This window comes from Delphinus delphis, chromosome 15, assembly GCF_949987515.2.
Source record: "Delphinus delphis chromosome 15, mDelDel1.2, whole genome shotgun sequence".
In the NCBI taxonomy this organism is placed as follows: Eukaryota; Metazoa; Chordata; class Mammalia; order Artiodactyla; family Delphinidae; genus Delphinus; species Delphinus delphis.
Window position 1 is genome coordinate 3,395,875 of NC_082697.1, and position 288,358 is coordinate 3,684,232.

Genomic DNA, 288,358 nt, shown 5'->3' on the forward strand with positions numbered 1-288,358 from the left:
GCAGGATTCCATACTTAGTAGGGGCAGAGTAAATACACATACTTGATTCACAGTTTTAGGTTATCTCATCCTCTGTAATACCTGCTAAGAACATGAAATATGGAAATACAATTTAGGGAAAGAGTTTATGATTAATAAAAATACAGTGATAGAAGTTAGATACCATTGCAAATATTTTGATTACAATGAAAATGTCTTCTGGTTTTATGATATCTTAGAACCCTTGAGTCTGGACCAAACCAAAAAACCCTGCTTTGGATATCTTGTATTTTATCGTAAATTTTTAATTTTATTTATCTATTAGTTATGGGTCTTTACTTGGGCAAAAAACCCTGAACATGTGTCCCATCTATCAGACTATCTCTGACTATAGCTGCAGTTTAGTTATTTTCTAAGCACGGATCCTTTTTGCTTCGGGGGCCAGAATGATTTCTAGAATAAGGGAAACTTTTTCCTTTCTTTGCTTCACAGTAAGCAGTTATATGGATATTTCTAGGTGATGGAGATTGAAACCTTATTTTTACACAGTCTGGCTCCAATTAATATTTTAAATTGAATAAAATATAAAATAGGGAGCTAGTATGTACTTAAAATAGAAAATAAGTATTTTGGGGGTTAACTGGCCACAAGTAACAGCTTATGTATAAAAGAGTACACACATATATATATATTAAATATACAATATATATACATACACATAAATGCTTATAAAATTAAGGGATTGGCTTCTCATTAGAAAGGATTTAGATATCATTTCATAGACACAGAAACTGAGGCTCAGAGAAGTCAAGCGATTCACAGAAGGTTACACAGCAAGTAAGAGGTAGAGCTGGAATTTTTCTACCATACAGTGATTTCTTATAAAAGACCCCAATTCCACAAACTGACAGTATGTTTGCTAGCATCTAGGACTGATCGCAAGTCCCTTAGGACAAAGTGCTACCACAAGGGTTGAGCAGTTTCCACGGGCGCCTGACCTACTGCAGCCTTGAAGCAGCAGAACAGGAAAAGTCAAGGAGAGCAATGAGGTAGCTTGAGCAGTGAGAAGTCACAGGCGAGGTTCGGCAGCTCCAGGGCTACCTGGCAACCACACCCGCGGTGGACAGACCTTGCCGGGCACTGTGCTGGCACTTCAGCCACTGTCCCTCCTTTATCTCATTTAGAGATTACAGTAGTGTTGTGTGTGTGAGAGAGAGAAAGAGAGTCTGGGGTGGGGTGGGGTGGGGCGGGGCTGGGAGGGGGTGGGAGAGCTTCCTGAAGAGGAAATAAATACCTTGCTGAATGGCACAGAACTGGGATTTCGGCACAGGTTCAGCAAGATCCCAAAGCCCTTATCCAAGCACTGTGCTCCCTGCCTCGATGGACCAGGAGGGAGGGCTCATTTTCACGAGGATGCTTACTCGAAGGCCAAGTAAAAATGTATTTCAGGGAACATTTATTTTTATTTAACTTACTTTCCCCCTTTGTGCCAAGATTACCTTTTACATTTGTGCCAGGGTAAGTTTCCTCTTTATGATCTCCACTCCAGCTAAACCTTTGTCTCTTATAACAGAGTTTTTAATAATGTTTGCAAATATGAAATTAAAAATACTCTTAAAGAGGGCATAATTTTCCTTTTGGTAGAATTTTTCAACAAGTTATTACTTATTTCTAGGTTCATTACTGAATGATACATAAACTTAAATTAACTTGAAAAGGATAATTCGATTTTCTAAGGCACAAACCACGTATACTAACAGAATTTACAAAACAAAACGCACGAGAAGTTTGAATTCTCCTTTATGTGTTTGGCTTCTGATGGCTCAAAAGTAATAAAATTGGACTCGTTTCACATCCTGTTCTAAAAAATCTCTCACCCCAACCCCAAGAAACTGTAACACCCAGGTTAATTTCCTGCAATGAGTAGTCATTTAATTAAAGAACAAAATTAACAGGAATGAAAATGTTGCAGCTGCATTTTTTGTTAGACATTATATAAAAAAAGAATAATACAGTAAGTCATTTTGTATGACACGAACTTAAAGAGTTCTCAAACTAACTGTGATCAGAATAAAAACGTCTTTTCCACACGGTACTGAAGACACTGCGTACACGTCCCTCGGTCGGAGCCTCGGCGCGGCGACCCTGCACACGCACGCGGCCGTCCCTGGTCACACCGCAGAACTGCAAAACAAGGCGGGAAGGCAAACAACAGTTTTCTTCTGGTCGAGTTACTTGGGGTCTTTACTGACCCCAGCAGTTCACACTCCTCAGACACCAGAGAGTGAAGAGTGTCCTCTGCTGGTCCTCTTACAGGTGAGTGTGGCCAAGATTTCACCTGTGTGGGTCCTGCTCCTCGCACAAACACAGCAGGGAGTCGTGAGCTGAACTTCAGGAAAGTTCCCTGATGAATGTTCAGTGTTGGTATCAAAAAATTAAACACAATTCTTCTCAGAAGAAAATCTCTATGGCCTGTGGAATCTAGAAATTACAAAAAGACAAATAACTTAAGGTTACACATTTCTAAGTTAAAATTGCCAAAACCTTCCACAAATAATTCTGTTGCTATAAAAGCTTTGCTCAGGTCCAACGGGTAAAACGTGAGGATGGACCTGCCTGGATTAAAGTAGTGTAAAGCCTCAGACGGCGCCCACTGCTCGGGCCCCAGCCATAACCCAAGAGGAATCAGATGCTGAATTCTTAAGCCTGCCTAAAACTTAGTTTGAAAAATGCTAGGTAGGCCCTTGAAGTACACAGAAAGAGCAGAGCTTTGCTAAATCAGTAGAAATAATGAATTGATTAATACAACAAATTATTGGATATTACAGTAGTAGAGTTATAGTTTTGTTCTTGTAGAGTTGATAATGTGTTTGTGGCAATGTTTAACGCACTTAAGAAAATCTCATGTGACTAAAAATATTGTTCTCACTTTTAGAAGTTGACATTGAATTCTAAAATGTGTTGGTATAAAAATCATATTTCAGGGACTTCCCTAGTGGTCCAGTGGTTAAGACTCCATGCTTCCAATGCAGGAGTTGTGGGTGTGATCCCAGGTCAGGGAACTAAGATCCCACATGCCACACAGTACGGCCAAAAAAAAAAAAAAAAAATCGTATTTCCTGTTGTCTAAGTTTTGGGCTCACTCTTAAAATTCTGTCCTGTAAGAAAGCTATCAAGGACTTATGAGAAAAAAATACATATCTTTAGTAAACATCTCTTTTAATAATGTATAATGAAAAAATGTATTAAATATTTTGAAACTACCATACATAGAATATGTAGTAATTATATCTTTTTTTAACACAGAATTGAACATTAAAAATAACTCTGAATGTTTTACAGAGAACGTTTATTTCCTAAACATTTTTTAGTGTTTTGAACATTCAGAAGTAAGGTGATTTATTCCTGCCCAAAAGTATGCCAGTCATGGGGGGGAAACAAATCTTTTTAAACAAACTATTTACTTGTTTCATTTTTTTCCTGCTCTTCCAACCTCCTCTTCCTCCCTTGATATATACAAAGTAAAACTATCGTGTAGGAGGGAATTCTGTGTGCCTGGCTTCTCTTCTACAGCCACAGTGGCTCACAGAGTGATCTTTTAAATAACAGGTGCAGTGGCCACTTTGTGAGGAACAGAAAAGGAAAGGAATCCATTGTTTTAGTTTAAGCCGTATCTCCGTTCAGGGTTTCCTTTCTCTTTGTATGTGGGGCCTGAGCATCTCTAGACCAAGGGAGAAACGACAAAGCAGCTGGCACAGTTGAAGGCACGTGGCATCACAGGCAGCCTCTTTAGGATTAAAGGGATGTGAGAACTTCATCGTGACTTGCCACGGCCATGGACAAGAAGGGGAAACGCTGGAAGGATATGCAGCCAACGAGCCCTTCAGCATCAGCAAGACACCCTGTGCCACTTTTGTTTATGGTCACGTGGACAGAGAGTATATCCCCCTTGTGTGAAAAGTCTTGATTATGGAAGAATCAGTCAATATATCCCCACTGGAATATAAGCTCCATGAAGACCGGACCCTCCTTTACCTTATTTATAGTTGCATTCTCAGCACCAAGAATGGCACATAGTGATACTCAAATATTTGCTGAGGAAACAAATATATAAATGTTTGTATAAATAAATCAGGGAGTTCTATCAACTAGGGAGTTCTGAATATTAGAGAAGGGGAATTAAAGATATAGGCAACGTACATTCAGTGCTTTGAGACTAATTTCCTTAAATATACATTAACCACTTAAATAAAACAACGACCTGTGTAATACTGTTCTACATACCACCTTTCACCAAGCCCTGTAAGAAACCACGGGAATGAACAGCACTTTCAATTGAGTTGCATTCTGTCTGTTCAAGACAGTTCTCTGCAGAAATACTGAATTTTTTTACCTGAACACACAGTGCTTTCTGACATTTTTTTCTTTTTAAATAAATACCATGTTATGTAAGTATCATGAAATCCACACAAACAGAAATCTGACCTTGTCAGATGCTTGCTTGACGCATGTACCTCCATTTCATTACTTTTGTATTCATTCAGTTCTTTACGAATTGCTGCCTGGAATTTAAAAACTGCACATTATTTTTCAGGACATTAAAAAGTTAACGCAGGAAATGAGTATCATGGTTATGGATTGACAGCCATTCCTAATACTTGCTGGCTTTTTGTTATTTTGTGATAGATTTAAAAAAACCTTTTGTTCAGCATTTAGACGTTTACATACTCATTTTTATAGTCCTACCAAGCTAGTGCATTGCTGGTATTCTGGAAGTGTTTAGTGAATTTATTTGCTGTGCTGGAGTAGGACGATATCCACCCTCCCCCCGCCCCACCCCCCCCACGGCACAGCATAGATGGATCAAGCACATGCCTAGGGCACTTATAACGTCGGAACCTCGAAATAATGAGTGAAGTTCAGCTTTTGGTGAACTTACTTGGAATTCAGCAATTAGATAATCTAGAAACAACTTATTCTAACTTCAGAATACATTTTTGTTTTGTGTCATTTGAGAAATGACCTTGCCGTTACATGTGGGTGAGATGTGCATCTCAGTCTTTTCAGGGCCTCTCATCTGGCCCTCCTCCAGCTTCCCAAACCCACTTTCATTGTGTGCTTCTCTCAGATAAACCCTCCAGGACCAGGCCAGACAAAAACATCTGACACAGCCTCCGGGGCAAGGAAAGGCTTTGCGTCAAGTATGTAGGGACGTACTACTCCCAGCTCTGCTGCCAAAGATGCCTGAATTCTCCCTTCACGGCTGGGAGATGCTCCTCTGAGCACATCCACCACAGGCAACAGGAGAGGGTCAGTCCAACTACAGCCTGTCTGCATTTCTCCAGGTGCCTGCAATGCTTACGTGCATTCACTTATAACCTCACGGACTCACACTCAGCATATGAAGAACGAGGAACAATTAGCAAAGTCAGCAAACTCATTGGCTGAACGTATTATGTTCCTCTTCCGAAAGGCTTTAAGAGTTCTGAAAATCACTAGAGGCGGGAAGGTAGGAGAGACTGTGTAGACAGACGCTCCTGGGTTTAAGTTCTGCCAGTCGATAGCACCTGACCCCAGACAAGCCTTACCTGTCCCAGCGTCTCCTGGCACCTGTTCAATGGCACCTCTACGGGGATAATTACAACACCTCTCTCTTTGGGATCTTTTGGAGGATTAAATGAAACAATAGCTGGCAGGCTGGGCTCAGTACAGGGCAGCGTGAGGGCTCGGTGGGTGTTAATTTCCTCTGCTTCACCCCTCAGCCTCCGCCCCACCGCCTCCTTGCTCTCCCCGCCCCTCTGACCAGGAGGTCCCCAGAGACACCTCAAACCGGACCGGCCCAGGACAGAGCCCAGAGCTGCCTCCCTCTACACGGGGGAGGGTCTCCTGAGGGCCTCTCGCCTCTCCTCCCTTCCTCATCCCCACTGCGGCTCACTGTTTCAAACAATGCCATCCAGCTCTTTTTTGCCAGCCTTGCCTATTCTGACTTGTGCCCCAGATCAGAGCTTATCAACTTCACATTCTGGACACCTGGGGCTGGATCAGTCTCTGTGCGGGCCGTCCTGTGCACTTCCGGGTGGTAGGCTGCATCCCTGGGCTCCACTCAACAGACGCCAGTAGCACCGCCCCACTGGTGACAACCAAAAATGTCCCCAGACGTTGCCAAATGTCCCTAAGGGCAAAACCATCCCCTGGTTGAAAACAAGACCCGAAATCTGGGTTGTATTTGTGAAAGCAACATCTGGTCAGGCTCAGCCTTGACTGCAACAGCTGACGGCGCCCACTGTCTAAGAATAAACTCCCTGGCATGACACGATTTGCCCTTCTTTCATACATGCACCCCCGGCCAGCGCAGACAGGTCTGTTCTGCACCTTATCTGCTGCCGACAGTCTTGTCCAGGGCTTGTCTGCCCGCCTGTCGTAGTCCTGTGCTTTCGCCACCTCCACGTAGTCACTGAATCGTATCAGAATTTTTCTGTCTCTCAGTTCATCAACCGTGGGTCTCTGATTCAGCTAAAATAAAAGATAACCATAGTTAGGTCTCACATGCCAAACTAGCTTTCCTAAAGTACTCTGAACAAACAGTACCCTTGTACAAATAAATATAAAAGTCTGAAACTGTGAAATATAATCCTAATGCAAAAAAAATCTCTAATGGGAAGGGCTTAAATTATACACTCTTAAATTACAGCCTCCTCCCCTTAATATATCCCATCAGGAGCACTCACACCCCAGGAAGCTAGCGGCGCCCTGTTCACAGCACAGCTCAAGGAAAGGCTGATGAATTAACTTAGGAAAAATTTCACAGCAGCAGCTGCTTCTTTTCAACTGTCATTAGGCAGGATTTTACCAAAAAAGCTTCTGATAAAGTTGAAATGCTAAATACTACTACTAGTGCTCATAACTCAAGCTCAGGAAGGATATTCTATTAACTTCAAGCAAGACAAGATTTCATTATTATTATTATTATTATTACAGAACATAGTAGAGAAAGGATAACACCAGATCACTTGAATTTAGTGATAGTCAGGGCTTTAAAAGGAGATCAAAGTTGATAGACTTGCTACCTATGTTGGCCATAGTATGTTTTGACTTAACTATCTGAGCCCCAGATACAAACCCTTGAGGCTAATAAAGTTTTCTGTAGTCAGGAGCTTCTAGACAAGTGAAAGGTAACCGACACACTGATATCCAGGCACGCTTTCCTTAAGCACTGTGTAAGGGGCTCGAATAAATGAAGAGCGTGCCCAGTCAACGTCTGACTTCCTGGAAACAGATGGAAATGTCATCTGGGCTGCACGGCCACGCCACGCTCTCTGGTGCTAGGTAAGGACATCGTCCACAGGCATGTCGGTCACGCCGGACGTGGCAAAAGGCACTGCTTTTCGAGCATCTGGTAAGTGAGTTCACTGTTACCCCAGAAACCATCACTCGTTATCACAGAGCAAGGCCCTGTATCGCCCATCCCCGCTGCTACAGAAGCAGCTTTTCTCTATCCACCTTTTCCCCCTTAATATTCAGGACACAGGTGCTTAAATGATAGTACCTTTCTTGTCAATCTCTGCTTGATTTCTCTTCTTTCTTCCTGCTCTGTCTGATCATTCCTTTCTGTGAAAGATTAAAACAAAAAAAAAAAAGGAAAAGAAAAGAAAAGAAGCAGGGTGAGACTTTCTTCTTTTTAGCAGGGAAGTGTCCTCAAGATCTGCATACTTCTGGAAGCTAAAGATGTAACACAAAGGACACCTGGTAGGTGACACTTTTCTCCACATCACAGTTTGTTTTATCTCTGCTTTGCCAATTGCTGCTCAGAAGATTATGGTCTCACTGTCCACAGAAACACTTGTAGAAGGGAAGCTTTGCCATTGTCACAGCCTGGTTCTCCTGGACCCTTCTCTGTGTCAGAAATAACCGCACAGATTGGCGCTGGGCATTTATTTGCGGGAGAAACAGGAAGAGGCTCTCTCTCCTAATCAAATATCATCTCTCTCTCTGTATACTTACACTTAGGAACACAGACGGCAGACAAAAATAGTTTTACTAGGACGAGTTACACATATACTCATGCATATATATATACATATATCTATATATGAATGACTGCATATTAATAGGACTGTCACTGCTTTTTTTCTTCCCCCTTTTCCACGTAACAGGTATACCTACTTTCAGCCAACCAGCATAAGGTAAGGAACATTCTCTTCAGATTCTGGGCAGCATGTGCCTGCTTGGAATTCGTATTTTCAGGGTGTATTTCAAATCCAAACATATCCAGGAACCCAGCTGACTCTCCACTGCAGAAGCAAGAGGCATGACCTGCCGTTTAAAGGGCCCTTAGTCTTTCACCAAAATTGGCTTTGCCTGGGGAGTGTGGCTATTAACATGCAAGCCGTGCTCACACCTACACTTGGGAGCTAAAAATGGAACAGAATGCTGAGATGTAGCGTAGAACGTTCGCTCTGCCCTGGGATACCAGATAATGGATGTCCTATTTCTGGCTCTCTCTGTTGCTAAATAAAGCCTCAGGTCCCTGGAGGGGGCCCAGAATTCCTCTCCTAGAAAAGGGATCTCATCTGTCAGCTCTCCTGGAAACACCGCCAGGTCTGAGAAAGGGAAATCCTGCGACTTGCAGTTAACATAAGCTCACATTACCTGCCTTTATCTAAAACATTTCAAACATTTGTGCATTTGGGGGATTTGGTATATGGGCGTTTAACATACTAGCCGTTGTACTTTTCAGTAGTTTTCTTTAAAAAGGATTCATCTCGCATCTGGGTGTTTTAGAAAAGGAAACCAAACCCTGTTATGTTCCTGCTTCTTAATCCATGTGAAAAACCAGAAGAAACCACAGTTATAAGCGCTAATCAGAAAGCTGATAATACAGTTAGAAAAAACTGTGAAAGTACCACATAGAAGGCCAACCATGAGGGATTTAAATGATGATACGAAACGAATTCTTCAGATTTCTTAAAAACAGGCCATGAAAAAATCCCAAGTACAGCCTCCATGTGAAAACACTGAAGCAAGATCAGACCTTTCTGTTTTTTAACTCGTGAACAACACATCAGCTTCATTACGAGTTCATATGAGCTTCAGAGAGCTGAGCTTTGGGTGCCCGGCGGGGTCCCTCTCAGGGCCAGGCTCTCGGTGGGGCACCAACTCCAAGACGTCCTTCCTCAGAGCCTAAGCCACAGATTCTCTGAGCTCCCCTCAGCGATGGGTTTGTGGATCTCTTATTCTCAGACCCAGAAAGCCCGGTGCCTTATACAAAACAAGGGAGCCATGATCGGAGTTTCCACACCCGGATTTACTGGGAATAGTGCCGGTAGCTTGGACAGTCACACATGTGTCCCCTGTAAACAGTCAGAGATGCACCGCTGCTCCTAAGGCAGTGGTTAGAGCGTGGACGACGAGCCAGGCCACCTGGGCGTGAACTTCAGCTCCATCCCTTTGCCAAGACTCAAGTTAAAAAGTCGTAGTACCTCCTGGGGTCTAAGCTTCCTCGCTAGGGAAAGGGGGACAGCCGTGCGAACCTCACAGCTGTGCTGTAACAATTCAATGGGGAAACACAAGCAAGCACTGCGTACGATCTAGCAGAGTGGGCCCAACGCGGGATGATCAGTTTTAATATCATAGCGTATACAGGGGCCACCGTGTCTTACGCTGTTGTACCCACAGATGCACAGGCCCAGTTCTGAGCGTTCCTCTGACACGATCGCAGTTAGTCATGAGCTCCCCACTCGAAGGGGAGCAAATACAATGTGATGATACTCTGCGCGTTGATTAAAAGCCGAAAATGCAGTAAGTGCGAGCCGGTGTCAAGGGCCTGCGAGGATGACGTTCTAGGCTGGACCAGCTACAGTCAGTCGATTCTCACCTCCACGGAACCAAGCCAAACAGCCACCTCAAACCAGCGGTGAAATTCTCAAGGACCGTTGCCCAGGGCATTCGAGAAGCTTCCGGCTAGGGATGGACCTGCCTGCCAGATGGCGAGGGAGGGACCACCAGGGCCACAGGTTAAGCCTGTTTTCCTGCCCCTGCTGTGCCCTGAAGGTGAGCGCCGTCAGCTCCCGGGGTCCACCTGCCATCTCTGCTCACCAAGCACCAGCTCTGATATTCAGGCTTCCACGTCTATATGCAAAGACTGACACAATTAGAAGCACTTGCCGGTGGGAGGGCCTGGCCGTCCGGAAGACCAGAGAGGAGGTCACCATTGACGGGAGAAAACGGTTTCTGGGAGAAAAGCCTCTGCCGACTCTGGGCAACAGACCAGTCTGAGGACAGCACTGCCTGGGCCTTGAACTTGCCCCATTCAACTCTTGGATTACTACTTCAGGGGCACCTGTGACTTATGAACTTTATAAGTGATGTAATTTTTTAAAATTCAAATATTTGGTAACAAAGAGCTTTACATTTCTAGCTGCCCACTTGATTAAGCATGTTAGCAACGAAAAGCTTTTCTTGAAATCCTCAGAGGTGGCCTAGTTCACGTAATATAGTAGTTTCCGTATCTTAAGTTTAAAAAATAAAACACAGAATTCTTTTTTTTTTGGCTGTGCCACGCGGCTTACAGGATCTTAGCTCCCCAACCAGGGATCGAACCCGAGCCCCCTGCATTGGAAGTGCAGAGTCCTAACCACTGGACTGCCAGGGAAGTCCCTAAAACAAAGAATTCTTAATCTTAGGGTTTAAATATTTCCAAGTCTATGAAGGAGGGAGTCTTCCAGGCAGTTAATAAAGGTGCCGAGGCAAAGACAGGGGGAAGGAATCAGACAGGACGCGGCACCTGGACCAGAGGTTCTGCTGTCTACTTTGTGACAGAAGGTCAGCCTCGGGACCATCTTAACTTTGTGAAAAGATGTTCATGGGATGAAAAACCAAACTCAGAGAATGTCTGCAGTGTTCATCCATAAAGAGGGGAGAAAATGAAAATATTTAAAAAATCTAGGCCCTTAGAAGATACTTTTTGTAGAAAATGTCTCGCAAACTAAAGTCTGTTGACCAGATACACAAGAAGTATGTGAGAAACACTTTCCAAAGGGTTGTACCACCCAAATCATCAATGGCTTTAATGAGATGGGACAGTGTTCGCTACATCGTGGAGGCTATCCCTGGACACCGGTGTTCGGCACATGTTACAACCGCACACCTAACTGGGGAAACCCAAGGGGTGTGAAGCCAGGAGGGAGGGTCCTGGAATCGCGGGGTTCTAAGCCACAGGCAACGTTTCCCAAGGCTTCTCCGTTCCTTCGAGCTGCTTTATGCCCCCAGCTGTAACCACCAAGGGGCGAGTCCTTCCCTGGTAGGATTTATACATTGTCCACACCTGCCTGTGATGTCCCAAACTGCCAGGGACAGACACCTGCTTGAGACCCAGCCTGCAAAAGGACATGGATTCGTCTCCCTTCCATCTGCAGGGCCGACCAATGAGATAACCCTGGGGTAGGGACATCTTTAACGGTGCTAGGAGAGCTCTTTTCCTTTTTAATTTTAAACAGGATGTGCCTGGGTGTTTCAACTTTCCCGGGGGCTTGCTTTCAGAGTCCCTCAGCACCTCAGACCTAATGGGAACCCAGGAGGGCTCAGGCCACAGAACCGGGTTCCCGCAGCAGCCTCAGCACACGTGAGGGGAGCCTCAGAGCATCACCCGCTACTCACGTTTCAAGATGTTTCTTCTCTCCAGTTCTTCCACGGCGGGTCTTTGGCTCAGCCGTCTGCGGAAAAACACTAGAATTACATTTTGCACCATGGTGGCTGCCGGCGGATTGCACCCAAGGTCTACGAGGGTCCCAGGCGGGTGGTGCACCCGCTGAAGATCGCCTCCCCAAAAGCGGGAGGAGGGGAGGGGGACCTTCTCCGGCGGCTGCCTCTTTGCGGGCAAATCGAGTTAGACCCCCGCGCGGGAGGGAGGCGGTCCTCTGTCACCGGGCGGCTGGGGCAGTCCGCGCTCCCCCTCCAGACGAGCAGCTCTTCATGTCCAGATCTACTGCCAGCCCGGCGGGCTGGACGGCTCCCCAGGCGGCGCGTCCGAGCTGCGCGGAGATCCACCTGGGAGATGGTCCCCTGCCCGCTGGCGGAGGGAGGGGCGGGCAGCCGCGTCTCCAGCTTCTGTGTCCCCAGCTCCCGGCGACCCGGACACTGGCACTCGCACTGGTCCTGCTCCTACCGCGGTCCAGCCTCACCCGCCACCCGCCACCAGGGTGGTGATGGAGGGACCTCCTGCCTCTACGGGCAAGGAGCCGAGGCGCGTAGAGAGGAAGCGCATCCAATCCAGGCTGGGAATCTCCTGGGCTGAGCGCGCGGAGCCGGCCACGCCCACAGCTCCCCTCCCGCCACCAGCCCTACCCGCCCGGTTTGAGAGATAGGAAGACAAATGATCATTTCCTTTCAAATGGCCTCTCATTAAGGGAGTTGGAGGACACAGCCAAAACGAAAAGAATACATACATAAATAAAAGGCTTGTCAGAAGAGGGAGGCATAATTAGCCAAAATTAATGCCAAGCTCCAATTATTTTTGTAACTCCAATAATGCTGTCCTTGGGGCAGAGCCAGAAAGCTTCCCACTTCCGGATCCTGTAGCCACTGCACAGAGACAACAGGCTGAGCATCTGAACGCCCACAACGTGGGTCCACAATACTCTGCCCCAAAGGGGATGTCGCTTCCATAAACACTTGCCTCCCGTTTATAACCCCTGTCGCAGCACACAGCCCAGGGCAGCCCGGGGGCTCAGTCTGCTGATGGGTTCTTCTGGGGGCTTGTGTGTCTGCTGGCTGCTGGGTGGTTGCCTAACATCTTGTCTGGATGTCTGCTGAGACTTGAACCTGCCCCCCACAACTCCTGGCTGGCACCCAGGGGCCAGGGCCACGGCCCCCCAATCCCTCCCAAGCTCTTTGGGTGGGGCTCCCTCAGCCTGGTCAAAATCCCCCAAACGCCATCCATTCACTCACTCACTCACTGAGTGACTGGCAAGCACTGGCTCTGTGCCAGCCACTGCTCCAAGCCCCAGGACACAGTGGTCCCTGCCCTTGGAAAGTTCACAGTCTAAAGGCGGCGGCAGACAACGGTAAACAAACAAGACCACCCCAGGGAGTGGTCAATGCCATGGAGAAGACAAAATGGGGGGCGGGGAGGATGTGATGGATGAGTGATGGGGTAGGGGGAACTCAGGGAAGATCCATTTCCACAGAGACCGCAGGAAGAGAAGGAGCCAGCCTTGGGAAGATCACATTTCTAGACGGTGTCTCCTAACTGCTCACGTGCTGGGCTTGGGGAGGGCCAGGAGGAGTGATCAAGGCAGACTTCCTGGAAGAGGAAACTTCTGGCAGAGTTGTGGAGAATCCACAAGGCGTGCAGAGCCTGGTGCTTAGTGGCTGCCAGCTGACCAGCCAGGACGCCCACAGGGACAGCTGAGGATGAGGCCACACATCTCCTCAAACCTGAAAAGTACCCCCAAACCTCCACTCACTTTGCCCCGACAGAGGCTTTTTCTTCCTGGAGCCCTGTACTCTTCCAAAATGAGGACTAATAACAGACCTTCACAGAGGTGAGAAAATTGAATGAGAAAATGCACAAATGCACCTGTTACCATGCTTGCTCAGGACAATGGTTTCTCAAGAACTGTCTGGAGAAAACCCAGCCTGTGGGTTGTCAGCTGATCATGGACTGAGTTCTCAGAAAGTGTGGACATCTCAGCACCAAAACCTCCGCCACTGGCCCGAGGCGCGAAGGCAGATCTCCAGCTGGCTGCTATGCACCTCCTGGATGCTGCCAGGGTGAGGCCAAAGCGGGCCCACAGGGCACCTCCGAATGGTCCAGAAGGGGTAGTCTGCTGGGCGGACGCAGCCCTGCAGGTACACAGCTGTGAGCAAAGTGCAGCCTACTGGGTTCTCACCAACTTGTCCCTCTACCCAGAGGGAGTCCAGGAGCCCACGGCTGCACGAGAGGGCCCAGGGCCCTGGGTAGCACCGCCAGCCCGATCCCCTCCCTGTGGGACCCCAATCACAGGGGGAAGGGTGGTGCTGCAGGTCGAGAGCCCCCATCTAGACTCGCCCCTACCTGTACCTGACACCCCACTTCATGAGACTGAGAACTTTTACCTTGAGTTAACCTGACCTTCCGTGTCAGATGTTTGGTGAGGCTATAGGACACGCCTGGCCCTGGGATGTGGTGGTGAGAAGTTAGACCCAGCCCTGCCCTCAGGAGCACAGGCTCGGGAGGGCAGACATTCAGCCCATCATCACACAAACAACCAGGCATTTCTGCGTGGTGACTGGCGCTAGGAAGAAGAATCAACAGTACTATGAAAGTAGGTGGGCCCACCTGGACAGAGGCACTGCCTGAGAAGGTGATGCTTGCCTCGAGAGCTGAGATCAGAAGGATAAGTGGGGACCGCTAAGCCAGGAGGGGAGGGAAGAGCACAGCACGTGCAAAGATCCTGAGATCAGAAGGACTCTTGCAGTGCCATTTGGACTGAGTGGGGGTGCGTGTCCATGGGGCAGGACCCACCCAACCTGCAGTCCTTGGTGAGGTCTGGGTTTATTCCCAGAGCCCAGAAGGCACTGAAGGGCGTGAAGCAGGCAGGACAGGATGGGGCACGGGCGGGCCAGGATGGGATGCACCTTCAGAAGCACTTGTGGACTGCTTTCCAGAGGAGGACAGAGAAGAACCTGCCCCCGAGCTGTTCAGGGGGAGCCCCATCAGACGGGAAGCACAGGTGCCACAGGCCTGTGAGTGGCTGAGGGCCCGCGAACTGTTCAAGACAAGGGGAGGTATTGGCTCTAGACTGAAAACACTGCAAATTCCAAATTAATACCCGTTGGACTAAGTACATATTAAACACAATATTCTGCCCGTTTGCTGCCTGAGACTCAGCACCACTCTCCACACGGGCTGGGACTTCCCAAAGCAGGAGTGGCGACAGCCCTAATATCAAGGGCAGACATGATTATGCCCACTTTACAGATGAGACCAGGTCTTATTCCCCACGTAGGCCCCAGGGCCTGGCACAGGCAAACACAAGTAGCCTTAACAAGGAGCAAATGAAGGGATGCTGGCTCCTCTCCCTCTCCGAGGCGTGTGCTTGGTGTGGCCCAGGAGGGATGCTGCCAGAGCACCCCTGCTTTGGCACCTCAGCAGCAAGGGGCTCTCCAGGACGTGCGGAGACAGCCCCAAGGCGGCAGGGCTTTGGGGGTGAAGGGGCGGGGCCTCGGGAGGGGCGGGGCCTCATGAGGGGCGGGGCCTCAGGAGGGGCGGGGCCTCAGGAGCGGTGGGGTAGGAGAGTTCAGCACCCTGAGGGATTCCCCGGCTCCACCCACGGGCCGCTCCCTCCTTATTCAGAAGCTGCCGCTGTGGGCGATGAGCAGGTGCCGCCTGGAACTGGGGAAGCCACAGTCTATTTCTGACTCTCCCCGCTGAGAAAGCAGGAATGTGGCAGCCAATTACAGCGCTGCGTGGGCGTGGGAGCGACACCAAGAAAAGAAACCAGGAGAGAGGGAACCTGCCCTACCCCCTGCCATTCCCCTCCCCACGCCTGTTCACACAGGAGAGGCGGGCATGCTGGGGGACCAGGAGTGCACTGGACAGGCCCTGGGGACTTGAGTAGGAGGTAAACGTACAGGCCACCTGGGACAGGACAGGGTGGGGGGCATGGCAGCTGCGGGTCTGCATGCAGTGTGGGTGTGAGGGCCCCCATAGGGGCTCCCCAGCCCTCCGGCATCTCCTCTGAACAGGTCTGCGGTGAAGGCCGAACTCTGCACCTGACCCTGTGCTGTGAATATGGGAAACAACCTGACAGCCGGTCAGTGAGCAGGTGACGCACGAACAGGGAGGAATGGGGGAGAACAGGTGGAGGGAGGGGAGCCACGAGGCCACTGACAGCCGGGTGACCAGGGTGCCCGGAGTGGGTTTCAGGAGAATAAGTGATGTGGTTATACTGTCCACATCCCTCAGGTTGCAAACTTAGATCCCCCAGACCAGCACCAGGGGCAGGACACAGGCAGAGTCTCAATTCAAGTCCCAGCTCTGCCCCTCTGCCGGTGAGGTGACAGGGGCTAGTGCCCCCCTACCTGAGCCTCCAATCCCCTGGCCCTCACCTGCAGGGGTGCCGAGGGGGTCGAGAATACTAAGACACGGAGGAGGCCGGCACACGAGCAGGTGTGGCTATTATTACGATGCCCAGCTTCTACACTGCTCCCCGGGTGTGGTGGGCCCAGGTCTTCTCCAGCTTCAGCCAACAGAGCTGCCATCTCCACCCTGCCGGCAACCTCCCTGACCCCCGGGGTGGGGGACAGCCTGGCCGCCTGACCCATCAGAGCACCACGGTCCAATTCAGCAAGGAGCCGCACTTTTGGCTCACTCGATATTTTAAAAAATGTGAATATGAACCAAGTATTAATCGACCGGGAGTTTTCACTCTAAAAAATCAGTTTTGCAGCTTCCCTTGATGTTTGGGAGAGCTGGCTACTCCAGACCCACATCTCCCTGGCCCTCCCCACCCCTGGCAGCACAGCTGGAGCACAGCAGCTGACTCTCATCGCCCCCGCGGCTCCCCTCCCAGTGGCCTCGCTCCCCTGTGGGCTCTCCATCTGGGTCACCTGTGGGACCAGGGTCCTGAGGGGGCTGGGCCCTGGGAACCCCCTCCTCGTCCTCAGGACCCCCTTCTGCCTCCGAGACACATTGGGGGCGAGTGGTCCGTGTTCCCGGGAGCACCTGACATGGCCCAAGGATAGCAGGTCCAAACCTCAGCTCTGCGGCCCGCCGTGGACAAGTGGCCCCGGCTGAGCACCCCACGGGAGTGTCCAGCTGCCAGCTTTCTTCCTTGGGGAGGATGAACGCACAGTCAGACCTCTTTCCAGGCACACCTGTCTCCCATCCGCCAGCTCAGGCGCAGGGCCACCACGCAGCCTCCGTGCACGGGCCGGTGGCGCCCTCTGGGCTCCCGCCTCCTCTCCCACAAGGGGCTGATGACAGTACCACCTGTCGGGGTGGCTATGGGGTAAGTGAAATGGCCCAGAAGCCCCAAGCCAGGTGCCTGACACGCAGCAGGCCCGCCTGTAGTCAGTGGCCGTGTCGGAATCGTCCCTCACACACCCTCGCGGGACCTCGCACCAGGCACAGCTCCAGGGGCTGCGGGTCATGCCCCTGCCGGCCAGGACTGCCCCCCGGCACTGCACGCACCCCGAATCGCCACTGCCTCCCCACGGGGCTCAAGGAAACGCCTAAAGTCACCTCAGCGTCGGGCAAGAACCGAGACACAATCCCGCCAAACAAGGCAGAATGCCTTCCTGGGGAGAAGCCACAGCTACAGAACAGACAACTCCCCGCCCACAGGGATGCCGGCTATTGTGGGAGCTCCTTCCTGGGGACACCAGTCCTCCTCCACTGCCAGCCTCGAGTCGCCACGGAACACCGGAGTCCCCGCCTGGGACGGGGTTCCCCAGAGGCGCAGGCCCCTCTGTTCCCACGGGCGCTGTCAGGGTGGGGGGACCACAGGGACACGTAGGCAGACCGGGGAGAGAGGGCCAGGGAGGGGAGCCTCTCCAGGAGGTGACACGGAGACGAGGCCACACAGAGACCAGAGCCGGGCTGCAGGCTCTGAGGGATGGAGCTGTCCACGCTGGGGAACAGCAGCGTCCCCCGAAACCTTAGTCCCCTCTGTTCTTGCAGTTACCCTGCGAGGACGAATTATCAGCCTGTTAGGGGCTTGCCTGGCGAGGCGCTGGCCGCAGGTCCCCATCACGGCATCTTGTGACCCAGGCACTCCAGCCGGCCTAGCATCCGACCCCACCTCCTAGTACTTGCTTACGGTCCAGTGTCCCTGTTTCAGAGATTGGCACCTGCTGTGGTCCACGCACTCACACCAGACCCCGAGCCACCCTCTGCTCCCAGCCCCCAGGCATCTCCGAGTCTACAGGGTTCCAGCACCGACACCTCAGATGTCCAACCCCCTCACTCCATGCCTCCCACAGCCGCGGGCTGGCCTTTCTGAAACGTGACCCCCCACTCTCACCATGACCTCAAACCTGGGGTCCCACCGCACTCAGGACCAAGTCCAAGCCCCACGAGGCCAGCGAGTCTGCGGGGACCCTCCCCAGACCCTGCGCCCAGTGACTCCCACACCGAGCTGCTCACGTCTCCCTCGGCACAGGCATCCTTCTCCTAACTCAGGATCCCCAACCCCATTAGACCCTACACCCCGTCTATAACAAGTATTCTGTCACGCCCCCTTTACCGCAACCCACCGACATGCGTAATTTTTAAAAGTCAGTGTGATGTCCGGCTGTAACACACAGGAGGAAGAAGGGAAGGCAAGTTTTAATCGAATACCATATACTCAATACATAAGCGCTCAGTGTGAGCACGTCACGTGATGTGGTGAAAGCACTTACGCAAAACCATCACCATGACAACAGCGGCAGCTACGAACGCAGAGACTGGGCTCTGTACTGGTCACACCCCCACAGTGACGGCGCCACGGAGCAGCCATTTCCCGAAATGAGCAATTCTCGGTAAAGTTCTGAATGAAACCAGGTGTGTCAATTTCCAAGACACCTGTGTTCAGGGAAACTGTGACGAGACTGCCAGATCTCCGTGTGTGTCCACTGCACACCCAGGTTGCAGGCTCAGGTCACTGTAACAGCTTTGGACCCTCCGAGCATCCGAGGGACACTGAAGGTCAAGTGCGGTGGGCGTGAGTCTTCCTTGCTCAGGAAGTGCCCTCGCCTGTGGGACGCCCGACCCCCTGGCCTGGCCCATCACAGTGACAGCCCACAGAACCTCCCCAGGTTTGCCAGGGGCCACAGAGCAGCTGACCTAAACCCTGTGCTCTCAGGCAGACATCTCACCTCCTCCAGGAAGACCTCCGGCTGGACAGGGGGGACCCATCCTTCACCTCCAACCCCGGGCCTCAGAGTGTGCTCTTCAGGCGAGCTCTGATGATGACATTTTGGTATCTACCAAGATTACAAATGCAGGTATTTATCCTTTGACCAACAGTTCAGGTCTAAGCAGATGTTTTCTGGGGAGTTCAGAAGGACACGGTGCCTGATGGCAGAGTTCAGGGCAGAGCTCTGGCGTCCGTTTAGAGCCTGGCTGGAGACACTGTGGTCCGCTAGCAACAGAGCTCCAGGCAGGGGTGGGAAAGCACGGGCGCTTCTCGATGGGTCCTCCCTGGAAGCCCACCTGGCTGGACTCCGGAGCATGAAAATAAAACTGGGCTCCGAACCCAGCCTTGGTGTGAATTCTAACTTCTCCACAAATCAGCTCTGGGATCCCCCATCTGCTCACGAACTTCTTGCTGCCTTTGGCCCTGGGGCCGTCAGTTGGTGGAGTCCACCTGGTAAGGCCCCGTCCCCAGTTCTGCAGTCCATCACTCACCTAGGTGCCATGGTGGAGGTGTTTTGTAGATGTGATTTAACATCCATAATCAGTTGACTTGAACTAAGGGAGCCTGTCCTAGGTGGTCTGGTGGGCCTGGTCCAATCAGTGGAAGGGCATTGGGAGCAGGGCTGGGGCTCCCTGGTAAAGAGGAAATTCTGCCTGTAGACAGCAGCCTCGGTCCATGCCCGGGAGTTCCGGCCCTTCCCGACGGCCTGCCCCACAGATGCCGTCAGCAATGTCCTGCCATAAACCGCTTAATATACACCTCCCACTGGAGCTGGGCCTCTGGGTCTCACAGACACAGCCTCCATCCTCCATAAACGAGGATGACAGTACTATGGGAGAAGCTCTCTCGAGTTACCTCCACTTATCTGAACCCGGGTTAACTGACACTCCCAGTCCTTCTGGAAAGGCAGACCCCACTGAGCACACGTGGCAGGCAGCCCCGGCCCCGTGCAGTCCGTTCCCACAGAGAGCTGGTACACCTGTCAGGAACTGGTCTCCTTGTTCCCTAACCTATGCAAACCAGGTGAACTCGTTTCTGTAATTAGGTGATTTAATCAGACTTTATGCACATTGATTAAACGATTCAATATGGATGGAAAAAGAAAATGTTATTTCTATGAGAACCGACTTGGCTGCTCTGAAGTCAGTAAAGGCAGGATGTTGAAACACGGCCGTCGCGGGCAAGTGTGGGAGGCGAACGCGTGAACGATGGGGTTTTCCATCTCTGGGAGGACTCTGCTTCCAGGCGTCTTGAATTCTCACTCCTCTGCAGAGAAGTCGGCGCTAGGAACAGTAGAAGATGCATCCAACGTTTGTCTCACACGAGAAAGAACACTAATTGTAGATCCTTCTGCAGTGTGAAGTCTCTGATGCCGTCCGAATACATGCACCTCTGAATGACTTACGTTAAAATAAAGTGCTTCGAGCATGACAAGTCACGCTTATCACTTCTTCTTCTAACCGGCTTTGGGATTAATCACCCGTGTTGAGCGTGGAGTCAGGGGCTCTGCCCTCTCCCTCCCGGGCCTGTGATCTCCTCCCGAGGATGGCTCAGCCCTGTGCAGGGAGGGTTGTCCACTCCGTACAGAGGAGGCTAGTTACCATCATGGTTATTACTGCTCGTGTAAAACCCGCCTCTGAGTGTTTCCAAACAGCCCACGGACAGCGGCAGCCTCTGGGCAGAGATGGGGTGGGAGTGAGATGTGCTATTTAAGTTTTACCACGGATCTCGGTCCCTTATTCAGATTTGGAAAATTAAAGTAATACATGATGCTCCCCACCGCCTGCCCGTGGCATTAGGACCACTTCGGTCCCTGGTCCACAAGTGTTTATGGGGCACCTGTCGGTACCAGGCCCTGCCCCTCCCCTCCCTCCTCCCCTTCCTGGGGAAGCTCTCCCGGGTCTTGGAGGGCTCCCAGCTCCTCCTTCACCAAGAGGCTTATTCATCCGCTGGGCCGCATCTCCTGGTTCCTAGCTCCCCTCCCCAGCAAGTCTGGGAGCCGAAGGCAGGTTAGTACGGTGCCTGAGGCCCAGGGCAGGGGCTCAGCAAGGCTGCAGTAAACAAGCAAATACTGGGTGAGAAAATACCCAGGCCAAGAGAAGAGCAACTCCACTCAATTTTTTTTTTTTTTTTTTTTTTTTTTTTTTGCAGTACGCGGGCCTCTCACTGTTGTGGCCTCTCCCATTGCGGAGCGCTCCAGACGCGCAGGCTCAGCGGCCATGGCTCATGGGCCCAGCCGCTCTGCGGCATGTGGGATCTTCCCGGACAGGGGCACGAAACCGCGTCCCCTGCATCGGCAGGCGGACTCTCAACCACTGCGCCACCAGGGAAGCCCTCCACTCGATTTTAAAAAAAGGAAAGAGCACCACCCGACACACCAGGGAGCTTCTACAGGACGCGGAGCTTCAGCAGCACCACTAAGAAGCACCGGCCTCACCAGCCCGGAGAGGGGAAGTTAGGACCTGCCTGGTAGGGCGGGATGCAGGACCCCGACAGCGCCCTGTGCAGTGCGCACACTACTTCCTGTGTCCCACAGGCATCTCACCCTCTCTCCCTTGACCTCCCCCTCCCCGCCCTGTGTCCTGAAGGCAGCTCCTGCATCCCTTTGTTCCCTCCTCCATCCCCAGGGCCCTGTGCTGAGGGGGGCACATAGAGGTTGCCCAGGAAGTGTCTGCCCTTGAACTGCAATGTCATGGGGGGTATCGCTGAGGAAGGGACAGTGGTATCTGTCCACGTCACCCCAGGGGCCCCTCAGAGTCCCCCGCCCCCTCAGCTTCCAGCCACTTGCCGAAATCCCTGGGCCCATCCACTTGTCCATCTGTTTGCTCCTTCCTTCCGTCCTTCAGTCTACCTCAACAAAATTAATCTGAACACCCACTGTAGCAGAGACCGCTAGCTTCCTACCCAACCTCCATCCTCCCTTCTTACACAGCACCAGAAAGCTGATTCTATTCCGGGAAGCTTCTTTTCCAGCTCAGCACGGCCACGTGAAGAGGTTCTACCAAGGAGCTGGAGGGAAAGGTGTGCCAAAAAGCCTCTAGAAAGAGTCTTTTTGAAGAACTGACTCAGCTGGGATCTATGCACCTTTGGGACTTGAATGTGATGTCTGGTGCTCCTGCAGCCCTCTTGGACCATAGAGGGTAAGTGCCAGTGTGAGGATAACTGAACAGGAAGATATTGATAGAAGGAAGCCTGGACCCTCAGTGACTGAGCAACAACCATGCCAGGCCTGACTGTCTGCAACCATTCCACGGGGCAGGATGCCTCCAGGCCCAGTGTCCAGAACCAGCCTGACTGGGTCAAATCTCAGCTCCATGACATACTAGCTGTGTGACTCGGAACATCTTACCTAACCTCTCTGAACCACCATTTCCTTAGCTATGAAAGACAGCTAATAATAGCATTTACCTCTTAGGCTTCGGTGAATGCAGGCAAGGCCCAGTCCCTGGCACACAACACACATTTAATAAATGTTAGCGAGCTACCATTGCACTATTATTCCTATGACTACAGCTCACGCAGGATAAGCCCTGACTCTGGGTAAAGCAGGCAGGTGTCACACGCCCATTTCACAGGCTCGGACAGGTGGAGAGTGAGTAGCCGGGGCCCCCTCGGCCCGCGCCCCCCAGCCAGTGAGCCCTAAACCGCCAGTCCACCTGCCCCCCTGGGTATGGGAGTCGTGTTGTTACTGATCCTGAAGGGGGGCTGAGGTGGTTCCGCATTTTCTTATAAAACACGCTGTACTTTCCTCGGCAGACTCCCCAGCAACCAAGGAAAACAAGAGCAGCTGACCCCACGGGAGGACTCAGGGGCCATGAGCTGACAGGACCGGGGGGCTGCGCCCCACCTGACCCCACGGGAGGACTCGGGGGCCATGAGCTGACAGCACCGGGGGGCTGCGCCCCACCTGACCCCACGGGAGGACTCGGGGGCCATGAGCTGACAGCACCGGGGGGCTGCGCCCCACCTGACCCCACGGGAGGACTCGGGGGCCATGAGCTGACAGCACTGGGGGGCTGCGCCCCACCTGACCCCACGGGAGGACTCGGGGGCCATGAGCTGACAGCACCGGGGGGCTGCGCCCCACCTGACCCCACGGGAGGACTCGGGGGCCATGAGCTGACAGCACCGGGGGGCTGCGCCCCACCTGACCCCACGGGAGGACTCAGGGGCCATGAGCTGACAGGACCGGGGGGCTGCGCCCCACCTGCAAGGGCCAGCCAGCCCCAGGTGCTGGCTCTTCTTCCTTGAATGCCACGCGTTCTAACAAAGACCGAGATTCATATGTGTGTCCTCCGAGGTGTAGATTTTGTCAAACGTTTCCCGACTGGGGAGTGCCGTTTTTCTATTGCTTAGCTACTTCCATCTAAAAGCAGAACACGCGCGACCTTACGGCCACCGCTCGGCCTGGACGGTGCCGGCCTCGGCCTCCCAGGACCATCACACCCCTCCCTCCAGGGCAGGGGTCTCGTCTTGCCCTCCCCACAACATCCCACAGGGCCTGCTCCCAGGCCTGCCCCGCGACTTCCTTTTGTATTTTGCAAAATCCTTGAAAGTGCCTCGTTAATCCCAGGCTTCCTCTTCACCTTGGAGGCTAGGTACTAGTCACGGCAGGCCCCTCCCACAGCAGCGGAGCAGCGAGGCGGTACCAGGCCAAGGGCCTGGGAGGGTTTATCTGGATAGAACAGACCTGACCTTCGTGTCCCCTGAGGTTTCTAAACAGAGGAAGACTGAAAGCCCCAGGAACATGCCCGAGATTCCCTGGAGGGCTGGGGAAGTGAGTCAAGAAAGTCTGCGTCACCAAAACAGGAAGAAAAGCAGAGAAACTGCTGAACACAAAGGGTCTTTGCTCCTGGGATCTCAAAACCCTCTTCAGAGGGTTGCAGAGACCCGGGCCCTGCACATCCCAGCCGACGGGTGGCTGCTACCTCGAGATCAGCATCCCAGCCAGCCACTGCACCGGGTCGGTCCTGAGCTGGACCTGCAGGAACTGAGAGGTCCCGGCCCCGCCCACCCTTGACCTTCCACCACTTTCAAGGCTCCCTTTCTCTCCAGGCAGGAGTCAGCCCGAAGCTCCCGACCCGGCTTCAGACGTGGGCTCCATTCTCCTGGAAGTGGGGTCCCTGGACCTCAAGGAGGTCGAGAGCCACTGTTTCCTAAGTGCTTCCTATGTAACAAAGACAGACAATGAAGATGTTGAGGATGACGATAAAGGTGTGGATGAAGATGTTGCTAAGATGATGGTAAAGAAGATGAAGAAGATGAAGACAAAAGTGATGCAGACGGTACCTGATGTAGATGCAGAAGAAAAAGATGGATAAGACCTTGATGGAAATGACGGTGGTGATGACGAAGATGAACGAGGTGATGAAGGTGGTGATGGGGATAAAGACGGCAACAGTGATGAAGATGCTGAGGGAGAGGATAAAGCTGGTAGAGACACAGATGACGAACAGGACGTGACACTAATTGTGGTAACGGGTCTTCATACATACCTCCCTCCACCCTTGCGACAATAACTGAAAAAGTATTAAGTGTCCACATGGCCCAGGTACTGTTCTAGGGATTGGAGGTATGGCTAAGGGGTGAGGGCTCCTTTGGTGGGTGATGAAAATGTCCTAAAGTTGACTGTGGTGATGGACACACAACTCCACGGATATACTAGAAGCCCTAGACTGTGCACTTTGAAAGGGTGCATTGTATGGTATGGAAATTGTGTCTCACACTATTAAAATTCCCTATCCCCATATTTCTTTGTTTTATTTTCTGGTGCTTCCTCCCTGCCACACAGAAGTCCAGGCTTTTTATGTGTCCTGTCTCTTTGCATCCTTTCCGCGGCCCTAGGAGATGGGCTCTGTTTTAATTATCCCCATTTTACACAACAGGACAGTGAGGCAGGTGCCAGGGAGGCCTCCTGCCTGTAGTCACACAGCTGGAAGACAGCAGAGCGGGGACAGGAACCAAGACGTCCTGCCCAGAGTCCAGGCTTTCACCACCACACAGAGATGCTTCCTCCCATCACGATTAGAGCCATGGGGGTGATGTGTACACAAGCTCTCCCAGAGCAGCCCCCTCCCCTGCCAGTTGGAAAGAAAAGATCTGCCAGAGCTGCACAGGACGTTGGTGGTCACAGTCTCTGGTCTTAATGCTTCTCCTGCTGACCTTCAATTCAGATTCTGACCCACTGTTTTCCCTACATTAATTCAATAGTCAAAATCCCCCATTCTCAGTGCAAACGAGAACGAGCTTCTCATACAACAAGTGACATCACATCACGGGTGGCAAACGGGTGACCCCCTCAGGCCAAATACAGCCCACAAATGTATTTTATGGGGTCTGTACTTTCTTTTTTAAAAAATGTGAGTCGGCCCCCAACATTTAAATAAAGGAAATTTTACATCGGCATAAATATTTCCAGTTTCTCTTGGAAAATTCTGCCCACACTGATCTGGCATTCCCAGGCTGACGCCCACAGTTGCTGAGGGGCAGGTGCCCCCTGCAGCAAGGACACACATTTCCCAACCTGCCACAGCACTGCCCCTGGCCCGTCACTCACAGAGGGCGCCTTTGGGCTTGTGACTCCCGTTCTGTGAAATGAGCCAGGAGGACAGTCTGACCTCCCCACTCCAGAGTCACCCCCATCCCAGGACAGTGTCTCTTCTCTCCCCCTGAAAGTGCTCAGGAAGCTTTGGGATCAACTTTGTTGTCCACCAACCTTCCAGGGATGGTGAAGGGGGAGGTGGGGGCATCCCTCCCCAGGGGCCTGAGGACCTGCAGCCTAAGCACCTGCTTTGCAGGTTCGGAGTTCACTGTACAGTGGGGGGCACATTAGGCCTAAACCTCATCCTTCCCACCACAGTTGTACTTCCTCCTGCTGGAGAGGCGCAGCTATTAGTTTTCTGCTCAAGAATTCTCTTGGGCTTAATGAATTGCTAGTCTCCTCATTACGCATCTACCTTCTTTCCTCTATTGCCTGCAAATCCCTTTGGAAGTTGTCCCACCAGCCGTTTCAGAGACCGAGCTGACGAACGGCCTTTCGTGTACCAGGACGCCAAGTTCAACCCTCTGAGGTTTCCCGCCGTGCAGCCGAGCTGGGAGAACATCTTGTGCTCTCGTGGACGGCGGCTCATTAATGAGCAGCGGCCTTCGCCCGGAGGCCTCTCCTGAGTCCATCCTGCTGGGCCCCCAGGCTGCAGCCCCAGGTCGGCTGTGAGATTCCCCCTCCCAGAGCTGGGAGCCCTGGCCCGGCCCCTCCCCAGCAATGTGAGGAAGGACTCAAGTCGCCCCTCGTCCTGTTTCATCCAAACAGAAGCACCTTGCCCCTGATGTGCCAACCGAAATCCCCAAATTACTCAGCCACGCCCCATGGCTCAAGTCCTGCAGGCTTCCAGAATGAAGAAAAGTGGGTTTCAAGTCCCCCCATTGCCCTTGGATTGCATTTAATGCCACTCTGTTTCCACAGATGGATGGGGCTTATTCAACCTGACACACAGAAAGCCCTTCTGTCCCCAGGGGCCCCAGGGGAAAACGGCTGGCCACCTGCTCTCCCTGTCACCCTGATGTGAGGTCGGAGGGAACACACGGTGGTAGGAAACGCACCCATGATCAAAGGAACCACACAACCCCGGAAATCTCCTTACTGGTCCTTCAGTGACTTTGACCTTCAGCTCGTGCTGCTCGTAACCTGCAACCTGGTTAGTTCAAAACCGCCAGAGGAGGCTCCCCAAGGCAGTCCGCGCCCCTGCTCGTGGATCGAACCCCTGCTAACAGCACCAGAGACATGGCCAGTTCTGTGCCCAAACGTGGGCACGAGCCTTCCTCAAGCACCTCCCTTCCTTCTTCCTGCATCCCCCGCCCCGGCGCAGAGCATCAGCCCCTCCCCGTCCCGGCACCTCCTCAAGCCCTTACCGGGGTCCCGCCCCTCATCCGCCTCCGCCCACCCACGCCCCGCGGCCCCACCGTCACGTGATGACGTCCAGCTTGGCTCTTGCAAGACCAGCGTCACATGTCCCCGTCAGGCCCCCCAGCCTGACACCCCCCACACGTGTAGGCAGAGGGGCCCTCAGACGTGCCGTCGCCCTGCCATGCCGCTGCTCATGAGCCCTCAGGGGACGCTCACTGCTTCTCAGGAAAGGCCAGGTGCCCCTGTTCACCGTTGACACCAATTTACGGAGCGGCTGCTCAGTGTGACAGGGGGCACCCCAGGCGAACAGCAGAGGCAGGATCGCAGTGTTCTAGCGGGGAGACAGACCCCAAAGAGGCAAAGAAAGGAATAAAGGGGAATTTCAGACAGCAGTTAAGTGCGGTGAAGAAAACGGGATGATGGGATGGAGAATGGGGGACATCAAGGGAGGTCCCTCCGGGAGGGACCAGAGGCAGCCGCGTGCGGACCAGGAGCTAGAAGGGTGCCCACCACCTGGCCCTGTAGCCCTGCAGCCTCCCCTCTGCCCCCGCTCGCCCCAGTCCTTCACAGCCACACCACGTTCTCCAGAGGGCGATGCGGGTTCAGGCTGCGGGACTTCCTTGCGGCTGCTCTCTGCCCGGGACATCCTTGCGCTCCGGCTGCCACGTGGGCTGACACGTATCGAGCCATCAAGACCGCGCGCCACGTCACCCCCTCTCTGATGCCTGCACCCCAACTCTTCCTCCCTCCTGCCAGATTCATCGCTCCCTCCTAGACCCTCCACTTCCACGGCTGGTTCACACGTCTATTTTGCACGTATTTTATTAGACATGATGCACCTCTGAGCCTATCTTTCCACCTCTGCTCCCCAGCACCCGGCCCCTGCACTCTGCAGGGACCCGAGGTTCGTGACGGGGCTTTTGCGTCCCAGGAGACATGCAAGGGTGTGAGATGCGATGCTGCAAGAGAAAGCAGGCCTGCTCTTCCGCGGTCTTGACCTCCCCCGTAAGTCATTTACAACACCCTCTTACGTCACGGCCACCGTGCATAACCCGAGGGGTAGGAGGCAAAACCTGCGAGGAACTTCAGGTTCGGCAGTAACGGCTGTTATTACACAAGTCGGGGGTGGCCGCACCAGGCCCTGACCCAGGAGCGTCACGTCCTGCATCCGAGGTGAGGCTGCAGCGTGGGCATCGGAGGGTCTACTAGGGACCGAAGCCGAGGCCCGTGTACAGGAGCCCACACCGCATGGAACACAGAGGGAAGGTTCTAGGGCTGCCGACGCTGAAGCAGGCGAAGGACCAGCGGAGGATGAGGATGTTACACACGCGTTAGTTCCGATGAACCAGGAAGTGGATTGAGCCGTAGTGCGTCACGTGCTCTCTGTGCTTTTGTGGAAGATGAGATGCTCCCGGGGCGGGGCGCGGGTAGAGCGAGGGCTCTGGAACCCACAGTCTGGCTGCTCCACCACAGACACTGGGACCCAGCAGGGAGGACCGCTCCTGCCCAGCACTGCGGTCCGGCTAGAGACACAAGCAGCTCGGTGCCCAGCCTGCGGTCAGGGCCAATCTGTCCCATTCCCTGCTGGTCATGTTGTCATGAAACCTGGGTCAGAAGCTGGCTCTCCCCCCTCCATTTGCCTGAAATTTACCAAAGGACACTTCAGTGGAAGTGAGTGCTCATCTGCACAGATTTCGGTACAAGTTCACAGCAGAACGAAGGCCCCTGAGACCAAGCCCACCCCCAGCTGGCCCCTTCGAAGCCTGAACGACAGCTTCTGCAGGAACACTGTCACCACGTCGCAGCGTGTAACGTCCTCAGGACCCGAAACAGACCTGCCCCACCTGCAGCACATCTGGAGGATGGAGATTCTCGGCTGTCACACTGTGTCCTGACCCTCTGTCCCCAGAGACACTAACGGGGGGCCCCCACAGACACAAAGTCCCCTGGGACTAAAACTAACCATCACAGCATGCTTCTTCTCCTTCTAAATCCCTGAATATAAACTCCCAGAAGCAGAGTGTTCGGTTAAAATGTGCAAATTGTCATCCTGGCTCTTCACCTGCCCAGTTATCTTCAAGTCACATGGCTGCCAGCAGTGGGATGGCAATGGAAACCACCAACTCACTAGGGTGGGATATTCTTATATCATGATCAGTATTTACATTAGTAAAATATAACTTAAAATATTTAAAAATAATATTTTAAGTTTTATTGTCATTTTAGTTGAGGATGAAAGGTTCTTTGTTACTATGAAGTTTTTAATGTCTGTAGTTACTAGTGAAACTGAATTATTTTCATGTATTTGATAAGAAATTTTGCTCCCTCCCTCCTGAACCACAAATTCCAGGCTGTTACCCACTGATCTGCTGGGTTCTGCTGACAACTGGTTTTCTTTCTTGAATGATGACATCATCTAATTCAATGCATTTTCCTCCTCCTCTTTTAACATTTCTGGAAATGTTGCTCATGTAAATAATCCATAAAAAGAAAAAAAAAAACACTGACATGATGTTAGACGGCAAAATCTTACGCATGCTAACAGGGCCTCCATAAAAAATATGTATTTTTTACTTACACTTTTATAGTTAAAATTGAGAAATGGGTTTGAAATCATGTATAGAAAACTATACCCCCTAGAGATAAAATTAAGAGTTGAGCAAATTAAAGCAATCCTGAGGAAAAAAAGGACAAAGCAGGAGGCACAACCCTCCCAGACTGCAGACTATACTACAAAGCTACGGTAATCAAACAGAGTGCTACTGGCACAAAAAACAAACATATGGATGAATGGAAAAGAATAGAGAGCCCAGAAATAAACCCACACGCCTACGGTCAATTAATCTATAACAAAGGAGGCAAGGATATACAATGGAGAAAAGACAGTCTTTTCAGTAAGTGGTGCTGGAAAACTGGGCAGCCACATGTAAATCAATGAGATTAGAACATTCCCTCATACCACACACAAAAATAAACTCAAAATGGTTTAAAGACCTAAATGTAAGATCTGAAACCATAAAACTCCTAGGAGAGAACACAGGCAGAACACTCTTTGACATAAATTGTAGCATTATTTTCTTGGATCAATCTCCTAAGGCAAAAGAAATAAATGCAAAAATAAACAGATGGGACCTAATTAAACTTAAAAGCGTTTGCACAGCAAAGGAAACCATCAATAAAACAAAAAGACAACCTACCGAATGGGAGAAAATATTTGCAAATGATGTGACTGACAAGAGGTTAATACCCAAAATCTACAAACAGCTCCTACAATTCAATATCAAAAAACCAAACAATCCAATCGAAAAAATGGGCAGAAGACCTAACTAGACATTTCTCCAAAGAAGACATACAGATGGCCAACAGGCACGTGAAAAGATGCTCAACATCACTAATAATTAGAGAAATGAAAATCAAAACTACAGTGAGGTATCACCTCACACCAGTCAGAACAGCCATCATCAAAGTCTATACATAACAAATGCTGGAGAGGGTGTGGAGAAAAGGGAACCCTCCTACACTGTTGGTGGGAATGTAAATTGGTACAGCCACTATGAAGAACAGTGTGGAGGTTCCTTAAAAAATTAGAAATAGAACTATCACATGACCAGCCATTCCACTCCTGGGTATAAATCCAAAAGAAATGAAAACACTACTTTGAAAAGATACATGCACCCCAATGTTCATAGCAGCACCATTTACAACAGCCAAGACATGGAAACCACCTGAGTGTCCATCAACAGACAACTGGCTTAAGGTATATGTACAAACACACACACAGAATATTAAGCAGCCATAAAAAAGAATGAAAAACTACCATCTGCAGCAACATGGATGGACCTAGAGAATATTATCCTTAGTGAAATAAGTCAGAGAAGACAAGTACTATAGGATGTCATGTATATATGAATCTAAAAAATAAAGCAAATGAATATGTATACAAAACAGAAACAGACTCACAAACATAGAAGACAAACTTATGGTTACCAAAGGGGAGAGGAAAAGGTGGAGGGACAAATTCGGGGTAGGAGATTAACAGATACAAATTACTATACATAAAATCGATAAGCAGCAAAGATATACTGTATAGTAGAGGGAATTATACCCATTATCTTGTAATAACCTATAATGGAGTATAATCTCAAAAATGCACAATCACTAAGTTGTACACCTGAAACTAATGCAATATTGTAAATCATCTATACTTCAATTTAAAAAAAAGGAAACTACTGAAGCACTTTGGAGAACTACAGCAGACAGAAAGAGAGGTGACAAAAGCAAACTCAAACTGAAATAGTGATGCTCACCAATAATCGTGTCTCGCTCACAATCACTCCCTCCACGACCTCAGCCTCCAGGTGGGCATCAGTTTCACGTGAATGCTTTAGAAAAATTTCAAGTCCTACATGTTTGGAGTTACTGGCAAATAGGCAAAACCTCCAATGTTGAATCATCAAATGGCAAGAGTCTGTTGTAATGCCTATATCTTAGTTTTCTTGTAACCATGAAAAAATGTAACATAGGTGAAAGAGTTGGAACACAGTATGGTCAATAAATGTGAGACTCCTTCCTTCCAAAAAAAAAAAAAAAAAGAGTTGAGGAAATTAAGACAAAGGCCATACAACATAAGATCAAACACAGACACACAACCCAAACAATACAACACACTTGTGACAGGTATGTGCATACTTGGCTCTGAGCTTCCTGGTGGCCAAGGCAAAAAGGGAAACACAATCAACTATAAAATGTGCATTCTCCTTAAGATACTAACAGACAGCTGTTACACAGAAGTACACCTTATTTTGATCCTGAGGCCTCCAAGAACAGTCTTCCAAGGGTGGCAAGGAAGGAGACACAGTGCAGCCTAAGGCAACAGTGACACTTAGGAGAAGGGCTCTGTTAAAATACAGATTCCTGTTCAAGAGACTTGGGGTGGGGCCTGGGAATCTGTGCTTTCACAAAGCTCCCTGGTGATCTGGATGGATGCTCTGATGTTGGAACTGGAGTGGATTGGGTGACCAATTACCCCCGCACCCCATATTTCCCGCTGTGTGAGCACAGGGAAGTGACTGCACTGTTCTGAGCCAGTTATCCTCATCTGAAAAATAGGACCATTAATAGCACCTACCCCAGAGAGCTCTCGCAAGGCTCCAAGGAGGTAATATGCATGAACGCTTAGCAGGAAGCTGGTACACAGAAGACACTGAATACATGTTAGCAACAACCATCATTAATAACCACACTTTTCTGTCCCTCCTTAGATGGTGCTTATGGGGCAGGATTCAAGTCATCCAGGAGGAGCTGGGCTCCCACCCGGCACTGCAGGTCGGGAACAGGAAAAGCAGCAAATATTTATCAACATCTGTTATTATGAAATCCCCCACCCGCTGCAATGACACCTCAACACTTCCCAAAGGAGCAGCTTCCTTTGCAGCAATTAAAATTAAGCCATTTTTTTCCCTGCTAAGGCCAGAAAAAGTAAGGTTTCTGTATTTTCTAAACCCTGTGTCCACAGAACCGAGACCCTGCACTGCGCCCCAGCATTCCTGACACCTTCAGCGGAAAGAAAGTCCCACGGCTAATGCTAGGTTCATGGTGCTGATTATAAGAGTGCCAATCTCCACCCCCATCCTTAAAAGCATCAAGCCTCCTCCTTAAAATTCCGCAGATTTCAAGGCAAGCACGGGGCAAGGGAGCAGCAGCACAGAACACTTCTTCCTGGGAATCTGTTTCCCGGAGGCCTGAGTGGCGGCAGCCTGTTCTGGATGTGGGAGAACAAAACGTACAAAGGGACCGGCTGGACGGTCATTTAATGCACGTGCATTGAACGCCTGTGTTAACGTGCTACTGGAGGGCGCTACTGAGCATTAATCAGCTTCTCACATGCGGTCCCACAGCAGAGGACGCCCCAAGGGAGACTTAACAGAAAGTTTGTGCATCACTCCGGAGGTGCCGGCGGAGCAAAAAACACCACAGTCACGGACGAGAACAACAATGTACTGACATTAACAACTACGCTAACACGACCTTGGCCCTCCAGGCGCTGCTCTACAGCAGCTCACTACCCTGGCCTGGCCTGCTGCGTAGCCTCTGCCCCTGCCCAGGTGACAACTAGCCCGAGTGCGTGCAGCCAGGACCAAACAGCAGCAGCTCCACCCCCCAGAGCGCCTCCTGCAGGGATGCACTTTCACCTGTCTGTCCAGGGACTAACCTGGAACTTTCCAAAGGGGCCCCAGGAGGAAGGTGCTGCCAGTGTTGAATTTACAAACCAGGGGGAGATTCAGAGAAGGCCGTGCTGGCCCAAACCCACACCGCTGTGACGGAAAGCCTGGGATTTGAACCTACTTGTCTACGTTTCCCCAGAGCCCGTGGTCGGCCGAGAGTCTCTGTTCGCTAACTGCACTGTTCCGGGGGTGGGAGAATATTTGCATCCCCTCGGGTTCCCGCCAACACAGGCATGGGGTGTTCTGCACAGAAGCCCAGGGTACTGGCTGGAGGCCTGAATGTCCCCTGATGGAAGCCACACCAGTATGAGAAAACGCAAAGCAGAGACTTAGATGAGCCAGGCCCCCAGAGCTCTGCTTCCCCTGCCACACAGGCCTGGGGGTTCTGAGGGACCACCCATCGCCTGACTCCTAGCCCACCTCCTCTGAGCTGTGTGACCCTGGGCAAGTTCCTTAACCTCTCTCATCAAGCCTTAGTTTTCTCATCTGTAAAATGGAGATGATGATAACACCTCCTCTATTGGTTCCTGTAAAAATTAAATGAAATGAGGGAAAGGAAGCAAAACATACTGTACGGGGTCCGCACTTAAAAGGGAAAGTTGTCACTTGATCACTCTGTCGTATATACAGATGTCGAATTACAATGCTGGACACCTGAAGCTTATATAATAATAATAAAAGAGAAAGCTGTCGGGCATCCTTAAATGGCGTGCACAAAACCCAACTGAAGCACGACAGTAATTTCTAGAACTTGCCCACTGTGTGAGGCACGGGAGCTGCGGGTCTGTAATACTCTGCGGATTCACTTACACACGCCGTAAAGGTGAGCTGGGCTCCCATATAGAAAGGGGGTGACCATGAGCACAGGGCTTTACTCCTCCTTTACTCCCAAGCTGACTCCGACTTCATGCAAATCCCCAGAGCCAGCACACAGAGTCAGGGGAGACCGTGACCACTTCATCCAGAAAAGTCCTAGGAGCGCCCAAAAGATAAAAGAGTAAAGGGTCCGGGGCTTCCCTGGTGGCGCAGTGGTTGGGAGTCCGCCTGCCGATGCAGGGGACACAGGTTCGTGCCCTGGTCCGGGAAGATCCCACATGCCGCGGAGCGGCTGGGCCCGTGAGCCACGGCCGCTGAGCCTGCGCGTCCGGAGCCTGTGTCCCGCAACGGGAGGGGTCGCAACAGTGAGAGGCCCGCGTACCGCAAAAAAAAAAAAAAAAAAAAAAAAGAGTAAGGGTCTGGAAATTTTTAAAAATACACAGTACGAAAACGCCGACTGCACTTCAGGATACAGTGAATGGCACGTTGCCACAGCAACCAGAGGCTGAATTATTCAGCAAGCGATGGCAGAAGAATCTCTGAAAGGCGGCAAAACAAAGACAAACGATCCAATTAAACCATTTCTGCAGGGGAAACAAACCGGGCCGGCCAGGAAGGCTACGTCTGCCCGCCTGGGATGTGACTTCTCAACCACGCTCTCTTCGTGTCTAATTCTGGGGTCGCTTTTCCGTTTTTAAACATGGTGACAAACGTCCAAGGAGCTACTATGTTCTAGTCCAAGCTTTAAAATGAGTTACAGATTCCGTCCAGGGCCTGTGTCTGGGGTATCACTTACTTAGGAGTCCTTTGAGGTTTCCCAGCACCCCACCTTTTCCCACCTCCCGTCTGCACTGGGAGACCGGAGTGGGGTCCCCAGAGTTCTCTTAAGACGAGCACCGTCTTAAGAATCACATATGCTACAATGTTTACTATTTTTTTAAATTCACTTAATAGTCTATCTTGAAAGAGAAGTTAGTTTGTTTAGCAAATAGAAAACCATTATCGCTTGGCATAATTAGATGACAACTGCAAAAATAATACGTGTAAACATCATTTTTTTGACTTTCGGGCAGGGAAGGATGTTTTAAAACATGGCACAAATAATATGGACCATAAAGTATATCAGGGCCCAGGAAACTTTGCCCCGTGGGCTGCTGTTTACGTTTGTACATAAAGTCGCATTGGCATGCAGCCGCACTCACTCACCACGCACTGGCCATGCGTTAGCGCGACGACAAAGTCGTGTCGTCACAGCAGACACAGTAGGATCCACAGAGCCAGAAATATTCAGTATCTGACTCTTCACAGGAAAAGTCTGCTGACATCTGAAGTATATGAGCGATAATCTGATAACTTTAAAAATAAAAAACTTTCCCACATCAAAGGAAAGCATGAACAAAATGACAATACCAGTCCTGAAGAGGGAGAAGAGGTGTCATTCACAGATCTGGAAAAGACTGGAAGCTGCAATTTCCAGGGTAAAATCCTCAAATCATTAAGATAAAGAAAACTGCAGGTAATGTATGTGAAAGGAACTAAAAAAAACCCAGACAGCTAATAAACACTGAAAAAAAAGTTCAATCTCATTAGAAACGAGAGGAAACCACGCCTCCTGCGACGGTGCATCCCGTTAATGAGACAGGCAACAAGGACACCAAGATTCATCTGCCAGCATATCCCCTTGGCCATGAGATCGATGCACCTGTGTTTCCACCCCTCCTTCCTTCCCACCCATAAGCATTTACTGAGCACCCATCTGGTCTGTACAAAGCCCCAGAGTGGGTACCAGCCACGCAGGAAGAGGTCTGAGGATGCTTCCGGGAATACGGAGCTCAGGGGAGCTCTCTCCCTCATTACCCACAACTGTATCTCTAGCAATGGTCACGGCGCCTGCCTGCCCCTCATTTGAGTAAAATAAGCCTTTGCTGAATGACCAGACACAGAGTGATAAGTGCGTGGTGGGTTGACAATCTCACGGCAATCAGGCTAAGAACGTCCAACCTGCAGAGGCCCCCTCAACCCATTAATATCAGGGAATTCGTTAAAATCCCCCTCAGCCCAGAGACTCATCAGGTCGGGGTGGGGCTCATCAATCTGTATTTTAAAAAGCTTCTCCCTGGTCTGGGTTCAGACCCGATACAGGAGGAGGGGCTGAGGACCCGGCTCCCAGGCCCCACGAGCCATGGTGAGCACTGACTTACTGAGCACCTACTTTGTGCCAGGGCTCGGCCATATGCCTTCCTTACGGGATCTCCCCCCAAATTCACAATGACCTAGACAGCATCAGCACCCCACCTTATAGACGAGAAAACCAAGACCCGGGGAGGTAAGGCCGCTGGTCCAAGGTCCCCCAGCACGTCAGCACAGAGCAGGGCTATGTGATTCCAAGCCCTCAGGACCCCAGCTGGGGACCCTGGCTGCCTGCAGAAATGTGCGCCACGCTAAGCCCGCCCCTCCTCCACCGTGATCCCGCAGCTGGTATCATCCCCATTTTATAGGTAAGAAAACTGAGGCCCACAGAATCACAGCATCTGGGCGCTGGGCTTCATCCCCTCACACTCATTGCCCCCCGCTCTGAAAAAACTCAAAGGATTTCGGAGGGTAGCAACACGGGGGCCCAAGCTCCCCGGCAGAGAGCAGAGACAAGGGCCCGTCCACCCGAAACGAGGAGACCTGACCCTCGGGCAGAGGAAAGACCACCTGGAGGAGAAGTCCAGGGCGACCTTCAGATCAGGGGTCCTCGACTGGGGGATGGCTCCGTGCCCCAGGGGACACTTGGCAGTAACTGGAGACACTTGGTTGTCACCATGGGAGGCAGGGTGAGGGGCTGTGAGCATCTCCAGGGTAGAGGCCAGGGACGCTGCTAAACGTCCTACCGCGCACAGGACGGCCCCATCAGTGTCATCCGGCCCCGAACATCAGGGGCCCCGAGTTCGGGAGATCCTGCTTCCGGCCCTCGCTCCTCCGGAGGAAAGGGGGGCACCACAGACCAGTAGCACCAGCAGCCCCCCGGAGCTTGTCCTCACCATAGGCCTTGCTTGGCTTCTATAACCAGTGCTTCTCCCCAGGGAAGAGTGGCCCCGGGGGGATCGGGCACTGTCTGGGGACAGTGTTGGCTGTCACAGGGGCGTGCAGCCCGCAGAGGCCAGGGGGCCGCCAAGCATCCGACAGCGCCCCGACGGCCCCCGCGGTGAAGAGCCGTCTGTCCCTAGCGTCGACAGTGGCGACGCTGGGAAAACCCGCCCCGGGCACTGCGTTTGGGGCCGGGACAGCGCAGTGTGGAGAAGGAGGGACATCCGAGGGGTCGGGCTGCAGGGCCGGGACCAGCTCCCACTGTGTCCACGCGCCACTTACTTGGAGAGTTTCATCTCAATCTGCTGCCGGATCTCCTGCCTCTCTTCGGCCGTCCTCCTGGGGAAGATGTTGCGGTCTTCCAGTTCCTGCTTGCTGGGCCGGTTCCTCAGTTTCACTGCCAGGAGCTCCTTCTTGCACTTCCTCGGCAGTGTTCCTAAGAGAAGGGGCACCGAGAAAGCGGGTGTCAGGGGGTCGCTGGCTGCCAGTGCGGCCAGCACTTCCCACCCTCCTGCAGGAAAGAACCTGGACCAGAGCCACGCGGGCACGTCTGGCAGCTGTAATGCCCTCCAGCGAACGGTGGGCAACGCACCTCCCTTCACAAAGGCCCACACACAACCATGCCTTCCACAGGTGCGGGGTCGTTCATGCAGCCGGGGTCTCCAGAGACAGTCCCGATCGACACCCTTTGCCCCAGAGCAATTACTAGCAGCGCCACGTTTTCCTTCAGAAGTGCCCAGGTGCAGATCATAAATTACAGTTACTTTACCCATGGTGGTCTGTCCCCCCATCCCCCTGTCACCCCCCTCTCCCCTCTGCCTGTGACCCCATGGCCATGTGGGTCCTCTTCCATTCCTGGACGATCCCAACTCAGGGTCTCTGCACCATGTCTTTCCCATGGCGACCCCCCTGCTCTGCCTGGACCACCCAGGGCCGGCCACCTCCTGAATCACACTGCTGGCCTTGAGCCCTGCCCTCAAAGAGGCCCGATGGGTCCTCCAATCACCATCACCCACCCGCTTAACTCCTCCCCTACCTGGTCTCTTTCTTGTTCACTAGTTTATCCTCCATCCCCTCCACTAGCTTTTAAGCTCGACAACAGTCTGTTCTCCTGGGTCCTGGAACAGTGTTGACGCAACAGGTTATCAAGGAACACGGCTGAGTGAGCCTGGTTCAGGGTCTAGGAGGCTGACATTGACTTTCAGTTCTACACACGTCCAAGCAGCAGAGTGACATCGGTGTGCATGTAAGGTCTTAAGGAACGACGACGTTTAAACGTACTGAAGAGCAGAAAAGGGGGCTGGCTGCATTCACGGGCGGAAAAGGAAACGGCATGGAGCTGCACGAAGAGCAGAGTCCTTACCTGCCCCGCGGCGAGCGCACGCGCTGACAATGGGCAGGGAACTCCGGAGCACGACGCAGACTGCAGTTTTGCGGCGTGTGGTTTTGCGCTTTTATTAGGGCATGGGTTTAAATCCTGGGGGCTCAGACCATCATCCAATGAGGTCAACCCCACAGGTGGAGGGAAATTTTATTTCTTAAGAATAATGGCTGGCCAAAGAAAGCCCATTCCTACTGTGGGGTACAGGAATACAAAGCAAGAAATGCCTAGTAAGGTGATAGTTTAACAGAAGTCTGGGATAAAGTAAGATATAAAATATTGGACTTGACTGAGGCTTGAGTTTCTAATATGAACTTGTTTGCTGTGTGTTTTATTAGAGACAAAGAGAAAACTAATTACCCCCAAAGCCATGTCAGCCAGGACTCCAGCCCGATTTTGTTTTAATAGCTTTATACATGACTAGAGTCCTGTATTTATAGAATCATGAAGGCCTAAGGCAGTCACATGCATTTTTCTGTTGATCTTTACTGCATGGTCTGGGGGAAATTGAAAGCTAAACTGGCATTTATGAACTGAGGGAGTCTCAAAGGCCTCAGGACAAATCCTTCGTGAATGTCAAAGGTCTGATAGGTGGCGAGAAGGACTGCCATGTTTAGACAACTGTAATATGCTAACCACGAAACTACACGGAATGTGGTTTCATCTTTCTAGCTTTCGATAAAGAATGTCTTTAAGCCTACTGCAAATGTCGCGGCATACGTGTCATTACAAACTTTAAGCATATTCGTTCTTAACTGAGAGAAAGATCCTTTCATCAGAGATTTCTAGATGAAATGAGAATTCACTCCACAGGAAATCTCTGTGCTAAGAGCAATTAATTATCCTCGGCTCAGTCATCCAGGCCCTAAGAGCACAGCATGGCACCCAGTAGGGCCACAAGGAACACGTCTGGGCTGACGGTCTTCCCCAAGCTATCAGGGGGTTAACAGGTTTGACTACTTAAAAGTCAAAAAGGGAAACTTCCAGACAAATAGCTTAAAGGGAGGGCTTTTCATGAAGTTGAGGGGCACGTCTACACAACTGAGGGAATTCTTCTAAACGAGCAGGGGATCCAGAGCAGGATGTGACACTGAGAGACAGAGGCCAGGAGACCTTCCTGTTCTGACGATGGGAACAAGCCACCCTCTCCCCCAAAGGCGCCCAACCACACTTGTGATCCTACCTTTGGGGCCAGAAATCCCACTTCCAAGAGTCTGCTCCCAAAACAAATGGGACAAGCACACAAAACACACATAAGAGGGTGTTCACGCAGCCTCATGTACGAAAGACAGAAAGTAAACACAGCCGAAATACGACAAGACAGCATGTTACATTACGGCGCCTCTGTAGCACGTGAATATCGTCAACCTATCATGAACCTAAAAGCAGTGGTATATACATTACTGAGGGACAAAAAGACAGACGTGATACGTTGCTAAGAAAAGCAACTTGTAGGAAAGCATGTACTTTTATATATAAATATATCTGTGTATGTGTTTGCATCTAATTTTGTAAGAATTTATAATCTTCTTATAAATCGGCATAGAGATGCCAGGAATGGATTTTACTTATTAATTTTGGTTTTCTGTATTTTATTTTTAATCATCAACATAGCTTCCTTATATCAAAATAATTGTTTAAAAAGAAAGACCTTTGTGGAGTGACAGCAGTGAAGATGGTAGAAAATTCTCTCTACAAAAGCAACAAGAAAACTGCAAAATCATCAGAGTCAACTTTTTCAGAACTCTGTAAATTAACTAAAGGGTTGCAGCGACACAGGGCATCTTTATTCAAGGAAAACTGGATGACTCTCAGGAAGAATGTTTTACTCTGTCCCTTTCTCCCCTGGCCCTTTCTCCATCTTGGCAGCAGCCTCGAAGCAGTCTGTTTTCTGCTGAAACCAGGGACCTGGCAGCCACTGGGGGAAGGGGAACAGGCTTCATTCCCAAAGAGCTGTCATCATTTGACCTGTCGCTGGTTCTCTGAAGTCCCCGCTGCAAGGCTGTCCACATTGGATCTGACTCAGAGCTGGCCCAATGCAAAACTACCTTCTCCCCGGGGGCATGTTTGTCAAAAACAATACTGTCTTTCAAAGCGCAAGGCTTTCATTTATCTTTAGACCAGTCTTCCTCAATACTCTATGGAGTTCTTGATTGGCCAAAGGCAATAAAAATCAATTCATAGGCCAAATACTGTAAGTCAATTAAAAGAAAAACCTTATTAGAGAAAAAGGGACTGAGAAAATATTTGAAGAGATTATAGTTGAAAACTTCCCTAATATGGGAAAGGAAATAGTTAATCAAGTCCAGGAAGCACAGAGAGTCCCATACAGGATAAATCCAAGGAGAAACACGTCAAGACACATATTAATCAAACTATCAAAAATTAAATACAAAGAACAAATATTAAAAGCAGCAAGGGAAAAACAACACATAAGGGAATCCCCATAAGGTTAACAGCTGATCTTTCAGCAGAAACTCTGCAAGCCAGAAGGGAGTGGCAGGACATACTTAAAGTGATGAAGGAGCAAAACCTACAACCAAGATTACTGTGCCCAGCAAGGATCTCATTCAGATTTGAGGGAGAAATTAAAACCTTTAAAGACAAGCAAAAGCTAAGAGAAATCAGCCCACCAAACCAGCTTTACAACAAATACTAAAGGAACTTCTCTAGGCAGGAAACACAAGAGAAGGAAAAGACCTACAATAATAAACCCAAAACAATTAAGAAAATGGTAATAGGAACATACATATCAATAATTACCTTAAATGTAAATGGATTAAATGCACCAACCAAAAGACACAGACTTGCTGAATGGATACAAAAATAAGACCTATATATATGCTGTCTACAAGAGACCCACTTCAGACCTAGGGACACATACAGACTGAAAGTGAGGGGATGGAAAAAGATATTCCATGCAAATGGAAGTCAAAAGAAAGCTGGAGTAGCAATTCTCATATCAGACAAAAGAGACTTTAAAACAAAGACTATTACAAGAGACAAAGAAAGACACTACATAATGATCAAGGGATCAATCCAAGAAGAAGATATAACAATTGTAAATATTTATGCACCCAACATAGGAGCACCTCAATACATTAGGCAAATACTAACAGCCATAAAAGGGGAAATCGACACGAACACATTCACAGTAGGGGACTTTAACACCCCACTTTCACCAATGGGCAGATCATCCAAAATGAAAATAAATAAGGAAACACAAGCTTTAAATGATACATTAAACAAGATGGACTTAATTGATATTTATAGGACATTCCATGCAAAAACAACAGAATACACATTTTTCTCAAGTGCTCATGGAACATTCTCCAGGATAGATCATATCCCGGGTCACAAATCAAGCCTTGGTAAATGTAAGAAAATTGAAATCGTATCAAGTATCTTTTCCGACCACAACGCTATGAGACTAGATATCGATTACAGGAAAAGATCTGTAAGAAATATAAACACACACTACTTAATAACCAAGAGATCACTGAAGAAGTCAAAGAGGAAATCAAAGAATACCTAGAAACAAATGACAATGAAAACATGACGACCCAAAACCTATGGGATGCAGCAAAAGCAGTTCTAAGAGGGAAGTTTATAGCAATACAATCCTACCTTAAGAAACAAGAAACATCTCAAATAAACAACCTAAACTTACACCTAAATCAATTAGAGAAAGAAGAACAATAAAAACCCAAAGTTAGCAGAAGGAAAGAAATCATAAAGATCAGATCAGAAATAAATGAAAAAGAAATGAAGGAAACGATAGCAAAGATCAATAAAATTAAAAACGGGTTCTTTGAGAAGATAAACAAAATTGATAAACCATTAACCAGACTTGTCAAGAAAAAAAAGAGAGAAGACTCAAATCAACAGAATTAGAAATGAAAAAGGAGATGTAACTACTGACACTGCAGAAGTACAAAGGATCATGAGAGATTACTACAAGCAACTATATGCCAATAAAATGGACAACCTGGAAGAAATGGACAAATTCTTAGAAAGGCACAACCTGCCAAGACTGAATCAGGAAGAAATAGAAAATATGAACAGACCAATCACAAGCACTGAAATTGAAACTGTGATTAAAAACCTTCCAACAAACAAAATCCCTGGACCAGATGGCTTCACAGGCGAATTCTATCAAACATTTAGAGAAGAGCTAACACCTATCCTTCTCAAACTCTTCCAAAATATAGCAGAAGGAACACTCCCAAATTCATTCTACGAGGCCACCATCACTCTGATACCGAAACCAGACAAAGATGTCACAAAGAAAGAAAACTACAGGCCAATATCAGTGATGAACATAGATGCAAAATCCTCAACAGAACACTAGCAAACAGAATCCAACAGCACTTTAAAAGGATCATACACTATGATCAAGTGGGATTTATCCCAGGAATGCAAGGATTCTTCCTTATTTACACATCAATCAACATGATACACCATATTAACAAACTGAAGGAGAAAAACCATATGATAATCTCAATAGACGCAGAGAAAACTCTTGACTCAATTCAACACCCATTTATGATAAAATCCCTCAAGAAAGTAGGCATTGAGGGAACTTTCCTCAATATAATAAAGGCCATATATGAAAAACCCACAGCCAACATCATCCTCAATGGTGAAAAACTGAAAGCATTTCCACTAAGATCAGACCAGACAAGGTTGCCCACTCTCACCACTCTTATTCAACATAGTTTTGGAAGTTTTAGCCACAGCAATCAGAGAAGAAAAAGAAATAAAAGGAATCCAAATCGGAAAAGAAGAAGTAAAGCTGTCACTGTTTGCAGATGACATGATACTATACATAGAGAATCCTAAAGATGCTACCAGAAAACTACTAGAGCTAATCAATGAATGTGGTGAAGTAGCAGGATACAAAATTAATGCACAGAAATCTCTTGCATTCCTATACACTAATGATGAAAAATCTGAAAGCGAAAACAAGAAAACACTCCCATTTACGACTGCAACAAAAAGAATAAAATATCTAGGAATAAACCTACCTAAGGAGACAAAAGACCTGTATGCAGAAAATTATAAGACACTGATGAAAGCAATTAAAAATGATACAAATAGATGGAGAGATATATCATGTTCTTGGATTGGAAGAATCAACATTGTGAAAATGACTCTACTACCCAAAGCAATCTACAGATTCAATGCAATCCCTATCAAATTACCACTGGCATTTTTCACAGAACTAGAACAAAAATCTTCACAATTTGTACGGAAACACAAAAGACCCCGAATAGCCAAAGCAATCTTATGAAAAATGGAGCTGGAGGAATCAGGCTCCCTGACTTCATACCATACTACAAAGCTACAGTAATCAAGACAGTATGGTACTGGCACAGAAACAGAAAGACAGATCAATGGAACAGGATAGAAAGCCCAGAGATAAACCCAGGCACATATGGTCACCTTATCTTTGATAAAGGAGGCAAGAATATACAGTGGAGAAAAGACAGCCTCTTCAATAAGTGGTGCTGGGAAAACTGGACAGCTACATGTAAAAGAATGAAATTAGAACACTCCCTAACACCATACACAAAAATAAACTCAAAATGGATTAGACACCTAAATGTAAGGCCAGACACCATCAAAGTCTTCGAGGAAAACACAGGCACAACACTCTATGACATACACCACAGCAAGATCCTTTTTGACCCACCTCCTAGAGAAATGGAAATAAAAACAAAAATAAACAAATGGGACCTAATGAAACTTCAAAGCTTTTGCACAGCAAAGGAAACCATAAACAAGACCAAAAGATAACCCTCAGAATGGGAGAAAATATTTGCAGATGAAGCAACTGACAAAGGATTAATCTCCAAAACATACAAGCAACACATGCAGCTCAATATCCAAAAAAACAAACAACCCAATCCCAAAATGGGCAGAAGACCTAAACAGACATTTCTCCAAAGAAGATATACAGACTGCCAACAAACACATGAAAGAATACTCAACATCCGTAATCATTAGAGAAATGCAAATCAAAACTACAATGAGATATCATCTCACACCAGTCAGAATGCCATCATCAAAAAATTTACAAACAGTAAATGCTGGAGAGGGTGTGGAGAAAAGGGAACACTCTTGCACCGTTGGTGGGAATGTAAATTGATACAGCCACTGTGGAGAAAAGTATGGAGGTTCCTTAACAAACTAAAAATAGAACTACCATATGACCCAGCAATCCCACTACTGGGCATATACCCTGAGAAAAGCATAATTCAAAAAGAGTCGTTTACCAAAATGTTCATTGCAGCTCTATTTACAATAACCAGGACATGGAAACAACCTAAGTGCCCATCAACAGATGAATGGATAAAGAAGATGTGGCACATATATACAATGGAATATTACTCAGCCATCAAAAGGAACGAAACTGAGTTATTTGTAGTGAGATGGATGGACCTAGAGACTGTCATACAGAGTGAAGTCAGAAAGAGAAAAACAAATACCGTATGCTAACACATATATATGTAATCGAAAAAAAAAGAGAAAAACAAATCGTCAGAAGAACCTAGGGGCAAGACGGGAATAAAGATGCCGACCTACTAGAGAATGGACTTGAGGATACAGGGAGGGGTAAGGGTAAGCTGGGACAAAGTGAGAGAGTGGCATGGACATATATACACTAACAAACGTAAAACAGATAGCTAGTGGGAAGCAGCCGCATAGCACAGGGAGATCAGCTCAGTGCTTTGTGACCGCCTAGAGGGGTGGGATAGGGAGGGTGGGAAGGAGGGAGACACAAGAGGGAAGAGATATGGGGACATATGTATATGTATAACTGATTCACTTTGTTATACAGCAGAAACTAACACACCATTGTAAAGCAATTATACTCCAATAAAGATGTTAAAAAAAAAAAAAAGTAAAACCTTGATGTTACCAGATCCAGCTCAACTCCAGCCAATGTTGGAGAGTTTTTCCCACACACAGCTGACAGACAGGGCTCAGGAAGCAGGGTGGGCAATGCTGGCTCTTCTCCCAGGACCCAGCATGGCCCAGAGAGCTGCTGACCCCAGAGCTCTGGGCTCCACCTCACCGGGCGGGGGGCAGCCTCCCGATCTCCACGCAGGCCGACACACCAGCGTGTGTGGGACTCAGAACATACCCTCAGCCCCGTCTCATCAGCGCCCATTAGCCACCCGGTGGAGAAAGGATGCTCGTGGGGGGTCTCAGGCCTTGGACCACTCTCTTCCTTGTGAAGCCTCCCTTCTCTCTCCCTATGCACCACTGGCCGGCATCCTCCCACTGCCATAGCCACGCCTCTGTCTCCTTTGCTGGTTCTGCATCATCTCCCCTCTAGACGTGGGTGAGCCCAGGACTCAACCCTCAAACCCCTCCTCCACTCTTGCTTCCTACACAACCTCTTCAGTCCCACGACACTAAGGACCAGCTGCCAACGCTCAGAATCTCCCTCTCCAGCTACATCCTCTCTCCTGAATCCATGGTGCATCTTTGGCTTCCTTCATGATGTCTCTACCCAGGCCCCAATCAGGCATCTCAAACTTAGCACGTCCACAACTGAGCTCCTGTTTTCTTGCTGATAGGTCAAGCGACAGAACCGAGATTCATCCCCAGGCCTGAGCTCGGCATCCACACTCTTAGCCGTGACCTTCGCAGATCTGTTAGGTTCAGCAAGGCACCATCTCTAGTGCACCTGTTGTACGCCTGGCCCCCAAGAGCAGAAATGAGGACCACGTGGTGCACGCCCCACTGAGCTCACTCAGGTGAGGGAGGGAGACGTGAAAACAAGCCCCTGTAACGATCTGAAACACATTATGTGTGTTCCTATTTGCACATCCTCACAACGTATTCTAATTATCTGTTTGTGTGGCTTTCCCTAACCACAGTCATCATCTGAGCTTGAAACATTTTCACTCAATGGAGAAACACAAATCTGGTGAGCTCCTCCACGGAGCGGACTCTGCCTTGTTCATTTCTTTCCCTGCACAAACTCGGGAAATGTCTGCTGAATTACACAGCACAAGGAGGAATGAACAGGCCACACGAGGAAGGGCGCTTGTCAAGATCAAGGAAGGGTTTCTGAAGGAAGGAGCATCTGGGCTGGAACCTATGAGAAGGATTCCCTCCTGAGGACCCGTCATATCAGAACCCAGCTGGTTCCATAGAAGGGATGTACCATGAAAACTTGTCTCGGGCTCCAAAGTAAGAGTGGTGACTTTAACTTCTACTTCTGACCAGGATGGAGTAATACACACTGAATTTCCCACCCATAAATAAAACAAACAAAAATCAAAATATATGAAACAATGGTTTTGATGATACTGGAAAAGACAGTGACCCCCGAGATGGGAATCAAATAAAGCGAGCCCTATGCTGACCCAGCTTACTGCCTCTGGAGATTTCCTGGGCCATGGACCGGGGAGAGGCAACAGGAAGAGCTTGGAAAACTACCTGAGTTGAAAAGATGAAGCCTTAGAGACCGAGACAGCAGGAGTCTGTGGGTGGAAATGGGAGGCAGAGCAACACAGACAGAAGTTGGAGATCTGCAGAACCAGACAGTGGACGTAAACTCAATAAAATCAATGATCACATGAAGTGTAAACAGTCTGAACACCTTAACTAGAGGCAAAAATTCTTAGGATGGACAAAAAAGCAAGAGCAAACTACATGCTGCCTACAAAACATGCACGTTAAATAAAAAGATGCAAATATTATAGATGAAACGTACATAGGGAAAACGAGGTACCATCCTAAGATTAATCAAGAGAAAGTTGAAGGGGTCTATTAACATCAGACAAGGGAGATTCCAGAGCAAAGGAGTTACTCAGGGATAGAGAGGATCATCCCAAGTGATAGAGGGACAACTTCATTAGGAAGATGGGACAGTCCTAGATATTGATGGCCCTATTAAGAGGGTCAAATACATGAAGCAAAAACTAATAGAACTGAGAGGAGTACATAAATCTACAGTTATAGTTGGAGATTTCAGACCTCTGTCTACGTAACTGACAGAGCAAGCAGACAGAAAACGCGCAAGGAGGGACACATCCCTGGTGGTCCAGTGGGTAAGACTCCATGCTCCCAGTGCAGGGAGCCCGCGTTCGATTAATAGCCCTCGTGAGCATGGATATAAAAATCCTAAACAAAACGGTAGCAAATCCAATCCAACAATTTATACAAATGGTAACACATCAGGACCAGCTGGGAGGCAAAGTGGTTTATCATTTGAGAAGCAACCAATATCATTTACCAAATTAACAAGCTTTGAAAAAGAAAAAATAGATTAGGTCACCCTTCCATTTACGGGGTGTTTGCTGACTCTTATCAGAGCCCGCCAGCCCAGAGGGTTCCGCCCGCTCACCTCAACGGTGAGTTAACGAGAGGTAAGGTTAAGTTCAAGTTCATGGAGGTGGGAGCTGTCCCAGGTCACAGCTGGGTGCAGAGCTCAGGCTGTCTGCCTTCTGGCTCAGAGAAGCGTGATCTCTCACTCAGCTATAAGAACAATGCACACGCATTGCAAACAACCGAAGCACAAGAGCAGTACTAAGAGGAAAGGATCCCCTTTCCCCGCCCACATCTCGCCTCCAGAAGAAACCACGACGGGTGTTTTCTGGCACCTGCTTCCAGAACTATTTCTCTACCGTTAACCACTGACACGCCCACTTAACTCTTCTGTTTCACAGAAGCAGGATCGCACCATGCGCAGTACAGCAAAGAGCTGTTGCTCACACATCTGCTGCTAAAGAAGGACGGACTGATCCAGTTCTTTCTTTTACGGCTGCAAAGGATCCCCGAGTGTGGATGCCACATAATCCCACCGCTTGTTGATCCAGCTCCCTGTGAACGGACATCTAGGTTAGTGCTTATTCCTGGTCTCTTCACCAGAGCTTCAGGGACTGCCCTCGTCCCTGTATCTCCCTGCACGTGGATGAATATTCCCATCAGCTCGATCCCTGGCAAGGCGAGCATCCCTGAAGCGAAGCTGCCACGTATTTTAGGTTTAGACAGACGCTCCTTCCCCCCTCCACCCTGGATCATTGCCTCGCGACTGCTTCCAGAACCACGGTCTTGAGAGGAGCTGTAAATGGGGTCGGGTATAAAGAAGAACAGAAGGCTGAGGAGTTAAAAATAAACTCAGCAGAGATCTTTTTCTCAATTAGTCACACTTTGGAATTTATCCTAAGGACATCATTACGGAGACGCGCCAGGTCTTGGCTACAAGGATGCGTATACTCCCGCCGTTTTCCCCCCCAAACTGCAGACTGGCAACTGTGGAATCCAGGGGGCTCGGCCGCTTGAGGCTTTGGCATTTGAGTGGGAGGCGGCGGAAGGCATGGGTGCCCCAAGAGTGGAGCAGGGCGGGGATGCCCCCCCGCCGGCTGCAGGAGCCCCGTGTGAGGAGTCCTCGCACCTGCCTCGGCACGAGCAGGGATGCTGTGGGGCCGTCTTTAACCTGCTGTGGATTTTCCATTTCAGACTTCATACTTTTCAATTCTGGAATCTGCATTTTATAGTTTCTTTTTCTCTTTTATAGTTTCTGGTTCTCTGCAAAGATTCTCCATCTGTTCATTCATCCTGTTCCTTAAGACCCTGAACATGTTCACAACGATGGCAGGTCTATTTTGGTTTTAGAACATGGTCGTCTACTCCGTGGCATGTTCCTTACTCCGGAGGCTTGGCCTTCCTGGGGTTTTGAAAGACGGACCACGGTGCTCTCCAAGGTCTCTCCGCGGTCTGGGCTGGATCCCAGCATCCCTGGCCTCCAGCACCATGTTCCTCCCTTGCCCCTACAGGTGATCTCTGCTAAGTCCTGTGGAATTCTGTCTGCCCTCGGCCAGCTGAATCTCCACGTGAACTTCTGGGGCCCCCTTCACAGAGCCCCCTTTTCCAGGACCCTGACCTACGAACTCCAGCTGCTTCAGCAACACAGAACCGCATCTAGGTCTCCCCATCTTGGTGTGATCACCACTCTGCTTGGAGGCCACATCCCTGCCCTACCCCCGCCCAGGAAGATGCTCCAGGCAGAAAGCTGAACTACCAGTTGCGGGGCTCACTCTGTGTGTACCTCTGTCTTCCAAGGATAAAAGTGAATTTCAATGTGAATTTCAAATGTGGGCTAGTACTGCATTTCAGTGGATAAGTCTGTGCATCACTATAGTTCCACAGCCCCAGAGTTCTCTGGAGTTTGGAGCCTGGAAAAAGCATCGTTGCCTGTCACAGAGGAAAGAGAGGGTGCCCTGCTGTGTCAAGAGCTGTGTGCAAGGGACAGGGGGTGGAGTCTGGGCCCTGAGTTCCAGCCCAGACCCATCTCATAACAGCTACCCATGGTGCCCAAACCAGCCGATTAATCTCCTGGGCCTCAGTCTTGTCATCTGTGAAATGGAGCAATGGAACCCAGCCCAGGTCCTATCTCCTGTGTTTCTTCCAAGGTTCATCACCTCAGTCGTCACTAAGGACCTACTACGTGCTGGGCGCTGTGTTGAGAATGACACAGAAATGGGCCACAGTGCCTGAGGCAAGGGAACTAAGAATCTGAGACAAGGACAAAGCAAGTCCCCCTGAAACCTGCCCCCTCCCAGAGAACAGGAGGTCTCTGTGGTCACCCAGCTGCCGCAGTCAAAAGAAAGGATGGCTTTCCGACCAGGGCTGCTACCCTTCCTCCATGACCCGGAGCATCTAGGGTCCCACACAATGCAGATCCTGATTCAGAGGGTCAGGGTGGAGCCCAAGACTCTGCATATCGGAGCTCCCAGGGGACCACTGGTGAGGAGGCCGGGGACCCTTCTCTCTGCTCAGCATCTCCTGTGCAGGGGTCTCTGTGTGCCACTGTGGTCAGCAGGATAATGGCCCCAAAGATGTCCACGTCCTGTCCCCTGCACAGAGGGACCGCCATCAACACCTGTCCACCGCTGGGTGGCGCTAAGCACACTGCCCACCTCATCCTGTGTCATCCTCACGGCGGCTCCCTCAGGCCCTGGAAGACTTCTGCCCGAGGGTGGCTTCCTGGGCCAGAGCAGGCCGCCCTGCTCCCCATTAGGACAGAGAAGAGTGGGCAGCCAGGGGCAGCCCTTACTGCCCTCTGCAGAAGGGCCTGAGGGACAGTCTCGCAGAATTAAGACTTCAGGTTCTTAAAGTAATTCTCCAAGGGAATTGAGATGCCCTTTTTGAGGGGAAACTGAGGCTCCAGGAGAACCGAGAGCCCCAAGGCCGTGCATGCTGGGCCCGAGCAGACAAACTTTTAGGGACACTGAGGTGCCCTGGAGAGTTTGCTGATGGGTGATCCCTCGTGGCTACAGAGCTAGAGAGACCTGCGTTCAAAACAGGCACGTGGGGCTTCCCTGGTGGCGCAGTGGTTGAGAACCTGCCTGCCAATGCAGGGGACGCGGGTTCGAGCCCTGGTCTAGGAAGATCCCACATGCCGCGGAGCAACTAGGCCCATGAGCCACAACTACTGAGCCTGCGCGTCTGGGGCCCGTGCTCTGCAACAAGAGAGGCCGCGACAGTGAGAGGCCCGCACACCGCGATGAAGAGTGCCCCCGCTTGCCGCAACTAGAGAAAGCCCTCGCACAGAAACGAAGACCCAACACAGCCAAAAATAAAAATAAATTAATTAAAAGAAGGCTCAAAAAAACAAAAAAAAACGGGCACGTGTCCCCCCACCCCTTTGCCTTGGTTTCCTCAACTGTGAAAAAGGGACAGTGATAGATAGTACGTGCCCCGTCAGGGGATCAGGTGATAGAACGGGAGAGAAGCTCTCAGGAAAGTACCCAGGTTGAAGCAATAGCACAAAGAAACAGCAGCTCTGCTATGTCGGATTATCACTGGGCCTACGAGTCCCTCGCACAGATCTGCTGCTTGGTGCTCAGTGAGAACCACCAGACCCTCACAGGGTCACCCGCAAACGGCCCACCAGCTTGTCCCAAAGAGGCCCCTCTTCCGAGCATCCCGCATCCCAGTGGCTCTCTACAGCGCCACCTAGTGTGCATGCGGGGAATGGCCGGTTTCCAGGTAACGTCAACCCCAGAGCCCCAGGCCAAGCCCAGGCAGTGACCGCTGGTGTTCTGTTCGCTCATCCTGCAGTGACGACAGGTGATCTCTCTCCTCACCTGACTCAAGTGACTCTTCACATCACAGGATTCACCACAAGTGGCCTTTCAATAACCTTGCACCACATTTAAAATAGGATTCAAATAACATTACACATTTTAGCTTTTACTTTTCACAAGTGGGTCCAGGCGAAAGGATGCCGGAGCCTGCAAAGAGGGCCGCCCTGTCTTTCAGTTCAGGAAACACCACAAAGTGCCCGGCCTCACCTCTCCCCACAGCGATGTTCCTGTGTCACCACACCATGCAGCCCGATGTGTCAGGATTTCTGATCCAGACACGGCCCTCTTCTGCCTCCTTGCCTTGCTGCTGACCGGCAGCTTTTAATGTAGCCAGAACTCCTCAGGTGGTCTAGTTTTTCCTTAGAATCCTTGGGGACCCAGAGCTGGGACATGAAGTACTTGTTGAATAAACGACAAAGCAGATTTCTGTATAAAGCTTTGTGGAAAATTCTAGCTTTTATACTATGGTGGACCTATCAAGGATGAACTTTGGACCAGGTGCACCAGAATCACTGCCCCCCCATCTATGCACTTGCCGAAATGCCAATCTCTGGGCCTCACTTTCAGGATTCAGTAGGTCAGGCTGTGGTAGAAAATGAAAATATTAACACCATGGCTTATTTCATGTCATCTTTCCTTCATAACTACTTTTGTGTGCATTTTATAACATTTGCAATACATTAGTATGGTACTGCTCATATATACAGTTTATAAATAAATAAATGTAATACATAATGAAATAAATGCTGCACAAGTATCCAGCATATACTTCTTCTTCGCTCCTGGGATGCACCAACAGAAAGCTTTGTGACCCTCTGACTGTTGGTTCTAAATGCTCATCTCGTCACAGCCCGACTGAGAATGATTTGCTAGGTCCCTTGTTTTCAGCGTAAAGCCTTGCCCCTGAGTGTCACTAGCTGTGGAACCCCTCTTGGGGGTTCTGTTTAGGTTCAAGATGCCACCCTGCCTGCTCAGGACACAGAGCAGCCCCAGGGGTCCCACTGGGCGAGTCCTCCAAGCAGGTCACACAGCTCCCCAGGACCTCTGTCCCTGACAGGTGATGCCGCTAGGACGGAAGCATCAGGCAGGTGTGGGAGCTGCCCTGAAGCTGTACAGGGATCACTCCCTCCTATGACCATTGCCTGAAGTGAGCTGCTGGGGCCCCTTCAAGAATCACTGCGCTCAGAATCCCAGGTGTTTATCACTTATTTTACACTCGTCCTCAAACAGATGCAATTTGCCAATGAGAGTGATATTTTTTGCCATTAGCAATATTGACACTTCACACCATGGCTGGGATTCTTAGCCTTCTCAGGTTACCTGGGAAACTGACAAAAGTGATGGAGAATGAGATTCTCACATCAACGCTATGCTCACACCCACTAAGACCCTCAGAATTGGCCCCCTTCCTGCACACACATGCTGGGCCCCAGGTGGTCCAAGCCAGCTTTAGTTTCCTAAGTGCGCCCACCTCTGCCATGTCTCTGAGACTTTATCTACCTAGCAAACTCTTACTCATTCTTCAAAACCCTATTGAAAACTCCTCTAGTCCTCCTCCTGACATCCGCCCACCACCTAACCTGTTCTTAGCCCAGGCGTCAGCTCCTCTGTTGCAGGAATTGTTGAGTTGTGTTACTCTTGCCTGCCTCTGTGTTTGTAAGACTGAGAACTCCCCAAAGCAGAAATGGGGTCTTTTCCAAAAATGCCTATCCTTACTGATTTGCTAATGATAAAAGTAAGACATGCTCATTAAATCCAAACTAAGCAGAAGACATGGCAAGAACTAGAGCAGAAATCAGGGAAATTAAAAATCAGACATCAACAGAGAAAAACCAACAAAACCAAAAGCTGGTTCTTTGAAAAGATCAATAAAATCAATAGGATCTAGCCAGACCAAGAGAAAAAGATAGAGGACACTAATTGCTAATATCAGAAATAAAAGAGGGAACATTACTATAGGTAATATGGATGTTAAAAGGATATAAAAGGAATACTATGAACAACTCTGTGCCCACCAATTGGATAACCGAGACGAAATGGACGAATTCCTTGAAAAAACACAAGCTGCAAAAACTCACACAGGAAGTAGATGATCTGAACAAGCCTCTACTAAATCCCCTGAATCAATCATTAATAATCTCCTAAAACAGAAAGCACCAGGCCCTGATGGGTTGCCAGGTGAATTCTACCAAACTCTTAAGGAAGAAATTACATCAGTTCTCTACAATCTCGTTCAGAGGACAGAATCAGAGGGAATCTTCCTCACTCATTCTATGAGGCCAGCATTACCCTAACACCAAAACCAGACAGAGACAGTACAAGATCAAAGATCAGTACCTCTCAGGAACACAGATGCAAAAATCCTTAAAAGACTAGCAAATCGAATCCAAAAATGTATAAAGAATTATACACTACAACCAAGTGGGATTTATACCAGGTATGCAAGGCCGGTACAGCATTTGAAAGCCAATTAACATCCATCACATCAACAGGCTAAAAAGGAACGATCACATGATCATATCAACTGATGCAGAAAAAGCATCTGACAAGTCCAACAACCATTTATGACTTAAAAAACTCAGTCAAGAGCGACGTCAGCAGGGAATTCCCTGGCTGTCCAGTGGTTAGGACTCTGCACTTTCACTGCCAAGGGCCTGGGTTCAATCCCTAGTCAGGGAATGAAGTCAGCAGGACGGTGGATGAGGCGCCCCTTTGTCTCTCCTCTTCAATCTACAACCACAGCTAAACAAAGCTGCCTCTGCCCACCGTGTCAGGACACCAGAAAATTCCACACATCTGTGCATGTGAAGGTGGGTGGACTGGAACACACAGAGGCGGCGGAACCTGGGGAACAGCAGAGGTGGTACTTGTGATCCTGGAACCCCAGCCCCAGTAGCCAAGCCCACAGCCCCAGAGAACTCAGTTGCATCAGAGGAGACAGTGCACACAACTCCAGCCTCCTGGCCACGGTGGCGTCCACAGCCACAGGGGAACACGTGGCAGTGGAGGCAGGGCCTGTGATCCATCCCTCCAGTCACAGAGGTGCCCATAAATCTGGCCCCCCTCCCTGCCTGCAGCAGCAATACCCATAAACCCCAAAACCCAGGACACGACAGAGGCACTCACGACCCTGGCTCCCCCTACCACAGTGGAGCCTGTGACTCAGGAGACCCCAGACACAGTGGAAGTGCCCGTCACTCCAGTGTCCCAGGTGGTGACCAGCAGCAGCAAGGCACCAATGACCCCCAGATACTCAAGAGGGACAACAAGGGCACCCAGTGGAGGGTGCAAAGTGCCGATTCTCAAAGGCGATCTCAGGTAAGAGAAACCAAAAACTTGTGCTATAGCACGACCTACTGGAAAAGAAAAGAAAGGCCTCTAATTTATAACCTGTTGAATTGTTAGAATCGAGTTAAAAAAGAAGAAGAAAAAAGCTTTACCTAAAGAAAAAAGGTGTTTACTAGTGCAAATGCAACAGCAGAGGAACAACAATTCTCCAGAAACCGAACTGAAAGTCACGGAATATTACGATCTCACCGATAGAGAATTCAAAAACGCTGTGATGAAAAAACAATGAGCTACAAGAAAGCTCAGGAAGGCAGTTCAGTGAGCTCAGGAATAAAATGAAAGAACAGAAGGAATATTTTACCAAAGAGACTGAAACTCTAGAAAAGAACCCAACGGAAATTATGGAGCTGAAGAATTCAATAACCAAGATGGAGAACACAATGAAAAGCACTGGAAATAGAGCAGACCACATGGAAGAGAGAATTAGTGAACTTGGAGAAGGAAATCTAGAAATGATTCACGTAGAAGAGAGAGAATTAATATCTTTAAAAATGAGGAAATTCTATGAAAACAAAATGACCCTTTTAGGAAGGACATTAGGATAGTGGGTATCCCAGAGGGGGAAAAGAAGGAGAGGGGCATAGAGATATTATTTTAAAAATGTAATAGCTGAGAACACCCCAAACCTGGGGAAGGAACTGGATATACAAGTCCATGAATCTAAGGGAACACCTAATTACCTCAGAAAAGACCTTCTTTCTCTAAGACACATTATATTAAAACTGTCAAAAGTCAGTAACAAAGAAAGAATTTGAAAGGTAGCCAAAGGAAAGAGAATGATAACCTACAAAGGAACTCCCATTATCCACCGGCAGATCTCCCAGCAGGACCTCTATAGGCCAACAGACAGTGGAATGACATTCTCAAAATACTGAAAGAACTGTCACCCAAGAATACTCTATCCAGCAAAGCTGTCATTCAGATACGAAAGAGAAATAAAGGCTTTCCCAGACAAACAAAAGCTGAAGGAGTTAGACCTGCACTAGACCTGCATTACAAGAAATATTGAAAGGAACTCTTCTACCTGATACAAAAAGTACACAAATCTTTGAGTAAGGTGCTAACAGACAGAATCAGAAATTGCAACTATGTATCAGAATAGGTGTTTGGGTTTGTTTTTTTTTTTTTGGTGGTACGTGAGCCTCTCACTGTTGTGGCCTCTCCCGTTGTGGAGTACAGGCTCCGGACGCGCAGGCTCAGCGGCCGTGGCTCACGGGCCCAGCGGCTCAGCAGCATGTGGGATCTTCCCAGACCGGGGCACAAACCCGTGTCCCCTGCATCGGCAGGCGAACTCTCAACCACTGCGCCACCAGGGAAGCCCCCAGAATAGGTTTTTAAACATTTATTACAGTATAAAGGTTAAAGAGGAAAAAAGCAGTAAAAATAACTATAGCTACCTTCAATTTGGTAAGAAACTCACAACATAAAGAAGGATAATTTGAGACAATAAAAACATTTTATCTATGATAAAATTTTATCTATTTTATCTATGATATGCTTTATACAAACATCATGGTAAGCACAAAACATAAATCTAGAGCAGAGACACAAAGCATAAAAAAAGAGGAAACTGAAGAAATATCGTAGAAAATCACCAAGTTGAAATAACAGAAACACAGGGAAAAAGAAACAATAGCGATACAGAGCTACCAGAAAACAAAAGATAAAATGGCAGTACTAAGTCCTCATCTCTCAGTAATCACCCTAAATATGAATGGATTGAACTCACCAATCAAAAGACACAGAGCGGCTACCTGGACAAAAAACAAGACCCAACTATATGCTGCTTCCAGGAGACCCACGTCAGCTCTAAAGGCAAACATACGCTCAAAGAGGGTGTGGAAGATGATACTACAAGCAAACAGCAGCTGAAAAGAAAGTGGATGCAGCCGTACTTATATCAGACAAAATAGACTTCAAGCCAAAAATGGTAACAAGAGGCAAAGATGGACATTATATAATGAGAAAGCAGACGATTCAGCAAGAAGACATAACAGGTATTAACATACATGCACCTAACACAGCAGCACCAAAATATATAAAGCAATTATCAACAGGACTAAAGGAAGAAACTGACAACAACAACACAGTAACAGTTAACCCCATACTTACATCTATGGATAGATCATCCAGGCAGAAAGTCAATAAGCAAACAGTGGCCTTAAATGAAACATTAGACCAGATGGATTTTATAAGCTTGTACAGAAAATTCCATCCAAACGCAGTAGAATACACATTCTTCTCAAGTGCAGATGAAACATTCTCAAGGATAGACCACGTACTGGGACACAAAACAAAGCTCAGTAAATTTAAGAAGACTGAAATCGTATCAAACATCTCTTCCGACCACAACGGTATGAAACTAAAACTCAACTACAAGAAAACTAGAAAAATCACAAATATGTGGCGACTGAACAACATGCTAATGAACAACTATTGGGTCAACAAAAAATCAAAAAAAATTAAAACTACCTAAAGACAAATGAAAATATGGCATACTGAAATCTATGGGATGCAGCAAAAGTGGTACTAAGAGGGAAGTTTATAGCAATACAGGCCTACCTCAAGAAACATGGAAAATCTCAAATAAACAATCTAATCTTGCACCTAAAGGAACTAGAAAAAGAAGAACAAAGCCCAAAGTCAGTAGAAGGAAGGAAATAATAAAAATCAGAACAGAAATTTAAAAAATAAAATAGACACTAAAAAGATGATAGAAAAGATCAATGAAACTAAGAGTTGGCTCTTTGGAAAGATAACTTGACAAACCTTTGGGAAGAATCACTAAGGAAAAAGAAGACTCTGATAAATAAACTCAGAAATGAAAGATGAGAAATAACAATGAAAGTCACAGAAATGCAAAGGATTACAAGGATTACAAGAGAATAGCTGGGGGCCGGAGGGGAAGATGGCGGAAGAGTAAGACGCGGGGATCACCTTCCTCCCCACAGATACACCAGAAATACACCTACACGTGGAACAACTCCTACAGAACACCTACTGAATGCTGGCAGAAGACCTCAGACCTCCCAAAAGGCAAGAAACTCCCCACGTACCTCGGTAGGGAAAAAGAAAAAAGAAACAACAGAGACAAAAGGATGGGGACTGGACCTGCACCAGTGGGAGGAAGCCGTGAAGGAGGAAAAGTTTCCACACACTAGGAAGCCCCTTCGCGGGCGGAGACTGCGGATGGCGGAGGGGGAAGCTTCGGGGCCGCGGAGTAGAGCACAGCAACATGGGTGCGGAGGGCAAAGCGGAGAGATTCCCGCACAGAGGATCGGTGCCGACCGGCACTCACCCGCCCGAGAGGCTTCTCTGCTCCCCCGCCGGGGCAGGCGGGGGTGGGAGCTAAGGCTCGGATTTCGGTCCGAGCGTCGGCAGAGGACTGGGGTTGGCGGCGTGAACACAGCCTGCAGGGGTTAGTGCGCCGCGGCTGGCCGGGAGGGAGTCCGAAAAAAAGTCTGGAGCTGCCGAAGAGGCAAGAGACTTTTTCTTGCCTCTTTGTTTCCTGGTGCGCGAGGAGAGGGGATTAAGAGCGCTGCTTAAAGGAGCTCCAGAGACGGGCGCGAGCCGCGGCTAAAAGCGCGGACCCCAGAGACGGGCATGAGACGCTAAGGCTGCTGCTGCCGCCACAAGAAGCCTGTGTGCGAGCACAGGTCACTGTTCACACCCCCCTTCCGGGGAGCCTGTGCAGCCCTCCACCGCCAGGGTCCCGGGATCCAGGGACAACTCACCGGGCAGAACGCACGGACCGCCTCTGGCTGGTGCAACGTCACGACGGCCTCTGCCGCTGCAGGCCCGCCCCGCACTCCGTGCCCCTCCCTCCCCCCAGGCCTGAGTGCGCCAGAGCTCACGAATCAGCAGCGGCTCCTTTAACCCCCTCCTGTCTGAGCGAAGAACAGACGCCCTCCAGCGACCTACACCCAGAGGCGGGGCCAAATCCAAAACTGAGCCCCTGGAGCTGTGCTAACAGAGAAGAGAAAGGGAAATCTCTCCCAGCAGCCTCAGGAGCAGCGGATTAAACCTCCACAATCCACTTGATGTACCTGCATCCGTGTAATACATGAATAGACAACGAATCGTCCCAAATTGAGGAGGTGGGCTTTGAGAGCAAGATTTATGATTTTTTTCCCCTTTTCCGCTTTTTGTGTGTATGTGTATGCTTCTGTGTGAGATTTTTGTCTGTATAGCTTTGCTTCCACCATTTGTCCTAAAGTTCTACCCGTCCGTTGTTTTTTTAAAATTTTTTTCATAATAATAATTATTATTTTTTTTGCATTACGCGGGCCTCTCACTGTTGTGTCCTCTCCCATTGCGGAGCACAGGCTCCAGACGCGCAGGCTCAGCGGCCAAGGCTCACGGGCCCAGCCGCTCCGTGGCATGTGGGATCTTCTCGGACCGGGGCACAAACCCCTGTCCCCTGCATCAGCAGGTGGACTCAACCACTGCACCACCAGGGAAGCCCTATTTTTTAATTTAATAACTTTATTATATTTTACTTTATTTTATTTTACTTTATCTTCTTTCTTTTTTCCTTCCTTCCCTCCTTCCTTCCTCCCTCCCTCCCACCGTCACTCCCTCCCTCCCTCCCTCCTTTCTTTATTTCCTTCTTTCCTTCCTTTCTTTCTTTCTTCTTCTAATAATTCTTTCTTTCTACTTTTTCTCCCTTTTATTCTGACCCGTGTGGATGAAAGCTCTTGGAGCTGCAGCCAGGAGTCAGTGCAGTGCCTCTGAGGTGGGAGAGCCAACTTCAGGACACTGGTCCACAAGAGACCTCCCAGCTCCACATAATATCAAATGGTGAAAATCTCCCAGAGAGCTCCATCTCAACACCAGCACCCAGCTTCACTCAACGACCAGCAAGCTACAGTGCTGGACACCATATGCCAAACAACTAGCAAGACAGGAACACAACCCCACCCATTAGCAGAGAGGCTACCTAAAATCATAAGGCCACAGACACCCCAAAACACACCACCAGACGAGGACCTGCCCACCAGAAAGACAAGATCCAGCCTCATCCACCAGAACACAGGCACTAGTCCCCTCCACAACCCACTGAACCAACATTAGCCACTGGCGACAGACACCAAAAACAATGGGAAGTACGAACCTGCAGCCTGCAAAAAGGAGACCCCAAACACAGTAAGTTAAGCAAAATGAGAAGACAGAAAAATACACAACAGATGAAGGAACAAGATAAAAACCCGCAAGACCTAACAAATGAAGAGGAAATAGGCAGGCTACCTGAAAAATAATTCAGAATAATGATAGTAAAGATGATGCAAAATCTTGGAAATAGAATAGACAAAATGCAAGAAACAACAAGGACCTACAAGATGAAACAAGCAATGATGCACAACACAATAAATGAAATTAAAAATACTCTAGATGGGATCAATAGCAGAATAACTGAGGCAGAGGAACAGATAAGTGACCTGGAAGATAAAATAGTGGAAATAACTACTGCAGAGCAGAATAAAGAAAAAAGAAGGAAAAGAACTGAGGACAGTCTCAGAGACCTCTGGGACAACGTTAAACGCACCAACATTCGAATTATAGGGGTTCCAGAAGAAGAAGAGAAAAAAAGGGACTGAGAAAATATTTGAACAGATTATAGTTGAAAACTTCCCTAATATGGGAAAGGAAATAGTTAATCAAGTCCAGGAAGCACAGAGAGTCCCATACAGGATAAATCCAAGGAGAAATACACCGACACATATTAATCAAACTGTCAAAAATTAAATACAAAGAAAACATATTAAAAGCAGCAAGGGAGGGTCTTCCCTGGTGGCGCAGTGGTTGAGAGTCCGCCTGCCTATGCAGGGGACACGGGTTCATGCCCCACTCCGGGAAGATCCCACATGCCGCGAAGCAGCTGGGCCCGTGAGCCATGGCCGCTGAGCCTGCGGGTCCGGAGCCTGTGCTCTGCAACAGAAGAGGCCACAACAGTGAGAGGCCCATGTATCAAAAAAAAAAAAAAAAAAGCAGCAAGGGAAAAACAACAAATAACACACAAGGGAATCCCCATAAGGTTAACAGCTGATCTCTCAGCAGAAACTCTGCAAGCCAGAAGGGAGTGGCAGGACATACTGAAAGTGATGAAGGAGAAAAACCTGCAACCAAGATTACTCTACCCAGCAAGGATCTCATTCAGATTTGAGGGAGAAATTAAAACCTTTACAGACAAGCAAAAGCTGAGAGAGTTCAGCACCACCAAACCAGCTCTACAACAAATGCTAAAGGCACGTCTCTAGGCAAGAAACACAAGAGAAGGAAAAGACCTACAATAACGAACCCAAAACAATTTAGAAAATGGGAATAGGAACATACATAGCGATAATTACCTTAAATGTAAATGGACTAAATGCTCCCACCAAAAGACACAGATTGGCTGAATGGATACAAAAACAAGACCCATATATATGCTGTCTACAAGAGACCCACTTCAGACCTAGAGACACATACAGACTGAAAGTAAGGGGATGGAAAAAGATATTCCATGCAAATGGAAACCAAAAGAAAGCTGGAGTAGCAATTCTCAGACAAAATAGACTTTAAAATAAAGACTATTAGAAGAGACAAAGAAGGACACTACATAATGATCAAGGGATCGATCCAAGAAGAAGATATAACAATTGTAAATATTTATGCACCCAACATAGGAGCACCTCAATACATAAGGCAATTACTAACAGCCATAAAAGGGGAAATCGACACTAACACATTCATAGCAGGGGACTTCCAACACCCCACTTTTACCAATGGACAGATCATCCAAAATGAAAATAAATAAGGAAACACAAGCTTTAAATGATACATTAAACAAGATGGACTTAATTGATATTTATAGGACACTCCATGCAAAAACAACAGAATACACATTTTTCTCAAGTGCTCATGGAACATTCTCCAGGATAGATCATATCTTGGGTCACAAATCAAGCCTTGGTAAATTTAAGAAAATTGAAATTGTATCAAGTATCTTTTCCGACCACAACGCCATGAGACTAGATATCAATTACAGGAAAAGATCAGTAAAAAATACAAACACATGGAGGCTAAACAATACACTACTTAATAACGAAGTGATCACTGAAGAAATCAAAGAGGAAATAAAAAAAAACCTAGAAACAAATGACAGTGGAAACACAATGACCCAAAACCTATGGGATGCAGCAAAAGCAGTTCTAAGAGGGAAGCTGATAGCAATACAAGCCCACCTTAAGAAACAGGAAACATCTCGAATAAACAACCTAACCTTTCACCTAAAGCAATTAGAGAAAGAAGAACAAAAAACCCCCAAAGTTAGCGGAAGGAAAGAAATCATAAAAATCAGATCAGAAATAAATGAAGGACACAATAGCAAAGATCAATAGAACTAAAAGCTGGTTCTTTGAGAAGATAAACAAAATTGATAAACCATTAGCCAGACTCATCAAGAGAAAAAGGAAGAAGACTCAAATCAATAGAATTAGAAATGAAAAAGGAGACGTAACAACTGACACTGCAGAAATACAAAAGATCATGAGAGATTACTACAAGCAACTCTATGCCAATAAAATGGACAACCTGGAAGAAATGGACAAATTCTTAGAAAGGCACAACCTTCCAAGACTGAATCAGGAAGAAATAGAAAATATGAACAGACCAGTCACAAGCACTGAAATTGAAACTGTGATTAAAAATCTTCCAACAAACAAAAGCCCAGGACCAGATGGCTTCACAGGCGAATTCTATCAAACATTTAGAGAAGAGCTAACACCTATCCTTCTCAAACTCTTCCAAAATATAGCAGAGGGAGGAACGCTCGCAAACTCATTCCACGAGGCCACCATCACCTTGATACCAAAACCAGACAAGGATGTCACAAAGAAAGAAAACTACAGGCCAATATCACTGATGAACATAGATGCAAAAATCCTCAACAAAATACTAGCAAACAGAATCCAACAGCACATTAAAAGGATCATACACCATGATCAAGTGGAGTTTATTCCAGGAATGCAAGGATTCTTCAATATATGCAAATCAATCAATGTGATAAACCATATTAACAAATTGAAGGAGAAAAATCATATGATCATCTCAATAGATGCAGAGAAAGCTTTTGACAAAATTCAACACCCACTTATGATAAAAACCCTGCCGAAAGTAGGCATAGAGGGAACTTTCCTCAATATAATAAAGACCATGACAAACCCACAGCAATCATCGTCCTCAATGGTGAAAAGCTGAAAGCATTTCCACTAAGCTCAGGAACAAGACAAGGTTGCCCACTCTCACCACTCTTATTCAATATAGTTTTGGAAATTTTAGCCACAGCAATCAGAGAAGAAAAGGAAATAAAAGGAATCCGAATCAGAAAAGAAGAAGTAAAGCTGTCACTGTTTGCAGATGACATGATACTATACATAGAGAGCCCTAAAGATGCTACCAGAAAACTACTAGAGCTAATCAATGAATGTGGTAAAGTTGCAGGATACAAAATTAATGCACAGAAATCTCTTGCATTCCTATACACTAATGATGAAAAATCTGAAAGCGAAATCAAGAAAACACTCCCATTTACGACTGCAACAAAAAGAATAAAATATCTAGGAAGAAACCTACCTATGGAGACAAAACACCTGTATGCAGAAAATTATAAGACACTGATGAAAGAAATTAAAGATGATACAAATAGATGGAGAGATATACCATGTTCTTGGATTGGAAGAATCAACATTGTGAAAATGACTCTACTACCCAAAGCAATCTACAGATTCAATGCAATCCCTATCAAACTACCACTGGCATTTTTCACAGAACTAGAACAAAAAATTTCACAATTTGTATGGAAACATGAAAGACCCCGAATAGCCAAAGCAATCTTGAGAACGAAAAACGGAGCTGGAGGAATCAGGCTCCCTGACTTCATACTATACTACAAAGCTACAGTAATCAAGACAGTATGGTACTGGCACAAAAACAGAAAGATAGATCAAGGAACAGGATAGAAAGCCCAGAGATAAACCCATGCACATATGGTCGGTCACCTTATCTTTGATAAAGGAGGCAGGAATGTACAGTGGAGAAAGGACAGCCTCTTCAATAAGTGGTGCTGGGAAAACTGGACAGGTACATGTAAAAGTATGAGATTAGATCACTCCCTAACACCATACACAAAAATAAGCTCAAAATGGATTAAAGACCTAAATGTAAGGCCAGAAACTATCAAACTCTTAGAGGAAAACATAGGCAGGACACTCTATGACATAAATCACAGCAAGATCCTTTTTGACCCACCTCCTAGAGAAATGGAAATAAAAACAAAAATAAACAAATGGGACCTAATGAAACTTCAAAGCTTTTGCACAACAAAGGAAACCATAAACAAGACCAAAAGACAACCCTCAGAATGGGAGAAAATATTTGCAAATGAAGCAACTGACAAAGGATTAATTTCCAAAATTTACAAGCAGCTCATGCAGCTCAATAACAAAAACACAAAGAACCCAATCCGAAAATGGGCAGAAGACCTAAATAGACATTTCTCCAAAGAAGATATACAGACTGCCAACAAACACATGAAAGAATGCTCAACATCATTAATCATTAGAGAAATGCAAATCAAAACTACAATGAGATATCATCTCACACCAGTCAGAATGGCCATCATCAACAAATCTAGAAACAATAAATGCTGGAGCGGGTGTGGAGAAAAGGGAACACTCCTGCACTGCTGGTGGGAATGTGAATTGGTTCAGCCACTATGGAGAACACTATGGAGGTTCCTTAAAAAACTACAAATAGAACTACCATATGACCCAGCGATCCCACTATTGGGCATATACCCTGAGAAAACCATAATTCAAAAAGAGTCATGTACCAAAATGTTCATTGCAGCTCTATTTACAATAGCCCGGAGATGGAAACAACCTAAGTGCCCATCATCGGATGAATGGATAAAGAAGATGTGGCACATATATACAATGGAACATTACTCAGCCATAAAAAGAAATGAAATTGAGCTATTTGTAATGAGGTGGGTAGACCTAGAGTCTGTCATACAGAGTGAAGTAAGTCAGAAAGAGAAAGACAAATACCGTATGCTAACACATATATATGGAATTTAAGAAAAAAAATGTCATGAAGAACCTAGGGTTAAGACAGGAATAAAGACACAGACCTACTGGAGAACGTGCTTGAGGATATGGGGAGGGGGAAGGGTGACAAAGCGAGAGAGAGGCATGGACATATATACACTAACAAACGTAAGGTAGATAGCTAGTGGGAAGCAGCCGCATAGCACAGGGATATCAGCTCGGTGCTTTGTGACCGCCTGGAGGGGTGGGATAGGGAGGGTGGGAGGGAGGGAGACGCAAGAGGGAAGAGATATGGGAACATATGTATATGTATAACTGATTCACTTTGTTATAAAGCAGAAACTAACACACCATTGTAAAGGAAATATACCCCAATAAAGATGTTTAAAAAAAAAAGAGAGAAAATAGCTGTACTCCCAACCAACTGGGAAACCTAGAAGAAATGAAAAAATTCTTAGAATCATACAAATTTCCAAGACTGAATCATGAAGAAATAGAAAATCTGAAAGGACTGATCACTAGTAAGAAGACTGAAAGAGTCATAAAAAAAACTTCTCCAGAAACAAACGTCCAGGGCCGACAGCTTCACAGGTGAATCTTGCCAAACATTCAAGGATTTAATATCTATCCTTCTCAAACTCACCCAAAAAGTTGAAGAAAATGGAACACTTCCTAACTTATTTTAAGAGGCCAGCATCTTCCTGATACCAAAACCAGACAAACACAACACAAAAAAAGAAAATTACAGGCCAATATTTCTGATGAACATAAACACAAAAATCCTCAACAAAATATTAGCAAACTGAACACATGTGCTACCTTAAGAGGATCATACACCATGATCAAGTGGGGCTTACTCTAGGGATGCAAGGATGGTTCAACATACACAAATCAATCAATATGATACACCACACTAACAATATGAAGGATAAAAATCATATGATCATCTCAGTAGATGCAGAAAAAGCATATGACGAGATTCAACAGCCATTTATGAGAAAAACTCTCAATAAAATGGGTATATGAGGAATGTGCCTCAACCTAATAAAGGCCTCATTTGACAAACCCACAGCTAACATTATACACAATAGTGGAAAACTGAAAGTTATCCCTCTAAGATCAGGAAGAAGACAAGGGTGCCCACTCTCACCATTCTTGTCCAATGCAGTATTGAAAGTCCTAGCTAAAGAAATTAGGCAAGAAAAAGAAATGAAAGACATCCAAATGGGAAAGGAAGAAGTAAAATTGTCACTGTCTGTAGACAACATAATTTTTATGTATAGAAAATCCCAAAGACTCCACCGAAAAGCTACTCAAAATAATGATTACAATAAAGTTGCAGGGTACAAAAACAATATATGAAAATCCACTGCATTCCTATAAACTAACAATAAGCTAGCATAAAGTAAAATTAACAATTCTATTTACAATTGGTACCAAAAAAGAAGTAATTTTAATCAAGAAGGTGAAAGACTCATACACTGAAAAATGTAAGATATTGCTGAAATAAGTTGAAGAAGATACAAAGAAACAGAAAGATACTCTGTGTCCTAATTGGATTAAAAGAATTAACATTTTTCAAAAGTTCACATTACCTAAAGCAATCTACAGAGTCAATGCAATCCCTATCAAAATCCCAATGACATTTTTCACAGAAATAGAACAAAAAATTCTAAAATTTATATGGAAGCACAAAAGACCACAAATACCCAAGCAATCCTGAGAGAAAAAAACAAATCTTGAGGTATCACACACCCTGATTTCAAACTATATTACGAAAGCCGTAATCAAAACAGCATGGAATTGGCAGAAAAACAGATACATAGATCAAAAACAGAACATTATTGAGATCTTAGAAATAAACCTGCATATATATGGACAAATAATTTACAACAAAAGAGCTAAGAACATACTACAGAGAAAGGACAGTATCTTCAATAAATGGTGCTGAGAAAACTGGATAGATAGATAAGAAACTAGACCACTGTCTCACACCATACACAAAAATTAACTCAAAATGGATTAAAGACTTGAATATAAGACCTGAAACCATAAAACTCCTAGAAGAAAACATAGGCAGGATGCTCTTTTTACATCAGTCTTAGCAATACCTTTCCATGTAATGTCTCCTCAAGCAAAGGAAACAAAAGCAAAAATAAACAAATAGGATTGCCTCAAACTAAAAAAGCTTCTGCACAGCAAAGGAAGCCGTCAACAAAACTAAAAGACAACCTACCTGATGGGAAGAAGGTATTTGCAAATCATATATGCAATAAGGGGTTAATATCCAAAATATATGAAGAACTCATACAACTCAACAACTCCAAAACACAAAATCTGATTGAATAGTGGGCAGAAGATCTGAACAGACATTTTTGAAAAGAAGACATACAGATGGCCAACGGCATGTGAAAAGATGTTCAACATCACTAATTATTAGGGGAATGCAAATCAGAACTACAGTGAGATATCACTTCATGCCTGTTAGAATGGCTATTATCAGAAAAGCAAGAAATAACAAGGGTTGGAGAGGATGTGGAGAAAAGGGAACCCTTATACACAGTTGCTGAGAATGTAAGTTGGTGCAGCCACTATGGAAAACAATATAGAGATTCCTCCAAAAAATAAGAATAGAATTACCATACAGTCCAGCTATTCCACATCTGGTTATTTATCTGAAGAATACAAAAACACTAATTCAAAAGGATATATGCACTCCTATGTTCATCACAGTATGATTTACAATAGCCAAGAGATATGGAAACAACCTAACTGCCCATCAAGAGATGAAGGGATAAAGAAGTTGTGTACATATATACATACACACACACAGACACACACATAGCAGAATACTACTCAGTCATAAAAAAGATAAAATCCTGCCATTCGCAACAGCATGAATGGACCTGTAGGAGATTATGCTAAGTGAGACAAGTCTGACAGAGAAAGACAAACACCAAATGAAATCACTCATGTGTGCAACATAAAAAACAAATAAATAAACCAAACCAAAATGTAGATACAGAGAACAGAGTAGCGGTTACCAGAGGGAAACAAGGGGGAAGGCAAAATGGACAAAGGGGGTCGATTGCATGATAATGGGTAGAAACTCAATTTGGGGTGGTGAGCACACTGTAGTGTATGCAGAAGTAAAAATATAGTGCTGCACACATGAAACTCATAATGTTATAAACCAACGTCACCTCAATTAAAAAAACCACATCAGTAAACTTAGCAAAGAGGAACTTCTTCAACTTGATAATATCTACAAAAACCGAGCGCTAACAACATCCTTAATGGTGAGAAACTCAAAGCTTTCCCACGAAGATCAGGAACAAAGCAAGATGTCTTTTCCATCATTCCTTTTCAGTATCATACTGGAATAGGAGGTAATGCAAAAAGAGAAGAAAAGGAAATAAAAGGTACACAGAGTGAGAAGACATAAAACTGTCTTTGTTTTCTGATGACACAATATCTATGTAGAAAATCCAAAAGAATCAATGAAAAACTCCTGGAACTAATCAGTGATTGTAGCAAGGTTGCAGGATACAAGGTTAATATACAAGAGTCAATTGCTTTCCATTATACCAACAATGAACAACTGGAATTTGAAATTAAAAACATAATGCCTTTATATTAACAGCCCCCAAAATGAAACAGTTATATATAAATCCAACAACATATACACAAGATCTATACGAGGAAAACTACAAAACTCTAATGAACAAAATCAAAGAAGAACCAAATAAATGGAGAGATATTCCATGTTCGTGGACAGTAAGGCTGAATATTGTCAAGACATCAGTTTTTCCTAATGTGATCTATAGGTTCAATGCAATCCCAATCCAAATCCCCACAAGGTATTTTGTGGATACTGGCAGACATTCTAAAGTTTATATGGACAGGCAAAAGACTAAGAATAGCCAACACAATACTGGAGAACGAAGTTGGAAGACTGACACTACTCGACTTAGTTTATAGTGTGGTATTGGTGAAAGAATAGACAAATACATCAATAGAACAAAATAGTGAGTTCAGAAATAGACCCACATAAATACAGTTAACTGATCTTTGACGAAGGAGCAAAAGCAATACAATAAAGCAATGATAATCTTTGCACAAATGGTGCTGGAACAATTGGACATCAACATGCAAAAGAATAAAAATAAAAAATGAATCTAGACGCAGAACTTTCACCTTTCACAAAAATTAAGTCAAAATGGACCACAGACTGAAACGCAAAACACAACACTATAGAAGTTCTAGATCACCTAGGAGGAAACCTAAGTGACCTTATGTATGGTAATCACTTTTAGATACAAGACCAAAGGCACACTCCAAGGAAGAAAAAATTGATAAGCTGGAGTTTACTAAGTTAAAACTTCTGTTCTGTTAAAGACAATATTGAGAGTATAAGAAGAAGAGTCATGGACTGGGAATAAATATTTGCAAAAGACACATCTGATAAAGGGATGTCATCCAAAATATATTAAAAAAAAAACTCTTAAAACTCAACAATAAAAAAACAAATCACCCAATTAAAAAACGGGCCAAAAATCTTAACGGACACCTCACCAAAGCAGATATACAGATGTTAAATCAACACATGAAAAGATGCACCATATCATGCGTCATTAGGAAAATGCAAGTTAAAACAATAATGAGGTACCACTACAAACCTGTAAGAGTGGCCAAAGTCCAGAACACTGACAAACACCAAATGCTGGCGAAGATGTGGGGGAACAGGAACTTCCATCCGTTGCTGGTCGGAATGTAAAATGGAGCAGTCACCTTGGAAGACTGTTCGGTGGTTTCTCACGACACTCAACATCCTCTTAACCTATGATCCAACCGCTTCACTCTTTGGTATTTACCCAAAGGAGTTGAAAACTTATACCCACACAAAAACCTGCACATGGATGTTTATAACAGCTTTAGTCATAGTTGCCAAAACTTAGAAACAACCAAGACCTCCTTCAGTAGGTGAAGGGATAAATAAACTGGGATACAGCCAGACAGTGGAATATTATTCTGCATTAAAAAGAAACGAGGGGGTGGGGGAGGAGAGACACAGGTGAGGGAGATTAAGAGGTACAAACTCCCATTTACAAAATAAATGAGCCACGGGTAGGAAATGTACAGTGTGGGGAATATAGCCGATAATTACGTGATATCTTCGTATGGTGACAGATGGTAACTAGATTCGTCATGGAGATCATTTTGAAATGTATAGAAATATTGGATCGCTATGTTGTATACCAGGAACTAATGTAGTGTTGTAGGTCAACTGTACTTCAAAAACAAACTCATAGAAAAAAGAGATCTGATTTGTGGTTGCCAGAGGTGGGAGATGGAAGCAGGGGGAATTGGATGAAGGTGGTCCGAAGGTATAAACTGCCAGGTATAAGATAAGTAAGTACTAGGGATGTAACGTACAAGACGAGAAATACGATAAATGTAATTAACACTGATGTGTGTTACATATGAAAGTTTCAAAAGAGTAAATCCTAAGAGTTCTCCTCACAAGGAAAAAATATTTTTTCTATTTCTTTAATTTTGTATCTATACGAGATGATGGATGTTTATTAAACGTATTGTGGTATTTCAGGATGTATGTAAGTGAAAATCATTATGCTGTATACACCTTAAATTTACACAGCGTTACGTGTCATTTATATCTCAACAAAACTGGAAGAAAAAATAAAAAGAAAAAAAGAAAAAAATTAAATATCATCTAGCCATGAAATGGCAAGGCAGAAACATAAATGTATATTATTAAGTGAAAGAAGCCAATCTGAAAAGACTACCTACTGTATTATTCCAAATACGACCTTCTGGAAAAGACAAAACTATGGAGACAGTAAAAAGATCAGTGGTTGCCAGGGGTTGGGGGGAGGGAGGGATGAACAGGCAGAGCCCAGAGGATTTTCAGGGCAGTGGAACTTCTCCATATGATACTGTAAGGACGGACACGTCATTATACATTTGTCCAAACCCATAGAACGTACAACACCAAGAATAAACTCTAACAAATTATGGACTTTAGGTGACCGTGTGCCAGTGCAGGTTCATCAGTTGTAACAACTGGAGGGGATGCTGATAATGGAGGGCGCTGTGCAGGTATGGGGCAGGGGAACAAGGAAAAGTCTATATTTCTTCTTAATTTGCTGTGAACCTAAAATTGCTCTAAAAAACAAAATCTTTTAAAAAATCACCTTTGATGGACTTGAGAATGTCCCCAGTTACCTGGCACTGACTCCACGTGCCCACAAAGGTACCGTGTGGACACACACGCACGCAAGCCTATGTGGGAGCATAAACACAGCACACGAGGCACAAACACAACAGCCTGTAACGCATCTTTGTGTTGATCGAGACATCGTACGTGCCCTGCATGGAAATCCAACGGCCAGACCCAGACTAAAGCAAATACATTTTTCACTCCAACCGGATCCAGCAGGACAGTGTTCTAGCTGATTCAGGGGCAGGGCTGCCTCGGATGGGGTCTCCACCACCCCCAGAAATTAAACCCTGATGTAGCTACTACTAGAGAATTCAGGCTGGTGAGATGTTCGATAACAAGCACGTCCTGGGGTGTTCACACTGGATGAGACGCCACCTGCAAAGGCTCCATCCACAGCGAGTTATGAGGATAAATAAATAAATACCAGTGCAGTTTCTATGGTTAATAATGGATGAAGCCGCTGCCTCTGCACCACAGAGATCTACAAAGAACACACCAGCGTGATGCTGGGAGCGGGGTTTGAACACGAGCAAGGAAATAAAAGCTGATCTTTGCCACTGTCCTACCAGGCCAAGCAGAATACGTTAATGAGCCTTTCCCACTAGGAACCACTTTGCCCCAAAAGTAAGATTTATAGACTTTTCCCAGAACCGATATTGAATTTTTTTTCCTCCAAGCATGGTGTCCCAGAGATTCGTAACTTTGAGGGAGTTGCAAACACACGTGAGAATATGATAAAGGCAAAGCATCCACTTTCTGCCCTGGATCTCAGGGGTTCAGGGACCCCGGACTGTGTACCGTGGCCTCCACTACAGATGTCAGGGGTCAGTGTGTGGGCGTCGGGAATCCCCAGATCTGCCTCACTGCGTGCAATGCGCCCAGCCCTCCACAGGATGCTCTTAGGGTTGGATGTGAGCCCTTGACCTTGAGCCCCAGACAACGATGCCCACAAGAGGGGTGGCTTTACCTGGGTTTGCAAACACAGTCAGTGCAGTCCTTCCTGAGCACAGCCTGGTGGGATCCTGGGCATGTTAACAACAGCAGAGTTTCTAGAATGAGTTCCACCCTCCCTCTTCCTGTCACCACAGTCAAACGCCAAGTTCAATTAAGGACGCCGGTTTGAGAAGACAAACAACAAGAGACTCAGGTTTGCCCCACGTCCTGGGAGAACCCTTGGAGGTGGCGAAATGGCTGATCTGCCACGTGAGGCTACAGACACCATCTCCTTTCATCCCGACACCCCATCATTCACTGACATTTATTGTGTGCGTAGGGACTGGCAGGGGAGTCGCTTGTTATGCCTGCCGGCTTCCTGGAGGAAGCGGTGTTTTAAACCCCGTGGAGCCGCACAACACCTCCTGCGTGGTGAGCATGGGAGCCCTGTGGTCAGGGCGTGTAAGAAGCAGGGAGGGTGTGTGGCTGGGTCCCAGGGGGCATGGAGAGGAGACAGCCCGGGGGACAGGGACAGGCCATGCAGATCCTGGTGAGGTCAGGGCGTTCAACCCCTCGGAAGCCACTGGAGGAATGTGAGCAAGGGGTGACGTTCCCTGACGTCTGTCTGTGTGGAGAAGCTAGAACAGAGGTGAGGGCGCAGGCAGGGAGCCTCGGGGGAGGCTGAGCGCAGCAGAGGGGGACTGGCCCGACGTCTCCAAGGAGGAGCCATTTGCGTGTCAGGTGCAAAGTCCAGAGAGCGGCACGGTGGCCCCAGGCCACGGAAGGTCAGAGGCCCTGCTCACAAGGACAGGGAACGGTCTGGGTTTGAAGGCAAAGATCAAGAGCTCCGATCCAAAGATGTCGGGTCAGCCGCACCTCCAAGACCCCAGGGGGACGTGCTGAGTTAACAGGACAACCCCTTGGAGCTCGGGCCGCGTGGGCTGGAGGACCTGTCGGATTGGCAGGTGGTATTTAAAGCCGCTCATCCAGCAGCTGCTCACTGACTCCTGCTTAGAACCACGCACATGGGGACGAGGGGCACAGTAGTCAACCACATACATTAGGTCATCAGTAACAGTCCAATAATGATAGACTGGCGGGGGGACAGACAACAGTCAGACAAGGACAGAAGTCAGGGTAAAACGGCAACTGCGTCAAAGCCCTGAAGGGAGGTTCACAGCGCTGTCATCAGAGCAGGGAGGAGAAGGTCGGAGCTGGTCAGTGAGGGGTCGGGGGCGAGGCAGGCGGGGACCCGCTCCTTCCCACAGCAGGTCTCGTCTGAGGCGCGTGGACTGGTCCCACTGCTGAGGACGGGCGTGGGGTTGGGGGTAAAAGGTCCCAGGGGCGACCTTGGCTCAATAAGAAAAGGAACATGCTACACCATCGGGGTGACAGTGTTGGGTAGAACAGTGACCCCCAAAGATTGGTGCACCTGGAACCTGGGAATGTGACCTTATTTGGGAAAAAAAAAAAAAGATGTAATTTGCTTTTGCAGATGTAATTAAGGTAAGGATCTCAAAATGAGGAGATCATCCCAGATTATCCAGATGGGCCCTAAAACCAATGATGAGTGTCCTTATAAGAAAAGGAGAGGACATGAAGAGCTGATGTGAAGATGGAGGCAGAGATCAGAGGCTGCGGCCACAAGGCAAGGACCACTGGAGCCCCCGGCAGCTGAAAAAGGCAGGAAGAACCCTCGCCTAGAGCCAGAGGGAGTGCAGTCCAGCGAGCAGAAGCCAGGGACGCTCCAGACACCCTACAAGGCCCAGGGCAGCACCACCACAGAGAACTGTCCAGCCCCCAATGTCACTGGTGCCGAGGTTGAGGGACCTGCTCCAGCCCGTGAGCCCTGTCTACGCCAGCCGTTCTCAGATGTGTCCCACGTCACCCCATCCGGCAGGATGCTGACGGGTGTTTAAGGCAAAGGGTCCCAGGGCCAGATAAGTTTGGGAAACATCACAAGCTTCATCCTCTTCTTAGACGTCCAGGGCCCTATGGCTGTGAGTTTCTGCTACGAAGACCTCAGTTCGACTATCTATCAGCCTCTTCCAACCTCGTGGGAGCCGTGTCACCCCACATGTACCGCAGCACATGCTCCCGGAAGTGCTTCGCTAGACCAGCGTGGAAAAGGCCCAGAGGTACGCGAGGTCACAGGAGGAGATGACAGTCAAGGCCAGTGTCTAGCCCTGGGCTCCTGGTCTGTCCACCTGGTCACGATTCGCCCTGCCTGTACCCGCTTAGTACCAGCCAGCTCAGTTTCAATGCCAGCCCCTTCCCGACTCTCCACCAACACCAGACCAGGTCCCCAGTGGCTCCACCCAGAGCTCTGCCTGTGGCAGTGATGGTCACCATGAGATGCTTTCAGGAAGAACAATAACCCCTCACTTAGGAACAAGAATCATCCCCCAAAGGCCTTATAGCCACGTCCACCCTTGACCCTCCTACAAGAGACGAAGCCTGCACAGCCTGCACCAGGACTCAGCACCCTTTTACCTGCATCACGAGGGGTCTACGATGCTCTGTCTCTCCGAGTCCCCAGATCTTCAAGGGTAAGACAGACCAAATACCCTGATCTTTAGAACATGTTGTGAGGACAGACACAGACCTCCTAGGGCCTCGTGAACACGTGGTCCTGAACTAACAGATGCTGCCGGGCTTATAGTATTTCCGAGACGACTGCTGGCATCAGCCCCTCTCTCCTTCCCTCCCTCCCACTTCCATCTCATCTCGTTTTCCTATTAACATTTTCTGCTACATTTTCCAAACGCTGGCCATCCGAGTGCCACCGACACCACCTCCTGCCGTGTCATCCCAAGCAGTGATGCTCTGTCACTTACTGAGCCACTTCTGTTTTTCCAACACACGTGAAAATGAATATGCAATGGGCAGAATAAAGCAAACTCACTCAGGTCCATCCTAACTGTGCCCTGAGCCTGCCCGCAGGCAGCCTGCTCATGAAACAAGGGGGGGGGGTATCTCTCTCCATCACTCCCCCGCCCCCTCTGTGCTGGCGGATGCGCACCTCTGGTGGGAGGTTCCCACCCCACGGGATCCACCCTCCGCTCACCAGAGATGATGGAGTCATTCAGGGCCTCTTCGTCTTGATACAAAAGCAGGTCATCCTTGAGTTCGGAATTCATGATCAGGTTCTCCTTATTCTCCTCGGACTCCTGAGCCACGGTCCACTTGCCGTCCGAGACTCCATCAAAGCTCCAAGCCTCGCCCCGCTCCTTGCCCCGCTCCACGCTGCACGTCCTCGACAGCCGGACGTCCACGCGTTTCTTCGGGGACCCCTTACTGTCCCTGCCTTGGAAACTGAACCAGAAAGGCAGTTCGTGTTATATGTTGTCCAGCTTCACCTGCAAACCCTGCAAAGTCGACTTGAAGACTTATAACGGGCGTTGCAAAGACGACCCCCAAGTATGTGCAGCCGATACACAGGACAAGACGCGCCGGAGGCACACGCGGCTCCGAGTCCAAGGCAAACGGCTGCTTAGGACGTGCTGACCCGAATGTCACAGACATGCACGCAATAAACCCCGCCGAGGCTGAGAGCAGCAAACACTCAGATCAAGGATTTCCTCAGAACTGAGCAGGGCATTTTATTTGTCCAATATTTCTGCCAAGCCACACGCGTATCCCATTGTCTGTTTTGCCCTTCGATGACTCACTTATCCTCAGTCTATGAGGCATATGAGACCAAGAATAAGAGTCAGCTTCCGAGCAGGCTTACTTGTGCTCTTGCCTGATGAAAACGGGAAGCCGTCAGAGTCCCGAGACAACGTAACAGCTACTTCTCCCTCTCAATTCTCCCCCGGGATGCTCCCACCCAACCCTGGATCCCTGGATCCTCCGGGGGAAATGCAGGGACTTTGTGGCTGGTCCCCACGGTGCACATCACCCACTTGACCCCGCCCGGAAAGTGGCAACTGAGACCAGCTACAGACCAGCTGCACAGCCCAGTGCAAAATGAAAACACGAGCTCCTTGCTCAGAAGCTAGGAATTCCAAGCCGGGGACAGCAGAGCATTGAGTTCAACCCGGAGCCCGCCCCCCATAACTGCCACCCATAAGGCTGGCCGCAGATGGGGATGTGGGCACACAGGTCCCGCTGCCAGGGGAGGGGCCTCACCTGTCCTGGCGGTGCTTGGTGGCCAGCGCCCTGTGCAGCTCCTCGATGACTCGGCTGGGGGGCAGCGGCCGGTGGACAGCGGTGAGATGTGGGGACCCCGTGGGCGTGGAAAGCTGGCCTCGGACAGGAGGGTCAGTACTCTTCCCGCCAGAGCCTTGGAAGAGTGTGGCCTGGCCTGGGGCGTAAGAAGAACCAACAAGAAGATAAGTCTTTGGGGGCGGGGAAGTGGGGCTTTGCAGAAACACAGGAGCCTGTGAACAGAGGGGACACAGGGCTCCCGGCCAGGTGAACCCACTAGTACCAGATGCCGCACCATGTCCCTTCGCCCCCAAGGCCGGAGACGAGGTTTGTCCCTGACCGGTTCCAGTCCATCCTCCATCCCTGAGCTGAGCCCATGGCAGTGCCCACAGGCCCCCTGCAAGGTCTCAGGCACCGAAAGCCTCCTTTCCATTTCTCTCCTACAAACTCCTGAAGCCATACTTCCTTTTGCGGAACGTGGAAGAACTCCCCAAGCTCTACAGCCATCGCTCATCCTGGACCACTCCCATAGCCCCCTCTGCTTCCCCACGCCATCCGTTCACGTCCGCCGCCAACCCTGCACCTCACCAGGGGGGGCCTTCTGATCACGGCTCTCCCATTCTCCTTGGGACGAGATGTGGCCTGATGACGGCAAGTCCCAGGGCCCCAAAGGCTGCCCGTTAAACATATTTTATACTTTTTTCCTTTTTTTCTTTTTTGGAATTGAAGTATAGTTGGTTTACAATGTTGTGTTAGTCTCAGCTGTGCAGTAAAGTGATTCAGATAAATATAGATATATAATATGTTTAATACTTAAACATATTTTGATATGTTTGAAATGTTGGCAACACATGTTTAAAATATTAAACACCACGCAGACCCAGCACAGCAAGTCTGTGTGTGGGATCTGGGTGCAGGTGGCTCCCTGACACCTGGGGGAGGGTGGGCTGAGGAAGCGCGTGGGCTGGGGGCCGCTGTGGCTATCTCAGCCGAGCGAGCACCCGGGGTGGGTGGGGAGCACTGAGTGTGTAGCGTCCGTCCCCTTGTGCCCCAGTTAAGCCCAGGTGAAGGGCCTTTCTCTTCCTCTGCTGCCACCTAGTGGCCACGTGCTGAAGCAACTATTTCCCCCTAAAGGAAATGAAGACCAAGTTGCCAAAATGCAGTCTCAGCTGCAAGAGATCCAGGCCAAAGCTCGTAACCCTCCCCCCCTCCCGCCCTAATCCAGGCCCCAGACTCCTCGGTGACTTGTCAGAAAAGGTCTCCGAAGTTCAGGAGCTCCTCGCCCCTGAGGGGCTGGGGGGAGTCAGAGAAGCTGACCCAGGACTTAGGACACGGGGAGAGAGGACTCACGGGACATGAAACAGGCTGAGGTCTGATCCTGTCTAAGCACAACGGGGACAGAGGGTCCCTGAACTAATTATACAGGAGCCCGAAGGAAGTGGGGCGGATGGTGCCTTATCCAGTGGATTTCCAACTCTCTCACGTTTCAATGGATGGAAGGGGAATTCGCACACAGACTGTAACAAGATGCAGATCATTTGCCTCAAAACTTTAGTCTGTGTGGCCATGTCACCCAAGGACTGAACACTCTGACTGACTCCCAGAGATGGAGAAAGAGGCAGAAAGCAGACAGAGGGGTCAGATCACCTGACTGCTCCTTCGATCACAGTTACCCACACTCGCTGAGCACCTGCTGTACGCAGGCGCTGGGACTAGGGGTGATGGCAGAGTTCCCTCAATTGTCAAGTGGGGACACGTTCCCTCCCCAGAGGGGCTGGCCTCCTTGCGGTGCCTGGGGGTGGGCAGATCCTGACAAGCTGTGAGCAGTCGTATTACAGGTGGTGGCCAAGGATTAGAGCAAAGCTGAACTCTGCTCTCCACTCTCATCTTCCTGGCCCCGCCCTCAGAGGCGGCACGCAAGGCTTTACTCTTAAAAACAATCGCCTCTTTGTGAAAGGCCTGCTTTCCCCCTGAGACCTGCAGTGTGTGTCTCCTGTTTCCAGCAGGGACGGGACAAGAAAACTTGAAAAGACAACGCCCCTACTTCCTGGGACCCTTCAGCCAGTGTGGCCAAAGCTACAGGAGGCGATGCCTTTGCGGGCCTCTGCTCAGCCGTGCTCCCCTCTCTGACCACCACCCTACGGTCCAGGGTGCATTCCCGGCTCCGCCTTGCTGGACGGAGCTCTCACAGAGATGAGCAGAGATCATGAGACGGACAGAGAGACAGAGAAAAGGGAGATGGGGAGTGGCAGGGAGGGAGAGAAAAGAGGGGATGAGAGGGAGGGAGGGGGGAGGTAAGGAGACAGACAGACACTGACTCAGAAGCAGAAAGAGAAGGACAGGCAGACACCTGAATGTCCAGAAAGATAAAGCCCCCAGCCTGGGGGCTGTGGCTACGCCTCCTGCATCCACCTTCCGGAAGAAACCTTTGAGCGCTGCCCCGCATGTGTCTGAGTGGAGCCCGGGCTGTCTGCCTCTGACAACCAGGGCTCCTCCTGGCTAAGGACCGCCCTCCCGTCTCCAGCTCTGCTCCCCTGGACCCGCCCAGAGCCCCAGAGCACCGCAGAAGCCAAGGGTGAGAACCGGCCCGCAGTGGGAGCCCAGTCAGGACGGGTCGGAGGCGTGGATGGATGAACGGAAGGAAAAAGGCAGCAAGGTGGACGGGTGGATGCACGCAGGCCCACCTGTGACACTCCTCGTGGTCCTGGAGCCTGCCTTGGGCGGCGGGGTGGGCAGCAGCGGGGGGCTGGGGAGCTGGCCCACGGATCTCTCCAGGGGTCTGGGAGGACTGTCCAGGGGGTCGGACCCAGCTAAGGCTTGAGGGGGCTCGTCCGTGGAGGGTGGGAGGCTGCCAGCAGCACCTGCTTCTTCCTCTCTGGATGCGGACGACATCTTGGCTGGTTCAAAAGCAAAACAGAGAGTTCACACACCACAGTTCCTCTGGCTGGGGTGGGTGTGAAGACAGCGAGGGAGCCTTGGATGCGTGGGCTTGTAATCACGGAGCAGGGTACAGAGGGGTCACCTCTCACACACATGTCACTCCCCATGAGTTCTACTATCAACAGAAACATCAGAAGCAGAGAGGAGGGAGCGGGGAGAGAGGGAAATAACTTCAAGGGCGTGGGCGATGCTGTCCCTTTTCCACTCAGTAGGTAGCACTGAAGCTCCCACCTCACCTGGGGCTGCTGGTCGCAAACACAGGCTTTGGAATCAGATGTCAGTTGGCCCCTGCACTTACTCTGCGACCTCGGACGAGTTCCTAATCTCCTGTGTCTCCATTTACCCGTGGACGACATCGGACTAACAGCAAGAGTCCCTCACAGGATTGTGAGATTTAATCAAGAAGCGACAATGAGATGTGCGGCCGGCGCACCGCAGACCCTCAGATCCCGCAGTGATTGGTTTTACGTGCCCGGTTAACAACAGTCCCGCCCGAGTGAGGGCTGTGAGCTGAGTGGCAGGGGAACAGCAAGGAGCTTCAGCTCTGAGGAAGGGTCAGCCCGTCCACAGCCCCCATCCCCTCTCCCCCCAGCTGCTGGCTCAGGCTTCTCCCCCTCCCGAAGCACTGCTCCCCCCTCCCCTGGCCTGTCCACCCCTGGGCTTTCTTCCAACCCATCAACCTCTCCTTCCCCTTCTCTCTTTCTCCAGCTCGAGTTCCACTATCCATCACTCAAGAGCCGTCTCACCAATACCCCCAAGCCCTCTGCCGCCCTTCTTTTGCGTTTAGCTAACTGGGAACACCCCATCTCTGGATGAAGCCTTCATCTGCCAGCCCCCGTCCCTGGGGAGTGCTGTGGGAGACAGACGGCAACACAGAAGCCCCAGTCCTGGCCATCTCAGGACCACCACCCTCAGGGCCCTTGGTTCTGCCCCAGCAGGTGGTCACTCTGCTTCAGACCTTCTCTCTCTCCTACCTACAGCTTCTCAGGCCCTCCTCCTGTGCAGCCTCACCTCCAGCTTTACAGGGGAAAATGAGCCCATCAGACCAGGGGCTGGGGGGAGCGGGGGGAGCTCAAACCCAAACCTACCATTACCCCAACACAAAAAGAGAGGCGGCCTCCCATCCCCACCTCGGGACCCCAGCCCCCCTGCCCGCTCAGAGCACACACCCCGGGTGCCCCACCCCACAACGTCTAATTTCATCTTTGCAACCACCTAAGGGGGAAGATCCTAACATCCTCTGGGAACAGCCTGACAGAGCTGGCCCCAGAGTCACCGTGTGGGATGAGAACGCTTCTGTGGGGGGGGGTGGCACTGTCCATGGTGCTGACCGAGGCTGGCTTGATCACGGCCCTCACAAAGCTTCAGTGAACCTCTAGAAGGGACCGCTGCAGGTCCCAGGCATCCCATTGCTTATCACCATTTCTGTCCTTTCGGCGTCCCTGTTGGCAGCCGAATACCTCTCGGGCCAGGCCTTTTCCCTGGGAAGCTCACAGAAATGCAGTCTTTGCCTCAGAAGGGCTGTGGCCCTCCCAAATCCTGATAAGCAAGATCTGGGAAGAGAAACGTCCCCTTCCCACCCGCTGCAGAAGACAGTCAGGTTTGTATCATGAGGTTAGTCTGAGCTGAGAACAGCCACTACAGAAGGCTCCTTACCTTATGCCCTGCACGGATACCCCTGTGAAAACACTATGGTTTTATTTTATTATTGACAATAATAATAAAACTGTCCTCAAAAGTAATATTTGTTCATAGGCATGTTTTCTAAAGACTCCTAGACTTCAAGACTATTGTTATGTCCCATGAACTGTGACCCGCAGCTTCTAAGACTCTACAATTCTGTTTTAGTTAATAAGTTTTGCAAAAATAACATTAAAATAAACATTTTGTGCTTCTAGGTAAAAACAGTTGTGTGTTTTCCTCGGTTAGGCCACAGGTGAGTGTGGAAAGGTCCCTTTTCTCCATGTGGGCACTGGGCCTCCTGGCTTGTGTGAATCAGAGCAGGGCAGTGGACCCTGATCCTGGGGAGGCCATGCTCCCGGGCCCTCAGTGGCCAAGCTTGCAGCCGGAAGCACCGGCTGAGGGGCCGGAGTGAGCTTGAGCACTCGGTCCAGGCTTGGTTTCTATCCTCTAGGCATCCAGCATGTTCCCAATGTCACGGTTTCGGGGGAGACAGGTGGCACAGGAATGGCTCACCTGACCTCAAGCTCACCACACCAGTCTCCCCCATCCATCCTTTGCCTCTGTTGTGACTGACTCATTTCCAGAGGAGCGGCCTTGGTCTCCACCTCTCTGAGCCTCAGTTTCCTCATCTGTACAAACATCTGTATAAAACAGCCTCTCCTGCCCACTACAAGGGAGGGAGACTCCCATGAGGTCGTGGAGGGGATGTCTGAAGCTACTCAGCACTTTGGACGGTCACGGGCCACACTGCCAGGGATCGAAGCATTATTTTGGAACATGGATGAGTTTTCCTCTCATTCTAGGTCAGGGGTTCTCAACTTTGGCGGTATTGACGTTTGGGGCCAGATAATTCTTTGCCTGTAAAATGTTCAGCAGCAAGTCCTGGGCTCTATCTGCCAGATGCCGGAGTGACAACCAAAACTATCTTCAGACACTGCCCCATGCCCCCTGGAGGGGAGGACGCCCATGGTTGAGAGCCCCTGCTTGAGGCAGACACTACTTAGACTTCTAAGGGGATGCTCTGTGGTGTCTCTTGGCGAGGGAGGCCTGTGGTGAGACCCACAGCTGTGACATACTCTCCCGGGCGCTGCCATCATGGAAACTCCCTCTTGGCCTTGGTCTCCCTGCATGGACCTGGGAGTCTGGACAGGGTGGGCGTGTTTGAACTGGGCTCCATGGGTCCCCTTGGGAGGGCTGCCGAGAGAAGGGTTAACAAGGAGACGGCCCTGGGTCAGGGTCCCCACACCCGCTTGGCCAGAGCGGGTCCCCCCGGCTCTGTCTCAGCACAGTCCTGTCATGTCTATCCCTGCACCCTCCCCTGCGGTCCTGGACACCTCGTCCCCTGCTTCCCTCCTGCCGCTCTGGCTACAGCTGCTCAGCCCCTCTCAGGCTCCCCCTGGGCTGCCCCAGGACCCAGCCCTTGGTCCTCTTCCCCATTAACCCACTCTCTCACCTAATTCTCTCCTCCAGTCCTCTGGCTTCAAATCCATCTCATCTCTGTCAACCCCCTTGACCCTTTCTCGGAGCTCCAGACTCATCCATCATCGGCCACATTGACACCTCCATCTGGAGGTCAAATAGTCAAAATGAATCACGCGCAAACCCATCTCTTGATTTCCCAGGAGAAACCCCTCCCCAGTCCCTCTTCTCTCTCACTCATCCATCCATCCATCCATCCATCCCACAAGTGTCCTTGAACAGTTATGGGGCCCTAGGAGCTGTGGACATGGCACTGACCAAGACAGAGCCCCACCTTCACCAGACTCAGTACACGCTCCCCCTACCCCCCAAGCTGTCCAGCCAGACTGGACACAATGCTCAATCCCTCTCCTGTCCTCTCCATCTCATGCCCACCCCTCGCATCTAATTCACGAATACATCCTGGGCACTCTGCTTCCAAAATATGTCTCGGAAATATTGTCCTCCCAGTGTCAGCTGCCACAGCCTCTGCCTGAACCTCAGCAATGACCTTCAAGCTCCTTCCCTTCCGCCCATGGCACCCCAAACCCATTCTCTAAATGAGGGTCAGCAAGCTTTCTCTGTAAAGGGCTTTGGCTTTGCAGGTTATAAGGTCTCTGTTGGTGCAGAAAACTCTGGAAGGGCTGGCGACCCGAACAGCAAACTCCCTTGGCTGTGCACCCAAGTGGACGTGTGGCCACCCCTCACCCTCAGTGCCACCCAGTAGACCTTTCTCAGATGACAGAAACGTCTCCTTGTCTGCTACAGCGAGCAGCTGACAAGTGGCTGGTGCAACGGGGGAGATGGATTTATTTTCTTTGGTTTTAATTCATTGAAATAGCCACGCAGCTAGTGGACAGGGCAGCTCTGGACTTCTGGGAGTGAGTCAGTGGTCACAGCCCTTCAGCCAGAGAGGTCGCAGAGGAAGATTCTAACAGCCCCAGGGAGGTCCCCCCCGCCACTAGCCCAAGATGCAGCGGGTCCCTCACCCTCTGCTCTGAGGGCCCCGGGACCCAACACACCAGGAACTCACCCCAAACACCCTCCTCCGATGTCTCTCCACACTGACCCCCCTCACACCCTGACCCGTCTGAGGGATCCTCGGTCTAGGAAACCGGCGTCTCAGCGCCTCCTTTGCCAATCTACATCTTTCTGCACATCTCACGTGAGTGTGCAGCTACCACTGTATTAAGTAATCTTCTCAAAACTGAAACGTTAACATCTGTTAAAGTCTCAAGTGTTATATCCAAAAAAATTTTTTTTTTAAATGTACACGCCGACATCAGCTTTGCATGTTCCCCGCATCTGGATCCCTCCATCGGGGCTGTCCCTGTCCAGCCCTGACCAGCAGAGGGCGCTTCTCACCAACTGAGCTCCCAGCCGAGGCCCTTTTGCCTGGGGCGTGCTGCTGGGTGGTGGGCTTGATTTATACCCAGTTATCACCCACTGGAGACATTCTGAGACCAGCCTGAGAGGAGGAACCTAGAGGGCTGGGGGGACAGCTGCCGTGGTCAGTTTCACAGAACCCCAGTGACACCTGGCATGTTCTCTGGATCAACCCCCAGCTTTACCACTTATGTGCTCTGTGGCCTCGGGCAAGTGACTTAACCTCTCTGGGCCACTGCTTTCTAATCTAAAAGCAAAAACAAAAAATGGGGCTAAGATAATATAGCACACACAGAACATGCTGAGTGCCACTTTTCCTTTTAATTAGCGCACTGTTGGGCACGCCAGAGCTCAGCCCCTGCACGACAGAAACACTGAACTGTCCCACTTAACATTGAAACAAGGGGTTCTCCTGGGCTTTGTTTAGGGGATGCTCTGTGGCTGACACAGCATGACCCAAACAAAACCAGGAATCACCCCAAACACGAAAGTCCAAAGTCAACCCAAATCACTAAACCCAAACTGAGGATCAAAGAAAACCACGGTCAGAATCTTTGACAGTGTTTCCTTCCTGAGATATCTGCAATCCTTGGCTATAACCCCCATGCCCCCAGCCCTACCCCACGGTTTGGGGCACACAGAAGCAGCAGCCCCAATCCAGGTGTCACCACCTGGCCAAGGAGAGGCATCGCCCCCAGCGCAGCACAGGGGTCGATTCCCAAGACCAGGCTCTTCACCTTCATGGAAGGGATCACAAACTCATACACCCAAGGGCCCAAGCAGGAGCTGAGAGGTGAGCACCCCGCCCCCGCCCCCGCAAAGGAGATAACCTCTTCTCAGCTCCCAGAGACCGCAGCTGCGTGGGAACACGGGCCCAGTGGGCGCGGACTTTGATTGTTGAAAAGCAGCTATAGCTGCACGTGTGGATTTTTCATGAATGCTCCCGATTTTTAAGCCTAGGCAGTGTTTGAAGGAATGAGTTTAAGGTGTCTGAGTTAGATTACAATCCACTCCCTCACCGAAGGGGCTTTGCTCAAGGCCAGTCCTCTCGGTAGAGACCAGGAGCCGCAGCCCTGGTCAGTGTTCTTGGTGGAGGATTCCAGGCCTGCAGGGCTGCAAGAGACTCCGGTGGGGGGTGGGGGGGATCCCCCGCTCAATAGCAAAGTGCAGGTGCACCCACATCCCCACCCACACGTGCTTTTAGACGCAGGGCCTCTGTGGGGCATTTGCAGGCAACCCAATACCAGGCTTTAATGCATCACCCTCCCTCCAAGGGCTGCTTTTCCATGACAATGACAAAGTGATGATGATGATAAAGACAGGACAATCCCTGGGAGCAGCAGCAAACACTTTCTGAGCGCTCAGTGTGAGTGACGACTGAGCTAAGTGGTTTAATTTTAGCAACCCTGAGAAGTGCAACATTATCTCCATTTATAGTTGATGACTCAGGTTCAGAGAGGTTGAGTGACTTGTCCATGGTCACACAGCTTGGTGAGGCACCCGGTCACATCTCAAACCCAGGTCAACCTGATGTCAAAGACGTTGCTCTCAATTCCCTAATTCTATACCCTTGGATGAGTTACTTAACCTGGGTACCTCCTTTCCATGAGTAAAAGGGGGCAAACAGCATCAATCAATCACCTGGGGGTCACATGAGCCAATATACATGACAGCGCTTAGAACAGCGTCCTGCACACAAGAGGCCGAGCGTGATGGCCCCTGTTGTCATCAGCATTATGATAAAGGTCAGTAGCTGCTAATACACTGACCACAGCCCAAAGGAATGAATCGGCCCTGCTTTGGAGATTGGACATGGCCCTGTACTTTTCCATATTTTTGTCTGCTGTATTTTACTCTAAGTGAAGCCATGCTTTTAATTTCAATTTATTTATTAAGAAGCTATCACTACCCTGAATGAGAAACCCATACCACTTGCTCTAATTAATGAAAATGAACATTACTACTAAAATGTTTTCAAGTTGTGTACACGTGCCACCAGATAACATCATCTCTCCCACCCCAGGGGCTCAGGACCTCTCTGGGGCCAGAGCGAAGGAAGAGGCCCGGTGAGGGATGGAGCTGCCTCCCATCACCACAGACTACACACTGACCAGAGGCCCAGGGCTTCTCCTACAGTGCAAACCCCACTGTGGCTCCAACCAACCGCCCTCGGGGAAGGGCTGCCCTCGGGGAAGGGCTGCCCGGCCCAGCCCTCTCTCTCTCCAGCCTATCCCGGCTCTGACCACATCTACCTACAGCTCTGCCAAAGTCCTGTGGTCTTTCCTACTCCCAGGCCACCCACAGCAACCAAAGTCCAGCCCGTGGGCTGTTTGCAAATAAAGCTTGCTGGCACCCAGCCATTCCTTTTCCTTTTGCACATCCTCACCTGGCAGAGGTGAGACCTTCCTAGCCACAAAGCCAATGAGATTTACAGCCGGCCCTTTACAGAGAAAGCAGCTGACCCTGTTCTCAGTCCTTGCAAGGGTCCCTCTGCCCGCCAGGACGCTCTCTCCCTCACTCTCTGGCCGGACAAGTTCTACTCATACCTCTACCCCAGCTGGGCTGTCCCAGGCTCCAGAGCCCTGCAGGGACTCAGCCCAGGGGTCACCAGGTTTGCTCACCTGCTCACACCCACCCAGGAGGAGCGACCCAGACACATTATCATCACAACCCCAGACCCAACAGCACGTCTCACCAGGAGAAAAGTCCTTCATGCAGATCTGTGATCTCAACAAACCAACTCTGGTCTCAAGAATCCATCCCCAAATCAAGAGCGTGGACAGAAAGCACCTGAGGTTAGAGGGGGCGCCGATGGGAGCAGACAGTCTGCCAGGGAGGGGCGCCAGTGGGAGGCGGGGTGCAGCGGCCCGCGGAAGGGAGGCTCCGCGGTCAAGGGCAGTGCTGGGCTGCTAGGACTCCAGGCGGAAGGCAACGCTTCAGCTGGCCATCAGAATCCCGCCAACCGCTGGCCCGACTGAAGTCAGATGGTGGGGGACACAGGGACACGGCGGTGACAAAAGGGTCTCTGCAGGAGAGGCCAGGACTGTCCCAAGGGCCACAGCCCTTCAGACCCCAAATTCCTATCGTGTCTCCAAGCTGGGGTGAAACTGGAAAGGGACAGCCATCCCCAGGGACAGTAAGGCATGCCTCTCGACAGGTGCCCGCGAAGGCCAGAGGGATGCTGTGGCCGGGGCAGCAGGGGAAAGTGCAGGTGTGAGTGGTGTCTGGGGAAGCAGCAGCGGAGCACAGGTGCCCCCCTCAACCCCCGGCTCTGAAACCAAAGAGCCAGCCAGAGAGGCCCCGGCCAAAGAGGCCCGTGCACACGCCCGAATTTCTCAGCCCAACACCGTGGGGACGCAGGACACGTCGCAGCCGCCACGCCGGGCCTGGCAATGTTTACAGCTGCAGTTCTACGAGGGAGCAGGCCTCCTGCCTGACGGCCAGGTTGCCTGGAAGGTTTCTATGAAAACACTGCTAACAGGTCAGAGCGAGCAGGGGGTAGAGACTTCACAGCACACAGTTTCTGTGGTGGGTTTGTGCTTTTCCTCCTCTCCATCCCTCCCTCACTCCCTCTCTCCTCCCCTTCCCCATACCTGACAACTGCCCTGGTCTATTCAACTGAAATCACAAGAACCACCACCACGGCTCCCACCAAGAATCACTCAACGTGGCAGACGCTGCCCTGGGCTCCTCCCACCCTGCAGATAACCCGATACAGGCCATTCTTTTCTCCATCCTGCCCTACTGCCTTGGGGTAGCTAAGATGCTCCCAGACATCGGCTTCTTTGGAGAGAATTTTCCCGCTCAGAAGTTCGGAGGGAACAAGCAAAGACACCCCGGGAGGAGGGTGGATGGTAAGGGACCTGTGACCATGTGGAAGCACCTTCATCCACTGCTCTGCCGGACTTGGGAAGATGCTGGAGAAACACCCAGCAAACATTTAAACTCAACCACGTGGTGGAGCGTGGCAGGGCTCAGAGCACGGCTGCGCCTCTGAGGACGGTCTTCTACCACGGCTGCTGCCCAGCTCGGGCTGGGGACCTCAGTCGCCACCCAGGCGGATGGCCTCCTGGGAGCAGCTCAAGCCCAGGGTCCAATCAATACCTGCATCGTCTGAAGGGGTGTCCGAGGACAGCGTCTCATCCAGGGAAGCCTGGTCCGTCCCAGTGGCCAAAGGGCTCCCCAGCTGGGCTTCCGCCGAGGTCAGCGGCTCCTGCTTGGGAGTGGAAGGTTCACTCTGTGCAACTCGGGGATCTCCGTCGGGGCTGCACACCTTGCTCTCAGCGTCTGCAAGGAAATTCAGCTGTCAGCTGAGCCTGACTCCCTTCCTACCTGCTTTCATTCACGCGCGAAGTGACTTCCTGGGAAGTCCGCTATCCCAGGCCTGGTGTGGTACCCTGCACGCTCTTGCACACCCTGGGGATCCCTTTCCAGAGCCTTCCTAAGGCAGCACCGAGCGTCACAACACCCGCTGGCCTCTGGCCGCACCACTTCCAGCCTGCGCGCTCTTACTTCGACAATGCCCCCACCCATGTCCTCGCCTTTGTGGTGCCCCCGACCCTCGGCCTCTGCCTTGTGGCTTCGGCCAATGGGAAGTGAGCAGGTGTGAAGCAGCAGCGACTTTAAAAGTACCTGCCCATTCCTACACATCTCTCCTGTACCCGGACCTCCCCCTGAGGACAGGCCCAGCCAGCCTGCTGGGGATGAGAGATGGCAGGGGAGGGGAGCCGAGCCAAGGCACCCCCATCCTGCCAGCCAAGGCCACCCAGACAGGTGATGACAAGCCCTAACTGCTGCCCATCCCAGAGGTGCTGGGTTGTTACTATCGAGGCTACAAATTACCTTTCACCTCAGCACCCACCATCCTACCATGAGTCCCCCGTCACACAAATGCTTCTCGTTTACTGGGTCCAGCATTGTGCCAACGGTGTAAAGGCGGAGATTAACAAGACAATCCTTACCCCCCAGGTGGCTCAAACTGTGGGCGGCCACACAGCTGGCCACACGTGGCACTGCCAGTCCAACAAAGGCACAGCCAAGGGCTGAGGCGGGAATCAGGGAGTCCTTGGTCTAGGCAGGTGGCATCTCAGAACGGAGGACACCAGGCTCCTAGTAGGGCTGAAAGGAGGACCCGGCCCTCCCCTTGCTGGGGCTCAGTGGCTGGAGCCTTTGAGGGTCTGGCCTTTGACTGGTTGATCACCTTGGGTCATATCTTAGTGCTGTGGGGCCAGGCGCTCAAGAGCATAACAACTGGTCCAGATCACACAACCAGAGTGGCAGGTCCAGGCAGGGAGGCTCAGCCAGCCGATCGTACTCAGCCTTTGGAGACACAGCTCACAGCCCAGTTCATGCAGCACCCACAAAGCCCCCGGCTCACCCCTAGGCCCCACGGCCAGGTCACCCAGGCCGCCGCAGTGCAGCGTGTCAGCGTAGGCTGCACACGTCCACACGGCTGGGAGGCAGCAGCGTGGGGGAACCAGCCTTGTTTGGAGGCAGCAGGAGAGGAGAGATTTATTTCAGAGCCGGGGGTCCGTTGCTTAAGTCAGTCCTGGCTCCTCCCTGCTGTCAGGTAGCGTGTCCCTTCCACTCCTCAAAGTGCCCAGGTGGGACAAAAGGTATAAGGTCACCCTCTCTACCCAACCCACACCACAGCACATGGGGTTTCTTGTGCCCAGGCAGCAAACGTCTCCAGGCCTCAATTTCCTCTTCTATAAAATGGGGCTAATACTCCTGGCTTCGCAGAGTCAGAGTGAGAATTCAGTGAGTGAACGTCCATAACGCATCTGGCATGAAGCAAACACCACGCATGTGCTTGTCATTACCCTCACAAAGGGGAGAAGGAGGACGATGACAAGGGTGATGGTCTGGCCACTCGGCCTGGGCCCCTCGGCCCACGTGGTATCAACAGGGCCCTCCCCACGCCCAGGACTCAGGCCAGGCCTGTGACGTGACCCTGCAGGGGACGTGCACTTGTAATCACTGTTCACCATCTACCGTCTGCTGCACGCCCCCTAGCGGGGAGAGCAGAACGGCGAGAGTCTAGAGACTTGGGTCTCGGAAGATGCCATCTACGCAGCCATGTCACCTGGCCTGGGGGGTGGGTCTAGACCAGGGACCGGCTACCCTTCCCTAGAAAGAAGCGGATGGCCAGTATTTGTACTTTAGACTTTCTGGGCCATATGCCACAAATCCATGGTCCATATTCATCTTTGTTGTTTATTTTTTACAAAAGTCCTTTAAGTTTAAAACCATTCTTAGCTCAAGGGGGCTTTAAGAAAACAGACCCTGGGCCAGATCTGACCAGCAGCCAACCAACCTCCACCCAGGAGAACACCAAGACACAAGCCAAGAGAAGCCACCCAGTGGACACAGTGAGAGGTCACCAAGCTCAAAACTACAGCTTCCTGGACCCTCTCTCATGACTGGTTTACTCATACTTGAAACACAGCTGTGACAGTCTCTGCTACCAGCTTACTTGGCCGCTGGTGACAGAGGTGACAGCCAGCACTGACTGAGGCTGTGCACAGCTAGAGACGCAGCACGCACTCTGCTGGCACCATCTCACCTGAATGTCACAGCTCCCCGCCCCGTTAGGTGTGGCTACCACCCACCCTTTACAGATGGTGACACCGAATCTTAGGAGCGGCGGGTCATTTGCTGCTGGTGACGATCCCCGTTGTTAATAGTAACGGCATCTCCATCATCATCAACGAAATGGTCAGAACACTGAAACTGCGAGACCCAAAGGTCCCCACCCTCCACCCGGGCTCAGCAAAGGCTGCACCCGGACGCACAGCCCCGGGATTCCTCCACCTACTTTTACGTCTTAGCGGACTTGCAGGACTTTTCTGGGCTGTGCTCAGAGCTCCGGCTCATAATCATGTTCAGTGAAAAGTCACAGTTCTCAAAATAGCCTGGGCGGCAGGGTCGTTGCTAAGCAATGCTGGCAGGCGGGGCGGGGGGAGCTGTGGGCAGCTGGTCCCCTGCTCCTCTCACTATACTGTGGGCGCTCCCTCCCGGCCAGGCGCTTCCAAAGGCGGCAGAGGGGAGCCGGGGCCAGAGGCTGGGTTATACGCAGAGCAGCCACGCTGAGAGGGGACATGCCCCAAGCAAACACGCACCCCGCACGCACACGCCTTCATGCACACGCACGCACACACCTGTATGCACACGTACCCCGCACGCAAACGCCTGCACGCACACACACACACACAGCCCCTGGCGCTCCTGCCACACAGAAGCCAGACAGACTTGACTCGTCACTGCCAACTGCCCCGAGGACAGGGACCTCGTGTCTTTCAGGTCACGGAACACAGCACCGCGGTAACAGCCACCTCCTCCTTATATCCAGTGATAAGAGAATGAAAGTCCTTAAACTATTAAGACAAAGTCAAGCAGACACATTGAGGAGGATGGAGTAAAGTCACTCAGGGCACACACGGCGTCTGGACAGAGAAATGGGCCAGCTCCTGTCCTCACTCATCGTATGTGGGCCAGGGACCTGGTGCAGGGGCTGGGACACCAGCCTGCCCTCGCCTGTCACAGATGTGTCGCTGGTCAAAGCTGTGAAGACGGAGTGAGAGGAAAAGGTCAGCTCCCGGTCCCTCATGCAGACCTGGCCGCATCTCACACGACTCCTAACCATACTAGGGTCCTTCCGCGATCCGGCAGATTCCCAGACCTTCAGGAACCAAGGATAGGTCAGAGGGGTTCAGAAAACGCATGTGTTCACAGTATCACAAAATAACAACCCCTCCGAGAGCGGGGAGGGCAAACCCATGCCCTGGACACAGGCTCACCTCCGGGACGTGCAGGCTCTCTCCTGCAGGCCCGTCCACAGCCGGCTCACGCAGTCGGCTCCTGACGCTTTGTGGGCAGACTCCAGGGGGCTGACCCAGGGGCGTGTCCATGTGCACGCGTGTGCACACCTGTGCAGGGCAGAGGACCTTCCTGGGTTTGGCCTGGCCTAGGACGTTCAAGTGTGAGTTCCTGAGGCTGCTAAGAACTGCAGGCAGCTCTGGGAGGGTCTGTGGCCCCAGCCTGTGGGGGGCCTCTCTGCGCCCCTCGGTCAGTGTCGGAGGCTCGCTCAGCCCCCCAGGTGCCCCCTGGGTGTGAAGTCCAGGCTCAGTGCGGGATAGGGGGCAGCCAACCACAGGGGGGCGCTCCTGGCTACAAAGCCGGCCAGCCGAGCTGGGCGCAGGTGGTGGCGATGAGGATGATTCCTGAATCCAAGCCGGGGGCCATCTCTGAAGGGGGAGGGGGCGGTTCAACTCCCGGGGCCACGGATCAACCCAGCAGGAACCCTGCTGTCCCACCTCCAGGACAAATTCGGGACCGACAGAGGCTGACCTAGAGCTCGACTTCACCCCAGTAAGAAAAGGCATTTTCTCAGCAAGTGCAGGACAGAAACAATCGCTCCAAGAGATATGCACCCCAGGAGCCTGTTGGCAAACACTCTCACATCTCCCCTTACCCCTGTGCGTCCATTAGAGGTAATACAGTTAAGAGTTTAAGGGAGATGAGCGGGTGGTGAGCCCACACCCCTGCCCCCTCCCCCAGACCCGGTCCCTTCCCAGGGGCAACGCCTGCTCCCTGCTTCTAACACGCACCCCGCAGCGGGAGCCCCGCAGGCTCACTGCAGACTCAGCCCACCTGTCCCGTGGCTGCCCGGGGTGCCACGGCCACAGGGGTGCCTGTCACCCAGCCGCCTGCTGGGGAGTCGAATTCTCTCCATTCCGTCCATGCTGCAGGGAGAGGCAGGAGGACGCAAGACCCTGTCAGACGGCCCCCGCTTTCTCACCTCCCCTAACCCGCACCCACCTTCTCTTTCCTCCTCCTCGGGGTGCCTGCTCCTTCCCCCACGGGGTCCTGCGCGGGCTGCGCCACTGGGCTGGAAGACGCTCCCCAGCCTCCCATCGCTCTCTGCTTCTCATCCTTGGGGCACCAACGTTGGAAGCAGCTGGGCTTATAAACTCCGGACGCCTAGGCCCCACCCCCAGCACCTCTGATTGAAGAGCTCTCCAGGTGACCCCAATTGTAGCAAGTTCTGAGAAGCAGCCTGTTGACTCCTGCTATTAGACCCACTCCACCATCACCTCCCCCCAGCCCCGGACCAGGTCAGGGGCCCAACTCACGTTCTTCAGGTGCTACGTGCTTTCCTTCACCATACTCAGCTCAGCTGTGATTTTGTATTGATTTGTGGGATTCTCTAATGTTTGTTCCCCACGGGACTGTGAGTTCTGGGAGAAAGGTATTTTGCTCACCTGTAACCTCAGCAGCTAACACAGACCCTGGCCCCTAGCAGATGCTCAGTAAAATGGTGCGGCGTCAGTTAACGAGCGCATGGTCAATTCTTGAGCAAAGAGACTGTGTTTCAGGCCCCCCCATTTCCTGGTCCACAATCACTTAGCCAGAGAGAGAGTGATCTAAAGTCAGGGTTGGCAAACTACACCCTGGGGGCCACATCTAGCCCACCGTCTGTTCCACAGAGCCCCTAGCTACGAAGGGATTCTACCTCTTTAAATGGCTGAAAAAGAAAAATAATACTCGATAGCACATGGAAGTTATATGAAATTCAAATTTCAATGTCCCTAAATAAAGTGTTACCAGCACCCAGCCAAACCCACAACTTTGTGTAGTGTCTGGGGCTGCTTGTGCCTGATAACAGCAGGGGTAAGTATGGACCTCACAGCCTAAAATAATCTACTGTCTGACTCTCTCCAGAAAAGGCTCGCTGACCCCAATCTAAAGCAGGTGGGCCGGCGTGAGATCTCCCCGCCAAACACGGAAGCCAGGAGAGCCGGCCCCTGAGCGCGTCAGCCACGGGCTCACCCCATCAACTCGGCGGCCGGCTCTCGGTACTGAGGCCCCCAGACAAAATCGTTTTACAAAGATTCAGAGTTTAGGAAAGGAAAAACCGCCCTTCTCCTGGAAGGTTTTCCCTTTAATGATTCACCTATCGCTTTATCTTTGGCAGGAATCAAATCCATGTTTTCCTTCATCAGTGATAATATTTTTAAAAACAGATGATAAACAGACCTTCATATTGTTTTCATTTTCCCTCCTCCCGCCCCAAGAGTTAAGGTAAGTTTTGTTGGCAACATATTCAAAATGCCAGAGTTTGGAGCTTTTTGGTTCCATCCAAATTCACACAGTCCAGATCTCCATCTCGGCAAAGACATTTTCCCAAATCTGAGTCAGCCTGGAGCGTCTAACATCCGAACGTCACAGGACTTGATACCAAGTTTTTTTTACAGACAAAGTTTGATTATTAGCACTAAGCAATTTCCCACGTATGCTTCCCATGAAAACAGCATCATCACCAAAGCACTTTTCCCTTTGCATCTAAAGAAGAGGAATGACCACAAGGGCCCTACCAGACGCGGAGCACGTTATAAATCCGGATTCACGGACTCCATGGGCTCCCTTTCTACTTCCTGATACCTGGGCCAAATGACAAAGACACCAATAATATTTTAAGGCTAAAAGGGAGACAGGAATGCCATTTATTCACGTGAGCCTCACAGAATTGGCTCTGTGAGGCCAGGTTCTTTCAATCAGGAGGCAAGAGCTTGGTCCAGCTCCAGAGAGACCTGCAGGCAGCAGTGAGGTTGTCTGAGACCCCACCACCCCTGCCAAGCTTTAGGGTCTCAGAGAACTGGAAAGCATGAAAGTTTAGTGTCAGGACCCAAGTCCTGTGCCTCACGCCATCACCAAGGGAGGAAGATGGGCGAACCCCAGAATCCTTAAATTAATTGTGTGAGTGATAAAACCTGGTGCTTCTGAAAGATGCAAACAAGGGCGGCTTCGCAGACACCACGGTGACCAAGGTTTCTGGACCAGAGTCTGAACAGCATCCGGGCCCTCCGGCTGCGTGACGCAGGGCAGCTACCTCCCAGGCCCTCCCATTGCTCACCTGGAGACCGGGTGATAACACCACACCCAGTCACAAGGATGCTGTGAGGACAAAAGGTTGAAGGCGGGTAGAACGCCCAGCAGAGCACCCAGCATACAATTGATCCTTAATAAACGGTAGCTGTAACACTAGGTGGTCATGGGGAACAAATAACTCACCCGAATCCAGGATTAAACTCTGAATATGAAAAAACAAAAAACCAGGACTAGCCACTAGCTTCACCCACACCCAGCTGGGGCGGGAAGCCACCCCTCATCCCCAGGGCAGGTGGCTGCACTCAGCTCCACGCCCCATGAGCAGCTGACTCTTAGACTCACCGATGGGTCCTCAGAGGCCCGGGGGCTGAGCCGTGGGTCCTCACTGGACCCACGGAGGCCTCATTCAGGTCCAGGAGCCACAGCTGGACACCGGACTCCTCCGACTTCCACGCCACCCTGATGGGCTTGCTGGACCCCCGTGAGACCCCCAGCCCGGCCCGGGGTGGCCCACTTACCCTGCTCCATCATCTCCAGGAGCCCCTTCTTGATGAGGTCCTCCCGACCTTGCCTGCTGGCCATCTTCTTCTCCAAGGCTGCACACACAACACAGACATCCAGGTGAGTCATGGGCAGAGCGCCGCAGGGCCCCGCCCGAGCCCGGCCAGCACCACCTCCAGCGTAGGAAGACAGCAGAGAGGCAGCAGGTGACCGTGGGTTAGGGGCCCCCGGTGGGGCTGTGGTTCAGGAACCCGAGCTCCCCCCTAAGCAATGTGCTGAGCAGGGCAGAAGGGAGGTACCGTGAGCACTGTTTAAGGCAGTGGCTTGCGTGGCTCATCTGAGAAGCGATGCCCCGTGTACCACCCTCTCTAGGCTCCCATCCCCACCCTCCGCCGACTACGCCTTCATTTTCCAGCCCAAGACCTTGTCCCCCAAATACCCTGGGGTGCTTTTCTGCGGTTCTGTTTTCACCTGCTAAATACATCCCGACCGCCCTTTTGTCTGTTCACAGACCAGTCTTCTGTCCCACCAGAGGCTCCTCCGATGAGCCCCAGGTTCATGCTTTCAAAGAATGTGCCAGTAGGGACTTCCCTTGAGAATCCGCCTGCCAAGGCAGGGGACACAGGTTCGATCCCTGGTCCAGGAAGGTCCCACATGCCGCGGAGCAACTAAGCCCGTGCGCCACAACTACTGAGCCTGCGCTCTAGAGCCCACGAGCCACAACCACTGAAGCCCACATGCCACAACTACTGAAGCCCGACGCCTAGAGCCCGTGCTCCACAGCAAGAGAAGCTGCCGCAACGAGAAGCCCGCGTACCGCGATGAAGAGTAGCCCCCGCGCGCTGCAACTGAAGAAAGCCCATGTGCAGACAACGGAGACCCAATGCAGCCAATAAATAAATAATGTTCCTTTAAAATAAAAAGAAAGAAAGAAATAGTAGCTTTAAAAAAAAAAAATGTGCCAATCGAACAGGAAGGAGGCGGCCGGGCCCCGATCCCCCTCCACCGAGCCCAACGTGTGGAAGGAACCTCGTCAATTCCTCCTTTGGAACAGCCCTTCCAGCCCCCTCATCCCAGGGCAAACCCTCCAGCGACTGGCCCCCTGCCCCTGCCTCTCCCCTCCCAGGGGCCGGTCTCACTCTGCTCTCCTTCTTCTCTCTAACTGTCCAGAAAACAATTTGCCTGCAGTAGAATCCAATTTCCAAACACGAACCCATGACACCCCTCAGACCCTCTCTTTAAAAGATACGGACAAAGTACCGGCTATGAGCCTGGATCACAAAGGGCCCTGGGTCACCCACATGTATGAATGCCCTGCCCCACGTGGGAACGAAACAGCCGCTCGAGTAGCAGAGCTTAAAGTCTAGTGGCCAATGACAAACAGGCAATGACCATGAAGTTATTTATTAAAAAATATTTACTGAGCACCTACTGTGTGCCGGGCACAGGGGAGCAAGACAGGCATGGACTCTGCCTGAGAGCCAGAGCTTTGGGACAGATGACAAACATCTGGGCGAGTGGCATCAACCAGAACCAGAGGGCATGGGGGCAGGGCGTCTGGGGAAACACGGCTGCTTCCCTGAGGGTGTTTACGCTGAGGGATGAATACAGAAAACCCAAACATACCGGGAAAAAGACAACTGGGGGCAAAGGGAACATAATTTCCTTTCTGAGTCCAATTTCCAATCCAATTTCCAGGTGCCAGCAGTGTGGATAAAACTGAGAAACGGAACTCTGGCTTTGGGAGGTGCCGCCCAGTCCAAAAACAAGAGGCGAGCAGGACGAGGGTGAAGGTCTCCAGGACGGAGGGACCGCGCTGTGACCAGTGCTGGTGGCAGCCTCGGTAGCACCCTGCTCAGATGCACTGACTTGTAGTCCTCCCAATGACCTGAAGAGGCACTTGCCAGGGGCTGCTGTCTGCAACTCAGGACACCTGTCCCCACGGCCCAAGCCCCCCTCCCCTCCTCCCAGAGCAGGTACGGGCTCAGATGCCACTTCCCAGACTTCAGGCTTCCGAGAGCCACCTTCATGGTGTCACTGGTCCCCACTCTGCCCAAACCACTGTCTGCATTGTTTTTTTTTTTGTTTTCCTCCCTCTAAATCATCTTTATTTTTACTTCATCTCATCCTAACCAAGGATGCCTGTGAAGACGGGGATTGGATAGGCTGAAATAAATAACATCCCACACTCTGGGGGGAAAGAACGGTTTAGCATAAATAAATGAAGTGCAGCGCTATCTGCAGAATTCCAAATGCCTGATAAAGGGCCCAACGGGGATGCCTGCCCGAAGGCAGGGATGCTGCAGGTCTTAACCTGGAGACCCTCAGTCCCCCGGCAGGGCCCGCACAGCATCCTGAAAAACTCACAGGTTGCTCCCCGCAGCCCAGTGCCAAGTGGGCCAGGGACACAGGGTCCCGAGAGCACGCAGCTCACCCTCCAACCCCACGGCCCAGAGAGCATCAGGGGCTCCCCAAGGTCACAGAGGTCACCCTGCTCTGGTCCCCTAAGCCTTTCACTGATGCCCGGGTGAGGCTTCCCCAACTCGGTGCGTTTGCACAGCTGTTCCCCCGGCTGCGATGCTCTTCCCTGCTTCCCTCCAGGGGACCGATTACGTCTCAGCTCAGTGTCACCTCCTCACCTGGACCTTCTCAGGCCACTCAGCCCAGGGCAACGCCCACCCCCCACCTCCTCCTCAGCCCCGCCAAGGTCGTGACTGTCACACGTGCTTGTCTGCCGCCTGGCCCCCCAGTTGGCGGAAAGCTCTAAGCGGGCAGGGCCTGGGGCTCCCTGTCTACTCTGTGCCTGGCACACGGGAGCCACACGAGGTTCATCGAATATCGACGTTTGTTCTGCTTTCATCCTTGACGAGGAGAATCTGTCCATCAACTTCTTGGGTAGTTAAAAAAATAAGTTTGTAAATTGCATAAAAAGTGTGGGTGGAAGTACCCCCTGCTGCTGTTAGGAGCCCCCCCTGCCCCCCGCCCCACTGGCTTTGCCTCTGCCATCCCCTGAGCCCGGGAGTCTGCACCACTTCAAGGCTGGGACCACAGGGACCGCCAGAGGCAACAGCCCAAGACGGGCACTTAGCAGGCGGGTCCCCGAGGCCCAGGACTAACTCCACACGAGCAGCTCCCTCGCTGACCGTTTCCAGCAGCAGCTAACAGGCCTGTGGGAGCCGAGATGCTGTCTCCCCTGGGGTCTGCTTCTCAGGGCACCGACCTCCGCTTCACCAAGGGCACCCCATCGCCCAGGAACCAGACCCGAGCCCGGCTGCCAGGGCTCCAACCCCAAGCCCACAACCTGCTGCTGCCTGGCCCTGGCAGCGGCTGCCCATCTGATCCCGCTTCCCGTTCCTGACATGGGCAGGAGCGCTGTGATACGGGGGCTTCTGAGCACTTCGTTGTTAGAAACGTGCTGTGTCGCTTTGACTCTTACGGCCAGTGTGTTGTCGTCACCACGTGCATCCCCTGCATCAGTCTCGTGGCCAGAGCTCCTGGCTTGGAGTTCGAGGGGGCGGGGGCAGCGGTCCAGCCTCTCGTAACCCAGCTTCCCACAGAGCTGAAGGTGAGTGAGGGGAGCTCTGGGGTCCTTTAGTGGGAGGGCATCCGGACAGGGCTGCCCAGGTAGGAGCTGCCTCTTCAGGAGGAGCTTAGGAGCCGGCGAGCGTCGGTATCGAGGCCAAACTGAGGCCCCGACCCTCTGAGTGAATCCCCCAGGGGGCTCTTGGGGACGGTGGGACCCAGGCCCCGGGGTTGTCAAAGTGAGGGTCCAGGTGCAGGAGGGCTGGGTGCTCCCCACTCCGGTGTGGTCAGGAAGGAGAGATGGTTACAAGCCAGGCCTCAGCTCCAGCCTGGCCTTGCACTGACCTTGAGTCTGCATTTTTAACTAGGTCGAGGGGGACGTGTGTGCCCCTTACGGTCTGGGCGTGAGTGGGCTTCGGGTGGGACCTAGAGCTGCTTCCCCGCCCCCGCCCCCACCAGGGACCTGGAAGGGCTGGTGGAGAGAGGGGACCCGCAGGAGGTTGAACAGCTCCTGGCCGTCACAGGCCACAGAGCACAGCCTGCCCCTCCCAACACCAGCCACAGAAAGCGCGGTGACGGTGACGCCAGGCCCCCTCTCCCTGGTGCTCACCGGACGTTGTCTGCTTCAATTTTTCATTTTTCTTTTTCCTCCATTTCCAGGGTTTGAAGATTCTGCCCAGGGTGGCCAGTTTGCTGTTTCTCCTCACGGGGGGAGTTCGAATCCCTGAGAGCAGATATTCAGAGCGCACTGCGGGGGTTTGGTCCATCTCATCTGGAAGGCGAAAACCCAGCGAGGCGGTCAGTGATGACCAAGCCCACACGACAGCCTGGGGGGCCCGAGGTGACTCCCCTCCTCCCTGGGGCCACCAGTGATCCTCCAAAGCCTGGGGCTCAAGAGGGTGGGCCAGGCGATGGAGACGGGGCTTGTTCCATCATGTACCAGCCCACGTTCAGTTGGGTTAATTCACCTCCTGCTGCCTGTGAGAAGGGGCAGAGTTTATCCAGAACCAAGAAGCCCTAGAGACACCCAAAGATGCAGGAACAGCAGGGCTGGAGAGAGCGAGGACCAGGCCAGGGGGGGCCACCAGCAGTCGGAGGGGCCAGGACCTGGGATGGGCGGTCATCAAAAGACCCAGCCCAACGCCCCATGGGACGGGCGTCCCAGGGACAGGCAGCCCCAGCCGGCAGCCTCCAGAGCAACCCCTGAGGTTTGACTTCCAGAGGGCTGCAGCCCAAGCCACTCAGCCCCTCTGAGCCTCAGTTTCCACATCTGGAAAATGAAGCTTATCATCATCCCTGATGCCTAGGGTTGAGAGGAAAATTCTGTGTGACCATACGGTGGCCATGACGTCTGGAAACAGGTAGACACACATAATACACAGTTTATCGATAGCATGTTACGATCCACGTGAAGTAATATTATCTGTGTTTTGAAACTGTCTACCCATTCTGCCTAACATGCCGTGCCAGCACGGGTGGCTCTCAGTAGACATTTTCATAATCATTTATATTGTGTAAGTAATACGATAATTACTATGGAGCAAAAGTTAGTCACTACTTGTTCTGGGCCGAGTGCTAACATTTTACCCCCATAGTAAATCTATGAGGTGGAGCCTGTTATTATATCCATTTTACAAATGGGTGCACTGGGGCTCGGAGCCACAAGCCATTCTGTTAGCTGCCAGAGCGAGGGGATGATGGCCTCGGGCGGCCTGACTCCAGAGGCCCCTCTCGTATCTCTAAGCTGCTTCTAGGGTGACGATATAACTTTATCACCCAAAGCAGGACACACATGGATGGAACACAACAGGAGGCGTAAACCAACACCGTCCAAACGAAGCCAACCACTCTCTCCAGCTGTTTTTTTTCCATGCAGCATGCAGGATCTTACTTCCCCAACCAGGGATCGAACCCACGACCCCTGCAGTGGAAGCGCAGAGTCTTAACCACTGGACCGCCAGGGAAGCCCCTGTCTACAGCTGTTATTTAATTGAGTGTTAAGTGTACACCAGAGGCTGGGTCCGCAGGGGGTCCACAAAGAAACCTCGTGTGGACAGACAGCCCAGGGGTCTCGTTGGAGGACTTCTCTCTGAGGACTTAGCAAACCAGCCAGGCTCCTAAGCCCATGACATTTTCCACCTTGGGTTCAGCTGTAAGCCCAGTGCCTGGCGCCTAGTAGGGGCCCAGGAAGTTCGGGTGGGGAAGTCAGTGAGCCAGGGCAAGGTCACGACCCCCAGCGCCGCACTCCAGGCGTGCAGGATGCAGATGGTCCTCCTCTCCTCAAGAGTCAGTTCACTGCGTGTTATTATCCTCTCCTTTCCTTCCTCCGCCCACGGATGCCAGATGGGAGTGGAACCGCCGGTGCCACGTGGCCCCAGAAAAGCTGACTGTCCTGGAGGCATTTCTGGCACAAAGGAGAAAGAAACGGCCTGGTCTCCCCAAGCTTCCAGGCTGGTTTGAAGATAAAGACGAAGATCCCCAGAGATATGCACGTAGATGAGGAAGAACTGTCATCGCTTTATTTATATCTCATCTCACTCCACAAAGGATGGGCAGCCATTATCAGAAACACATGCCCAACAAGACAAATGAGTGTCCGAGGAAATCCAGAGGAAGGGGAGTCTGGACAGAGCCACCGCATCAGGGGTTAGAGACACCACGTGTGGCTCTGAGCTTCCTGGCAGCCAAAGCAAAAAGGAGCAGCACATAGAATAAACTACAAATCAGAACCCAAACCTCACTCCATCTGCCCCCTGTATCACTGTGACTTTAGTCCAGGCCACCAGCATCTCTACCCCAGATGCTCACACAAGCCTTCTAACTGGTGTCCCCGTGAACCCCTATAAATGTAAGTCTGATCGTATCGCTTTCCTGCTTACTCCCTGTGGCCTCCCTTCTCATTTAGGACAAAATTGCCAAGGCTGTAAAGGTCTCGGAAATCTGCTCCCAAGCCCCGCCCACCTCACCCCTGCCCACTAGCCCCCTGTTCCATTTCATCAGCAGCATTATTGGGCATTAGCATCTATGGCATGTTATGGAAACCAGAACGTCGTAACTGTTAGGATGCAGCTACCAGAAGCAGGGATCCAGGCTCACACCCTGGCTCTGTCATTCACTACCTGGGGCTGAAGTGTTGACACCACTGTCCTCCCCGCATTTTCACCTTTACCCCGGCCTTGCTGGGGGAATAGGGGGTACAGGGGATTTCCCAGGTCCTTACCTGGGGGCTCACCATGTGGCTTGCTTGAACCAATGGGAGGTGGGCAGAAGGGACATTGTGGCCTCTCCTCAACACCCCTTCCCCCCTCCCTCCACATCACTATTTTATTTATTTATTTATTTATTTTATTTTTTTTTTGCAGTACGCGGGGCTCTCACTGTTGTGGCCTCTCCCGTTGTGGAGCACAGGCTCCGGACGCGCAGGCTCAGCGGCCATAGCTCATGGGCCCAGCCGCTCCACGGCATGTGGGATCCTCCCAGACCGGGGCACGAACCCGCGTCCCCCGCATCGGCAGGCGGACTCTCAACCACTGCACCACCAGGGAAGCCCCCACCATCACTATTTTAATACGTTGCCTCCCTGCTCCCTCCCCACAGTGGCTGGAGCAGGTACTGTGGTTCCCACCTCACTTCTGACACACCTGGGTCCTCACCGCACAGCCTGGGGCACAGGCGGGGCATGCCGACCACTGAACAGACTGCACACCACTCTCCCCTTGAGGATTCATTCACTCATCCATTCACTCATTCATTCATCTATTCAACAAAAACTTATTGACACCAGCCATGTGCCGGAATCGCACCAGGAGGAGAATGTGCAGAGGTGAACAGAAAGAATCCCTGCCTCTGTGGGGCTTCTAGCGGCCAGCGGGAGACGGACAACGGGAGGGGGGATATTAAGAAACCAACCCTGCTCGCCCCATAGTTAGTTCTCTGCTGCCTTCCTCTCCTTACCTTTCCCCATCACATTCATCACCTGGCGTGTGTGTGTATGTCTGCGTGCGCACACACAGACACGCACACACACAGACACGCACACACACCCACACGCAGATGCACAGTTATTTGTTTGCCTTTTGCTCAGTCACCTCCCTAATTTGAGAGCAGGGTCTGCCTTTGATGGTTGGTTTGCAGCTGAATCCCTGATGCCCAGAACACACAAGGTAGGAACCCATGTGGTGAAGGAGATCCTTCCAGACATGAGGACGGATGGACAGAACCCAGCATCTGCTCAGGGAGCCGGGGGAGAGGCGGGGGCTGACTGGCAACGGAGGGTTATGAAAGGCTGCTCTGAGCGCGTTACTGGAGCAGAAACCTGGGTGAAAGGGAGCCAGCAGTGTAGATGGGAGCGGGGGCAGGGAAGAGGGTCCCAGGCAGAGGAAGAGCGAGGTCGAGGGCTTGGAGGAAGAACGCAGGGTATGAGGGCCACGGATGCAGCTGGGGAGGCACGCAGGGGCTTGAACCTGATTCAGAATTCAGCAGGAGCGACTGGGTCTCTTCAGCTCAAACGACCTGATCTGTTCATCTACCAAATATCCAATGTGCGCGACCAGGAAGACACCTTAGTCTGAGCGACTCCCCAGGGGCCTGCTGTCACTGGGGGAGCAAAGGTGGGGACAGGCTCCAGAGGTCTGAAGCCTGCACCTCCAGCACCCTCTCCCCCCGCCTGGCCCCAGGTGGTGCAGGCCCAGGGCCAGGCAGGGTGAGGGCTCCCGAGGGCCGTCACTCATAACCCAAGGCCAGCAATTTCAGAAGAGATGCTCCGTCCAGTGAAGGAATCACTTACAAGCCACCCAAGGGCATGAATGGGTCACCGACGGTGTGCATGGGGGTCCGAGGGAGCAGAGGGGGGGCGGGCCCTCCTGGGTACCGTGTGGCCCACTCACACTGGAGGGTGGGAGTGAATGTGGGCAGGCGCGTGTCTAGCAGAGAGGGTGTGTGCATATGTGCATGCGTGTGCCTATATGGGAGGGCGTGCGTGCACCTGTACGTGTGCGTCACACAGAGAGAAGGGAGGGTAGGGGACCGCCACCACCCTCTACCCCCAGCCCTTGAATTCGCTCAGCGTCCCTGGAGTTGCCCGGGAACCTCCTTCCCACATCAGGGAGGATTCCCAGATCCAACACATCAGCAGACCCCTGCAGCCTCTGAACAGCACGCGGTGCTAAGCTCCAGGGGCGCCTCTGCCACCTGTGAAGCATTAGCAGTTAATGAATGACAAATGTTTCCCCGCATCTGCTGGGAAAGTACAACGTGAGGCTGCAGGGCAGGCAGGAGGCCGTCCAGGCTCCCAAACGATGGATGGGCCAGGCGTCCCGCCCTGGGGCTGAAGGTGCGGCTCCAGCCCCTCCCATCTCTGGTCCCTTCCACAACTCCAGCCCTCTCCCGGTCCCCTCTGAGGTTAACGGCAGTCAGGGCCCTCGTCCCCCAGGACCCACTGCCACCACGCCATCAACGGATCCCACAGACCTACAAGTCGGGCACTTCTAGGCAGTGAAGGGCACCAATGCCATGGCTGAGGGCACTGAGCTTACGGACTAACTTCCATGCCTGGCTCAGGGCCAACTCCTTTCTTCCTAATATCCCCTTCCGTCCTAGCTCTGATCACCCTCTGATATCATCCTGGGATCTGTTATTTATTGTTATCATCTATCTTTCCCACTGGAACCAACGTTAAGCTTTATGAGAACAGGGACCGTGGCCACCTTGCTCGTCATGGGTCCCTGGCATCTTTACTGGCGCCTGGCACCCAGGAAGTGCTCTAATAAACACCTGCGCGACCTGTGAATCTGAGATGCTGAGCTGCCAGGGCTGGAGCCACGATGTGGTCCCCGTCCATCTGACTCCACAGTCCTCGCCTTAGGGATGTCTGGCATTTCTGCTTCGTCATCTTCTATCCCCTGACCCGGCCCTGTCTCCTTCCACTTCACCAGGTCACCTTCCCCAAAACACAGTGGAAAGGAAGCTCCGCTCCCCGATTACCAGGTGCCACGTGCTGAGCGGCTGGCCTCACAGGGAAGACAGGCACCATCCGTATCAGACAATATTCGAACAGGACCTTTTGCTTGTTTCATTCATTCACTCACAAATTCATTCATCAAGCATCCGCTGAGGCCTGCTGGGTGCCAGAGCTGCTGAGTCTGAGACAGCGCAGTGAACGCACACTGACACGCTGTCTTGCTCTGCGTGAAGCTCGCCTGCTTAGTGAGACGCCTTCAGAACGTGATACGAGCTATGGAAGTGGGGATGTGGGCCAACAGAGTGTGGCCTCTATTTCTTCGGTGAGTCCTTCCCTGCCCCCAAAGAATCCATCTGGCAATACGGAGCGACCAGCTTCTTTAAACAAAGCACGGTGCCAGGTATGAGGTAGAAGAAAGAGGTGCTGGACACCCCCCTGCCCTAGTGGGCCCACTGACCACGGAGAAAATCAAGGTGCACGGAATCACCAGGAGGAACCAGGATGGAGGATTACAACCGCAGGGGAAGTAACTCTTCTTGCCTGGAGCGGGCGGACTCGGAGAAGGCTACCGCGGGTGGGGGTGATTTTGGAGTTGGGCCTTGGAGGTGGACTAGGAATTGAATAAAAGCCGCAAACCCATAAAAGCGTGATCGCACACGGTGTTTGGAAGATGATGGTAAAGCAGCGGAGCGAGATCTGCCACCGCCAGTCAGAGGTTCAGAGCCCCGGAAAATCTCCACGTATAAAACGGGGATCCACAGGGAGATACCAGCTTCCCACGGTGCCAGCTAACGACCAACACACACCCACCCACCCACACACACACACACACACACGGAAACAAAATCATCATCATCATCATCACCACCGACTATCAGTAACAGGAAAAGCTCATCTCAAAGTAAGAAAGGCATCTTTATTACTGATATATCGATAAATATATTGATAAATGAAAAAAGAGCAAGCCTGTGTTGTCCTTCGTGTTCCTAATTTGCTGGCATGGGTCTGTGTACTTGAACCTGAGAACCCTTAGGCTGGAGCTCTCTTGGTTTCTCGACGGAGGGGATGGACAGCAGTCTGGGGACCAGACAAGAAGAGCTGTATGTGGCCGCGATAGGAGCCCTGAGGGCAGGGAATCACTGAGGGATCTGGTACCAGATCAGCCCCGCAGAGAACGTCCGTGTGGGCAGCAGCTTCATGGAACAAAGCAGAGGCCAGGAGGCCCACTGAGAAGGGACAGGCAGGGCGAGAGCAGTGGGACAGCAGAGAAGGGAGACGGGAATCCAGAGACGTTGCTGAGGCAGAGTCCTCGCCAGAGCTGGGTGAGAAACCAATGTGGGCCAGTAACACACACAGAAGAGTCAAGGAAACCAAGGTTTGTTCTGTCACCACTGTCACCAGCAACTGCAGCATCTGCTGGACACTTACTGTGTGACAGCTGTGTCCTGAGCACCTGACGTGAATCAGCTCATTCCTGTCCCATCAAGACCCAAGAAGGCAGGTCGTTACCGTCATCACTCTCGTTATGATGAGGAAAATGGAAGCAGAGATGGGAAACAGTTTTCCCAGGTCACGCGGCTAAAGTGACACAGTGGGCTTGGAAATCAGGACACCTGCTCCCAAAGCCCTCGTCCTAACCCCAATGTTAGACTACTCAGAGCAGATGATGACAGCACTGTTATCTGGGATACAGGGTGAAGGAGGAGAGAAGAGCATTAAAGCCACGTATACTGGGCTTCCCTGGTGGCGCAGTGGTTGAGAGTCCGCCTGCCGATGCAGGGGACAGGGGTTCAGGCCCCGGTCCGGGAAGATCCCACACGCCGCAGAGCGGCTGCGCCCGTGAGCCTTGGCCGCTGAGCCTGCGTGTCTGGAGCCTGTGCTCCGCAACGGGAGAGGCCACAACAGTGAGAGGCCTGCGTACAGCAAAAAAAAAAAAAAAAAAAAAAGCCACGTATACTAAAATCACGGCATTTAGGGTCAAAAGACCAATGGCTGTGGCCAGGCTGCAAGAAATGTGGCCTGACGGCCGCTGTCCTCTAAGAAAGTGCTGGGTGTTTTAATAGACCCACCACCTGGATGGGTCCGAACCTCCAAAACCAAATTTACGAAATGGATTTGAAATCTCCCAGACGTAAAAGTATTCCTGGTTCGACCCTCTCCACTCCTACTGGAAAATTCTGGAGAAATGACTGAAGCACAGGATAGGTGGGGAGCACTGATCAATACGCAGAACTAGGGCCACCGGTGAACAGCTTCCAGGAGGGGGTGTGGCAGGGGAGGCAGGGCTAGCAAGACGGGAGCATTTATTTCAAGGGGGAAAGAATTCCTCAAGGTCTGCGGCTCTATTCCCAGCAGCTCGGCAGAGTCCTCCCTACAGCTCTGCGAGCGAATGCATCAGAAGCTGTGAACGCTGACAGCCCCCTGGGGTGGAAAAACTGCTGCCTTTCCAGGCTGGAGGAAACAGAGACCCCACAGCGGGCTCTTCCTCCTTCTCAGGTGCCCAGGACAGTGCCGGGGACCCGAGTGAATGAATGAAGGAATGAAAGAGATTGATCCTGTGATACAAAAACTGAAAATGAATCAAAACGCGGGTCAATGGTAATGAACAAAGAGCTGAGCCACCTCTGTGCCCCCTGCCAGAGGGGGATAACTATAATTCCTAAGCAACTTCCTGGCCCCATGCTGCCCCGTCATTTCTCCCAGCCACCCCCTAAGCAGACAGCATCTCCTTTCCCTCCCTTCCCCATTAGTGGAGGTGCTAAGGAACATACAGAAGGAAACTCAAGAGCCTGGCTGAGCTTCCGAGTGAATAACAGCCCCTGGAATACTGTGAATGGAACAGCAGGAGTATGTTCTCGTAGGAGAACATACCTTTGAATGCTCGCAGGGAGGCCACCAAATCCTTTTGGATGTTCAATACAAACAAACAACCCCGGGAGGCAGGGATTACATTTGCAGCTCCATTTTACGTTTAGGAAGTGGAGGCTATGGGGGGCCCGTGGGAAGTGGTGGGTCCGGCATTGGAGCCCAAGTTCTCCAACCTAAAGTTCCCCATCTGGGCATGACACCAGTGTTTCCCAAAGCATGTCCCATGGAACCCTAGCAGGGGCGATGCTTTGTGAATGAAGACACTTGGGAAAACACTACCTACACCAAAAGCCTTCTCTGAAGAGCGTCGCCATATATTACCATAGTAAAGCCTCTGAGAAGTCCTGCAGTAAAAGCAATCCCGTTCAGCCGCTTGGCCAGCTTTTCCTAAACAGATGGGTCAGCCAACCCGCATTTACATCTTGCTGCCCAGACAGCAAGAACCCCACCAAAGCTGTCAAAGGGAGTTTGAGCACTAGACCCGAGATTAAGCACTTTCAACGTAGTCCTGCTAAGTAGTGCTAAGGACAATTTACTTTTGGAATGTAACACTCTTTTCCCCGATATCTGTATTCCAAGGGTAACAGGATTCTCTAAGATCTTAGCAGAGGTTGGGTCTCAAAATTTCCCAAGTCTCTAAGCCTCTTCCAGCTGCCTAAGGTCTCCTACACGGAAATGATGCTGAAATTAACTCTAGATAAATGGGCATCCTTCATGCCTCTGACACCAGTGGAAAAATCAAGACATTATTAAAAGTGGCTTCTTTTTTCCCTCATATGTATCGTGGAAAAAACAGCACATCTAACTAGAAAGCCCATCTGTTTAGTATCAACCCCATAATTCTGCCAATGGTGGCGGGTGTCTGCCAGACATATGGCCAATTCTCCAAGTGAAATCAGCTCAAATCTGTAAATCAAGTGGATCCAAAAAGGCTGCACAGAGCTTAGAACCAGGAGTGGAAACATGAAGATGACGGGGTCAGGGAAGGAAAAAGGAAGGATCTGGAAAATCGGCTTTGTCGCCATTGGGTTTCGTAGGATGCTCTGTATCTGCACACAAGCAAACGCTCATAAAAATGATTTTGCAAGAAGCCCAAAGGCTTTGCAAAGACTAAAAGCTGGTTTCAGAGGCATCCTCTTAAAGATGCTATTTTACAGAGCGGAGACAAAGCAGTGTTTCAGAGAGAAGACATAAACGGTAAAATAATGCATCCGGAGAGTTTAGCATCACAGTCTAAGTTTAGACAAATAACATCGCCCAACATCTTCAAAGCCCAAGTTCCAACTCTGACTTTCCAACCCTCAAGTGTAAGATGAGACTCTTAAATAATGTCAGTCAACGCTTAAGGACATGCAAATGTTAATTTTAAAATATGCAGACTTTAGCATTTTTCACAGGAACTAAACACGTTTTAAACGCTGGGAAGATTCTAAGCCGACAGGTTTGTGTTTAGAAAATGTGTCCCAGACGCATTTTGCTTAGGTCAAGGATGGGCAAGTATTTTCTGTAAAGGGCCAGACAGTAAATATCTTAGACTTCAATAGTAAGTCACTTGGGCTTTGAGGGCCAGACAACTTCTGTTACAATTACCCGACTCTGCTGCCGTAGCATGAAAACAGCAGTAGATGATATGTAAATCAATGGGCGTGGCTATATTTAAATAAAACTTTATTTGCAAAAACCAGCGGCAGGAGGATTTGGTCCACGGCTGTCGCTTGCCAACGCCTGCCTTAAATGGTCCCTTTGGAAATGTCTTCAGGGAAGAAGTACTACTGGACACCCCAGGAAGAAAAAGGGAGAAAAGGAACATTTTCTGATTCTGAGCCTTTACTGTCCTGCCCACCTCTAACCCCTGGGCTCCAGGCCAGCTGCACTCTGCCCACCCTATTCTGCAGCCTCCTCCCTGGTTTCCAGGCATCCACTAATCCTGCTCCCCTAAGCAAACGGGGCCTCGCATCACTGCCCTGCTTAATGTCATAGTGGCGTCTAGAATGAAAGATAAAACCTCAACTGTGACCCCAGAGTCCTGGTCTCCGCTTATCTCACACCATGCCAAGCCCTTGCCCCACTATGCTCTAGTTCTGTCTGTCTCTTTCTGTCCTCCCACCACAGGGCTGCCTCCCAGGCCAATCCCTCTAGAGGCCACACTTTTCCCTGATGAACTCTTACTCATTCCTCATGGCCCCATCCTCTATACTCACCTGTTAGGTTTCCTGTTAGTTTTTCTGCCATAGTCTTCAATAGAATTTATAATTAGCTATTGATTTCATGTTCATTAGTTTAATGTCCATCTTGGCTATTTGACCACGAGAGCACGTTGCTGAGTCCAAGTTTGTACTGCTGGCCACACGACAGACCAGTAAATCGAGAGGTGAGTTGTTGGGGCCAGGAACGGCGACTTTATTTGGAAAGCTGGCAGACCAAGAAGATGGTGGACTCACGTGCCAAAGAACCCTCTTGCCTGAGTTAGAATTCAGGCTTCTTTCACACTAAAAGGGGACGGAGTAAAGTCAAACACTTCCTGGTTCCCATCAGCCTCCGGAGGGAATGTGTTACTTTCTTCCTTCCTGCAGTCATTCACAGGTGGGCCTGGTCAGGAGTTTCCTGTGAGCAAAAGGTATTTTAGCCTAATGCTCATTACCTGAGAGGGAGGGTTTCCAGAGACGGGCCATTATGCATAATTTTAAGCTTACAGGCAACATCCCTTTAGTGATGAACTTGTAAGAGACCACGAAAGGTTCTTCCCTGTTACAAGCAGAGACCAAGTGTGTCCTGTATAACTGCCTCCCTAACCCCCAAACAGCCCAGGGGGGCCCAGCAAGGGCTCAGCAGGTATTGAGGGGAGCTACAGATCCTTCTATGATCAAGTTCACAGCCCCTGCCCAGGGTGGGGAGCTGGTCCAGGCACATCTGAAGGTTATCATCCTACCAGAACAAGGCAGGGTTCTCAGGATTTCGCACGTTGGGTTCCCTCGTGAATTGAATGGGCCTTCCTGCCATGTGCTATGTTTTCGCCTGGCTCGGCCTCCTTCTGGCACCTCATCGGTTGAGCTCTGGCTGCTCACCGAGAACTTTCACCCAAGAGCCATGGATGTGATGCCTGAACACCTGTAAGCATCTGCACATCTGTTGTCATCGGGGTTCTTGCTTCTCCGAAGGCCCCTGTTCTGGCCCTGGCACCTCTGGTGACTGTCACGGAAGCGACAGAACAAGATGGAGATGGCAGACAAGCCAGCAACCGAACAGCACACCCTTCCTGGGGACAAGCAAAACAGCCAGTGACGGGCCAGTCCTGGGAACCTGCTCCTGCGGTGTCACCTGTCTGCTCAGACATCCCTAAGGACCTCCCGCTGCCGCTTGACAGCAGCCCCCTCTGGCGTCCCCAGCGAGGGCCAGCCCAAGCGGCACCGGTCCCAGCCACCACTCTGGGCTGCCAGGGAGTTGCTCAGGGTGGAGGATGCAGCCAGCTCTGTCCACTCCCCGCTGCACCCACACTGCACTGACTCGCTCACACTTCGGTCCACTTTCCTGAGCGCCTACTCTGTGCCTGAGACGTGGCCCCTGCCCGCCCAGTCCCAGGGTCTGGGGGTGGAAGAAGGGGACAGTCGTGTGAATGGGCAATTAAGACAGTGCGACTTTACCACTCCTCCCTCCCCTGGACCCACCCGGGTCCCGGTCACCCTCATTGCTCCTAGGTTCCTGCAACATCCTCCCCTGGGTCATGTCACGCCATGTCCCCTGACCCCCACCTTTCCCTGCTTAAACCCCGCCGGTGGCTTCCAGTTGCACCTGGAATAAAATCCCACGTGGTTCCTCACGCCCCGTGACCACTGCCCTCACCAGCAGCCCTGACCCTGGGGGTCTTCAGCTTCTCCAACCTCCTTCCACCTCCAGACCCCTGCACTTGGCGGCCCTGGAGGCTCCCTCTCCCTCCCGCCTTTGCAAAGCAGCCTCCTTCTCATCTCTGGGGTCTTGGTACCACGGTCTCCTCCATGGGAGGTGCACTGAGCCACAGTGAGACTCCGGCACGGGCCCAGCACACCTCACCCCTTCAGAGCACACGCCCCTCCCTGAGGTGAGCTGATCTCACAGTCTCTGCCCGCTGGAGAGATGCAGGCCCAGCCACAGCGGGTTCCTGGGAGATACTTTGGAAGGAATCAGTGAACGAACTGATGATGGACAAGGCACTGTGATGGAGACTGAGACAGGATTCTGTGGGCAGAGAAAGGACTGGTCTCCGGACTCAGGTAAGACTTCCTGGGAAAGTGAGGACACCTGTGGTGAGCTCTGACATGTCAGGAAGAGTTAAGTTAGCTCTAATAAATACTAAAAAAAGAAAAGATAATACTCCATTGTTTGAATGTATCACATTTTGTTTCTCCATTCATCCCCTGATGGCCATTTGGGTGGTTTCCGCCTTTTGGTGGTTGTAAATAGTGATGCTATGAACATTCACATACAAGTTTTTGTTTGAACACCTGTTTTCAATTCTTCTAGGTATATACCTAGGAGTGGAATCGCTGGGTCCTGTGGTAGCTCTGTTTGTTTTTTTAAGATTTATTTTTATTATTTATTTATTTTTGGCTGTGTCAGGTCTTAGTTGTGGTGCACGTGCTCTTCGTTGCTGTGTGCAGGCTTCTCTCTAGTTGTGGCGGGCGGGTTTTCTCTTCTTTAGTTGTGGCACGCGGGCTCCAGGACGCATGGGCTCTGTAGTTTGCAGCACACAGGCTTTAGTTGAGGCATGCAAGTTCAGTAGTCGTGGCACGAGGGCTTAACTGCCCCGTGGCATCTTAGTTCCCTGACCAGCGATTGAACCCGCGTCCCCTGCATTGTAAGGCAGATTCTTTACCACTGGACCACCAGGGAAATACCTCACTTTTTTTTTTAATTGAAGTATAGTTGATTTACAGTGTTGTGTTATTTTCCAGTATACAGCAAAGTGATTCAGGTTTATATATATATCTCCTTTATAGGTTATTATAAGATTTTAAATATAGTTCCCTGTACTATACAGTAGGTCCTTGTTGTTTATCTAGTTTATATATATTGTATATAGTAGTGTGTATCTGTTAATCCCAAACTCCTAATTTATCCCTCTGCCCGCCCCACTTTCCCCTTTGGTATAAGTTTCGGTTTTGGAGGAAATGCCAGTCCGTCCTCCAGGGTGGCTGCACCATATTACATCCCCAGCAGGAATGAATCACTGACACACGCTGCAGTGTGGATGAACACAGGAAACACGAGGCCAGTCACAAAAGACCACATACCATCCGCGCCCATTGACATGAAACTCCCAGAACAGGTAAATCCACAGGGACACAACGTAAATTAGTGGTTGTCAGGGCTGTGGGGAGAGGGGAAAGGGCAGTGACTGCTAAATGGGTCTAGACTTTCTGTTTAGTGCTGAAAAGTTCTGGAATTAAAGAATGGGGATGGTTGCACAACAATGTGAATTGTACCTTTTAAAATGGTTAAAATGTTAAATGTTACGTTACGGGTCTTTTAGCTCAATTAAAAACCAGAAAGCCTGTCCGACCCAGTGGAGCTCCCTGACATGTCCTAGAGCCGGAGACAGACCTGTAAAGCCCACCCAGTGGTTTCTGGGTGAAATGAGAAGCAAAGGGTCATATGGTTTCCCGCTCGCCTGCATCTGAGTGGGGCCTGGCCTGGTGCCGAGGAAGCCCAGTGTCCCGGGGAATAAACGATGCAATGATCCCAGCCCCAGCAGGTCTGTACCGGGTACTCAATGCCAACTCACTTCCAGGCTGCCTCTGGGCCTGGCCTCCTCGTTCACACGTGTCATCTTCACAGAACTAGGACTCTGGGATCCAGAAGAAAGCTGGTCAGGATGCCAAACAATAACCCACACATACATCAGGCCCGTGATTCACGCCGAGTTGAAGGAGCCATAGAAACAAAAAGGCTCACGCGATGTGCAGACTTTGCAATCCCCCTAAATTACAAACGCGTTAAGGATCACACATGTCTAAGCTCTGGCTGCGGGGATGGTAAACCGCACTCAGGCCGTCGCCACGTGGGGCCACCTGAGCTGGCACTCCAGAACACTCCCTGTGTCTGAGCACACGGGAAACGGTGCACATCCTGAACTCGCCGGCAGCCCTTAGCCGCCTTAGTTCTTCAAGGCGCGGCCAGGACGCTGGCTGGGGACTGACCCAGGGCAGGCACTGGCAGGGCTCTCCCTGGGTCCTGGAGTCCTTGCACCACGGTCATGGCCCTGCCCGGCTTCCATGTGCTTTTGCTCTAAGCTGCCCCCTCACCCCTCACCCCTCGGGCTCCTGCAGCTGAGTTGCCCTTTGCCCTCGTGCATGGAGAGAAGGCGGTAATGGGGGCCACACGGCCTGAGATCACCCTCCGCCTGCCCCTCCCCTTCCCGGAGCAGCTGCCCCTGTTCTGTCACCAGTTTCTCCTGGGAGCGCTTTTAAGAGTTACTCACCCTCAAACCCTCATCCCAGGGTCACCCTGCAAAATACCAAACAAAGACAACCGTCTACTCTGGGTGAGGTGCCGGAGTAACGCCGATGAGCAAAACTAGACGCAGTGCCTGCCCTCACTGGGCTCACAGACGTCAACCATCAAACCAAATACGTAAGTGCACCACGAAAGCCGGGTAAGCATTTCGGGGTAGATGGGAGAGAGCTGCATGGGAGCATGTGATGGGGGACTAGACAAACGACCCCAAGGAGGTACTCCAGAGCAGATGAGAAGGATGAGATGGGCTGAGTAATTTTTATCCAGAAAAAAAAAAAGTGCAAAACTACCTGGAAAGAGGCAGCTTGGAATATTCACACTCACACCTTTCTACGAAAATCTTCACTGCCCATGCATCTTGCCCACATTTCCATCAGGAACCATGGGGCCATGAGACAAGTACAGACCAGAAAGGCACAGTGACTGGCCCAAGATCACACAGCACTGGTAATGTGAAGAGTGGGCTTCAACTCGTACCAGGGCCCCGAGGGTGCCTGGTCTGGCTGCTTTTCACAAACCTCAGAGAGACTGTGGACCCCAATCGACCTCAGTCCTTCCCATCGAAATGGCTTTTTAAAGAGTCATTACTCTCAAGATCCCTCTATCAACGTAAAATGTTGAATGGTCCTTGGTTACGATTCCCAGCATAACAAGCAAATCCCCATGTGGAAGTTTAAATGCACTTGGGGACCCCTCAGGTCTTGGCCTCAGAAATCAGTTCCTTCCTCAACCATGAAGTACATGAATGTTCATAGCAGCTGTATCATATCAGCCAAAAAGCGGGGGGAAAAGTCAACAGAGGATGAACATACATAAAATGCAGCACATCCACACAGTGGAATAGTATTCAGTCATAACAAGGAATGAAATACTGATACGTGCTACAACATGGGTAAACCCCGAGAACGTTACGCTACGTGAAATAATCCACTCACAAAAGATCACTTGTTCTATGACTGCATTGAAATGAAACATCTAGGATTGGTAAATCCAGAGACAGGAAATAGATTCGTGGTTGCCAGGGGCTGGGGGAGGGGGACATGGGGTTAATTAATGGGTATGAGGCTTCTTTGGGAGGGTAATGAAAATGTTCTAACACTGGACTGTGGTGACGGTTGCACAACCCTATGAATACACTAATAAAAGCCATTGAATTGTAAGGTGGGTGACTTGTATGGTGTGTGAATTATAGCTCAAAAAAGCTGTTGAAAAAAGAGAAAAACACAAGGTGGTCAGGGCCTGCCCGCATCCTCATTCAGGTCCTTCTCTGAGCTGGTTGAGAACCACAGGGGTCTTTCCCTCCCGCCCTCTCTGGGTGGGAGTCTCTCTGATGTCGGGATGGAACTCAGAACCCGGACTGTCTCCCATAAGCTGTGGCCCTCACTGCATCCAATCAAAGGCTCCGTATCGAAGCAAGCTCACTTTGCAACATCTCCCAAACCCATCTGGGTTCCTCTCCCCAGGGCCACCGCTCAAGTCAATTCACCACCTTCTGTAGTGTAGACAACGGCAGGAGCTCACGTCCCTGCCCTCATCCCAACTTCCATTCTTGCTGCTCCACAATGTTACCCGCACAGAAGCAGAGTGATGGTCAAAAATAAAATCAGGCTCTGCCACTCCCAGCCTACGCCTCTAGTGGCTTCCCCCGCATTTGGGCTCAAACCCAAACTCCTTGAGGCCCCTCTGGCCTCTCCTGGCACCTGCCCCACCTCGCTCTCTGCGTTCCAGCCGCACTGACTGTGCTCTGTGGTCCTTAAGCATGCCCAGTTTGTTGCTGCCTCAGGGCCTTTGCACCCGCTGTCCCCCCTGCCTGGAATGTTTTTCCCCAGCATTGCCACACTGCTTACTGTTCATCCCCAAATCCCTCCCCTCCGACCCTCTCTACCCGGCCTTCCCGTACCTTCTGCAGCTCACTTCACCTTGGTTCACTTCCTTTGGGGTACATGTTGCTCTCTGACGCTGTCTTGTGTGTTTACCTGCTTTTCCACTGGAACACAAGCTCCGCAAGAGCAGGGGCTCTGCCTGTCTGTCCACCATTGTTCACCCAGGGCAGCAGAGGCTCAGTAACTTTCTCTTGGACGCCAAGTCACCCTCTGCTCAGATCCACTGCCCTGAGGATGGGAGCGCAAGAGGCCCAGAGCGTCCTCCCCGTGGGGTCTGGTGCTGCCTTCCCTCCACTTCATCGCTCATCACTGCAACCAGACTGGCCGCAACTTCGTTCCGCAGGGTCTTTTTTTTTTGCTTCACGAATTTTACCCATGCTTCCCCTTAGAACACCCTTCTCCTGACCTGGCCAACTCCTACTCTGGGTCACAGCTTAAATTTCACTTCCTTCCAAAAGCCATTCCCAGCTCAGGACTGGGGGCCCTGCTCTGTGCACCCTGAGCCCTCATATCATCACCACTCCCCCCGGCCCCGCCGATCATCACATCTCACTCACAGCATCCAAATTGCTCGTTTCACTGGATCTCTTGCTGGAATGACGCCATCAGGAGAGACAGGTGTGTCTCGCCCACCATCAGTCAGGGCAGAATTTCACACAAAGCCCTCCGTAAGGACCCTTGAAAAAACAGCAGGCGATGTGGGTTTATCCCACAAAGCACCGTGCAGCATTGCCACACTTGGGTTCCACAAGCCAGAACGGACTGGGTGGGGATCAAGCTCTTATTAACTGTTGAGACTTGGACAAAGTACTTCACCTCTCTGAGCCCCGGTTTCCTGACATCCATGACATAGAGATGACATGAGTACCTACCCCAAAGGGTTGTCGGCAGGATGAAATGAGTTCATGCATGTGGACAGCTTCATACGGTGCCCAGCACACAGCATCTTTGTCATCCGTTTTTCCAGGCTTTTTGGGTGGCCTTCCTGAATCACAGTCGATACTCAATAGATATCTGTTGGATGCGTGAAGACACCACGGAGATCCTGGGCTAGATCTCACAATTTTCAAGGGAGTCATAGAGAGCACTTTTATCAAGTCTTTCATTTTCAACAGGACGGATATTCCCTTCTAAAGGCAAAACACCAAAGATGAATGAAAAAAAGATCAGTGGCTCCTCCTGGAATCTGCAAGGACCGGGTTGGATGCTTTTAGGAGAAGTGGCCATTATAGCAAGAGTCTTAAGATGCTTGGACGAAGCACAATTCTTTTTAAAGATCTGGGAAGAAATGCACAGCAAACAAAAACCAGGAAGAACCAGCGTTCTCAGATCAAAGGAAGGTAGAGAACTCTGTGTGACTCATGCTCCTTGAGGTCCTGAACGAGGAAGACCAGCCCAAAGACGGGGACCCGAACACGGGGACCAGCGAACGCGGCAGCGTGCTGAGCGGATGCCGTCAGCTGTGTGTCACCCGGGGTTGGGGTCACCAGAGACAGCATTATTGGACGGGAAAGGGGACAGGAATTGGGAGACCTAAGAGGCCGTGGCCTCTATCTGTTTCAGTCTCCATGTGCCTGTCCATGTGAACCCTGGGATCCTTGTGGGTGGTTTTAACATTTATTGATATGTACGTGCACCCAACGAGGCCACTCAGCTCTGTGCAGGGCTCACACAAAGGGATGGTGAGCTTGGTTGCCAGACGCGCCGGCCTCCCGAGGGCAATTTGGTGGTGCTGCCCCTTCTTCACTGGAAGACCTCCACAGCCCGCGGCACAAGGGGCCTTTCCCCTGCACTCACGGCCCGCCTCATGGCAGAAAGCCGGGGCGGCGGGGACACTGAGCTGTGCAAGCACAAGGCCCTGCTTTCAAGGAGCTTACGATCCCATTGGACATCTCGGAAGGAGCCTGGGCTCCAGAGCCAGGAGAGGCGGGTGGCTCCACGTCACGCTGCCTCATGACCGCAGGCAGGTCACAGACCCCTCCGGGTCTCCCAGGGGTCCTTGACTGCGATATGCGGATATGCGACGATGCTAACGTCAGCATCAGCTACGTCTGTGATGAGCCTGGAGGGGAACCCGCCGCAAAGACGCACGCTTGGGTGAGCCTGACAAATTCCCCCAAAGCCTGTTTAAAGCCCCCCAACATCGAGGCTCGGCTCGGGTCTGCAGGTCTGATCCCACCACGTCTCTGGGGGGGGGGGCGGGTAGGCTAAAGGGCTAGATTGCTCCATCCTGCAGGCTAAGAGCACAAAATCCAGTCAAAACCCCCAGAATCTGTCAACCCTGAAATCTACTTCAGGAAGAAAAACAAAAGGCAGGAATTCTCCTTAAGGGAAAACCCGCAAATAAGAGAGAGTGAATTTCACCCTAGTTGCCTGTCAGCGCCACAACCCCTGGGGGAGACCCATTATTATGTTCATCTGGTGTTACCAAGGATTACGAACTGATTTATTTAAAAAAAAAAAACCCTCATGCAACTATACCCTTTGCCACATTAAGTTTTCATGAGATCTGATGGGTTCTCATCTAGATAAGGAATGTCCCTGGCGATGAGATTTCTGCCCCTCGGAGAGGCCGAGGGCTTTCAGTGACAGCGGGAGGCCACGCGTAGCGCTACCACAGTGCCTTAACCATTAACAGGTGCTCACAACACAGGACAGAAACGCAGCTGAAATATCTTGACATCCTTTTCAAAACAAGAGCCACGCTAAGTGATGATCTGCATATGCCTCAGGTTTAATTTAACTTGTTGTAGATTAGACTGAGCCGTTCGAAACAGCCAAAATTCGGCAGTCACTGACCTGCAAAAATGGTAATTTTGTACAGTTCAGCCTAACAGAAGTTAAAATTAGATCTCATTTTATTACGAGATGAACGAAGATGAAATAGGGTTAGAAGTGTTCAGGGGAGAGTCTTCCCTACATCATCAAGAGGGGTCATCCCCGCACTGGAGCCTCTCCTTACGCTGTAACTGACTGCCCTTTTCTTCTACTTTCACACACAAGGAAAGATTTCTGCCAAAGGTCCAGCCAGGCAAGTGGAACCAGTGATCCTGGGGCTGAGGTCCCACTGAAGCTCGGCCACAAACCCACCTTCCACATTCCCCTCCCCGATGGGACCAGATGGAAATGTCGGGCTGTAAGAAGTCCAGGGTCATTCACAGCCACACGGCGACCGGGAGAACCAGGTGGCCTTCAACACCATCCCATGAGCAGGAGAGAATATGCAGCCCGCTGACACAACTGCCCAGTCACCAGGCCTTGCGGAAGCCGTCTCAAATCTTCCAAGTGACAAGGTGTTTGGAAGAAAGACAGAAAAAGAATTGTTTTGCTCTTGGCCACCTAACGTCTAGGCTGCCCCAGCCACCTAGCTTCTAAGAACACACGAGGACACTGTCCACGCAGGTTTCTTACCACCTAGGACCTTTCCCCAAGCCCTGTAGGAACGTCTGCAAACCTGGATGGGGGAGCTACCCCAGGATATGAAGGCACTGCCACGGAGGATAACTCCATCTACCGCTAAGTTGAAAGACTATGAATCAGACACAGGTAAACTCAGAGAGCTTCTTCAGAGACTTGGGTGCCTTGAATTTTTGCAGTTTTCTTTAGACTTTCAGAAAATGCGATTCTGAAGGAATACTCAAAAAACACACCTGACAACAAAATTCTTTTTGTTCCTCAAGTCATCTTCTTCTCTAAAGATCTCTAACGAGGGGCAGGTCATGTTGACATCACGTTCCTGTCAACGTGGTAAATGGCACAGGCTGGGATGTCGGTCTTCGTGGTGTGTATTCAGCTTCACCACTTAGGATCTGCAAGACCAAGGCTAACTCACTTCCCAGCTCTGAGAGTGGGAGCCCCAGGCCCTAGAACACACGCCCTAATGCAGCCTCCCTTCGAGGGTGGTTTTATCCATTAGATGAGATGAAGCACTCAGCACAGCGCCGCGAATGTAAATGACAAGTTAGCCGACGTGGTAAGTCCAGGGGGTTGCATCCATGTCAATAACCCAGTTGGGTTATCACTCTCTAGTTTAGCACTGGGGGCAACTGGGCAAAGGCCACACCATCTCCCTGCATGACTTCTCACACTGCACGTACATCTACAATGATCTCAATAAAAAGTTCAATTAAAAAAGTTAGCCAGCTATTTTCATTATTAAGATCATTAATCCTGCCAAAAAGGATACACTGAATGAACACTCAAGGGTCCTGTTAACTTTTCATGAAAACAACAAAAAAAATTGTCTCTGTGTACCATTAGTGATGGAAACAAAATGAGTGCAGGACTAAAGTAATTTCTCAAAATCATCTTACTGTGATGACTCTATTTAATCTCTGTCTTCCTTTATGAGTATAATGAACTTCAATTACACTTCATTGATTCATTTCGTTCATTCCACTAATAATGAAACAGCGACCAGTGCTGGGAATGGGGACACACCAGGAGCAAGCTGGATTTGGTCTTAATCTGCACTTGGGTTTCTTCCTACTAATGGCCCTCAGGAACCCTTTAGAAAGGAAGGGAAGGCACATTTATTGAGCACCTACTGTGTGCCTGGCCTTGCACTGGGCACAAGGGCTTCCTTGGCAAGCAGAATGAGTACAGCTTTTGTCCTTAAGTAGCACCACAATTTGATGAGGACAAGTGACATTAAAACCAAAATAATTACACAATTAAACTGCAAGTCTGTAAACTGCAACCACAGTAAGTGTGGAGAGGGAAGAGCACAGGGCTCTGAGACTGTGGTCCTGGAGAAGCTCACTTAGCCTGGGTGTGTGTATGACCATGTCTTTTGTCCTCTGTTTTCTGATGCTCTGACATCTAGAGCCTTGCTGACCCTTGAGGGACCATGGTCCCCCAGGGAGCCAACTCCCAGAGACAGTATACAACTTGCCCATGACCATGGTTTCCAATATAGACCAGCCAACCCAGAGTTACACTCCAGCCCCTGCCCTTACTGGGGTCTCATATTCTGGGCCACTATCCACCTGCCTTAATCACCCTGGGGCCAGGTACCAGACCAAGAGGGACATCCCCTACACACCCCAGAGCCTGTTAGAATTATTCAAACTCGCCACCCCCAACTTAGGTTCCCTGCCCTGCCTGTTCCCTCCCAAGGAAACCACAATAAAGGCTCTCGTCCACGTTTTCCCCTCGCCCACCCAGTACTTGCGGGGGCCACCCCCTAAGTGGGCCCCCCCGTGGCACAGCATGAACTATAGCAAGCTATCTCTTCAGTAGCAGTCAGCTCCTAGTTTCTTGCCCTATTATACCCCAAGTAATCTATTACTATACTATATACCTCACACCTAAGAGATGAAAATGTAGGCTAAAGTCATGGAGGGCAGCGAGCCAGGTGAAGCTGGAGAAGGAGGCGGGGCCAATATGCAGGGTGAGGGGTGGGACTGTAACAGGAAAGAGCCTTTGTTCTAAGTTCATCGCTAAAGGGATGTTGCCTATAAGCTTATATTATACACAGTGGCCCATCTCTGGGGACCCTGCCTCCCAGGTAATGAGCATGAAGCTCAAATACCTTTGTTTCGCTCACAGGAAACCTCCTGACCAGGCTCACCTGTGAATGACTGCAGGGAGGAAGAAATGAACACATCCCCTCTGGAGGCTGACCGGAATCAGGAAATGTATGACTTTACTCCCTCCCATTCTAGTATAAAGAAGCCTGAATTCTAAGTCAGGCGAGATGGTTCTTTGGCACACGAGTCCACCCTCTTCTCAGTCTGCTGGCTTCTGAATAAAGCCACTATTCCTTGTCCCAACAACTCATCTCTCAATTTACTGGCTTGTCGTGCAGTGAGCAGTATGAGCTTGGACTTGGTAACAGGACGAGGGGTCCTAAGTGCACGGACACATGCTCATCCCCGAGTTGAGAACACTCCTCTGTCCCAGGGGCAGCGCCTCTGTGTGTGGCTCCCTCCCCACGTATCCCCGACGCCTGGCAGTGCCTGGTGTGGGCCAAACATCTGAGACGCTCTGACTGAATGAATGAATCCTTCCCCCTAAGGGGAATGTGGACAGGCACCTCTGCCTCCACCTCTTTTCGTTTTTCTTAGTTTGCAAACGTCTGAGAATGATGTCACCTCTTCTAAACATTCAAGTATCTGTTGAAGGATGCATTGGCTCAATGGTGAATCCCTCCAAGCTCTTAAGGAAGAAATAACATCAATCTCAGAGAGAATCAAAAAAGAGGGAACCTATTTTAGGAGGCCAGAATCACCTTAATGCCAGGACCAGAAAAGGGCATCATTAGAAGTGAGAACAAGAGGCCAACCTCTCTCATGAACAGACACAGAAGCCCTACACAAACGTTAAAAATCAGAAACAGAGATGTGTAGAAAGAGAAACATCACAAACCAGCTTATTCCAAATGTAAGGTTGGTTCAACATTAAAAAATCAGTCAGTGATTAAACCACATTAACTGAATAAAGGGGAAAATCATATGATCATTTCAATAGACATAAAAATAGCATTTGCTAAAACTCCACACCCTTTCAGGATTAAAAACTGTTAGCAAACTGGGGACCTCCCTGGTGGCACAGCGGTTAAGAATCCACCTGCCAATGCAGGGGACATGGGTTCGATCCCTGGGCCGGGAAGATCCACATGCCGTGAAACAACTAAGCCTGTGCACCACAACTACTGAGCCTGAGCTCTAGAGCCCATGAGCCAAAACTACTGAAGTAGCGCACCTAGAGCCCGTGCTCCGCAACAAGAGAAGCCACTGCAGTGAGAAGCCCGCACACCGCAACGAAGAGGAGCCCCTGCTCAACGCAACTAGAGAAAGCCCACGTGCAGCAACGAAGACCCAACAAACAAACAAACAAACAAACAAACAAAAACTGTTAGCAAATTGGGACGAGGAGAGCAGAAACTAACACAACATTGTAAAGCAATTATACTCCAATAAAGATGTTTAAAAAAAAAGGAATACATGCAAAATATCTGTTGCAAACTCATGCTTAATGATGAAATACTGAAAGTTTTCTTTCTGATTGGGAATGAGACAAAAATGTCTTTGTCTAAGATTGTACTGAAGATTTTAACCAGTACAATGTGAAACAAAAACTTTAAGGAGTGGATAGGAAGAAATGAAGCCATCTTTTGTTCCCTAGAGAAACGTTTTTAGAAAATCCAAAAGAATCTCTAAAATAAGGTATGACACTAAAACAATCTAAATAGTCCAACAGTAAGAGGAATGTTTATATATACTGCAGAAGAGAGAGAGGACAGAACTTCAGGCATGCAATAAAAATCATGTATTTGAAAAATATTTAATGATGTTGAAAAATTTTCAAGACACAATGCTATATTTAAAATCAGGATCTGTAATTATATCTACAATATGGTATCAGTATTAGAAAAGAGTCTGTGCATATGTTTGCATTAAAAAGGATGAGTGGGATATATGCAAATATTTGCAGTGATTAACTCTGGGTGACATGATGGAAGGTGATTTTCGTTTCATTTATAAATATTCTATAATAAGCATGTAATGTTCTCAGATGCAGGAAAAATATTCCATTCCTGCCATCCAACGTCTTCTTGACGGTGTAGCATTTGACCTGGGCTTTGAAGGGTGGGTAGGATCCTGACGGGTAGGGAAGAGCTTTCAGACGAAAGGAAAGCTGTGATGCAGGAACAGCAAAACGTTGGGCTGGGGAATGAGGGGAGGCAACGGAGAGAGAGGTGAGAAGGAAAGGTGGGGGCAGACCCTGGAGGGACTTGAACTCCAAACTAACAGCTAACAAGGATGAAAAAGATGTACCTGGGAACTAGGAAGTCACTGATGGAGCTGCGTATGAAACCGGCAGAGCTGAAGGCTCTGGTGAAAGGGGTCAGGTATTTCCAGGAAACACATAAGAACTTAAAAAGAATGAAAAAGGCTAGCTGGACAGCACTATATACAACAGACAAGACATGGAAGCAACCTACATGTCCCTCAACAGATGAATGGATAAAGAAGATGTGGTACGTATATACAATGGAATATTACTCTGCCATAAAAAATGAAATAATGCCATTTGCAGCAACATGGATGGGCTTAGAGATTGGCATACTGAGTGAAATCAGACAAAGACATATTATATGATATCACTTACATGTGGAATCTTAAAAACAGTACAAATGAACTTATTTACAAAATAGAAACAGACTCATGGACATAGGAAACAAAATTATGGTTTGTTTTCTAAAAGGAAGGGGGTGGGATAAATGGGGAGTATGGGATTAACAAATCCATACTATCATATATAAAACAGATAAACAACAAGGATCTACTGTAGAGCACAGGGAACTATAGTCAATATCTTATAATAAACTATCACAGAAAAGAATTGAAAAAAAGAATATAGATATCTCATATGTATGTATATATATACACACATAGGTATAACCGAATCACAGTGCTGTACACCTGAAACTAACACAATATTGTAAACCTACTTCAACAAATAAATAAATTAAAAGGCCAGCTGGAGACTGTGGGGAATTAGAAAGTATGTGTCTGCCTGAAGGGGGTGGCCAGTGAACTCAGCTGTCCATTTTGCTAGGTCAGATGACGCTCTGAGCCCCAACTCAACCCTACCCCTGTCTCTCAAAGAACAAAGCAAGCTCCAAAAATTAGAGCCTAGTCACCATCCAGGAGGACTGTTACCATCTGGTGTCTCACAGACTCATCCCTCCTGAGGTCCACTTAGACCCCTGGATCAGCTGGCTTGGGACCAAAAGTGGGAGAAGGGGATGGATGAATGAGGCTGCTTCTACTTTTCCACTCTTATCCATGGTACCCAAATAAATAGAACTCTTTGTTTGTTAAGATAAGTCTACTGAGTCAAGGGGGTGAGCTAGGGAGGATTTAAAGAAATCTTTCCAGGAACCAACCTGAAAAAGTAGAGAGAAGGAAAACTCCAAGCCTGGCTTTGACCCAATGCATCCGTGGAAGTGACACGTGCCACTCTGGGCGGACCCTTTAGGAGCCACGACATGGATCTCCGTGTTCCCGTATCTGGCCTCTACGGCCATGGAGACACGTGTTGAGATGGAGCCTCTTTCAAGCTGGTTCCCGAGCATGTGGTCAGCAGAGTCCCTTTGCTGTCCCATAATCAACGCAGAGAATCAGAGAGGAATAGACATGGTCGTGAGCCCCTCAAACATTCAGGATGTTATAGCAGCAGGAGCCCAGCTAATCCTGACTAATCCCCCTCTCAGGCGCGGCCAGCTCTCCCTCCCACCCACCCACAGCCCTAACGTACAGACACGTGACCCAGGCCTGAGCGAGCAGATCGGAGTGTCACTTTTCACTGGCCGCAGTGATCGGCTCAGGCATGGACGTGTGACTGGGCTGGACCCCTGAGAATCAATTCCAGGACTTTTTATGGAACTGCTGGGATTAACGTTTGGGTTTCCAAGTAAGGATTGCTAAGCTATGAGAACACGAGCCTGGGGCTCTGACAGCCATTTGCTGCTCTGTGGGGAGAGCCTGCTGGGGGGTGAAGCCAAACCAGATGGGCACAGAGCAGACACGAGAGAGAAGGCTCCTGCTGACACGGTGTGCACCACCAGACACAGCTGCCTGGCCGACCTTGGACGTTTCATCCTTGTGATTCCATCAGTGCCCTTTTCATCTACACCACTTCAAGTCGGACCCTTCTTCCCCTGTGCAGGTTAGGAAACACAAATAGATTTGCATTTCTTTAGGAAGAAAATAATAAGATGCTTTGGGGGAAGCTCTGAGGTAAAGGCCCACAGACATCTGAGGTCCTGAGCAATTGTAGGTATTTTACAACCAGGAAAGGATGCTGATGGCTCCTCCCCAGGTCAACGCAGAAAGAGCCCAGGGCAGCGCCCCCAGAAGCCAGGCTGGGGACGGCTCCCCTTCTGTTGGGCGAGCTTGGCTTCTCAAACAGAAGGGCTCAGTTGTTCTGGTTCTTCATGTATGTGTGTGACCGAGTGCGTTCACGTTCTATGCAAAATCACAAGACTGGAACCAGCAAAGCAGAACAAACACTTCTTTCCCCAATTAACAGCTCTCGGGGAAACGGCCCAATTATCCTTCCAGGCCCAGGCGTGATGTCCATTAATACCAGTGTGGTCCAGGCAGGAGGGAGCCGGAAATGCCTGGTGCCTGGCGATGGGCGTGGCGTTGATGAGCATCCTGCAAGTCAGGCCACTGGAGGGCGGGGGAGGGGGTGCCAGGGTGCCATTTGTCACTATTCCCATGTTCGCAAAAGCCACAGAAAAGACTGTCAGAAAGGCACGGAGGAGGAGTTATCTGAAACTCGCTGCAGGTTTGGAACCTCGAGGTCATTTCTTCCTCTCTTAGGGGACAGTCCCAGACCTCACCTGCCCTTTGAGGGGCCCATGTCAGCAGCACACGATTCTTCCCGTTACCTGGGACATAAACCCACAGTCTGAATCTCCCACATCGACTGTACTGTCCTTTACGGATGCCCAGATGCTGCAGGCCGGCACCCTCAGCTGCCTGCCTGTTGGGCGGGGGTGGGCAGGGGCAGACACGGATAACAAACAGACGTAGTTTGCACCCTTGCCCCTCCCACCATTCCCCTGACACCTGCCAGGTAGGTCCTGCATACATAGTGTGCTCACTACATACTGGGCCCCATCTGCGGACAAGACCCAAGGGTCCCTTTCGGGGGAGCCTACAATCCTTGGGGGGGGGGAATGAAAGCGCTCGTCTTGGAAGCAGGGACCAGGGAGACTGGCTTAGTGGGAAGGTTCAGGAAGGCTTCCTGGAAGAGGAGGTTCTGAATGCACAGCATAAGCAAGATGCGGAAGGGGAGAGGATGCTTGTCCTGGCAGAGGGAGCAGCAGAGAAGAGGTGTGAAGTAAGGAGATTTCGCTGGATTAGAACAGGAGCCAGCAAGCGGACAAGCGGCAGGGTATCCCAAAAAGGCAGGACGGGGGCAACAGGAGGGCCCGGCCCTCAGAAGGCAGGGTCTCAGCCCTACGTGGCCACTTGCCAACTAACTGCTAATCAGAGGTGAGCTGCTTAACCTTTATTTACTTATTCTGGGGCCTCGTGCCTACTGGAGAGAAAGGGCACTTTAAGGCTAGCCAGAGCATCCTTCTCCACAGAAGACAGAGCAGGAACCATGGACCAGAACTGCCCTTGAACCAGGGCCATCTCAGTTAGGGTGGACATTGTGAGCCACGGCTGAACATTCTACAGAAAGCGTCACTCATTATTGGCTATGTGGGTAGCTGATCGATCAAATCTACGCTCAGAAAACTGAAGAGAGCTAACTAGAGAACTATTCTAAATACTGTGAAAGTTTCTAAGATAATTTGTTACAAAATGAATGGACCCAAATCAGTATTTTTTTCCTAATTAGTTAGCAACAGTCACCCAGCCAACACAAAGAAAATGAAAATCCCATTCACAGTAACAAGTGCGAAACATGAAACACAGAGACATAAAACTCATAAAAAATTGTTGAATTCCTCGGGAGGAAACAATAACATCTAAACTGAGAATTACACTGATTTTTAAAAAGGTCTCAAAAACCAAAGATATGTATCAGGCTCTTGAATGGGATGCCTCAATTTGGTGAAGATATCGGTTCTCTAAGATGATTCTGTAAATCTCATGCAATTCTAACTGTATATTATAATCTAATGTGATATAAATCATAATAATTCTTATAGAATACATATGATAGAATGGCCAATAAAGCTGAGAGACGTATAATGAGGGAGGCCTCCTATTAAAGTATATACTAAGTATACTTTAATTAATATATAGTTATAATTAATTTTAATATATAAATAGGTTTTTAGGGAAGCTAAATATTAAAATATATACTAAAACTGTAGTTATTAAAAGGACAGACCCAGGTAAATAAAAGAAAATTAAAAGTTCAGGAGGAGAACCTAATATAAATAAAAGAAGTAGGTATATTACAAAACATGCATTTCAAATCAGTGGCAAATATGAACTACCTGAAGGGTGTGGCTGAGTCTCTGACCTAACTCAGAAGGTCAGGACATCACTCCTCACATGAAAATGCATGAGCTGAAGGTCAAATATAAAGAAAAAGAACCTAGAAAAGAACGAGAAGAAGGTTCTTGGTGGTGGGGATGACCTTCTTAAGTATAAAAGCAATTGGCAAAGCTGTAAAGAAAAGATACTAGTACATTTGCTCTAATCTTTAGAACTTCTGAACATGAAAATATCCCATTAAAGACAACTGAGAATGCTACTGAGTCGCTGCAGAAAATATTAACATACACAACAGAAATATATCGATACGGTAAGAGGACCCCCAGCACCGCATTTCTGGGGGCATGAATAGAAGAACCAGTTTCTTCTTTGCTGATGGGAATGAACCTAGGCACTTTCTCCCTGGAGAGTTATTTAGCAAAAATGTATAAAAGCCTTCAAGATGTTCAGGCCCTTTAATCCAAGACTTCCACTTCTAGAGACTGATTGCAAGGAAATGAATGAAGATGGTCTCAAACTTTGCAGTACAAGAGGATTTCCAACACAGCTTTTCATTCAATGAGATAACATTCCGGACTCCCTCCTGCGAGAGCACCAGAATCACAACTAACTGCTGAACAATCATCAACAGGAAGACACTGGAACTCACCAAAAAAGATACCCCACATCCAAAGACAAAGGAGAAGCCGCAATGAGACGGTAGGAGGGGCACGATCACAATAAAATCAAATCTCATAAACGCTGGGTGGGTGACTCACAAACTGAGAAAACTTGTACCACAGAAGTCCACCCACTGGAGTGAAGGTTCTGAGCCCCATGTGAGGCTTCCCAACCTGGGGGCCCAGCAAAAAGCAGTTCTAAGAGGGAAGTTTATAGCAATACAATCCTACCTCAAGAAACAATAAAAATCTCAAATAAACAATTTACATCTTTAGGTGTAAAGGAACCTAGAGAAAGGAACTAGAGAAAGAAGAACAAACAAAACCCAAAGGTAGTAGAAGGAAAGAAAGCATAAAGATCACAGCAGAAATAAATGAAATAGAAACAAAGAAAACAACAGCAAAGATCAATAAAACTAAAAGCTGGTTCTTTGAGAAGACAAACAAAATTGATAAACCATTAGCCAGACTCATCAAGAAAAAGAGGGAGAGGACTCAAATCAATAAAATTAGAAATGAAAAAGGAGAAGTTACAACGGACACAGCAGAAATACAAAGCATCGTAAGAGACTACTACAAGCAACTCTATGCCAATAAAATGGACAGCCTGGAAGAAATGGACAAATTCTTAGAAAGGTATAACCTTCCAAGACTGAACCAGGAAGAAATAGAAAATATGAACAGACCAGTCACAAGTACTGAAATTGAAACTGTGATTCAAAATCTTCCAACAAACAGAAGTCCAGGACCAGATGGCTCCACAGGTGAATTCTGTCAAACATTTAGAGAAGAGCTGACACCCATCCTTCTCAAACTCTTCCAAAAAACTGCAGAGGAAGGAACACTCCCAACTCATTCTATGAGCCCACCATCACCCTGATACCAAAACCAGACAAAGATACTACAAAAAAAAAGAAAATTACAGACCAATACCACTGATGAATATATATGCAAAAATCCTCAACAAAATACTAGCAAACAGAATCCAGCAACATACTAAAAGGATCACACACCATGATCAAGTGGGGTTTATCCCAGGGATGCAAGGATTCTTCAATATACGCAAATCAATCAATGTGATACACCATATTAATAAATTGAAGAATAAAAACCATATGATCATCTCAACAGATGCAGAAAAAGCTTTTGACAAAATTGAACACCTATTTATGATAAAAACTCTCCAGAAAGTGGGCATAGAGGGAGACTACCTCAACATAATAAAGGCCATATATGGCAAACCCACAGCAAACATCATTCTCAATGGTGAAAAACTGAAAGCATTTCCTCTAAGATCAGGAAAAAGACAAGGATGTCCACTCTCGCCACTATTATTCAACATAGTTTTGGAAGTCCTAGCCATGGCAATCAGAGAAGAAAAAGAAATAAAAGGAATACAAATTGGAAAAGAAGAAGTAAAACTGCCACTGTTTGCAGATGACATGACACTATACATTGAAAATCCTAGAGATGCCACCAGAAAACTACTAGAGCTAATCAATGAATTTGGTAAAGTAGCAGGATACAAAATTAATGCACAGAAATCTCTGGCATTCCTATACACTAACAATGAAAGATCAGAAAGAGAAATTAAGGAAACAATCCCATTCACCACTGCAACAAAAAGAATAAAATACCTAGGAATAAACCTACCTAAGGAGGTAAAAGACCTGTACTCAGAAAACTAGGAGACACTGATGAAAGAAATCAAAGATGACACAAACAGATGGGGAGATATACCATGTTCTTGGATTGGAAGAATCAATATTGTGAAAGTGACTATACTACCCAAAGCAATCTACAGCCTCAATGCAATCCCTATCAAATTACCGATGGCATTTTTTACAGAACTAGAACAAAAAGTCTTAAATTTTTTATGGAGACACAAAAGACCCCGAATAGCCAAAGCAATCTTGAGGGGAAAAAAACAGAGCTAAAGGAATCAGAGCCCCTGACTTCAGGCTATACTACAAAGCTACAGTAATCAAGACAATATGGTACTGGCCCAAAAACAGAAATACAGATCAATGGAACAGGATAGAAAGCCCAGAGATAAACCCACACACCTATGGTCAACTAATCTATGACAAAGGAGGCAAGGATACACAATGCAGAAAAGACAGTCCCTTCAATAAGTGGTACTGGGAAAACTGGACAGCTACCTGTAAAAGAATGAAATTAGAACACTCCCTAACACCATACACACAAATAAACTTCAAGTGGATTAAAGACCTAAATGTGATACTGGATACTATAAAACTCTTAGAGGAAAACATAGGAAGAACACTCTTTGACATAAATCACAGCAAGATCTTTTTTGACCCACCTCCTAGAGTAATGGAAATAAAACCAAAAATAAATAAATGGGACCTCATGAAACTTAAAAGCTTTTGCACAGCAAAGGAAACTATAAAGAAGACAAAAAGACAGCCCTCAGAATGGGAGAAAATATTTGCAAATGAATCAATAGACAAAGGATTAATCTCCAAAATATATAAACGGCTCATGCAGCTCAATATTAAAAAAACAAACAACCCAATCCAAAAATGGGTAGAAGACCTAAACATACAGTTCTCTAAAGAAGACATAAAAATGGCCAAGAGGCACATGAAAAGCTGCTCAACATCACAAATTATCAGAGAAATGCAAATCGGTTAGAATGGGCATCATCAGAAAATCTACAAACAACAAAGCTGGAGAGGGTGTGGAGAAAAGGGAAGCCCCTTGCCCTATTGGTGGGAATGTAAATTGATACAGCCACTATGGAGAAGAGTATGGAGGTTCCTTAAAAATCTAAAAATAGAATTACCATATGACCCAGCAATCCCACTACTGGGCCTATACCCAGGGAAAACCATAATTCCAAAAGACACACGCACCCCAATGTTCACTGCAGCACTATTTACAATAGCCAGGTCATGGAAGCAACCTAAATGCCCATCAACAGATGAATGGATAAAGAAGATGTGGTACACATATACAATGGAATATTACTCAGCCATAAAAAGGAATGAAATTGGGTCATTTGTAGAGACTTGGATGGACCTAGAGACTGTCATACAGAGGGAAGTAAGTCAGAAAGAGAAAGGCAAATATCGTATATTAATGCATATATGTGGAATCTAGAAAAACGGTACAGATGAACCAGTTTGCAAGGCAGAAATAGAGACACAGATGTAGAGAACAAACATATGGATACCAAAGGGGGAAAGCGGGGAGGAGGGTCGTGGGATGAATTGGGACTGACATATATACACTAATATGTATAAAATAGATAACTAATAAAAACCCGGGGGAAAAAATGAGATAACATTCCGCCACATAAAACCCTGTTTTCAAAAAACCTTTTGAAAATGAGGAATGGCTGGTATTGAATGGAAAGAAAAAGCAGAATACAAAACTAAATACAGAAAACTAGGCAAACTTTGCTTTGAAAGATGTGACACATATGTGCATTCATTCATTCAGTAAATTGTCACTGAGCATCTTCTCAGGGGCCGAGTTTACAGACTAATGAGATCACACAGAGGAAATACACCAGAATGTGATATTTACAGGTCCTTGCATAATAATTATTTTCTTTCTTACACTTACCTGAAAATGTTTCCAGCATACACATATGCAAATTTCATAATTAGAAAAGAGACTTTGGTTAGAATTCTCACCACCTCCTACCTTGGACACAATCCTTCCCCCAAGAAAAGAGGCAAACACTTCACCAATGTGTGTATAAAGCTATATTCCTCTTGGGCTGGTTGTACATCATCTAAATCTTCTTTTCCTGAAAATAATTTCCCTTGTTGAAAGCAAGAATGGGCAAGGAGAAAGGATGTGAGACAGGGACCCGCCTACTATGTTTGCAAAATCTAAATGACCTTTCAGAAGATTTAGACTTAAAATAAATGCATGAGTCAGGAACAAGTGGTCCCCAATGACTAAATGTCCTCATAAAAATGCCGTCGAACCGTCCCCAACTGTGGATCATTCAACACACCAAGAAAAGGCCATTCGTGCTTGTGAGAACTGACAAGACAATGGAAATTATGTCAGTAAATTTCAAGACCTGTTCAATACTAACATATTTATGGTGCTTACCTGCACCTCAGGAATGGAGAATGGCAGAATCAACATAAACACCTTTCAGGGTCTAAATAGATGGGGAGGTAAAGGAGAGAAGAGGCATTTCTAAGGGATCTCTTTGAAATTGATTCTTGTAACATGTTGGTTCAGAATGATACAACACTGATGTCTCCATCCCTTCTGTTACACTGACGGCTCCATCCCTTCTGTTACAGAGGGAGGGGGTGTGTAGACTAACCTCCAGCAGAAGCTGCGTGAAAACATGTTACGGGTCTCCCCATAAGCTGCCCGAGACACAACACATGGCACTGAAGATGTACTTTCCCCATCTTATATTTAATGGGCGAATGTGATCAGTGCAGAGGTAAGGCTATCAACTTGAGGGCATCAGAGCAGTCATACCGATCAATGAATCATTCGTTCATCCCACAAATGTTCTTCGAGCCTCTTCACTGTGCCCCAGGCACTGTTCTAGGGCTGGGGGATACAGCCAGGGATGAGCCAGATGTGGTCCCGCCCTCTGTCTGTGGGGAGACAGGTAACAAACAAGCAAAACAGCTAGGACCATTTCAGGGAGCGAAAAATGCACTAAAGGAAATCAAAACGGGAGTTTGTGAAGGAGGGTTACTGGGAAGTACGGATTTCTTTCAGTGAGGGAGGGCTTCTCAGAGGAGGTGTCATTTGAGCTGGGACCTAGACAGTGCAAAGACTTGGGGTAAGAGCTTTCTGCACAGAGGGGAGAGTAAGCAGGAAGGTGCTGAGGCGGGATCCAGCAAGTCATGTGGAAGAACTGGAAGAAGGCTGGAGCAGCTGCACATTAGGAGGGAAGGGACACAAGCAGGAGAGGAAGCCAGGCCGGGAGGTGAGGGCGATGGAGCCCAGGCCATTTGGGCCTCAGGTCACGGGGAGCATCTGATGGTGCTCTAAGTGCAACAAGGTTCACAAGTGAAATCTAACCATTTTGAAAATGTAAATTTCAATTTTGTGTGTGTGCCAAGAATTGGAAGCCCTCAAGATGTCCTTCAATAGGTAAATGAGCAAACTGTGTTGCACCCATGCAAAGGAATAGTATTCAGTGATAAAAATAAAACAGGACACAAAAAGACACGGAGGAAACTTAAAGGTGTGTTGCTAAGAACCCAGTCTGAAAAGGCTGCATGTTGTATGTTTCCACCGCTAGGACAGCCTGGGGAAGGCACAGTGACAGTAAAATGATTAGCAGTGGCCAAGGCTTCAGGGCGGGGGAAGGGGGGGTGAACAGCTGGCACAAAGGGGACTTTCAGGCCAGTGAAACTCTTCTGTATGATACCATAATGGTGGCTACACAACGTGACACATTTGTCAAAACCCACAGAACGTGCACCACCAAGACCTAACCCTGATACAAAGTATGAACTTGAGTTAGCAACAATGTATCAGTGTTGAGTTTCAGTGGTAACAAATGTACCACACTAATGCGAGACACTAATAAGAGGAGGAACTGGGCGTGGGGAGTGGGGAAGGTCTATGGGAACTCTGTGTCTTCCGTACAATTTTTCTGCAAACCTAAAACTGCTCTTGAAAATTAAATCTATTGTAAAAGAAGAGTTGCTGGTGGGATGTTCAAACAATCCATTCACATCTATTCCAGTCTCTCCTGTCCTGCTGGGACAGGACCTGAGTGACCAGTGTCCCCAGAGGCTGGCAGGCAGGTGGCATTCAGGGGGCAACCACCAGGCAAAGGGACAGCCAGCCATACATGGTGTGACACTTTGTCAGATGTCTTGCTTTCCTGGTTCTAATCTCTCAAAACCTCTGTTTCCTCATCTGTAAAACAGAAATAAAATCATCACCTCCTGACCTTGCAGGGATTCCAGGAGTGAGTAAAGATGATCACACCAGGCATTTCGTCTGCTGCCTGGTACACGATGAGCTTTTACTGAACGCAGGCAGAAAAATAAAAATCCACGATAGATTATTGTCCAAATGTTTACTGTGTGGATTAGATGGTAAAAACTGTTTCACATGTGACTTGAAAATTCCCGTTATAAAAAGTATAAAGAGATGAAAGTGCCTACAAAAGTACACAGCATGAAAAAAACGAGCGGCCACGTACCCACCACTCAGCTCCAAGGACTCCTAATACGTGGCGGATCGCCTCTCATGTACACCCCCGCCAACTCCCATTCAATCACCCCTGCCCCGCTGCATTATTTTGAAGCAAAGACATTACATCATTTCGATGGTAAATACAGCTTGAATTTAAGTCAAAAAATGACTTCTGTGTTTTGAGATCACTACTCTTGTCGACACATCTCTTAGAATTTTCAGTGACCTGGCTTAGCGAGGGGGTCAGAAAACAGAGTCCCTACTAATTCTGGTGTGATTATAAATTGGTAATAATACATTTGCAGGCCAATGTTTCACATCTATCCAAACTTAAAATGCACGTATGATTTGACTCAGCAGTTACAATCTTCAGAACAGATGTTACAAATGAACCTGAACCTGACACTAAAGATGCATACACAGGTATAAGATTATTCACGGTAGAGCTGATTTTATGGACAAATATTCAGAAACAGCCTCAGTGCCCACCAGTGGGGTGCCGGAGAAGAGCAGTTTGCTACCTGCTCTCCTTAGAACATCAGGAACATGTAAAAAGAAGGAGGGGCTTCCCTGGTGGCGCAGTGGTTGAGAGTCCACCTGCCGATGCAGGGGGCACGGGTTCGTGCCCCGGTCCGGGAAGATCCCACATGCCGCGGAGCAGCTGGGCCCGTGAGCCATGGCCGCTGAGCCTGCGCGTCCGGAGCCTGTGCTCCGCAACGGGAGAGCCCACAACAGTGAGAGGCCCGCGTACCGCAAAAAAAAAAAAAAGAATGAGGAAGATTGATGTAAATGGATATGGGATGATCTACCGGAAATACTGGCAAGTAAGAAAGGCACCAAACAGCCTTGATGTAATGATGTATATAGCGTACCATCATTACGGTGAAAAAGCAGGGTCGCACACGCACACATATGCACATAGAAGACTTAAGTATATCTGCCAGGAGTCGCAAAGAAGGAACCCACAACAGTGGTTGCCCCAGCCGAAGAGGACTGAACCACCAGAGAATCAGAGAAGGGAACCTTTGTACTGTCTAGTAAAAGTGATGGTGATGGTAGAAATAGTACTTACAATAGCATTGTCCATCTTTCATGATGCTTAATTTTTTTACCTTACAAAAGCAAGTCAAATGTTATCTATTCAAATATTTTTAGAATAAATGTAAGGAAGAAGGGGGAAAAAAGAAAAACGTTTGCCAGACCAAACGTAATTGCCAAGCCCATACAGAGATTTGAAAGGAATCATAACATACCGGAGACCGGAGGCAACAGAACTGGGAGCCTTCTTTTTAACAGCATAAAAAGGAATGTCAGGTCTTTATGAGTCACTAGGGGTGAATGAGCAATCAGTGGATTCCTCAAGAACCACTGACTTCTGGATAGGAAGTGGTTTGTTCGGGCCATGTTTCTCGTAGCTCTTGGCTCTGAATCTAGAGGGCGCCATATTGGTTCCAGCCCAAGACTTAGAACAAGATAAGGCAGCAGTGCCGTCTCCTTGCAAACCACAGCCCGAACCCCACGCTGTGGAAGCAGATAAAGATGACAGCCAATGGGCCAGCCAGGTCTGTCCTCTTCGGGTTTGGTCCGAGATGTTTCCCTATTCTTGGAGTCCTCCGGGCCCATAAAAAATAAGAAATGACACCCCTTCCACTTAATACGCCAACAATTTTCTGATGTTTTTGCAGCTCAGATGTGACCTTTGTACTTATTTTGGCCTTGGGAATTTGGGATCAGCAGAAACACCAGAACATCTGGGAAAGTCATGCTTCTGAATGAATGTACTTCCCAGGCATTGCTCATTCACTTTCAGTACTCTGTAGTTCATATGGGCCAAAGCTTATGTGACAATGTGAGTCCTTATCAGAGAGGAAAAGATCATCAAAGATGAACTCCATTAGGGGATTTATTTGCGAGCCTAGCAGTTGAAGAACTAGCACCGTGGACAGTCCTGTAGACTGTGTATACAACAGGCGATTAATAAGTGTCTGCTGAAAAACACTCTCTAGGAGAAAAGAAGAGTACCTTACAAAGTCAGTCAAATTTGACCTTGAACTTAAACCATGAATCTTCAGCTGTCCAGCCTTTTTCCCTCCCCAAACAAATCTCTTTCTTTTAAAATTGTTTCTCTAATTTCTCTGAATAATTTTTTAAAAATTTAAAGCACACAGAACAATATATCAAACGTACAAAACTGGAGGTTGTTAAAGCTTTCGTTTGGTGCGTGTGTGTGATATACGTAGTGTGTAATGATATATATGACATATACAGTGTGCAATGATACCTAAAACATAGATAGTATGTGTGATATATACAATATATAGTGTGTAGGATACGGTGTGTAATGACATATATAATATACATAGTGCATAATGATGTATGTAATATATACAATGGAGCATTACTGATAAAGGTGAACTCCTCCTTTGCCGCGTTCAACACCCCCAGCAGGGGTCAATGATCATGGATTTCCTATACGTCCTTCTAGCCCAACATTTAGAATGCTCACTCACACACTCTCACTTATTCTCTCTCTCCTCTCCTCCCTCCTTCCCCCTTCTCTCCCTCCCCACCCCTTCCTCATACCATGCTTATCTGATAGGCGTCATATTGTTCTGTTGGGGAGGTTTAGGTTTACGCACATAATATCACACTGTAAATTTTGGTTTTGCAACTCTCCTCTGTCACAGAAATTTAGTTCATTGCTTTAAACGACCGCCTAGAGCCTCAAGGTAGGAACACACCGTATCTGATATATCTGGCCCCTTACTAACAGCCATTTAGGTTGCTTTCAGGGTTTCATTATGACACACAACACTCTAATCGTGAGGTCCACCCTGGCCCACGCCTCCGCGCCCACTTCCCCTTGCCTAGAAATAGATATGGGGTGCATGCACGTTTCCAATCTCACTTGATATCGTCATACTGCCACTCCAGAATGGTCATCCCGGTTTACATCTGCAATGTTTGAAAGCTGTCTCACCCACCTTTTTGCCAACACATGACACTGTCAAATTTGGGTGGAAGATATCCTGCCCTTTCTTTTCTCTCCCGCCTTCCTTCTAATCTTCTCCAGTCCTTTCTTGGCCTGGAAATGACCACACAAATGACTACGTCCTCCATCCTCACGGGTGACTAGTAGCCACAGCTGCTAGGAGGCCGAGGAAGTGGGGGGTGAGTTGCCAAAGGCCCCAGGACTAAGAAACAGTGGATGAGTCTGCAGCCAAGTCTCCTGGCTTCCGAAGTCCCCTCCCCACCACTTGATACGTTGTAGGGGCCTCTGTGTGTAGGACAGGGATAAAGAAGTAGGTCTGAGCCAGCAAGGAAATAAGTATGGTTTTCCTATTTCCGTACAGTCATGACATGGATCTAGGGAGCATCTGAATTCAGTCTTCCAGCAGCAACTCAAAACATTATGAGCGCACACACTGACAAAGAAGGCGGCGAGGAAGATTCCCACGGGGACCACAAGTGCCTACATCCTTTGTCAAAGGCCCTAGAGAAGCCCTGTCCACACCTGGGTTGATTTACCTCCCCTGCTAAGCCTTTGTTTCATAACCTGGTAAGTGGGGCGACACTAACCTCATGCATCCCTAGTGAGAAGCAAAGGGGACGACACATATGAGTGATACTGTCACATCATCCTCCAGCTCCACCCCCAGCCCTGCTCCTCCTCTCTGCCCAAACATCTGCTTAAATCCCAGCATCCTCTGTTCGACTCTGAGGGTTTTTTTATTATTATTATTGCTGACAGTCTCAGTGTCCATCCACCTGGTGAGCCAGAGACCCCACAGTAGGAAAGCATGACACACAGCAATGTCCCCATATTGATTCAGGTAAAGCCAGAATGAGGCGGGGAGGAAATTCAGAGGCCTTCAAGGTCTCCCTGAAGCAGATCTGGGTATCCTAAGGGGCCACTCTGGGAACTGTCAACTCCAAGTGGTCAGAAGCTGACCAGCCTCTCTTCAAAGCCCATTGGCATGCGTCTCCCACCTCCCCCCCACACCGGGCAGCTGCCCAGGGAGCTGGGCACAGGCTGGGCCAGGGCAGGAGCCGTTCCTTAGCATTCACCGAGTCGCCCTGGGCCTTCTCAGCGAAGTGGCTGGAATACAAAGGCCCCAGTCTGAGGGTACAAACTGCACTTAGGTACGATGAGCATCACTAAAGCAGCAAGGGAGCAAGAAATACAGCCCAAGGTGGACTCCCACCGCGCTCGGCCACTTAGGGAGAACGGGCAGGTCCCTCCCTCTGGACAGGTCAACACACACTTAAAGGCAGCATCTCAGGTCATCGTTCCAATCTCTCCCTTCATTGGTGACACTCTTTAGAGGCTCTCAGTAAGCCCTGAAAAGAGGCTGGCTGTCCATTGTTTGGTGCTAATTGATGCTGTGTTCCGAATCTTAGAGGCAGCACCGTTGGGTTACTTCTGCAATTTACAGCCAGCCACTGTCGGTCTGGACACTTCGGGAATCCCTAAGTGCTCTATGATTTGACCTCCATTTAACTTTATTTTGTGCTAGTCCGAAGCCTTCAAAGCATTTCTGTCTACATACGACCTTCCAAACAGCCTAGCACACTGTTTGCTCTCGTCCCAAATAAATGCACATGTACTAGAGCTAAGAGCGGATGTTACAGGATGGGGCTAAGTGCATGAGTTCGTTTAACCCTCCCCAAATCAAAGCAAAATAGACACCGTCTATGAGGCTGATCTCGTGATCACCCCCAGTTTCTAGATAGAAATTGACTTCAAGAGGTAAGATGAAAATGCCTGAGCCAAAAATACTCAGTCACTAAGATATTCATGTGAAAACGTCCACAAAGTAACATGAGGTTAAAACACGGGATACAGCATAAACAGCATGATTCCAGTTTTGTTTATGGAATCCATACTTACACGCATACAAAGAGGGAAAAACACTGTCATGGGCTCGACCAGGATGTCAACAGTGCTCATCTCTGGGTTGTGGGGTTATATCTGATGCTGTTTTTATTTTCCTATACCTACATCCTAGCGGGGAGCTGTGGGCAGTAGGTGGCTCTGCCCTCACCTCTCTGGGGCTCAGTTTCCTCGTCTGTAATGTGGGGATAAAAAGTTGTTTGAAGACTAAAGGGTTAATTCACAGAGCATGTGGAGGACGGCACCGGGCGTGTGGTCCAGAAATGTTCATTGCTAATAGCAGCAGCATCTGTCACTGCCTACCCTCCCCCTCCGAGTGAGGTCACAGAGACCCATGACAGTCTCACAAACGAGCTACCAGGACAGGCCTTCGGCAAGGGACAGTCAAAATCATCATCGGGCAGCTGGCCAGGCGCTATTTATAAGCCAATGCTCACTCCAAGCAAAGCACAAACAAGGACGCCTCCGAAACCGAACCACGTGTGACCTCCTGGAGTCTCACCCAATTCTATTTATTACCATTCCAGTCCAGCGGCCCCGCTGGGTCAATGCTTGCAAGGCCTTTGTTCCTCAGACTCCGTCTCACACCGCTCACTTCCTTGCTGAATGCCTTGCCCTGGGGACTTTTAAGATTTTGCCCACAAGTTCAATGGAGCCGACCCTTCCAATAAAACTTCCTTCCCGACATGGAAACAAAGAAGTGGTGTTGACTACATTGTAGCTTTGCTCAGAATGTGAATAGCAAAATGAAAATCGAGGTTGAATCCCTCAGCTCCATCCTTTCCAGTAAAATCAACGTAGCAGAAGGAGGAGCTTTGACTGAGATCAAATTGACATCGTAGGGGTGCACTAAGCCTCGCTGATGAAGTGTTTCCTCGGCAGTGGGCAAGACCAGCCTTCGAGCTAGAGGCTCTGGCTGGGGAGTGGGGAATCGAGTTGAGGAACGGGAATGGCGGGATTTCCTGGTTCATCACCACTACTAACTCACAGCATCACTTTCATAGAATCACTGTTCTCTCTACAAAATGAGAGTTAGACAAGGGCTCTCCAAGCCTTCTTCCAGGTTTAAATCCAGTCATTCCTGTGGGACTAAATTCCTGGTAAGAAATTGATCAGAGATTTAAAAGACAGATAGTAGGCAAGCTAAAATTTAAATGAAAAAAGTAAACAAGAAGAACCAGGAAAAGACTGAAAGAGGAATAAAGATGAAAGGAACAAACTTCCCTCTTATCAAAACATATCATATACCATGATCATAATGACAACAAAGTGATTTTGTTGCGAGAACAGACAGATTTCAATGGGACAAAATGAAAAATCCAAATACAGACCCCAAATCACATGGATTTAATATATTTATAGAGAAGGCAATGAAAATCAGGGGAAAGTGGGATGACTCAATACAGGGAGTTACAACAATTGGTGGCAAACTGGAATAAAAGGAGGATGGTGTCCCTCACATTGACATCAAGATAAATCCCAGATTTACGAAAACTTTAAACATAAAAAGAAAATGACAGCATAGAAAAAGTAAAAGGAAACATTGATTTAAAAAAAAATTTTTATTGAGGTCATGTTGGTTTATAGCATCATATCAGTTTCACCTGTATACCATTCTATTTCTACTAAAAGAAAACATGTAAAAAATAAGCTTGGGCTACAGAAGCCCTTTCTAACGATGACATGACACCCAGAAGCCACAAAAGAAAGAAAATTTTGATACATTCGCCCTACATAAAAATGAAAATTTCTGTATGACAAAAATCACTGTAAGTCAAAAGACTGTCATCAAACCAAGAAAAAATATTTGCAAATCATACCTCAGACAAACAGCTAAACTCCCTAATATATGAAATAGAAGAAAGAAAAAAAATGGTAGAGAAGTGAGCAAAGTGAAAATCATCCCTGTTGACAATCAGAGGACGATTCCAGCAGAGGAGAGACAAGGTTTCCACCAGGACACACATGAGGCCACACGGAAAGTACAAAGGATCCCTCATATGAATGAATCCTGCTTTCCTACCGAGACATCCCCACCCAATTTGTTCTCCCAGCTCCTCAGCAAAGACCACTGAGATACCCCACAGTGGAAGGCTATTCTGGACAATATCCAATCCTGGGCCTCACTTCCTCATTCCTTCTATTATCAACCATCGCATGCCCCAAACCATGTACGAAGCCCCTCCCAGCCCTCCTGGCCGGGATGCTACCAAGGCCCCTGGGTGGACACCCTCCCGTACACACCCTCCTGCAACAAAACTAGCTTATCTACTGCAGGACCGTCACCGGTGACCTTTGATGGCTAGGCTCTGGCGCTATGACAGATGGCAAATAATCAGTTAAATAGGGAGAGTCCCGGCAGCACTGGAGACCCTTCTGGGTACAAAAGGCAGGGGCTCTGGGGATGGTGAACTGAAGATGGTCCCCTTGCCTGGGGTCCCTGAATCTGAAACTCCACAACATGATGCTTCAGTGGCCCAATGAAGAAGGATTTACTAGCGGGACTATGAGAAGGAAGACACTTCCCGCTTGGACCTCAGACGTCTACGTACATCACATGGCCTCCACATAACACCTAAGGTCTCTGTCTCCTCGGCACATACTGACTGCACCCTGGGAGGCACCGGGACTCGGGGGGCATGAGGGAGGGGTACTTGGCTTTCATGGAGCTGACAGTCCAGTGGGTAAAAGAGAGGAAGCCAGAGAGGACCCCAACTGAGACACCGAACAGTTGGTTCTGGGTGTCCCGAAGGACCAGGAACGTGCCGGGGCCGTATGAAGACGGGGTGCTTGGTCTAGGATGGGAAGGAAGAGCAGAAGTCCGCCAGGAAAGACCTGTGTGTATACAAGTGGCAGGGGTTGGAACCCGTCAGAGTTCCAGTGCAGGTCACAGCATGTGTCAAGGTCCTGAGGTTGGAACGATTGCCACACCATCATGTGGCCAGAGGGGCAGAGAGGGGCCGGAGCAGGCAGGCAGGACAGGTACAGTGAGGAGTGTGGGTGTCTTTAGTCTTACAAGTCATGGGCAGCCCCTGAGAAATTTTAAGCAAGATCAGAACATGGGGGCGGGGGCCGGGGATTGGGAGACTGCCATGATGAGATCTGAGGTTTAAAAAGATCACTCCAATTACCCACCAGAAACCCAATTAGGTGGGCCTACCAGAGGAAGCAGGGGTGGGTCAGGATGCAGCTGCATCCTCCCAGAGGAGACAGGAGGAGGCCTGGACCTCGGTGGTCGTGGCTAGGGGTGATGGGAAGCAGATGGATCTGAGAGGTACTCGGCGGCGGAGCCTGCGGGATGCAGGGATGCAGGGTGAGAAGGGAAAAGGCCGAATCAGGTTGATTCCCAGGTTTCTGGCTTTAGTGGCCAGGGGAGACTCAGCGTCATCCCCTGGGAACACTGCAGGAGGATGAGGAATTGCAGCCTTGGGTCCCTTTCTGAGCCTCGGTTTCCCATCGTGTCAAGTCAGGGGGCTGGGCTACTGCGGGACTTTCCCCCTTGTCTCACGGGCCAAGTCTGGACTCCAAACCAATCCACACAGCATCCTAGTATCCAAACAGGTCACATGAGAGGGGACAGGGGACGGAGCCCACACAGCCTGGCGCCCCTCAATTCCAAGCAGGCCCCTGGGGGATCCCCACGATGTTCTGAACGACCCTCAGACAAGCGTGAGAAAACACAGGACTCAATCTCGCCAGGCCCTGCTGTCTCTGTCACGCTCCACTATCTGACAAACCATCTTTCTCCTGAGTCATCCTCCCTACCTGACCTCAGACATGACCTTCAGGCCACTTGGCCTCCTGGCCATTCCAGCAACTGTGAGGACAGACACCAGGGACTGAGTCCCGCCCTGCTAGGGAGCGATCCCCCAGGGCAGCCCTGCCACGGGCTGCAAGGGGAAGGGCTCTCCCCCCAGGGAGTTAATGTCTCTGCCCTCAGCCCTGGCAAACCCACATGGCAATTCCCCTGGCACAATGATAAGCCCACTCCCTGTAGAAAAGTTGGCTCTTAAGACGTGCATTTAAAAATACCCATGGGGCGGTGTGGGTATATTTAGAGAGAATGAAGCCAGGCACCTCAGCCCACACAGAATGCAAATATGTGCCTTGAAATCTATGTTGTATCTTAAATAGAGGCCTGAGATATGAACACCACCAAATAATAGAAATTAGCGTTCAGAACAACCGTGACGTCACCCAGCCCGAGCCTCTCAGAACAAAGGCTCTTCGCGTCCTACGATGCTCTGCCTGCCTCTTGGTCCTGATCACCTCCAGAAGCTCCAGTAACGAAGCTGCCCCCAGTCTCACAGTTACAGAAGAGAGTTTCATCATTATTTATTTATCCAGCATTTAATCATCACCCCCATCGTGTTCCAAAAAGGAGGTAAGCTGGCTTACAAAAATGCCTACAGCAATCTAAAAAAGAAAAAGAGATAAAACTAGAGGAGGAAAGAAAATACATGATTTTGGCTTAAATACACAAAACACATACTATATTCTGTGCAAAGATTGGAGGTTTGAAATGAAGTTGGATGCCGGGCTTCCTAGCAACCCTGGTGAAGACAGAAACAAAACCAGACACAACGTTCTCCGAATCTGAAAAATGAAGCAAACCAGGCTTCTCTGGTACTAAGAATAACAGCTTCCTGTGGCTTCTCCCAAAGTGGATGTTCAAGGCGGAGCAGGCATGTTCTTTATGCTATCCCACCAGGGAGCTGGGGAGGGGCTCACATGGCCCCAAATGACCCCCAAACTTCCACTCCATCAACTCCCACTTCCCTGACCCCACCTTCCATTCGTCTTCTGCAGATTTGTCAAGAATCCTTCCTGTACCATTTTCGTTATATTTGTCATATATGTACAATCAGCTACAGGATAATTTACATCTTAAGTCAACTCACTTTTTGTACCTACATAAATGTATCTATTAAAGAAACTTTACACCTCTGCTTTAATAAGAAAGAATCCATTTCCAGAAATGTTAAGTGGCCACAAAATAACTACAATGGAAACAAGTCGATATAATTCTATTCCGGCAGGCTCTGTACCCTTGCAGGGCTCCGTGTCTGAGGCTGTTCTTTGCTTGCTAGAAAAGAGAAATCAACCAGCATCCAGTGTCAAAGACACACCAGCCACAAACTAAAATTTTCTCCTTGATCTACAACCAGAAAACGGAAATAGAATTCAAAGAGAACAGCCATCCGACCATGGGATCCCATGACAGTCAAAGCCCCATCTGAGTTACATCAGAAACAGCAGCAGGGCATCTGGGACCACTGCCCACCGGGCAAGTGTGTGTAGCCGGTGGCAACAAGGTAGGGATCTGTCCCAGGTACCATTCACTCCACCCTCTTCCCTCTAGGGTGAAGCACCACAATGTTCCTCTCCGCACTAAAGAAAATAGTTTGTAGCATATTGGAAATTTTAAAACAGGTCCTATTCCACAGAGAATGTGAAACGCACTGCTGGAAAATCATCTCTGACACCTGCTGGGGGCTGCGTCCATGCTCTGGGAAATAGATCCTGCCATCAGCTTCAGTACGTTTCAGTTTCAGTAAAGTTCATGAGTCTGAATCCACCTGACACTGCAAACAGGGCCCATGCGTTCCCTGGCAAATGTTTCCTGGATCCTGGCTTTCCTCTCTTTAGTTTGCTAGCCTTTTCTTTAATTCTCTGCTACTCCACATTTTAAATCTATTACAAAACATTATCATCATCATCGATCATCATCATCAAATCAGCCCCATTTACACAGCAATTACCATGTGCCAGACACTGACACTGGTCCAGACCTTGAAATAGAACTAACTCATTTAATCTTCCCAACAACCCTTAAGACAGGTACTATTATCACTCTCATTTTACAGATAAGGAGACTGCGGCACTGAGGGATAAAATAAAGTTGGCCGAGGTCACTGGGCTCATGAGTAGTAGGGGTCAGGATCACGTGACCTCCAGAACCACGACCCTGACCCCCTCTGCTCATCCCCTTTCAGTCTCATTCATAGCATGGCGCTGCACCTACGAACCTGACACCTTGCACGGCACGAGCTGGCATTCCTGCCCTTGAGGCCGGCACCTTATGCATTCAGAGGGGAAACACAGAGGAGAAGTTAGGCATAGGGTGCGGCCCACACCTCACGCCGTGTGAACGATACAGCCCCTCGCACCGTGCTGCAACAGTCCGTGTGTTCCTTCCTTCATTCATTCAGCCGACACATAACCCCGAGGGACGCTGTGGAGCCTTCTCGGGACAGATCCCGCCCCCATATCCTCTGCTTTAGCTCCTCCCTGAAGCACCCACATAAAAGTATCTGATGCAAGTTTCCTGAGCTGTTTATCAGGTGCTAAAACCACCACCGAATGGAAGAAATTAACGACCTGATGATACTGAGCACGCGGCCCCCAGACCTCCTGCACCAGGGGATTCTGTTAACCCCTGTGACACCGCCCTGTAACCTCCCCATCAACCCGTCAGAGAATTGCGCACGAGCTGATCACACGCCCTGGGACCCCCTCCTTCACCTGGCCTGTAAACGTGCTTTGCTGAAACCCACTGGGGAGTTCGGGCTTCCTGAGCACCAGCTGCCCACAGCTCCTTGCTTGGTGCCTGCGATAAGCGCTGTGCTTTCCTCCACCACAACCCAGCGCCAGCGGACTGGCTGCACTGCACGTGGGCAAGAGGACCTGAGTGTGGTTTGGTAACAGACAGACAGTCATTGGCGGCCTCCCTCCAAGCAGCGGAGGAAACTACAGGCAAGGCCCACGGCCCTGTGACGGGCACATTCTGGTTGGCGCAAACGCGACTCATCAGCAGACAAAAGCACCCCATGGAACGTGGGTGGGGGCACCTACCTTAAATGGGATGGTTAGAGGGGAGGTGACATTTAACCCGAGACCCCCAAAATAACAGGGACAGTGACAAGACAGGGGACAGTGTCCTTAGTGAAGGGACAGGACGAGCAGCCATGGGAAATCATCTGACAAATTCAAGGAATGTGAAAAAAGGCGAACGGGGAGTGTGTATATGTCCATGCCACTCTCTCACTTCATCCCAGCTTACCCCTCCCCCTCCCCGTGTCCTCAAGTCCATTCTCTACGTCTGCATCTTTATTCCTGTCCTGTCCCTAGGTTCTTCAGAACCATTTTTTTTTAGAGTCCATATATACGTGTTAGCATACAGTATCTGTTTTTCTCTTTCTGACTTACTTCACTCTGTATGACAGACTCTAGGTCCATCCACCTCACTACAAATAACTCCATTTCGTTTCTTTTTATGGCTGAATAATATTCCATTGTATATATGTGTCACATCTTCAGCTCGGTGCTTTGTGACCACCTGGAGGGGTGGGATAGGGAGGGTGGGAGGGAGACGCAAGAGGGAGGGGATACGGGGATATTCGTATGCATAGAGCTGATTCATTTTGTTGTACAGCAGAAACTAACACAACACTGTAAAGCAATTATACTCCAAGAAAGATGTTTTGAAAAAACAGAAAGGTGAAAGGGGCTAGAAGGCTATGTGTAGCAGGGAGACCACGAGAAGCCAAATGAGAGTGGGTGGGCGCAGGACGGTAGCAGGGGGGCCACAAAGGGGACTGAGGCGGAGGTGGCGGGTCAAGACTTCATACAACAGGGGTCCTGGCTGCACAGGCAGGACTTGGAGAGCTGGGGGGAGCGATGAGGGCGTTCCAGCTGAGGCGTGGAGGCTGGACAGGGGGGCCAAGCTGGGTTCGGTGGCCTTGCGTCGGGCAGCTGGCTTCAGCGGCAGATATTTTCACCCACCCACCCATCCACCCAGTCAACATTCCAGAGCCCGACTGGGGCTGGGCGTGATGTGACAGCAGGTCAGCAGACACTACGCTCCAGACGCTCCCCACCGAGGGAAGGAGTCCTGAAGGAGAGGTCGCAGAGGCAAAACTATACAAACGCACAACAGGAAGGACCTCAGAGGTCCAAAAGCCCTTCCATCCCCAGATTCTGCTTACGTACTTCCCATGACGGTGAACTCCTTTCTCACCATCAGCCAAAGGGAGGACCACAGATAACACAGACAGCTCCCATCTCCAGGCACAGAATACTGGGCCCCCTGTGCCTGCCCCCAGACCACGCGCAACGAGAGGCATCTGCAAGAGCCCTCAGCACAAAGGCCAGCTCCAGACCAGGACAGCCTGAGGCACAGTCTGTGACGCAGGCGCCCGGCCCCTGTGCGCTCTGCTGCTCTCTGCTGCTTCAGAAAAGGTCAACCATGGCACTGGAGGGAAGGCTGCAACGTGAAAAAGAGACCACAAGAAACAGGAAAAAGCAACACCCCAGAGGAAAGAGATGAGTCAGGAAGCGGATGATTTAATTTAAAAACAAAAGCTCCAATGAGAATTCTCAGAGCGGAAGCGTGTGCTCAGAGGGAATTGAAAGCTGTCTGCTGTAGCCTCCCTGTAGGTCCCAGTGCCACCCTCTGGAACCAGGAGGGACAAATCCCCCCCTTTCTTTCCAGGGTTGCCATCCCTTCAGTCTGTTCTAGAATAAACAGCCACAGTCCCTCTCAGTGTTCTTGCAAATTCCAGTTTGCCAAAGTCCTCCAGAAAACACAGCACCTCAAAGGGAACTCAACCTTGAGCAGAGGGTCAAGCTAGACCCTAAGCTCCACTACTGTGTACATTCTCCACCTATCAGCTGCTCGCTCAGAAAGATCCAGGCACAGATACGAGGGTGATAAGGTGATTTTCGGGGGCTCATGGACCCAGCGCAAAGTAACAGAGGTTAGTCCCTTTTCAATTCCCCTCTACTCTTCCAGAGGACAGTAGGGGAGAGTCTTAGTTCGGGGCTAAGATGATTCTGATGCCCCCCTACCCTTGCAGATCTTGGTGTTTTAACAAGTACAGAGGGTCTTCTGGGTCAGAGACCTTGGTGTGAGGTCATGTCTAGTTTGAACTAAATGTTATTTTATAGTCATTGTTTTACTTTTATGGCTACCTTTTATTAAAAGCAAGTGGTTTCCCACTTGAAGTCGCAGCAAAAGATTCCCTTTTAAAACGAGTTTTAGGTAAAAATAAATAGACTTTCTTTTAATAAAAATTAAAAGAGGGCTTTCCTGGTGGCGCAGTGGTTGAGAGTCCGCCTGCCGATGCAGGGGGCATGGGTTCGTGCCCCGGTCCGGGAAGATCCCACATGCCGCGGAGCGGCTGGGCCCGTGAGCCGTGGCCGCTGAGCCTGCGCGTCCGGAGCCTGTGCTCCGCAACGGGAGAGGCCGCAGCAGTGAGAGGCCCGCGTACCACAAAAACAAAAAAAGACAAAAAAAAAATTAAAAGAAAATATTCGGCCAAGTACCCTAAAGGTGGCAGACAGGCGAGTTGGGAGAGGGCTCATCAGAGAACGTGCTGTATGTCCATCTGCCACATCCGCGATGCAGAGCCGTCAAGATGCAGAGCTGCTGCCCAGCCCTTTACTGGACGCCAGGCTCAGGCCACCAGGTGCCACCTGCTGTGTCCACAGCAGTGGATGTCCCACTGACACCTCAAGCTCAACGTGGCCCAAATGAACTTCTCTCCCCCATAACCTGCTCTACCCACGGCCGTCCCCTCCAAGGCCAGGAAGGGAATTCCGTCCTCCTGATTCTCAGGACAGAAGCTGAGGGTCACCCTCAGCCCTCCCGTCCTGTCACTCCCTCGGCCGATCCCACTGGCTCCACCTTCTACCTGCGCCCACCCCTGCCCTGCCGTGGTCAGTCACTGCCATCTCCACCTGGATCGCAGCAGTGACCTCGGGACTGGCCTGACTCCCTGGCCCTTGCCTGCCCTCACACAGTGGCCTGGGGGTCCCCAAAATCCTACGTCCGATCTCAAGTCTCTGGGTTTCAAACCCTCTGATGGCTCCTGGCACACTGGGCACAAAACCCAAAGTCCTAGCAGCCCCCTCCTACGACCTTGCCGGCTCTCTCCTACAGCTCCTGGACCCCCGGGGGCTCCCACAGGGGGCCTTTGCCCTGATGGTTCCCGCCCCCCTGCCCCCGATATCCAATGGTTCATTTCCTCACTGCCCTCCAGTTCTGGCTCCAATGTCACCTCCTCAGTGATGCCCACCCGGATTCAAACACTCAGCTGTCTCCCGCCCACCACATGTAGGCTCCCGTCCCCCTGCCCTCCCTTCCCCTGCCAATTTCCCACAACATTTATTACCAGCGTGCGGGGTGATTCCCTACCGGCGATGGGTACTGGCTATTGCCGCCCCTCTCCCATCAGATGCAGGCCCCCAGGGACCAGCTAACATGCCTGCTCTGCTCACCGATATCCCGACAGCCAGAACAGTGCCCACACTCTGGGGCAGAAGACATCGGTTTAGTTCAATGAAGAGGCTAGATTCCCACCCACGGCTACTCCCGGTGGGGCCTGGGCAGTGAGCTTTGTGAATCTAATCTGGGGGCTTGAAGTTTAGCAACATGAAACTTGTTGTCGTCTCAGCCTCCCAAGCGGTCTGCTGAGATATATGTTTGCCTCTTGGACTCCTAAGTACGTCGGTCACACTGTTAATGCTTTTATCAATTCCATCGTCTACCCAGTTGTTAACCTGCCAAGTTGTTAAGGCAAATACTGATGTTGCAGGACTTAGGATAGAGCCCTGTGGCATTCCTCTAGAGACCTGGGGGTCAGCACTATTACAGTTATCAAAATGTCTTACCATTTTTTTAACATACAGAAAAGTAGAAAAAATAGTAAAATGAACAATTATATATACACCACCGAGACTCCACAATTGTTAACATCTTGCTGCATTTCCTCTGTGTGGTGTGTGTGTCTGATCTCCACCCAGACAGCTACCTCATGGGAAAAAAATCACAAGTCAGCAAACTTTTTCTGCAACAGGCCAGACAGTAAATATTCTCATCAGTGTGGGCCTACGGTCCCCGTATCAAGTACCCCCTGTTTGGAAGCTCACACGAATTACTGGCCGGGAGACGCAGACCCGGCCAGTCTATCTCCAAGCCCCAAGGCTGAGCACTTGGTTACCCTCCCTCGAGGGAGTGAGTAGCCAGGCCTGAGGGTGGGCAGCAGAGCCCAGAAGGGACCAGAGGACTCCCCGCCCTGCCCTGCTCTCCCCACCACATTAGTGGGGAAGAATGTGGGCTTGGGGGTCAATGGGCTCAAGATTGGGATGAGGGGCAACTTCCTTACACTTCTAAACCTCAGTTTGCCCATCTGTCAAATGGCAGCAACGGTAGGACCTGCCTTCCAGGCCCTAGTGAGGATGAGGGAGATGGGCAAAGAGCCAGCACGCGCTGTGTGCTCACCCGTGGTGGGGGGGGGGGGCTGCTGGGAAGACACAGGTGAGGTGCTTTATTTCCCAGGGTGAAATTTAATAATTCTGAATTCCTACTGTGCTACTTACTTGGATCAGAAGCCGTGCGGGAAAAAGAAGGAAAGAAAACGGAGAGATGGGAAGGGGAGGAAGGAAGGAAAGGAGACAGTCCTAGGGCCTGGTGGCAGCGACTCGCGGGGCCCACGGTGGGCGCCTGACCCCACACACCCCTGCGCCGTGTTTCCCCCTCGACGTGAGAGCCCTGAGCCTCAACTCCGGGCCACCCTTTTGTTCCGGGAGAAGAGCTCTCCAGCTGGTACTAATTCCACCCACCTCTTTGTCCCCAGTCAGGTTCTAGGAGCTTCTCCCCGCAGTGTCACACGTCCTGAGCGTATGGAATTCTTCTGTTAACAACACAGGGGCGCAACTGCAGTAGGGGGCTTATGTCAGGGAAGAAGCCCAGTTCCAGGAAGGAACTTTATACTAGTGCCAGTAAGACAGCCCGAAAGAGACATGAACCAGGGGCATGATCGTGTCCCAGGGACTAACTGTAACAGCGACGGGGCTGCGTGTGTGTCCACGCACGTGCCCGACACACCCAGAGCAACTTAGCTCTAAACACCCATCATGAGGCACACACAAAAAAGACAAGATGAGCCCTCAGCCCTATTACTGTCCCTAACGTGCTAATATGATGTTTGAACTTGCAGAAAAGTGTTAAGACTATATAATGAACACCCCCAGGCTCAGCAATTGTTAATATTTTGTTCTATGTGTTCCATATATTTACTCACACATACATCTCTTACAGACTGTGGGCACTGTTGAACCATCTCAAAGTAAGTGGTCTAAAACTGTGACACTTCACCTCTCCACAGTTCAGCCTTATCCCCCTGAAGTAACGTCACATCTAACCAACTAAGTCCCTGGATCATCTAATACTCAGCCTTTTTGTGAAATAAAGTTTTTCTGTAAACTTTCATTTCTTTTCCTATCAAGTTCATCTTCAACCATGTGGACAGGATACAAACCAACAGAAACCTCCTGCTCTGCTATCTGAACACTTTCTAATTGGCTCTAGAATTAGGCCTTTTCTCCCCACTCTAATTATTTACTGACCTTCACTGTGATTCTAAGAGTGGTCCGGACCAGGGGCATCACCCGGGAATACACTAGAAATGCAAATTCTCACACCCATCCCAGACCTACAGAATCAGAAACTCTGCAGGTGGGGCTGCAATGGCTCCTGTGACAAGCCCTGCCCCCCTCCCCGGGGGATTCTGATGCAGGTTCTCAAACTCTGGACCACTGCTCTCTGCCCTCTGAGCCAACAGCTGGAAGAATACTCCCTCCCTCCCATCCAGGTGCTCACGCCAGCCAGCCAGCCAGCCGGGAAATTAGCACAGAAATAAAATAAACCGTTAGATTTTATTTTGCATGTATCTTTTGAAGTTAATGGGTATTATCTTAACCTCCCGCCTAAGTAACGACAATACAATATGCTCAGGCAAAGATTATTTCTGCCCCACAAAAAACAGATTGCAGAACACAGTAAGCTCTGCAAGTAGATGGGATTCTGCTGTGACATGTCAAATTGTGTCAAGAAGCCATGAAGAAAGGGAGCTAAAAATAGCACCACAAGGCTGAGCAGAAAGGGCTCTGGTTCATCAACTCCAGGACCAGAAAGAAAAACAGCCTCTGGCCACTCCTTAGGTCCCAGCGGGCCCTGGACAGAAGAAGCTGGCTGCTCTGTCCATATACCATGTGCCCTCATGCCCACAGCTCCACGGGTACAAAGCGAAGGGCCCCAGGGGAGGCAGGAGTGAGCAGGTTGCTCCCAGGATGATACTTTACAGTCTAAAAATAGAACGTTCTGCACTTGCAAGGTACCAGCAGTCAGTCACCCCACAAGTGAAGCGATTGCCTTATGTAACAACAATGTAATTAACAATCGCATAAGTCACAGGCTGCCAATCATACTGACTCAGGGCTCCATTGCCTGGTAACCAAAGAGTTAATGCCAAAATAATAATAATAATAATAATACAGGGAAAAGAAAGTCTGTATCTACTCCATGTGGACAGAGAACTACAAACTGCCAAGCCACCCATGGGTGTGGCTCTGGAGGGAAGGTCCTTTATGGTAAGGCAACTGCGCTTTCATGAGGGCTTCTTCTTTCAGCTCGCCTGGTAAAAGTTGTGAGATTAAACTAAACAGCAGCAAATTTGCAGCGTGTCTTACTGGGAATATTTGCTTCTCAGAGAGTCACACCTAGGTGACAGCTGACATGATGGCTCTAGGACAAGTGTTCCCTTCTCTCCTTAATCAAACAATATACCCTTGATGATTTCTGAATGAACTTCAAGCATGGTGGTTTTTAAAGATCTGTTACGCTTAGATTTTTGTAAGTGGTTACCATCATTATGAATTTGCATAAATCTGTAATTCATCCTCACAGTGTAACACGCCAAGGACATCCCACAAAAGGACTGCTAACTTACCATCTTTGCTCCCCACCCACCCACTCCACCCACCCCCACCCCCACCCCCCCACCCCACCCCCCAGCTAAGAAAAAAAGCAAGCGTTTCAGGGGAGGGGATTTGGCGTTCAGACAACTGCCGTCTCCTGAAGAAATTAGGATACAGGTCACCATTTCCCTCTGGGGCCAAAAACTTGCAGCTTAGAAAGAGAGCAGGGCACAGTCGGGAACCAATTTTGCTTTCAAGAACTTCCCACGACCCATATTACCACTCAGAATTAGTTTCCCCATTTCCCTCTTTGGCCCCAACTTCAGATATCCAACCTCACCGGCAAACCATTCTTCAGAACCCCAAATCCAAAAACTATGCTAAATGCAAACTCACAGAAAAGCACAATGTACGCTCCTCCCCACGCCCCGCCTCCCAAGCAGGGATTCTGCGGTGGAGATTCCCAAAGTGCAATGCCTCCTGACTGTGCCATCTTCTTCCCTGATGCTAAATGAAGGTTTAAACCTCCACTGTCGGAAACCTCCCCTACTTTGAATTTTGACAAAACCTGGCTTCAGAATAGGACCCCACGCAGTCAAAATGCACATCGACGACCATCTATTATTCCCTGGGAATCAGCTTACAAGCTGGAGATGAAAAGGCATCCAGGTGGGATTTTTATTTTTAGCCCAGAAGTAATAGGTTAAAATAGCATTCCTGTGGAAACAAAAGACTCTTTTTCTGGTCTCTGTGGCTGAAGGGCAGGACTGCTGGCTAATCCTGGCCTGACCCACCAGACACATAAAATCGACCCATCTGTGGCGAGAAGGGCACACCCATCTCTCAGCCCAGACTCCCAACCTGGCCATCTGATTCATGGCGGGGTGGGGCAGTCTTTCCCCCTCTGCTGGCCCTGGTTCTGTTCACTTTTGTAAAGTCTGTGCCTTCCTAAGAGGGCTCCCCTACAAAAGACGCCTACACCCCTCCCTCCTTCGGAGGTGTCTGGGGGAATCCCACTTACCTTCTGGTCAAAGAATCGTTCTGAATTAAGGTCCTCATTCTCCCAGGGAACTCTGTCTCCCTGCAGGCGCCTGGATCCTGTCTCTCCAAACCTCCCTCGGAGGCAGTGATTGGCAAACAGCCCTGCAGCGCTCCGGACTAGCTCAGCTCCCTGAGAAAAGCTCCAACCCGGAGCCGCACTGCAATTGTCAGGACGCTCCTGTCTGCCTTTTGGGGCCGAACACCATTATTATCTGTAAACATTTCTACATGCAGACATTACAGGAGTGCAGGTGGGGATGGGGTGAGGAGAGTGGCCCAGGGCCTGAGCAATCAGCTCATGGACCAAGCCCCCCCTGCTCTGCTGAGTGCCCACGATTTGCTCCCCAGCGCTGGCAGGACACTGCCCAGGCCAGCAGCTGGCCGCAGTCTGGCAGAAGTCACCAGAACCAAAGCCCTAAGTCCCACATTCAAAACCACTGCGCCAGCAACTTCTCCTGGCCTAAGGCGGGGCCCATCGATTAGCGGGGTGCCCTCCTCTACCCCCACGGCTGCCACGCTGACCTTGGGGAGAGGGCACCTTGGCCCTACACCGTCACGAGATGGCTGCTGCAGGCTTAGGTCAGGGAGGCTGCCCAGAGCCAAGCTTGGAGGGACCACGGCAGGAGAAGGGGACTCTGACCTCCAACCTCGGTCAAAAGGTGCTGACGGCAGGGACCCTCACTGCACCTTCTACTCCAGGCCCGGATGGGCAGCGGACAGAAGGGGAGGCTCAGCTGAAGGCCCAGCACCTCTATGGCTGGCTTAGGGGTGACCGCCCAGCGAGGAGGGGCCCAGAGCGGGGTTTCTCAGCCTCAGCACTGTTGGCATGGGGGGCCCGTAGCGTGCATCATAGGACGTCCAGCAGCATCCCGACCTCTCCCCGTGAGATGCCAGAAGCCCCCAGACCCAATTCTGACGACCCAAGTGTCTCCAGACATTGTGATGTCCCCTGGAGGGGGAAGAACTGTCCCTGGCTGGGATTTCTAATCTAGAGAAAGGCAGCTTGGGTCTGAATCCTGCTCTCACCACCTCAGGACGGTGTCAACTTGGGAAAGCAACAACTCCTCTGGGCCTCAGTGTTCTCACCTGCAAAGGGGGTAATAAGGCTGTCAGGGGTTTCGGCCAGGGCCAGGAGCTGATTAGTGAAGGTCTTGCTATTGAGTCTGCTTCACTGCACACCCAGAGGGGCCCAGATCCTTCCTGCTGATGGAGGAAAAACCCAGGTGTTGGGGGCCGGGCTCTGGAGCAAGGCTGACCCGGGCCTGAGTTCTGTGTCCACCACATCGCAGCCAGGGCTTCACGCCCCACTGTGTACCTCCGTTTCCCCAAGCGTACAGCGTGGATCCCCCTCCCCAGGGCTGGTGTGAGGTAAGCAAAGTGCTTATCACACAGTAAAGGCTCCAACCAAGAGCTGGGTGGGGGGGGGGGCGGGGCGGGGGCGGCGGGGGGGGCGGAGGCAATCCCAAGGGCAGGGCTCAGAGGAGAGTCAGGCCCCCTCACACAGCCCTGGAGCGAGCACACGAACGCGGAACATTTTTCGGGAGTTAGCCACGTTTGGGGTCTCTCTGGAAACCTCTAATTCCAGCAGCCACGGATAGGCTGCTTCTGCCTTTCAGAAAAGAGGCCTTGCCCTGCTAATGGGACCTCTCTGGCATCCCGCCGGGGAGGGGCCAACCCGACGTGCTTACAGCTGAAGTGCGCAGCCAATTTCTGCCCCTTTTCAGGGTCAGGAAGACTGAGGACTGGAATCGCGTCTGAAGGCAGAGGACGGAAACATACACGCTTCACTGTCCCTCGACTCACATGCAAAGCAGCTCCGCAGGCAGCGCGGGGCTGCCAGGTGGGGGGAGCACCGGGCCCCCTTTGCCAGGCCTGGTCTCACCCTCACTCGTGACCGTCCTGAGGGCGGGCACTTCTGTCTGGCGGGGAGACTGAGGCTGCAAGAGGTAAAATGAGCTCCCAAGGCCACATGTCAGGAGGTGGCACAGAAGCCACTCCTGTCTGACCCGGGCCTGGGGGCGGCCCTCCGCAGCTCCGAGGTGCCGACATCCAGGGTCCACGAATCACTGTCCAGCTCAGGGCAGTCCCAAGGGAGCACCAAGCAAGGTCAGGTACAAGGCCTGCTCCCGGGAGCTCCCGACCCAGCTGTGCACCTGCCACACGCGGAGCCCCAGAACCCGGCTGTGAGCAGTGACCCAGGCCAAGTCACTCAGCCAGACGGGGTTAACAGCAGAAACGCCGCTGAGCCTGGTGCCAGGCTCCCAGGAGGCACGCAGCGCCCCGGGACCAGCTCTCACGAGCACGATTCATCATCACGTTCCTCCCATCTGTGCTCCAAGAGCCCATCACTGCCGGGTCTTCCAATACCAGGTCTTACTGAATCCTCACAAGAGGCCATGGAGGGAGGGATTTCATCCCCATTGTACAGATGGGGAAACTGAGACCCAAAGAGGCTCAGGTGGGAGGGAGACCCCACCCCAGTCTCAGGACACTCCTGTCCCAATGGCATATAAACCATGAGAAGATGACAGAGGCCCCGAAAGCTCCCAGCTTATTTAAATCCACAAACCATATCGACTCAGACGCTGGGGAGAAACCAGTGAAACAAGGTGCGCTCCCGTCCCCGGACACCTCACAGTTCTCTGGGACAGACCACACAACCCACTGGCAACTCCGCTGGGCTCTGCCCTCACGACCTCTCTCAATTCCGTCCCCTCCTCGCCACCCCCATCAACACCAGCCTAGACTAAGCCACGCCCATCTCTCCCCTGGAAGCCCATCCACTGTCTCCCTGCTCCCCTGTGAGCTGTCCATCCACCAAAGGTCAGACTCAGCGGACTTCCCGAATCCTCCTGGAGAGTGTGGGTCGGGGTGGGTTTACCCACCTCGTGGATGAGGAATGCGGCTGTGAGGGCAGGGGGAGAGGCCGGGAGCTGCACCTCAGGCACAGCGGTGCCAGGGGAAGCCAGGAGCAGGGGCCGAGAGGCAGACGGCAACGCTCACGGTTATCCTCACGTGCCGTGTGCCGAGCACGGGCAGAGTCCTGTTTCATCTCACATCCCAGAAGGGTGCGATATCACTCTCCCTGATGTCCAGGTGGGGAAACTGAGGCTCAGAGCGGGCACGTGACAAGCCCGAGGTCACAGTTAGCTCGCAGCCGAGCGCTATATGGCTACTGCCTTCCCGGGACGCCTGGGACCTGCACACAGGTGATCTCCTTTCCAGCCCCACGTGTCCACAAGGGATGGGCCTTCCTATCATCCCCGAACTAGAGACGGGAAACTGAGGCTCAGAGAGGCGGTGGGCCGAGGCCGCAGCGATGAAGCAGGGCTGGGGGAGCACCAGGTGTTGTGGCCCCAGCACAGGGCTTCTCAGCCCCGGCGCTGCAGACGCTGTGGCCCAGCGTGCTCCGCCATGGGGGATGCCCCATGCGCCGCGGGACGTTTAGCAGCGTCGCTGGTCTCTACCCTCTAGAGGCCAATAGAACTTCCTCCCAGTTGTGTCAACCAAAATGTCTGCAGACATTGCCAAAACCACCCCCAGTGGAGAACCGCTGCTCTGGAAGGAAGAAGAACACAGGGACATCTGGACGTGGGTTGTACGGCTTTTGCCTCTAACTGGGGTCCGAGACTTATTTTCCCTGGAAAACGCACAATAAGAGGAGCATTGCTGGCCCCTTAAACAACATCCCTTCTCTCTGTCCACGCAGCACAGACACTACACCGTGGGCACTGCCCTGGCAACGGCAGCCAATGACGTCTGCCTGACCCCGCCCCAGAATGCGGTCACTCGTGAGAGCTGTGGTCACAGCCGCAGGCATCTAGGCTTCCTCGCGGCGGAATTTCTGGAAGCGTTTCTAGCTGGGGTCTGATGGACCACATTTTAGAATGAAGGACACACACTTTATGCCCACGGCTGTTACCGAGAGGCCAGGCTGGGGACACAGGTATGTGAAGGTGGACCAGGTGTGAGCTCTCCATGCAGGGGGCGGGGGCTTGGACACACTGGACGGGGTGGGTCTTGCCCAAAGTGGGCGGCCAGCACTTGGCCATCCGTTCTTCCAGTTTTGCAAATCGAGAACACCTCCAAGCATGGCTTTAGGCCATGGAAACAGAGCAGTGAACAAAATGGAGGGAAACCTTGTCCTCAAGAGAGGCCCATTGTGGCAGCTCAGCACTGCCTGAAGCTCTGAGGTTTTCAAGCCATGCCAGAAGTCCAGATGTTTGTGTAGAATCCCCCAGCTGTTAAATCCTTGTTCAGTTACACACACACACACACACACACACACACACACACACACACACACACCCCGTTCAAACCAAACCAACCACATCTACAGGCTAAACTTGGCCCCCGGGCTGCCTGTTTGGACCTTGGGTTTCTATCCTTCCTTTCTGCCAGATTCAGAGAAAAGCAGGGCTGGGCCACCTCCCTGGGCTGCCTCTAGACTCTGTGGCTTTCAACCAGGCTTAAGAGAGAAAGGAGAAGGCATCACAGCTTAGAGGGAACTGTGACTTACCTTTGAGCTTCCCTGGCGAGGAGGGGGAGAGCACACGGAGTGCTCTGCCTGAAGCCCTAGGGGGCAGAGACAGCCTTTGTCCCCATTTTACAGATGTGGGAAGTGAGGCTCAGAGGGTTCCAGCCACCAGGCTGAGCTCGCACCACGAGCCCATGAGAGAGGCAGAACTTGAAGACACGTGTCTGCTCACAAAGCTTAAGGTTCTGTTGCTCAGCTGAACTGTCCATCTCTCTCGGTACGTCGTTGCTGAGTTGCCCACCAGGAAGGAGCTTACTTTGGGAGAACCTGGTCTGATACGGAAGAAGGATCCTCTATGGAGAGGGAAGATGTATGTTTCTGATGGGGGACAGCTTTGTATTCTCTGAGAACAAATCAAAACGGCCACTGAGCAAGGGGCTGTACCATCTCCATGAAACAAACAAGCCCCACTAGGACTTAGGAAAGAGCCTGCCATTCCCAGCGCACACTTGTGGCCAGCTCAGCAGAACCCACTGGTTATCTCCAGCCAGTAATTAAGCAGATGGTCCCGACTCTGAAGCAAGAGCAGGGTCTAAATGATTCACGCAAAGCTCACTTTCCCAAGACACGCTCTCGGTCAGACTTACAGGGAATCCGCTGCTGAGAGGGTGAAGTTTGCACAGCTGCTTGGCAGGGAGGCCAACTCTGTGCTCACGTCTCCTTTGGTCTACGAGACTAAACCCCAGAGACAGGTGACCTGCTGAGTCAACATGAGATTGGGATTCTACCTGGACCTTTAGGACAGATGGGAAGGTGAGACGTTCACGGTATTTGACTGGGCACTAAGCACTTCCAGGCTCTCTCCTCATCCCCAGCTGATCTTCTATCTCATTTCCCACTCCTCCAGGGGGAGTGGTGAAATCAAGCACCTTTGTGTATTGCTAGGAGCACTTTAAATCACCACAAGCCCCCAGAATGGCAAGGCTGCATTATTTTTCAAGAGGTGCAGAGCGTTGAACGTCTTCATGTCTCAGAATCTATCCTGAAGAAAGAGCCCTAAATACAGAGAACACCACACGCGCGAAGGCTCTTCTGCTGTATTAGCAACCAGGCTGAAAACTTGGAAGCAAATTATCCAACAGAAGGAGGACCATTGAAGTAAATGTCACTAAAGCGGGTATTCCATTGAAACACTGCTCATGCCCGCAATTTTGGAAACTAAACTTCAGTTTGGACTACTTGCAATAAATCCTTACGTTTGGTGACAAAAGAAAAGAAAACAAAGTGAACCAGGTGCAAAGTAAGCGTGTCATACTCTCAGGGTAGGAGGTAAGAGCAAGCACCTTAGGCACGTGTGAGGGTTGAGAACATGTGAAGGGACCAGGAGAAGCCTCGGTCCAGGGTATAATGGTTAACAGAAGGACACTCACCGTCCTCTGATGAATCAGGGCAGAAGGTTTCACAGGGGACGTCAGATTCTGGGAGCTGACTTGTGAAAGACGGCATTCTGGCATCCAGATGGTTGGCAGAAGATATCTGGTGCTTCCAGTAAGTGCTGCACATGAGACCTGGATTAAGGCTATACAAGAAGATGGGCAAGCAGCGCTCTGGCCTTGGCCGAGGCTGGGGAAATGGCTAAGGCACGGTCGTGATTTCTGCCATCAGTGAGGAGCCAGAACCCTGAGACCAGGAGAGAGACGTCTGAAGGCTGGGGATGGGGGCTATAGGTCAAGGCTGGGATCCAACGGAGAGTGAGACCATGCCTGGTTCTGGGATCCAGGCTGGGTCAGCGAGGAAACCGTGCCAGGAAAGGGCTACGGGACAAGAAGGAGGGGGGCTGGGGTACAGAGTCACGTGGAGGTTGAGGACAGGCACAGCTGTATAGAGTGCTGGCTGCTTGACTTAGTGCTGGAGGAAGAGCCATTCTAAGGGTACGGCAACGAAGCTGGGAAGCCGAAGGAAACTGAAGACAGGAACCGACCAGTGATCTCTCTCTCTAAATGCAAAGTTCTTTAGCGTCACTCCTTTTGCGGATTTTTCACTTCCTTGCCTTCTTTTTCTGAGGGAAGGTTACTGTTTTTCTTATCCACCTGCTTATTATTTATCCATCAACCACCATTTTCCCAGGCTCCTAAATAAAGTATTTCCTTAATAAAAGAGAATCTACAATGAAGTGGGATTTTTCTCACCTGAGTGTTTAGGAAAGGAAGAATCACAAGCGTTTGTCAGTAATTCACGCTCAGGAGGAACGTGGACGTTTCACCAAGCATCGCGTAATCGCGGACGCTCTCCAGCCGATGGGTTTGGTGAATGTAAAGTAGAATCCTGAGGCGGAACTCCTCCATCAAAAGTAAAAACAAAACCAAACCCAGACTGGTTCTGTGTCGAGCACTTTCAAGCATTACATGATTCTTTCCATGACCCTGTTCGTAAGTGTTTTCAACGCTGTTGTACAAAGGAAGCAACCTGAGAAGCTCAGAGACCTCCCCGAGGCCACTCAGCTGGGAAGTGGCCAAGCTGGTCAGCGCCGAGAGCCCGGGGAAGCTGGGCCCTCCCAGCCCCGACGCTGAACCTGGCACCGTGTGAGGCCTCGGGGGTCCCCACGCTGTGAAGGTCCTCACAGCCTTTACTGAGTTGAGCCGGCAATCTAGGCATCAGCTTTTCAGAACAGCTTTCGCCAAGTAAGGATGAACCGAAAGGTTTCCAGCCTCACTCACGTGAAAAAGCAGAAAAGGTTAAGGCAAGACGCCCGAGGCTGCCACCAGGTCCGGTCTCACCATCCGCGCACCCATGACCTCGCGTCCCCGGATCAGTGGTCCTGATGTCTTTACGCTGCTCTCTGTCTGTCCCACCCAGCAGGAAGTCTGGATCCATCCTTGACTCCTCCTCCCTCCCTGTAGTGGGTTCAGGGGCGCTCCCCCCCAAATTCACGTCTACCCAGAACCTCAGAATGAGACCTTATTTAGACATAGGGTCTTTGCAGATGTAATTAGTTCATTAAAATGAGATCTCCCTGGTGGGTCCTAAATGCAATGACTGGTGTCCTTATAAAAAGAGGTGAGGACACAGGGAGAAGCCATGTGAAGACGGAGGCAGGGATTCGTGATGAAGCCACACGCCAGGGATGCCAGGAGCCCCAGGAGCTGGAAGAGGCAGGAAGGACCCTCCCCCAGAGCCTGCAGAGGGAGCATGGCCCTGCTCACACCTTGATTTCAGATTTCTGGCCTCCTGGACTGTGAAACAAATAAATTTCTGTTGTTTTAAGCTCCCCAGTTTGTGCTTGTTGTTGAGGAAACGTGCAGGCTCTCCTTCACCCACCCAGTTAATTCCATCATCAAGTCACACGAAGTTTACTCTTAAAATACTCAGAGTTACTCCAGGTCGCTCCAACCCACTCCCTACCTCCAGCCCAAGACCAGGGCCCCAGAGCCTCCTGCCTGGGTGTCTGCAAAGAAGCCCCCTTCCCTCTACCAGCTGCACCCTCCAGCCCCTTCTGCACCAGGGGGATCTCTTGAAAATGCAAATCTAGGGCTTCCCTGGTGGCGCAGTGGTTGAGAGTCCACCTGCTGATGCAGGGGACACGGGTTCGTGCCCCGGCCCGGGAAAATCCCACATGCCGTGGAGCGGCTGGGCCCGTGAGCCATGGCCGCTGAGCCTGCGCGTCCGGAGCCTGTGCTCCGCAACGGGAGAGGCCACAACAGTGAGAGGCCCGCGTACCGCAAAAAAAAAAAAAAAAAAAAAAAAAGAAAGAAAGAAAATGCAAATCTAATCAGCTCACTCCTCTGCTTCGCATCCTTCTACTTCTTCCCCCTTGTTTTTAGGATAAAATCCAGATTCCTTCACGTAGCTACGAAGCCCCATGACGTGGTCTCACCTACTTCTCCACATCATCTCACCTTCCTGCCCTCAGACACACTGGCCTTTGCCTTCGTGGAAACACACTGCCGGCTCCCACTGGGGACCCTTGCACACCGGGTCCTCTCTACCTGAATACTCTCCACCTGCCGCTTCTCTCCCTCCTCATCTGGGAATGTTACTCCTCCTGGGGATCTCAGGGTATAGGCAGCTTCCTTGGGGGAAACCACCTCTGCCCCTGCCCCCACCCCAGGCTCGGTCAAGGTCCCCTGCCAAGTGCCCACCAGATCCTGGCTTCCGCACACACTCCCATCTGTCATTTCTTGTTCTGTGTCCATCTCTCCCTCTAGACTATGATCCCCCTGTGGGCAGAACTATTTCCTGGTTACCCCCATAACCCCAGGGTCTTGCACGGAGCCTGGCACATAGTAGGTCCCCAACAGATGGAGGTAAGTGCATGAATGAATGTATGGTCCACAGATGCACCTGGAAAGTCCCTGGAGTTCCGGGTTTACGTCTCCACATGATCTCCTAACAGCGCTGATTTCCTTTTGTGGGTTCACGAGAAACGGATCCAACCCAAAGACATCCAACTGGAAGGCAATGGGTCCACAGCAAGCGGGACTGTGGCCAGCACTCACCTCGTGAACTAGTAAAGCCAGGGCAGATTTGGTTTTCTGCACCATCTAACTGCCAAGGCCAGTCGTGCATACAGGTCAGATTTCCATCTGATTAGACATCCTGAGAACTCCCACTGAGAGGCAGGTCTGTCACTGCATGGCCAGCCTGACGTCCGAGGGAGCTGAGGCCACAAGCATGTAGGAAATTACATGTACTGGCATCTTTGGCCACAGAAAGAGTTCCCTATGGGAGGCCAAGCTGGACCAGTTTCCAACACGGTTAAGGAGATTGGACCAAATGTATTCACGGATACATGTTGCAGTCACGGCAGTCAAAGAACCAAGTCCTAAAATGAGGATCCTGGCAATTACCCATGGAGCATTACGATAGAAATGACCACTTGGATTTATCCCTACTACAGGGAATAACTTTGGAATCACACACCTCACAACACAGCAATGTAAGAACAGCCCAGTTGGAAATGACCACTTTCTCTGGCTGAAACTTCCTTAAATCAGAGTAAAGTCATGGTACTTGGGTGAGCTCTTCTGCCAGTTATGCCTTCCGCCCAATTTTCCTCTCACTATCAGGTAACTAAGAAGCTTTGTAAAGTTGGACAAGCCACCGTCTGCTTTAAAATTCTGAAATTTGAAATTAGAAAAATGAGAAACCACAGCATGAAGAGATCCCGTCAAACAGACATTCAGGCAGCCCCATTCTCTTCCTCAACCTTCAGAAGTTTGAAAAGGACGTAAGTAAGGGCAAACAAAGTATTTTCCAGAAGTGGAGTGATTTCCTTCGCTGGTCTCCTGATTTCCCTTTTCTATAATTTTCACAGACAAAGGCAGTGACTACCATAGAATTTCCCTGTTTTAAAAAAAAAATTAACTAAATTAGAGATGTTTCATTAAACAACTCACTTTCTGGCTCTCCAAGAAAACGCTGTCCTTACTGTGAACATGCAGCGCTTCCGTATGACTAACATTTGTATGAAATCAGGAGTATGGTAATGGAGTGATAGAAAATATTATTGAAGGAGTTTGCTAGCTGACTGCTCTCACCCCTGAGAGAGTGGTGAGGGAAGCACAGGACGGGCAGGAACATGCCGCCAGTTGAAGGAGGCTCTGATGGCCAGATGACAGATTAGAGGGTGGAGTAGCTCCAGCCACAGAGCGAGTCTGTATCCACGGGCTCCTCTTTCCCACAGGTAAATCGAGAAGACTGAAAGACTCCAAGATAGGGAGTGGCTTCCCCAAGTGACAGACAGCAGCCCTTTGAAAGTGGGGGGCCAAGGGGGAAACTCAAGAGAAATCCATCCTGGAAACTCCAGGCTTTCAGCTACTGAGGTCTAGCGTGCAGGGGAGAGTGGAGGAAACCCCTTCAAGGCATCACAGACCTTCACTGAGTGTTAGACAACTGTCCTCCCAAGTTTGGGAGCAGAGCAACAGACCAGAGAGAGCTCTCCAGTGGGGCCAGAGAGCAACAGTAAGTCTCTGTGGCCCCTATGTCTGCCAGCCAGGCTACAACACAGAGAAAGAAGTCTCAAGGTTCAGAAAGCTGGGACCTCAGATGCAAAACAGAAAGAGACCTCTCAGTGCTCAGAGCCCAAGCCACGCAGAGGGAAGTCCTGACCCTCCTTCCAAAGCACTTGAAGGCTGCAGTGAACTGTATCAAACCAAACCTACAAAAAAGTCCAGGGCTTCCCTGGTGGCGCAGTGGTTGAGAGTCCGCCTGCCAATGCAGGGGACACGGGTTCGTGCCCCAGTCCGGGAAGATCCCACATGCCACGGAGCGGCTGGGCCCGTGAGCCATGGCCGCTGAGCCTCCGCGTCCGGAGCCTGTGCTCTGCAGCGGGAGAGGCCACAGCAGTGAGAGGCCCGCGTACCGCAAAAAAACAAAAATAAAACAAAACAAAAAGTCCAGACTCAGCTCAACCATGGACAAGACTGACTCTGTGCTCCACCACTGATAGCCTGAAAGAAGAGGAATATACTGTTATGTGATACAAAATGTCTTACGTGTGGTCAAAAGTAAGATGCGTGAAGAGGCAATAAAATTTGATCCATGATCAAGGGAGGAGATAGACAAGAGGAGAAGACCTAGGTAGTCTCCAAATATAAATTCCTCTTAATTTCAGTAGACTAGCTATTGAAACTAACAGATAGGGACTTTAAAGTAACGATGATAAAAATCCTAAAGAATGGCGTGTAAAAGGTAGATAACATCTGAAGAGATGGAGAATTGAAACACATAGAAACTAAAAGAATGATCCTAACAGAAATGCTACAGTGGAAAATACAATATCAGAAATGAAGAATTCATTATATGGGCTTAATGACAGACTAGGCAGAGCAAGGGAAATGATCAGTGAACTTGAAGACAGGTATAGGAGGCTGGTAGCTCCACAACAGCAACAAGCTAAACTGTAGATCAGCTATTTTATCAGAGAAAGAGACAGCTAAGAATAGCCCTCTTGGCCAAAGATCGGCTCTTTGGCAAAAGGGTACAAATATAATGGGATCAGACTGTAGAGGAACTTAAGCCCTTGAGTATTGTTGGAAGTAATAGAGCAATCAGTTGGCAGTTAGTGGGGCCTAACAGCTTCGTGTGATACCAACAGAAGTCAACAGCTTAAAAGAAAAATTAGGAAAAGAAACCCTCAGAGAGAGACCTACTAAAAGTACCGTCATCTCAGAGTGACTGTGCACATCTCCAAGGACGCATCCTCAGAAGCAACGCCAAGGACTCCACGTTGGGGATGGGGGTGGGTGGGGGTGGGTGGGGGAGGGGGGGTGTTAAACAAAGAAATAGCCTATCTAAGTCACAAAACATATAAATAAGCAAACAACAAGCCTGCGAGAAGGGAAAATCAGTATCCAGTGTTGCTAAAATATATTATCTAAAACACCCATTTGGGGAAAAATAGTTATAAAGTGTGTAAACAAACAGGAAAACGTGACCAGTACATAAGGAAAAAAGCAAACAACTGAAACTGCCTATGAAAGGACCCAGATGTCGGACTTAACAGACAAAGACGTCAAAGCAGCTATTATAAATATGTTCGAAGACTAAAGAAAACTATTCTTGGAGAGAGGGGGAAGATGGCGGAAGAGTAAGACGCGGAGATCACCTTCATCCCCACAGACACACCAGAAATACATGTGGAACAACTACACGTGGAACAACTCCTACAGAACACCTACTGAACGCTGGCAGAAGACCTCAGACCTCCCAAAAGGCAAGAAAGTCCCCACGTACCTGGGTAGAGCAAAAGAAAAAAGAATAAACAGAGACAAAAGAATAGGGACGGGACCCGCACCAGTGGGAGGGAGCTGTGAAGGAGGAACGGTTTCCACACACTAGGAAGCCCCTTCGCGGGCGGAGACTGCGGGTGGCGGAGGGAGGAGCTTCGGGGCCGCGGAGGAGAGCGCAGCCACAGCGGGGCCGCGGAGGAGAGCGCAGCCACTGGGGTGCGGAGGGCAAAGTGGAGAGATTCCCGCACAGAGGATCGGTGCCGACCGGCACGCACCCGCCCGAGAAGCTTCTCTGCTCCCCCGCCGGGGCGAGCGGGGCTGGGAGCTGAGGCTCGGGCTTCGGTGGAGCGCAGGAAGAAGACTGGGGTTGGCGGCGTGAACACAGCCTGCAGGGGGTTAGTGCACCACGGCTGGCCGGGAGGGAGTCCGGGGAAAAGTCTGGAGCTGCCGAAGAGGCAACAGACTTTTTCTTCCCTCTTTGTTTCCTGGTGCGCGAGGAGAGGGGATTCAGAGCGCCGCTTAAAGGAGCTCCAGAGACGGGCGCGAGCCGCGGCTAAAAGCGCGGACCCCAGAGACGGGCAGGAGACGCTAAGGCTGCTGCTGCCGCCACCAAGAAGCCTGTGTGCGAGCACAGGTCACTGTTCACACCCCCCTTCCGGGGAGCCTGTGCAGCCCGCCACTGCCAGGGTCCCGGGATCCAGGGACGACTTCCCCGGGAGAACGCACGGCGCGCCTCAGGCTGGTGCAACGTCATGCCGGCCTCTGCCGCCGCAGGCCCGCCCCGCCTCCGTGCCCCTCCCTCCCCCCCGGCCTGAGTGAGCCAGAGCCTCCGAATCAGCGGCTCCTTTAACCCCGTCCTGTCTGAGCAAAGAACAGACGCCCTCCGGCAACCTACACGCACAGGCGGGGCCCAATCCAAAGCTGAGCCCCTGGGAGCTGTGAGAACAAAGAAGAGAAAGGGAAATCTCTCCCAGCAGCCTCAGGAGCAGCGGATTAAAGCTCCACAAAAAACTTGATGTACCTGCATCTGTGGAACACCTGAATAGACAACGGATCACCCCAAATTGAGGAGGTGGACTTTGAGAGCAAGATTTATGATTTTTCTCCTTTTCCTATTTTTCTCAGTATATGTATGCTTCTGTGTTAGATTTTGTCTGTATAGCTTTGCTTCACCATTTGTCCTAGTGTTCTGTCCGTCCTTTTTTTTTACTTAAAAAGATTTTTTTCTCTATATAATTATTTTTTATTTTAATAACTTTATTTTATTTTATCTTTATTTTATTTTATCTTCTTTGTTCCTTTCTTCCTCCCTCCCTCCCTCCCCCTTCTCTCTCTCTCTTTCATTCTTTCTTTCTTTTCTTTCTTTTCTTTCTTTCTTTCTACTTTTATTCTGAGCCGTGTGGATGAAAGGCTTTTGGTGCTGCAGCCAGGAGTCAGTGCTGTACCTCTGAGGTAGGAGAGCCAACTTCAGGACACTGGTCCACAAGAGACCTCCCAGCTCCATGTAATATCCAACGGTGAAAATCTCCCAGAGATCTCCATCTCAACACCAGCACCCAGCTTCACTCAACGACCAGCAAGCTACAGTGCTGGACACCCTATGCAAAACAACTAGCAAGACAGGAACACAACCCCACCCATTAGCAGAGAGGCTGCCTGAAATCATAATAAGTCCACAGACACCCCAAAACACACCACCAGACGTGGACCTGCCCACCACAAAGACAAGATCCAGCCTCATCCACCAGAACACAGGCACTAGTCCCCTCCACCAGGAAGCCTACACAACCCACTGAACCAACCTTAGCCACTGGTGACAGACACCAAAAACAACAGGAACTACGAACCTGCAGCCTGCAAAAAGGAGACCCCAAACACAGTAAGATAAGCAAAATAAGAACACAGAGAAACACACAGCAGATGAAGGAGCAAGACAAAAACCCACCAGACCTAACAAATGAAGAAGAAATAGGCAGTCTACCTGATAAAGAATTCAGAATAATGATAGCAAAGATGATCCAAAATCTTGGAAATAGAATAGACAAAATGCAAGAAACATTTAACAAGGACCTAGAAAAACTAAAGATGAAACAAGCAACGATGAACAACACAATAAATGAAATGAAAAATACTCTAGATGGGATCAATAGCAGAATAACTGAGGCAGAAGAACGGATAAGTGACCTGGACGATAAAATAGTGGAAATAACTACTGCAGAGAAGAATAAAGAAAAAAGAATGAAAAGAACTGAGGACAGTCTCAGAGACCTCTGGGACAACATTAAACGCACCAACATTCGAATTATAGGGGTTCCAGAAGAAGAAGAGAGAAAGGGACTGACAAAATATTTGAAGAGATTATAGTTGAAAACTTCCCTAATATGGGAAAGGAAATAGTTAATCAAGTCCAGGAAGCACAGAGAGTCCCATACAGGATAAATCCAAGTAGAAATACACCAAGACAGATACTAATAAAACTGTCAAAAATTAAATACAAAGAAAACATATTAAAAGCAGCAAAGGAAAAACAACAAAAAACACACAAGGGAATCCCCATAAGGTTAACAGCTGATCTTTCAGAAGAAACTCTGCAAGCCAAAGGGACTGGCAGGACATATTTAAAGTGATGAAGGAGAAAAACCTGCAACCAAGATTACTCTACCCAGCAAGGATCTCATTCAGATTTGATGGAGAAATTAAAACCTTTACAGACAAGCAAAAGCTGAGAGAGTTCAGCACCACCAAACCAGCTTTACAACAAATGCTAAAGGAACTTCTCTAGACAAAAACACAAGAGAAGGAAAAGACCTACAACAACGAGCCCAAAACAATTAAGAAAATGTGAATAGGAACATACACATCGATAATTACCTTAAATGTAAATGGACTAAATGCTCCCACCAAAAGACACAGATTGCCTGAATGGATAGAAAAACAAGACCCATATATGTGCTGTCTACAAGAGACCCACTTCAGACCTAGAGACACATACAGACTGAAAGTGAGGGGATGGAAACAGATATTCCATGCAAATTGAAACCAAAAGAAAGCTGGAGTAGCAATTCTCATATCAGACAAAATAGACTTTAAAATAAAGACTATTACAAGGGACAAAGAAGGACACTACATAATGATCAAGGGATCAATCCAAGAAGAAGATATAAAAATTGTAAATATTTATGCACCCAACATAGGAGCACCTCAATACATAAGGCAAATACTAACAGCCATAAAAGGGGAAATCAACATGAACACATTCATAGTAGGGGACTTTAACACCCCACTTTCACCAATGGACAGATCATTCAAAATGAAAATAAATAAGGAAACACAAGCTTTAAATGATACATTAAACAAGATGGACTTAATTGATATTTATAGGACATTCCATCCAAAAACAACAGAATACACATTTTTCTCAAGTGCTCATGGAACATTCTCCAGGATAGATCATATCTTGGGTCACAAATCAAGCCTTGGTAAATTTAAGAAAATTGAAATTGTATCAAGTATCTTTTCCGATCACAATGCTATGAGACTAGATATCAATTACAGGAAAAGATCAGTAAAAAATACAAACACATGGAGGCTAAACAATACACTACTTAATAACGAAGTGATCACTGAAGAAATCAAAGAGGAAATCAAAAAATACCTAGAAACAAATGACAATGGAGACACGACGACCCAAAACCTATGGGATGCAGCAAAAGCAGTTGTAAGAGGGAAGTTTATAGCAATACAATCCTACCTTAAGAAACAGGAAACATCTTGAATAAACAACCTAATCTTGCACCTAAAGCAATTAGAGAAAGAAGAACAATAAAACCCCAAAGTTAGCAGAAGGAAAGAAATCATAAAAATCAGATAAGAAATGAAGGAAACGATAGCAAAGATCAATAAAACTAAAAGCTGGTTCTTTGAGAAGATAAACAAAATTGATAAACCATAAGCCAGATTCATCAAGAAAAAAAGGGAGAAGACTCAAGTCAATAGAATCACAAATGAAAAAGGAGAAGTAACGACTGACACTGCAGAAATACAAAGGATCATGAGAGATTACTACAAGCAACTCTATGCCAATAAAATGGACAACCTGGAAGAAATGGACAAATTCTTAGAAATGCACAACCTGCCAAGACTGAATCAGGAAGAAATAGAAAATATGAACAGACCAATCACAAGCACTGAAATTGAAACTGTGATTAAAAATCTTCCAACAAACAAAAGCCCAGGACCAGATGGCTTCACAGGCGAATTCTATCAAACACTTAGAGAAGAACTAACACCTTTCATTCTCAAACTCTTCCAAAATATAGCAGAGGGAGGAACACTCCCAAACTCATTCTACTCATTCAGGGTGAGGCCACCATCACCCTGATACCAAAACCAGACAAGGATGTCACAAAGAAAGAAAACTACAGGCCAATATCACTGATGAACATAGATGCAAAAATCCTCAACAAAATACTAGCAAACAGAATCCAACAGCACATTAAAAGGATCATACACCATGATCAAGTGGGGTTTATTCCAGGAATGCAAGGATTCTTTAATATATGCAAATCAATCAACGTGATACACCATATTAACAAGTTGAAGGAGAAAAACGATATGATCATCTCAATAGATGCAGAGAAAGCTTTCGACAAAATTCAACACCCATTTATGATAAAAACCCTCCAGAAAGTAGGCACAGAGGGAACTTTCCTCAGCATAATAAAGGCCATATATGACAAACCCACAGCCAACATCGTCTTCAATGGTGAAAACCTGGACGAATTTCCACTAAGATCAGGAACAAGACAAGGTTGCCCACTCTCACCACTCTTATTCAACACAGTTTTGGACGTTTTAGCTACAGCAATCAGAGAATAAAAGGAAATAAAAGAAATCCAAATCGGAAAAGAAGAAGTAAAGCTGTCACTGTTTGCAGATGACATGCTACTATACATAGAGAATCCTAAAGATGCTACCAGAAAACTACTAGAGCTAATCAATGAATTTGGTAAAGTAGCAGGATACAAAATTAATGCACAGAAATCTCTGGCATTCCTATACACTAATGATGAAAAATCTGAAAGTGAAATCAAGAAAACACTCCCATTTACCATTGCAACAAAAAGAATAAAGTATCTAGGAATAAACCTACCTAAGGAGATAAAAGACCTGTATGCAGAAAATTATAAGACACTGATGAAAGAAATTAAAGATGATACAAATAGATGGAGAGATATGCCATGTTCTTGGATTGGAAGAATCAACATTGTGAAAATGACTCTACTACCCAAAGCAATCTACAGATTCAATGCAATCCCTATCAAACTACCACTTTCACAGAACTAGAACAAAAAACTTCACAATTTGTATGGAAACACAAAAGACCCTGAATAGCCAAAGCAATCTTGAGAACGAGAAATGGAGCTGGAGGAATCAGGCTCCCTGACTTCAGACTATACTACAAAGCTACAGTAATCAAGACAGTATGGTACTTGCACAAAAACAGAAATATAGATCAATGGAACAGGATAGAAAGCCCAGAGATAAACCCATGCACGTATGGTCACCTTATCTTTGATAAAGGAGGCAGGAATGTACAGTGAAGGAAGGACAGCCTCTTCAATAAGTGGTGCTGGGAAACTGGACAGGTACATGTAAAAGTATGAGATTAGAACACTCCCTAACACCATACACAAAAATAAGCTCAGGGCTTCCCTGGTGGCACAGTGGTTGAGAGTCCACCTGCCGATGCGGGGGATGCAGGTTCATGCCCTAGTCCAGGAAGATCTCACATGCTGCGGAGCGGCTGGTCCTGTGAGCCCTGGCCACTGAGCCTGCGCGTCCAGAGCCTGTTCTCCGCAACGGGAGAGGCCACAACAGTGAGAGGCCCGCGTATTGCAAAAAAAAAAAAAAAAAAAAAAAGCTCAAAATGGATTAAAGACCTAAATGTAAGTCCAGAAACTATCAAACTCTTAGAGGAAAACATAGGCAGAACACTCTGTGACATAAATCACAGGAAGATCCTTTTTGACCCACCTCCTAGTTAAATGGAAATAAAAACAAAAATAAACAAATGGGACCTAATGAAACTTCAAAGCTTTTGCACAGCAAAAGAAACCATAAACAAGACCATAAGACAACCCTCAGAATGGGAGAAAATATTTGCAAATGAAGCAACTGACAAAGGATTAATCTCCACAATTTACAAGCAGCACATGCAGCTCAATATCAAAAAAACAAAGAACCCAAACCACAAATGGGCAGAAGACCTAAATAGACATTTCCCCAAAGAAGATATACAGACTGCCAACAAACACATGAAAGAATGCTCAACATCATTAATCATTAGAGAAATGCAAATCAAAACTATAATGAGATATCATCTAACACTGATCAGAATGGCCATCATCAAAAAATCTAGAAACAATAAATGCTGGTGAGGGTGTGGAGAAAAGGGAACACTCTTGCACTGTTGGTGGGAATGTGAATTGGTTCAGCCACTATGGAGAACAGTATGGAGGTTCCTTAAAAAACTACAAATAGAACGACCATATAACCCAGCAATCCCACTACTGGGCATATACCCTGAGAAAACCATAATTCAAAGAGTCATGTACCAAAATGTTCATTGCAGCTCTATTTACAATAGCCAGGAGATGGAAGCAACCTAAGTGTCCATCATCAGACAAATGGATAAAGAAGATGTGGCACATATATACAATGGAATATTACTCAGCCATAAAAAGAAACAAAATTGAGTTATTTGTAGTGAGGGGCATAGGCCTAGAGTCTGTCATACAGAGTGAAGTAAGTCAGAAAGAGAAAGACAAATACCATACGCTAACACATATATATGGATTCTAAGAAAAAAAAAATATGTCATGAAGAACCTAGGGGTAAGACGGGAATAAAAACACAGACCTACTAGAGAATGGACTTGACGATATGGGGAGGGGGAAGGGTAAGCTGTGACAAAGTGAGAGAGTGGCATGGACATATATACACTACCAAACGTAAAACAGATAGCTAGTGGGAAGCAGCCGCATAACACAGGGAGATCAGCTCGGTGCTTTGTGACCGCCTGGAGGGGTGGGATAGGGAGGGTGGGAGGGAGGGACACACAAGAGGGAAGAGATATGGGAACATATGTATATGTATAACTGATTCACTTTGTTATAAAGCAGAAACTAACACACCATTGTAAAGCAATTATACTCCAATAAAGATGTTAAAAAGAAAAAAAAGAAAACTATTCTTAGAGAGGAAATGGGAGGTCTAACAGCAATGTCTTATCAAAAAGAGATCAGCAAGAGAGAGAAGTTATTTACAAGAATCAAATGGAAATTTGGAATAGAAAATTACAATAACTAAAATGAAAAATTTACTACAGGAGATCAATAGTAGCTTGAACGTGCAGGAAAAAAAGAAATATCAAACCTGAAAGTGGAGAGTATTCAATCTGAAAAACAGAGATAAAAAAGTAAAGAAAAAGAACAAAGGAAAATAAACAAAGGCTCAGAAAATTTGGGGTCACCATTAAGTGCACCAGCATATGCATGCCAGGAGTACCAGAATGAGAGGAGAGTGAGAGAGGAGCAGGAAAAATGCTGGAAGAAATAATGGCTGAAACTTCTCAAACGTGATTTTTAAAAAAATTAATCCAAGATGCTAAAAAAGCTCTAAAGAAGATAAATTCAAAGAGATCCACATCCAGATACAATGTTGAAAGATAAAAACAAAGAGAAAATCTTGAAAGTAGCAGAAGAAAACCAACTAGTGATGAACAAGGGGACCTAAGATTAACAGCTGACTTCTCATCAGCAACAATGGAAACCTGAAGGCGGTGGGATGACATATTCAAACTGAGGAAAAAGCTGTCAACCACGAATCTTATATCCAGCAAAACTATCTTTTAAAAATGAAGGTGAATTAAAGATATTCATATATAAATAAAACATAGGATTCATTGATAGCATACCTGCCTTATAAGAAATGCTAGGAAAACTTTTCAGGCTGAAAGCAAGTGACAACAGACAGTAATTCAAATCAACATACATGCAAAAACAAAGAACACCAGCAAAGTGATTACATAATTATAAATGTATGTTTGCAATTATATATGACAGTGTGAATGCATATCCTTCTGCTTTCTTTTGTTACCTGATTTAAAAACCAATTACATATCAGTCACAATACAAAGGAAGTGTGTGGGACAAAGCTGTACTGGAGTAAGGAAATCACGCCAGATGGTAACTTGAATCCTCAGTAACAAAGAACGAGAACCATAAATGGTAAATGAGAAGGTTCATGTAACAAACATTATAAATATATACTTGCCATACTTTATTCTCTTTGCTTTTTTAAAGACATAAATTCATATAAAGTAATAATTATAAAAATGTATCAGCGTTTGCAACATATATAGATGTAATATATGTAATAATTATAGCACAAAAAGAGAGAAGAGAACTTTATAGGAGTAATGTTTCTATACCTGACTGAAATTAAATTAGCATAAATTTGAAGTATTCTGATAAGTTAAAATGTATTTGGTAAGCTTTAGAGAAACCACTAAGAAAATAACTCAAAAGGCATTAAGGAAATTAAAATGTTACACTAAAAATTCACCAATTCAAAGAAAATAGTGAAGGAGGAATAGAGGAACAAAAAAGACATATGAGTCATAGGAAACAAAAACTAAAATACCCAAATGCAAAACCAACTATGTCAATAACATTAAAGGTGAATAGATTAGAGAACCCAACAAAAGGTAGAGATTGACAGACTGAATAAAAAATCAGATCAGATCCAACTTTACCCTGTCTACAAGAGAAACACTTTAGAATCAAAGATGTAAACAGGTTGTGTGTAAAAGGATGGGAAAAGATGTAACACTCATTGATGATAATTACCTAGACCTGTTATTTCATTAAGGTGGTCAAAAGGTAATTTTCTAATTTTATCTTTCTTTGTACATGTATTAATTGGAACTTTTCTACAGAGGAGAACTTTGCATCAGCAACTATTTGGATACCCTGAAATATGGTAGGCAGAATAAATGCTTGATTTTTATTTGGTGACTTTCAGAATAGTGAGCTGGTTCCCCAGCAACATAAAATGGTGACCAATTATCTATTGAAGTATCATTCTGAAAGCATGGATTTTTAAAAATAATTTTGATGTATTTCAATCAATTGTAGTCATTATTCTGTTTGACATGCAAGCACCTCCTCTTAGCCAGCAGAAAATCATCCAATTTAGTTCCTATATTCTTTTGACATAACCCCATTAATCTTTGATAGCTTCCTTGCTTTCTGGCATGATAACGCATCTCAGACGAGGAATCAGTCATTTCTCCAAGAAACTGCTTCCTTTTAATGGGAAATGGTATTTAGCTAGCAAAATCTGGGCAGTAGGGGGTGTTCATTGCCACAGGGCTATCACTGCTTCCAAGTCTTTTCAGTGAACAGGTTGTAAAGTAGATATTGTAAGAGCAAAGAATATTATGAATTCATGTTGGTATTTCCAATTCAAATTTAATATTATAGGACTCTAGGTAGCTTTAAAAATTATATCTTTTCTATCATGCTAAGAATCTTGATTCCTAACATTACCGTATTTCTTATTTGCTTTTTGCAAAATTATTCCTATAATAATTTCAAAGTAACACTATCAATATTACAACTAACAATAAGACTAATGAATGCAGTTCATGACTTCTTTGTTTTTATATATGCATGTGTGTCCTTAAACTATACCCCACCAGGAATAGACAGTTAAAATACTTGGTTTTAAAGTCACTTGAAGAAATTACTTCCTCTGAGGTTAAGCCACCAACTTGATATACAGTTAGGTTCAATTATTATTAATACATCTGATTCAATTTTTCCCTTTTTAAGTTTTTGAATATGTAAACTATATACGTTTCAGAGCTCAAAATTATGTAACCAAGTACTCTTATAGAGGTCTCCCTTCCATATCTGTCCCCTCCACCCTGTGGCTCTCTTCCCTACAGGCAACCATTTTTCTTAGTTTTTGCTTTATGCTTCCAGAGTTCCCTTTAGATAATCTCAGTACACACATGCACACACATGCACACACACACACACACACACACACACACAAACGCACACATACATCTCTTCCCCCCTATTACACAAAAGCTAGTATACTATAAACACTGTTCTATCTTGATTTTCTCCCACTCAGTGATATATCCTAGGGACCACTCCACGGTGGTAAAGAGAGCAACCTCATTTTTCTTTATAACCATCCAGTATTCCACTGTGTGGATATACCATTGTTTATCCAACCAATCCACTAACATGAACATGTGGGTTGTTTCCAACATTTTGCTATAATGAATAATGACAAAATAAAGAGGTTTGCATTTGTGCTATTTTATATTTTGCCAAGATATTTTGGGATAGATTCCTAGAAGTGGGATTACTGGTTCAAAGGGTAACTGCATAAGTAATTTTGCTAAATATAGCCCAATTTCCTTCCATAAGGCTTATACAGCCAGTTTGTAATGACAATATAACAGTGTTTTTATTTTTTTAACTATTTTTATTTTTTTTATTAGTTAATACACACTGGCAGGACATCCTGGCAACTAACTATGAAGGCAACACTTCATGACTTACAACATTCTTCAGTGGTTCTTATTCTAGTTTCTAATATTAAAAATTCCACTGGTTTAGAGAACGCAGTCTGAATGGGTTGATCTCTTTTAAATAATACACATGCACAGAAAATAAACGTGTGCATATCCAACAGCCACAACTTGCAAAGATGAACACTTACCACAGTTGCTTAAGATGGGTTTTCATTTTATTAGAAGAAACAAACATTACAGATGGAGTTTAAGCCCCTGCAGTAACCTCAGGAGCCCACTCACATCCCCCAACCCTGCCACCACTACAGAGGCAATGACTATTGACTGAAGTGTGGATTTTCCTGCTCACGATTTCCTGCTCCCCTTTTATGCACCCTCCATTTTTTTTTTTTTTTTTTTTTTCCTATTGAATCAATGCTGTGATAAACATCCCTGATGACTCTCCTCCTGCTCATGGATGTGATCTTCTCCAGGGCAAAGGCCTGGGCAGGTACTGCTGGGTCACAGCGTTTTGAACTCAAGGACGTATATGCCATATTGCTTTCCAAACTGGCCGTAGCCATTTATGCTAACATCAACAGCACGTAAAAGTTCCTGTTTCTCCGAAGTTCACAAAAACTTGCCATCCTCCTATGGCTTGGTTTTTGCCAGTCTGATGGGTGGAAATAGGATCCCATTGTTTTAATGTTAATGGAATGGGAAAATTTACTTTCAATTGGCTTTTTAAAGTGAATTTTTCCCCCTCCAGGAACAATCGCCATAATGCAAAAGACAGAGAACAGCTTGTATTATCTATTCTCATCCCTGAGAACTTAGCATCTGTAACCCCTCATATTAATCTTGGACGTGTGCAGATATATAAGCATATACTTTATTAATTTTAGAGAAAAATGCAAACATAGTCATGCAGATCCGTTTGGAATTTCCCGATTTGTTTCTGAATTGGTGGTTCTGCTGATGTTCAACTATTTCTTTGTTTTCTGTGTTTCACAGCTGAAATACAGACTTCTAAGAACCCTGTTTTTGAAAACATGACCAAAAAACTCTCCACATTTTGTATTATGAATATTATCCTGTACCCAGAGTCTAGTATTTCATTCTTTATAGTTTGATTTTTTATGCTCATTTGTCTCACAAGTCCCTTTATATCTATTTCTATATCCATAAAAATAAAATACATGCACCTCTATAAATTACTCATTTGTGTTTTAACAGATGTGCCAAATTTAACTTTTGACCTGAAGGGAAAAAAGTATACGGGAAAACACCACTTGAGTTTCAACACTGAAGAATTTAGAAACCTACCAATTAGCAATTGTGCAATAATATCTCTAAAATAACTCAGGTAAGTCAAAGAAAAGCTAATTTGTAGAAGTGTATTCTCATTGCCAACAAAGATAATGTGGAAAACCGCATTATGAGGTTTTTGTTTCTTTTTTTTTGGTACGTGGCCCTCTCACTGTTGTGGCCTCTCCCGTTGTGGAGCACAGGCTCCGGACGCGCAGGCTCAGCGGCCATGGCTCACGGGCCCAGCCGCTCCACGGCATGTGGGATCTTCCCAGACCGGGGCACGAACCCGTGTCCCCTGCATCGGCAGGCGGACTCTCAACCACTGCGCCACCAGGGAAGCCCTGTTTCTTATTTTCAACACGTGAAGGTAAACACTGATCACGTGCATGTGGAACAATCTGTATCTTATACGGAAGACACACTCCAATTTATCAGTGATATTTTTATACTACAGGAAAGACGCCACTGAATATTACTGAGTCATGAACCGGTAAAAAGCCTTCAAGTAATCAGTTGGTACTGGCATCTGAGTTCTTAATAGGAACAAGCATTTCTAACTGTGATTCTAAAAGGATGCTTCTTTCTAATAGGTTGAGGTACAGAGAAGGCCTTCAAAACCAAGTAAAAATAAAAAGAAACTCAATGAAACCCCAAATCCCCATTATATTACCACAAAATGTATCTGGTATAATTTAGCCCCTAATTTACCACATGAAATAGGCACTGTATTTAAAGAAAGAAGACATCAGGCTGCTGCACGTGGTTTGCCCTTTGATGAGTTTACTGCATTAATGCATGTGACCGTGTACGACAGAGATCGTATGAAAATGCATGCTTTGAAAAATACTTAAAGAAAAATACAATTCTATATCTTGGCTGTAATCTCTACAACCATCAGGCATTAAATAAAGTTGTTTTACTCTAATCATTACCATAATAACTTTTCTTATAACAATTTCATAGATGGAATAATTTCATATAATAATTTCATTATTTGCTATTTGCTTTTCAATGTGCTTACCATAAAATTTCACTCTCATTAGCCTTTTTTTTTTAAAAAAAAAGTGAGGTCAAGTCATAGAAAGAAAACTCAGAAATTAACTGAACTCAGTAAACAACGACCCAGCAAGCAAACTCTGGAGTGGAAAATCATTTGATTCCTGATGGTACTTCTAAGTCAGCAGCACTGAGCTGGATGGAGCAAGGGAAACGGAAGACTCGACGGCCACACTTCCGGTCTTATCATTTCATCACAGGTGTTTCCAACAGAGGTGAATGAGGTCCCCTAATATGAGCACACCTTCTGGAGGAGGTAGTTCCCAAGTCATCCCCAGCCCTTCCACGGGCGAGGCACGCTCTCTACTGCTATTTGTATGTCATTTCTCTAAGAGCCTCTCACACCCTCACACACCCCACACTGAATCACATCGACCCAATCCATCAGCCTAATAATCCCAAAGTGTCCCCTTTAATGAGTGCCGAAAGGACGTGACAGGGACGGATGCTGGTGAGGAAGGAAAGGACAGGCCCACATTAAGCACCAAGGTCAGTGCAAGCCTGTTTCAGGGAAGGAAGGCAAATGGTATCATCAACCCCAGAAGGTCTTCCAACTCCTTCCCCCACCCCCAGATTCAAGACATTTTCTCGCTGGTTAAGGAATCGCTAGGAAATTTTCAAGGAGAGCTCTTTTGAAGACTGTAAGACGGACTTTTTTTCTTACCCAACAGCCATTATGCCCTTTTTCTGGTTGCAGCCCTGGGTCTCCTTTGGGGGACCCACCCCTTGCCAGTTCTTTCCATATGATTTCACAGAAGCTGACCACCTCCAGGCCAATAAGACACAATTTCCTAGAGTTCTGTTTTCTTTTTGAACTAGTAGGAAAGGGGAAGTCTCCTCTTTCCCCGAGTGGGCTGGAGCCTGGAGCCTACAAGGGCCCCAAAAGAAGGAAGAGCTGGCCTAGGAGCGGGCCAGCAGAGTCCCAGGTCAGGAGATGGAGAGGAAGTGAACACTGATGATAAAATGAAACCCTCTGGATCCAACGGGCGCACGTCAGGGTCCCCCCGGACTCATCAGATTTTTCAGCCAATAAATACCCTTTACGTGAAGCCAGTGTACTTGGGTTTCTCGATGGCAACTAAAGCCACACGCAACCAAAAGAATCTTGACCAATGAGATAAAAAGCCTTCTGAAGGGAAGGCACCTACTTCGTGTGCAATTAACCACAGGGATGTGCTCCACAATCAACAGGCTACGTGAAACAGAGTCACGTGGAAAGTTTCAAAACCGGAAGGAAAGGCAGAAATGACATAATCCAAGTCCTAGACTTCACAGATGAGGAACCATGGCCGAGGAAGGCCATGAGGGTCACAAGCACGTGAGTGGCGGGTCTGGGACCTGGATCTGGGGATCCTATCATCCTTATTACACTCAGGAAACCAAGTTAGGAATCTGGACGCTGTGGGAGATGACCTTCTACGGGGCACGTGTGCCCACACGTGGACACACATGATGATAACATGTTTCTCTCCTTCTGAAACTGTGGAGCTCGTCTGTCAAAGGGATTCAGGAAATCAGTGGGAAAGGAGAAAGAAAAGAATAAAAGATCAAAGGGGACTTGGGCCTGACACTGTCTCTGTCAGGGTTTCTGTTGGAGACACGCCATGGGGTCTCCTCAGGGGTGTTAAGATCCTGGAATAGCCAGTGGGCAGGGGTCCTGGCCTCAACAGCCTCATGAAAAATACAGCAAAGAGGAGGGAAAAGGGAAACTCATTCATTCATTCAAGTCATATTTCAGCCTTCACTGTGGGCCAGGCACTGTGCTGGGTGCTGGGAAAGACTGCTTTCATTTAAACAATATTCACGGGGTGAAAACAGGCGCACACACACTCGAATGTATATTTTGCATTTCCTATATAACTGATAAAAGCAAGATTCAATTGTGTATAAATAATCTATTTCTGGGTGGTGCTAAGTGTGTCCAGGGAAATGCAGCAGGAGTAGGAGGGGAGTGCAGGGGTGGCTGTGGGGGGACAACTGAGCTGCGGTGGCCGGGGAGGGCGCTCTGGAGCTGAAACGGGAATGATGAGGAGCCAGTGGTGCTAAGATCTGAGGGAAGGCTGTTCCAGGCAAAGGTCTTCCTTCTTTCCTTCCCTTTCTCCCTCCCTCCCTTCCCCTCTCCCTCCCCCACCCTTCCCTCCTGCGTCTAAACAGGACTTCTGTTTGTTCTAAAAAGACTGAGCACCTGTTATCTGGGTTCAGGGAGGTCAGCTCAGCCCTGGTTAAAAACAACAGAAAAAAAGACCCGCCAACAGAGCAGTACCGGCAAGGCGGGGTAGCTGATGCGAAGGGAAGGGGCAGGTGCAAAGGCAGTAAAGGGATCGACCTGGCTGGGAACGCACCTGTTCCCTACAGCGCCATCTCCAGGTGCTCGGGCCGCACTGCAGCACAGTAGGGGAGCGTCTTGCAGACTCAGCGCGTCCATCCATCCATCCCACACACAAGATCTGCTACTAAGTCCCAGCCCTGGGCTAGACCCTGGGGTCCCACCTTTTCAGAGTTCACAATGTAGTGGGGGGTACACAGAGACAAGGAAGAGAAGATTAACTTGAAACTGAACAACTGATGTGACAGTCATTCTTCTCCACCCTTCATTTCATGTCACGTCACAACAGACAAAAGTTCATCCAAGGCTGTTTTCACCACAAAGTGCAACACGCACATGTTTCTCCAGGGACACGGCCCACCTAGCTCCCTTTTTCACTATAAACTTGCTGGTGATTCACGGATTAGTGGCCACCTTCTCCAGCAGAGGGCCAGCTCTGTTGAGAAGGATGTCACGTCCCTTTTGCTCATGGGGGGGCCGCGGCCCCAGCCCTGTGCCGGCACGTAGCAGGCATCCGATGGACCTTAACTTATTGAAGGAGCCTCTCCCACCCCGCTAGACTCTAAGCTGCCCATTGCATCCATGACCTTTAGCAGACACGAAATAAACATCTGCAGGCTGGACGGGTGGATGGAGGGCTTGCTCTGGAACATTCCGGGTCAGCTATATCAAGGCAGGAAACGCCACTTCAGCCCTGAGCTGTCTGACCTACCTCCTCCCTCAAGGACAGCCAGGAATGCTCTCCAATGGGCTCACAGAACAACAGGAAATGGGGCTGACACCTCCCCGGGGCTACCCTCGCAGGATCTGCACACTGGGACGACGCAAGACATTCAGGAAGGTCTCCAACCCCGCCTCCCTTTCGTTTGGAACCAAGTATTTTTAGACAAAAGAAAGGGGTTGCGTCAGCAGCATGGAGGCAGGTGCCCCGAGCGCTCCACGCGGATCAGCCCCCATCGCTCCCTTTCAGCTTCTCACTGCTCCATCAGGCGTGCACCCAAGTTCGCCTGCACTGCCAAGTAGGATGAATTCCCCCCTGGGGTTTTATTTAGATGCATTTGAATAGGCACCGTTTGCCTTCTAATTTTAGAGTCTAATTATCTCGTGAAGATCGACGCCAATGTCTGTTCTCCTCTTGGAGTAAAGACACAGTTTTGTGTAGAATTACTCAAAAAACAGGCATAACTTAACAAAATTGGTTGGATCATATTACATCAAGCTGCTTGAAATAATAATAAAAACAGATCGCTCCACGTGTGTTGAATTCCCCCAGTGCTTTTCCCAGTTAAGGCCCATTTAGAGAGAGGAAGGAAGCAGGTGTAAACTTAATTCTCACAGATGGGAAAAATTACGAGACATGAAGGGGAAAGGCATTCCTTGACTGTGTGCTGGGGTGCAGTGCTAGGTATTTCCCACCTCACTCTGATCCCCAGCTTTGAGGCGCAGAATTACATCACTTAAGGCGGGGACTTCCCTGTCGGTCCAGTGGTTAGGACTCTCGGCGCTTCCGCTGCAGGGGGGCACGGGTTCGATCCCTGGTCGGGGAACTAAGATCCCACATGCCATGCTGTGCGGCCAAAGGGGGAAAAAAAAAAGTTAAATCACTTAAGGCCATTTGGTTCAACTAGATTGCTCTTTCTCTCCCTGAATACTCCACCTTCAGCCAGAGAACATGCGGGTACAACGTATCTGAAGGCTTGCTCCACTCCCTTTCACTCAGGAATCCTGCTACTAGAAATTTAGCCTGAAGAAATAATCAAAGATACACACAAAAAAGGTATGTAGCCTGAAGTCTACCACAGAGTTCTTTATTATAGCGAAAACCCCCAAAATAAACAGAAGCCTCAAGACAGACTAAGTTTCCGATGAAAGAGGAATGGGCAATCAATCAATACATTTCGGCAAATTCGTATTTGGGAGCATTACGAAACCATTATAGATCGTGGTTTCAGGTATACAGACAGACATGGTGCAATGCTTATGATACATGAATGTAATAAAGGAGAGACTGAAAGATGCCAATACAGTAAAAATAGTTTACATAGAAAAACGTCTGGAAGGGAGCTGAAAAGTAGCCATAAGAGTTGTCTCTGGATGGAGGTGGGGAGCTTGTGAATCGTTTTTATTTCCTTCTCACTCATTTTGTTTTCTAAATGTTCAATAGTGAGTATTTTTCCTTAAAAAAAAAGTCTAAAAAGAAAAACAAAATAAAGGGGCATTAGACAAACAAGCAAATAATGAAATAGAGAAATAACTCAACACTGTCCCAATCAAGGAAGCCAGAGAACGTGGAATCAGGGTTGGCGTGCTTGCCCGTGTCTGAGTCACTTTTTCTATTTAATTCAGACCTCTTCTTCCCAGAGTCTAGTTCTCTGCAGAGAGGGTCTAGTTCTAGTCTCTGGGAGTCTAGTTCTCTGCAGAGAGGCAGTCTACTTTATGTCCAGACCTCAACAGGACAAAATCACCCAGAGAACCAGGGAGTGTGTCACAAGGGAAGTTGTCCACATTCTCCCTGAGACTAGAATAGCCATCGGTCATCCATTCAGGTTTCCTAAGCGACAGGGACCTGCTTTTCATGAGAAGACTGGGGCTCTGAGAACTTTGACTTGAAACAGACAAACAGAAGAGTCATTAATAAAATAGGACTAGGGCATCGTTCCTGTATACTTTATTTGTACATAAAGAAACGCTGAGAACCATTAGGGCGGAGTTAACTGCTCCCTGAAGGCTGTGAGTTGTCCTTGACATGATAATTATATTTTATAGACACACGTACACACGTATCTGTAGATTTACTTATCCATCTACGTACCTATCGAGGGAGAGAAAGACAGAGGGACACAGAGAAACTGAGACAGAGGGAGGAGGAAAGGGGTGGGGGGGGAAGAGAGAGAGAGAGGGAGAGAGAGAGAGAGAGAGAGAGAGAGAGAGAGAGAGAGAGAGGGAGAGAGAGAGAGACATATAACAATAATACCATACATTCAGTTATGTGTCCCTACCCTGCTGGTCCATTTCTTGGTCCATTTTTATAACTTAGAAGCTGAGGGCTTGATCTCCAAAGACACATTTACAATCCTTTTGCACGACAGGTGTATTTGTCAGTATCCTCCTTATAGTTTGTTACATTTGCAACACCCCTATTCTAAAGTTACACCACATTCCTCCAAGATGCAAGGTAAAAGTTCACAACTGCAAAACAGTCACCGTCGTCCATGTGATCTCCCTAGAACCCAAGCTTATGTCCTCTCCTGCTGCCTTCTCTCCTGTTGGTTTGAGGCACTCATCAGTTTGGCCATTCATATTTTCCATTTCCTCCCATCATCTGACTCGTCATTTCTACTCTCATCTCTGCCTTCTGCAATGCTGGGGTAAGAAATACGCTGCTGGGTGTGCATCACATTTTTTAAAGATATGAATCAGAAGAAAACATTTTTAGAGTCAAGAAATTTCCCATGAAAATCTAGACTTTCAAGTTCAAGAGCTAGCGCCCTTGACCCCATGTTCTCGCGTCATCACAACCAGCTGGGCAGAGTAGCGGCATCGTCTTCGGGCAGGGCAGGGGCTCCCCGTGTCTCCCCACCTTGAGGCTGGTACCCATCACTATGACTCACCCTGGCCGGTGAATGCCTGCCTGGCCCCAGGACCATGTGCATCCCCCACCTTGCTGTGACCCAGCCCACATCCAACCAGGCTCTCGGGGGACAGTCTTTGGTATAGAGTCCATCCGACATGTTTTTCCATACTGGCTGCACTCGGTCCTACCTACCCTCCAAGGCTGGTGCTACAGGAGGTCAAAACCTTTCCCAGGACTTCTCAGCTCGTGAGGGGCTGACCCAGGTAGGTCTGAATCCACACCTACACCATCAACCATCTGCTCTGCTCTCCTGCTGTACCCCCATCCCCTGGCACACCCTCCATGGGCTCACACAGGACCAAGGACTCCTCTTCCACTGGTCCACAGAAGTTCCTCTCACGGAGCCAGGACTGGAACCAAGACAACGTCTGCCAGCCTAGTGGGCAACACAGCTGGCTTGTCAGGTCCTTTTTTTTTTTTTTTTTTTTTTTTTTTTGCATTCTCATGGAGAATATGGAGGAAGGAAGAGAGTAGAATTACAGAAATCTAATTCCAACACAGTACATCTCTTCCAAGAGTCTAAGAAAAAGGAAACAAAGAGGGTGAAATGGAAAGGGAAATTAACACCTGCTAGACACTGATGTAGTGCTGACTCTGCTCCATGCACACATACCCCCTCCCTCCTTAGCAGAACCACAGGCGCCCTGATGTGGACACGGAGGTTCAGAGAGGTAAAGGGACTCGCCCCAAACCACACAGCGAGCAGGTGGTGGAGCTGGAACTCAAACCTAAGTCCTTCTGAGGCTGATCCTCTCTGTGGCTGCCTCCCAAGGTCCTTCAGAGTCAGGTTTGTGAACATTCTCATTCCAGTCAGTCATCCCAGAAGAGGCCCAGGACGGGGCGGGGGGGGCGGGGGGGATAAGGTTCAAGTTTGGAGAGTCAAGTTAGCTGGAGGCTGACCAGGGATGTGCCTGTCCGCCTCTTGGGTTTCTATGTGGCCGGGAGAACCTTCTCCTGACTGTAACCAAGGCACTGCCATGAGGGCATCTTGGCCAAAAGGAAAGAAGACACAGACATGCAAGGTTCTTTGTCGCAAGCTTCTCCAGGAGCTGATCACAACAAACCTGGGGGGCCGTGAGAGAAACTCCCCTACTCCAGAGTACGTCTCTGCTTCTACTTTAAGCATCTGTCCTTCCAGCTACCCATTCTTCCACCACTGTCCATCCGTCCACCTGTCCACCCACACCTCATCCTTCTGCCTACTCATCCATCCATTCATCCACCATCCACAGTGGGTCTGTCCATCCGCTGATCATTCATCCATCCACCTATCCATCATCTCCCCACCCACCCATCTATCCATCCATTCATCCATCCACCCATCCAGCACTTCAGACCCACTATGTGTGAGGCACTGTATAGGGACTGGGAGAGCAAGCTGGATACTGGCCCTGTGTTCACAAGTCCACAGCTCCGCCTACAGAACAGACTTCCAACTACTAAGTACCCAAATAACAATTAAATGACAGTTTCGATGAGTGCTACAGAGGTACTTTATTATTTTTTCATTTATTTTTTACTGAAGTATAGTTGAATTACAACGTTGTGCTAATTTCTGCTGTACAGCAAAGTGACTCAGTTATACATATATATACATTCGTTTTCATGTTCTTTTCCATTATGGTTTATCCCAGGATATTGAATATAGTTCCCTGTGCTATACAGGAGGACCCTGTCGTACATCCATTCTATATATACCAGTTTGCATCTGCTAATCCCAACCTCCCACTCCTACCCTCCCCCCTGGCAACCACCAGTGTATTCTCTATGTCCCTGATTCTGTTTCTGTTTCATAGATAGGTTCATGTGCGTCACCTTTTAGATTCCAGATATAAGTGATCTCGTATGGTATTTGTCTACAAAGCTACTTTTAAAATGCTGAAAGAACTGATACAAGAAGACCCCGCTTGGTTTGGGGTTGGTGGGGTGACGTCAAAGAACCCAGGCAGCAACTCATACAGCCCTGGGCTAAGAGCCGGGCGTGAGGCAACACACCGTGCGTTTGAATCCTGACCCTGCAACTGTCCTGCGCTGTGGGTGCACAGCCTCACTTCCCTGGGCCTCGGTTTCCTCAAGTTCAAAATGGGGATAATAATAGTGGGAATCCCCTAGAGCTGCCCCGAGATTGAGGGAGGTGAGGTGAGAGCTAAGCGTGGTACCTGGCAGATAGAATCAGTCGTCAATAAAGACGTTAGCTGCCATCACAGGACCATCCCTGACCTTCCCTTCTAGTAACTTCCCCACAAGGAAGATGCAGTAAGGAGGATGGTTCTGCCAGAAGAGTGAAAGTTACCATCATCCGGGCCCCAGAAGAGGCAGATCTGCCAGAAGAATGACTTTTTCCTTGCTGTTTGTTGGGATTTTTTTTTCATTGTGGTCTGTTTGTCGGTCGCAAGGCTCATTTCCTAACTGTTCAAGTTGGGCACGATGCTTGGGATGAGAGGGACAGTCAGGAATCAAGTCTTTAAGAAGAGACGTCACTTCTGAGAAGAGATGCTTCCACTGTGGATGTACATCTTCGTGGAGAATTTAATCCACAGAACTTTGACCAGCAGTCAACTTAGCACAGGGGGAGCTAAGGTGTCAGGGGCTGGCTAATTCCATAACCCCGCGAGAGGGTGGAAGGCACAGCTGGACTGGAAATGAAGGTTGCTCTAGGATGCGCCCATAGCCCCGGCCACCCGCTCACGCTGTGATGTCTCTAGCCTGCAGTAGAAGGACCAGCACCGTCCCCGGACATAGCCGGTCAGGCGCTGCAGGAGAACATCGGGAAAGCAGAGGCTCCAGTGCTGGTGGCAAGTCCCCCCTCTGACACAGAACAGATTAGCCATGATTAGACCTCACGGACGAAACATACCGCCAGCCTGTGAAGGTGTGATAAGCCAGGGAGGATGCGACAGCCCCTGGGGAGCCTGAGGGAGCAGGCTGCTTTAGAAACACGGCAATCTTCTGGCCTACGTCAGTCTGCAATGCTCCTGGCCACCGTGGATCAGAGGTCTGTGTTTGCGAGACGACAGTCTGAGGCCCATCAGGGGCTTTCAGCACTGTCCTTGGGAGAGCAAAGTTTGGATTGCTTCTTATGTTAGAGTGTGGCAACACGCACACTGTAACATGTTCACAAAATAAATAACAGCTACCACTCCCGGTAGCTATTATGTATCAGACACTTTCTACTTATAATCTTTATGCTACATTTTCCATCACTGTGTTAATAAGAGTTGCTGATACAGATAACAGCCACCATTTATCACTGATGGGTGCCAGGGCCCTTCCACACTCTCTGTGTGTCTGTACAACGGCCCTGCAAGGTATCTGCTTGGGAGCTGGGGAAACTGAGGCTCTGAGAAGGCCACAGGTCTTTGTCCAGAGCCACGGAGCCTGTGAATCCTACTCTGGGTAGTCTCCTGCCCCGTCTCCCACACTTGTCTCCTCCACCGCACCTCCCACTGTGTGCGTCCATCATCCAATCAAGTCCAGGCTGTGTCACCCACTCATCTGAACTTGAGGGAGTTCTCAGTTTCCTCATCCGTAAAATGGGGATGGAAAGCATCTGGATCTGCAGGTGGTTATGGGGAATGAATGAGCTAAAACCTGCAAAGCACAGCGTAGGCCTCGCTAAATACAAGCGGCTGTTAAAATCTGCTCTCTGCAGGCCCGACCCATGCCCCACCAAACAGCGCAAAGATCCAGGAACCACATCCTAACAGCTGGCCCAACCCAGAAATTAAAAGGAGTGAGAAACGTGACCAGAGGTATGTCCAAGCAGTGACTTCCGGGGACATATCCTATTCAAAATCACAGTGATGCAAATGCAGACCAGTAATTTGGGGGCATGAACCCCCAACAAATGTGCGAGGGAGCAGAGACCCCAATGCCTTTGGCAGGAACATAAACTGATAAAAGCCTCTTAGGAGGACGCATGGCCACTCTGTATAAACAGGAAAAACACAAAGACACTTTACAGCAAGGGCACTGGTCACTGCACTGCTTGTAAAGTCCCTACTGTAAGAGCCCAGAGAGCCTTGCAGAGAGGCGGCTGCACCACTGAGAGTCCCATAGCCCTCGACCGGGACTCCTAGGAGGCCCGTGTGTGTAGGGCCACGGACAACGTGGGGGGGCACCGTGTGGACGCTACCATCCCCCTTCTGCAGTACACCAATGTGTGAAAGTGACACCGAACACGAAGACCAGACTGCTGACGGGGCTCTGTCTCTAAATCATGGGATCAGACATCTTAGTTTTCCCCTTCGTGCTTTTCTACATTTAGCAACTATTTCACCCCCCCAAAAAAAAGATTTATTTTTGCCACTAAAAATGTTTTTAATAAGCAAAAACATAAGAGCAAACAAAGCAGGCAGCCTGCCCCGTGCTCCTCACTCAGCTCACAGGTCATAGCTTGCCGATGCTTGCCAAAGACAGAAGCACCTCCGCCTCAGCATTCTCCAGAAAGGACTTCAGCACAGGGACCACATGAGACACCACCTGGCCGACACGCTGAGACAGGAGAAAAGGCACATCGCTGCACTGCCCCCAAGGGCTAGCCCCTAGCCACAGACAGCTATTTAAATCTAAATTAATTCAAGCTAAATCAAATGCAAGATTCAGTTCTGCAAGCACTGGCCTCACTGCAGGCATTCAGTAGCCACGGGGGGCCAGTGGCTGCCACACTGGACAGCACAGCCCAGATGCAAACTCTCCCATCCTTGCAGAAAGCTGTTAGACGGCTCATCTGTAAAGAAACCTCTCAAGTGTTACCAGAAAAGATAAAAGCATGAAAGGATGTGCAGGGGGCAGCACATGTGTTCTGCTGTAAAGGGCCAGAAAGTCAACATTTCAGACTTTGTGGGCCAGGCGTCTCCGGGCAGCTACTCAACTCCACTGTTGAAGTGTGCAAGCAGCCACAGACACTATGTGGACGAAGGAGCGTGCTTCTGTTCCAATAAAACTTTATTTACAAACACAGGAGGCGGGCTCGGAGGTCATAGTTTGCCGATGCTTGCTGTAGTGAACACTAGTATTTTATCATCACTAACAGCCAACACTCAGCCTATCACCCTGTTGTTGGGTACCACCATAGACGCTGTAGCTGCATTTTTTAATTTGTTCTTCACTGTGACCCAAGCAGGTTAAGACTACCAGTATCCCCACTGCCTGAAGGAGGAAACTGAGCCAGAAAGTTCAAGTAACCAACCCAATTGGAGGGGCTGGGATCCACACCTAGGTCACCCTGACCCTAACGGCTACACTTGTAACCATCCACAGTCCAGTGAAAATGAAAGGAAACTTTACCACCGAATTTCTGGCCTCCGCAGCATTAAAATATCACCTTGTGTTGCGAACCCTTCCACAGGCTTCAGAAAGTCTGAATCCACTGTATGTACTTCACAGGCAATAAAATGAAGAACAAAAGCCCTGAACTGAACGGCTGTGGGAAAATAAGAATATTAATATTTAAACCTAGCAAAGAAATGATGTAAAAATCAGATGTTTTCCAATAACTTTCCACAGCTGCGTGGTTTGGGAGAAAAAGTGGTTTTGGAAAATTCAAAATGATAGTTAAGTTAGGAACCTATTAATTAACCTGTTACAAAGTCTTGGTTTTGTAAGAGCCTCCTGTCTCCACGTTCTAAATAATTAATAGTGTGATCTATTAACCTCGAACTCTTAAACCACTCAAGGAACCAGTGGGTAATAAATAGTGAGCATGGGTGTCTCATTATCAAAATCAAATATGACATTAGCAACTCCTGAGAATACCCTCGTCAGTGACTTACGGAGCTCTCTGTGACACGCAAGCCCAGGCAACGTGAAAGTGTCCAAGCACAGCCCCATTTTCGTGAAAAAGGCCTGAACCCCCAGCACCGCCTAAGTCACTGGGTGTCATACAGGTCCTCCCAGCAGCAGAGGCCACCGATAGACGCCTCCTCCCACGCCCCCATCAACTCCCACAGCTGGCCAAGGACACTCCTCTTTGAAACCTCAGGAATCTTCAGTGAGGCAGACACCCCAAAGACTGATGGGGAAGACGGGTCATCTTTTGGCATCTCCACAGGGCTGGGTAGGTGCCTGGGAAAAGGATGGAGAGTAAGCTGTGGGGAAAGCAGGTGGGTCTTTGGATGGTGGTCCCAGCACTTCCATCAGTCCTCTGATCTGTGCAAAGCCACTTCCTCTCTCTAGGCGCCTGTGACAATCAGAGCTCTTGGGTGCAAGTGACAGAACCCCAATTCCAACCAGCAGAAGCATTAAAGGGAATATAAGCGTTTAACTGAGACATACAGGGGTGCGCCAGCTGCACTCGCAACCGGATCCCGGGCTGAAAGGATGCCAGCAGAAGTCAACGTTCACCTCCTCGCTCAGCCTTCCTTTGGGCTGGATCCATTCTCAGGCAGGCCCCACCTGAGCAGGTTGGGGAAACGGCCACTCCAGGCTCGAGTCCCACCAGCTTAGCGACCTCTTAGTGGAGAGAAAACACCCCTTTCCAAAAGCTCCAACTGAAGTCCTGGAATAGACTCTCAATGGGCAAACCTTCCATGTAGTCATCCAAGGACCACTCACCCTGGGCAGAGGGACAGTGGAGGGTGATGGCTGGTTCCACTTAGATGGAGATGGTGTGTGCTCGCTCACGGCCAGACAGCCTGGGGACCACTGGAGGGAGAGGAGTGGGCTCCCAGGACCTTCCCCAGCTTTGGGGCTCAACCCCAGCGTGTGGAGAAGAAGCAAGTGAAACTGAGGCAGTGATGCCTGGGACTCACGTGGCCCATGAGGGACACACAGTAGCTACAGATGAGAGCCACCAGCCCAAATCCCAGAGCTAATGCAACATCCCAGGATGAAGACCTCTGGGGAGGGAGGTGCAGGGGAAGGGAGGGCGCTCTGCTCACCCAGGCGCCGCTTGGCCCCTTCCTCCTGGGAAAGGACAGAGCATCCACCAGAGGTCCCGCAGGGGGCTCTCAGGAACACGATGACACGGGTGAGGACCACGGAAGTCCCCGTTCTCACAGCCACAGCCCCAACCATCAGCCTGTGGGTCCGTGCCAGCCTGTGGGCGACACATCCCGAGTCCCCCCGAAACGAGGACAAGCAGTGAGGCGTTCCTGAGACTGGCTGAACGTACTTTAAAAGGTGGTCCTCCGCTGGAGCGTGGAGCGTTCCGGAGTCTTTGGACTTAAAATTCTACCTCTGTTAGGAAATAATGGTGACAACAGTTGGATGTTCTGAGCTTTCTTCACTGTTGTCCTTTTGTTTTAAAACAGCTCTATTTGGTTAAAGTTTAAAAGTTGGCAACCTCTGCCCACCCTTGCTGTCTTGGTTGAGCCATATTTACCAACGGGACCAAGACGATACCCCACTCCTCTCTGCCCTAGTCAGCTCTCCCAGGCCACTGGCCTCTGCTGAGCGAGCAGCCTTCTCCTGTCGTTGGAGGGGGATGGCTGAGAGTATCCACGGGGGGCACCAGAGCGGCAGCATCGCTTGGAAGCTTGCTGGAAATGCAGAGTCTCAGGCCCTACCCCAGACTGATGAGTCAGAATCCACATTCTACCAAGTTCCCGGAAGATTCGGGTGCCCGTGGAGGTCTAATAAGAGCTAGACCAGAGTTTAACCAAGGACCTCTTCTCACTAATTATGCCACTAGGGGGCCCCCGAGCCTGGGCATCGGCCCCGGGTTTTTCGCTCAAGACCATAAATCCCTGAGAACCACTTCTCTTCCAGCACGGAAGGTCTACACTGCTCTTCTCAGCCTGACTTCCATTCAACAATGACGGTCAACAGTCACCAAGCCCGCACCACATGCCAGCTGCCGTGCCAGGGGCCGCCTTACCTCCAGAATCCCCACAGAGTCTCTCCTGTCCTTCATGAAGCGTCTCCAAATCCCTCCACCCACCTCCACCTCCACCACATACGTAATCTTCCTCTTCGAATTTCCTAGAGCATTAAGGAGCTTCCTGGACAGGCTTATCAACTCCCTGTTTCCATGACAACACCTCGTGTGCCGCTCTTTCCCTCTTCTAGACTGCAAGCTCCTCGACGGTGTGCGGGACTGTGCCCCCTCCTCCAAGCCCCCCGGACCTCCAATAGCACTTCTGCCACGCGGCGGCTTCATAACTCTGCACAACGCGGTGTCTTCCAAATTGCACTCGCTCGGCCACCACCCTCCCTGCAATGAATAGATTTTTTTAATGTTTCCTTAAATAAGTGTAAAAGGAAAACTTTGGCATCTACTTGAATGGAAATGCACTATTTTCCTAATAAAAAAAATTAAGCAAACGTATACCTAATTTAAACATTCTTTATATAACAGTTCGCTTCCCTCCTAAAATGACCCAATAGACTACCAGGAGATCAGCACTCTAATCGGCTGGTTGGGAAGCGGGCATCCGAACATCCCCACGGTGGGCTGGGATTTAAACCACTGCCCAGTGTTCTTAATTCTGCCCGAGTGTTTCTTCCTTCAGCTGCAGGGGGGCCTTAGTCTATAGCCATCCCCACGGGTGTCACTTATCATCACTGTCATCGGGAGCTGGGGTGCTTCCGCCCAATGACGCTCCATCAGTCGTGGGCGTGAGAACTCAGGTCCACAGCGGCCATCTTGATGAGCAGGGCGCTTACTCAGTGTCGCGCGCTGGGATTGTTCTGAGGACAACTATGGAACTGGGAAGATACTTCTTTTCTTTTTGTTTTGAAGAACTTACACAAAATCACAAGAGCTAATCTCCGATTCCAGAGAGACGACTGTATTTATTCTGCTCCATTTTCTGACGTGAAACAGAAGCTGCCCTTGGACAGCGCCCTGTGTGGCATCCGGCAGCAGCCTGGAGCCTCGGGATCTGCTGGGGGCAGGTGTGCAGCTCACACACCCGCGGGACCTCTCTCGGCAAAGACCACAGAGGCAGGACATGTGCTCAGGAGGTAAACACGGGGAACACACTACATAAGGCACGGTCACGTGAACTGGGGAAATGGATGACAGGGAGGGTGACGGTAGATTCTTTAGGGATTCGTACTAAAGCAGAGTAACATGACCTGGAAACAGAACCCAGATCCCAAGCACTTTGTTCATTTCTTGCAAGACGTTATAAACTTGCTTCTAACAGCTAGCTCCAGAGAAGTAACGTGTGAGCTGTGGCATGAAAGTAACAAACAGCAATGACGAGGACAGCACCTCACGCTTCCGTAGGCTCACCCAAGCCAGGCAACGTCATAAGTGCTTTGCTAATAAATAACTCCTACAGGTTGGTGTTATTGCCACTCTCACTTTACAGATGAGGAAACGGAGGCACAGAGAGGTTGATGAACTTGCACAAGGTCACCCAGCTAGTAAGTGGTAAAAGCTGGACTAGAACCCGGGCAGTTACCCCCAGAGTCTAACCACCACGTCCCACCACTTCTCACGGTCAAGAGCCACAGCACGTATCGTAGCAGGACCCGTGTGTTCAGCTCTTCCTAAGTGCCAAGCCCCATGTGCTTTTCCATAGGCTGTCTCATGACATTATCACGACAAACCTGTGAAGTGAGAACCACGATCAACAGGTAACAGCTAAGAAACCCAAGACCAGAGAAGTTAAGTAACTTGTCCCAGGCAACACAGCTATTTGAGAATAAGCTCGTCGCTGTCCCAGGTGCTGGCCAATGCAGGGAACACCATAGATGGGCTCTCTTCCTCCCTGGAGCTCATAACTGCGGTGGAGCTTAGTGAGAGAGGGAAATGGTAAACAAAGAATCCCTAGAAGCATGGACGAATTATAAATGCAAAAAAGTATTTAATGGAAGAACAGGATGTTAGGACAGAATGCTCACAAGCTCTGAGAGAGAAAGAGAGAGAGAATGGAAGCGAGCTGGGCCAGGGGTGGGGGGCCGGTCGGACTCCAAGGTGAAGACACTGAAGATGAAGGTGGCTGATGGCATGGAAAGTGCAACAAACACATCTGAGAACCACCCAGGAACAAAGGCTGGGCGCCAGCCCTGGAAAACCCACCTCCACTCCACCGAGTGGCCGCGGCAGACAGTTCTCTGTTTGCCCGCCCTGCCCCCACTCCCCCTGCATCTGGCCACGTCCCAGCTTTCCTCTGGGGACCACCCTCCCCATCGCAGTTCATGGGCTTCAATGAAGCTGATCCACCCGTACGTGCTCAGGGCAGGTGTGTTACCCAGCTGGCCAATCAGGTTCCTCCATCCTCACTCTCTGACCAATGATTGGTCAAGGCTGGACACATGACTCAGGCAAGCTGAATCAGCATCGGTCCCATGGCACTTTATTTGCCTTCCTGGGGAACTTCCTTTTTGCAGAGATTGTTAAGCTGGAAGGAAGTTATGAAGTTCCGAGAGCCACCCTATGGAGACGCCGGCCTGCCCGCCTGCCCGAGAAGGAGTCCAACACGGGAAGAGCGAGAGAGGAGGAGGGAGAGAAGGAGACTCCGGTGACATGGCTGAAACCCAGGGGCAGGAGGCCAGGCTTGCTTCCCTCCTGCACCAGTAAGTACTCCCACCTCCCCAGGGTAAGCCAATTTGAATTGGGATGTTTGTCACTTGCAACCGAAAGCTGACTGGTCCAGCTTCGGGGGGACGTGCTGGGAAGCAGACCCCAGGTGGCACAGGTAATAGAAAGGGTCACAGGTCACTGCTGCCAGGGTGAGGAATCCCTTGCCTGCATGCAAGGGAGAAGCGGGGAGAAAGGAGGCCTGAGACGCATCTGTGGTGGGTTAAGGGGGGCCTAACAGGAGGAGGTGATGGTGCAAGAAGATGGGCTGCCTCTGCCCTCAGGGGGATGGGAGGGAGGGCCAGTGTGATGTTGGACTGTGTCCCCCAAAACTCCCTGAAATTCACGTGCTGGAGTCCTAGCCCCTAGTTCCTGAGAACGTGACCTCATTTGGAGAGAGGGTCTTCACAGGAGTGATGAGTTAAAACGAGTTAAAACGTATGGGTGGGCCTGATGCACAACCACTGCCACTGATGTGCAAAGAGGGAAGATGACGCGAAAAGACACAGAGAGAAGACGGCCATCTGCCCACCAGGGGAGAGGCCGGGAATGAATCAGAGCCTCAGAAGGGACCCGCCCTGCTGACACCTGGATCTGGGACTTCCAGCCTCCGGAACCAGGAGAGAATCCCTTTCCATTCCTCAAGCCACCCAGCCTGCGGTATTGTTCAGCCACCCCAGGAAACCCCTGTAGCCTCAGGAAGGGGATGGGGGCCCCTGCAGCCCGGCCTTTCCTGGGCAGAAGGGGACGGGGTGCCAAGCCTCTCTGGGAACCAAGGAAGCAGGGCCTGGGGGGTCCAGAGGACGTTGCCCCTGGGGCATGGACGGGGCACCACGTGGAGTCAAGGGGCTGGGGGCAGGGCCTGCCTCCCCGCTTGTGGGCACCAACACCCCTGCACGTCTCAGGGGCCAAAAGTGTGGTGATTCTATAGATGTAATAAAGTGTCATGCAACTTACACCAAACACAAAAGGTGCACGTACAGCGTGGTGACACTTGCTGTGGCCCCTGGTTTAGTGACAGTACTGCACCAGGGCAGTCTCCCCGTGTCCACCAGCGTCCTGTTCCAGGTACGGTGTCACCGTTGAGAGAAGCTAGGGGAACTCTCGGTACTACTTTTTGCAAGTTCCATGTGAGTTTATTTCAAAATAAAAAAGTTTAGGAAACATACAAAACTATAAAAAGCCAAGTCTGGTCTCCTCTGTGTTCCCACCTCCTTTGTCTGATTACCTGCCAGTCTTCCTCAACGCCTGCTTCCCTCGGCCCCTCTGAAGATGAGTTGCAGGGAACCTTCCAGAACACTCATGCACCCCCAGACAGGGCTGGAGGCCCACTAAGAGCAGGAGAAAAGGAACCAATCCTCTCGCACTTTCGATTCTTTGTGTTTGGGCTCATGTGGGCAGAGAACAGAGCGGGCTTTCTCCCCGAGTGAGAAGAGCCTGTTCGAAGCGCAGCCCCACGGCCAAGGGCCCCTCCGGGCACGCGGAAGCCGCTGGCGGACGGGTGCGGGTGTTGCTCCCTGTGAAATGCCTGATTCTAGCTTCTAGCCGTCCTTCGCTTGTGCACAGTGTCCCCAGGCCGGTCTCAATGGCGAGCCTTGTCCACGAGGAGCACAAAGACGCCCTTGCGCGGCAGCCAAGAGCAGGGAGCTGCAGCTGAGACGGGAGCACCTCCCCCGCTGGGACTGGCCCCATTCCTTCCCCTGCACTGGGGGCTGGCCCTGCCAGGGAGCACCCACAGCTCTGAACTCCTAAGCGCCTCTCTCCTGGCCAGTGAAGAGTGGAAATAAGCCTGGGGGGGGGGGGCGGGAAAGAGGAGTGAGCACCGTCCCTGGAAGACAGTGTTCTGAAGTGGTCCCACGAGTTGGAAACTTATAAGCAGAATCCTTAAGAGGTAGGGACTTGCTTACCGCTTGGAGCATTCAAGCAGGGGCAAGGCTCTAGCTGAGCAGGATGCCAAGGGAGGGAGGGAGGGAAGCAAGTGATGGATGGACAAAGGGGTGCGTGACAGATAGACAGATAGATAGATAGATGATAAATATATGCTTGACAGATATAGACAAATGATAGATGACAGATAATAAAGAGATAGATAGAAGCTAGATTTATGAGAGATAGATGATAGACACATATAAACAGATGATAGATTAGATAGAGAGATGAGAGATGAGAGAGTGGGGGGGGAGGGAAGGAGGGAAAGGAAGAAAGAACAGTACTTCTTTTTTTTTTTCTTTTTTTTTTTGCGGTACGCGGGCCTCTCACTGCTGTGGCCTCTCCCGCTGCAGAGCACAGGCTCCGGAAGCGCAGGCTCAGCGGCCATGGCTCACGGGCCCAGCCGCTCTGCGGCACGTGGGATCTTCCCGGACCGGGGCACGAACCCGCGTCCCCTGCATCGGCAGGCGGACTCTCAACCACTGCGCCACCAGGGAAGCCCAGAACAGTACTTCTTAAACAGGAAGGCACAGCTGCATCACAGATGCCAGCTGGGGACCCTGACTAATCCACACCGTCTCAGCCCAGGTATCCACACACACCTCTCCCCAGCTCCTCCACCACTTCCACTCAGTGTGGGCAGGACCAGAGTCTGCCCAAAACTGAAGCGAGCACCCACCAGCTCAGACTCCCAACCTGGTTCTCTCCACATCTCCCCGTCTCTGTCTGGGACACCTTCCTTCTTCTAGGTGCTCAGACCGAAACCCTCAGGGTCATCCTTGACCTTTCTCTATCTCTCACCCCGCACATCTGATCCATCAGCAAATCCCTGCCTCGAAATACACCCAGATTGTGGCCACTTCTCACCACTTCCGGCTCTACCACGGTCTTGGCTGGATTTTCCCCGAGAGCAGAGCTGGACGTGGACTTAGGGCAGTTTATCTGGAAGATTGTCACAGAAAGCAGGAGTCAGTGAGTGGGAGGGAGGGAGGGAGGGATGCAGGAAAACCCAACTCAGTACATCCTCAAGGTCATGGCTGTAGGCAGTGGGGTTTTTGATTTTGTTTTTTTTTCCCTGTCACCTCCTGACTTTATTGGAGTGATGGTATGTGGAGTGCAGAAACCAACTAGATGGGAATCACGTGCTCACATCATTCCAGGCTGCAATTTGGAGACCTCACCTACGCCGGTACTGGTGCAGGTCTGACTTGTTTGCAGCTCTCAATGGCGTGTTTGAGGTCTCTGCCCGCCTGGAGAGGTTTCACAAAGAACCACTGTCACCACAAGCTCAGCTCAGAAGCCATGAAGTCTGCCCAAGAAGCTCCTGGGATGCGTTTCATGTCAACGGAGAAAACATGGAGCATTCACCAAACGGTGCGGGGCAAATGGGGGACCATCTCACAGAATCCAGGTACAGAGCTGGAGATGCAAAACTCCATAATCCTCGGTCCTGTCAACAGCTGTATTCATGGCCAGTTAGGGTAATGCTCCTGAAATACAGGATACGGACCAATACTGGCAGTCCTGTGAGGTAGATGCTTTCAATAAACAGAGAGAAACAGCAGAGCTGCAAATCAGGGTCCTGTGCACACTGCATCATGGGAAAGGATGAACCAGCATGAACATTTAATCCACCATTTTAATGGTAAAAATCTGGGGTGTCACGAGATTCCTTCCAATCAGCCCCTGAGGGGCGACCTCGTGCAGGAAGCCCGCTCCCCCAGCGCACACCTCCCATGAACGAGCCCGCACACCTGCACAGGCGACGGCCCAGGTTCTCAACGTGACAAAGACCCGCCCTGCAGCTCTCCGGGGCTCCGAGGGACACAGCGCCCCGGGGACCCCCGCCACCTGCGGAGCCGCGACCCCCACCCACTCCCACGGGTCCTGGCCCCAGTCCCAGCGCCCCCCCCAGCCCCGCCCCACGGGACCCCGGCCCCAGTGCCAGTCCCCGCCCTGCCCCACCACGGGACCCCGGCAGTGGGGTTTTGATTCTGTACGAACCGCCCACCTGAAGGATGGGACACTGGGACATTGACCCCATCCTGTCAGTAGAGGATCATCCCTCGGGCATTAACTCTGCTGATGTCCTGACCCCAGTTCTGCCGCTTGGGACTGGGTTGCGGAGCACCCAGCTCGCGCTGGACGTGAGGTCCTGGCGGTGGTGTGCTGGTTTAACAACCCCCTGGGGGACGGAGGGGAGCAGGTGACGAGGCATCGCCAAGTTCACAGTGTAAACGCTCCCACCCTGGAGGATTTCAAGTACCAACATAGTATCCACCAGCTCCCAGCATTCCTGAAACTGTAACCACTGCCTCTTCTGTGCCAACATGGTAGCTTGTCTCCCATCACGTGGGTTGAGTTGGAAGCACAACTGAGGGAAGAGGCGGGGGGGTGCAGGAGCAGGTGACACGGGCACCAGAGATGCCCGCTGCAAGCAGTGTGCTCCCAGCCACCACAGTGTCTCACTAAATGCCCTTCTCCTCCTGCCCTGCGCAGCACGGTCGAACCTCTACACTGCAGGCAGACCAACCCCCTTCCAAGTGTTAGCTCTGGAAACACAGGCCAAGCCTCCACCTGGGCCTCCCCACATCCTAACCCCCAGAGCCTCTGGGCTCACTGGCCTCAGCACGCCTACCTCCAACAGTCACTGCACGTCAGTCTCCTGTTCACCAACAATCAAGTGCACAGCTACCTCAGGACTTTTGCACCTGCTGTTCCCTCTGCCTGGAAGGCTATTCTCCAAGGTATTTACAGGACTAATTCCCTCACTTCTGCCTCGTCTCTCTGCAGATGCCCTTGCTCAGAGGCCCTCTGACCCCTCCCTACCACTCCCCTTCCGCCAGCCTGGCTGTAGGCATTGAAAACTACCTGGCATCACATTACACATCTATTTCTTTCTCTGCTTCCCTTGCCCCAGGAGACTACTGACTCTTTGAAGGCAGGGACACCACAGTCTTTACTGCTAAATTCCCAGCCCCGAAAACAATGACAGGCATAAAGTAGGTGGCCAAGAAATACCTGTTAACACCCAGCAATCGCGAATTCCAGGGAGAAAGTTCAGACTGATTTCATTTTTTTCAACTCCCCACAGGGGTTGTGAAGACCACTCCTGGCTCACGACTCCTGGGTTGAACAGACCAGGTCCAGCCCTGGTGCCCTTGGTGGGCCGGCCTGCCCCAGCACAACACAAGCACCGAGATCTCCCACTTACTGGCTCTCAGGAAAGAAACCTCCAAAGCTGCCACCACAAGGCAGGTGCACACGGTCACAGATGTAACGGGCACCCCCTCCAAATTCAACGCAGAGCCAGAGTCCGCCAGAAACAGAGAAACCTCATTTAAAAGTCAGCACCTGCCCAGCAGCTCAGCACAAAGGACCACAGTGTAACTCAGGGCAAGAAGTAGCCCCGGGCTCCTCAAACGCTCTAGTTGGAGTGGGTTATCAGTTATCTATGAGACGTAACGCACTACCCACAACTCAGGGGCCCCAAATAATAACCATTTCACTGTCCACTTGCTGTGGGCTGGGCTTGGGCAGGGCCCCTCTGCTGGACGTGGTGAGGGCCAGGCTCACTCCTCAGCTGGGAGTCTGGCCAGGCTGCAAACGCCCTGGACGGCTCTGCTCTCAAGAGCTGTCGGCCGAGGCGCCCAGTTCTCCCCAGCAGGATGGTCCAAACTGCTTCACACGGCAGGTGAGAGGGCTGAACAGAGGCTGCCAGGCGCCCAAGCTCTGGGCCAGGAGTCACGCTGCGTCACTCCTGCTGTGCTCTGTTCAGAGCAAGTACAAGGATGCCAGGGGGCAGCCTCCCTGCCTGATGGGAGGACTGACAAAGTCACATGCACAAGGGCGGTGGGGTCTGAGGGAATGAGGCCGACTGTAGAAACAACTTGAATAGCATAATCCCCTTTTTACAGGAGGTGGAGGGCACAGAGTGGGCAAGTGACTCGCCTGAGGTCACACAGAGTCAGGACTGGAAGCCACACAACCTAACCTGCCTATAGCAGGTTAACCTAGCAGCGCCCACCCCCCACCGACCCCCAGAGCTCAAGCTCTGACTTTGACATAAACCATCCGTGTGCCCAGCACAGATCACTGAGCCTCGCTCCACGGGGACAGGGAACTCACTTGCCTGCACTGCGGGCGGGTGGACAGACGGCTGGCTGGCTGGGTGGGGTCTCCCAGGGTAAGGCCGGACAGGGAAGAGTCTGGGGGACATTTAAAGTCACCCCCAAAGTCCCAGGAGGCTGGCTGTGCAGGGAGACTCACAGATCACATTGACATACAAGCCTCTAGTTGTATGTCCGTGTGGTTTATTTCTCTCCAGTCCAAGTACAGCCTTTTCTATCCAGTTCCTCCTGAGCATCTGCCTTTGACTGTCTCTTCTGACTGAATTCTTCCCCTCCCCTCAAACTGGGTCCTCCTCCAATCTCCCCCATCAAGGGGCACAAGCCACACACCTGGTGTCGTCCTCACTCCCTCCCTCCCCCGCCCCTGCCTACACCCGCAACGTGTGTCCCGTGAACCCCACCTCCATCTACTTCTCTCCGTTACCTCTTCCAGACTCTGGCCCATCTTCTCTCTCAGGGAGCTGCACCACACACACACACACACACACACACACACACACACGTGCGCACACGACCCATGTGCCCCCAAGGCAGCAGCCAGGTGACGTTTCCCAGTCCCAAATCCATTGGTCACCCTCTCATACAACCTTCAAAGGCTCCACATTGCTCCCAGGATAAAGACCCAAAGCCTCAGCGGGGTCGCCAGCACTCTGCACGGGCTGCGCCCTGCCATCTCCCCCCCCAACCCCCCGCCGTGCGGCCCACGCTCAAACACAACGCCCCCTCCCGCCCGGGACCACCACACCTGCTGCTCCCTCTGCCTGGAACGGTCATGACCCGCATCCTCTGCCCTCATCACGCTTCAGCTGGTTCACCCCTACGTTTTCAAAGTTCATATCTATATCTCCAAGATATAGTTTTAAGAGGAAAAAGCAAAGTAGAGAACAGGGCTGGGGGGAGGGGGTGGGGAGAGCACACTCCCTTCTGTGATTAAAAACAAGAGGAAGAATATAATGCACAGACACGTTCTGAGAGCATCTCAGAAACAAGAAACATCGGCGGTGCCTCTAGGAAGAGGGGGTCGGTCTGCAGGAACGATAAGGACAGCGCTCACTGAACGTGCACTTGCCAGACTGTGTCAGTTCATCCTGCCCGTGACCGCGTGGTGCGGAGATGATCACAATGCTCCCATTTGACAGAGGAGGAAACTGAGGCCCAAAGAAGGGGAACCGACAGCTGACAAGTAACAGACCCCAGCCCGGGCCTGACGACACCAAGCCAACCTCCCAACGCTGCTCCGCCCGTCTCCGGCCATCACGGACGCTTCTCCACAAGACATGCGCACATACCACTCTTCCCGTCTCCAGAAACCTGTTTGTAAAAAGAATGATGTCCCCCACCTCCCATGAAAAGCGTTTCTTTTCCTTTCCCTGCCAATATTTCCAAGGCGGCGGTCACTTTTGAAGGCTACACCTCACGTGGCTACACGGTTCTGGGTGTTTGCTGAAGATTTCTTTTGGTCAAAGCTGCTGTCGTGTTAGAAGCCCTCCTCGAAATAAATTTAACAACGGGGCAACATGTTAGCCCAAGTGTTCGCCTCCAACAGGATAAGCTCGGACTTCTTCAGATGGCAGTTCAAGGCTTTCAGGACAGACATGCATCTCCGGGGTGCCAGGAATAACCAGAGCCTGGCCGGAGATGGCTCTAGCTGCATGGCCACCCTCCTCCCTGTGGGACCGGCACCCAACTCAGCTCATGGGACATCTCTGACCCCTGCTCGTCCTGGAGCTAGAGGGGCTAGAAACACGAGAAACCCTCCTGTGTGCGGCCAGATGGTTAACTGCCCCGGGTTGAGGTCTCCCAGCAACCACGGAGCACCACCCTCTACCGGTAGGACAAGGTGGCCTCAGCAGACTCACTGCCCAGCGTGAACCAGGAAAAGGGTGTTGTTCCCCGGGGCCGAGCTTTCTGCTCTACTGGTGACATTCACGGGACAGGCGCCTGAAGGCGGGTGACAGTTAACTTACATTCAGCGCAGGCACTGGGCTGGGGTCACATACTTTACCCAGCCTCACAACCACCGCAGGAGTTAGGAACCATCACTGCCCCCATTCTACAGACGAGGAAACTGAGGCGCCGCCTGAGAGAGGGACTTGCTGAGGTCAGCCAGGTGCAGTTGGCAGGGCCGGGGTTCTAGCCTGACCACAAGGCCAGCTCTGAGGCACCCAGGCACAACGGCTCCAGCTGTCTGCAGGAGTGACGAGGGCCGTGTCATGGCCCTAACCATGCCCATGACTGCCTGTGGCTTTTATAAATGAGGATAAGTTACAGCAGGGCACACGCACACGTGCACACACGCGTGCCATGACTCATCCAGCCACCCTCACCCTCCTCCAGCCACTGGCTGACTTCAGCCCGCGAACCCCCCAAGCTCCCTCCTGCCTCTTGGCCTTTGCACGGCCATTCTCTCTGCCCAGCACACCTTTCCTTCCCACTCGGCCTGGTTCACTCCAACCACCTTCTGGGTCTCAACTCACTGCCCCTGGACACCTTCCCTCAGCTCCCCCAGCCTGCCAGCCCCAGAGCAGCTCTTACCCCTTCCCCCCCAACTGGCATCTGAGCCCATCCCCACTAGACCCCTCAGCGTGGGCCACATCTCTGCTCTCCGCGGCAGCCCCTCGCCTGGCATCATGCCTGGCCTAATAGAAGGCACCGATTTGCTGGGTGGGAAAGAGAAAGGAGGGGGGGAGGGAAGGAAGACCTCACACGCAGTGAGCTGCAGGTACCGGCCTCCATCTTTGTACGACTCTCCCAGGCTCGCACGCGCCCCCGCCAGCCAGCACTGGCTCCTGGGATGTCGCCCTGGGCAGTGTGAATGGGCTCCCACAGCCTCCCAGTCAAAGAGCTCACCAAGCAAGATGCAACCAAACAGAGAAAACCCCAGTGACTGGAATTTCCATTTCCTATGAGCAAACAGCTGCTCTGTGCTAATATCCTCCTGGAATAAAGTGTTATTAGTTAATTTAAAAAACCATACAGAGGGCTTCCCTTGTGGAGCAGTGGCTGAGAGTCTGCCTGCCGATGCAGGGGACACGGGTTCGTGCCCCGGTCCGGGAAGATCCCACATGCCGTGGAGAGGCTGGGCCCGTGAGCCATGGCCGCTGAGCCTGCGCGTCCGGAGCCTGTGCTCCGCAACGGGAGAGGCCACAGCAGTGAGAGGCCCGCATACTGCAAAAAAAAAAAAAAAAAAAAAAGACAGAGACCAATTATTAACAAATTTGTAGGCTTATTTTTAGCCACGAGTATTACTGATACGTTGTCCTCTGAGCTACCACCCTCTCTGCCTGTTGACCTGCTCCAGGAATTTCCAACAGGGCAAGACCATTTAACCTGATGCTTTGCTGTTGTTGCTTGTGTGGGGGATTTTTTCCCTCGATTTTACTTTTCCTTATGGAATAGGAATAGGAACAAGGAAGGGCTGCTTGGTATCACTACCATGTACTTACAATAAAACGAATGTTTCCTGTGCACCTACTATAAGCAAGACTCTGTTTTGGAGCTAAAGACAGAACAGTGGACAAGACATATTTTTATAAAGTAAAAAGAAACAAATACATTTCCCAGAAGGTGGAAAGAGCTGGAAAAATATTAGAAGAAAATAATTACATTAAAATGTCAATGCTGTTTGCAATAAGGACCTTAAGGAAAAGACAACTTCCATGAGATTCCGGGGGGGAGACAAACGGGATGCGGTCCCCGCACCCCCGACCCAGAGCACCTGCCCAGGAGAACGCAAGCAGGAAGCAGCAGTTGGCTTGTTCCATGTTGTGTGTTATTAAATGTCCCCCGTTACTCACCCTTCCCACTGAAAAGACGAGATAAAATAATCAATTATCCCTAAATCTCGCATTATTTCCCATTAAGGCAGAGGAACTAGCCGCAAGAATTAGGAGAAGAAAGAACAGAAGTTGAGGCGCAGGCGGCGGCTGGCTCCACCGTCCACGTGTCCTCCTTCCTGAGCCCCAAGCCGACCTCAAGGAGCCCCGGGACTACAGTCAGCTCAGAGCATCGCAGCCTCATGTCCCAGCTGGAGTGTGACTCAGCCTTTGACCTTGACCTTTCAGTTGGGCCAGGTATACCACCTCTGCATCCTGGCTCCCCCGGATCAGCTCCCGGACTAGGAAGCCGGGCACAGTGCCCCCGGAGGAGCCCCCAGTGCACACCGGCGACCCCTGGAACCAGCTCCAGGGCCGTGCAGGGGGGAGGATGGGAGAGTCCTACAGGGCTGCCTGATTTCTCCCAGCAGTGGTGACCTCAGGCCAGGAGGGACCCTTCTTTCAAGATCTCGAGGCACCAGTAGGAGCCACGGATGTCTCAAAACTGCCCAGAATCAGGGCTTCCCACCGTCATCAGCCAGAATGTCCAGAGGCCTCCAAGAGGACCTTGGTGGAAGCGCGTCCATGACGACAGGCGGGGGCGAACCCCGGCTCATGGCGACAGGGCCTCCCTGCGCTCCAGGCGCCGTGCTAAATGCTTCACAGAAACCAACCCGTCAAATCCTCACCACCACCCCTCAGGCAGGGACATTTTGCGTAGGGGGAAACCAAGGTTCAGAGACGTCAGGTGGAGCTGTCCAAGTTCTGCAAACCAGGGGACGCCAAAGAGTCCATGCACCTGCCAGCTCCCCTCAAGACCTTGTCTGTTGCCCCCCCACCCCCGCAAGGCCAAGGCCCCACCATGGTAGAGGCAGCAGGAGAGTCCAACGTGAATGTGACCAAGCCCCTCCCACCAAGGGGTAGGCTGTATTCCCTCCCCTTGAACTTAAACCGGCCATGTGCCCACTCTAACAGAACTAGACTGAAGTGAGAGCCCCAGACGCTAAGGGACTCCGCGCCTGTCCCCCACTGCCATGAGACAACATCGCTGGGTCTAAGGAGGATGAGCTGCGCGCGGAGAAGAGCTGCTCAGCCTAGACTGTCGACCCTGCCCAGCTACAGACAGCAGAGGGGAGACCGCCCAGCACTGCAGCATGGAGGCCTGGAGGCTCCAACAGAGGACAAAGTGGATGCCACACAGAAGGGGGCAAACGTGGGAGGTCTGGTACTTATTACGTACATGTCCTGTCATTTTACAAGTCAAAACGGTATGCCCCTAGCCAGAGGGTGAGCTTCCGGGAGGGGCAATACTTCTTCACATCACCCACACACCATGCCCCCTGCACACAGCAGCACTTCCTATGTCAGCAGGTAAACACGTAGGAATGGATGATAAGGTACAAGATGATAATGTACAAAGCCATGCCCCACTTCACCGAAACCCATCCCACCTTAGTGACTTCTGCCACACCTGTGTCTCCTCAACGGATGACCACAGCTACTGTATTAATATTTTAAGCCCATCTTCTTTTGTTTGCAAACAAATGTGACTTGAAGGAGGACCATATTCCACCAGTCTCTATGGAGAGTGTATCCCTGGTCACCTGGAGGATAACAGGGAAATAGAGCAGGTGGGGCAAGGCCAAGGGGACCCCACAGAGCAATGCTCAGGCTGGGACAGCCCTGAGGCTGGCGAGCTCTGGGGAGTTCTGCACAAAAGACCCTGCTGACAAATGAGCCAAGGTCAGCAATGACTTGACTCGTGACTGCAGAAACACAGTCACCCCACAATTCACGTTGCCCAAGACAATGTTTTCCTGCCAAAGGGAAGCAGAAAGATCATTTTTGGCAGATTTTCCTGACTATTTAAATCCCCTGAGCTACTGATTACAGCAAGGCAAAAATTCTGCTGCACATGGATGCAAACTTCCAAGAAGTAATGGGACCAAAAAATGAAGTAATGACAATACCGCTCATGAGTAACAGTATTAAAACCAACCCAGCAACTTTAACAAAAACAGCTGCACAACAGTGTGAATAAACATATTTATTAAGTCCAGAGCCACAGCTCCCACCTTCCACTCAGGTCTTGGCAAACCCATTTTCTGACTGCTGACTAATCGATGTCAAAGTCGACTTATGTCACGGCCGGCCACGAGATAAGGTGTGTTGCCAAGAGACACACCCAAATGACTCGCCCCAGCCCATTAAAGACAGGACCTTCCACAACTCTGCCCACGGCTGGTCCTCCGCCATCATCACCTTGCCTGACCTTCGATAAATAAATCTTGTCCTAGTGGCCATGCTAGTGAAATGAACTGGGAAAATGAAGAGTACATCTGCTTGCGTCCGTGTGTTTGTGTGACTACAGATGTGCATGCATCTACGGGATAGGTTGCTTGAACCAGGAATGGGATAAACACAGGGATCTGTTTCATCTAAAGCACAGAAGGCCTTCCTGTAAGATGCAGAATGAAGCCAGTAAAGGGCATGCAGGGTGGGTGGAGCATGCAGGGTGGGCGGGGCAGGGTGGGTGGGGCATGCAGGGTGGGCGGGGCATACCGAGTGGGCCAGGCATTAAACTCACCTAGATTCAAACTGCTCTTCATACACATGTGCCCACGGCCCTCTCACCCTCTGACCCTACCTCAAGTGTTTGGAGGAAGATTAAATAAAAGTAAGAAGCCCCATGTGTAACACAGAGGTGACAACAAGCACATTTTCACTCCAGCCACTGATGATTTGCCAGACTGTCAGCTACGTGAGGGTCAGTCTTGTTCCCAGGATTAATATTATTAAATAAAATTTGGATGGACATAATGTTCAGGCTTGAGTCACACATCTCAGGCCAACCTTTAATTTCTTGGTAAAGAAATATCGTAAGTATAAAAAGTGCTTCAGGGGCTTCCCTGGTGGCGCAGTGGTTGAGAGTGCGCCTGCCGATGCAGGGGACACGGGTTCGTGCCCCGGTCCGGGAAGATCCCACGTGCCGCGGAGCGGCTGGGCCCGTGAGCCATGGCCGCTGAGCCTGCGCTTTCGGAGCCTGTGCTCTGCAGCGGGAGAGGCCACAGCAGTGAGAGGCCCGCGTACCGCAAAAAAAAAAAAAAAAAAAAAAAAAAGTGCTTCAGCTTCCCCTGAGATTCTGTGTGAGCTTTCCAAGGGTGGCCTACCGGCCACATGTAGCCCCAGATATGCTGGGCTCAGGTCACGTGCTTTGTTTTTAAGTGAGGAGGACAGTAGGTGACCACCTGGCAGTCACTCTCATTCTTCACATGTTCTGAACCTGCTCTTGTTAGGGGTAGCCGTGAACATACCCAAAACAAACAACCCAAAAAAACCAAACAAACAAATTGGGTCATTTGTAGAGACATGTATGAACCTAGAGACTGTCATGCAGAGTGAAGGAAATCAGAAATAGAAAAAAAAAATTGTATATTAACGCATATATATGGAATCTGAAAAAACTGGTATAGGCGATCTTATTTACAAAGCAGAAATACAGACACATACGTAGAGAACAAACGTATGGATACCAAGGGGGGAGGGGGGTGATGAATTGGGAGACTGGGACTGACATATATTCACGATCGATACTATGTATACAATAGATAACTAATGAGAACCTACTGTATAGCACAGGAAACTCTACTCAATGCTCTGTGGTGACCTAAATGAGAAGGAAATCCCAAACAGAGGGGATGTGTGTGTACATATAGCTGCTTCACTTTGCCGTACAGCAGAAACTAACACAACGTCGTAAAACAACTATACTGCAATACATATAGTCAATTTAAAAAACAAACAAACGTCCCATTTCCCAGGCGCTGCAGGTGGGAGTGGCTGTTTGACACCCTTCTGGCCAAGGAGGTGTAAGCGGATGTCACTGGGCGGGGCTCCCAGGAAAGCCAGGTCAGGACCAAGCAGCTGGACACGCCTCCACCCGTCACCATCCCCTCCTCCCTGCCTAGAAAGCGTACGTGTTGCTGGAGCTACAGCAACCCTCTTGTCCCCAGGAGGCAGCAAGGAAATCGCAGAGCCTTGGCCCTGAGACAGGGAGGCCGGTGTGCTGCCCGCACTTCCGGTGAAAGTAAAATGCCCCGTCTCTTATTGTAACCAGTACCGCTTAGGTTTTCTATTACATGAAGCCAAACCAATCCCTAACTGACAAACTTGCTAATATTTAAAAACCACATTTCACATAAAAATCGGGATTTCCAGCATGTCTCTTAAAATAGGATGCTCGGGTCCCCCTGGGACCACATTCCTGCCTGGTGATAACAGTTCTGTGCAAAATCCCACTCCCTGACTTGGCCGTTTTCGGGGGTACCAGCCCCTGTGGACACTGCAGTTGGGGGCCTGGGTTAAACCATTTTATAGGACATGGAATAGATCCCAGCTCTCAAATTCAATAATGGTAGGTCTCAAACCCTCTGATATACATTGTTGATATTCAAACGTTTTCCTTTCGCCTCAATTCCTGTGACATTTGACATCCACCCCATACATGATGCTCTGATGGAAGCATGGGTGAGGGGCCTGGAACATTCCCATCCTCCACACCCACAGCCTCCTGCAGGTGGTCTGGCCACTCCCAGGCCTAGTGTTAAAATGAGTCACCTGTGTCCTTCAACACAGGTACCTTTTCCTCAGAGGTCACCAAATTCATAAAACAATCAAAAAAAAAAATATATATATATATACATTCAAATCTGACTTCAAGACCACCAATGTGCTATCCCATAATTAGAGAACCAAAGTCAATAACTTAAAGAAGGTGGGGAGACTCCAGTAGGCCTGCAGTCAGGGCGCCGGGGGAGGCAGGAAGGGGGCCGGGGAGCAGCATATGAGGATGGCTGGACAGACCTGGGGCCGGGCAGGGAGGGAGGCTGCGGGGAGTAGAAAAGGGTCGGTGTGGGAAAGGGCAGGTGAGGTCAGGAGCCCCGGGCTGGTGGGAAGACTGTTAGAACCAACATGTCCATACGGCATGGTGCTGCTGCCCTCTGGGTAGACCAGAATCAGAATCGGAACCGGACCCCCCCCCCTTCTTCTCATCACTGCTTCCTGAGGACGGACCCTGTGGTCTCACTGTTCTGAGACAGCGAGGGGCATGGGTCCCCGAGTCCTCGCAGGGACCACGACCAGGTCCACGCAGCACTAACTCACATTTCACAGGTGGAGGAAATGAAGCCCAGAGAGGTTGACCAGCTTGGCCCTGACACAGAGCCAGTTAGAGGAGGGGCTGCAGATCAACCCACAGGCTGTCTCCACGTCTTCATCACAGGGTCTGCACCCTTCCGACATTATTCACAGAAGATGGAATTATCTCAAGGCGATTAGGGGATGTCCTAGGAGAGCCTTGCCTCTTCACAGCTGTGAAACCAATGACTAGCATCTGTTACAGACAACAGATGAGTAATCCTCCCCCACCTGGAGTTATGGACATTATCTACCACCATGTTACAGACAGGAAATGGAGGTTCAGAGGAGGTGAAATGACTTGCCCAAGGTCACACAGCATGTACGTGGCAAAGCCAGGCCTCGGACCCCTTCATCCAATTCCAGGCAAAGAATCTCTTCGGTTGTCATCGTTCTCTTTGTCAAAGAGACCCATCCAGCCAGGGCCAACCATGGCACATTTTAGGTTCTCTGGAGGAGCTCAATGCATTGAAATAAATTAATCCTGTGTGGATAAGAAATGACTTCTGCTTGGGTGTCCTCCCCTTAAGGGCGTGAGATGATCAACCAAGGGGCTCCAGCAGAAGAGCTCTATGACCACGTCAATCACACTTCGACTTATTCATTCAATCAACAAACATCCCCGGGGGGACAGCCAAGGGCAGCACAGCCATGAGGACCCTCAGGGTGTTCCACCGACTAGTGCTGTCTGACAGAGCCGCCAAGGATGGAGTGTTTTAAATCCACACGATCCAACATGGCTGCCGCCAGCCACACGTGGCAACTGAGCGCTTGAAATGTGACCAGTGCGACTGAGGAAAGAAAATTTTAAGGTTAATTTATTTCAATTAGATTTAAATTGCCATAAGGAGCTAGTGGCTACTGTATCGGGTGCTATGTGGCAGGAGAGACAGAGAATAAGTTAGTTGGTCAAATAAGTGAGATCATTTCAAAGAGTGACCAGTGAGGAGAAGGAAAGTGGCTGAAGTGACCGAGAGGGATGGGGTGGGGCGGGAGGGAGACCCTGGGCTCTGCCTGTGGCTGGCCTTCTGCTGAACAGCCACACCTGGCACCTGGGAAGGTCCCAGGGATGAAGCTGTCCCTTGTCACTGCCTTCTGTGTCGCAATAGGGTGAGGAGGGTTGAGGAAGGGAAGTTTCAAAAGCCTCCTACTTTCATAAGCAGAAAAAATTCTAAGTTTTCTAAACTCCATATTTCTTTAAGCATGCAGCTTTTGTTTTTAATAACCCCCAAGAAGAAGCTGACAAGGTAATTACTGCATAGTTCTACTGCTAATTAAGCCACGGAGACACTCTGCAAGAGTGAGATCCCCAAAACTCAGGACTCCGGAGCAAGGGAACATGCAAGGAACGAAGCCGGGGAGAACCACGCCGTGCAGAAAGCAGGCCGCGACCCCCTCATCCCCACCCCGCGCTGGGGCACCAATAAAAGGTTCAGGCAAAGGGATGCCGGAGCCTGGAGTCTGGGGTGCGGATGTGTCTGTGAGTCTGTCTGCAGCTCAGGAGGGGAGTGGATGCTCTGAGAGGCTTCTCCCTCTCCCGGCCATGAGCAGAGGTGGATCTGTCCCTGCAGAAAGATGTGGTCCCAGCCTCCTCCACACTGACCTGCCAGCCACTCTCAGGCTGCCACTGAGCTGCTTATCCACGGAGGCCCTGGCCAGCCATCTGGCCAGCCCCAGGCCTCGTCCACTAAGACACTGTGCCTGGTTCCACAGATGCTTACCGAGGCCTCCTGTGGGAGAAGTCTGTGCTGCGCTCCTGGCCTAGGGAGCCCGGCCCACCGAGAGTGAGCCCAGAGTCCCAGGTGGTGATCATGAGCAAACTGGGATGGAGGAAGGGGGTCTGGGCGGTGGGGGCAGGGTAGCTACTTCGTCTCATCAGGTGAACAAAGAGGACCCTCTGAGGAGGTAAGATCGGCCCGAGACCTGGGCAAGCAGAGGTCAGCAGGACCCAGACGTCTGGAGCTCAGGAGCCAGACAGGTCAAGGCAGGTCCCACACGGACACACACGCGGACATGGACAGACACACACACACACACACACACACACATACACACACACACACACACACACGGAACTTGTCAGCACAGACTGAGACCGTGGCAAAGGACTAGGCTCAGTGGGTCCCCAGGTGTGCTCACCTGACCCGAAGCATCAGCGTCACCTGGTCACGTGTTAGAAATGCACATCACCGGCCCCCACCACATAGGCTGAACTGGAAACACCGGGGCGGCGCGGGGCGGGGGGGGGGGGGGCGGTTAACGACCCTTCCAGGCGATCCTGATACACTGCTAGGGTTTGACAATGAAAGAGCTCCATCAGCAGTTCTCCAGGGAGATTTTGCCCCCAGGGGACATCTGGCAACGTCTGAGGACATTTTTCGATCGTCACAACCAGGGGTGCTACTGTTGTCTAGTGGACAGATGTCAGGGAGGCTACTGAACATCCTACAAAGCACAGGGGGGGCCCCAGAGCAGAGGAGGATCCCAGTACCAATGGCAACTGTGTCGAGGTTGAGAAACCCGCTCTAGATCAAAGGGTCCCCCACCTGGCTGCACAGCAGAATCTTCAAAAAGACAAACTGCAGGTCCCCATGGAAACATTCTAAACAGCTGTCCAGGGTGACTCGGCTCAGTCTCTGGTCCTGGCATCTGGGAACCAGGGAGAGAGCTGAGAGTGGAGGAAGAAGGCCCTGTGGGAACCCCCATGCGATGCGCTGGGAAGACGTGCCGCGGGATGCAGGGAAAACCCAGGGAGGAGAGGGTGTCAGGAAGTGGGGGACGAGCGGGCGAGAGCAGTGAAGGGACAAGGTGAGGAGGTGACGTGGGTTCGGACCAGAAGGAGGTCCACACGGGACCAACGCCAGGGCAGAGCCCATCCCATGGCCTGAGAGCTAATGGAACGAGAAAAAGCAAAACTTCTCCTCGCGAGTATGAACCCCTCAGAGGGAGGCAAGGTGATGGGATGCCAAGTTGCCTTTTTTTTTTTGCGGTACGTGGGCCTCTCACTGTCGTGGCCTCTCCCGTTGCGGAGCACAGGCTCCGGACACGCAGGCTCAGCGGCCATGGCTCACGGGCCCAGCTGCTCCGTGGCATGTGGGATCCTCCCGGACCAGGGCACAACCCGCGTCCCCTGCATCGGCAGGCAGACTCTCAACCACTGCGCCACCAGGGAAGCCCTGAGTTACCTTTTTTAAATTTTAAGTTTTGGGGAAAATCTTAACCATGCTTGTGGGTACAGAGTAAGGATTTGCAGTGAAGAACCCTGTAAAGCTGCCGAAGGAATCGTGAATGGAGTAACGGTGTGGAGAGAGCACTAGGGCGACCCTCTGGGAAAATCTTTCATCCCTGCCACGCAGCCCCTGGCCGCTGAGAGATTTAACGCACTAATAAGGCCACAAAAAGATGTTCACGCTCACCAGCAGTCAAAGAGCCACAAATAAACACGAGAGACCCCCTGTCACCCTTCGTGTGAGAGAAAACCAGATTGATGACCTCAGGTGCTGGCAAGCCTTTGGAGAAAGGGTGCTCTCAGTTTCTGAAGAAGCATCAATGGTCCATTTTCCAGGAGGACGCAGTATCAGAAAAATTTTCAGTGTGAGTCTCCTGTGACCCAGATATACCCTAGAGGAAATTCACAAAGGAGCACAAGAAGGCTTTGCCTGGATGACCGCTGCTGTGCTGCTTGTAATAGTTAAAAATTGGAGACACAAATATCTAATAGCTCAACTGAGAAAAATATATTCCCTGGGACACTACGCGGTTATTAAGAAAGGGAGATCTCCGAGACCCAGTGTTGAGTAGAAACCCAAATGGAAGAACCTTCCATACAGTGTGTTACCACTTGAGTTCTTTTAAATGCCTTTCCCCAAGAACCTGTAGATATAAACACGCAGGAAAAGGTCCAGATGCTCCACCGAACTCGTCACAGAGATAACCTCTGGAGAGTGACAGAAAGGGGTGTCATTGCTTACCTTTCCCATAATGTTCTGAGTTTTTTGTGTTTTTTTTACGGTACGCGGGCCTCTCTCTGTTGTGGCCTCTCCCGTCGCGGAGCACAGGCTCCGGACGCGCAGGCTCAGCGGCCATGGCTCACGGGCCCAGCCGCTCCGCGGCATGTGGGATCTTCCCGGACCGGGGCACGAACCCGTGTCCCCTGCATTGGCAGGCGGACTCTCAACCACTGCGCCACCAGGGAAGCCCTGTTCTGAGTTTTTGTGGAGAGAATACTGACGCGTTAAGGATGCATTTCGGAGGGGGGAAAGGTAAATGCAACCTTGGGCTGTTTTTATAAAATCATAGAATGTAGATGGAAGGAGGTGACACTTTGCGCCGGGTTATTCCACAGCTGGCTTGTGAGCTTCACATTTCAGAAGCAGCTCTTTAGAGCAGCAGGCGGACAAATGGGAGAGGTCCCACAGGGCAAGGGAGGCGAAGGGCTGGGACTCTTCAACCTAGTGAGGAAGTGACTCAGGTGGGCGCGATAACTAACAACACCAGACTCTCTGAAAACCCAGGTAACGTGCGTCATGAGAAGATCACATCAGAACTGACTGGTAGCAGACCTTCCCAGATCGTTTGAAAAAGACTTTTCAAATCGGTCTGCCCAAAGAGACGCATGCACTGCATCGAAAAGAAGTGAGTCCCCCATCAGAAGAGGCATGCAAGCACATGCCAAGCCGACCAAGCAAAGCAGGTGTAGATAATGCTCCCTGATCACCCTTCCCACTCCAAGCTCCCAGGTCGCTTCCAACTTGAAGATTCTGAATCTCTTTCTACCGTGAACTCCTGTGCTGAACACAATCCTTAAATACTTCACTGATTTTTGCTTTTTAGTAAGGTTCTACCACTCACAGAATTATACCTACTAGAGACTTTTTTTTACCTCAGGCGTCTGCTCGCTGGGTCCCATTTTGAGCATCTGAACCAGAGACGAACTCGGGCTTTCAGCCTCCCGTGGTATCACTTAATCACGGACATCCAAGCCCTTCCACCTCTCTCCCAGGCGGACCCGCACCAGACACCTGTCAAGCCCTCTGTTCCCACCCACGGAGGCATCAACTCACAGACAGCCAAAAAGCAAAATCCTCCATAATTCCTGTTTCAAGTTTGCTTCCTTTTACTGCCAGGGAGACAAAAGGAGCTGAAAAGGATTTTCTCATGACGAGCCACTCAACTTCCATAATTGGAACAATCATGGAGGTGCATCTCCAACACAGAGAAAACCAATCCACCATGGAGTGCTGAGGGCTTAATCCCAGATTTCTAATAAATGGATTAATTAAAGCCTTAAGGGTCTACGCAGAGCTACCTCTGCTTGAAACTCTAAGGAAATTAACTTGCCCTCCCAGATATAAAAAAAGGGCCAGGGATCTCCTCCGGTGGGTACCTTAGTTTGACCAAATGACAGTGTCAATAGTCCTAACAAAGAAATCTTACAAGCCTTGCATGGGTTTATTGTTTAAAATTTCAGATTGGGCCCTGGCGCCCACAGAGCTGCCTTTTAACCCGTCTTTCTTTGCAGTTAAATAGTGAAGCTCCTCTGTGTTCCAGCGGAGTGAAGGAATCCCTCCCCACAAAGCCGGTTCACCCCAGCCCCAGGGAGTATCAGGAGTTTGATGCCCACCATTTACCGTGATCAAGTCCCCATCTGGGGTCAGTGAATTTAGAGAGGGACAATCCTCAAAGGAAGGTAAGAGCAACTTATTGTCAAAACAGAACCTGTGACAGGATGGTGCTTCTCTAAGATTCGAATGGAGTCCTGTGGCGTGATACCAAAACACCAGCTTTGATTCTTTTTTTGAACCCTACATTTCAGAAGCTCAGACTTCTCCCTGTGAAGTGAAAATTGCCTTCTGGTGGAGAAAGGTTTTAATGATCACTTTGCTTCCTGCGTCTCCATGGTGACGGGGCGCACAGCCCACCTCCCACCACCCCCCTCCTGCTTTATTAGGCCTTTCTTCCTCTTTGGAAAGTAATCAATCAAGCCGTATAGACTCCTTTGTGACCGGATTTATCACCTAAACAATCGACGCTGCCGCGGGGGGTGGGGGAATGAACGAAGTCCATATAATTTAATGAAATCAGGCTCCGTCCCGGTGCACGCATGCCCTTCATCTCCCAGTGGCAGCTCTGCCAGCACACCTGTCCCGGGAGGCGGGCGGGCGCGCCCAGGTGCGCCAGGCCCCGCCGACTTGGGCGCCCCGCGGAACCCCTCTGCGCGGCGGCCGCATAAGCGCTGCCCTGCCCGGGCGGGGGATGCCCCAGCCGGGCCTCCTGGGCCACCGGAGCTGGGGCCGCGGGGGAGGTAAGCAGAGCTCGGAGCCGGCGCTGGTAGAGGCGGCCACAGGTCTGACTCCCGGCCCCCAGCTGGTCAGCACCCAAAGAAGGGAAGCCCCTCGGAGGGGCCAGCAGATCCCACCAACCCGCAAGGAGGGCAGATGCGGAGTGCCGGGCTCTACCCGGGGAACCGGCTCCTCCCCGGACAAAGGGCTCCGCCGCCTTATGGGGAGCCTGAGCGACCGGGTCCTGCCGCGGCTCCGCAAATGCAGCCCCGGCGCGCAGCAGCGCCCGGGACTTGGCGCCCAGCGCCCCCTGCCCCGGCCCTCCCCGCCCTCCCCCGCCCACCCCGTTACCTGGGTTCTCCCCGGCGTCCGCGGAGGACGTGGCCGAGGAGTCGGTGAGGACGCTGGGGTCACTCTGCGAGCGGCCCCGCGACACGAGGCAGCCGCTCCCGTCCTCGGACGCGGCCATGGGCCCGGCCGGCGTGGGGGCAAGTTGGTGGGAGCCGCGTGTAATCAGAGCATCCGAGGAGGCCAAGGTCACTGGCCAGGGGACTGGAGGGGGCGGCTTTTTAAAAAGGAAAATAAAAAAGGACAGGGAAAGGGAAGAAGCCGGAGGACGAGGCCGGGACTGGCTTCAGGGCGGTGAGACAATAGCCTCGCGGCTGCAGCCAGGCGCATCCCGGCGTGCGCGGCCTCGCTCTGTTATTTATTCGTGTTTATTCCCATTCTTCAGTCTATATTCCAGGAAAAAAAAAAAAGTTGAACCAGGAAATAAAAACTTTTTCTTGTCAGTGTTTATTGCGTGCTTGGGGCAGGGGGTGATGCCCGAGAATTTCTGGGGGCGCTCCCTCCCCCCACCCCACCTCCCACCCCCCGGGGGAAAAAAAAGGAAAAAAGAAGAATCTTTGCTCTGGCGATTGCTTTAATCTGAAAGCTGTTCTTGGAGCATCTGTTGGAAAACATTAGGATTCTCCCATCATGCCCCGCGAGAGGAGCTTGACGTCACGAGAGAGGGGAGCGAGAGCCAGCGTGGGGATGGGGCGGGGTCTCAAATACCTGAACTGCACGCCGCCCGCCCCGAGGGAGAGGGCTGAATCCTGGGTTCTGAACCGCCCACTCCCACCGCAGCCGCTCTCTGGAAACAAGGATTCCACATCCCGCTTCCTCCGGCTCCCCGCTGGCGGGGAGGAAACCCTGAGGGTGCCTCCCTCGGAGGTCAGGGCCTAATCTCCCCAGCAGCTTCAGGCAGAGGTTTCCGGGGCCCTTCCTCTCTCGGGGATCTGGAGGCCACCGTGGGATGGGGGGTGGGGCACTCCGGAGCTTTGTCCCCGCCCACCACAGCCTCCTCCCCACTGCCCAGCCCTCCTTCCCCCTCCCCCCCAGCCCTCAGCCCCTCGCCGGGGAGGAGAGAGGCAGAGGGGCACCTGGCACCTTCCAGGGAGGCCTCCCCCAGATTCCTTGATGGAGTTGATGAGACCAGGCAAGGCAAGGGAGGTGACACCGCCTAGGGCTGCCACTTACAGAAGTGCCCCCCAAGGGGCTAATGAGCAATTCTAACCCTTCTAGATGGTGGTGTGGGAGAAAGAGAGGCAACTCCCACACCTCCGGCTAAGGCTCGGGCGATGAAGAAGAGGAAAGCCCAGTAAAGGACACAGAAAGGGGAGCTGTGTCACACAGCCTGGGCTAAGAAGGGGGCCAGACCCTCAGGTGGCAGGGCCACAGGGACGCCGGGGGAGGGTGCGCCCAGCCCCGGCCTTGCTGTGCAGAGAAGCTCCGATGGGCAGGGTCCTGTCTCAGCCCCTCAAGCCACCCCAGGTAGAGGGTGCTGCTCTCAGCCCTACTGTGGGTGATGAAAACAACCGGGGCTCAGAGGAGCCTGCCAGGGGTCCTGAAGCTGGGCAGGGGCTGGGGACCTTCCTGGGGCTGCTTCTTCGTATCCGGCCAGCACCTAAAGCAGGGTTGGGGTGCAGGGGGAGCACCTGGCGGTGTTGGGTGAACCCCAGTGAAGGGCCAAGGACAGCACTGTGTGGGGAAATGTGGGTCCTCACTGCACCTGGGGCTTTGGGCGCTTAGCAGCAGTCCCCTCAGAGAGGTGAGGGACGGAAGACAAGGGCGACCGCCAAATACGTTAGCTCTTCAGTGTGTATGTTGGTACAATATTGATTTGAGTCGGGTAGAGGTGGAGCTGGTCATCATATTTTTCTCTGGCTTTGAAATGATCCAAAATAAAAATAGTTTGAGATTTAAAAACACTAGTGACCGCACCTCTACTGATCAGTAGAAACAAAAGTCTGGTGAACTGCCCGCAGCAGAGACTCAGGCCGTCCAAGTTATCCACACCCAGACCAGGGCCGTCTAGAGGCCTGGGAAGATCTGGCCCACAAGGGGTGCAGAAGGCTGCTGTCCGCAGGTCCCAGCCTGGAGGGTCCCATGGGGGTCTTCATCCATGATAAACGGATAAATAAAATGTGGTGCACCGTCCAATGTAACATCATTCAGCCATAAAAAGGAATAAAATACTGACACCTGCTACAATATGGGGGAACCTTGAAAGTGTTCCAAGTGAAAGAAGCCAGCCACACACACACACACACACACACACACACAAATACACATATATATACTATAGGATTCCAGCATGTGGAATGTCCACAGAGACGGAAGGCAGATTAGTGGTTACCTAGGGCAGGGAGGGGGCACGGGGGCAAAGGGAGGGGCTGCTCATGAGGAAGGGGGTTCTTTTTGGGGTGATAGAAACGTTCTAAGTGTTTTAAAATAAGATTATGGTGATGGCTTCACCACTCTGTAAATGTACCAAAAGCTACGGAATTCTACACTTTAAACAGGTGACCTTTATGGTTCGTAAGGTATTTCAATGAGGCTGTTTTAAAAAACAAAACCAGGTACACAGAGGCACCTGGGCTGAGCTTTTGATCTGAAGAATGACTGGGTTCCACCTCTCACCTCTGCTAGGCACAGTCTCACTTCAACCTCCCCTGTCCCTGCCCTGGGCTCCGAATCAGACTGAAGCCCTCCCAGGGGTCACCCTTCTGGTCCCTGATCAGAAACCCAAAGCCATTTGCTGACTCCGGGCAGCCCTGACAGTCTCAACACAGCTGCCTCAAAGAACTACAAAGATGGCGAAGCCTGTAAAATTCGTCCCTTCTGAAAACACGAAGTGGTGAAGGAAAGGGAGGGCCTTCCTCTGCCCAGGGCAGGCGTGGTGGGGACACTACAGCAGAGGTGACTCTGAGGCTGGCAGAGCCACCCGTACACAGAGACGTGCCCCTTGTTAGCAGGTGTGTGGAAAAAGGACCACACAGAGGCCCAAGCCCGCCCACAGGTGTCTCCAGGGTTGGTTTCCTTCTTACACAAAGTGCAGATGAAAAATACGAAAACTGGGAATCACTATGCTGTACACTTGAAACCTGTAGAATATTGTCCATCAACTATACCTCAATTTTAAAAAGATGCAGATTACTGCCATCCGTCAAATATTTCCTGAGTATCTATTTTGTGACAAAACGTAGGATTTTTCTGGGAATACCACAATGAAACAAGACGTTCCTGGACCCTGAATTCTCAGAGCTCGTGATCTTGCAGAGAAGAGAGGATTCAGAACTAAGCAATCCATCAATCCACTGATTTCAGTGAACACAAGAGTGAGGGATGCCCAACCTGGGCGAGCAGAGCCTGGTCTGAGGAAGTGATGCTCTTCCTGAAACTGAAGTCTCAGTGGGATTAATCAGACAAGTCAAGGAGGCAGAGGGAACTGTCTGGGCAAAGGCCATGAGGTGGGAGCAGCACAGAGCTCTGAAGTCCCCAAGAAGAGGCAGAGTGAGGGGCCAGGTGTGAGCTAGGCTGGAGGAGGGGGTGTGGACCCAGTCCATGCAGTGTCTTGTGGTCCCTGTCGTGAGCACGGTGCAAGACAAGTGCTGAATTCAGAAGTGGGTCTCCAGAGGATTCCTGCAGCTGGTGACACAGAGGGACCCCAGGTGAGGGAGGGACAAAAGGGCACATGCTTTGCGTCCCACAGGCCCTCTGGTACCAGCTGCAGGCTGGGGACCCCTCTCTGGAACTGTGATTCCTCATCTTAGAAAGAGCATGGTCACTCCTGCCCGGCCGTTCCCAGAGGTCACGTGGCAAGAGCTGGACCAGTGCTAGCGGTGCTCTTGGAGACCCCTCGCATGTCGACGACCCCTGCAGAGCTGATGGCCCAGGGACCTGGGACCCCAGCAGGTCGCCACCATGGGTTCAGGGATCTTTGTCAGGCAGAAGCCTGGGGCATTGCAGGTGCCCAAGAAGCTGGTATCCGTTGACCAAATCAATGACTGCGCACGGGGGCGTCAACGCGTCGCTGCTCCAAAAGTGGGGGGCTCAGCACCCTCAGGACCCACGTCAGCTCCTGCCCTCCAGACCTGGGGTTTCTCCTGAGGCTCCAGGGACCCTTCCTGACCCGTCACAGAACAGAATTAAACCAGCAAACTCAAACGCTTAAAAAGAACTGCTCCAGCCGCAGTCTCTGTCCAAGCTCTTAGGGAAACGGAAACAATGGAAGAGGGTCCAGAGAGCATCCCCCAGGGTGGGGACTGGAGGCCAAAGGAGAGGGAAGGGTGAAGACAAAGCAGGTCCCACGGAGCCCACGCTGAGGAGGGGAGCCCCGCCCTCTGCTGGTCACAGAAGGAACTGCGCCCAACAATGGCCTGTGGGAACTTCCCCTGACCTGAGGACTGACCTAGCCTTGAACTTGGCTTCTTTTGCCCTTTGACCTTGCTGGGGTTTCCATCACCAGCCTTGCCCATAAGGCTACTCAGGGTGGTGCTCAATGCAATACCAGCTGTGGCTCTTTTCTAAACACACCCAACTCTTCTAAAACAAAAGCCTCCATGTCACCAACCATGGTCCCCGCCCTGAAAGGCATCGGCAGCCACAGCTGGCCTGAGAAACGGCCGTGGGTGCCCCCAGGCTTAGCCCTCCTGAGAGTGTCTTCCGTGCTCAGGCTATCTAGAGCCGGAGTCTAAGACCCGGGCACGAGAGGGGGTTCCATCACTTCCTAACTGTGTGTCCCCTCTAAGCCCGCGTGTGAGTCGGGGAAGGGCCTCCCTCGTAGGGTGCTGGCATTCGGTCCCAGCACTCGAGACACAAAAAGTCCTCTGGTGCAAGACGCTGGCCTTCTGATGTCTTACGTGCCCCGAGCACATCCAGGCCGCCGGGAGGGCCCCATAGGATGGCAGGGATGGAGGCAAAAGAATACGGAGCAAGAAGCTGAACCAGGGGAGGGATGGGGGCGCCCTCTGCAGGAAGGAAAAAAAACAGCCCCAGGCAGCTCATGCTTCTGCGTGTCCGGGGTGCGTTGGAGCACAAAGCCGAAAGTCTCAGGGGACCTCCCGTCCTGGGTACATCCTATACACCTCCCTTGTTGAAGGATGCGTGTGCCCTGTTTCTAGCTAATGAAGGGAGTGGGATGGCTTCCTCTGTGGGAAACGCCGCTGATGGACGGACGGGGAGACACACAGAAAAGGCAGCTGTCACCATCACCCTGGCAGGTGCTGACGGCAGCGTGCCTGCCTCCTGTCCGAGTGTCCTGCGGGGTCTGGAGCTCCAGCAGCCACCCTGTGACCCTGGAGTGACACACGTGAGGATGGGATGCCCACAACTGTGGAGAAAGGGATGCTGAAAGACGTGGATGATTAGAATGTTAATAATAAATAAAAGGGCAAGCTGGCAATGCTCTTCAGCAGTTATGCTCACCGCCCGATGGTCCAGCCACTTGACTCTGGCTTTTAAAAGAAGATAATTCATGTTTAAACAATGGTCATTGTCACCCAGACACTTTCTCTTTCCTCCAATTCAACGTGTGCACTGGAGTATGTTTACTGGATTTATATTCTAAAGGGGCTTCTTTCCTTTCCCTCGGGAGACCCCAGAGCTGGGCTTACTGCCTCACCACACACGGATTTATGTCTCTAACAACCCATCGCAGGCACGGGAGACAAAGTCTTTTACCGGGTAACAGTCCAAACACGGCAGCGAGCCCGATCCATTAATTACAGAAAGTTCATAGCACCAGGTTTATAGTACTTTAAACTTTTAAAAATCCTTCCTAAGTTCCTTGGCGGGAGCGATAATTCCAAGAAGCCACTTGTGCAAACCTATAAATAATGATGGCTGCGTCCATATTTTCATAGAAGCTGTGATCGCTTTCAGAGCCTACATTTCACTAACCCGCTCTGCAGTTTAAAGCTGGTGGCTCCGCTGGGATGTCATGGGGGGAGGGGCAGTCATTTAGGCAGTTCGATCCTGGTGCGTTCACCAGTCCGCATTCTGGAATATTAACAGTAGTGCCAGTGACTTCCACGGCGGACGGGGGAACAGCATTCATTTCCGCGTGTAGTGGAGGCCACGACTTGGGGCGCAGCAGAGATCAGTCCTGGCACTCCACGTGGCAGTTCTGGGGGGCCTCTGACCCTCCTGGTTCATTCTTTTCAAGGGCTACCTGGGGTACCGTGGTATAAAAGGGAACCCCAGGATTTTAGGGGAATGGGCCCTGGGGGTCTGTTGGCAGGAGGGAGTGGAGGGGCAGAAATCTAGAGTGGGGTTGGTTCTAGCTCCGACCAGAACCTGGAACACACAGCAAAGACGGGGGGCTGGCCCTGCATTCGGAAAGGTGTGGGTCTGAAGACCACACGGAGCCACCAGCCTTGATCCCAGAGATGTGTCCTAAGGAACGTGAGGCCCCCGTTTGGGGTTTCAAGAGATGTGTCCTAAGGAACGTGAGGCCCCTGTTTGGGGTTTCAAGAGATGTGTCCTAAGGAACATGAGGCCCCCGTTTGGGGTTTCACTGATTGATTCATTTATTCATAGTTGTGCCAGGCACTGCAGGGGGTAGGGAAGGGGAGAGGAGGGCTCCCTCCCGACAACAGCACGTGCAAAGGCCCTGGGGTGGGAGCAGTGGGCGGTCTGAAGGGCTGAGAAGGGGCTGGGTAGCTGGAGTGCTGGGGATGGGGTGGCACGCGGTGAGAGTGCGGGACAGGCCCCAGGACTCAAAGGGCCTCGTGACCCATGGGGCAGAGAACAGATTTTATCCTGGGAGGAATGAAAAACCCAGGAGGGTCTCCATCCAGGAAAGAAAACGGATTTCCCTTCTCTTGGAAGGTTATGGGGCCACTGGAGGGAGGCAAAAGGGGCCGGGGAGATGAGGGGGTGGACAGGGGCTGCTGCAATTCAGACAGGGAGAGACACAGGCAGCCTAGAATGCAGGGTAGTGGGCAGAGCCCAGATACATTGTAACTATGTATGTCCCGCCCACTCCTGATGCAAAGGTACCATGCCGCTGAACTGCAATAAAACAAAATTCCTACACACGATAACTGCTACAATTCAGATAGTTACCAACTGATTTACGTGCTCTATAATTTGGGGAGGGGGGCTGTTTTAATAGCAGGATTCCTCGAAGCTGGACACTGCTGCTCTCCCCCAACACAAACTCACGTGGCTGATTTAACTGGATCTCACCACAGTGGTGTCACCCTGTCCGCACCTAGTAGCGCATTATGGGCCGGTCCCCGGGCTAATCCACTTACCCACAGTGTGGACGGCAGAATTCTAATCTCCCCAGATTCCCAGCCCCGGGTTACTCAATCAAACTTGACCCCAGGCACTGCCGTGAAGGCTTTTGCGGACGGAACCAGGGTTCTAATCAGCTGACCTGAAGACAGGGAGATTATCCGAGATGATCCAGACGGGGCTGTGTAATCACAGAAGCCCTCAGAGCAGAGAGAAGACAGAAGAGCACGAGGGGTGCAAAGGGAGGGCCAGGCATTCGAGAAGGATGCGGCCCACCACTGCGGGTCCTAAAGGGGCCAGAAGCCAGGGAACACAGCGGCCTCTGGAAGCAGAGAAGGACCCCCAACAGCCCACAGGGAAACGGGGACCCGGGTCCTGCCACCTGTGAGCAGGACTCAGCTTCCCTCTCAGAATGCCAGGACCTGCCCGCACCTCTGGCCCGTGGGCCCCAGAGCAGGGCACCACTGAGCCCTCCACACCTCTAACCCACAAGGGGCGTGTGACGATAGACACATGTCACTTAGCCCACCAAGTTCGCAGTCCTCCGTTTCAGCAGCCACAGAAGAGGAACGCACGCATCCTCCCGGGTGACCAAGGACGCCAGTCCCGGTGGTATCCTCCACCCACAGGAGGGCCAGACTCGGGGGCTGGTCATGCGGGTCTGCCGGACTGCAAGGGTCCTTTTCCCACCCCTGCACGACCCTGGGTGACCCCGCATAGACCACCTGGGAAGAGGGATGTGCGCACATCCAAGACTCAAGACCACTCAAGACTCAAACGAAGGGCACCAACCACACAGGAGGACAGGTGGAGACGGCCACCCAGGTGTCCCACCTGCGGGGCACAGAAAGCCACCTGCAGGGCAGGGCTCTCTCCTGCCACCAGACCCCTTGTTTCCAAGTCAGGCACCTCCACGGTGCAGCCTGAGTTGGGGCTTTCACTAGGACCCTTGTATTAGGTACCAAGAACTAGCACTGTCTTCCAGAACAAAAGGTAGAGAACATAAATTCTGAGGCAGGAACAAGCAAAGGGCTAAGAATCCAACGTCTGCCGAAGTCGACCACCCAGGTTCAGGTGCAGCTCCGGCAGCTGTGTGACCTTGGGCAAGTTACTCCATCTCTCTGAGCCTCGGTTTTCCTCATCTGACAAATGGGGTCACACCTCCTATACAGACATGCAGGCAAAGGGGCAGAGCTGAGGGCCCCGGCTCATGTGGTATCACTGTCCCCCCAGAGGAGATTTCATCGTGGTTTCTCCCACCGTGGTGACTCCCATACAAAGCCGGCGCAGATGATCATTACAAAACATCCATCACTTTCATCATGATTCTCCAAGTTAGAAATCACTCTGTTCTACAAATGAAAGGCATCCCTCCTCTTACTTTTTATCCTCACAATATTTAAGGAAGAGGTAAAAACTTGGAGCTAATTTACCATGATTTGGGGGTGTGGCTTATAGGGAAAAGCACAGACAGCAAAGCCGTTAAAATAAAAATAGAAACAGAAATTTGCAGCCTCCTCTGGGTGCTGGCATCCCATTATCTGCATGCGTGTGAATTACAGGAGTTAAAAGAGGTTTAGTCACAGACGAAAGACAACATTCCTTTCCACACAGCTGTTCTGCACACTATGAAGTGGAGAGAGACAGTCCTTCCCTTGTATCAGAAACCTCATCTAGGGCAGGGTCTATTTCTGGTCCTCACCCTGTGGGTCAGTGGCAGTGACCCCACCATCCAAATAGACGATGCACACAATGCAAGCAGCAGGATGCCTGCCTGACTTCCGGGAGACCTGCTGGTGGCAGAATCGGACCCAGACAGACTGGGAAACGGATACGGCAGACGCTTTGATTAAGACTCAGATGGAGGTGCCTGCCAGGGGCGCCTGTCAGTACCTGTACAAAGTACATGGGGTCGGTATTGGAGAATGGAGCCCAGGTAGGCCTCCGTACACCTGTTTCAAGTTTGCTGTAGGAAGGGTGTGTAAATAATTCGAGACGGTCTAAAAATATACGCTTTCAGAAGAGCAGGGTAGCCTCTCCCATAGAGATGCTTCGGAGAGGCTGTGAGCTGCTCCCTGCAATTCTGGGGGGAAAGTGCTGCTGAGTTGGGGGCTTTTTCTGCTAAATGGGTCTCCTCTGCAGAGAAGCCAGAGGCTCTGTGTTAGAACAGATGCTGTCCGAAGGAAGAAACTTCTGGAGCCCAAGGATGGCTCTCTCCGTGGGCTGAGAAAAGGCGGGATTTCCCAGCCCCACCTGTGGTTCGTGCTCTCGGTAAGGCCACCTGCCACGTGCTAGGCACAGGTGTGCACACAACAGTGAGCTGGTCGCTGCGGGCCTGGGTTGATACTGGCTGGGAAAGATGGAGCACGAACAAGAGAGTGAACAGACGGCCACGGTGCTGGGGTCTCCAGGACCACCCTCAAGTTTGGGGACTCACTAGAGGGGCTCCCTGAACTCAGGCACACTCGTATTCACGGCCGTGATTCACTACAGAGGGGACACGGAGCACAGTCAGCAAAGGGACAAGGCGAGTGGGTGACACCTGGGTAAACCAGGCACGAGCTTCCAGAACCTTCTCCCTGTGGAGTCACGGGACACAATTCCTCCACCGAGGAGTTGGGACCACACGTGAGACAGGTGGTCGCCCCGGGAAGCTCACTGGAGACTCAGCGCCCAGGGTTTTTCTTGGGGGGCTGGTCCCGTGGGCACCGTCTGCCCGCAGGGAGCAGGAAGGCAGACCCCAGAAGGAAAGCAGGGCCCCAGTGTGCACCCGACTCTCTGTGCAAACAGTTAGCGCAGGGAGCCACTCTCCCAGCCTGAGATGGAAGGGACCCTCCCCAAGTCCACGTTTTCAGACGCCAGCGGAAGGCCGACCCCTCAAGCAGGCCTTTCTAGGGAGAGCAGAGAGGCTGCTGGGTCGACTCTTCCATGCACACTCAGCGGTGAGGGCCACACGGGAACTGGGAAGGGGGCTGTGTCGAGGTCATTCAGATGGTGTGGCCGGTGGTATTTCCCAGATACGGCCAGGATACGACCCCACCTCACATCTCACCACATGGGTCTGCATGGCCCCCATTAAGAGACGGGTGTCTAGTGTCACCTCACACCAGAATGGCCATCATTTAAAAATCTACGAACAATAAATGCTGGAGAGGGTGTGGAGAAAAGGGAACCTTCTTGCAATGTTGGTGGGAATGTAAATTGATACAGCCACTATGGAGAACAGTATGGAAGCTCCTTAAAAAACTACAAATAGAGTTAGCATATGATCCAGCAATCCCACTCCTGGGTATATATCTGGAGAAAACCATAATTCGAAAAGATACACGCACCCCAGTGTTCACTGCAGCATTACTGCCAATAGCCAGGACATGGAAGCAACCTAAGTGTCCATCAACAGGGGAATGGATAAAGAAGATGTGGCACATATATACAATGGAATATTACCCAGCCATCAAAAGAATGAAATAATGCCATTTGCAGCGACATGGCTGGACCTAGAGATTGTCATACTGAGTGAAGTAAGTCAGACAAATAGAGAAAGACAAATATCATATGACATCGCTTATATGTGGAATCTTAAAAAATGGTACAAATGAACTTATTTACAAAACAGAAATAGAGTTACAGATGTAGAAAACAAGTTTATGGTTACCAAGGGGGAAGATGGGGGAGGGATAATTTGGGAGATTGGGATTGACATATACACACTACTACATATAAAACAGATAATCAACAAGGACCTCCCGTATAGCCTAAGGAACTCTGCTCAGTACTCTGTAACGACCTATATGGGAAAAGAATCTAAAAAAGAGTGGATATATGTATATGTATAACTGATTCACTTCGTTGTACAGCAGAAACACAACATTGTAAATGAACTATACTCCAATAAAAATTAATTTAAAAGAAAAAATTTTTAATTAAAATGTTTAAAAAGAGATGGGTGTCTGCTTCCCTACCCCCAATCTGGGTGGGCTGATTCTACGGCAGAAGTGATGAGGTGTGACTTCCAAGGCCAGATCACAAAAGGTGTCAGAACTGGAGGCTGTGTCTCTTGGAAGCTCCCTCTTGGGACCCAGCTTCCCATGCAAAGGCCTCGTGGAGCAGACCTGAGGCTCAGCCCACAGCCCCGCTGAGCTCCCCACCGACAGACAGTGGCACTAACCTCACAGGGGTTCTGGAATGATTGAGTCCCCTCAAAATTCATGAACTTAAGCCCCTCACCCCCAGTACGCCCAAATGTGATGCTGTTTGGAGACAGGGCCTTTAAAGAGGTGATTAAGGTTAAATGAGGTTTGCTGGGGAGGCCCCAAGCCAGCCTGACTGGCGTCCCTAGAAGAAGAGGAAACCTGGACACAGGGAGAGACAGCGGGGCGCACACAGAGGACACGGGCCACGTGAGGGCAAAGCCGTCGGCAAGCCAAGGAGAGAGGCCTCGGACGAAACCTTGATTCTGGACTTCCAGCCTCCGGAACTGTGAGAAATTTAATTTCCGTGGTAGTTTGTTTGTTATGGTAACCTTACCAGACTAATACACCAGCTGTATTAGTCAGGGTCCTCCAGAGAAACAGACCCAGTAGGAGATGTACAGATGTACAGACAGACACTTATGACGACGGACTGGCACATGGTTATGGACGCAGAGAAGCCCCATGGTTTGCCAGGAACAAGCCGCAGACCCAGGAAAACCAGTGGTACAGGCCCAGTCCAAACCTGAAGGCCTGGGAACCAGGATGCTGGTGTCCAAGGGCAGGAAAAAGAAGAGGGACGGCTCAGCTCTGAGCACCCAGGGCTCCTGGATTCCATCCCGGGAAAGACCTCATGAAGATACACATACTCGCACCCAGTGACTGGTGGAACTAGTCACCTTTCCAGAAAATATCACAATTATGCAAAATCAACATCTTCCCAGGTAACCAAGGTCACCAGTCTTCAAAGGACAACAGGCACCCCACCTTGTCCTCCGTCACCCCCCCAACTGCAGAGGACACAGTGCAGACCCCAAGTCACCGGGACACGGCCCCTCTCGTCACCACCGTCCCAGCTGGCTCCCCAGTCCGGCTGGGAGGAGTCTGATGCAAGGGGTGTGAGCTGCTGTAGTGGTGTTTTTCCTTAAAATAAACTGCAACTGAGTTTTGGAAGAAATCCCAAAGGCGGCAGGTTGCCTTAATGAAACTCAAACAGAAGAGGGGTTGGAGGACTCAGTGCCCTGGTTTTATTAAGTCACGAGGACGCAGGTCTCCCCGTCACAGGGGGAGGGCTCCTTCTGGGGGGAAGGGGGAGGGAGAAGCGGCTGGGCCATGAGGAGGAACCCCTGGAATTCTCCAAACAGCTGACTCCTGTGGGCCGGTGCTTCTTGGTAAAAGGGGTTTCTCAAATGCAAAATGAAACGTTGATTGTTATCAATAAAACCATATATTTTATCAAATCAGAAACGAAACTCTCGCCCAAAACCTGCTTCAATGTTAGGTTCGGGAGACATGGTCTGCCCCGTTGTCACACGCCTGCCCCCCAGGCCACCTTTCCTCCTCTGCCCATATGCACGGCTGGATGTTTCCACCAGAGCCGATGGTTCCCTGAGCGAAACATTTGACTCCTGGACCCCTGATTAAAAATCTGTATTCAGGAGAGAGAAATTAGGAGCTTGGAATTAACAGATACACACTATTATACATAAAACAGATAAGCAACAAGGACCCTGTGTAGAGCACAGGGAACTACATTCAATACCTTGTAATAACCTATGATGGAAAAGAATCTGAAATATATATATGCACGTATAATTGAATCACTCTGCTGTACACCTGAAGCCAATACAACATTGTAAATCGACTCTACCTCAAGTTTTTTAAAAATCCGTATTTTACCTCATACTATTCACAGAAGTAAATTACAGTGGATTAGAAACATAAATGTAAAGAAAAACGCTGTACACTCATTAAAAGGAAACGTGGGTGAAGATGTTTATGACCGACTGTCCTGGTTTGCCTGGGACTCAGGGGTTCTCAGAACACAGGAATTTCAGTGCTAAAACCAGGACCATCCTGGGCAAACTGGGGCAAGGTGTTTGCTCCAAATGTGAGGCAGAAAGGGATTTCTTAAAGAAGACACAAAATGCAAAGACATAAAGAGAAAGCTGGATGGGGGCTTCCCGGGTGGTGCAGTGGTTAAGAATCCGCCTGCCAACGCAGGGGACACAGTTTCGAGCCCTGGTCCGGGAAGATCCCACGTGCCTCGTAGCAACGAAGCCCATGCGCCACAACTACTGAGCCTGCACTCTAGAGTCCCTAAGCCACAGCTACTGAGCCCACGTGCCACAACTACAGAGCCCGCGTGCCTAGAGCCCATGCTCTGCAACAAGAGCAGCCACCTCAACGAGAAGCCCACGCACCGCAACGAAGAGTAGCCCCCGCTCGCCGCAACTAGAGAAAGCCCGCGTGCAGCAACGAAGACCCAACGCAGCCAAAAGCAAATAAATAAATAAATTTATTTAAAAAAAAAAAAAAGAAAAAGCTTGATGAACTTCACCCTTCAAAACTGAAAACGTGGGGATGGAATGTATAGTTTGGTGACAACAGTTACTGGAAGTGTACTGTACATTTAAAGTTGCTAAGAGAGTAGATGGCAAACGTTCTCACCACACTCACACACACACACGTAACTCTGTGGCAATGAACGATAACTAGACTTATTGTGTTGATCATTTCGCGATACATACAAACAGCGAATCATTGCATAATATACCTAAACTCATGTCATGTTATATGTCAACCATATCTTAAAAAAGACAAACATTAAAACTTCTACTCAGCCAAAGACACGATAAACAAAATTAAAAGCCAAGCCGCAGGGAGCTTAAAAATCTCTGTAGCAAAAGGAGGATTAGAACCCAGAACACACAAATAGCTCTTACACACCAATTACAAGAAGAAACTAACAACCCCACAGCAAAGAAGCAACTCACAGAAAGTGAAATCCAAAGGGCCAATTAGCATGAAACAAACCTTCTCCAGCAATCACGGGAATACAAATTAAACCAAGAAGCCCCACTCTTCTCCTGTGGGACTGACAACCTTCAAGAAACGGACCTAGAGAAGCTAGCTCCTCAGACACTGCCCTTGGGGGTGACAGAGCCACTGTGGGAAACAATTTGGCTAAAGCAAGTAAAATTTACAACAGGCTCTTTCTATGCCCCAGGACTTCCTCGTCTTAGAACGTGCCCTGTAGAGAAACACTTGCACAAATGCACCGAGAGGATGTTCACAGAGGCACCACCGGGAACAGAGGGTCTGAGGACGCCCTCCACGGCCTGCAGCCACAGAAAGTCTCAAATGGTGGAATATTCTAAAGCAATTAGGAAGAATCTACGAACCCGGATAAATCTCCCAGACATGCTGTTGAATAAAAACAGTAAGTTTCCGAACAAGACGGCTGTATTCAAACGCCACCTCTTTAAAAACACTTACAGGAAACCATCCTGTACATATTCCACCGAGACCCACACGCGCGTGTCAAGACAGTCTGGTGGGAAAAACACTCATGGTAACAGGGGTTCCCTCCAGGGAGGGGCAGGGAAGGAGTGTTTTTCCAAGGAGATCCTGTAATGTTTTCACTTCTCACTTGGAGAAGGTGTTCATGAAATACTAATGTAATTATATATATATATATATATATATATATTTTTTTTTTCCCCTCCAAAGAAACCTATTGCCTGCATGGGAGAACATCTCATGCATTCATCTGACAAATATTTACCAAGTGCCAGCTACAGGCCAGACCCGTTCTAAAGCCTGAGGACCACTCATTTCCCTTCAAGCAAAAATGGAGTGACCAGCCAGTTCATCTTGGCCCAGTTCATCAGCCAGCTTTAAGATGATGGGGTGCAGATTTAGGTAGATGAGGGGTAAGTGGCGGGAAAATTCCCTGGGCACCTGGGCAGGTGACAGGAGGGAAGGGAAGGTCTCGGCTGGATGGCGAACCCTCGCAGGACCTTCTGCTGCTGCCTGGAGGTTGCAATCCCTGCCCTTGCCCTCAAACACAAACCTGTCACAGGAAAGAAGGCTGAGGCCAGAAGAGGATTCCAGATCCATGGTGGGTTCTGCAGGTCAGGTGCGCACAGGTATGGGGTTCCCGTGCTGCTGGGGCAGCTGGAAATGTGCTGGGGTTTGCAATGCCCAGCACCCACTCTCCTTCTGCTGCCATCACACTGATTTTCTCCGGGGAGGGAGGGAGGGGGGGGTCCTCAGGCCTGGCTACGGAGGTGATGCAGGCTCCATCTCTGGCTGGGCAGCCTGTGGACTGGCCCGTGAGCTAGGACTCAGCCACGCAGCACCCCCCATTCCCAAGGGCGGGAGGTGGGACGCAGCCCGAGCCCTGGACAGCCAAAAGGATGCTAGCTGGAGCTACTGAGACTGCCCAGCTTTGGATTTACCGTTTCCTAAATTGTTGGTCACTTGCTACCAGAAAAGTCTGCTAAATACACCTGGTTGTCATTATGATTTCCAAAGAATTGGGCAGCTCAGCCCCAAGCTGGGTCTTCAGAGCCGCTGCCTTTGGGAGCCTGGCGCAGCCCTAACTCTGAGCCCTGGGCTGGGCCAGGGAGACCAGCATTCCATTTGCAGTGGCCTCGTGCAGCCACGAAAGCCACAACTTGTAACGAGCATCGGCTCGAACATGTCATGCTCTCATCAATCATTCTTTTCCCTTCAAAAAAATTAAAAACAAACAAACAAAAAACCACAACGCATGTGGTGCAGAAATATCCCAGTACAACTCAGCGTTTCCAAAGCCAACTTCGAACTCTGGAAGAATAAGCAGGTCATTTGTCCCTAAATTAAAGCAGCACCGGCCACAGACACAGCCCGTCAGCCCTTCAAGGTTGGGAGCTAGGATCTGCCCAAAGCAAGCTCCGGGAATCAGGGCAGCAGAGCTTCAGGTGGCGGCCAGACAGATCCCCTTCCAGGTCCAGACCTTGGGAGGTCAGGGGACCCCTCCACTGCCCAACCATCAGAACACCCAGAGTGGCGGGCACATAGCCTGGCTCTACCCCGCGTCCCCGGACCCTTGCTTCAAACCAAAATTCGGTATTTGGACGGGGCCTTAACTGACCCAACACTGAAATGCAACACTGAAACCCAAAGACTCAGCCTGGCGCCAGCGAATCTGGGATGGGAGGCTCCAGGCCGCCCGCCCACCCACCCAAAGCTTCAGACTCAGACAGACGACGGCCTATCCGGCACATCCTCGAAGATGTCAGCAGGCCTATCCTAGCGAACGTGGCCTCCTCTCCCCAACCTTCCCCCCCAGCAGTCTCCCTCCTCCTCCAGCGAGCCTTCCGCAAGTCCACAGAAGGAGCTCCCACCCCAGGCTTAGACACAAAACCTAAGGAGCCAGCAGCCCGGATTTCAGGCCCCCAAGGCTTCAGCAGGGCCTGTGAGCTCCACCACCTAAGGGTCCCGGGGCTGCCCACTGTCCCCACCCCTGCCCTCCCAGCAGCAGGTGGCCCTCTCCCCACCAGGGGCCTGCTGCCACAGGACGGCCACTCATGCGATTCCTGAACCTAAAGCTGGCCAACGGCCTCATGCTACACACGTGAAACCCACATACTCAGTGGCCTCATGTTGCACATGTGAAACCCCCACAGCTCATCACAGGGTCCAGGGTCTACTGGCCCACCTGGCCAGGCATGGCTCATCTCCCCTCGCCCAGGGTCTCCAGCCTCATGACCCTCTTCTGTTCTCCAGTGCCACCAAGTCCCATGCAGGGCCTCTGCCACTGCTTTTCCTCATGCTGGGAATGCTCTCGCCCCCTATCCTCACATGGCTCCCTGCTTCTCCCCATTCAAGTCTGCAGCCAAACATCCCTCTTGGAAGACTCTCCCCTGGCCACCCCGGCTAAAGCAGCTCCCATCCTCAATCACCGCCTCTCTGTCCTTATCTTCTTCCAACGTTGCTCTGCACAGAGGTTATCTTTTAGTTTCACTTTATTTGCCTCTACACCCATTGTCTTTCTCCCCCCACCAGAATCAAAGCTCCCTGAGGGCAGGAAGCTGACCCCCCCTTGCTCTGCAGCATTCCCAGCATGTAGTGCCTGAGCCATTTTCAGTGATTAATACAAACACTTGCTGACCCGCTAAACAGTCGGCTTCCTCCTTGGCGAAAGTGGGTTAGCAGTGGCTGAGCCCTGCATCCTTCAAGGCTCATACGGAAGCCACGGAACTATTTTAAAAATGCCCAACAATTGAAATGAGCATGTGGGGCAGGAACTGCATCATGTCCACAGGCAGATCATACATTGTGACGGCTCCGAATACACTCCCAAGAGGCTGAAGGTCGCAATTTGAAATGTCCTTTCTCAAAATCTAACCCCAAATACACCTTGCTACAAACTCAGTACCCAAGTAAAGCTTGGGGGAATGCTTTCAGGGGAGGAAGCTGGTGCTCGTGTGCACCCACTGTGTACAGGCACGGGGTGAGGGCGCCTCTGCCCCCACTAGAGGGTGAGTGCCGGGGTGGGGGCCACCTCCCTCTCGTCTGCTGCACCCCCAGGGCTCCACACAAGGCCTCACGCTTACGGGTGCTTGGTATTCACGATGAGTGGATTCACCAACAGAAGGGCCGCCCATCCTCTAGGCTGGGGCTCCTCTCACCACACGGAGGTGCCCCAAAGCTTCTCCGCGGGCTTCTCATCCTCAGGGCCCCGCAAAGGGCCTGGCACACAACAGGCTCTCAAATGACGCCTGCTGGTCCCAACAACCCCAGAGTCCCATCCTTCTCGACCCAGTGACTCGGTGGATCTCAGAGTTTCCCAACCTCCTCACCACTGGCCTGGATCTGCGCGTTCTTTTTCCTTCTTTTTCTGGGGGATGGCGTTGGGCCGGGGGGGGCGGGTTTTCTGGGCATCATGGGATGTTCAGCAGCTTCCCTGGCTTCTCCCCACTGGATGCCAGTAGAACTGCGGGGAGGAGTTGTAACAACCAAAACCGGCGTGGGGGACACCCCTGGTGAGAACCACTGATGTCTCTAAACCAGTTTCCAGACAAGCTGGATCCCAGAATCACCCGGGGCACTGGTTAAAAAGACAGACTCCAGGAGATTCTAAGGGGCAGGCCTGGGGTGGGATCCCCCAGGGATTCCAACCAAGGGGCCACTGGGGTAAACATTGGCCTAACTCTCCTAGGGCCGCACCAGTGTTCAGCCTGGTTGCCAACCGTACCAATGGCCGGCAAATCCAGGCAAAGCTCTCTGGCCTCCACAGGGGGAGACCTGAGCCCCGCCCACTCCCAGGTCCTCTCCCCTGGACCAGGTGGAGGCCTGCCATTTTCCAGCTTCCTCAGTCCCGCGCCTGAGATCCTGTCCCTTTAACTGTAGCTGGACCCACTCCAGGAGCAGGTGTCTATCTGCAGGGACCCTGGCAGCTCCCGCCCTGCACAGGTGGAGGGAGGCCCGCTGTCCTTCCTGAGGGAACAAGGGACCAGGAACACGTGTGGAACTCTCACTGGGTAGCAAGCGCTGCTCACGTGATCCCAGCTACTGCCCCAAGACTTAAGTACTGGATCGCACCCCATCTTACAGATGCGGAAACCGAGGCACAACGAAGTCAAGTGCCACGCGCACACGCTCACGCAGCTAACACAGGAGGGTTCCAATCCCGGGACCGCCGACGCCAAGGCCAGCGCTCCGGACCACTGTGCGCACTGACTGCCCTTGTTTTGGGGACAGAGTGGCCCGCCTCGACTGCGGGGACAGCCCGAGCCAGCAGGCGCCCACCTCCGTGCTGGGGGCGCAGCGGGTATCCCAGCCACCCCGCAGCGGCCCAGGGCAGGGCGCGTGCTCCCGGCCAGCCGCCCCCCAGCCCCGCGCCCGCCCCCCGCGCCGCGCGCTTACCTTGCGCCGGGCCTCGCGCGGTGGCGGCGGCGTCCCGGATCCCGAAGGCGCGGAGCAGCGAGAGCACAGGGGCCGGGCAGCGGGTGCGCCCCCCGCCCCGGCCGCGCATCCCGCCGGAGGGCCTCTCGGGGCTGCGTCCGCGGGGCCGCCCTGCGCCGCGCAGAGCCCGGAGCTGCGGGAAGCGCCGGGCGGGGAGGGGCGGGGCGGGGGCGGGGCCGCCATGCGAGGCCGGCCCCTCCGCCGGGAGGGGGCGCCGAGGGGCGCCGCCGTGACCTTGATCTCCGGGACCCGGCGGGCTCCGCAGCCCGGGATGAGGGACCTCAGAGCCAGGACGCCTTGGAAACGTTAAAGGGAGAGTAGGGCGGGAGGTGCAGCCGCCCGCGTAATTACGTTGTAAAGAAGCTGCCCAGTTGAGCCGCTGTGGGACGCTGGGCGAGTCGCTTGACTTCTGTGAGCCCCAGTGTTCTGGTGTGTAAAATGGGCGTGGAGAGGGTGAAAGGAGATGAGAGTGAGCCTAGAACTGCGCCAGGGCCTGACCCTCCCGATGCGGGAGGCGCCTTGGCCGCCTTTGCTATAACTGCTGTGAAATGCAGGAGTCATTGCTGCGCTTCTCATACACTCGCTTTATATATATGTACATACGTAGTATTTATTTTTTTAATAAAATAAAACATTACTATTTCGCTTGGTGACAACCGTATGTGGGACGCTTGCTGCCACCAACCAGCTCAAGAACCGTGTGCCCAGGCCCCTCTCCCAAGGCCCTCTGAGCTCTAGAACAATCACAACTCCCCCGCCACCCACCACCACCCGGGAGCCTTCAGTCTTGAGAGGATGAAAAGGCTCTGCTGACCCTGGGGGCTTTGCATTTGAGGCAGGGTCTCTGGCCTGAGATGGCCTCAGGGCCCTCGTCAGCACCAAGGCCATCAGACTGACCGGCTCAGTGTAACAGGCACAGTTCCCGAGAGCCCGAAAGCAACAACACTCGTCATCACCACCCAAATGCAGCTCTGCTCAGGGCCTCAGTGGTCCTCCTGTTCAGGCCCAGCAACTCCATGAGCAGGTGCCCTCATACGGTCCATTTTCCAGATGCAGGAGGGCAGGCAGCAAAAAGGAAGGGCTTGTCTGTGGCCACGTGGATTCTGAGTGCAGTGCTGTCACGGGTGTAGCTGGGCATCCCACCCACCTGCATCCTCCCTGGGCACACACACCTGCTTCCAGCATCTCCCCCGCAGACCTGTCACTCATCTTCGGAAGTTTGGGATTATAATAACAACAGTTACCAGCTAACACTAGGCGGCACTGTGCCGTATATTCATATATTCATTTACCCTTTATGACAACCCCTTGAGGAGGGTACAATGATCATCCCCACTTTACAGATGAGAAAATACAAGTTCCAGAAGAGCAGGGACTTTGAATGAATTGTTGAGCAATTGCTTCATCCTATTGCCTCTTCCACCAGCTCTCAGAGGGAGGCACAGTGATCCTCCCCCATTTTTTAGAGGGGGAAGCCGAGGCTCAGAGAAATGATGTAACTTGCCCTAGGAAGAGGAAGCATCAGGATTCAAACCCCAGTCAAGGTCTCAGTGCCTTTGCTCTCTGCCAGGCCCACTGGGCACACCCTGACGAACTCCTACTCATCCTTCAAGACCCAGCTTAAGCACTGCCTCTGCTCCGAAGTCTTTCCTTCAGCCTCCCTGCTTCCCCACCCTATGCGCTTGGTTCTCCCGTGTCCATGTCCCCAGCCTCGGGCGCACCTTCTGTTGGGCACAAACGGCATCACTGTGCAGTCAGGCACCCACACATCTGCCCCATCCCCACTGGGCTGGGCTTGGAGAGGACAGGCATTGGCCCTAGTCGCTACCTTCCCAGGCCCACTCAGGTCAATGAACATCTGTTTTGCAGCCTCTGTCTTCCTCTGCTGGTAAAAAAATTTCCATTTGCCTCTGGGCATCTTCCTCCCCGGCCTCCCTAATGCCAGGGGTGACCCAGTCTGACCAATCAGCATAGTCCAGACATTTGGCCTCAATAACCGATTCAGGAAAGTTTGTTTATGGAGGTACACACTTAGGACTTCCACCGGACTGGGAGAGGAGTCCTTAATCCACTGGTCCTGATGTGAATGGTCAGCGCTTCTGCGAGCCATCACATGCTTCAGAATTGAAACAACATGGAAGGGGGAGGATCTCAGAGATGCTGGGGCTGAGCCCCTGTTTCCAGCTATGCCTGAAGGTAGCTGAACGGAGGGTTAGAATTTTCAATCACACTCTGCCTGCTACCTCCTTTCCCCCCTCAGCCTTGGTGCGAAAAGAGATCATTAGAATAGGAGAAAATATTTCCAAGTTATATAGCTAAAAAGGGATTAATATCCAGAACACAGAGAACTCCTAAAATCCATCAACAAAAACAATCAACTCCGTTCAAAAATGGGCAAAGCATTTGAATAATTCAACATTTCGCCAAAGATATACAAATGGCCAGTAATCACACGGAAAGGCGTTCAACATCACTAATCATTAGGGAAATGTGAACCAAAACTCTAATGAGGTATCACTTCACACCCATTAGGATGGCTATCATCAGATAATAATAAAAATAATAATAATCAATAACAAAGGTTGGTGAGGATTTGGAGAAATGGAAAGCTTTGTATATTGTTGATGGGAGCGTGAAGTGTAAAATGGTACAGCTGCTGTGGAAAACCGTATGGAGGGTCCTCAGAAACTTAAAAATAGGGTTACCATATGACCCGGCAATTACACTTCTGGATCTATTTCCCAAGAAATTGAAAGCGGGGTCTCGAAGAGATATGTGTACACCCATGTTCGTAGCGGCAATATTCACAACAGCTAAAACATGGAAGAACCCAAGTGTCCACTGATGGATGAATGGATAAGAAAATGTGGTCCATCCATACAATGGGATATTATCCAGCCTTAAAAAGGGAGGAAGTTCTGACACATGGTGCAACGTGGATGAACCTGGAGGACCTTATGCTGAGTGACGTAAGCACCCCCAGAATACTGTATGATTGCACTTGCCTGAGGTCCCTAGCAGAGTCAGAGCCATAGAGACAGAAAGTAGAATGGTGGTTGCTGGGGCCTGAGGGAGTGGGGAACGAGGTGGGGTGGGCGGGGGGGTGGGTAGTGTTTAACGGGGACAGAGTTTCAGTTGGGGAAGATGAAAAGAGTTCTGGAGGTGGACGGGGGTGACGGCTGCACAACGATGCAAATGTACTTCAAACCACTGAACTGTACACTTAGAAATGGATATGATGGTAAATTTTATGTCGTCTGTTTTACCACATAAAAATAAACTGGAAAAAAAAGAGGGGGGATGTCGTACCTGAGATCAGGTTACAGAAGGACTACGGCATCTGTCCCGGGTGAGGTCTCCCTCGCTCTCCCCGATGGCGGGCAGCTGCCACGCCCTGAGCCGCCCTTTGCAGGGCCCAGGCGTCAGGGACGTGACGGTGGCCTGCCACCCACAGCCGTGAGCCACTGAGTCCGTGAGACGGTGTGTGTCTGAGCGCCAGGGCGAAGGCCCTTCAGGGGAGCATCCAGATGAGACTGTCCCCCAGGAGCAACCAGAACTCAGGAGGGACCTTCAGTCAGGGGCGTCCAAAGTCCTGACCCACAAAGACCGCAAAATAATAAGGCTGTCATAAAAAAAACAATAATAAAAAGCAAAGTACTATGACAGGTCTCTCTCTCTCTCTCTCTCTTAATATCCTTCTCTCTCCCTCCCTCTCCGTCCTCCCATCCCTCCCTCTGTCCCCTCATCTCCCTCCCCCTCCCCCTCTCTCAGCTCCTGGGCTCCCCTGCCCGTCCACAGGCCATTGCCTTCAATGCCACTCATCTGTCTGCAGGCGACACAACACCCCACGTGACAGGACTGCACGGCCCTCCCGAGTCGCCACAACCAGGAGCGGAGCTGGCGAGCCCCGCCCGAGGCTCGGCAGACACCCCCGACCCAGCCGCCGGGGTCTGGGGTCCCTGGTCTCTTTGGGGGCTGAGCAAGTTCTTTCAGGAGAGAACGTGAGGGGGAAAGAAATGTGATGATATTTCACATTTATGGAACACGCCTTACTGCCCGGCCCCCGCGCTAAACACTTTATCCCACTTAATCTTTACAACAATCCAACGAAGAAGGGATTATGACTTATCCCCCTCTTACAAATGAGGAAACGGAAGCTCACAGAGGTTACCCAAGGCCCCACGGCTAATGCCTGGATGACCAAGTTCAAGCCTGGGAGCTGGGCTCCAGGACCCACGCTCTTGGCCACGGACCATGTTACTTGCAAGCAGCTCTGAGGCCGAATGCGGGCTGGCGAGGGCAGCCCCTGCGAGAAATCCAGGGTGCCGAAGAGCCCACCGCTGCCCCCGGGATCCCTGAAGGCCCTTTAAGGCCAGTCCTGGGTGCAGCCTCTCCTGCCCACGAGGGCCTGTCAGTGTATTGATTTAGACCAGAGCGCCAGGCAGGCTGGCAGCAAGTCCCCCAGAAGAGACCCTGGCTGGTAAAGTGGAGAGACGCCCCAGGACCTCCGGCAGTCTACAGCAGCAGGAGTGTCCTGAACGGCCGTGGATGTGTCTGGGCCACGGAACAGAGGAGGGGCAGCAGGAGTCCCCGCTGACGGGGTCTGACACAAGCCAGGGCTGAGAGAGGCAGGGCAGCTAGCAGCTCTCCTTCCAGCCACGGGCACAGGGCATCCACTTTGCCCAGCCGTCCAGCCCCCCACTGGAGCCTCCTCACTCCACCTCCAGTGGGCTGAAATCCCCGTGCATCCACCTGGAGCGGAAAGGGCATGCACGAGCTCACAAGAGGAGGAGGGCGTGAGGGGCACACCTGGGTCCAAGCGCTCATCAAGACACCTTCCTTCTCCTTCCCGATGCAGCCCTGAGACTGGCCTTATAACCCCGGCTACGTGACCAGCTCTGAACCAACGGTTATCCCCAAGGGATGGAAGATGCTGACTGCCCAGGGCTGGTGGCCTGCACAATGGATGGAGGTGGGATAGGATCTGCTCACCTGAACCTCACAGCCTGAGACTGGGGGAGGGGAGGCGCTCCAAACCCACTGCGGCCCCGCCACCTGGAGGCGGGTAGGAGAGGACCCGGGTGCTGGCCCAGAACACTGTGCTGCAGGCCGGCCCTTCTCGCTTTTAAAGGTCTGTGCTGGACTGCGCCATTCCAAGCCACGTGTCAGAGGTAGAAGCGGGGCAGCGGGGCTGTGACCAGAGCTGTTCCCGGGCGTGTGACCTGGACAGGCGCCAGAGGCCCCACATGCTCAGAAGGGCCCATCCTTGGTTTCCTGCTCTGCTGTCACCACCTTGAAGTTCCTGACATGTGTTAATACGGGCACTGCACTTGCATTTGCAAATTGGGTAGCAGGTCCTGGCTGTGATCAGCTTCCCCTCAACACACACACAACCCCAAAGCAGTGACGGTCCAAGTTCACTGTCTCTGTGTGTGCCAGGAATTCTTCCACAACCTCATGTCCCAAAGGAGGCAGATATGATGACGTCACAGGGTTTTCCCGGAGACCTGGGAAGGGGCTGGGAGACCGTCTACAAGGCTACGAAATCCAACTGCCCTGCAACTTACGGACAAGTCAGGCTTGGGGTCATGGGATCGTGTGTGTGTGTGTGTGTGTGTGTGTGTGTCTGTGTGTGTGTCTGTGTGTGCACGTGTGCGTGCATGCGCACGCGTGTGTGTTTCTCTCCTGGCCACCGAGAATCTGTTTTCCCTCCAGACAGAGATTCTTAATGTCTAAACCCAAGTCGGAAGAAAATCAAGGTGTGCTCTGCAATGGTCTGGGACCAAAATGATTCACTTCCAATAAATCTTTTGTTTCGTTAGAAAAATCCATGAGACTTGGGCAGCATCTCCACACAGACAATTTCCCTCCGAATCTTCCAGTGACACTGATGCTCAGGGGACAGACAGGCTGTCGGCCTCCTTCAGTCCCTGGGCTGCAGCCAGGGCCCCAGGAGGGTGAGGGGCCTGGCGCCGTGACCAAGCCAGAGGCTCTTCTCCGAGAGCCGGCTCCCTCATCCCAGCCCCAGTTCCTGGCCCTGCTCTCCTTCCACTGCTGGTGTTGGCAGAGGTTTCTACAGGGATGGTCAGCTCTGGGCCTGGACACCCCAGTTCACATGGGACCATCCCCTCCTATGCTTGCTGTCCTGGTCTCATCGTTAATATCACTGCCTTTCATGCCCCTCATCTGGGTGATACAGTCTCCCTGGTGTGACGGTTAATTCTGTGTCAACTCACCTGGGCCAAGGGAGGCCCAGCTCAGAAGCTGGTAGAAGATTCCTTTTGGTGTGTCTGAAGGGGGGGTCTCCGGAGAGGTTAGCATTTGCATCAGAGGCTGAGCAAGGGGATGCCCCCCCAGTGTGGGTGGGGATCCCACAATTCCTTGATGCCTGAACAGAACACATAAGTGGGGGAAGGGATGTCCTCTCTCTGCCTGAGCTGGACATCCGTCTCCTGCCCACGGGCGTCGGCCCTCCTGGCTCTCGGGCTTTTGGACTCAGACGGGGACTTGTGCTGGCCACCCTCACTTTCAGGCCCTTGCACTGAACTAAGCCCCAGCGTTCCCCGGGCTCCAGCCGGGAGGTAGCAGACCGTGGGACTCCTTGGTCTCATAATCACGTGAACAAATTTCTACAATAAGTCTCCTCTTCCATGTCTCTCTCTGGCCTCTTGGTTCTGTTTACCTGAAGGAGCCGGACTCACACAGACGTTGGTCCTGAGCGTGGCTCTAGAGGAATAGAATTTTCAGCATGAGTTGTCTGAACCGGTTCTGGGGTTTCTGGAATCCACTCTCTCACCTGATTAGATTGAAAGATGCTAAGAGTCTATTTCCCGTAGTCAAGTGAGCGCTGACTGTCCGTGGCGTGAAGTGTTGGCAGAGACGCACGAACATCTGCATCGGCTTCTCGTCACCTCATCCTTGCAAGAACCAAGGAGCTCAGGGACCGTAAGTGATGCTTTTGGAGATTTTGGGAAAACCAAGGAATAGAACGGTGTTGGTTGGTGGCTGTGACTGTCCCTGGACAAACAGGTGAGAGAGAAGGATGGTCTCAGGGCTTCAGATTCACAGCTCCAGCCCACAAATGCCCCAAGAGCTTCGGGGTGGGCCCTGATGGAGCCCTCGTGTCCTGTAGCCCCAGAGCTGAAATTGCTGAAAATCAGACACACAGCGTCATCCCGACTGGATGGGTCACACAAGTGAACCCCCAGCCTCACCGGCGGTGAGAGGGAGGGTACTGATGGGGGAAGAGGGGACCCTGTACGTTGGGATGGGGGTACAGGAAGACCCACATGAGGCGGGCGGGGCAGGGCCTGAGGCTCCACCAGGCAGGAAAGCTGGCCTGTCACACGGTGTGCGGTGTGCGTCGGGCCGTGGGACCCGTGGCCCTTGTGTGAGAGACGGTCTCTCTGCTCATCTCTGCGTGTCTCTGGATCTTGTTCCGGATGTCTCTCTCTCTCTCTCTCTCTCACTGTCTCTCTCTGTCTCTGCCTGTCTCTCTGCACGTCTGATTTTGGCCCGCAGTTCTCTGAGTTTCTGCCCCTCCCTCCCTTCCTCTCTGCTGATGTGATGGGAAATCCCTTTATCACACCACCCCTCTGCCCTGCCAAGTGCCCAGGTTGGGGCCAGGCAGGTAAGGCCAGCTCTGCCCTTGTCCTCTGGGTGGACACCCCTGTCCTCCCTCTGCCGGCGGTGTTTGGACCCATCATCTGAGTGGGGGGTTGAAGCTTAGAGCTCCAAGCTCGGTCAGGAGGGGAGAAGGAGGCCTCAGCGTCACCTCTTGGGATCACCAGCCCTGGGTCCCCCTAGCTGATGGCCGTCGCCACAGGGCTCAGCCCAGCACTCCGGCTTCCTGAGATGTGAGCAAAATTCTCGTGGGAACCCAAGGCTGCCCCAGCTCCAGACATTTCACCAACATCCCGATCTGGTCCCCTCTAGGGATAACAGGCAATTTGTAGCACGAGTCTGCAATTTTTTCATCAGATCATTTTTGAAGACAGAGGTTGAAACCCCAGAGGCAGCTCCCAGGGAGGAGGGCCAGGTGGGGCGAAGTTCCTGCTACATCGTTCTCAACTGTCTAAAAGTTCCCGTGAATCTTCTGGTCTCCTCTATGCTCTCTCCTCATTGATGTTGTTAAAGTATAATTTTTTTTAAAGGGAAGATCACTATTTTCATATATAAATATAAATAAGCCTGTGTCAAAGATTTTATGGTAGTCAGTAAGTAATGGGAAAACCAGTCAGGACGTAAAAACCAGTTCAAAGGAGAATCCAAAGGACAGCCGATCAGGACGCCGAAGTGAATGTCCTTAGTGAAGACACAGGCTGGTCTCTTGGGGGCAGAAGGGGTGTCATCGCCACCACCACCAGGCCAAGGCATCTGCATTTCTGAGGACCAATCTACCCTACATCAATTTTCTATACTTTACGGGGCTGGAAAATAGCTCAAAGGCAATGAAAGTCACAGACACCCCATAGAATCTGATAGTCCAGGTTGGTGGCTAGGAATCTAGTTTTCTACAGAAAAGATACCCGCTTAAGTCTTCTATGATTTTTTTCCCTTAACAGTTTTTGCATTAAAATATTTTGTTTCTTTTGCCCCTGATCCCTGCGAAACTTTCCTGAAATATTCCCTTTTATTCCTGGGGCCTCCTGGACAGGCTGCCGTCAGCCTCTGCTCCTACAATTTAGAAGCCAGGACTGGCCACCTTGGGCAGGATGGAGGCATCCCATCCCCAGTCATTTCCTGTCCTGTCCCCCCTCCCCCCATCTCATTCCCCCCTCCTCCTCCTTTAGTTTATGTTTTTTAAAAAACTGTGTTAAAATACACACTTCCTAAAAGTTACCATTTTGACTATTGTTAAGTTCAGTGGCGTTAAGCACATTCACACTGCTGTGCAACTGTCACCCCCCTTGGTCTCCAGAACTTTTTCATCCTGTAAAACTGATGCTCAGGCTTCCGTGGTGGCGCAGTGGTTGGGAGTCCGCCTGCCGATGCAGGGGACGCGGGTTCGTGCCCCAGTCCGGGAGGATCCCACATGCCGCGGAGCGGCTGGGCCCGTGAGCCATGGCTGCTGAGCCTGTGCGTCCGGAGCCTGTGCTCCGCAACGGGAGAGGCCGCAACAGTGAGAGGCCCGCGTACCGCAAAAAAAAACAAAAAAAAACTGATGCTCCATCTCCATTAAAGAGTAGCCCCCCCCCCCAGGCCCCAGCCCCTGGCACCCACCATCCCTCCCCAGGCCCCAGCCCCTGGCACCCACCCCCCCTCCCCAGGCCCCAGCCCCTGGCACCCACCCTCCCTCCCCAGGCCCCAGCCCCTGGCACCCACCATCCCTCCCCAGGCCCCAGCCCCTGGCACCCTCCCCCCCCCAGGCCCCAGCCCCTGGCACCCACCCTCCCCCCCCAGGCCCCAGCCCCTGGCACCCACCATCCCTCCCCAGGCCCCAGCCCCTGGCACCCACCCTCCCTCCCCAGGCCCCAGCCCCTGGCACCCACCCTCCCCCCCCAGGCCCCAGCCCCTGGCACCCACCCCCCCCAGGCCCCAGCCCCTGGCACCCACCCCCCCCCAGGCCCCAGCCCCTGGCACCCTCCCCCCCCAGGCCCCAGCCCCTGGCACCCTCCCCCCCCAGGCCCCAGCCCCTGGCACCCTCCCCCCCCCAGGCCCCAGCCCCTGGCACCCACCCTCCCCCCCAGGCCCCAGCCCCTGGCACCCACCCCCCCCCAGGCCCCAGCCCCTGGCACCCACCCTCCCCCCCCAGGCCCCAGCCCCTGGCACCCACCCTCCCCCCCCAGGCCCCAGCCCCTGGCACCCACCCACGCCCCCAGGCCCCAGCCCCTGGCACCCACCACCCACTCCTTGTCTCTATGGATTTGACGTAGGTAAGTACCTCACACGAGTGGAGTCTGCACTGTTTGTCCTTCTGCATGTGGCTTATTTCACGCAGAGTAATGATCTTTTCTTCTCATTTCTGCTCGGCTGAAGCGTTCTGCGTTCATACTGGGAGCCTTCGAGGGAACATGGCAAGTGTGAAGATACGTCTAAAAAGAGGCGGCGTGGCCAGGCCACTCTCATTGGTGCACGTGCAGTGGGAGTCTAGGGAACCACAGTCCTCTGCCTTAAATACTCATCTCCCTCTGAACCAAAGACCTGGGAGGGGCTGGGGGTCACCCCACTCAGAGTAAATCCCATGGGCGCGAGAGGAACGTGTCCTCTTTTAGCAAAGTGAGGTGCTTTCCCAAAGAAGGGAGGGGGCTGCTGGGTGGCCACAGCTCCAGCAAGTGCCCCCCGAGGACGGGGGGTGCTGGGTAACGTTGGAGGAGCTGGGGGCGGAGGCAGGGACCCAGTGGGACAGTCCCCACGTGGGGAAGACTCCAGGACTGGGGGAGAGGGGTTTCCACGTAACTCCTTCCAGAGGTGTTACTGAAGAGTAGGAATAGTTATTTTTAAGTACTTTTATGACTTTCTTTCAAACAATGTGGCTCTGAGCACACAGCAGGCTTTAGGGGACCCTAACGCTTACCTGGATTCTATTAATTTTAGCGGAACCCGTGTGTGAGGGCCTGTGCCCTCTGGTTCACGGTGTGTGGCATCTCAGTGCACATTTGTTGACTTACTGTGGAATGCTGAGCCAGTGGTTCCAGTGCGACGTGATTCAAGGAGTCTGGGAAAGTGAGAAGGTCTGGCTCTGAGTCAGAGCCTTTGAGCTGAGCCCAGAGTGGAGTCCTGGGTGCCTGTGGCCTTCCACAGGAGGGCCATGCTGGTGGCCACTGTCCAGACCGACGGACCTGGCTGAGCCTCTGTAATGGGTCCCTGATGCCCAGGACAGCTCAACGTCCCGGATGTCTGGAAGATCCAGTCAGCCCAGGATGGTGCCCTCTGTCCCAGCCAGAGTCCCAGGCAGGAGAGGCCCAGAGATCCCACCTCTGAGTGCTGCTGGCCTCGGAGGCGGCTGCGGTTCCTGGGGTCCAGGGCCCATGTGACCCCATGAGCAGAGAAAGGGGCCCCCGCCGTCTCCTCCCTGCACCGGCCACTTCCCGGGGACTCCGGTGGCCTCTGTAGGTTGTTCCTCAGAAAACCTGCAAAGATGCAGAGAGAAAACCACGGGTTAGTGACTTAGATAAAAATGTATTTGCTTCCCCCCTCTGAGAAAAGGCCAGCCAGGGCAGCAGGGCGTCCACAGGTCATGTGGTTTGCCTGCTGTGCACGTTCCTTCCACGGGTTTTGGTGAAAGAACGGATTTGACGGAGGTGTAGAGTGAGGCTGCTGGACCTGCCACAGTGAAATAAAGGAAGCCCCCTCCCTCCCAGGCCCAGCAACATCCTCATCAGAGCCTGTGTCTCTGCCCGGCTCCTACACCTGCCTCTGGCCCACTCCACTCAGTGACCTGGCCCCTGCCGTCCCCAGCAGCCAGTGTCCTGCCTGAAATGCCCTCGAGGTAAATACATGATGTGGCTCCTGGATCCTGAGTGGTACCCAAGCAGCGCCCCTCACGTGCTTGGCATGTGGGGAAGGCACCCGCGGAAAGTGGTGCCTCTTGTTATCAGTGTGCCAACAGCCCACTGCTGGGTCGGGAGGCCACGGAGAGGATGACACACAGAGGGACAGCGGGGACATTTGGACACAGGACACGGAACTCAGAGTGGCAGGAGGGAGGGAGGAGGGAGGAGCAACACAAGGAGGAGAAGAAAGACAATAACATTTGTAGAAATGGGAGAAACAACAACAAAATAGCAGAAGGTGTTTTTCTTTTTATGGTGGGGACGCTGTGAATCACCACCCTGTCAGGTTTTCCTCTAGTGGCCATTGGAAGGATTGCACCCAAAAGTCTCACGTTTTCCCCAAAGAAATTCACTTGTGACCGGCGGATCCTGGAACAAAAATTTCAGGGGCGCGGTATATATATATATATATATATATATATATATAATTTGCGGTACGCGGGCCTCTCACTGTTGTGGCCACTCCCGTTGCGGAGCACAGGCTCCGGACGTGCAGGCTCAGCGACCATGGCTCACGGGCCCAGCCGCTCCGCGGCATGTGGGATCTTCCCGGACCGGGGCACGAACCCGTGTCCCCTGCATCGGCAGGTGGACTCTCAACCACTGCGCCACCAGGGAAGCCCCAAATATATTTTTAAAATCACTTTATCTGACAAGTTTTATTTTAATTTTTTAATATTAATTCAAAATATAACCACGTTTGTTTTAATATAAGGCCCTGTTTGAATAAAACTCTCCGTGTGGTCCCTGAGGGACCCTTTGGGTGTACACCCTGCCATCTGACCAGGAGGGTCTTAGAGGTAAATTCCCGGCCCTTCTGCTGTCGGTGGAGAGGCTTCACCATGTGTGGTTGCCAGATGAAATACTCGGTAAAATTTGAACTTCATATAATAAAGGAATGATTTTTCAGTATAAGTATGTCCCCAACATTGCCTGGGAGAGGCCTGGAGATAAAGCATGTCAGGTCCTCTAGGACCACCATCTGCCCCTGACTCAGAGGTGAGCTGGTCCAATGGGCCTTGAACCCCTGTATGAACGCGCTTTGCTCACAGAGTCTGTCATTTTGATCCAGAACTTTGTCAAGGTTATTAGGAGAACTGGACTCACGAGAATGATCAGGCCTCCCTGGGGAATGGACCTCAACCTGGAGCCCCAAATTCAGCAGGTGTGCAGCTGATAACCACCTGCCCAGGTGAGGATCTTCTGTCAGTTCCCATCTCCCCTGAAGAATCGATGTGTACGCAGCAAGGGGTATTGGCAATGACACAGACGCCACCTGGTTCTGCCAGCAGATCATCAAGGTCTGTTTTGTTGTCCATCACCACCTGGCCATCTGGTCCACTGAGTCTTGCTGGCTTTGGGGAGAGTCTGAGTCGTTGTGTACTGGCCAGGCCGATACAACAGGAGCGAGGACGAGAGACTCCATTCTCAGCCAACAAATCTGCGTGAAGTCCACAGCTGTGCAGGTTTTCATCAGGGGGCTCTTTTTACCAGGCGCAGCCCAGGATTCTGTAGGGGGAGGCGAGTGCCCGCAGCCTGTCCCGCTCCACAGAGCTCTCCAGGCTGAGACACTGTTTGCCCCTTCCCTGCGGACCCACTGCCCCTGTGGTTTCACACAAACCTTTTGGCCCAATTGTCCAATTCCACGAGGGAAGTGGCATCCTGAATGCAACTGACAATCCCTTAATATCACCCAGCGTGTTGAGCTTGGTGATGTCATTTTGTCAGTGACTCAGGGCAGGGCTGCACCACCTGTTTCTCTAGAGCCCAGAAAAACCGCCAAGTCAATAATGACTTACCCATCTGGGGAATGGGCTGTCACTGACCATTTTAGTGAGGACACCTGGCCCTGAGGGTGGATCCAACCTGGGATGGCCCCTTGTCAGTTTCCATGTCCTGGAGGCCTTTTTGATCAGCCAAACGGGGCTGTTAAATGGTGACAGATGGTCTGTAACATTCCTGTCTGCAGCAAGCCCTGAGTTAACAATCCCCCATCCGCCTGGAGGGCAGCCCAGCTTGCGATGAACAGCCCGCTGGGCTTGGGTAATTTAGGGGATTGGGTGGGAGTGGACACGCCCCACTGTTACGACTTGAATTCTTTGCTGAGGGTCAGACCCCCCCAGATGACAGTGACATTCTGAGCCACAAGCAGCCAAAACGCCAGGGCCCACAATGCACTCTGCTGCGGGACCACCATTGCCAGCACCCCCAATGGCCCAGAGACCCCACCCACAGGCGTATCAGCACCCGTGTGTCATAGATCATCACATTCACCCCCAAATCCCCAATGTCATCCGTTTAATCCCACCCTAATGGGGACCTGGAAATATGGTCATGTGGGAACCAGCACCCAAGAGCCCCAGAAGAATCTGAATTCCCCCCATTCTGCCCTTTATCCTGATAGGAGTAGACGGTCCCTGGTCCCAGTGGGTCCTGGAGACCTCGGTCCATCCCTGACTATGTCAAACGCCTGAATCATTTGGGTCTGCAATGTCCCTTCACCAAACAGACGCACCAACCAGGCTGCCTGGGGCTCCCCCGCTTCTGCCCACGTCTGCCCTTCACTCTGTACTTCATCCCTAGAGAAGGATCTCATTTCAGCAGCCCCGTCAGCGGTTCTGTGCAGAGTGAGGCCAGCAAGTGACCGACCTGGTGGAGCCCCTCACAGGCCCCTACTTCCCTCTGACATCGTCCGCGACCCCCGGGACACCACGGGAACACCCGTGGCGGAGGGCACCCGAGCAGCCCGTCACCCTCCACCCCCAGAGCCGGCTTTGCCCTGTGGCAGTGGACTGAGGAGCTTCGTGTTCCCACCAAGCCACGGGGCGCCTGTTGGCGACCTTGCTCACTGCTCCAGTGTCCAGAAAGTGGCCTCTGTCGTCTGTCACCGGGAGCGGAAGTCTGAATGACTCTGCCCTCGGCCTCGTGGTACCCAAGACACCGAGAAAAAGACACCACAGCAAAGCACTGGATGGAGCCACGCAGAGGAGAGACACGGAAGGACCAGCCTCAGCAGTGGGCGGGCCCCACGTGGAAGCCGACCCGGGGCCACTGGCCCGACGCACCCCTCCCGTCTCATCAGAAGGGCCCCGTCCCCTCCCCTCAGGGGACAGAGAGACGGTGGGGTTGGACGGGTGCCGTGTGACACAGAGCAGAGACGACACACAGTCTGACCTGGGGAGAGAGATGCCCGCACGAGGGGCCGGGCCCACACAGGCTGCGTGCGAGGTGGGGATGTGCTCCAGGCCCGAGGCCCCTCCACTGGTGGCCGAGTGGGGTCGCAAGACGGCACACATGAGACTGCCTCTCCCAACATCCCCTTACGATCCGGCAATCCCGCTTCTGCGTATAAACCCTAAAGGATTGTAAACAGGATCTCGAAGAGCTGTTTGCACACCTGTGTTCACTGCAGCGCTGTTCACGATACAGGAAACATGGAAACGCTTAAACATCGGTTGGTGGATGGCTGGTACGCACCGTGCGGTGTAGACATCGGTGGAACGGTATTCAGTCTAAAGCAGAAGGGAACACTTGCTGTGCTACGTACAGCAAGGATGAGCCGTGAGGACATCGTGCTGAGTGACACGAGCCCAACACGAAACACAGACACGGTGAGAGCCCACTCCGTGAGGATCCACGGTCATCAAAGTCCTAGCAAGTTCGACGGTGGGCCAGGGGAGGAGGACTTGCTCCACGGGTAGAGTTTCAGTCTTTCAAGGTGAGAAAGTTCCAGAGATCAGATGCACAGCGATATACATAGAGACAACACCACTGCACTGCACACGTAAACATGGTCCGGATGGTTTTGTGTTATGTGCTTTTATCACAATAAAACAAGGAATAAGAACCTCAACTTGGGCTTCCCTGGTGGCGCAGTGGTTGAGAGTCCGCCTGCCGATGCAGGGGACGCAGGTTCGTGCCCCAGTCCGGGAAGATCCCACATGCCGCGGAGCGGCTGGGCCCGTGAGCCATGGCCGCTGAGCCTGCGCATCCGGAGCCTGTGCTCCGCAACCGGAGAGGCCACGGCAGTGAGAGGTCCGCGTACCGCAAAAAACAAAAAAACAAACAAACAAAAAAAGAACCTCCACTTATCTGTCCTAAAACTGCTGCTTTCAGACCCCCGGGTAGCACTCGTTACTTCTGTGTACCATGGCCTCCTGGGCTGTGCACGTCCCAATTCACAGAACCTTCGACTATGTTAGGTTACGTGGCAAAAGGCAATCTAGTGTGCAATGAGTTAGGCTGGCAGATGAGCCGACTTCAAATGGGGAGACTGTCGTGGATTATGGGGGCGAGGCCAGGCAGGCCAGCCAGCACAGGAGCCTTCAGATTGGAAGAAGGAGGCCAGAGGAGGTCAGAGGGACCTGTCCTGTGCCATGAGCTGAATTTTCTCCACCCCCCACCCCGAATATTCACTGAAGCCCTAACTCCCGTGACTGTGTCAGGATATAGGGACTTCAGGGGGTAATTAGGTTAAATGAGGTCAGAGGGGCGGGGTCCCCAATCTGTGGCTTTGTGAGAAGAGGCAGAGAGGGAGATCTCAGCCTCTGCCGCACGTGAGGACCGTGGGAAGGGAAACACGGCTGGCCAGGAAGAGAGGCCTCCCCAGAAACCAACCCTGGCAGCACCTCGATCTTGGATTCCAGCCTCCAGAACTGTGAGAAAAGAAACGTCCGTGGTTTAAGCCCCCAGCCTACGGCTCTGTGTTGTTTCAGTCCGAGCTGACGGAGACAGCCCGTTTGCTGGCTTTGACAACGGAGGAAAAGGTCAGGGACCAGGGAATATAGGTGGATGCCAGCAGCTGGAAAAGATTCTCCCCCCAGAACCCCAGGAAGGAGCCGAGCCCCGCCCACACCTGGACTCCAGCCCCGCGAGACCCACGTCGGGCCTATACGCAATACAGCTGCAAGACGAGAGATCTGTGGTGTTGTAAGTCACTAACTTGGAGGCAGCAATAGGAAACTCAGACATATATCAGGATCGAATACATACATCACGAGTCTGGACTTTTCCTAACCCTAACTTCCATGGTTCCATAGATCCCATCACATTCTCTTAACCTTTCCAGAACTCTGCAGACTAACGAGTCCAGTTGTTTTTAAAGTCTTTTCTAACGGCCCCTTGTTGTTTTAGATCTCTTTCCCCAGGTCTTCTTTCTCTTCCTTTGCCCCCGGACATAGATGACGAACACTGTTGCAGAACTGAGGATTCAGCTATATCATGCTTTGGGATGAGGTCATCATGGTTTTGGCTTTGTTTCCCAAATTGACTCCGTTATGGCGCCTACCCAGATGTTGTTAGCTGTGTGGGCTGTGGCGGATGAAGCCAACGTCCGTGGGAACACGGTACGATGGCTCTTTGTAGTGTTTGTAACTGATGTCTCACAGTTATCCTTGTAGAGTCTGGGTTGTGTATTCCCTCAGTGTAACAGGCTCATCTGCCATCTTTTGATTGGTTCACAGCGCCTGGAGGAATTTGCATGCATTTTGCCACCTGGAGGAACTTGACATCATCTGTGAGGCTGGACGTTTACCAGCACACTCTCTGCTTGAACACACTGCTATATGATTTTTAGTAGACAGCAGCCCTTCCGCTCAATACTTAATCACGCTTCATCCAAGACAAAGTCAGTTCACGTCCATAGAGTTGTCTGGCCCTAATCTAGTCCCAGATATGACTTCTCCCTTCTCTAGCTCCTCATAGGTACCCTGCTCCACGGCCACCACTGGTAACTTACTAATAGTCTCCCTATGTGTTTTACATGTTTTGAATCTATGTTATCAGGTTCATACGCATTTACATCGTCGCACCTTCCTGGTGCACGGATCCTTCCATTATAGTGACATGACTCTATCTCTAGTAATGTGTCATAAGTTAAAGTTTACTCTGCCTGATAACTAGTACCAGTATAGATAAGCCAACTTTCTTTTGGTTAGTATTTACATTCATCTTTTTCCAAGAGTTCACTTCACACTTTCTCTGCCCTTAGGTTTAAGTAGTTTATCTTGAAAGCAGCAACAAGTTTGTTTTTTTCTTCCAGTCTGGCAATCTTTCTTTGTCTTTTAATTGGATTATTTAATACATTGCTGTCAAATAAAATTGATAATATCTTTGGACTTACTTTTTATCCTCTTACTGTTGGTTTTCTTTTGGTCCTACATTGATTATCTTCACTTATCGTCTTCATTCTCGCCTTTAAAAATTAATCAGGTGTGTGATATATTCCATTTTGTCCCACTAAGAGCTTGGTGGTTCTAAATTATTTTACTATCATTTCAAGCTAAAGTAAGTGGTCCTTGTGGAACAAATTATAAATCCAGCTTTGAAGTCTAGAAGGCATTCGATCAAGAAGGTGTTGGTTCTGAAGCATCTTTTGGGGGCCAGGTGAGGACAGGCAGCGGCAATTTGGGTGAATTTTCTGGTTTGCGGTTTGAATGAGTCTCGCGGTGGCACTGGTTGTTCTCGTGAACTTTTGAGTGGCCCGCACAGCAGCAGGTATGAGGACTGTCCACACATTTGATCTGTTGTGGTGACTTCTCTGAAGTTTATATCAAGTCATTTGGCTTGTAGGGCTTTGCGGAAAACAGTTTTAGATTTTAGTGATTCCATGTCAGCAGGATGAGAGAAAAACTGAAAACCTTATAAGGTATCCGAAGAGTAAACATCACTCAAGGACGTTACCTCCTCTTCCGGGGAGGGGCTTAGGGCATTGCCGGTGGAGGACGCCTAACGTAGATGGTTGTCTTGGGCGGGTACCGAGGGGTTTTTTTGTTGTTTTTTTTGTTTTTTTGTTTTTTATTTTTGCGTTACGAGGGCCTCTCACTGCTGTGGCCTCTCTTGTTGCAGAGCACAAGCTCCGGATGCGCAGGCTCAGCAGCCATGGCTCACGGGCCCAGCTGCTCTGCGGCATGTGGGATCTTCCCAGACCGGGGCATGAACCCGTGTCCCCTGCATCGGCAGGCAGACTCACAACCACTGCGCCACCAGGGAAGCCCAGGTACCGAGCTTTGTGACTGTCATAAAAAAGAATTCCCGAAGTCCATCACTGGGGTGGGGTCAAAGGGCATATGGTAATCGTTATTTTTCATGCTTCTTAGCAAGAGTGCCATCCCCTGCGATCCAAGGAAATGACCTTGTCCTTGATATTTACCAGCGATTCTGGTAGGAAGGAAACAAGAGGGGTAAGAAGGGGAGAGAGCCTGGAGCACCCGCTGGAGGCCAACGGTAAGCTCTGCTTGGGCTACTAACTCATGACCTTGGGAGTAAACGTGCTGAAACTCAGTGCCCAGCTCTGTAAAACGGTGGCAGCAAAGCCCATCTCGTTAGGTGGTCCCGCGGGTGTGGTGGGATGTGCAGAATCACCTGGCCCAGCGTCTGGCCCACGGCGGCAAAGCCCTCGACACACAGGAGGTTTCCCTTCTCATATTCTGGTTTTCACGTCACTTTACAGCCCATCTTATTCCAAAGATGGCTTAATATGGATCATATAGACACAGAGGCTGCGGGAACAAAATAGGCATTTGGAGTAGATCGATCAGGCAGCAAAGACAAAGAGGGAGGAAAGGGCAGGGATGGGAAATGGGGCCCAGGCTCAGGTGGGCGCACACCTGCTCTCTCGCTCAATTCATCCTTTCAAACTAGCATCTGTGAGCTCGGGGCCCTGAGCTCAGGCATGAGTAAGGCCCTTGGATAAAAATCATACATTTCCCTAGGATAGCCACGGTACTCAGAGTTTTAGGGAGGAATGGATTACTTGGATATTAAAACAAAAGCTGAGATTTGAGTAGAAGGCAGAATTCAAATGAGTTACGATTCTTAGGAGTTTATAGGGGGCGCCATACTTAAGCAAGGGCTGCATCACTAATATCTGATGCCACGGCCCCTTCCCCATCACAGCCCTTACCTGCCTTGTGCAAGAACTGTGGATGTGAGCACATCACCCACTCCACCCTCCCTAAATTGACGGGAACCAGGGCTCCTCAGAGAAAGGGCTGAGTCCACTTCTGGGGCAGGAGATGCATAGCTGAGCCTCGAACATCTGGTCACCCCAGGAGGCAAGGACGCTCTAAAAGTCTTTGAGTCTCGGGGATACGGGCTGACCCGAAGAGGCTCCCACTGGCCTCAATGAGACAGATGACCACCCAGAAGAATAATGGGGGCAGTGGCTGAATACATCAAGTCTATAAAATGCCATGAGTTTACGAGGGGAAGAAAAACCTCTCAAATTGCTAGGACATCAACTCTGTATTATGAAAATAGATTAAGGAAAAAAATGAAGCATTTATCCTCCTGTTCCTATAAAAACCGTATTCCAGAATAACCAAGTAGTTGATGAGGAAAGAGTTCTCCGTGTTCTTATAAATAGAATTCCAGCTTAAAAATGCCAAGGGAATGATGTGATTAGAATATTGTCGTTCTGCAATTTCTAGTGAAGCGATGGAGCTAGGCATAGTCAGAAGCCCCTGCTCACACCATCCGGTGAAACGTGGATGGGCAAATTTTATGATGAAAGGACCCGATTCCACCGACCAAGTGGGACAGCCCAAAGGAGACACCCTGATATTCTCTGCCTCTGGATGGGAGGTAGTGGGATTCACACCTGCCTCACCCAGAGGTCTTTCCCAAAGACTCAGACCTGAGACTGACGGAGCATCTCAGTCTAACCACCAGTTCCCAGGAATGCAGGGCGCTAGGGCAGTTAAACCAGACCTGGGGCTCCTATAGCAGGACAAATTATTCAGTTTCTTCAAAAGATAAATGCCATACCCACCCCCCAAATAACAACGAAACTTGCGAACAAAAATGAGGAAAGCAAGAAACTCCGTAAGTGGAAAGACACGTTAGAGACATTTCATCCAACACAAATGTGCTGACCTTGTTTGGATGTGAGTTTGAACAAAGCAACTGCGAAGAGGCATTTTGAGATAATCAAGAAGTAATAAAAGCGGAACTGGCTTATATAGTATCAAGGGATTGGTGGTATTTTGTTAGGGGTGACGATGCGATGGTGGCTATGTCGAAGGATTTAATGAGTCCTTTTCTGGAAAAGACACATATTGGATTATTTTCAGGTGAATCCAGACGTGTTCGGGATTTGCTTTAAGACACTTTAAGAAAACAGGGTTATAGGTAGGATGGATGTAACAAAACTGGCCAAATATTAGACACTATCGGGCCTTAGGGCACCTGGAGGTTCATTTTCCTATTGTCCTTACTCCCGTGGGGCTTCAGCTTTTCCAGAACAAACAGGAATATTTATACTCCAGCGCTTTTCTCAGGGAAGCCTCAGGAATCCTTAATATGATGACGCTTCCCTCTAGTGGTGGCTGGGAAGACTGAAGCCGAGATTCTGCAAATGTGCATCTGAATCTCGCATAAGCAATACGCCAGGTGCACGGCAGAGGGCGCCAGGTGGACCAGGGAAGAGGGGATGGTTTTGCTGAATCTTTCAGTCACTGAACTTTCCATATTAATTGTTACGTAGTGATTCCAAATTAATTGCCTGTATAGGGACGTTTGGTTAAAAAAATTAAAATGCAATTTCAATTTTTCAAATGCTCAAGGTAAACGATGCCCAGAGTCTGGACCCCGACTTCACATAACCCCCAAACCCGGCCAAGGACCCCGTGGTTGGTGAGCGACCCCTGCCCTGACAGCCACGAGCTCAGAGTCCACGTGTGCCACCCCGGGACCTGGTGGGTGACCCGAGCCTTACCCAGGACCACTTCATGGCCAGACCCTTGTTTGTACTCACCGTTCCCCACCCCCGTCCCTCTGCTCTCATTTATGTGACACTCTGAGCCCCTGTAGCCGTCTGTGGGAAGGAGGGAGCGTGAACCAACACCTGGCAATGGGAGTGTGATTATAAACTAGCTTCCACTTGCTTAAGGCCCTGTGTGATGTCACAGCCGCACGGAAGGTGGAGGCCCCTTGTCCACTTGTGAGGGGACACAGGTGCTCGGAGAGGCCACAGGGCAACAGAGCTCATGAGCCCCACTAAGATCGAGGCAAAGTTTTTCCTGGGGTCCCCCCTCCTGGGTGTCAAGGGACCAGCACAACCTGCTCGTCCTCCATCCCAGCCCCAGGGAGTGGCTGCCCGCAGCCCGAGGGGTGAGCTGCCCCCAGGCCCCCAGGGAGGGCCCTTATGATGCTCTAGTGTCCCAAGGGCCACGAAGGCAGAGAGGAGAGTGACAGGAGCATCGTCATCACACACGGAGAAGCGGGATTTCTCTAGAGCACTTACGTCGCTTTTACCCGATGGTAAAATTGGGTCACTCAGTCGTTCTCAGATTCACATTTGCAGACCCGACGAAGACACAGGGGAGTATTTGGGGTGAAAAAAAATGTGAGCTGCTTATAAGAGAAAATTTTCATATTGCTAGGGGGTTATTTTTGCGATGAAAAGCGTGAAAAAAGAGAGCAGCAAAGCCAGTTTTAGCAGCCTAGTGAGAAAACCCCACCGTTGCAGCGCGAACGCGCTATTGAACGAGACCTGCATATTTCAGAATTTTATATTCTTAAATGGATTTTTTTTTTTTTTTTTTTTTTTGCGGTATGCGGGCCTCTCACTGTTGCGGCCTCTCCCGTTGCGGAGCACAGGCTCCAGACGCGCAGGCTCAGTAGCCATGGCTCACGGGCCCAGCCGCTCCGCGGCATGTGGGATCTTCCCGGACTGGGGCACGAACCCGCGTCCCCTGCATCGGCAGGCGGACTCCCAACCACTGCGCCACCAGGGAAGCCCTTAAACGGATGTTCTTCAACCTCATGTCCTCAAGCATGGTCTCAGGGACTTTGAGAATTTGTTTCCTTTAAAATGAACTTGGCTCAGGCTAGAAAAACACAGCAGGGCTCCCTGCTAGAAAACACATTCTATTTCTCGGTTTTGCTCTAAAACTGCTGTTTTCAAACATCTTGGTCTTGTGACCCCTTTGCACTCTTAAAAAACGTTGAGGATCCCAAAGAGCTTTTGTTTATGCAGAATAAATAGAGAAATGGATAGATTTACCGTATTTAATATAAAAACTTATGATTTAAAAATGTTTATGTATTCATAAAAAAATACGAATAGACCTAATACATTGCTGGTGGGAAGGTAAATGGTGCGGCCACTTTGGAAGACAGCCTGGTAGCACCTTATATAGTTAAACGTACACTGATCACAGACCCGGCAATTCCACTTTTAGGTGTTTATCCAAGAGAAATGAAAACATACATACACACAAAATTGCAGGTGTATTATTCACACTCAGCATTATTCATAATAGCCCCAAATGGAAAGAAATGCAAATCTCCAGCAACTGGCGCGAATAGATAACCAAATCCCGGCGCATCCCAGCCAACTCAGCAGTAAAAGTGAACAAAAGATTGACTCGCACACTCACAGGAACGAGTCTCCAAAACCTCATCTATCAAATACATACAGAAGCCCTAAAGTCTCAGAATTCAAGCAAGCCCTGAAGCTTAAGAAACAAGCTAAGGATATAGACAGAAAACTCACAGAACAAGAAATGCAAACGGTCCTTGATCCTATGAACAGGTACTCAGCCTGATTTATAATATGAGAAATACAAATTAAAATTACACCAAGACACAGTCACTTAAACTGAAAAAGCAGCTTGCAACGTGCTCTGTGGTTGATACTGTGGAGAAACTGACACTCTCTAATGTCTCTGGTGGGAAGCCAATTCCTGGGAAAGGGGAGTGAGGCGACTTGCAGGACAGTCCTGTGTGCGTTTGCCCCCTGACCTATTGATCTCACTTCTAGGACTGTCCCCAAAGACACACAGGAAAAAATATCAAAAGAGGAATGCAAAAGGGACAGGTAAATACATCCACGTAAACACTTATATTATCACAAAGAAACAATGTAAATATAGCCAAAATCTAATAAACTGGGCGACTAGTGGTGGAGGGGACAATTAGGATGGAGAAGACAGAGATGACACTCAAGTTCTCTGGCTATCATTTTTATATCATTTTGATCTGGGCACCATGTAAATGTTTTTGCATAATTAAAAAAGGATTACATTTAAAAAGGAAAACAATCTTTAAAATTTGAAAAGGATAAAATAGATAACCGACAAGGACCTACTGAGTAGCACAGGGAACTCTACTCAATATTCTGCAAAAACCCAAATGGAAAAAGAATTTGAAAAAGAATAGATATATGTATATGTATAACCGAATCGCTTTGCTGTACACCTGAAACTAACACAACATTATAAATCAACTATAGTCCAATATAAAATTTTAAAATAAATAAATGACTAAATAAATAAACAAAAGTACTTAACAACAAAAAAATTTTTTTGGAAAGGAAACAAGCCTAAAATTCTATCAGACTGGTAGCATCACCACACGGAGAAAATCATTGGCTCAATTGACTTTAAAACACACTTTTAGCTATATAGTCCTAATAGGATATATTCTGAGGAAAAACACTCAAAGAAATGTCAGCCTGGCTTCATTACTGGGATGGCTATTTTGAAACTATTACAGAGAGATTGTAAGATAAAGTACACAATTATGTTAATGTTATTGTCGTTGGCAGCCACGGTTTTCAGCCTTCCAGAAAAATTTTAAGTCAACGAAGCAACTCCCGAAAAAGAATAGATACATGTGTATATATAACTGATCACTTTGCTGTACACCTGCAACTACCACAACATTGTAATCAACTACATTCCAATATATAAAAATAGAAGCAACTCCCTGTAATCTTAATGTTAAATTGAAAATATTGGTATAAACACGTTTTCTTTATAAAATATTTTCTGTCTCCTACAAAGATTTAGAAGACTACAACCCAGTAGTATTTAAAAATGAACACCCCTAGTTTGCAGATTTTAGTCCCTAAACACTAACTCCATCTTGTTATTCTTAAAAACTGATACACAACTGGAAAGAATAGAGCAATTATCTCGACAATCTCGTATGGACTGGACTGTATTGCAGGGCCATCACATAGGTGATGAGGGAGTCTTCTTGGGAAGAAAATGCTAGCTAATATAAATTCGGGGGAATGACACAGTTTTAAAAATCACTCTTTTGACCCTCTAATAGTAATGGGACAAGGTAATAGTTATCAAGGGACACTGAAACCAGGAAGTGTGGTATCGGTGGGAACGAATCTACTGGCTCCATCAGGTGATGATGTGGGAAACAATTCCATGCTCGTTCACCATCACAAAAGTGAGATAAAAAAAAAAACACGTGCCCCATGGTTCTGGGCCCACCTGTGCAAGGTGCTTGCCTCATACACCGAAGCTGAATCTGTTGATACTTCTGGATGAGACACCTATCCGTACAAACTACAAACCACACAGCAAAAGTTTAAGTTACTGCACAAATGCAGAACGCGAGCCATTCCATAACTAAATGACAGGTCTGCACTGGAGTGGGGGGGGATCTGCGCAGGGAGGGGATTAGGCAGGGCTTAACACCAAATGACAGAGGTCATGGGACCACCTTAGAGTTTGCCTATCATAGCGATGGCTTGGAGATCTCCGTCTGACAGGAGGTGATGGGGATGCTGGTATGTGAGCTGCTTATTTGTACATTTTGGCCTGGGATAGTAGCTCTCAACTCAGGCTTTCAATTACAATCATCTGGGTTGGTTTTTTTAGAAAATGTAGATGGCTGGTTAACATCAGAACAATTAAATTAGAATAACTGAGCATCAATATATTTAAAAGATTCCACCTACCACATACCATACACATCTAATAGGCACTCAAGGTGGCACCGTGGTTTCCTAGAGGAAAGAACCATTGCTCATCTCCTGGAGGCTGGAACACAGCTTGGGTGGCCAGGGGGCCTAGGGCGAAAGGTGGCACCCATGCTGGTGGAGTGGCTGAGCAGAAGAAAGAGTCGCCAGATGATGGAAACAACAAAATTCATGCAAGTTAACCAGGAACAGTTGCGCCGGACCAGTGGCCACCAAGCCCTCCAGGGAGCAGAACCTGTGAGCAAGGTCACAGCAGGGCTCCTCCGATTTCCAATCCCCCCTCCCTTCAGTCCAGCTAAGGCGGACAGAGCAAACTCACCAGGAACCCTCAGAGGACCCATCAAGGGTGGGATGCAAGCATTACCTTTCTGACAGTTGTTTTTATTTTGTTTTAAATTTTAAAAGACTCTCACATTGTACTCCCGCTCCTTTTAATACCAAAAGTGCTAGGTAGGTAAATAGACAGACAGACAGACAGATAGATAGATAGACAGACAGATTTTTCAATAGTATTTTAAGAGCTTTGATGTAAAATGTGTGTCAGGTTTCTCTGGACTTGACTGAAGCCCAGAACACGGCCAAGTACAGGGAGCACACGCGTGCCCCGGTTCCCAAGGCTGGAGCTGGAAGCCCCCGTGTGTCCCACCGCTGAGTGTGCTCCCGGCCTCCTGGGGGGTGATCTGCGTTCCAGCCTCTCCGGGGGCCCATTTCACATCCTGACCTCCGTTCTCACTCCTTCTCCTCCCCTTCCTTCCCTCTCCAGATCTCCACGTGCTGCTCTAATTTACATACGTTGTGGGCCTCTGAAGCCCTTGTTGAATAACGAGGGAGCCTGGAACATCACAACAAAGGTGATCTGATTAGACAGCAGCTTGCATCGCACCGGGGCTATTATTCGCCAGGACTGTGAGAGGTCTTTGCACCCTCGCGTTCAACCTCACACCAACGGCATAGGCAGGACTCTGGTTTGACAGCGGACATGGGAGCCAGAAAGGATAATGAACTTACACGGATCACACGCCTGTGCGTTTGTGCTGTAACACTTCCTGTGGGGTCAGACAGAAGGGAGGCAGCCAGGCAGTGGGGAGTGCTCATCTGGGGCTGGTGAGGCTGCCCCCTAGGAGGGAAGACCGCGATTAATGGGTGATGTCTGACAAAGGCAAGAGACGGAGAAGGGCAGGGCAGGTGGACATGTCTGCAAATCTGGCCTGAGGGGACATACACTGTCCTATCCATGAGGGCCGGACAGCACAAAGGTGTGGCCTGAAGCAAATAGTGAACCAACAACAGAAACAACAATAGCGCTGCCAAAGCGACAACATTGATCTGGGAGGGGGTACTTCTCCTACGCTTTTGTTTGCTTCTTCTGCTTTTATCTTCCTTGAATTTGTAGCCCAGTGTTTCCCAATGGCTGTCTGCAGACCCGTGGACGTGCAGAGTGTGGAGATTCCACAAGGGATTTTTAAAAACTTATACTTTACCAGACAGAAAAATACCAGCCTGCCGCTGCAACGTAAAAGTGTAATTCAAAGGCTACTTGATAGTCTAAAATTTTAAGGTTTAAAATTAAAATTATGGTCATCCCTCTGTATCCGGGATCTATAGAGGGATTTATTCCAGGACCCCAGAAGATACCAAAATCCATGGATGTTCAAGAACCTTCTCTAAAATGGGCAAGTATTTGCATATAACCTAAGCTCATCCTCCCATGCACTTTAAATCATCTCTGGGGTACTTACGTGACCTAATACAATGTAAATGCTAGGTAAATAGTTGCAAATACTCTCTTAATGCTAGGTAAATAGTTGCCAGGTGGAAAATTCAAGTGTTGGTTTTTGGAACTCTCTGAATTTTCTTCCGAGTATTTTCGATCCGCAGTTGGTTGTATCTGAGGATGATGCACCCGTGGATACAGAGGGCTGAGTGTACTCTGAGTCTCTGACATGTTTCCTGAAAGTCTTCCTAGGGGTCCAGGATGCTGCAGGGACCCCTGAGGGGGTCTGAGGAAGCCACCCTGGGCATGGCCTTTTGAGGTCTCTTGCTTTCTCATAAAAGGGTATTTAAGTTTTGCTTAAAACTGCCTTAAGGTGTGTGTTCTACCAAACACTACAACTGCATTTGCCTTAACATTGAAAGTGTCACTTCTGAATACATTTCTATAAGAGAGCAGGGCAACACAGCAATGTCTAGGTCGAACCCCTCTGCATTTTTGGTGATTTGGGGCTCAGTTTATAAGCTTAGGGTTCTGTGGACAAAGAATGTTGTCTGCCATGTCAGTAAACAAAAGATGTTGCTGTCATCCAGCCCTCAGCCACTGCAGCCACCCCCAACTGTGAACCCTGAGGGGATTCAGGATGGAGAGAAGCAGGATACTGGCCCTAGATGGTTAAGGTGCACATCAAAGGAATGATTTCAATGAGCCCAGACTCTTGCATCTTCCCATACATAGAAAAGCGCTAAATTCCTTAACTTGAGATGTCTGGTTTTCTTTAATTAACAGTAATCTTTTGATGTTCTGAATACCTGGCTTTTGTTGCAAAAACCCCTCTATATCCTGGCTCCTCTCTTACCTCTGTGGAGAAGTCCCTTGGAGCTAGCTGAGAGGCTGTTTCCCAGGTTTAAGTCCTCAGCAAGTTCGCCTAGTAAGATACAATTCTCAACTTTTAGGTTGTGCTTTTTTTTGACAGTGGCTTTTTTTTTTACAGCCTAAGTGTAACAGGGAAGACCAAACCTGACTCCACCTTGGATGGTTCCTTTACCTCTAACCTTAGTGCCCTGTTGCCTGCGGTAAGTCCTGCTGACCCTGCACCTTTTGTAAAACAATGTTGCCTATTGCCTGAAATATACAGGATAGCTCTTTCCCAAGGCTCTGCCTACCAGGGATGACCTTTAAAAAATATAACACTTCTCATTTATATGGAGATAAAAAGTTGCAGAACAGAGAATAACATCTGTCTTGGAGGTTTATAGGAACATCCTGACCAGACCTAGGTGGACAGCTGCAAGAGCAAAGGATTCCTGTACTAAGTAGTTTGCAAAACCCAGCCACACCCCCTCCCCTTTTAGTATAAAAGAAGCCTAGATTCTAACTCAGGCAAGATGGTTCTTTGGGACACGAGTCCACGCTCTTCTCGGTCTGCCAGCTTTCTGAATAAAGTCACTATTCCTTGCCCCGACAACTTGTCTCTTGATGTATTTTGGCCTGTCGTGTGGCGAACAGTATGAGCTCGGACTTGGTAACATAAGCAGAAACGGATCTCCTCGGCACTGGCTAACTTTGAAGTGGCCTGGCTAACTGTAAAGACCAGCCAGGGCAGGAATGGTACCCAAATAATGGAGTTGAAAAGGAAAACAACAGTGACGATATTAACAATTAAAATGTAAACAGGAAAGAAATCGGTGAGGGAGATTAAGAGGTACAAACTCCCAGTTACAAAATAAATGAGTCACAAGTATGAAATGTACAGTGTGGGGAATATAGCCAATAATTATGTGATATCTTTCCATGGTGACAGATGGTAACTAGACTTATCGTGATCATTTTGAAATGTATAGAAATATCAAATAATTATGTTGTGTAATAGGAACTAACATCGTGTTGTAGGTCAATTATACTTTAAAAACAAACACACAGAGTCATAGAAAAAGAGATCAGATCTGTGGTTACCAGAAGTGGGGTGGGGAGGGGAGTTGGATGAAGGTGGTCAAAAGGTGGAAACTTAGATATATAAGTATTATCAATAAGTATTAGGGATGTAATGTACAATATGATAAATATAATTAACACGGCTATACATTACCTATGAAATTTGTTAAGAGCGTAAATCCTAAGAGTTTTCATCACAAGGAAAAATATTTTTCTATTTCTTTAATTTTGTATCTAAATGAGATGATGTATGTTCACTAAACTTATTGTGAAATCATTTCATGATGTATCTAAGTCAAATCATGATGCTGTGCACCTTAAACTGATACAGTGTTGTATGTCCATTATATCTCAATAAAACAGGAAGAAAACAAAAAAGACCCCAAAAAAGGACAAAAAATACAAACAGGAATGGTGTTTCTGCTGGACAATAGTTTGGTTTTTACTCACAGGTAATGGTCAGTCCTGGGATGCGATTGCATGGCCTTCTGGTGGATACTACAGGGATTGCTGCTGGCTTTTCCAGCTTCTTGGTCCATCACTCCTTGCAGAAGAAGCTCCCCAGGTACCCTGCAGAGGTTGGCCCTCTCAAATCAAGGCATTTGGTGCACTGCCTAAATGTCTTTGATTTATTTTGCTTTATCTTTCGAAATCCATGAAAACCTCACGTCTTAGCTTCCACAACCTAGAGATGTTTGTGATCAGAAAAGTGATTGCATTTTTCATTCTCTAACTGGACGATACAAGGAGCATCAGCTGTGTCCTTTGACTTCAGGCAGTCCCAGCACCTGGGCAAGGACTCCTGCGGGTCAGCCACCACAGCCTGGGCTTCCAGCCAAGTGCAGCCCGCCTGCCAGGCGTGTGCCCAGGCCTGGGTGCCGGCTGGGTGTGCTGAGGCCTCCCCCGGGGCTATTACATGACCTGACCACCCCTCACACCTGTCCTGCTCTGATCTTTGTGCCATCATGACCCTCTGAAACCTGCCCAGAGACAAGAGGATGTGTGAATAAACGGGCAGCTGTGGTGATTTGATTGTGAACCCCGTTCAGGGGTGGCTAGCGTGTGCCGGGGTCTGTGCAAGGCCCCACCCCACCCTGCCCCACGCTCAGTCCTACAGAGCAGACGCTTAGCTCATTTGACAGAGGACACTGTGGCCAGGAAGTTTAACTAATTTACAAGTGGTCGGGCAGCTGTCCCATGTCATTGATCCAGCATTGTTCTGACCTCAGACACTTCATATTTGGGACAGAGATTTGGAGGGTAATTACCCCCATCCCACCCGCCGACCCCAAGACCCCGCCACTCCCTTGCCCCCCACCAGCCCTAGGCACCTAACTGGCTTATAGGTTTTCCTATTGTCCTTTACTGAGCCATCCAACCACAACTTGTTCAAGGACAGGCAAGTTCCCAGGGTCTCTGGCTGAGGGACATGGACACAGGCTTCAGTGGCCTGTTCTAAGTGCTGACCTGCAGCCCGGACCTGAGCACTGCAGAGGCTGAGGCTGGCACAGAAGCCACGACCAAAGGGAGGCTGATGACAAAATAATAAGTAATGGATAGAGAAAACCATAATTCAAAAAGATACACGCACTCAGCGTTCACTGCAGCACTATGTACAATAGCCAACACATGGAAGCAACCTAAGTGTCCATCGACAGATGAATGGATAAAGATGTGGTACATATATACAATGGAATATTATTCAGCCATTAAAAAATTAAATAATGCCATTTGCAGCAACATGGATGGACCTAGAAAATATCATACTAACTGACGTAAGTCAGAGAAAGACAAATATCATATGACAGCACTTATATGTGGAATCTAAAAAAAAAATGATACAAATGAACATTTTTACAAAACAGAAATAAACCCACGGACATAGAAAACAAACTTATGGTTACCAAAGGGGAAATCAGGGGAGGGATAAATTAGGCATTTGGGATTAACATATACACACTACTATATATAAAATAGATAACTAACCTACTGTATAGCATGGGGAACTAGACTCAATAGTTTGCAATAACCTATAAGGGAAAAGAATCTGAAAAAGAATATATATATATATATACACACACACACACACACACACACACACATGAATCACTTTGCTGTACACCTGCAACTAACACAACATTGTAAATCAACTATACTTCAATAAAAAAGTATTTAAAAAACAAGTAATGGAAATATTAATAAGAATAGCACACATGAAGAGGTCACATTTCTCCAAAAACACTTTTTCTTTCATTCTATGGACATAGTAAAACTTGTCTCCAGAATTACTGAGCTAGGGGTCTTCTGTTATGGACTGAATAGTGTTCCCCCAACATCTACATGTTGCAGTCCTAAAACCTCCAGTACCTTAGAATGTGACCTCATTTGGAAATAGGATCATTGCAGGTGTCATTAGTTAAGATGAGGCCGTACAAGAGTAGGGTGGGCCCCTAATTAATAATTAGCGTCCCTTTTGGGACTTCCCTGGTGGTCCAGTGGTAAAGAATCCGCCTTACAATGAAGGGGACCTGGGTTCGATCCCTGGTCAGGGAACTAAGATCCCGCATGCCACACCGCAACTAGGCCCTTGTGCTGCAACTACTGAGCTTGTGTGCCTCAACTAGAGAGGCTGCGTGCTGCCAACTACAGAGCCCACGTGCTCTGGAACCCGCACACCACAACTAGAGAGAACCCCCACGCCGCAACGAAAAATCCCGCATGCCTCAACGAGGATCCCACGTGCCGCAACTAAGACCCGACACAGCCAAAACTAAATAAGATAAATAAATAATAAGTAAAACTTTAAAAAAATAAGTAGTGGCCTTTAAAAGGGGGAAACTTAGGCTCTACACATAGAGAGGGCGGACGAGGTGAAGATATAGGAAGAACGTCAGGTAAACATGCAGACATCCAACCACGAGCCAAGGAACGCCCCAGGCTGCCAGAACCTGGGAGGAAGGACTGAACCAAACTCTTCCTCACACCCTCAGGAGGAACCAACCCTGCTGCCACCTTGATCGTGGACTTCTGGCCTCCAGACTGTGAAATAATCCAATCCTCTTGTTCTAAGCTACCCTGTTTGTGACACTTTGTTGCAGCAGCCCCAGAAGACGAATACATCTTTAGACCCGTGGCAGTATGCAAAGTATTCTGGGGGAAAATTCCCAACAAATCACACATGAAAAAAATCTGTATCCGTGCTGTTCTAAATTATCTTACCAAACATAAAAACAAAATTATCCTGCAAAATCCCAATGGAAAGATATCTTTCACGATTTAATACTTTTGATTCTTAAATGGAGATTTTAAAAACTGGAGTCTTCCGATATGTCCTGAGGATTTTAAGGGTTATTTTCTTTGGACGTTAAGTTTCTCAGATCTGAGGAGTTCAGGTGTCACCTGTGGGTTTCCTTGAGGTGGTTTAGGGCTGGAGAAGCACCTTGGTAGTGGCCAAGAAGATGGGTTCTGGGGTGGGTGGCCTGGCTCAGCCCAGCTCCGTCCCTCAGTGCGTTCCTTAATCTTTCTATGCCTCATTTGTCCCATCTGTCAAGTGGGGCTATTAACAGTGGCCTGTCATGGGACTTCCCTGGGAGTCCGGTGGTTAAGACTCCACGCTTCCGATGCAGGGGGTGCGGGTTCGATCCCTGGCCGGGCAACTAAGATCCCACATGCTGTGTGGAAAAAAAACAAAACAAACCAAGCAGTAGCCTGTCTCCTAGTGTGCTTGTGAGGATCGAATTTATTAATATACGTGTGATTGGCTGAATAACAGCCTCCATATACACCCACATCCTAATCCTGGGCGCCTGTGAATGTGACCTCACACGGAAAACAGCCTATTCGCAGATGTGATTAAGTTGAGAATCCTGAGATGGGGAGATTTCCCTGGATTATCCAGGTGGGACCTGAATGCAGCCACATATGTCCTTATAAGGAGGAGGCAGGGGGACTTTCGGTGCACACAGAGGAGAAGGTGATGCAGAGACAGAGCAGGGAGTGATCTGAAGATGCTGGCCTTGAAGACCAGCCTGACGATGGGGCCACAAGCCCAGGAAATCTGCAGCTACCAGGAACCGAGAGGCAAGGAACAGATTCTGCCTTCCAGCCTGCAGCCCTGCTGACACTGGGGTTCCAGACCTCAGGCCTCCAGAACTGTGAGAGGATCAATTTCTGTTGTGTTAAGGGCCCCCTAGCACCCCACCCCCACCGGTTTGTGATGTTTGTTACGGCAGCTGCAGGAACCTTATACAATACATAAAGCTTTCAGTGCAGGGCTGCTTCTCAATCTTGACCACCTTGACATTTGGGGTAGATACTCATGTGGGTGCTGTCTTGTGCCTTGTGGGATTTCAGCACCCAGAGCTGGGACAGCGCCTGGCCCCTGATTGCGTGGGACACCCCTGGGCTTTATTTTCATCCTAACTTCTCGTGCTGGCAGAGCTGAGGCGGCCCTTTCCCAGTTCTTCCCCCAAGACTCCCTGGGTCAGAGGTGGCCAAAGGGTCCCCGCTGGTGAGGACACGGCAGGTGGGGAGGGCGGAGGAGAGACCGAAGGGCTCTGAATGCAAACACTTCATTTTTCCCGTGGGAAGACTTTTGTTCTCCCAAAGGAAAATGCATTCGAATCTGGTGTTCTACACAATGTTACAACTGTATTTGCACTCACGTGAAAAGAATTTCTTTAAATCCTTGAACAAAATTCCCACCCAGACACTGAAGGGCTGCAGTCTGGGGGACGCTGGGGGGTCCCGGCTTCGAGGCCCGGAGCCGGCGCCTTGGTCACTAAGCTCAGCCCCCCTTGGGTACGATGGGGACGAGGGACCGCTGGGTGGGTGGAAGCAGGTAACTCCAGAAGAGTGTCAGGGAGGCAGGAGGTCCAACAGCGAAGGTCAGCCGTCGTCAGCACGGAGGAAAAGGCACTATTTTCACCGGAACACGAAGTCACGTGGCTAAATGTGCGGGGAGGTAGGAGTCCCTCCCCGAGAATCAGCCCAATTGGCGGGGCTGCCGGGCTGAGCGGGGGTGAGCTCGGAGCAGAAGCGGAGGAAGGGGTTTGTGTGTCTGTGCGGTTGGCTGACGTATCCCCACTCCTAACCCAGGCCCCACGTGGGTCTGAAGAGGAGGCAAAGGATAGCGCTGTTCAGATGAGCTGGAGGTGGGTCCAGAGCCGGGTGTGAAGTGAGGCAGGGCCGGACTGAGGGAAGTGAGAGGAAGAGGTGGGCGCAGACATGGAGAGCACCCCAGGGCCCCTCCCCAGGAGCCTCTGAGATTGCTCCTGAGTGAGCAGGGGTCTGGAGGCCCGGAGCTGCCTCCCTCGGGATAGGGGTTTGCTTTGAGCCGAGTCCCTAAGCCCCTGAAAGCTAGGGACGGGTTAAGGGATGTCCCCGTGCATCCCAGCAGCCGCTGGGACGAGGCCAGTCTGGCCCATGGTCCCCAGCACAGGGACGCCCTAGGGCTATGCTCACTTTGGGTTTCATCCAGATTTCCAGGGGAATAAAATGACTTCCCCTGACTGGATATTTGGGTGAAGGCAGTGGTCCTGAGTTGGAGCCTCCCTGGGTCAAATTTCAGTTCATGGACGGATGGGCATGCCTGGATTGGCAAATCACTCCCCTCGTGAGAGGGAGGCATGGTGACTGTGGCTGTGGCCCCTGGTGACGGCCGCCGGGAGCGGGGTGTTGACATAAGATGCGTCCTTCTGGCTCACAGGGAAGGGGGGCAATGCTGGCTGTCTGGTCCAGGAGTGGGAGCCATTCCCTCACTCCGGCCCGACCTGACAACCTGTGGACCGTTCCACGTTTGGCCCCCTTGTCCGCCTCAGCTGGCCTCCGCGGGGGCGAAACTCAGCACGAGTGTGTCGCCAAACCCAGCTCACAGGTGCCTGACAGGCAGCCAGCTTTTGCAGGACACAGGTGGACGTCGGCCCCCTCTGGCACCGGAAACCAGGAGACCCCACCTCACAGAAGCATGGAAACCGGGAGGGAGGAAGCAGGGCGCTGGCACCCAACTGACGTGAGGACGAGGGGGAGGAAACCGGCAGCAATTCTCATGTCAAAACCATCCCGAACAGTCAGGCTTCCGTGAGATCACTGTGCTTTGCATCCCCGGGTGCTGTGAGTCGTGGACGTGATTACGTTTCTAAAGGCTGCAAGAAGGACTAGAGCGGAGCTTCACCAGTTTTCCCATCGAAGTCCTCCCGAGTTGAACAAGTAGAATTCAGCGTCTCCCCTGCCGAGTGATAGCATGAAAGCATTCAGTTTCCTTCATTCTTCCCCTTGAGCTTTAAAATGAACGGAAATTTCAGCTTTTACTCCCAAATATGGGCATGTTTCTTTGGGTATAAAATAATGGCATTTTTTTTAATCTTCAGAGTTTCAAGTTAGAACAGGTACCAGCTTTGTCCCGGGGCTTTATGCCACCCCAGCCCGGGGCCAAGTAACCCAAGGGTAAGAGGTCTTTGTCCTCAAAGCACAGGCTCACAGCCCAGGTGACCCTCCTCCCTGTGGCAGGGACCTCCCTGAGATGGTGGGGCGGCTGGGGGGTGTGATCTGTGTTCCTAACTCCCCCTGGGGCCACGTTTCGAGTTCACGTCCATGGTGAGCTTCCAGGCCCCCACCCCCTTTACACCAGGAGCTCCCATTCTTGGAGAACCCGTCAGGAGCAGGAAGAGTGCGAGGGCTTCTCACTGAGCCCCCAGAACTCACTGGGGTTGTCCATCCTCGTTTGAGAGAGAACCCAGACCTCAGAAAGCTTAATGCATTTACATGAGGTCATGTGGCTGGTGGAGTTGAACTTGATCCAGACAATCTTGCCAGCTGTCAGACAGGGACCAGGGTAGAAATCTGTGTCCATCATATAGGGAGAGAGAACAGCAGGCTCCGCCTACAGGGAGCACACGACAGAGGATGGTGGGTTTCCTCAGGCCCGCGGCGAGCTGGGGTGTGATTGATTAGTGATGTCTGCCAAGAGCAGGTGAGGAGGGGGTGGCAGCCCTTCCACCTTCAGTAGCGACGCTGATTTAAACAGACTCACAGCATCCAATCAACTCAGCCAAAGGCATCGCCAGGGAAGAGGTTGAATTACCGCCATCAACCTTGACGAGGGCCACTGTATTTATTCTTCTCGAGCGTCAGATTTGCTTTACTCTGAAGGGCACGGTCAGCACCGTGTCTCAGCGTTTCGCAGACCCTGGAGCTGTGTGCCCTACGGGGCATTCCGTAATATCCCGTGTCATTTTCTGGTTTCTTTTCAGCAGTAATCTTTTAACAGTTTCTTTTTGTTTTTAACAAGTTGAAAGAAATCTGCTCTGTTGAATAGTTTATTTACAATCGAAAGGCATTTTGCATCCTCCGAAACTTGAGATTCTTATATCAGTAGATTTCAGCCTGGGGTCTTCAAACACATTGAAAGCTCTACGCAACTTCTTTGCCTCTGAAAGAAAATTGGCTCGAGTTTCAGAAATACTGATGGAACTGATCAAATTTCACCATAATGACTGAAAGAAAATGGACAGCTTTGCATTTCCAGATCCTCTACCAGCGTGTCCCAGAGGCACAAGGTGGAGAAACCAAGTTCCCCCAGGAGGTCTGGGATGGGCTGGGGGAATTTGACACGGCGGTGGGGGCTCGGGGATGCAAAGTCACGATATTTTCGTGATTTCTTCAAAATGCATTCAAAGTTTGTGTCCCACTAAACAATAAAACTGTTTTCCTTTAAATGGAAAATGTGGTGTGTTTTTTTGTTTGTTTTTTTTTTGCGGTACGCGGGCCTCTCACTGTTGCGGCCTCTCCCGTCGCGGAGCACAGGCTCCGGACGCGCAGGCTCAGCGGCCATGGCTCACGGGCCCAGCCGCTCCGCGGCATGTGGGATCTTCCCGGACCGGGGCATGAACCCGCGTCCCCTGCATCGGCAGGCGGACTCTCAACCACTGCGCCACCAGGGAAGCCCGAAAATGTGTTTTTTATAAGATTTCATATAAAATAAGTTCTCAGTAGAGATAAGGCAGCAGAGTATGTACGGGTTAAAAGCACTGGTCGGGGAGATTCATGTCAGGGTACCAAATCGTAGCTCTGCCTTTCATTAGTTCTACGTTTAAAGCCTTAAGGAAAGACCTTTAACTTCATTGTGTCTCAGTCTAGCCACATTGGTAATATAGGAATGATAGTTGGATCTATATCACAGGACCGCTGTTAGGATGGAAAGACATCATCCATGTAACATACGCGGAATTGTGCTGGATGGAGTGAGCATGGTGCGTAACTGTTAGGATCCCGGTGTTCTCGGAAGATGTACCTGATCCCACGGCTTCCCCAGCCCTTGGCACATGGTGCTTGCAGGACAACCCCCAGCTTGACAAGAATGTGTTTAGAAACCAGTGGTCCCTTCTAGCACGTATACATTTCTCATTCCTAGTTTGCCTCATTTAAAATTGTCTTTATTACCTCCTTCTAATTTTTTGGTCGCTCTATTTTATACTTCTGTATGACCATTTAAAGCCAGCTCTGAGACAATAATGGCTTAGCTTTCCCGACAGCGCTGTGCTGGGCTGGTCCCTCCACTCCATCACATTCTCAAGACAGTGTTCTCAGGTAGAATTACTGCCCACGTTTTACAGCACTGATCCACGTGCCCAAAGAATTTATGTAAACTACCCTCAGACATATGACTGAGAAGTAGTAGAGGTGAAAATAAGAGCAGAGGGGACAAATCCATTCATTCATTGATTCAAATAAAAAAACAACACAGGGAAGAGAGAGAGGGAGAGGAAAAGTGAAAGCACAAATATCCAACATCAGGAATGAAAAATAGAACGTTTTTGTTGTCGACATTAAGAAGATGAGAGAATGTTATAAAAAACTTTATGCCAAGAAGCTTGAAAATTTTGATAATGGACACATTTTTTTAAATAGTCATACATTATTAAAACTGATGCAAGGGGCTTCCCTGGTGGCGCAGTGGTTGAGAGTCCGCCTGCCGATACAGGGGACGCGGGTTCGTGCCCCGGTCCGGGAAGATCCCACATGCCGCGGAGCGGCTGGGCCCGTGAGCCATGGCCGCTGAGCCTGCGCGTCCGGAGCCTGTGCTCCGCAATGGGAGAGGCCACAACAGTGAGAGGCCCGCGTACCGCAAAAAAAAACAAACAAAATTTACCATTTTAACCGTCATAAGGGTACAGCTCAGTGACATTACACGCATTCACAGTGCTGTGAGCCATCACCACCATCATCTGCAGAACTTTTTCATCTTCCCAAACTGAAACTCTGTCCCCACCAGACAATAATCCTTCATTTCCCCTTCCCTCTGGCCCCTGACAAGCACCCTTCTACTTTCTATGAATCTGACTCCTCTTGGGACCCCCTGTAAGTGGAATCATACAGGATTTGTCTTTTTGTGACTGGCTTAAGTCATGAAGCCTGATGTCCACAAAGTGGCACCTGTCGATATAAACAGATTTTTCACATCCAGGCCCTTAATGAAAAGGTGCCTGGGTCTGTCCTGCTGCTTTACGTGACCTCCAGCACATGGACACAGAGATAGGGACCCAGGCGGTGCAGGCTCAGAGCCCAGCATGTGGCCCAAGCCCCTGGGGACAAGTGGGGACCAACAGGACCTCCTGGGTGCCAGCCGCACGCCACCCCTGTTTCCTGTCCTGGTTCTGTGCTCCTTCCCTGGGCAGCCCCTTTCCTTCTGCTCCAAACCACAGTCCTGGCCCTGCCGCTCTAATTTATGAGCCACTGTCAGCCCAAGGAGCCCTTTCTGAAAGGAAAGGAGTGTGTGAATCAGCCCATAACCATGGGGATTTGATTAAAATACAAGCCCCATGTTCTGGAGGCTGCAGGTCCCTCGCGAGGGACATCACACCCTCCCCTACTCTATCCCACACCAACGGAAAGGTGAAGGTTTATTACTCTCATTTGACGGAGGCCATTATGGCCCCAAAAGGTTAATTAATTTTCACAAGGTCACATCGCCAGGTGGAAATGAATCATTCTGGCCATATCCAGGCTGGAAAGACACAGGCATCACCCAGGTTTGGGTGGTAAATCGTTTGTCCCCACTTGTCTCCTGGGATCCAGGGCTCCGGGCTATCCAGGGAGCAGGGAGGTGGGCTACATCCTGCATCCGGGCCCACGGGGAAGATGGCTGTGACGGAATAGAGGGGATGGGGGGCTGGCGGGGAGATGGCCTGACAGATGGCCAACCGTACTGGTTTATCCAGAATTGGGGGGCTTCCTGGGGGAAGGTGGCTGAATAAGGGCTCCCCCAAATGTCCACATCCTAATTCCTGGAATTTGTCACTCTGTTACCTTATACGGCAAAAGGGACTTTGCAAACGTGATCGAGTTAATGATCTTGAGATGGGGAGACTGTCCCAGGTTATTCAGGTGGCCCAAAGGAATGACGGATGTTCCTGGGAGAGGGAGACAGGAGGGACCGAGTCAGAGAGAGAGAAAGAGAGCGTGGAAGATGCTCTGAAGATGGGAGAAGGGCCAAGAGATACGGCATGAAGGCAGTTCCGAAAGCTTGAAAGGCAAGAATGAATTCTCCCCTAAAGCCTCCAGAAGGAACGCAGCGCTGCTGAAACTATGATTTTAGCTCTGCGAGACTGAGTTGAGGATCTGTGATCTCCAGAACGCTAAAGGAATACATTTGTGGTGTTGGAAGTCACTAAGTGTGCAATTAGTTACAGTCGCTGTAGGAAACAAACACAAAGGACATGGGACATTCCAAGCTAAAATCAGGAAAGCCCGAGGCACACTGGTCACCTTAGACCCCCAAGGACTTCCCATTAGTCAAGGTTGATTGAGAAAGGCAGCCATTGTCCTCCAGGGGCACCCCCGGGTCTCGGAGCTGTGCTGGTCCAAGTTTCTACACCTTCCTAGAATCACCAGAAGGGATGGCTGTCTGTGGGCTCTGGAGCGGGGCAGGACCCGTAACATGGTGGCCAATGCTTAACTACTGGCTTTCCAGAAAAGAAAAATAGGTGCACGTGTGTACGTACATATGTTTATGTTTGTTATAAATTTTACTGACATAAGGGGTGTGTAGCAAACAGCCCACAAATGATAAGTTACAAGGCTCTACTGTAAATTCCGTACAACTCTAACTTCAGTATAACTCGGATTTCTTGCAAAAACCATCATCAGCTTTCAAAATTCGATTGCCAACAAAAGAGGCAGTTAGCAGGCGGTGAAGGAATGCTTGATTGAGATCTGATTCAGCAAAGAGCCTGGCTCGCATCACTGACAAACAGCTATAGTTCCGACCTGAAGGTTGGTTGATATTTTCATTTACGTTACCGAGTAATCCAAAAGTGAAATAACAAAGACAGCTGTCAAAACTTCACTCACTCAACAGTGATGGGAATAACTTCCTCACTGAATGAGATAATCGTTTTCAAATACTGATAGAATATTTCCTCCATATTTTTGTGCCATTCACAATACAACAGCTATAGACAAGACACAGATTTGAGGTTAATTTGCATTACTGACATTTGCCCATCACTTGCGTAAGTCTAGACAATCAACAAAACTATATAACAAGGGCTGATTTCCATAGTGTAAATACTCCCACCATAGATGATTTCAAGCTATAAACTAACATTGCCGAAACAGAGTTGAGCAGAGATGTGCACCTTCATACAGTGTTTCTACCGAACAGGTGCAACAGACACAAATAACCCACAAACACAGAGCATCATAAAATGTAGTCAAGTAGTGAGTGATGGTTTTAAAGTAATTATTTGCTTTGTTTTTTATATAGCTTAATTATAAGTGTGACATTTTTAATTTTTAATATTGTTAGTCAGCAGCTTACGAAATTCCTGAACATTTCTGGAGAGCCTTTCCTAAGCAGCTCTTGTAGGAAGCTAGAGAAAGCAGCCTAATGGGGTTTGACAATTGAGGTGTAATTGACAAATAAAATTGTAAGATGTTTAAAGGGTACGTGGTGATGCTTTTGGATATGTACACACTGTGAAAGGATTCCTCCTATCGAGTTAATTAACATCCATCACAGCATATGTTTATCTTTGTGTGTGTGTGTGTGTGAGAACATTTAAGTGCTACACTCTTAGGATATTTCAGTTATACCAGAGTTATCAACTACAGTCACCATGTTGTACATTAGATCCTCAGACCTTAGTCATCTTACAGCTGAAAGTTCTTACACCTCTCCTTATTTCTCCCACTCCCCAGCCCCCGGCAACTACTTTCACAGTTTCTTCATGAAGTACCTTGTATTCCCTTAAAATATATTTAAGGTTTGTATTCGTTGATACAATTGTTTGTTTTAAGATAAAGATTGTTTTCCAAATCTTTAGTGAAATGAAATCTTAACAAAATTGAGTTGTAGAGTATCATGGTGAAGAATATTATTCTAATCTTCCAGCTATAAAAATTAAAATTAGGGCTTCCCTGGCGGCGCAGTGGTTGAGAGTCCACCTGCCGATGCAGGGGACACGGGTTTGTGCCCCGGTCCGGGAAGATCCCACATGCCGCGGAGCGGCTGGGCCCGTGAGCCATGGCCGCTGAGCCTGCGCGTCCGGAGCCTGTGCTCCGTGACGGGAGAGGCCACAACAGTGAGAGGCCCACATACCACACACAAAAAATAATAATAATTTAAATTAAACCCACGACAATGAGATATCACTTTACACCCATCAGGGTGGCTCTTATCAAAAACAAACAAACAGAAAATAAGTGTTGGTGAGGATGCGAAGAAGTTGGAATCTTTGTGCATTGCTGATGGGAATGCAGTCTCTGTGGAAACTAATATGGTAATTCCTTAATATAAACATAGAATTATCATACGATCCAGAAATTTCACTTCTGGGTGTATACCCAAAAGAAGTGAAAGCAAGGTCTCAAAGAGATACTTGTACATCCACGTTCATAGCAGCTTGATTCACAACAGCCAAAAGGGGGAAGCAACCCACCTGTCCATGGATGAGTGAATGGATACACAAAGGTGGCATATACATGCATTGGAATATTATTCCACCTTTAAAAGGAAGGAAGTTCTGACATATGCTCCAATATGGATGAGACTTGAGAACATTATGCTAAATTAAATAAACCAGTCACAAAAGGACAAATACTGTATGATTATACTTATATGAGATACCTAGAGGAGTCACGTTCATAGAGACAGAACGTAGACTGGTGGCTGCCAGGGGCTGGGGGAGGGGAAATGGGGGAGGTATTGTTTAATGGGGACAGAGTTTCAGTTCGTGAAGATGAAAAAGTTCTGGAAATAGATAGTGGTCATGGCTGCCCAACAATATGAATGTACTTAATGAAATAGAACTATCCACTTAAAAGCCTATAGTTCTAATGCTATATAGTTCTAATAGCATAGAAATACACATTTAAAATGGTTAAAATGGTAAATTTTATGTTGTGCCGTTTTACAATTAAAAAAATTAAGTTAAACTCAAAGAAAGTAGATAGAAGGAAATAATAACAGTAAGAGTGGAAGTTAAGAAGAAAACTAAAGAAAAGAAAACCTAAAATCAATACAGAAAAGTGAATTAAACCAAAAGCTAGTTCTTTCAAAAGGTCCATAAAGTTGCTAAACCTTTAGTTAGACTGATCAAGAAAAAGAGACAAGACACAAATTACCAATACCAGGAATGAAAGAACAGAAAAAATACAGTATTGAACACTTCAAAATTTGTTAAGAGGGTAGACCTCATGTTAAATGTTCTTACACACACACACATACACACACAAATAAAACATTAAGGGACACAAGGAAACTTTGGGAGGTGTTGATATGTCTATACCTTGATTGTGGTGATAGTACCACGGTGTTTGCATATGCCCAGACTCATCAAATTGTACATATGAAATATATGTGCCATTTGTTGTATATCAATTATACTTCAATAAAGCTGTTAAGAAGAGAGAGAGAGTACCACAGATGTTATAGTCATTAAAAGGATAAAAGAGACGATGACAAACTTTATGTCAATAAGTTTGACAAATTAGATGAAATGAATGAATTCCTTGAAAGACAAAATGTATCAAAATGGACTTAAAAGGAAGTAGAAAAACAAAATAGCTCTATATCAATTAAGAAATTGAATTCAAAATTGAAAATCATTCCACAAAGATAACATGATGATGTGTGTTAGAAAATTCCAAGGAACCAAAAAAACCTCTATTTTTACAAAGCTCTATATTAGTTGTAGTAACTAATGAATGACTTTACCATAGTTGCAAAGTTTTACCAAAAAGTCTGCTGAAATTTTTTATTGGGATTGCTTTGAATTAATATACAAACCCAATTGTATTTCTAAATACTAGTCAACAATTGGAAAAAGAAATTGACAAATATTTTCAATGGCTCAAAAACCACGAAATACTTAGTGATAAATTTAGAAACATGGATTCAGGATCAAAACACTGAAAACTTCAAAACCTTGCTGAGAGAAATTTAAAAGGACCTCAAGACATAAAGAGCTATACCATGTTCATAGATTGGAAGACCTGATATTTATCTGTAGATTCACAGCAACCTCAATCAAAATCCCAGTAGGTTTTTCTGGTAAATTTAACAGGCTGATTCTAAAATGTATGTAGAAATACAAAATTAACAAACAGTGAGGTTTTGCATTAAGATAGACAAACAGATCAATGGAACAGAAGAGCAAGTTCAGAAATAGACCCTCACATACATGGTCAAGTGACTTTCCATAGGGTGCAAAGGGAATACCATGGGAAAGGACAGTTTTTTCAAACACTGGAGCTGGAAAAAACCCTGAATATCTGTACTAGAAAAACTATCTTTGATCCTTACCATACAATATACACAACAATTAGCTCAAACTTGACCAGAGACCTAACTATGAAATCTGCTATTACCATGCATCTAAAGAAACAGGAGACAATCTTTACCATCTTAGCATAGATCCTAGATCTGATATAAAAAACACTGGCCATAAATGAAAAATGGATACAAGAAAGACAAACACACACAGATGTTCACGGCAGTTTCCTTCATAATAGCCCCAACTGGAAACAGCCCAGATGTCCCCCAACGGGTGAATAGAGAGTCGTAATCCATACAATAGAACGCGACAGTAATAACAAATACTGTAGAACCAGTTACAGAGACACTCAAAATAGGAATGGATCTCAGAACACCTTGAAAGAAGTTGGACACCAGAAGGTCCGTACAATTTCATTTATGTGAAAATCAAGAAAAAGTAAAATTATCTATAGTGACAAAAAGGGGCAAGAGGGGACATTTTGGAAGAGAGGGAATGTTTGCATGTAAGGACCGTTGTCATGGTTACACAGGTGTATACATTTGCTAAAACTCGTTGGACTGTATACGTTCAATGGATGATTTTCATTGTATATAAACTGATTTAAAATGTGGAGGTGGGAAGACTTTTGTGTCAGAACAGGCCTAATCGAAAAGATGTGTGGCTGGGAGCAGGGTGTGTACTTGGGAGGATAAACGGAAGGCAAAGTCAGAACAGCCCATAAGGCACTTACAGGAAAAGACAAGGAGACTTTCTGTGGGCAGGGAGGGGACCACTAAAGAGCCTGGCTCTAGGTCCATCCACCTCATTACAAACAGCTCAATTTCGTTTCTTTTTATGGCTGAGTAACAGGACCTAGAGTCTGTCATACAGAGTGAAGTAAGTCAGAAAGAGAGAGACAAATACCGTATGGTAACACATATATATGGAATTTAAGGGGGAAAAATGTCATGAAGAACCTAGGGGTAAGACAGGAATAAAGACACAGACCTACTAGAGAATGGACTTGAGCATATGGGGAGGGGGAAGGGTAAGCTGTGACAAAGCGAGAGAGAGGCATGGACATATACACACTAACAAACGTAAGGTAGATAGCTAGTGGGAAGCAGCCGCATAGCACAGGGAGATCAGCTCGGTGCTTTGTGACCGCCTGGAGGGGTGGGATAGGGAGGGTGGGAGGGAGGGAGATGCAAGAGGGAAGAGATATGGGAACATATGTATATGTATAACTGATTCACTTTGTTATAGAGCAGAAAAGAGTCTGGCTATTTCAAAGGGAAGATCGGGCTATGCCCTGAGCCTGGATGGCAATCCCCAAAGGCATGTCTCTGGCTGCCCCAAGGGCCATGTTCTCTCGGGCCATATCTAGATTCTGCAGGAGAGCATGTACCCCAGAAACTCAGCATTTAAGCCCGAGGTGTACTCAGGTAGGCTCATTGCCGACTCCTGCGGGCAGGTGGCTGTTCTCTGAACATATTCACAGGAGGTTTGATGCTATAGCAGGGACTTGGAAGGAACCAAGGTCAAGAAATGGTGCTCAAACTGGTCAATCCGAGGAGAGAGGGTAGGAGGTAGAAAAAGTATTATTACAGTAAGACATAATCAGGTTCTACACCTGAGCAAAGGTTTCCTTTTGCCTCCTGGACACTGGGAGGGGCCAAGTGTCCCTCTAGTGGCTGCTGGGAGGATTGCAGCCAGGGGGCCAGATTCCCTTGGCTGGGTGGGCCCTGGGGGCTGGGCGGAGCCTCTGCTCAAGACAAGGGGTGGGAGGCAGTGCCTTCACTATCCTGAATTCTTTTACTTTGTCTATCACATTTCTAGGGAATTTCTATGAAAATTCATGGGAGGGCTTCCCTGGTGGCGCAGTGGTTAGGAATCGCCTGCCAGCACAGGGGACACAGGTTTGAGCCCTGGTCTGGGAAGAGCCCACATGCCGCGGAGCAACGAAGCCCTGCGCAACAACTACTGAGCCGGTGTGCCACAACTACTGAGCCTGTGAGCCACAACTACTGAGCCTGCGAGCCACAACTACTGAGCCTGTGTGCCACAACTACTGAGCCTGTGCACTACAACTACTGAGCCTGAGCTCTAGAGTCTGCGAGCCACAACTACTGAGCCCACGAGCCACAACTACTCAGCCTGCGTACCACAACTACTGAGCATGCACTCTAGAGCCCACGAACCACAACTACTAAAGCCCGTGCACCTAGAGCCCACGCTCCGCAACAAGAGAAGCCACCGCAGTGAGAAGCCCGCTCAATAAAGAGTAGCCCCCGCTCACGGCAACTAGAGAAAGCCCGTGTGCAGCAACAAAGACCCAGTGCAGCCAAAAATAAATAAATAAATAAGTAAAATAAATTTATTAAAATAAATAAACAAAATTCATGGGAAATTTACCTTTTTCTAATACAGTAAAACTTTTAAAAACATAAAATTAAAAAATATAAAATCTTTTATTTTCACACTGTCACATTACAAGATGCCCCAGGTTGTCACATAGACCCAGGCACATGGCCAGGGGTCCCTGAGGTCTTGGAGCCCAACTTGGGCCCACCCAGCCCGGCCTGGACCCACTCCCGGGTCAATTTCTCTAGTTCAACCTTCTCACCCACTCTGAACCTCTGCCCCATGGCTCTGATTGAGGGGCCATTGTGAGCCTCCTTTGACGGGGGAAGGTATGAATATACACCTAACAACGGTGATCTGATTAGAATCAGCTCCCATTAACAGAGCCCCTATCACGGGCCAGGCAGGCGCTCTGTGAACGGCTCACACTGAAGGGGATTGTGTGTGACTCTGACTTGACTGAGGACACACAGGCCCCAAAGATGGTGGGTTTCCATGGGGTCCCACAGCTAGTGGAGGGATTCTGCTCACTTCCTGGGGCGGCCAGCACCACCATCGCAGTGCCGGGGGCCGGCCTCATGCTAGCCCTTGTACCTAAGCACTCATGGGCACTTCCCGTGCGCACGCGTGCACACACACACACACACACACACACCCCCTGACACACACACCTGGGCTGCAGTGAAAGACACAACACAGCTGAATTCTCTGGGGATGCTCCTTGGGGACACAGTTCCACCATGCGGGGGTCCAAAGGGAAGAGAATCAGTAAGAGGAGTATAGTAAGGGCGACACAGCCTCCGGCATGACACGGAACTCAGACAATAGCAGCGTTAGGAAAAAATCAGGAAAATGAGTAATTACAACTGTTTTGCTTTTTTCTTCGGGAGCCTGAGAAGCTTTGGAACTCATGAAACTGCCCTCTAGTGGCCACCAGGAAGCACGCAACTGACTTTTCCACCAAGGTCTGTGGTGACCCAGCCACACCTGCAGGGGGCCCCAGGGCCTGCACCAGGAGGGGAACGCAAGCACATGGGTATATTCCATGCACAAGACCCACTCCTGAGCCCACCGTGGGTCCCTACCCTTGTTCTTTCCTCCCTGTTTTTAGCTCCCCACCTGTTTTCAGTTCTGTCTTCCTGCTGGGCCTCCTACTAATCATAGCCAATGAGTCTTTACAGTTGGCACCCAACTGATTTACCCTCACCTCTGAAGTGGGGAATAGTATTATCTTTCGTAAAGAGAAACAGGCACAGAGAAGGCATATGACAACCCAAGGCCACGCAGTTACTGAGCAGAAAAGCAAACACTAGGATGCAAGCAATCTGAGACAGGGCTGCGTTCTCAGCCCTCGGGCCCGTGTACCGCCAGCTCACACAACACTCAGCAGTAGAAGTCACCTTCAAACTCTTTGTAACAAACAATGTTTGTGTCTGCATGCTTCACAAGGGCCTCAAATCCACAACAACCCCACTGTCCATGCAGAATGGATACATTTTGGTTTATTCATGCAATGGAATATTACACAGCAATGAAAAATAATGAATGGCTGCTACACGCAGTAATATGGACGCATGTCAGACATAATGTTAAGTGGAAGAAAAGAGAGACAAATGTGCAGACAAGATGATTCCGTGTTAAAAGAAATTAAAAAACCAGTTAATACAGTTTAGAATAGTGGGTGCCTTTGTGGGTGGGAGGAGTAGAGAGGAATAGGCGAGGGCGAGGGGAGCCTGCCGGGACCCCGGGCAGGTGTGTATGCTGATCTGGGCAGCGGTGCCTGTGTCAGCGTGGACACATTCACTGAGTTGTGCACGAAGATTTCTACACTGTGCTGTGTAGGCTCATGACCTGCAGGATGGCCCCGAGGATGGCCACAGCCTAATCTCTGAGACCTGTGAGTACGCTGGGTGACCTGGCAAAAGGGGCTTTTCAGATGTGATTGAGGTGACAGGTCTTGAAATGGGGGGTGGTGTGGTTTAACATGAATTATCTGGGTGGATCCAATGTCATCCCACGAGCCCTATATATAAGCCAAGAACTTTCTCTGGCTGGAGTGAGAGACGTGGCAGGAGAGATTGAAGCATTTATTCATTTTCTCTGCTGCTGGAACAAATTAGCACAGTCTGAGGGACTTCACAAGGTATGACCTTACTTTCTCACTGTCTCCATAGGTAAGACGTCTGGGTGGGCTCAGGGTCCTCTGCTTGGTCTCACAAGGCCAAAATCAAGGTGTCGGCCAGGGGTTCCTTGCTGGAGGCTCTGGAGAGGGGTGGGGGGGGTCTCCACTCTCCCCAGTGCCCAGAATCCTCCCCTTCCCCCGGAGGGCTCTTTCCCCAAATAAACCCAAGGTGCCACGCCTCAGAGAAAGCTGGAAGGAAATACATCGTCTCAGCAGGGCTGGAACTAGGGTAAGCGAGGTAAGCACCCCGGCACCGAGCTTGAGAAGGGATCCCTAAGAATGAGTGTCTTTTGTATGCACCTGGGGGCTTACCTCCCCTGTCACCGTGGTCCCCACCCTGCTGAGCAGAGCCCTGGGTATCACACCAAGAGCATCACCTTCCCTGCCTGTACGCCAGTGCTCGTGGTGCTGAATCAAATCAGTGAATATGTTTGCTCATTCATTCATTCACTCATTCATTCATTCACTCATTCACTCACTGCTGAGTCCTGACCCCAGGTGGGAAGTACCCACAGCTGGGTGCTGTTCTGGGGACTGGGACCCCTGCCCTTGCAGAGTTACCTGCTAGGCCTGGGGCCCCTCCTCTGAGTGGGGTCCTGTGTAGAGTTGCCCCATTTAGCAAATAAAACTACAGAACACCCAGCTCAATTTGAATTTCAGATAAACAACAAATAATTTTTTTTTAGTAGAAGATTGCTTCATGTAATATTTGGGACATACTTATATCTTCTAAAATGCTGTTTCTTTGAAATTCAAATCTACCTGGGCATTCCGTATTTTATCTGACAACCCCAGCGGGACCTCTGCCCACTGTCACCATCTGGGCAAGTCACCCTTTCCTCTATCACCCTGGTCGCCATGGGGCCCTGGCCCCCCACAGGGCCCCGTCCAGGGCACAGCTGACCACACAAGACCTGCCCTGTGCGGGGTGGTGGTCGGCTGCCTGCACCCCTCCTGCAGTCCAGGATGGCTGCTGAGGCTGCCTGGGTTTCCCTGAAGCCGGGTCTCCAGTGTGCCTCCACCGTGATCACCTGCCAGCCGGTGCCACCCCAGGGGTTTGGACCGAATTGGTCTGGCGGCAGCCCCGGCAGCAAAAAATGTCAAAGCTTGCCAGGGGGTTCACTGTGCAGTCAGGTCAGAGGCCCTGTCCCCTCAGAGGCTGCCCTGACTCAGGACCCCTGTCTGAGGATGAACCTGGGAGTGGGAAGCATGGTACCTGTCTGTGCTCGCTGGGTCCCGGGATCAGCCGGGCCTGGGTTCCAATCCCGCCTCTGTTAGTGTCTAGCTGTACGGCCTCTGGGAAGTTGCCTTTGCCCCTGAACTTCCGTCCTCGGTCCCTCACAACCTGTTGTGAATGTCAATCAAGGCAGCGGTCTTCAAAATGTGGTCTCTGGACCAGCATCACCTGTGCATGTGTTAGAGCGGCAAGTTCTCCCCCGCCCCGATCTTCTAAAGCAGAACCTCGGGGATGGGGCCAGCAATCTGTGTTTTGATAAGCTCTCCTTGTGACTTAGCTGCATGCCCAACCACAGATGTAAGATGACAGGGGACAGGGGCAAGAGGTAAAAAGGTGGATAAATGAAAGCTAGTTACTAAGCCTCCAGGACCGACTCCTGAGTCCTGGGCCCCCACCTCTCACTTCCAGGAGCCCGGACTTGAGCATCCGCCCCGCCCCGCATGCCTGTCAGAGCCTAAGTCTGCTGCTCATCGTGCAAGGACTTGCACATGGCCGAAAGCTTCCAGGGTCTTCCCTCCCTGACCCAGGAGCGCTCACCTGCCACCTCGGAGAGATTAAAGCTCCGTCAGGCTCCTGCCTCTGTCCCTGTCTCCAGGCCCCTAATTCTGCAGCTGTACCCAGGGCAGGGTCCCCTCAGCCCCCAGGTCGAGAACTTTCTGTCCCAACACCGCTTCACAGACTCCAGGCTCCACTGAATTGCTCCAGAATCTGGAATTGGGGCACAATTCTGGGAGAAAGCTTTTAATTCCCCTCCCAATTCTTTTAACCCTGCAAACTGCCTACTGCTTGGAAAACAAAACGTAAAGTGATTGCTGATTACGGGCTAGAACAGAAATAAGACACATTTTCTTCCTTCGGCTAAGTTAAAATAGCTTCCATCACGGCACAGGCTTTGGAATCGCAGAAACCCAGGTGCTCAGCCCAGATTGGCTGGACCAGGTGACTTCTCCGAGCCCCCATTTTCTCCGCGCAAACAGTAGTAATAATTGCTCTTACGATCACGAGAACAGCATTATTTGTGAGCGCTTTCACCCTCCCCGCCTCTCTCGGAGGCAGGGCTGCAGGTCGCCAACCTGGACGCTTATTAGCGTCGCCTCGGGAGATGTTTACACCCAGATCCCCAGGCCACAGCAGGACCAGGAGAACCGCGGGCGGCAGCGCCGACCGCCTCGTTCCAACTCCCCCACGATTCCAAAGTGCCGCGGAGTTGGAGAGCCCCGCGGCCTGGGGATCTGGATGCAAACATCTCCCGAGGTGATGCTAACGACGCAGGCCCGGGAGCGCTGCCGCGGAGCCTGGGGCCCCTTCTTCGGGGAGCGGCACCTCCATTCTCCTTTCGGGACCCCCTGCTTCGGACACACACATCTCTCAGGCTGACACAGGCACTTTGGGGCCTCGGCCCTCAAACCTGGGGTTCCAGAAACTAGTGCCAAGGGATCTAACCCAAGTCAACGTATGGTGACTTTAAACACTACTAACTTCATTTTAAGGAAAAAAAGATGACTTTTCGGTTGAGTTTACTACAACAACAGAGCAAGGCTGTGTCGTTAATGGGGCGCAGACGGGCGGCCTCTCTGTGGACTGACCGAGCGCAAGTCCGGCCGTCTTCCCGCTGCATCCTCTGCACGCTGGCCCAGCCTGTCGTGGGTGCAGGGGCACGGGCTCTGGGGCCTCCACCTGCCTCGATTCCCTCATCATGATGAACATCTGCTGCGCTGAGCCTGCCTTGTGTCCCCCGGGCCTGGAAAGGCCATTAGTCACCGTTTCACCTGGAGATGTCACAAACACCTCCTGGCTTTGCCAGCTCCACCTGGTCCAAGGCCCCCTCCTGAGCCTGTGCCTCCCGTGCAGAATGCCCACAGCGGCCCTGAGTGACGGCACCTTGGCTCAGGCCAGGAGCACGTGGTGGAACAGAGGCCACAGCCCTGGTGCTGGCTTTGGAGCTGCTTTTTGGGCTCGCAGCTCTCTCTGGGTCTCTGCAGGTGGCTCCCCTCCCTTCCCACGTGGCCTGGAAGGCCAGGGCGGGGAACCTGCGGGGTCTGTTCCTGCCCTAGGGCATTTGCACCTGTTCTAGCCTCCTCTCGAGAGACGCCCCTCCCCCTGCAGATCCTTTCCCAGCTGCTGCTCTCATTTGGTCTCAGGCCTTCTTCGACACACACCGCCCCCCCCCCCCCAACTAGCCCTCTTCCTTCCTGGTGATTTTTAATATCACATTGACTTGTTTTATCTTTTTTTCCCGAAAGCATTGACACTCCGTGGATGTTTTCTTTTTTGTTGTTTTGGTGTAGTCTTGTGT

General features: G+C 50.1%; 1 protein-coding gene across 4 annotated transcripts; it reads right to left on the reverse strand.

Annotated features, from left to right (window-relative positions):
• Positions 1 to 1,589: 1,589 nt before the first annotated feature.
• PHACTR3 (phosphatase and actin regulator 3) lies at positions 1,590 to 236,730 on the reverse strand. 4 transcript variants are annotated; one of them, XM_060032635.1, is made up of 13 exons: positions 236,618 to 236,730; positions 99,121 to 99,282; positions 95,006 to 95,083; positions 87,702 to 87,884; positions 78,815 to 79,027; positions 76,113 to 76,287; positions 75,049 to 75,296; positions 37,158 to 37,311; positions 11,635 to 11,690; positions 7,526 to 7,587; positions 6,352 to 6,492; positions 4,465 to 4,541; positions 1,590 to 2,460 (listed from the first exon to the last, which is right to left on the reverse strand). In XM_060032635.1, exons 1-13 carry the CDS (start codon positions 236,724 to 236,726, stop codon positions 2,445 to 2,447), a joined length of 1,674 nt encoding a protein of 557 aa, XP_059888618.1. In that variant the 5' UTR covers positions 236,727 to 236,730; the 3' UTR covers positions 1,590 to 2,444. The 4 variants fall into 4 exon arrangements, with proteins under 4 accessions (XP_059888618.1, XP_059888617.1, XP_059888620.1 ...); XM_060032634.1 differs by lacking the exon at positions 236,618 to 236,730 and adding an exon at positions 217,515 to 218,027; XM_060032637.1 differs by lacking the exon at positions 236,618 to 236,730 and adding an exon at positions 154,188 to 154,318.
• Between the last annotated feature and the right edge of the window lie 51,628 nt (positions 236,731 to 288,358).

What these genes read in the sequence shown, in the direction of transcription:
- PHACTR3 (XM_060032634.1), bottom strand. Translation starts at nt 217,632, where the DNA reads ATGGCCGCGTCCGAGGACGGGAGCGGCTGCCTCGTGTCGCGGGGCCGC. An exon ending in GGACGCCGGGGAGAACCCAG is followed by an intron (nt 99,283 to 217,514) that starts GTAACGGGGTGG and finishes TTCGCCTTCCAG; the next exon opens with ATGAGATGGACCAAACCCCC. An exon ending in GAATGACTCCATCATCTCTG is followed by an intron (nt 37,312 to 75,048) that starts GTGAGCGGAGGG and finishes CCCTTCTCTTAG; the next exon opens with GAACACTGCCGAGGAAGTGC.